At 48.3% G+C, this 281,896-nt stretch overlaps 18 protein-coding genes across 36 annotated transcripts in view; 13 read left to right on the plus strand and 5 right to left on the minus strand.

Moving 5' to 3' along the window:
- lpar4 (lysophosphatidic acid receptor 4) overlaps window positions 1–7,069 on the plus strand; it is a 7,594-nt gene extending 525 nt beyond the window's left edge. Inside the window, exons 2-3 of the mRNA XM_053879149.1 lie at window positions 5,446–6,201; window positions 6,282–7,069. Coding sequence (XP_053735124.1) covers window positions 5,626–6,201; window positions 6,282–6,755 — 1,050 coding nt within the window. The 5' untranslated portion in view covers window positions 5,446–5,625 and the 3' untranslated portion in view covers window positions 6,756–7,069. The remainder of the gene's footprint in view (window positions 1–5,445; window positions 6,202–6,281) is intronic.
- A 2,133-nt stretch (window positions 7,070–9,202) lies between these two features.
- On the plus strand, window positions 9,203–12,564 carry p2ry10 (P2Y receptor family member 10). Its single transcript, XM_053879148.1, has 3 exons — window positions 9,203–9,327; window positions 11,061–11,450; window positions 11,536–12,564. The coding sequence occupies exons 2-3, from the start codon at window positions 11,103–11,105 to the stop codon at window positions 12,301–12,303; spliced, it is 1,116 nt and encodes a 371-aa protein (XP_053735123.1). The 5' UTR covers window positions 9,203–9,327; window positions 11,061–11,102; the 3' UTR covers window positions 12,304–12,564.
- Window positions 12,565–15,096: 2,532 nt separating this feature from the next.
- Window positions 15,097–19,928, plus strand: gpr174 (G protein-coupled receptor 174). 2 transcript variants are annotated; one of them, XM_053879151.1, is made up of 4 exons: window positions 15,097–15,293; window positions 15,777–15,946; window positions 16,880–17,212; window positions 17,799–19,928. In XM_053879151.1, the coding sequence occupies exons 3-4, from the start codon at window positions 17,012–17,014 to the stop codon at window positions 18,591–18,593; spliced, it is 996 nt and encodes a 331-aa protein (XP_053735126.1). In that variant the 5' UTR covers window positions 15,097–15,293; window positions 15,777–15,946; window positions 16,880–17,011; the 3' UTR covers window positions 18,594–19,928. The 2 variants fall into 2 exon arrangements, with proteins under 2 accessions (XP_053735126.1, XP_053735125.1); XM_053879150.1 differs by lacking the exon at window positions 15,777–15,946.
- On the minus strand, window positions 19,397–23,070 carry LOC128767246 (integral membrane protein 2A-like). The gene is made up of 7 exons (XM_053879152.1): window positions 22,778–23,070; window positions 22,579–22,716; window positions 21,592–21,771; window positions 21,414–21,524; window positions 21,194–21,338; window positions 20,442–20,538; window positions 19,397–20,317 (listed from the first exon to the last, which is right to left on the minus strand). Exons 1-6 carry the CDS (start codon window positions 22,865–22,867, stop codon window positions 20,444–20,446), a joined length of 759 nt encoding a protein of 252 aa, XP_053735127.1. The 5' UTR covers window positions 22,868–23,070; the 3' UTR covers window positions 19,397–20,317; window positions 20,442–20,443.
- A 14,995-nt stretch (window positions 23,071–38,065) lies between these two features.
- tbx22 (T-box transcription factor 22) lies at window positions 38,066–43,295 on the plus strand. Of its 2 annotated transcripts, XM_053879595.1 has the most exons (8): window positions 38,066–38,189; window positions 38,265–38,436; window positions 39,185–39,286; window positions 39,827–40,001; window positions 40,624–40,788; window positions 42,194–42,258; window positions 42,459–42,544; window positions 42,611–43,295. In XM_053879595.1, exons 1-8 carry the CDS (start codon window positions 38,081–38,083, stop codon window positions 43,120–43,122), a joined length of 1,386 nt encoding a protein of 461 aa, XP_053735570.1. In that variant the 5' UTR covers window positions 38,066–38,080; the 3' UTR covers window positions 43,123–43,295. The 2 variants fall into 2 exon arrangements, with proteins under 2 accessions (XP_053735570.1, XP_053735569.1); XM_053879594.1 differs by having other exon boundaries at window positions 38,081–38,436.
- A 12,761-nt stretch (window positions 43,296–56,056) lies between these two features.
- LOC128767269 (serine/arginine repetitive matrix protein 1) lies at window positions 56,057–62,070 on the plus strand. The gene is made up of 3 exons (XM_053879199.1): window positions 56,057–56,346; window positions 57,706–58,020; window positions 58,409–62,070. The coding sequence occupies exons 1-3, from the start codon at window positions 56,332–56,334 to the stop codon at window positions 61,187–61,189; spliced, it is 3,111 nt and encodes a 1,036-aa protein (XP_053735174.1). The 5' UTR covers window positions 56,057–56,331; the 3' UTR covers window positions 61,190–62,070.
- Window positions 62,071–69,712: 7,642 nt separating this feature from the next.
- Window positions 69,713–73,151, minus strand: LOC128767316 (non-histone chromosomal protein HMG-14A-like). Its single transcript, XM_053879272.1, has 6 exons — window positions 72,716–73,151; window positions 71,771–71,797; window positions 71,581–71,622; window positions 70,906–70,953; window positions 70,715–70,834; window positions 69,713–70,648 (listed from the first exon to the last, which is right to left on the minus strand). The coding sequence occupies exons 1-6, from the start codon at window positions 72,728–72,730 to the stop codon at window positions 70,601–70,603; spliced, it is 300 nt and encodes a 99-aa protein (XP_053735247.1). The 5' UTR covers window positions 72,731–73,151; the 3' UTR covers window positions 69,713–70,600.
- Window positions 73,152–73,437: 286 nt separating this feature from the next.
- Window positions 73,438–82,479, plus strand: sh3bgrl (SH3 domain binding glutamate-rich protein like). 3 transcript variants are annotated; one of them, XM_053879900.1, is made up of 4 exons: window positions 73,438–73,604; window positions 79,656–79,827; window positions 81,623–81,703; window positions 81,905–82,479. In XM_053879900.1, the coding sequence occupies exons 1-4, from the start codon at window positions 73,602–73,604 to the stop codon at window positions 82,138–82,140; spliced, it is 492 nt and encodes a 163-aa protein (XP_053735875.1). In that variant the 5' UTR covers window positions 73,438–73,601; the 3' UTR covers window positions 82,141–82,479. The 3 variants fall into 3 exon arrangements, with proteins under 3 accessions (XP_053735875.1, XP_053735873.1, XP_053735876.1); XM_053879898.1 differs by having other exon boundaries at window positions 73,441–73,646; XM_053879901.1 differs by having other exon boundaries at window positions 73,459–73,646; window positions 79,656–79,841.
- An 850-nt stretch (window positions 82,480–83,329) lies between these two features.
- si:dkey-237j10.2 (uncharacterized protein LOC568721 homolog) lies at window positions 83,330–84,846 on the plus strand. Its single transcript, XM_053879691.1, has 2 exons — window positions 83,330–83,565; window positions 84,169–84,846. Exons 1-2 carry the CDS (start codon window positions 83,412–83,414, stop codon window positions 84,810–84,812), a joined length of 798 nt encoding a protein of 265 aa, XP_053735666.1. The 5' UTR covers window positions 83,330–83,411; the 3' UTR covers window positions 84,813–84,846.
- Window positions 84,847–86,496: 1,650 nt separating this feature from the next.
- Window positions 86,497–89,026, plus strand: LOC128767594 (transmembrane protein 182-like). The gene is made up of 5 exons (XM_053879726.1): window positions 86,497–86,712; window positions 87,788–87,914; window positions 88,232–88,330; window positions 88,543–88,680; window positions 88,806–89,026. Exons 1-5 carry the CDS (start codon window positions 86,563–86,565, stop codon window positions 89,024–89,026), a joined length of 735 nt encoding a protein of 244 aa, XP_053735701.1. The 5' UTR covers window positions 86,497–86,562.
- Window positions 89,027–124,968: 35,942 nt separating this feature from the next.
- Window positions 124,969–126,896, plus strand: LOC128767397 (POU domain, class 3, transcription factor 4-like). The gene has a single exon (XM_053879429.1). The coding sequence runs from the start codon at window positions 124,989–124,991 to the stop codon at window positions 126,063–126,065; it is 1,077 nt and encodes a 358-aa protein (XP_053735404.1). The 5' UTR covers window positions 124,969–124,988; the 3' UTR covers window positions 126,066–126,896.
- Window positions 126,897–131,105: 4,209 nt separating this feature from the next.
- On the minus strand, window positions 131,106–145,674 carry rps6kal (ribosomal protein S6 kinase a, like). 2 transcript variants are annotated; one of them, XM_053878964.1, is made up of 22 exons: window positions 145,633–145,674; window positions 142,295–142,354; window positions 142,070–142,186; window positions 140,996–141,077; window positions 140,826–140,906; window positions 140,658–140,737; window positions 139,992–140,098; window positions 139,118–139,155; window positions 138,862–139,004; window positions 138,720–138,790; window positions 138,558–138,646; window positions 138,126–138,190; window positions 137,727–137,829; window positions 137,181–137,305; window positions 136,474–136,596; window positions 135,786–135,875; window positions 135,554–135,712; window positions 135,330–135,491; window positions 135,188–135,264; window positions 134,268–134,385; window positions 133,253–133,393; window positions 131,106–132,046 (listed from the first exon to the last, which is right to left on the minus strand). In XM_053878964.1, exons 1-22 carry the CDS (start codon window positions 145,657–145,659, stop codon window positions 131,921–131,923), a joined length of 2,184 nt encoding a protein of 727 aa, XP_053734939.1. In that variant the 5' UTR covers window positions 145,660–145,674; the 3' UTR covers window positions 131,106–131,920. The 2 variants fall into 2 exon arrangements, with proteins under 2 accessions (XP_053734939.1, XP_053734940.1); XM_053878965.1 differs by lacking the exons at window positions 142,070–142,186; window positions 142,295–142,354; window positions 145,633–145,674 and having other exon boundaries at window positions 131,108–132,046; window positions 139,992–140,108; window positions 140,996–141,064.
- A 675-nt stretch (window positions 145,675–146,349) lies between these two features.
- hdx (highly divergent homeobox) lies at window positions 146,350–152,508 on the minus strand. Of its 4 annotated transcripts, none has more exons than XM_053878959.1 (11): window positions 152,379–152,508; window positions 151,016–151,232; window positions 150,704–150,850; window positions 149,480–150,589; window positions 149,349–149,408; window positions 149,139–149,285; window positions 148,157–148,325; window positions 147,999–148,078; window positions 147,820–147,924; window positions 147,627–147,749; window positions 146,350–147,542 (listed from the first exon to the last, which is right to left on the minus strand). In XM_053878959.1, exons 2-11 carry the CDS (start codon window positions 151,079–151,081, stop codon window positions 147,315–147,317), a joined length of 2,235 nt encoding a protein of 744 aa, XP_053734934.1. In that variant the 5' UTR covers window positions 151,082–151,232; window positions 152,379–152,508; the 3' UTR covers window positions 146,350–147,314. The 4 variants fall into 4 exon arrangements, with proteins under 4 accessions (XP_053734934.1, XP_053734937.1, XP_053734938.1 ...); XM_053878962.1 differs by having other exon boundaries at window positions 151,016–151,177; window positions 152,379–152,505; XM_053878963.1 differs by having other exon boundaries at window positions 151,016–151,173; window positions 152,379–152,496.
- Window positions 152,509–154,158: 1,650 nt separating this feature from the next.
- si:ch211-26b3.4 (connector enhancer of kinase suppressor of ras 2) lies at window positions 154,159–214,562 on the plus strand. Of its 4 annotated transcripts, XR_008416151.1 has the most exons (25): window positions 154,159–154,462; window positions 171,936–172,099; window positions 179,392–179,594; window positions 181,308–181,395; window positions 183,112–183,153; window positions 186,751–186,870; window positions 188,027–188,086; window positions 188,150–188,218; window positions 192,386–192,532; window positions 197,919–198,046; window positions 198,122–198,333; window positions 199,273–199,359; window positions 200,068–200,276; window positions 204,786–204,823; window positions 204,896–204,941; window positions 205,628–205,676; window positions 205,817–205,989; window positions 206,367–206,440; window positions 206,564–206,635; window positions 209,470–209,540; window positions 209,612–209,712; window positions 210,504–211,254; window positions 211,848–212,110; window positions 212,174–213,257; window positions 213,399–214,562. XR_008416151.1 is itself a non-coding variant. In XM_053879957.1 (24 exons), the coding sequence occupies exons 1-24, from the start codon at window positions 154,399–154,401 to the stop codon at window positions 212,381–212,383; spliced, it is 3,441 nt and encodes a 1,146-aa protein (XP_053735932.1). In that variant the 5' UTR covers window positions 154,159–154,398; the 3' UTR covers window positions 212,384–214,562. The 4 variants fall into 4 exon arrangements, 3 of the variants coding, with proteins under 3 accessions (XP_053735932.1, XP_053735934.1, XP_053735933.1); XM_053879957.1 differs by having other exon boundaries at window positions 212,174–214,562; XM_053879959.1 differs by having other exon boundaries at window positions 210,660–211,254; window positions 212,174–214,562.
- Window positions 214,563–215,240: 678 nt separating this feature from the next.
- On the plus strand, window positions 215,241–226,164 carry apool (apolipoprotein O-like). Of its 3 annotated transcripts, none has more exons than XM_053879962.1 (11): window positions 215,241–215,420; window positions 216,139–216,237; window positions 216,304–216,429; window positions 216,794–216,848; window positions 216,942–217,040; window positions 218,927–219,018; window positions 219,086–219,226; window positions 220,693–220,921; window positions 221,044–221,211; window positions 222,722–222,844; window positions 224,214–226,164. In XM_053879962.1, the coding sequence occupies exons 1-11, from the start codon at window positions 215,409–215,411 to the stop codon at window positions 224,225–224,227; spliced, it is 1,158 nt and encodes a 385-aa protein (XP_053735937.1). In that variant the 5' UTR covers window positions 215,241–215,408; the 3' UTR covers window positions 224,228–226,164. The 3 variants fall into 3 exon arrangements, with proteins under 3 accessions (XP_053735937.1, XP_053735935.1, XP_053735936.1); XM_053879960.1 differs by lacking the exon at window positions 224,214–226,164 and adding an exon at window positions 223,768–224,112 and having other exon boundaries at window positions 215,250–215,420; XM_053879961.1 differs by lacking the exons at window positions 215,241–215,420; window positions 224,214–226,164 and adding exons at window positions 215,565–215,613; window positions 223,768–224,112.
- Window positions 226,165–226,209: 45 nt separating this feature from the next.
- LOC128767727 (type-2 angiotensin II receptor-like) lies at window positions 226,210–234,913 on the plus strand. Of its 4 annotated transcripts, XM_053879965.1 has the most exons (4): window positions 226,210–226,771; window positions 228,797–228,862; window positions 231,123–232,099; window positions 232,231–234,913. In XM_053879965.1, the coding sequence occupies exon 4, from the start codon at window positions 232,257–232,259 to the stop codon at window positions 233,481–233,483; it is 1,227 nt and encodes a 408-aa protein (XP_053735940.1). In that variant the 5' UTR covers window positions 226,210–226,771; window positions 228,797–228,862; window positions 231,123–232,099; window positions 232,231–232,256; the 3' UTR covers window positions 233,484–234,913. The 4 variants fall into 4 exon arrangements, with proteins under 4 accessions (XP_053735940.1, XP_053735941.1, XP_053735942.1 ...); XM_053879966.1 differs by lacking the exons at window positions 226,210–226,771; window positions 228,797–228,862 and having other exon boundaries at window positions 230,581–231,518; window positions 231,596–232,099; XM_053879967.1 differs by lacking the exons at window positions 226,210–226,771; window positions 228,797–228,862 and having other exon boundaries at window positions 230,581–231,518; window positions 231,857–232,099.
- A 1,748-nt stretch (window positions 234,914–236,661) lies between these two features.
- Window positions 236,662–240,955, plus strand: LOC128767728 (SH2 domain-containing protein 1A-like). The gene is made up of 3 exons (XM_053879968.1): window positions 236,662–236,981; window positions 238,555–238,618; window positions 240,474–240,955. The coding sequence occupies exons 1-3, from the start codon at window positions 236,845–236,847 to the stop codon at window positions 240,696–240,698; spliced, it is 426 nt and encodes a 141-aa protein (XP_053735943.1). The 5' UTR covers window positions 236,662–236,844; the 3' UTR covers window positions 240,699–240,955.
- A 2,917-nt stretch (window positions 240,956–243,872) lies between these two features.
- Window positions 243,873–281,896, minus strand: part of tenm1 (teneurin transmembrane protein 1) — a 229,552-nt gene continuing 191,528 nt past the window's right edge. For 2 of the 3 annotated variants that reach the window (XM_053879955.1, XM_053879954.1), the window contains 16 exons: window positions 269,855–270,009; window positions 267,133–267,216; window positions 266,094–266,288; window positions 263,329–263,416; window positions 260,211–260,407; window positions 259,736–260,049; window positions 258,363–258,535; window positions 255,940–256,184; window positions 255,325–255,618; window positions 253,832–254,076; window positions 253,335–253,477; window positions 250,865–251,076; window positions 250,504–250,805; window positions 249,731–250,437; window positions 247,931–248,073; window positions 243,874–245,984 (listed from right to left, as the gene is read on the minus strand). In XM_053879955.1, the coding sequence (XP_053735930.1) occupies window positions 245,229–245,984; window positions 247,931–248,073; window positions 249,731–250,437; window positions 250,504–250,805; window positions 250,865–251,076; window positions 253,335–253,477; window positions 253,832–254,076; window positions 255,325–255,618; window positions 255,940–256,184; window positions 258,363–258,535; window positions 259,736–260,049; window positions 260,211–260,407; window positions 263,329–263,416; window positions 266,094–266,288; window positions 267,133–267,216; window positions 269,855–270,009 (4,253 nt within the window). In that variant the 3' untranslated portion in view covers window positions 243,874–245,228. Of the gene's footprint in view, window positions 245,985–247,930; window positions 248,074–249,730; window positions 250,438–250,503; window positions 250,806–250,864; window positions 251,077–253,334; window positions 253,478–253,831; window positions 254,077–255,324; window positions 255,619–255,939; window positions 256,185–258,362; window positions 258,536–259,735; window positions 260,050–260,210; window positions 260,408–263,328; window positions 263,417–266,093; window positions 266,289–267,132; window positions 267,217–269,854; window positions 270,010–281,896 lie in introns of all 3 variants that reach the window. The other variant, XM_053879956.1, reaches the window with a different exon arrangement.

Here is a 281,896-nt window from a genome sequence, read left to right on the forward strand (position 1 = left end):
TTCCAAATCACAAATGTATGAATGTACCTCAACCTAATACACACCGTGAGAGCTCCCTCCTGCCTCCCATTTAACCACCTTCTTCACGAGATTCCTAGCTATTTCTCGGCATGTGTTGCACGTTACATACAACAGTGCAGGTTTTCTAATGTGCTGTACTAAATGCAGTCATCCAAGCTTTTGCTTCACTGAACGGCACATCTAAACAGGATGCACTGTCGCTCTGGGGGTGAGTCTTGGAGGCTACATTCAGTGTGATGATCTCTGCCTTGAGTGTCAAAATGAATAAAACAACTGCGACGCTGAACAGTCCGTCCACTCCTTCAACAAGAAAACATGCTTCCTTCACTCCGGCACCGCTCCTCCTGTCTGACTGTTGACAGTTATCATCTCCCCTCGTGTGTCAGTGTGTTGAACTTGTTGCTCACAATGTGACATTTGTCTGTACTTTAAATTGGCATTGATTCAAGTTTAAGCCAGTGAAGTCTCTGACAAGTGGCAGGTTAGGCTGGGCCCCGGAGCCTTGGGTTTGACCCGTGTATTCCACCTGCAGACAGAAGTCAAACTGACACTGTGCTTCCTCAATGTGGGAACAAAGCGGAGGCAAGAAGGAGGCAGTTTTTTCTGGATGTAAATATAGTCTGAAGGGCCCAGATATATATTTCTCTCTTGTGAAAATAAGGCTTTAAAATAATCCCAGAAACACTGTCTCTTAAAGAACCCCAACTGGACCGTCAAGCAGAGCAGAAATGAGATCATTTAGAAAGTGTTCTGTGCTGGACTCTGCACTGTGTTGATTAAATCCAAAGTAATGTGGTCTGGTTCTGTTTCAAATGGAGGCCCCTGTCCAATGGAATTTGGTGTCCAAGTACCAGCTCATCCGAATCTGCGATAAGCTCCAGCAATTCATTTATATTTATTCAAACCTACATTATGCTTTACATGTTTATTCTCTGTCTCTCTGTTGGTCATTTTTTTGCCTGAAGTATATATATATAGATAGATATATTTTGCCTGAAAGGTGACTTATGAAACATAGAGGTAGTAATAAAGCGCGAGAAGGAGGTGCGCTGATTCCTGCGTTTTGAAGGTTGGGCTCGGCATGGTGGTATTTCAGCCGACGTCAAAACACACACTGTAAGTGATCGTCTGTCCTGCAGTGCTGTGTGGGGGCGTCTGGTTGTTCTCCACCTTCATCCTCCCGTCCTCCTCCTCTTCCACTGAGAGAAGGGAACAGCTGGATGTGTTCGCCAGAAGCAGAACTTGATCCGGTCAGATCCCACAGGCCCGTGTCTGTGGCTGACTCCGTGGACGGAGGGGGGATCCCTGTAGCGGTGCAGCTGTCAAGCCTGACCTGAACATAAAAACACACTCACAGAACTTGTCGGGTTCCACAACAAGATTAGCGCTTCCTCTGAAGGTCTTGTTTCCTTTAGGCTCTGAATTTCAAGCAGCCAGTTGCACGTTGTATAGCGGCAGAAACCTGAGCTGAATGAGAAGTCAGCAGTGTCGGGGGTCCTGGGACCGGGCCGTCAGTGTGTGCTGGGAAGGGGCTACAGGAGGTGGGTGTGTTTGGGTACATTGTGGAGGTCGGTAGGAGGCGTGTGAAAACGCAGTAAAGATGTCGCCCTGCCGCTGGCACTGGACGCTGCTGACGGACTGCGCTGCCCTCTGTTTGTGGCTCAAGCAGCAGCTCTGCCCGGTGCCGCCACATGTACCGTCACTGGCGAAGCAGCTGGAGCTGGACACATTAGAAAACCATCAGCTGCCACTGTGCGGGCTGCAAACTGATGCATCAGTGAAAGATAATCCAGCGGGGCCCCTTGATGCTAACATGGATGGCAGAGACACACGCGTATCTGACTCCAGGCGGCTGGAAAAGACTCGGTGACCGCAGGCTCTCGATCACTGAAACCATTTAGCCCCCAAAATATTACTGTCGCAGCCTGTTCTGGCACCCTGTTATTGCACATACACTGCTTTGTGTGTGTTTGTCAAGAGTGAATAGTACTCTTCAGTAATACACAAATACAACCAACATCCGACTCACGACTGGGATCGGTTCCGACCAACCGGCCCTGAGTCAGATTGGACGCAAGTGGAATGCCATTCCAAATGCCTGACGCGAGGGTTACAGGTGCTACTGCATAGGATACACAATGTCAATCTGTTGCATTTTCAAGCAACTTTTTCTATTGAATACTGTTATACGCCAAGCTGTTTACAGCCGTAAATGTCGTGCGCCATGCCGGGCAGCTACGTGCTGCGGCGCCAGACATTGAATGAAGAAAAATAAGCACCTGCTGGACGTGGTCGCAAGGACGGGTGGACCTAAGTCCAGCAGGTCGTAAATCAGACAGTGACGAGCAGTTTTATTATTTTTATTTTTAAATGAATAAATCACAATGGCAATATAAATGAGTAAATATGGACAGTTATGGTATCACATGTGGAAAATATCACATTGGGCCAAATGCAAATGGTCCGAGCCCAACAGTTCACTGCCATCATTCACTACCATAAAATGAGTCACAACATTACACTGCATCAGTGTCTCGAACCCTTCTAGTGAAGGGAGACCTTCTGCTTGTCTTCACTGACAGTGTCCGGTGGAGACGACTGACATGGCACATCCTCACGGGACTAAAACCTTTTTTACCTCACGCCATGTCCACAGGTAGAAAGAGTGGCGCTTCAGACACCGTGACCCAGAAGCATGGGACACAAGTCGTGGCTCTATCGAAATCTCCCTGTACATCCAAAGATGAGTGTCTTGACTGAGGTCAGAAAAAAAAACCGTTGATGACGTCCAGGAAGCAGCACCAGAGGCTGTGCGATGGCACAGTCGCGCTCCGGTTAACCTCGTGGCGTTTCACTCGCCGAGTTCTGCGAGCGACGTGTTACAGAGCAGTTCACATCCTCAGCGCACAGACGGAGTGATATCGAGTGAGGCGTCAGTTAGAGGTGTTGCTGCTGGCGAAAAACCACATCTCAACTGCCTGTTGAACGAAAACTGAAGCGTAAGCGAACTGCTGCTTTTTACACCTGAACAGAGCCAATGTGCTTGACTGACAAGTCTTTGTTCTCCTGCCAGCAAGTTGTATTGACTTGTGCCAGTTTCTGCCTTTCATGCATCATATTTATGCCACATTTTAATTCATTTCGAAATAACGACAGAATCGCTTTCATCGTGAGAAATATTTTCATCATCGTCTGTACACAGAAATGTGACACCCATACGCAACAGTGCTCTGATCCCAAATCCAAGCACACTGGTGGCTTAAGAGCTCCCATTCAATGTAATCTTTGCATGCGTTCAGGGGCCGCCTGCCAGGACGAGTCAGATTTGGCCCCCGGGCCTCGAGTTGGCCACACATATACCGCCGCACCTTTTGGTGTATCATTTTTAGAGCGACTGACACTCATTTGACATCGACTAAAAAACACGCCACAGAAGTATCTTTAATGTCAACTAAATAAGTACTGCAAAACTATATGCATCAAACATTCTGCAATGTAAACTCTGATTTAACTCATTATTGGGCTCCATTTTTCCTTTTTTTGTCAATAGTTCACGACTGGTAGGTTTTCCTTTTGCAACCTGAAGCCTGGATTTGCATGGGTCACATGACTACCTGAACTCGTGTTCGCTGTCAGCGCAAGCTCGTGGGGCAGGGCTTTTCTTGGGAGATGTTTGACACTGTTTTGTTACTGTGTCATGAATATGAACAGTTGATTCAAAAAAGGGTATTCCAATTGTGTTCTCGGCTCGGATCTATCGGCCCGCTGAATTAGAGCGGCTGTCCACCTACTCTTTGTTGTGTCGAACCCGGCCAGTCCTGGCCCTGTTCTCCTCACATAATAGCACGCCTCCACTTGTTCCCCACTTGAGCGAACATTCCAGTAGCTTCTCGTTGAGAACCACGGCTGGTCGTGGTCCTGTAGGCGGCGACATGGCCACCATCACCAACCAACCTTCACGTTCATGTTCAAGGGCTCCACAGCAGAACAAGCCAGGCACTAAACCAGGACTGACTCCCACCTTTATGGAAATGACTGGTAATTATGTAGATGGATTTCAGCTCCAGCTGGAGCTCAGCCTCCACCACCGTCTTTGGACATTTGTGGTGGAAGTGGGGTGGATTCCTGAATGAATGAGCAGTGTTTTGTCGACAGTTGGGCTCCTGACGAAGGCTCCCGACGCTGAGAACTCGCAGGCTCGCGCGCTCCAGACGACGCTTTTATTTGTACTGACAGTCCATTCACACACACCCTCTGGATCCAAAGAGTTCAGGTGTTACATTCTGTTCTGTGACGAGAGCTGGTTTCTCATGGGCTTTTCTTTCGCTTGTGGACGCCATTGTGACAAGAGAAGGACTGTGGAATGTATAAGGAAGTCTGGCGTCGCAAAGGTATGCGAGGACAGCGGAGGAGCGGGAGCTCTTGTCTGCACTGAGCAGGTTTACATGCCGTCAATACTTCTGTGGGGACAGAATGGCTTGACTTTATTCCCGCATACTGTTGTCTTCAACACGACTTTCAGGAAATGTTTGACAATGTACTGGTAGCAGATGATTTGGCTGTGTTCCACATCTGGATCCACGAGCCTTTTGAAGACTTGGCCACTCTCTGTGCAGAGAGGCAGTGTCATGAAGCCCCAGCAGCCCACCACTAGCCGCAGCAGGAGATCCACCAAGGTTCTCCCTTGTTTACTGTGTGTGCTCCGGAACGTTTCAGCCACCATCCTTCCTATCAGCTGGTATGAATGTTGGCTGTAGCTAGCTGTTCGTGTCAGCTGACCGAGGGGGCGCCAGACGTGTTGTGTAACATTTACCTTTTTACTGTGTAGCGCTGAGATGAAATGCATCTAGACCCATAACATTGGGTTTAAAAAATTCAAAGAGCTAGACACAGAAATACTGCTTTACTTACTCGGGTGGGAATCTTTTACTCTCTCACCATTTGATGATCTACTCCCAGCTGCTTTGCGAGCCAGAATGAATTCTGTAAAACCCCAAAACTGGAGCCTTTACCGAAGGACAACGGAGCTGGTCGCCGCTCCTTCTCCGCCATCTTTGTTGAGGTGCGTCCAGAACGGGGCGCGGCCGGCTGATTTTTAGGTATTTTTTTAATCCGCTTGAGAACATTTTAAATTGAATGGTTGGAATTAGAATCTCGATTCTGAAGCAAACGGATTGTTGGCGCCCTCTGCAGCTCATCATGGCTCCTTCCTTTGTTTACCATCTGTGACAGAAGCCTTTGACCAGATCCATGAAGGCTTTTATCTTCTCCCGTATTGTCTCGGCAGTGAAGTTCATTTTCCCTTCGTGTATTCCTACAAACAAAGGCGGTGTTTGACTTCTGTCGGCAGGAATGCTGCCGTTGTCCACGGCGGACTTTAATGTTGAGGAAGTGAACATGGACATTTTCCTTTGGTCTCCACAGGAGGCCGCGCCAGCCCTCCGCTCTGCATCCTGACTGTCTGAGCCTCGGCGTCCAGCATGCTCAGGAGGAGCCAGGACAGGGGGATCCCCTGCTGACACCTGCCATCACCCACCCCACCTCCCCCTCTGACGGAAGGAGCTAGCAGTCAGTGGAGCGTCACCCCGGGGCCGACCGGTCGCCATGGCGAGCTTGGTGCTGAACGAGACGGGGATGGAGGACTGTGGCATTGACGACTCCTTCAAGTACAACCTGTACTCTGTGGTCTACAGCGTGGTCTTTGTGCTGGGCCTGGTCACCAACTGTGCCGCGCTCTTTGTCTTCTGCTTCCGCATGAAGATCCGTAATGAGACCACAATGTTCATGACAAATCTAGCGCTCTCAGATTTGGTGTTTGTTTTCACGCTTCCGTTTAAGGTCTTCTACAATGTAAACCGCAACTGGCCGTTCGGGGACGGACTCTGCAAGGTGTCGGGGACGGCCTTCATCACCAACATCTACGGCAGCATGCTCTTCCTCACGTGCATCAGCGTAGACAGATTCTTGGCGATAGTCTATCCTTTTCGTTCGCGTTCCGTTCGCACCCGGCGGAACGCAGCTCTGGTGTGCGCCGCCGTGTGGCTCACCATCGTGGGAGGAGGCATATCGGTCACCTTCTTCTCCACCATCAACAGCAACAGCAAAGGCAAGGCCTGCTTCGAGGGCTTCTCCAAGAGCACCTGGAAGAACTACTTGTCCAAGATCACCATTTTTATCGAGGTCAGTCTGGGTGGATGTGGGGCTTCGTGGTTTGATGCCGCCAGTGTGAAGGATTGAAAGACCTACCTTTTGTTTTTCAGATCGTGGGCTTTCTCATCCCGCTGCTGGCCAATCTGGTCTGCTCCTCTTTAGTTCTGCGGACGCTGCGGCGCCCGATAACCGTCGGCCACGGCTGCGACAGCAAGAGGCGCGTCCTCCGGATGATCCTGGTCCACCTGGGCATCTTCATCATCTGCTTCGTGCCCTACAATTCCATCCTCTTCCTCTACGCGCTGGTGCGCACCCAGGCGCTGGCCAGCTGTGCGGTGGAGCGCTTCGCCCGGACCCTCTACCCCATCACCCTGTGCCTGGCCTGCCTCAACTGCTGCCTTGACCCCGTGGTCTACTACTTCACCTCGGAGAGCTTTCAGAAGAGCCTCACCATGGGGGCAAAAGGATCGGGGTCCAGACCCGAGAGCATCCCGCGGAGTGACACTGAAGTCCAGGACACTCTTCCAAGAGACACACACGCCAGCAATGGGAAGGAGGCTAAGACGTCTGAGAGTCGGTTCTGACTCGCCGAGCGCCGCGCTGGACTGGACACATCCAACCATCAGCTGTTTGGACATGGAAGCTGCATAACTCAGGCGATTAGTTCAGTGCCGGGGTAAGTCCCGAGGTATGGCCTGGGCTTTAAGTATTACGACAGAGGAATGGATCAAAGTTTGTTTTGGGGGAACACTGCCGTGATTAGTGACCCCACTGTGGGAGTCCAAACCCCTCCAGCCTCACACACACACACTTCAAAAACACCGTTCCACAGAGACGCTGGGCGGAGGACGTGGATCCTTTTCTTAGCCGCACTGTAGTCCTCGAACACAAACGCCTCTGGCCTGCTTCTTTCCTGTCCTGCATGACGTGCTAGATGTCACCACCGTCTGTCGCGTGTGAGCGGGACAGTGACACAGCTGCTTGTTGCGCTGCTATCCGTGGACATTAAATGATGAAGAATTTCCATTGTGTTTCTTTGTTTTGAATCATAGGGGTCTGAACACTGGCCACGTACTTGCTCTCGATTTAAACCTTGACAGAAGTTCAAGAACACTGAGAACTGACCTGAGGTGGATAGTGTTCCAGACAGTATTGGGCTTTGAGAAAACGGAAATGGATGGAAGCAGCGAACGGGTCAGACACGTGGCTCCCTCTAGGGGTAGGGAGTGAGGTGTCCTCCTGATGCTGCCAGGTTAGCGTCAAGCTTCCCCGCAGTCTAGGAACGAGCGACCACAGGGCTAGTGAGGTCCACTTTTAGGACTGCAAATGGCCTGAGTCTGGCCCAGCTAGAGCTTAAGAGAGAGGTCCCGATGACAGTCTCCCTTCACTCCAGACGGTAGACATTCTGAAGCATGCAAAGGAGAACCCAGGAGTCAGCAGATTCAAGAAGGCTCGTGTTCAGGGAGAAGAGTGGAGGACCCGGAGGAGGCCCTAGTGAGGGTTCAGATGCGGCTCACCCAACAGGTGCCTGTTTTTAAGAGGGTGTCAGCCCTGAGCTCGCCGAGCCTCTAGATGTTCTGGGATTATCAGTGTTTAGTTTCACGTGAAGGTGAACAAGTGCAACCTGCAGAGCCCTCACTCCTCCAACAAGCTGCTTTTCTGCTCGTGACAATTGATCAATCAAATGCTTTGCCGCTTGTGCGGGTGCAGCGAAGGGGCTGCGGTCCTCAGGAGGCTTTGTGCCGCGTCTCAGTCCAAATGCTCATTATGGCCGGAGCAATGGTCCATTGTTTGCTCCTGAATGAGCTCTCTCTGTCTTAATCCAGCCTGAGACGGCAGAGCTGCTCAAAGTCTCTTACGACACAGCGCACGCACTCCAGCTCAGCGCTGTCCGAGGAACCAGCGTGCCAAAAACCCTCGCCACCAAAACACATGAGTCAGCACTTTTTCAAGACGATGTTATGAAATGATAAGATGGCGACCGGCGCTGTGTAGACCGGCTTTTTGAGCAGAAACCTCGACCGACGCACAGCAACTAGGACCCTGACAGAAGGCTTGACGTGGATGTCTTCACGTCTATGAACAAAGGTGTTATGATGTTCCTCTGCTGCTGGTGACAGTCTAAGACCAATCCTCACGCTTTGGTCGCACGGTCACGCGACGAGGCTGCTGCAAGCTAAGTTAGAATCCAGACCTGGAGGCGTTTGTTGGTGAATCACTGCCTCGGTGTTTATCCACCCTGAGGCTCTTTGGTGAAACGTGTGACCATGTGCAGCAGCAGCAGCGGGGCAGACGAGGCAACTGTAAACTGACTCATGCCTCTGGGTCAAAGGTCAGAAGGAGGATGATTAAAATGTGCAGTGGATATATGAAGAGCAGGAAATGGGGGGTGGGGTGGGAGTAAGGAGGAGTCCTCTTCTTGACCAGGTCGTGTCAAGAATGTGGGAGAAGAATGGCAGCAGAGAGTGAGTGTCTGTGCTCTGGGCCCCGCAGGATCACTGAGGCCTGTCTCGGCTGGCCTCTAGTGGCTGCAGCGGGGGTCGCCTTCCTGCCCAGGAAGAGAAGGGGCAGGGAGGGTTCATTTTCAAAATCGTATTACAAGATCAGCGGTTGCAAGTGACTAAAACCGAAGGCAAATACAGGAAGTGAGCTGCCCGAGAGGGAAACGGTAGCTGCAACCCCAGCTGGCTGACAAGGTGAGAACATACCGGGGACATGACAGGAAGTTATCATAACTGTACTTCAACAACTATGATCCATTCTTTCTTTCACACACGCTTGGTGTCCCCTGCCTCGCACCCTGAGTAGCTGGGACAGGCCAGGCCTCCTCGCCTTCAAGTCGACCATCAAGCACTGTTGTTTCCATCCCTGGTCTGTTGCCAGGCAGCAGTTTGAAGCAGGTCACCGGTCTCCTCTCACCCACCAGCGTTGCTGCAGCCGCCGCTGCTGCTGCTGCTGCTGCTGCTGGCGAATCAAACCGCAGCACCTGCCACAAACATGCGCAGCAAACTTTGTTTTGCAGCCGCTCTATTAGGCTCACGTGAGAGCGGCGCTTCTGCTTTCCACCACCACTCAGGAAGACTGTTCGCAGTGGAGCGCGAGGCGCTGTACGCGTGTCGGCACTTTGAATTGCAATCGTCGCAGGCAGAGAGGAAGGTAAATATGAAATTCTCACCCACATATTTGTCCCTTAGTCACTTCCTGTTGTTTTCTGTGGCTACACCTCCACGGTCAGTGAAGATTCTTGTTCAGTTGCAACATGCTTTGGGTCGTATTTTAATACAGAAACGACTGAATTAGACAGAGAATAGCCTTGAAAGATCAACTCAAACGTCAGGCTGTTTTTCTGTGGGAGGCCATGGTGCAGTGCGGGGACCATGACGGTGCTCCTCTGAGACTGGCCGAGGAACGAGGGCCTACACACGACAGCCTCGCAGGGGGTCACGTGCACATACCTTGCATTTTCTCTGGGAGTGGAAGCCACTGCTGTGAGTCTCTGCTGCTTTATTATGTGGTGGACGCTCAAGTTAGAAATAGCACTTGGCACATTTTCACTGTGGACTGAAAATACCCAGAAGGTGAGATGTGGTTTTTTTTGCTTCCTGATGTCAGTTTGGATGGGCACCACACTCACAGGAAGTCGATGGCCATTGCTCAACTGTTCTGTTTAAGCCTCTGTGCGTTTAGAGTTACATCCTCCAGGGACTTAACAAACCTTTTCTGCTCCACTTTCAAATATTCAAACGCTGAAAGAAGTGGTTGAACAGAAGTGGACGAGAGGGCTGAGAGATCTACCACTTCCTGTCCTATCAGATGAACAAAATACCTCCAACAGCATGGCAAGAAGATGGCGTACAGGCAGAGCAACTTCTTTCACAAGCTTTAATTCGGTTACACTTCACTTAAAGGTCTCATCTATAATGCAGATTTACTACATTCATATGACATCAAAGTGCATTCATGAGGCTTCAACGAAGATGTTCTACACGTTCATCATCAAGTCAAACAATGTTTGTTACGTATTATAAGATTCAGAATTTGAAAGATGATATTATTTATAATACTACATACTATTATTATTATAGTGGTGGGTATAGTCAGGTGATATAGAAACTTGAATATAGTCACCATGGTGATTTATTGTGCCATTGTCAAACTGATATACAATATTTTGTTGTTTAAATGTGTGTGTGGTTCCATCATTGGATTCAGTCATATACCACATTCGTTCACATTGAAAAACGTGGCTCCTTGTGGCAAATACTCTTTTTTTCCCTCCTTTTTTTTTTTTTTAAACTTAAAAACATATTTTTTGATACAATCATTCAAACATTATATCGTGTTGTTAGGGCAAGGCTCCAGGTTTTGTCACTAGTGTAAGTTAAATCCACAATTGATGGTATTTTATTGACCTTGTCATTGGACATTCATAACATCTTCTATGAAGCCTTATAACTGCACCATGGCCTCCTATGAATGCACTAATAATGCATTGTAGACATCCTCCTGCTGCTTATCCAAGTGGGGGTCATGGGGGCAGCAGGCGCAGCAAAGAGGTCCAGACTTTGCATGGCTCAGAAACCTCCTCCAGATCTTCTGGAGGAATATGGAGGCCGGCCAACTGAGGTGTCTGCCAGGGGGCGTCCTCTCAAGGTGGAGCAGCAGTGACGCTCCTCTGAGTGGCTCCCAGATGAATGAGCTGCTCACAACAGTCGCTTGTGTCCACAGCTGTTGTTGTTTGTCTCAGCCCTCCCTTCATCATGAGACCAGTACGGACCTCAAGTTACTGCACCTCCTCCACCCGTGGCTCTTCAGGCCTCCTGAGGTCCTGTTAGAGGGTCAGACAGCAATGTTGAGGCAAAGTAAACTGTTTCCATGTCCTTCTCAAGGTGACCCTCAAACTCGGGTGCACAGATGTGTTGGGAGCAGACATGAACGCCTCTGGAGCCGAGAGCAGAGCCCACTCAGGATGTAACCACGACATGAGCGAGTGGGAGGAGCACATGGAGAAGATGTACAGCTACTTCTACCTGCTGCTCTTCGTCCCAGGACTCCTGCTCAACACCACCGCTCTGTGGGTGCTGTGGAGACACATCAGCAAGAAGTCCAAGACGGTGATCTTCATGATGAACTTGGCCTTGGCAGACCTGGTGCACACGCTCTCTCTCCCTCTGAGGATTTACTACTATTTCACTCACTCCTGGCCCTTCGGGAGCGGCCTGTGCTTGTTCTGCTTCTACCTGAAGTACCTCAACATGTACGCCGCCATCTCCTTCCTGGTGAGTTGAGCCCACCTTCACCCTCCGCAGACCTCTTGTCTTCTACCTTTGGAGGGAAGTCCACCGCCTGCTCTTCTGCTGGCAGGTGTGCATCAGTGTGCAGAGGTGCTGCTTCCTCCTGGACCCGTTCCTGGCCCGCAGATGGAGGCGGCGCTCTGACCTGGTGATCAGCGCTGTGGTGTGGGCAGTGGTGGGCCTCAGCTGCTCGCCCTTCATCTTGATGCGGAGCGGCGCCTCCAACACCTCTGATGCGCAGCATGTGAGCGAGCTGAGGGACTCCGTGGAGGGAAGCGCTCCACCCCCATTGGCCTCCTCTCCCAAACCCAGCTGCTTTAAAGACCTGCCCATGCGTCGTCCCTCCACCGCGTTGCTGGTCAGCATGGTGGCTCTGGCTGAGGTCTTTGGCTTCCTGCTTCCTCTGCTGTGCATCGTCTACTCCTCCGTCCGCATCAGGCGCTCCCTCGCGGTCCAGCAGAACCACGCAGCTCTCCAGCCCAAGAACCTGAAGCACTCCGACGGCGAGAAGAGCCGTGCGCTGAAGATGGTGCTGAGCTGCTCCCTGGTCTTCCTGCTCTGCTTCGCCCCCTACCACATCAACTTCCTGCTCTACATGATGGTGCAGCAGGGCATCCTGAGCCACTGTCCCACCAGGCTGGCCGTGCTGCAGGTCCACCCGGTGTCTCTGTGCCTGGCCAGCCTCAGCTGCTGCCTCAACCCTCTGCTCTATTACTTCCTGACCGCGGAGTTCCGGCTCCACATCCGGAGTCGCACCTCTTCCTTCTCCAGCTCGCTGATGTCCTCCCCCATGAGCCAGAGGCCGCGGCCGGAGGACAGCAGAGACGCTCCCAGGTGAACCACACACCCACCGCTTGTATCGCCACAGCAGTCCGGCCATGTTTGAAGTTTAGCCACCCAAACGCTGAACTTGGTTTTTGTCAGAGAAGCTAAATACTGACACCTTGAAAGGCATTTTATTGGCTCTGTAGGCGATTATTATTGTTTCTATTTGGCTCCTCTTGTAGCATCATGCCATTGAGCGGATGAGAGCAAAAATAAAAACACAATGTGAGGATGTTTACTTTAAATTAAAAATGGCTGTTTACGACCAATAAAAGAATGCGCTTTTCAATGACGTCACATTGCTTCTTACTAACATTCATATCAATGAGGGGTACACGGGTTCCATAATGTGGACCAGGAATTCATAAAAAGTCAATACACAGAAGTTACAATGTTCCACGTCATGTAATCAAAACATAAAAAGTTTAAGGCTCTCGCTGCGACAGTTCACGAGTCCACCACTAGAGGCCGGTGTAACAGGCACAAAGACCGCCGCACCGTTCCAAAACAAACAAGGCCACGGTCTGCAGACCATCGACCTGACCCCTCTGTGTCTGATGGTGAAGCAGTTTTCCCGCGCGGAGGACACTTTGGAGCATGAGGCGTGTGGAGGCCCGGCTGAGCGCATGGCAGAGGTCATCTGCTGCGGCCTGGCAGTGACCTCAGGCCGGCCACAGATCCTGGTGCATGCCTGTGCTCCAAACAGCAGGCGGCAGGGAGAAGGCCAACAGGTCCTGCAGGCACATGAAGGCCACACACCCCACTGAGCCTCGTTTGGAGCCGTCTTGAGGAATTTCACAGATGTTGGATCGGCCACGAGCTGGTCCGAAACCAGCCCACGCGATCAGATGGTTCCACTTTTCACTGAACTCACGGGCGGTTCTCCACAGGAAAAGGCCGCGTGAGTCACCTCAAGGCGAACTGAGCCGCGGCCTTGTTGCTGTGAGGGTGCAGCGTGATCCACTGGCTCGCATGTCTGACTCACGGCGCTCTGGAAGCCGCCACTGCCAGATCATCGTCCCATCTATGCAAAGAACAAGAAAATACGGTCTGAAAGTAGCACCTGTATCTGCAAACCACACTCTTGCCTACGGGTGGTTCTCTGGAAAGAAAACCCGGGGCTGCAACCTTGTGGTGCACTTCCTCTGCTGTTCACCCAGGCGAGGGACGCCGGCAGCTGCTGCAGATGCTGGTTGAGTCATGAACAGCCAGGAAGGCTCCTCTGCTTCTACTCAGCACCGAGTGAGCTTGATGTGTTCCGTCCCTTGTTTTAGTTGGCACTGGTCTACAGTCGCTGTCGTCTTTCCAAACACCACTCTGGGTCAGTCAGTCGGGTCGGGTTCCAGCCCAGTGAGAAACGGGACGAGGGTCAGCTGCAGGCGCAGCGTTGCTTACTCACCAGGAAATAAGTGGAAGACCCCAGTGGAGCTCGGCTGCCTCCAGCTACGCAGCTCACGCTGCTTCACCGGCTGAAAAACTGAGGCGCTCACTCACACACACAGTTCCAAACAAAGGCCGCCCCACCTTCATCTGTCCATCCAGACAGGCGGCCAACTCTCTTCCTCACCTGACCAGAGGAAGGCTGTCACGCTGCTGAAACAGTGGGTGGCTAAAACCACTCCACCACTTGATGCACCACGCATGGGAGAGCAGAGGAAGTGATATGGGAAAGTGGGTGAAAAGAAACGTTAAACCACACTTACTGCCTCATACAATGTTAGAGGAGAGAAGCCTGGAAACGCTAAAGCAAATACAGAAAAACAACGCGCTGGATGGACTCATATTAATTCTGGAATTATTTTTTCTTTCTTTTGCCTTCATTTTCTTAAATATTCTGGGACTCTAGAGTTTGATCTCAGGAGTGCAAGAATGCAGATAAATATCAGGCAATGGAATAGATGCTAGTAACACACAATTTCAGGAAATGAATGAGGAATTTGGGAAAACAAATAAACAAGGAAATAAGTTAATGTATATGATATATTTCCTTCAAGATATACACATTGATCTACCGACTGATATCTGTGATGCATTTTAGCCCCCTTATATTTCCATATTGACCTCCATAATTAGGATACATGCAGGAATAAATGGGGAGCGAGCTGATGGATGGAAAATGTTGAAAAATGTGTAGTTATCATTAGTTTTGGCTCTAAAATTGGCCTCAATAATTGACAGCAGTGTTAAGAAGAACAAAAGTTTCACTGTCACAATTTTGAGTTAGAGACCAGCACAGTTGTGGTTATGAATGATGGGTGGAGCTTCTCAACAAAATACTGAGGAGCCTGCTGCACACCGACGGACAGTAAGAACTAAAAATGTAAGTGACGGAAGTTACATTCAAATGAAGGGGGGAAGTCATGTCATGACTTTTAGTTTCCCCTTTATATTGTCCAGTGATGGCAAATGTGGACACATAGCCATTTGGACATGAAGCGAGGGAAAACATCATTTCACTCATATTGGCTGAACATTGGACTCTGAAGATGTAGAGATAAATGGAGGGAAATAAACGTGCAGCTGTAATAAATAAATCAAGTAAATAAGTGTATAAATATGAGCAAAACCCCCAGGCCATTTAGTATGTTGACTCTATTCATTTGAAAGACTATTTCTTCAGATGTTTCCACCTTTATGTGTGGATTATGTCGCTTCTTTGAGGGGCTGTTTTATTCTTCCAATATGTAGGTCACAGTGAGTGACATCTTATCAAAGATAGGAGGTGGCCACAGCTCTTTTTGAGAAGCGCACGAGATGCATCACACTTGTTGCAAACCACACCTCCACTGTCACAGGAAACCATGAGAGCAAGCACGAGAGTTTGGCAGGGCCACGCAGAGGCGAAGGCAGGAGGCTGGTGAGAACACAAGCAGCAGAAGACGGCGTGAGGAGCGGCTCGGAACAGAGAGGGCAGTCGGCGGCGGCAGCGGCGCTGAGGCCAGCCGGGATGACCTCTGGACGACCCTCGCGAGCCGCGCCGCCGATGCGACCGTGAGGGAAGAGGTAAGTTTCAACTCAGACAAGTTGCTGGCATGAAGGCTTCGGGGGTGCAGCCATGCCTCATGGGGGACCTTGTATGTGTCTCCAACGTGAGGAATGTCTGTAATGCGGCGCGCGCACCAGTGTGTGAGTGTGCAGGCATGAGGCAGTGCCGTGGGTGGGAGCTGCTGTGAATTCATTTCTGCATGCTGATGCATCGAGCAGTGGAAACCCCCCAACAATGATTCATAGGCCCTAAGACACATTTCCATTGAGAGGAGCCAAAAATACCGCACACCGTTTTTTCTTTACCCGGTGAAGCTGATGGAGGTTGAATGACTCTGGTTCTGGACGCTTCAAATTCCACCCTCGCGAGGGGCTCATCGGCCAGTAGGCTGTGACCTTCAATGTTTTTGACTCCCAAGCTACGTCCCCCGCTGCAGTGCGGGTGACTCCTCATGAATCCACGAACAGCTTGGGCTCACCGCTCGTGTCTTATCACACCAGCTGACCTCAGTGAACATCAGCGCGACCTGTTAAAGATGGAGGAGGAGAATGGCCCCTGAAACTCTGCCCTGACTTGGCTGCCTTTCAAAGTGGACGTGTGAAAAGGGAGGAGGACCAAGACGGGTGAAGTTGGAGGGTCCAGTGAATGATGAATTCCACCCCCACCTCAGGTTAGGAAACATTGATCAAAGGTCATCCTGGACCGCGATGTTACTCTGAGCAAAGATCTGAAGCAGAGACCCCAGTGTCTGTCCAGAGGGTTCCTAGCCTCTTTAAGGGTGTGAGACTTCATCTCAGAGATGAGAGACATCTTTGCTCGATGAAGGGCACAGAACATGTTTGTGCTTCTAGCCTGGTGTTTTGTTTCTTTCATCACCTGGACCGCTTCATATACGACCGAAATATACCTATTTCAAAGTGTAGATATTACTTTCTAAATGTTCCAGAAAACATGACCTGGGTTGTTATTCCAGACCAGAGCGAGGCTAGAGGTTTACACAATGGTTTACAGTTGGGGCGCCTGATGGGGCTCACCATCCAGTGAGATAGTTTCAGACCGGCTGGTCTGTGGCGGCATCACAAGATGATGGCTGAAGATCACCAGTGCCGTACCGCTTGGCGTATGACTTCCAGATAAGACATGCGGAAGCAGGCGGCTCCTCTCGCCAGTTCATATCTGATGACAAGGCACACACATAGACAAGGTGAGGAAATAGATACAGTTCAGGTGCAACTCCTACTCTTAGCAAGCATTCGCCAAGTGTTTTTTAGTCGACTCAGCAGAGGGTGCCAGCTCTGTGAGAGATGCACCAGGAAACCACAGTGACTGAGAGGTCGGCGGTTCAGTCCACGCGCCCAGCGAGTCTTTCAGATGGAAGCCTCTTGCTCTGGCTGCAGTGGGGGGACATGAGTGCACATGGTGCAGCAACAAGAAGCGTACAGTATGATACAAACCACAGTCAACGAGACAAGCGGAAGAAAAGAAGCGCGCCGTCATTTTCGCCCACAATATTTTCCCTCAATTGATTTTGTCAAGAGATGAATGGCCCACTGACCTATTTTCAAAATACATTCTAATAAGTACAACCTCTGACCCATTACAGGCCCCCGTGACGAGGATGGACGTGCAAACTCCCCCGGGCCGAAGACGGTGCTCTTGAGCGCAGCTTCCTGTTGACTCTGGAGGCAGCACGCCGCGACACTTACCAGTGAACCCGACTATCAACTGGCTGAAGATGAACTTGACAAACCCCAACTGCCAAAGCGAGGACCACCGGATGTATCAGCATTACATGTACGGCGTGGTGTACAGCATCATCTTCCTGCCCGGCCTGCTGGGCAACCTGGTGGCGCTGTGGGTCTTCTGGGTCTATATCAAAGAGACGAAGAAGGCGGTGGTGTTCATGATGAATCTGGCCGTGGCTGATCTCCTGCAGGTAAATGCACAGTTCAGTATCCTCAAAATAACAAGAGAGGAAGAAGAAGAACAAAATTAGGCTCTAAAACTTAGAGGTTGGACCACGCACGGTTAGAGACAGAAATAACAACAAAGGATAGACAGATACTTTATTGACCTCCGAAGAGAAATTCCCATTTCCAGCAGCATGACAGGTGGAAACATAAGAGCAAGTAAAAAACAATGCTACAATAAGATAAGAACAGTCCAGCATGTGAATGTGTGTGTGTGTGTGTCGCGAACTAAAGTGCATGTGTGTCTATGGTGTGAGCGTGCGGTGAGTCCAGAGTGTATTTGTCCATTTTATCGTCAAAGAGCCGAATGGCATGAGGGAGGAACGATCTCCTCGGTCTGTCTGTGGAGCAGGACAACGACAGCAGTCTGTCACTGAACCTGCTCCTCGGTCTGGAGATGGTGTTGTGCAGAGGATGACTAGGATTGTCAATGATGGACAGAAGCCTGTTCAATGTCCGTCGCTCTGGACCCTTCATAGTTGCACTCTGACATCATGTGGGCGGCACGGTGGCCCGGCCTGGATATCAAGACCTAAATGCTCCTCCCCTCAGGTTCTCTCCCTGCCCTTGAGGATCTACTACTACTTGAAGAACACCTGGCCTTTTGGACACCAGCTCTGCATGGTGTGCTTCTATCTCAAGTACGTCAACATGTACGCCTCCGTCCTGTTCCTCGTGTGCGTCAGCGTGCGCCGCTGCGAGCTCATCATGCGCCCGCTCAGGCACAACTCCTCCAGAAAACCAGGGGACATCGTGGTTTGCGCCGCCATCTGGCTGCTGGTCTGCCTGGGCTGCCTTCCCTTCCCGCTGCTGAGGAACGTGGAGGCAGCGCCGGACTCGGCGCCTGTGCAGGTGTGTTTCGCAGAGCTGCCCATGCAGGAGCTCAATAAGGCGGCAGCCTGGTCCCTGCTGGTGGTCGCTGAGCTGCTGGGCTTCGTCCTCCCCTTCCTCGTGGTGCTTTGCTGCACCTGCCTGACGGCGGGCAGCCTCCGGAAGAGCGCCTCGGGGGCCGTCCCCGATCAGGGTGAGAAGCAGAAGGCGCTGAGGATGGTGCTGAGCTGCGCGCTGGTCTTCCTGCTGTGCTTCGCTCCCTACCACATCACCATGCCCCTGGACTACCTGGTCAAAGCCAACGCGCTGAGCAGCTGCGGCCTCAGGAACTTCATCTTGCGCTGCCACCCCGTCACCCTCTGCCTGGCCAGCCTCAACTGCAGCCTGGACCCCATCATCTACTACTTCACAACCAACGAGTTCCGGAAGCGACTGAGCAAGACGGAAGTGGCGGAGGGCATGAACAGCTGTCGCCGTCTGTCCTGCATCACGGGGCAGGGAGCCAGTCAAGGATGAAGGCCAGACTGTCGCGGACGGTCCGAGGTGAGGTGCGTTCCTCGCCTGACGGAGGGACATCTCACGCCACTGACAGTTTTCGCTCTCCCTATTTATTGATCAATAAATACTTCTCTGACTTTTCAAAACTCATTTGCCAAAGCTGTGCCGCAGAAGAGGCGGAGTCGTCTCTGTCCCACTTGGGACACCTCGGTGTTGGGATGCTTCTGTGGGAGAACGACTCCCCGCTTGGGAAGTCTCCATCTCAGGGCGCGCACTCAGCCGGACGACCTTCATTCAATGATCCGCTGAAAGAATCCTTGAACACAGTTCCACCTGAACTGTGACGAGGGACGACACGGCCCCAGTCAGAAGGCGAGCTGCCAGAGAAACACGGATAGTTACCGAGCTGATGCCGTTTAACACAGCGCTCTCTTTTACAGACCAAATCTCACTGGCACACTTCTCCCAGTTCGACTCTTCGGGTCTCAGAAAGCGGCACTTGTCGCTGAATGGCTTTTTCACCCGCCATTCTCCCACCGACCGGAAGAGTTGCCACTTGTCTTCTCCCGGTTGATGCTGTCTTCCAGACCAACGTTCTAGAGACCTTCACGCACTCCTTAACAACGCATTTAAAATGATTAAATTAAATGATGATTGAATGATTTAATTGAATGCGCAAAAAAAAGATTGATAAAAAAGCATCAAATGCATATCAAATGCAGTGGGAGGGGCAGTTCAGTTCCACAGTTAAGGATCAGTATTGCAAAATCAAAAGAACAAATGAGGAACATTCACTCAAGTAAGAAGCAGGTCCAGTCCAGTGGGAGAACAAACCAGTTTATTTAACAAGATTCAGGTCAATATACAACACTGAGTTCTCGAGTCTGTCTGATGAAACGGCAACTACGTTGATCATCCAGGGAAGCTGCTTCAACTGTATCTACTTCCTGGTTCTGGGAAATGGAACTGACCTCAGAAGTGAATAGATTTCCCACAAGATTGGATGAACTGCAACAACGTGCAGAAGACTGGAAAGTGGAACATGCTTTCTGTTCTCAGAGTGTCTGGTTTAGATTCTCCTCCAGCGAGTACAAATATTCACAGACCATATTGGAAAACCTGTAAAAATAAATCCATATCCCTCAACTTCAAAATTGAAATACACTTTTGTTAGATAAAAAAAACAACGCGATTGTCTTTCAGTGCATAATATCTGGGAATTATTTTGGATTATCTTAATCCAAGGAGAATCACATTCTGGGGAAAGACACCTTTCTGAACTTGAAATGAAACAGCTTTAAAAATGAGACAAGAAAGTCAGGTCTCGCTCAAGATACTCACAAACAACACAAAGAGGGGTTGGTAACGCTCGGTGAACACTAGGGCTGTCTCGCGCAGCCCAGACATCAGCCCTGCTTCACACACGTCAGGCTTAATTGTGCTATTTCACTATAACATATAGTAGATTTTAATCTGCAGGAGATGATGAGGCGGCGTACAAACACTGTGATCAGTCAGCCGGGAGGAAGCTAGAACCTAAACATGTCACTACCAGGAATGGATACAGGACACTAGTACAAGACTTGTCAAGAACAAAAGGATGTGAAAGTGCAAGAAGTATCACACCATGGTAAGATGAAGTCGAACTAGAGAGAAGTGTGGAGACCGGCGCGTGGCCAACGATCCCTTCTGAGTGATGCCCCGGCTCCAGCTGCATCAATGAGGAGGCTAACAGGCTGCAACTGAAATTCACAAATCACGCAAGGTTCAAGCGGCGGAGACTGACAGACTTTTGTACAACAGCAGCAGCAGCAGCAGCAGCAGCAGCAGCAGCAGCAGCAACCTCTCGGACGTCATCACACGCACCTTCAAGCGTGGCAGATCTTGGTCTCTGTGATGAACTTGTTTTCGAAGTGATGGATGGTGAAGCAATCCTCGGCCGCGCGCTTGTGGATGCCGCCCCCTGGTGGAGTGCAGAGGCGGCGAGTTACAACGTTTGTCCAAGTGAAGTCTTTGCACTGAACGTCACCAACGATTGGACGACAATCAAAAACTAGAGCAGGTTTTCAGGCGGACGTCGGCATTGTTACACTGAGCCGAAGGCCAGCGAGCCAGTCTGGTGGCACGACAGCCATCTGTCCCCAGGACGGAGCCAACACCCGCGAGCACCACCCCAGTCCATTTATCATGAGGTCTGTTCTGCCATCAGCACAGCTCACACAAGCGTGCTGGTGACATGAAGCACTAACCACACGGAAAGAGTAACTGACTTTATTTTCAATCATTATTTGAATTTAAATTGCTGGACTATCGTTCCAGAACCCCGTGCCAGGGGAAAGTCCACGTGTCTGGGATTTTACCTCTTCATATTTTGAGCCTCTTAAAAGCCTGACACGCTCATATGAACCGTTCCCACGCACGGACTTGCTTTCACACGCGGAGGAGTTTCACGGTCGCTGCTCTATAGTTAGCCTGTCAGCTTCACAGAACCTGCCACGGAAACCTCCCCCACAATTCCACACGCCACAGCTCAGCGACGCGGCTTTGCTGAGCCGCGCAGAAAGGCCAGATGATGAGTGAGGCTTGGAGGGAAGCCCAACACGCCGCTCCTCACTGACCTGGCAGGCTGGCACGCCGCTGCATCCGGTAGGTTTTCTTCCCCTCACACAGACGGCGGATGTAGAAGCCCAGCGGCTTGATGTCCTCGATGCGCTCGGTCACCACCAGGTCCTCGTGCACCAGGTAGCTGCGGTAGGAACCAGACTGGAACAGAGACACTCGAGTCACGCCGGAGCGCTCAGCCCTGCCTCGCAGAGCCATCGGAGGATGGGAGCTCACCATCAGCTGGGAGAAGAGGTCGATGAGGTCCTGAGGGGGCAGCACCACGGACGTGTTCAGAGGGATGACGAAGCAGGTGCGCAGAGTCAGGTCCAGGTAAGCCGTCAGCTTCTGCTCGCACAGGGAGACACCTCCAGCACTTGCACTCCACCAGCCCCAGTCACCTGCCTGCACTCACCCTGTTGAAGTCGTGAAGGATGTAGGCGGGGTCTCCCGGTCTGAAGCGGGGAGGAGGGACGCTGATGACCGCCATGCTGTCGGAGATCTCCACCTCCTCCTCCACGCGAGGCAGATAGTAGGGCTGGTTCTCCGCTCCGGCAGACATGTCGCCAAACTGCATGGCCCCGTGATACAGCCTCTGAAAGCAGCGAGTCAGAGGCCTGAGAGCAAGCTGCGCCGCCTCCTCTCAGACGCCAGGTGGCGCCACACAGGCACAGCTCAGCACTGGCCACAGCGCTGTACAAGCCTCTCAGAGTCAGCTCTGTTGCCAAGGTCAGCGAGGATCCCACCGACGAGGAGAGCGCTTTGAACAACGTGCAGTCACGAGGAAAACATCCCACTCATCAGTCAATAAACTAGGGACAACAGAAGTAACTAATGCTCCTGTGGCGGCATGTTCTGCAGGTTTGCAAAATGAACTCATTCTGAGGGGTAAACACTAATAGAACACTAACCCTACATCAACATCAAGTGGAAGGAAGTGGAAAGTTCGCTTCCCTGCAGCTATTGGGTAACTTTGCATCACTTCAAGACTTCCTTCATTTCTACTGCGACATGAAGCCAAGTGTAAACAACTGCCTTCCATGGCGGTTCTTGCAGGGTTGACAGGCTTTTCGCCTGCTAGTTGCACATAACACCACTAGCTCATGCTTGTCTTAAATAAAACCCGCTTCCCCTGAAAAACACCGTTTACTCTTCAGACATTCATTTGGAATATTCTCCACGGACTGCTATGACCTGAATGGAGGAAACCACTGCCCGCAGCCTGACCAGCTGTACGCAGCTACACGGCGGTTGAACAACTTCTGATTCTCTCGAGAGCCCATCCCGGTCGGTCCACTTGAGCTCGTCAGTTCAGCCTGCAGCCGCTTCTCGAGCACACGCTGTTGACGCGCTTCAAGAGCGGCGGCTGAGCAGGGGCGGACTGAGCCCCACGCCACTGTACCTTGGGGGTGAAATAGCGATAGAGACACGCGCCCCCCACGATGAGCCCGCTCAGGATGAAGGCGATGCCCAGCAGGGTGACCAAGCAGCGTCCCGTGGAGCCGTCCGAGCCCGCCGGGTCAGAGGCCAGCTCGGGGTCCTGGACACAACACGGACAGGGGAGTGAGCGCGGAGCGGCCTCTCCTCCTCGCGCGCCTCACCTTCTCCGCCGCCGCGCCGCCGCCGCCGCCGCCGCCCTCTTTGCCCAGCGCCTTCTGCGCCACGGCCGAGTTGAAAGCGATCTTCACCATGATTGGAAGCCGAGGTCCGAGTGGAAGGAGGTCAGCGCCGAACTATCCGAGCTGGACCGCTGCTCCGCGCTGTGACGCACTTTGCAGCTTCAGCTTATCGCGCACTTCCGGTGGCTTCAGAGGACTAAGATGGCCGCCGGAGAAAAACACTGGAGCGTCGGCGTGAATCTCAGCCGTCACCGCAGTGAACACTCGAGCACCTGACGTTTGACTTCGTTAGATGACGATCATTTGTGTGATCTTTCAGCCATCGAAATGATTCCTCAAGTTATTTCTGTTGCCAATGCAACCGTCCCAATTCAACGATGCTTGTGCGCCATCTGCTGGGCAAAACCCCGTCCTGCCTCCTGCTGCCTCGTTCACTTTGGTTTCGTCTCTTTTCTCAGCGAAGGACGGGAAACAAATGTTTTCATTCAGTTTAAATGACTTTTATTTAATATAAAAAACATTTCCCTGCCTCATTCAGCTTCGTTCACTTTTGTCAAGGGAAAACACTGATTTAAATGGCACTTTTTAATTATTTTAGTTACCTGAGTCATTCCATGCTGTAATAACAATAACAACAATAATATTAGATTTATGTAGAATGCAACTATAAAATGAAATCATCATCCAAATAAATAAATAAACTGAAGCACAATACAGAAAATTAAAAAATACATGAAGCCAATAAAAGATCCATTGTGCCACTATTGGAAAATAGATGTATTTGATGCACTTTAAATAATGATCACTGCTCAGTTGTTAATATGTTTTATGCTGCTGCTGCTGCTACTACTACTAATAAGTGTTTGACATCAATTCTAACATGCCATCAACGAAATTATAAATAAATAAGTCAATAAAAACCAGTGGATCATTATTGTCACAAACTTCCTTGTGACTCATGTTTGTGTGTGTAATTCAAGTGAAAATTTGGAATTTATGAAAGAATGGGAGCTAATAAATACATCTTTATTCATTTATTAAAAATAAAAAACAGTGGCATCATTGTCACTGAAATGGAAGACTTATCACCTCAGGGACCTGACTAATCCAGACCCGTCGATTTGGTTTACCAACAAAACACGAGCTGAATAGTGCACAACGCCGGTCCAGCTCTTGACTCTTGGAGGATTTATTGTTTTGAATTCTGGAAACCTACAGTATCTACATCTCCGTCCAGCTTTCAACTCACTTTCCACATCTTGCCGCAAACCGTCGATGATCTCAGACATTCTCTGCTGAACGCTGATCTCTGCACACACATGAATTGCTGTCCGCCGAAAGATGGCGGGACGGCCGGTTTTGGCCCTCAGGTCCGGACGAAATCTTCACCTCTGAACCTGTAAAGAACAGCGTGCGAGCTGTTCCCCACGTCGGTGCCTTGTCGACATGCGTGAGAGCCCAAAGCGACACACACAGTCTGGGCCTTGACTCTGCGGTGCAGAGACGGCGAGCCGTGCCAGGAGGCCACAGTGACACGTCCCCTCGCTGCTCCGGTCTTTGGTGGTCCGCCGCTTCCTCCGCTCTCACTCTCCTGACTGGCTTCTAGTCATACATGCGAGTAAATAAACACTTAGTGCCGCAGCGACGCTCCAATTCCGCACAGCTCAGTGGCATCGCTCCAGCAACTGTAACCATAAGCATCTCGCTGCCTCACAAGCGCTGGGCCCAGCTCGGCGATTTCCTCTGTTCAACCGACAGAGTGGACCGGTAATGGCCTCTGAAAGGTACATAAACAGAGCAGCTGATTTCTCTACCTACGAGTCCCACTCCGAGCGGCCTCCGCCCCACTCTGCACTGAAGCCCTAAGTGATCCTGAAGGCTTGTTTACGGGCTCGTCTTACGCCGTGTTTGATGTGCGAGCCGGCCCACACACGCACGCACCGACACACACGCCCGCTGGGAAAGAGAGGGGGCTGCACCAACAGTAAAAGCCCTGATGGTAAACAATGGAGTTAGATTTAATCCGAAGGGCTTCTCAACATCTCACACAGCTCGTGTGGGGAGACAGGTGGGTGGATGGGGAGGGGGGTGGAGGGGCGGGATGCTTGACTGGGTTTTCCCAGAAGTTGATTAGCATCAGACCCAACTCTTGGTGTACGTCTCGAACTCACAGGTAGGTTGAGGCAAGTGGGTTCGAAGCAAGTAGGCACTCTGGTTTCCTCCCGCTCAGCCTACCCATCCACACTGTTTTGTGTTGAAACGACTGTGAAAAGCATACAAGAGAAAAAAGGGAAATTAAGTTCAAACGAAGAACGAGGCCACAAAAATAAAAGATTGAAGAATACGAAGAAGAAATAATTTACTAGCTAAATAAGACACATTTACAATGAGATCAACTAGGTTTATAAAACTGAACGAGGCTCTAAAGCTCTCTGCGTACGGCATGCCAGGAGTGGAATAACACAGGCGGATAGATACGGAAAGAGAAACGGAAATAAAACTGGATATATTCATTTAAATGTACACACATTTGCATCTATATTTCCACATAATTTACATTTAGTTTTAGACGAATCATTTAGTTGCTATTCTGTGCTAAGATTTCTCATTAAAATGGCTTATCTAAAGCTAAACAAAACTTCAGACCCAGACTTCAGTTACGCTGTTACAGTAAACTGCGGTCTGAACCCTGCGGCTTATGCAACGCCGCAGCTAATGTATGGATGTTTACAGGCTAAAGAGGGTCATGCTGCCAAGATATTGAGCCTGGGGGTCACAGGCGTTTTATTGACCTTACAGCGCTCAAAATGTGCCACAGAGACGAGGAGCAGAGACGAGAAGCAGCAGCTGAGAGCAGCTGTGGTGGCGGAACCTGGGACACATTTGGAGCACTTTAATTCTAGTTCAGAACATTGGCCAGTCTGTTTCATGAGTCAGTCTCCATGCTGGAGCCTGTTTTCCAAACTAGTTTACAAGTGATCCTCATGCATTTTGAAGCCTTTCTACGGCGCAGACCGCACCACTGCACCCGCAGCTTAACAAGATAACAAGAGCTATTTTCCTTTTTAAATGTAGTGGGTGGGGCTAATATTCCTGTGCGCTCGATAGTCTGGAAATTACGGTGAATGTTCTCTTTAAAATGAAGTCTATCTAATAACTAATGCATTGTATAGTGTGTGACCTGCCTGTCCCCGCCTCGTGCCCCAAGTCCCTGGGATGAACTCCTGAATTCCTGCATGAAACGAATAAACGTGTTCAGCTCCTGCAAAATGCTGAGAGGCTCGTGTGGTTAAAAATAACACAATAGAGCGCCGGGCCCCTGAAAACATGTCTCACTCACACTCAAGGACCCTGCGTTCTTATTCTGGAGGGAGCCGATTTCATGTTTCCTGCTGTGTCAGCAATCTGTGACAGAATGCAGAGACACAACTGACCACATGCAGCGTGAGACGCACAGCTCATAAAGTTTACGACGTTGGATTCAGCCCAAGCCACGAGTGACAAATGAGTTTGCTGCACACACACACACACACACACCTACAGTTACACACGGACCCACTCAAGACTGACGTGGCCGCAGCCTCACCCAAAAAAAAGCGTCCGTCTGCCGCATGATGTCACTGACAGGTCGTCATGTGGACTCGCCATAATCGCCCAGCGGAGAGAACGTGAGCGGCGAAGATGCCTCGTTTCTCTCCGCCACCCCCAAAACGCTCTCGCATGATCCCCGCACACTTTTGGCGTTCACATGTGGTTTGAAGACAAGTGTGACAAATGAGTGTTTCCTGCGAGTATCAGCTTCTAAAGATATCTTGGCTCTCTGCTATCACTGCCTGTCACTTCGCCCGCGTCTCTGCTTTGGAGCTCCTGCTGGAGCGGAGCGAGTGAGACTGTGGTGAGCTGTGATGTCAAAGGTGGTGATTAATCCGCAGCAAATGTCCCTCTGAAGCAGAGCTGGGAGCCCAGTCGCGCCCCACACGCCGCCGTTCCTAGGATGCTATTGAATAGCTGGGACACGTGACTGCCTGAAATCAAGTGAAGAGTCAAGTAGGAACAGCAGGAAGTACACAAACAAGCCAGTGTAGGTAACCCCGAGGTCAAAGGTCGTGCCTTTACAGGACCAGATCTTCAACCACCGGGCTACAGGCCAAGAAGAAGAGCTCTGTAATAGTCATCCATTATGGACAGAAAACTTTGTAGGTAGGCAAGAAGTCATTTTGATGGTCGGATTCTGTGAGGAAGTCACAATGAGCTGCTGGTCGCCGTGGATGTAGTGATGAGTATCAGGAGGCATCACGAAACAGTGTCATCATTTTCAGAGGCCACTAGATGGCACTCGTGGTTTCGAAATGATGTGAGGTTTCACCGAATTGAATTTTCAAGTCCAAACATTTTCCAGCAGACAGCGCCATCTGGTGGCCTCCGAAAACCAGGACACTCTTTCCTCAACTCGTATTTGGTTAAATAGAATCAACAAAACTGCATACTAAGTGAGCTGTATTCCATTGTGTTGACACGGTGTGTGTCTAGGCTGCCACCCTCTGGTGACATCATGGAACCTGATGAGATGCAGTTTTGCACAGCAACTTTCGATGTTCATATTATTGACCACGATTCAAATTAGCATTGGAATAGCAGCTGGGGGAAATGTGGTTGATGACATCACACGATGAGTGGTTCATAGTTGTCAGTGTAGTGAGAGCTTTACGGCGACAGTAGAGTCACACTTGAGTGAGGGAACCACAGGGTCCAGGTCTCCCGTCACCATGGAGGAAGAAGAACCACAAAAAGTGAGTTGCAGCACCACTGGGTTCAGTCTAGGAAGTCTGCACTGAAAGGTTTAAAAACTCTCGTAGAACACAATGACCAAAAAGTCTAGAAACTGAATTGAACTTTCTGTTTGTCAAATGTGCAACATCAGTGGAGCGGCCATCTCAACTTATGGATAGATGGATGGATGGATGAGTGAGTGGATGAATGGATGGGAGGATGGGTGGACGGATGACGGATGGGTGGATGGATGGATGGGAGGATGGGTGGATGGATGGATGGATGGATGGGTGGATGGATGGGTGGATGGATGAGTGAGAGTGGATGGATGGAAGCATGGGTGATGGATGGATGATGGATGGATGGATGCAGGATCTACCTGTGAGACGATGATGGTGATAAACTGCACCCAATGGCCAGAGGAATGGGAGCGCAGCACGTGGCGACAGGCTAAAGAGGAGGAGCTGATGGAGAGGGCATGAAGTGAGCGGCAGGAGGCATGAGCAGGCACGAGCCATTTGGGGTGGAGCCCAGTTGACTGGCACGGCCTGAAAGAGAATCCAGACGGATGAAAAGAAAGCAGAGGAGGATGGAAGAAGGACTGAAGGCTTTTATATCCCTGAGGGTTCAACTGTGGGGAATTACCTCATTATCCTGCTCCAGCTTCAGCCATGTTGTCCACACACACACACACACACACACACCAGCGAGCAACATCGCTGCCCGACGCAATCACTTCCAGATCCAGTGACGTCACCTCTGTCAGGTTCACAGGAGGAGCAGAGAATGACGGCGGGAACTTTTCCACAGGGGGCAACGCAACAGCAACCTGTCGTAGTCTCTGCTTGGTTATGACACCCAGGTTGTTCCTGAAGCTCATGCTTTCAACCAGGAGAGAAACTGTCCTCACAGCAGCCAGGACCCGTGGAACCAGTCCTGGGTCTCCCTAATCCAGCCCATGGGACAGCCATGTCTCCATAAAGGACCTGGTGAGAAGCTGGTCTCTGGGGACAAGTGCAGGCAGTCTTTTGGCATTTCCTTTTGGGGGTTGCCAAACTAGTCAGCGTCCCCCATGTCATCATTTCACCCTGTATTCTACTGGTGAATCGCAATATCTGTTTGAAACACTCTTTGTCCTACATCGTCCTTGTCCAAACCCAACACAGTCTCACTCCTGGGGCGTCACATGTTGACTCAGAAGTCAGCCTTTCGCACTGCATTCCATGATGAAAAAAAATAAGGAAGTAGTCATGATGGTAAGCTGGACCCATGGTGTGCACCGCTCCTCAAGCTCATGACCAGGGGGTCCTGTGTCAACCAAGTGACATGAAATTCCCATCAGTAGTGGAACCTTTAGGAGAGCCTGCCATGGAGAACCTTCACTGTAGCCAACTACAGTGTTGTACATGCAACATGCAACGCTGAAGGCTGCCTTCGGCGTCAGTATGGGACGCAAAAGTCCACTTTCCCTGCGTCAATGTTTGACGTCCTGGAGGGAGGACGGGTTGGACTTGTGCGTCACCCTTGGCAGACCACCTGAGTCCAGCCTCCGTATCTGTGTGTTCCAGACACCCAAAGACATTTGTCAGAGGCCACTGTCAACACATGTGAACCCTCTGAGACCCTCCTGATCCTCCACTGTAGCACGACTCTTGGAGGCACCTCATCCTTAACACCCGTCCTGATTCTGAGCCGGTCAGAGGTCGCCATGCAAGAGCAAGGTTAGGGCATACACTGCGCCTGCTGCTGGTGTGTGTCGTCTGGAAGGAGTTTCCCTCGCTGTAGACGTCCAAGCCCTGATCAGGATGTAGCCCACACACACACACACACACACACACACACACACGCTGGCCTTTTATCAGTCATTAATCCATCAGGTGTCATTAACAGGGCAGGATGGGCTGATTGGAACCAGAGGGAGACGGGATGATGTCACACAAACACACTCGGCTGCCAGAGCGCTCATGTGTCTCGCTTTCATCCTCATCGTCACCACACACACACACTGGCTCGCTGGCCTTTGGACGTGATTGACAGCTGGAAAAAAGAGTCTGTCTTCTCAGGAAACACTTATTCATGCTCCTCCCCAACATCTGAGGAATGTTATTTTTACCAACAATGGCCTGTGTGTAAATAAGGGTGGCGATTCTACTGCTCATATTTAGCCCAGTGGGCTGGCGCTCACTGTCTCCCCCTTGTTTACAGGCTGAGAAAAGATCTCTTTATTAACACTGACGGAGGTTTATTTCCTATAAAGACAGGCGGGAGCCACTAATAAATCATTTCTCATGGCCCCGATGGAGCGCTAACCACAAAGCATTAGAGCATCATGGACGGCCACCGCACACTGGCCCGCCAGAGCGCCTGTGTGTTGGTGTTTATGTGTGAGACTAGCACACTTTTGGCCATGACTCGGAGCTCAAACTGGGCTTTTGATTGAAATAGCATGTTGTCTTTTGAGTTCCCATTTTCAGCAGCATCTAAATTACAGTCTGTCCCTGGATCTGAGGACTCTCTCGGGGTGGGAACAAAGTCAGAGCCGCTGTCGCCCTGTTGTCGGAGGATGTGATGAGAGCCACAACCCAGAGTAAATCTTTTAAAGTGCTTCGTCACCCTGCGCTAATGTTGGTGGAGATGCAGGGATGATGGTGGCACCACAGGGTGTCAGTGGAGCAGCGACCGACCGCTGTTGGCAACTTAGCATGCCATCGACCAAATTTCATCCACTGAAGTCTTCTTGTGTCTTGTCACTACCTATCTCAGGTACTTTCCTGGAGAAGGTCAGAAATCATCAGCTGTTCCCAGCTTTTATATGAGGCGCCCAGCAACAATACATGCGTTTGCTCTTCATCCATCCATCCATCCACCCATCCACCCATCCATCCATCCACCCATCCACCCATCCATCCATCCACCCATCCACCCATCCATCCATCCACCCATCCACCCATCCATCCATCCACCCATCCACCCATCCACCCATCCATCCATCCATCCACCCATCCATCCATCCGTCCATCCATCCATCCATCCACCCATCTGTCCATCCGTCCATCCATCCATCTGTCCATCCATCCATCCATCCATCCATCCATCCACCCATCCACCCATCCATCCATCCACCCATCCGTCCATCCATCCATCCATCTGTCCATCCATCCATCCATCCATCCATCCATCCATCCATCCATCCATCCATCCATCCATCCATCCATCTGTGTCTTCACATTAGAGTCTTCCTTTAGTTGCACTCACATCTTTTCATTACATACTGTGATCTTTCAACTCACTTCCACCATTTAAGGTCAAAACAATTGAAAAGATGTGATTTGAGAGTTTTGTGGATTTATTGAGAGTGTGTTTTATTTCTTAGTAACCCACTTATTGATAGAGATTCAACACTACAGACACTTTTAAAGTCAACTGTGGACCAGCATCTTTCGATCCTCATGACGGCGACTGACCTTCTATTTTGACTCGGAGAGCGTTGGCTCAGTAATATGAAATTCCTGCAGGATGAAACCAGACCTCAATAGTCAAACTCTGACAGAGTGACCTTCTCTCAGAGGTCAGTGCGAGCAGCTCCTGAGGACCCAATCACATCCCTGGCCAGCTCTGCTGTGCAGAGGTGCAAGAATGAAAGGTCCGATTAGGGGCCTGCTGGAACTATTCAGCGGACGGCCTCATCTAACCAGCGCCGCTTCCCTCGCGCTGGGGCTCATGACTGACATGTGAATTGCAGTGTGTGGTGATGATAATAAGAGCGCTAACCGGGGCCAGGCCTGCGTCTTCCAGCCTGCGGCCAGCCTTCGCTGGCACGGCCTGAAAGTCGACTGCTGCCACCATCCGAAGAGGCAAATAAAAATGACAAGCGAACGGTGAAAGAAGCGCGGATTTTCACATGGCTCTGCCAGTTTTTTTCCCTCCACCTTTTGTTGACATAACAGGTCTGTCTTCCTAAATCCAAAGCGGCATGTGCGCGACGCACATTATGGCATTAGGAGACGGCGATCGACCGCTGAATGGGTTTGTTTTCCATGCCTTAACATCTTCCTGGGGAGAAGTTTCCACAACTCTGTAAAGCCCAGTAGATCCGAGTGGCCTGTTCAGTTGGAGCTGTGCTGGCCGGACGGCCCGTCTGGACCGTCGATGATGGGAAGGAAGAAGACGCTGGATTGGGATCCCAGCATGCAGAGAGAGTCTGACTCTCATTATCAATTAAGGTTGTTTGTGTTTCGTTCGACCGCAGCCATTGTGCTCACTCGCTGACAGGCCGGGGCAATTTTCATCAAACAAATTAGCGTTCCAAACAACGGGGATGGACGTGCCATGTCGCCGGGTGGACACATGAAGATCTGCAGGCGTTGAATATGAAGGGCGTGCTGTAAACACAGACTGAGGAAGCGACGGCGAGGAGGGAGACGATAATTCACAACACACTTGTGGTGAAAGGAAGAGCTGGGGTTTTGGCTACGTTCCTTGTTTTTCTCCTTGCCCTCATCGCTTGCGATTCACTCGAGGGATGCAGACAGGGCGAGTGAAGCGTGACTGCCGTGGCACATGAGCCATTAAATCTTCCGGCCGTGCGGGTGCGAGGAGGCGGGTGAGGGCACTGCCAGTGTGCGCCCCAGTGCTGCCCATCCAGCGGATGACTGGCACCAGCCATGCAGCCGGCGAGGATCCAGAAAGGGCTGTCCCATTTTACTTGGCGTCAGACAAGCTCTGTATCATCGCTTCATCTGATGACTTTAATACTGATGTGTCCGTTTTGAGAAGTTTAGTACAAATTGTCTTGAGGGAAAAGGGACTATGCTAGTGGAAGTTGCCAAGATCGTGGCTCTAAGTGCTGGGTTCAAAACAATCCATTCCCTAGTGAAAGTGCCCACTGCATGACCTCCATTTTGGAGCGTCATCCAGTGCCTGGAAGGTTACAGCGTGGATCGCTGTTGAGAGTGTGGAGGTCATTTGGAGTCATCCAGGAGAGACTCAGACTCCAGCCTGTGCACTGGCCGAGAGAAAGAAGCTAACTGTGGTGGCATCTAGATCAGGAGCCAGAGAGTTCTGCTTCCGCCTGGGATAAATCAGGTTTCAGGCTTGCTTATCGTCAGCAAATCTCTTCGGCAGCACTCGCAGAACCAGCTGATGAGGAGCTACGTTGGACGCATTTCAGCAGCGATTCAAGAGGAACATCAGACAAATGGGCCCGGGAGCGCGAGCTTATGTGGCGCAGATGTGACACAAACACAGCATGTCGTCGATGACATGTCAGGGTCCGAGGACTTTGTTTCCCTCCACAAGTTTGTGTCTTTCATCCTCCGTCTGAGGAAAAGAATCGGTTACAGACGGCTACCAGAAAATATCCGTCTTTAGGATACAATATTGGAAGCAGCAGCAGTCGGCTCCCTCCAGATGGCCCTTCACTCATTCCCAAACTCACATTCTATTTGCTCGCCGGCGAACTAAGTGTTTACAGCATTCTATAATCAAACACTCGGCATATGTCACGGCAGGCGAGTGGTGGAAGTTTGACGTTTGGCAGCGAGTGGGCATCCGCTCCTGCGGCCCGTGCCCAGAACAAGCCAGGCTCTCCCGCGCCACACAAACCCACTGCTCAGCATCAGGACCCAGCCTAAAACAAACCATCGGGGGGCCCCGTCACCTCCACTCAGCGCCGCGCGGCAGACAGACAGCCGTGTTTACAACATTCCCTAAGCATTTGCACGCGTTATGTACTGCTCCTGATTATTCCTTGGACGCAGGCCGACACACACACGTTGCAAATATCCATCACAGTAGAAACCTCTAAATTTGATTTGCATATTTTCCTGTTCGTACCTAAAATTAAAACTCTATGACCAATTCTTTGGACGTTTTAAGACTAATTTGTATTTGTTCAATCAAAGTCAAGCAAACAATTATCCACTTGAGCTCGAAAGTCAAAACTGGGTGCAAGGAATGATGTCATGCTTGGAGCGCTTTCCCGCTACAGCGCGTCGGAAAGAAAGGCAAAGGCAAGGATGGTCTTCTCCACACGACCAGACGATGTTGCAGTGTTTCCTGCCTGACATGACTGAGACTGCTCGTCGCCGGGTGGCAACATGGCAGCCCCGTCGGCTCTGAAGTCCAAAGTCTCACTGGGAAGCGACAGAGTGGACTTCAGGGAGTGAAGAGCAGTTTGCAGGGAAGACTGTCCGTCACTCTGAATGACATCACCCTCACTGCCGGAACATTATATCGCTGAGGAATTACAGCTTGTAGAGTTTAGCAGAAAAGTCACACTGTGTTTTGTCATGAACGACTTCATTCTTCACAATGCAGAAGCCCAGTCTGGCTTCCAGCTTCCAGTGGAACACTTCAGTTTGAGCTTGGCACACATTCACTCATAAAGTAAAACATGGATTTTTGCTGATTTAAATCACAGCATCAACTGTTTACAAGACAGGTCAGTTAGTTTGGGAGCCCTGGTGTTGGTGGTCAAGCAGTTTCCATCAAGGCACCTGGACTTTAGAAGGGTTTCCCTGAGAGGATATGGCATTGGGAGCAAGGGCTCAATCTTGTTTGTTTGTTGGTTACCACAGCAGCGGCGGACTTTACCATAGTGGTGCCCGACACAGCACGGAAAAACACCAGGCTGTCCTGCCATGACTTCACCAACTGGTCAGCCTCATCTCGGACAGGCCTGGGTCCAGCATTTGTACTAAAGAGGAAGTGATGGGTCAGCCTTCGAGACCAGCTGATGTGGGAACGTGTGTCCCACCGTGGGAAGGTGAACTGATGAGGCCATTCAAGTTCTTCCCCTTACTTATGTATTTATATATACTTAAACTCGCCAGGATTTTGAGAAACCGTTTGCCTTTACATTGTATCGAAAGACTTGTTCTACATGCCCTGCTTTGATCTGCTTTGACATAGCCTGGTTCTGATCTCAGAATGCGGTGAATGACTGCACTACAGGAAATCACGAGTTAGCCTGTGGTCCATTTCTCACGCTAACACCAGCACTTGGTTCCGAGCGCCCTCCTCTATGAAGCGCCCTCCGACGACCAAGTGAAATGACTGACGTCCCTCAGTATTGGGACGACACCTGATGAGGTCACGGGTAAAGACGGCGTGTCATTGGCTGCCGTGCTGTGTTTTGTTTCCAGCATATCCAGTGTTGGGGACAACGTTTTGGAAATCCCACCTCCAGCATTTCTGCAACCTCTTGCATCGGCGCTGATCATCTCACTTGGTTTGGTGAACCAGCGGAGGAGAAATGGGCGGAGCCTATGTTGACAGATGTGTGAGAGGTGTGAGGATGCTAACGTTAGCCTGGATGCTAGCCCACTGTTGTTTGTTCAGGAGAAATCCAAACCTACTGTTGAACATCCATGTTGCATTGTTCATGTTGTGGGACACGGTGGAGCATGTGGCTGGCTGACGTGTGACACCAGAGACACAGGAAAGAGTGGTCCTGGCTAATGACATGTCCCTGTTGTCCTGTCCAACACTGTTGTGAAATCAAGTCCTTTGGTCTCCTGGACATCTCTCCACACTTCATCTTCCCACGTGGTTTCAAGTCAGCTCCGGAGCTCCCTGGGTTTGAAGGGATCATTTCAAGTGGCGAACACGCCACACTGACAGGTGACACGCAGAGCCCAGTGTTAGGGTCAAAAACCAGTGTTCGGGGGAGAAATGGGACACAGCCTTAGACTCCCCAAATGTTGTGTCAAGCTCATGAACAAAAGAGTCACATCGTCACCCTGAATACTCATCCTGACCCTGACCATTCCTCTTGAACATCTGGAAATGCCACGGCAAGGAAACCACCTGAATCTACCAAGAAGACCCATGAGAAGCGGCCACATGTCGTGTCAAGCTTGTGAACGTCAGGAGTGGCCACAGCCGACTGTGTCGGCCCCGCTCCGCCTTCACTCTGTCCAAGCTCACGTGAAGAAGAGCGGCACCTTCAACTGAACCCTGCGTCCAAAGCCGACAGCCAGTCATCAATTGAAGAGCAATTATCGGCACATGATTATCAATTAGACGGACGCAAAGCACGGCTTCATCTTTAAGCCGACAAAATGCCTCTAATTGCCGCTTGTCATCAAACTTCCGCAATTAATGGAAACCTGAGGTTCCTGCTTAATTGGATTGAAGTCCTCCAGTTCCTCCAGACATTGTGTCTAATAAGAGGAACCATGTGTTGCTCACGTCCAGCACAACAACAGCAGACCTCCTGCTGTTGGGACGTGAGGCGTCACCACTGACACCAGTGTTGGAGCCAGCGTGGAAAAGTCTTCTCACTCCCGAGTGCAAGGCGGCAGCGGCGGCGAACCTGCCGCGCGTTCTTCCGGCCACATTTATAAACTCCTTCTGGGAGATGGACAAGTTTGAAGGGAGTGAACACAACCCCAGGAAGAGTGCCACGATGACAGAGAACATGTGATTCCTCTTGGTCATAGTTCTCCATTTCCCGGCCGGACTGGGAGAATTCCATCAGCAACCAAACCAAGCGTGCCGTAAACACAGCGCTCATTTGTTTTCCCCTCACAGCAATTATGTGATGTGATTAAAAAACATTTTAAACGCAGCCCTGGCTGACTTGTATTTGTGTAAAGCGGATCTATTTCATGTCGAGCAGTAATGTAATAATCCTGAGCTGTCGTTACGGCCCAGCCGCTCCGTGAGCCCAGCTCCGTCTGATTTCCGCACTTATGAGAACCAGACCGCTGCGCCACACTTGCCGGCCACCGCAAGAAGAGGAGGAGAAGAATTAGGAGAGGGAGTAAATCCCGCTCGTCCTCCTGTGCAACTGGAGCCCTTTAAGAGATGCCTGCAAATTAATAAAGGAAGCGTGGGTTTGAGCGGAGGGGAGCTGATATTCTACCATCCAGATGGTTTGGATAAACAGACTCAAATATTTGGACCTCAGTCTTCCTCTTGTCTTCTAGAAGGCCCTTTCTTTTTACGCACTCTTTCCATTCTCGGGCCAAAGCAAAGTCTGGCCCCGGGGCCACATGCGGACCACTCCCTGCATTTTTCTGGCCACCGGGATCATTTCAAAAGTCAATATTTGGATATTTATACAGATCTCTGATGTAAACCATTTACAGTTCATCTAGTTTATTAGGATTGTCTGCATCTGTTCGCAAAACAACTGATAAACAAAATCTTCCCATGATCCAAGAAAAATGTCTGTCCTCATGTGGCGGAGGCCTGCGCTCACAGAGTGCTTTTTTAATACAGTTATTTAACTCAATTTAAAATAATATTTCAATTTTTCTTTTCAAACGTATTCATTTCAATGATAGCACTTACAGCACATCTATTTTGAGTCCTCGAAGCAGCTTTTTGCAATTGTATTTAAATGAGTAAAGTAGTGACAATCTTCCAATGAAATGTCAAAAGAAAAATGCTTATCATCAAATAAGAACCAAAGGCTTTTCTTCCTTCACTCTCAGTGTGATAATCCGCTCTCCTCGGTGAATGATCACTCACTTCAGATGAGAAATGTCCACCTCATGAAAACAGAGCCGAAGCCATGTATGAGCTTCACCTGTGTAGATGCTTGATAAGAACACCAAACATGATGATGTGCACAACAACAAGCCAGAGACAGAGAACAGCTGAGGGAATCAACCCTCAGATCAGCCGTCACCAGGAGAGGCGTCTGCCACTCCAGGAGAGGGAAGGGCTTCCATCAGGTCAGCACACACTACCCACATGATGTGGCACTTCAACATCACGGATGATGACTGATACTCTGATGATACACTTGTCACATTACTGATTCCTCACAATCATCACCAGAAATCCTTCAAACGTGCAAATGCATTGAACCACTTTAACACTGGTGCAAATAACAACATCTGATATCAACTGGTTCAAAACATCGCACAATAAAAAGATGATTTAGTACGGATAACATAGGTGTTTGGGGTGAGTGCATAATTTTGCGGTAAGATGTTGCAGATATCAACGGTTTGACTGTGTTGCAACACGTCCATCCATGACCTCCAGACTGTGACGTGACGCTAGAAGGCCAAAGCCGTGGGCCCTGCATGGCTCTAACGGAGCTGCACGCTCACAGGACTCTTGTTGTCTCCTGGTTGAAACGAGTCGGTCTGGCGTCTTTGGGATCACCTCGAATATTTTATTATTCTTATTGAGCCTCGTTTTAAAGATAATTAAAAGCGATTATTTTGACAACAATCTGTGATTGAACGCGTCATAAATACGTTTGAGCTCATTGTCGGAGGAGTTGCGGGGCCGCGTGCGCCCTCCTTCTCTGTGACGCGCGCACCGACAGGATCCGGAGCTCCAGGCTCGTCGTGACTCAGAGGGAAGACTCGGCACTGACGTGGATGAAGGGGCTGAGTGCGAGACCTTGCGGTGCGTGGGAAGAGGCGTGTCACTGATCCAAGTTTTGGATGAAGGCGCGCGTCTTGGAGAGCGCATGGACACGCACTGGCTCGATCACTGCTGAGGGCTGGTGTCCGGGCCGAGTCTGAAGTCGGAACCGCGAGGATCAGCATGCAGGGGCTCAGCTCGCGGGCGCACGCGTTCTCCGTGGAGGCGCTGGTCGGGAAGCCGAGCAAGAGGAGGAAACTGTCGGAGACACTCGAGCTCAGCTCTGACTGCGGTGAGACGCTGCCTTGGATCATTGTGTGCTGTTCTGTTCTGGGTCCCAGTGTGTCTAACGGTCAAGGCCCGTCAGAGTTTCCACTGGATTCGACGGCGGGCCGCACGGATGAGGGGCGCTGTGATGACCCGCCGGGAGAGGACTCCGAGCCGGAGGACCGTGGGGTCCGAGTGGAGCTGCAGGGCTCCGAGCTGTGGAAGAGATTCTTTGAGATCGGAACTGAGATGATCATCACCAAAGCCGGCAGGTAACTGAAGACCTGGTGTTATTACAACTGAGTGAGCGCATGAAAATACAGGGCCAGTGTTCTGTTTAAAATACAACGGACGCCTTTTAACCGACAACTGCATTTCAAAACGAGGCAATCGAGCTGGAATCTGAAAAGAAAGTGGCCGAAATAACGTTTGATGAAATAGAAAATCATCTTCGTCTACGCTTAAATTTTATAGTGTTTACTCGGGAAAATAAAACGACAAGTACATAAATACTAATGTGCGTTTGGTATGATTTTATTTTACATTACTGTGCATCTACATTTGAAATATTTCGTGAGCCCCAACAGTGGAATTTTTATTTCGTCTGTCGCGTTTAATCGGCTACCGAAGGCCGCAGAGCCTCTCAACCGGCAGAAAGTAACAGGCCTGTGAAACAACTTGAGCTGAGCACGAAAACCATTCTTCTGTCTGTCTGCGAAATTCTTATGTGGGTCCATAGAAAGTTATTCGACTGCGACCTTTAACTTGATCACATTATCAACGCTCGTATTGGACATAAAAGCCTTGTGAATTAGATGGAATGAAGAGAGGAATTCCTTTCCATCAGTGCTCGTTTACCACTTCCATTATCTTTTTAATATGTTCATGTATATTGAATTATTCACTGGCGTCACGATGTTCACAGAGCCTTGTCTAAGAACACCCTCAATAAAACAGATACGGAGAGAGAACATGCGCGGTGATCAACTCCTCAATCCGTCTTTGATTCTCACGGCGCAGGAGGATGTTCCCATCCGTGCGGGTCAAAGTGCGCAACCTGGACCCTTGTCAGCAGTATTACATGGCCATGGACGTCATGCCGGTGGACTCCAAGCGCTACAGGTGGGTTCGGTTCTGGGGATTGGACCCTGACAGCGACCCCCCTGTGTGACCCCCAGAAATGAACGTGACTTATTCACGTATGACTACTTTAATTCGGCTGAAATTAAAGAAGCAAGCAGAACCAAAATAACTCTAATAAGGATGTTGCTATGGTAACATCAAAAGCGCTGCTAAATATTTGATTAGAAAAATAATTCATTATATTATTATTATTTTTTGTTTGTTATATTACTTGAAGTCATCGGGGGGAAAGTTATTTTTGTCATTAAAATGAATGCGGAAGTGGACGGAAATAGACTTCCTTTTTGTAGAGACCTTTTTGACATAAGACATTATTTTGGGGAAATTATTATGATCATTTCAATTGGATAAGGGTTTGAGTCAGAAAGAAAATTCTGATACATATATTGTAAATATCTACAGGCTGCATACAGCACATGAGCGGAAATGGATTGCAAAACATACATAGCAAAACATATATACCGGTAGTTAAAAAAACAAACAAACAAACAAACAAACCTGTGGCGTGTGCGCTCGTAGGTACGTGTACCACAGCTCGCAGTGGATGGTGGCGGGAAACACGGACCACTCCTGCATCGCCCCCAGACTCTACGTGCACCCGGACTCTCCGTGCGCCGGGGAGACCTGGATGCGACAAGTCATCAGCTTTGACCGAGTCAAACTGACCAACAACGAAATGGACGATAAGGGGCATGTAGGTAACACAACTGAGCATGCGCGCTGTTTTTCTTTACACGGATGAGTGTAATTTATCATAGTGAAAGTTGTGCAGAAAAATAGCACCGGTGGTTTTTATTTGTGGTTTCTAGCCTCTCCTGTTTCCCGTGTTCTCAGCCGGGTTCCAGGGTGTGGCATGGTGCCCCCTCTTTGAACCCCAAGCCTCCGTCGTGTCACCAGTCTCTTGCTTTGTTGTTCATAAGAATCTGTCTTTCAAACGTGTCATCGTGGAGCAGAAATTCAAAATCCTGCTCCGGAGCTCCCGTGTGAAGTCATTGTGACAGACAGAGATAATAACGCTTCAGGGAAAGGTTTTTTGAGAGGTGCATTTCAGGCACGCGACAAAAATAAGCGTCATCATTTCAAGGGTTTCAAGGAAAGTTTTGTGCCGTTTATTATACGAATCCACACAAAACTATGTTGGGAAATGTACTGCGCAGTTCCCTCAATTCATTTCGACTGAATTATGATTGGATTTGTTTTGAAGAGAGAAGGAAGAAAACCGTGTCCAGTGGCCTGGTCCTATATCTGAGGAGCTTGCAGTAGTTTGAGTCACATGCGTCCATGAGGCCAACATGACACAAGGTTTGTTTCTCCAGATCATTCTGCAGTCGATGCACAAGTACAAGCCGCGTGTGCACGTCATCCAGCACGACCCTCGCATGGACCTGTCTCGGATCCAGTCGCTGCCTGCGGAGGGCGTCCACAGCTTCTCCTTCCCAGAGACGGAATTCACCACCGTCACCGCCTATCAGAACCAACAGGTAGCGCCACATGCCCTCGCATTCTCTGCTGCAGAGCCGCTGGTTTACACGTGGAAAACGACATTTCAGCTCCGGCGTAAAGACCGCATCCCGGTGGCTTAAGACAGGTCTTTTTTCCTGGGTTGGTTTTCATTTTATATATAATGTTTTAAGTTGACTTGGCGACTGTTATATTCCCGACGTGCATGCAAACAATTAGGAACTCAGCCAGTGATACTCTTTTGCATCCGTTTATGTTCCTGAACTACCGGACTACAAACACACACACACGTATTAATGGGCAGGCGAATCACTTATGCATGATTGCTGTATTTCTACATAACAAAAAGTAGTGCTTCTATTTTAAAAAAATAAAATAACATAGTATTTTTGCAAATACATAACAGCGACTCTTAATTGCCCGGACAGGTTGTCTGCTTCTGTCCCCCTGATTAAAAAAAACAAAAAACAAACACGGATTAATTATAGGTTTATCATGAATCGCAATGAATCACATTGTAATCTGTAAAGTAAATAAACAAGTAACGTTTTTAGCGCCCTCTCATTAAGGCTCCTTCATTGGGGACGTACATCAGAAAGTGAGGCGCAGCTGGAACTGGTGACTGAAAAGTGCTCAGTGAATGGAAGCTTTGCATCAGTGAATCGTGTTTGGAATTCATGAATCGAAGTCAATCAGTTCACATCCCAGCCCCAACCTGAACGTTTGTGTCATCGCACCGCTGGTGTTTAAATATCTGACGGTTTAACGCACAATGACAGGATGTAACTTTGAGTTTTACCATCTTTATGTGAGCCATTCATTGGAAGTTGAATGTCTCCCACACGACAGCTGCATTACGCCTCATCTACAAATGATGCGGAATCAGATCTTGCTGTGTTGGGCTTGTGCGCGTCATTTTGGACGAACGCTCGCGAGTGCCAGCGTCACAGACTGTTAGCGTGAAGGTTCTGGTGGTCATCCCACGTGCGTCTATCTTCCTCTGCTCCTTTAAGAAGATGACACGCTCCACAGACTCTTGGATCAGGCTCCATCTTGAATTGCACTGTATCCCGTGTTTCTGGGCTTGTGCTTGCTCCAGGGTGACGGGGGTTGACCCCAATTTTGGCTTCCAGTCCTCCATCAACAGAGCGGCCTGCGTGGAGCGCCAGCTCTTTTCATCAGGGTTCAATTTACGATCAGCAAACGTATTATTACAGAAACTCAGCAGCAAGCTGTGGTGGCGCTGACCGCCGCCGTCCGCAGCCCAATAAAACCAAAATCTATGTTTGAGATGGCTGGCCGCCCCGGGTGCTGCTGGGAAATGTAGTCTCGGAGGGCAGCTGGTGCTAGTCTCCGCGCGGCTGTAAGTCTGAGCTCATGGTTGATTTAATACATGCGCATGTTTGTGTCTTCCATCTGACCCAGATCACCAAGCTGAAGATTGACAGGAACCCCTTCGCCAAAGGCTTCAGAGATCCGGGAAGAAATCGGTACGGACGTTCACGATGCGTTGTTAAAGATGCAGACAGGACTCAATAAAAGAGAGGCTCGAAAGTGAACCACTGAAAGCGGACACCTCCTAAAACTGCAGCACTGTGCTGAGCAGAATTTCACACCTCTCAAAATGAGTCCTGAAAAGGCCCGAGTAGCCCTTCCCCGTGCTCATTTCTCTGTGTGTCTGCTGGCGCAGGGGGGTGCTGGACGGACTTCTGGAGTCCTATCCCTGGAGAGCTCCTCTCACTCTGGACTTCAAGCCGTTCGCCCTGCAGCTCAATGGTATGGTTCACAGCAGCTCTTGTTACTTTTGGGTCGGTCTCAGCAGTGGTGTGTTGGTCTTCACAGGGAGCTCCGGCTCAGCCAGCAGTGCCGGTGCCTCGCTCAAGAGCCTCCTGCCTCTCTCCCCGACCTCACCCCTCCATCCTTTCTCCTGCCAAGATGCCACACTCTCCACCATTGCGGTGCCTCTCTACGGAAAGACGCCCCAGTCCTCCAGAGCCTTCCCCTCCCTGGGAGCTGACCGACTGCGAGGCCTCCCGTCTTTATCCCCCCTCGCCGAGCTGCCGCTCCTCTCTGTGCTGCAGGGGAAGAAGCCGCCCCACTGCAGGGAGCCATGTCTCCCGGGGTCACCCATCAGCACCCCCTGCCTGATACCCATCACCAGCCCGCTCAGCCCGCAGGGACCCGCTTCCTCTCTTCTTCCTCGGCTGCCGGACACCTACTGTCTGTACCGCTACGGCTTCCCGCTGAACCCCGCGCTGACGGCCATCGCTCGCCACGCCAAGCTGGCCGACGCCACCACGGACTGTCTGCTGCGGCAGTCACCGTGGAACCACACCACCAACCACTGCTTGTGACTGCACTTTACGGCCCGGCGAGACAAAGGAGGGCGCTTCTCCTAGACGGACTTTGAGGAGTCGAGAAGCCCGGACACAGCTGTATTTAAAGACTACCGTTTCATTTGGATCCAAGAGTGAGCGGCTTGACCTAGAGTGCGCGCTGTAGTGCAGTAACCAAAGACCGCCAGCCGTCGGACCAGAGGTACGTAGCTTCGCAAGTTGGATACAGCCATGGGAATTGCTTTTTTTCATCTATGTCTTTTGTATCGTTTTAGTCATAGCAGGACGATTCGTATTTTTGCTTCACTGAATGTTGTGTCCAAAGGAACAAATTAAAACTGACGGTTGTTTTCATGAATTGCCCCGTGTTTGTCAGTGTGGTCCAATTATCTTTAACAACAGAGGGGGCAGAGTGAAATATACGGGGTCAGTGTCATAAAAAAGAACAGAATGACAGGGTTTTAGAAATTGACCGCTGGCTCTTGTGACCTTTTATAAGAGCTTCACCTGTTGCTGTGCATTATGGGACCTTTGGTGTGAGTGCTTTGGAACAGGTGCATCGTCTATGGACACACCTTGAGTTTTACTCCTGGCTCTGGTCTGAATCCTTCGATAACCGGCCTGGTTCTGTCCGGATTATGCCTCTTCCTCTCCAAGATCGGCAAATGCACGACTGGCTCATCTCTTTCAACATGAGCCTCAAAGATAATCTTGTGCTCTGGAGTGTGTGAAGAGCGAATTTGCCCCAAAAATCTGCTCTGGAAGCGACTTAAATCTGTTCAATATTTGTAGTCAAAAATCTGGTGGTCGGTGACGTGGAACGGAATCAGGCCAATCGAGGAGCGTCTCGACTGAGAAACAGGGATGTGAAGGCCAAGACTTTTGACTCCTTTTATGACAATAAACACGATTAATCCTCCAGATTAAATCTCACTCCCATCTGCCGCCAACTTCACCTGGTCCATTCCTTCAGGTGTCCAGTCACCTGCGACTCCTCGACTGGTGCTGGGACAGAGGGTGATGCTGGGGCGCACCACAAAGATAAGAATCAACGGCAGATGATTTTAATCCTAATCTGTAGGGTCTGTGGCTGATCAAATGGATGAAGTCCCTTTATTCAGAGGTCAGGTGAAGTCTGGAACCGAAAACCCAGGCGTGGTTCAAAACCCTGCACCCTTTACTGCAGCCACCGCCAGGTTCCTGGGAAAGATCCAGGAAGTGAGCTAGAATTGTGTTTCTCCACCAGATCTGAGCTGCAGCTGGTGGACGTCTAGTGGCGGTGGCATCGGCATAATCTCTTGCAGGCTTCAGGAGGAACAACTGCAGAGGGATTTTTAACACGGAAGCTCGGGGCGCCGTGAGGCCCGACTTCTATTCTCTGCATCGAAAAGTCCGCCCTGAAATTAGGTTGTTGTTTGATCCATGGCCAAGATGATCCAGCGCTTGAGTCCCTATTGTCGGGTCGACTCTCGCTGAGCAAAGCTAGCTTGAAGAGAAACGCCGAACTGAGATGCATTTTGTGGGTCTGAAAATTCCCCAGGCCTTTTTTGCTTTTAAAGCTAGCAAATAAGCCTGGAGCAGCACAGGGTGTCTCTCTTTCTGAACTGCAGTGTCACATGGTCAGGTTCCACATGTCCACCCTCTGAAGCTAAAGCCTCCGATCAAACATCAATCCCTCAGCAATAAATACAAATGAAATGGCATCATCTAGTAAAAGGCAACTTGTCTTGTCACAGCGAGGACTTGAGGGCAGGAGATCAGAACTCTTGCTTTACAGAAGGTTCTCACACTGTGATCACACAGGGAAATATGACGAGGAAGACGTCACAGAAAAGAAAAAGACAAATTCTCGATTGAAGAATTTTTTAAGAAATGAGAGAAAAAGACACTTGAAATGTGTGAAAAAATATACATCAGATTTGCATACTGTTAAAGGAAGCTAAATAAAAGGAAATAGATGCTGAAATAAAACAAGTAAAAATATGCAGACAAAATACATAAAATCGTTTATATTTAAAAAAAACATGATTTTCTTTTGCCCTTTACTTTAATATTATTTTAACATGTATTTTTCTTTTTAAAAAAACATTTAAATTCATGCAATTATAAAGTAAATAAAAAGTGATTTCTTTCAGTGAATCCCTTATAGAAGTCATCGCCGAGGTGGTGTTTAACAAGAGTGCAACCAGGAGCACAACCGTTTCAAGGGTTTTGACCTGTGGCTGCGGGGACCTTTTATAAGAGCAGTGCGTTATGGAACCAGTTTGTTCTCAAGCGTCAACAAATGCGAAGTTGGGGAGGCTGCTGGCGAGCGCTGGGGCCCTGGCGAGGAGGACACGCCCGCGCAGCCGCTGATGTGATAATTCCTGCCTTCAGCTCCAGCGCCAGCCCTCCTCCGCCCTCTCAGCAAAACTAGAAACAGCGGTTTTAGGCAAAGCGGGGGAAATGGCCTGTTTCCCGACAAAGGCCCATAAGCAAACAGCAATTTAGCTGTCAGGGCCCAGCATGACGGCGGGCCCGGCATGACGGCGCGCGATGGACGTGGAAATAGCAGGAAGGAGTAAATTGGGGCGGGAGATGACTCGGGGCCGGGAGCCAGAGGTCAGGTGCGCGGCCATCTCAACAGCGCGGCTTTTGTCCGCAGACGGTGGTAATCTGCTCCGATACCTGATACTGTCTGTCACGTCCATGTTTGGCTTCGCACCACAATCAGGCCCTCTGATCTCTCAATGAGACCAATTGCTTTCATACCAGGCGACGTGAACTCTGCACCTGACACGCACGAGTCCACGCACACGGCAGTGCAGAGCTCAGGGTTTGAACGAGAAACAACCGCAGCAAATATTGGCACAAGCATCATGTTTACAGCCTGAATCGCCAGCGCGGTGAGAGTTTTTTCAAAGGAAGAACCAGCCGCTCTAGACGCTTTGATTTGGAGAAAAGCTCTGTGGGAGGAAATCAGAGTGAAACTCACACTCCACACAGAAGTTGCTTCACGCTGGACGAAAGCAGCCAAACTAATTTTGTTATGTTAATTCAGGAGCTAGTTCGGAGAGTCGTGTCAGTTGGAGTTAAGAAGATTCGCAGTAGGGTTGAGGTTTCGTTGGACACAAGGTTCCCACAGCAGGTGGCGCTGTGGAGGGAGCCCACAAGTCCAGAACATGATGGAAGTCAAGCAGCTTGTTTAGGTGCCGCTCACTGCGCGGTGAGTTCAAGACAAGCTCGGGACTTCCAGCTTCCCCTTGTGAAGTTCGCTGCTGCCCACACAGTCAGGGGAAGTTAGCCCTTAGACAAGGAAAAGAGAAATGAAACTGAACAGGTTTGACATGTGAAGCAGTTGAAAAACTCCCGCCTCCACTGGGCTGACTGTCACCCTCAGGCTGGCTGAAGGCGCTCGATAATGTGTCGACATCACCCCGGAGGAGCGGCGACAACTGAGACCACACGGAAGCGGGTCTGAACCGGCTCAGTAAAAACACCAGGAGGGATGGTTCCGGACGGCTCCGGAGTGACTGACAGCTCGTAAAGAGAGAGAAACCCGACCCCAAAGTCATTCCTTTCCAATCATGTGAAATGGCATCCTGGAACAGGAGAGACGCGCGGCGTGTGTAAATATACTCGGCCCTCATTAGATTAGCAATTACCAGACACACACACACACGTCTCGTCCCTCGCGGCGCTCCGATTTGAGTCTGATGCTATTTTCTCTGCAAACTCAATAAAAGCTGGTTATTTATCAGGTGGGGTTTTGGGACGCGGCGGAGCTCAGCTGTGCAGCTGGAAGTGGAACCAGCTGCAGCCCAAATTCAGTTACGGCGGCTGAGGAATTCCTAACGCTAGTTTACAGTTTCACAGATATTTAAAAATCATCTCCACAAAACATGTCCAGAGATGACTGGGCTGAGCTTGGTCAACGATCACATCACGGTGAAGCCTTTGTCTTTCAGCCAACACTTTTGAGGGACGGGTCCAGCAAATCCATAGTCTCCTGGAAAGATGGTGTGGCCAACCCAGATTTATAGCTCTATCTCTCTATCTATCCATCCATCCGTCAACGCATCTATCTGTCTATAGATCTATCCATCTATCGAGCTCTCTATCATCCGTCCGTCCGTCCGTCCGTCCTTCTGTCTGTCCGTCCATCTATCTATCTACTGCTTCTGTTGTCTGGACCATCTCTTAACTTTGTGTCCAAAGACCTCCCTGTCTTCAACTTTGACTCTTCTTCTAGTCTCTAATAAAACCACCAAATATTACGAATGAATACTGTTTCAGTTTTGAGCTCTCCGGCTGCTGAGCTCCACAAAGATCAGAGTTGAGCACAGTCATCTCTCACTCTCTCACTCTCACTCCGGGTTTGTGCATCCACAGCCTGAGCGGTTTTAGGGGGGTGAGGGGGTGGATCGGCATGCGCTCCCCGACAAGCTCCTGTCTCCCAGGGTCAGAGGTTAAATGAGTGAACGGCAAACAGCTTTACCATGTGGCCTGCCACCTGGTCCGCATGCTGCTGTGTGTACCAGGCTCAGCTCACACAGTGGTCAGAACACAAAACACAACTCACATGGCGTCTGTAGAGATGGGTACATTTTGATAGATGGAGGAGTGAAGGCTACATCTGGGCTGCACACGTCCACCATCCATCTATCAGGGGGACGTGGTAATGACCCCCAAAGCTCCTGCACCTTCCCTCCCACACACACACACACACACACACACCCCGGTTGGTGTGACGGGAGATCGTCCGTACGCACCTTTGGAACCCCCTGTGGTCTGGGGCCAAATAGACACAAATGAAATGGCATCGTCTAATAAAAAGCAACTCGTCCTGTAACAGCGAGGACTTTGCCACTGAAGCTCATGAGATCAGAACTGTTGAGGGTTTAAAGCAGGTCCTCACGCTGTGATCAGAAGGCAGCCACACAGGACGAGGAAGACGTCAAGGAAAAAAACAATACTCCATTAGAGATTTTTTAAGAAATGGGAGAAAAAGAGACTTAAAATGTGTGGAGAAAAAGAAATGTAACATTCATAAATAGGACAAATAGGATATGGAATAAAAGTATTATCTAAAAAAGATTTGCACACTGTTGAAGGAAATAGATGCCGAAATATGAAGAAAATAAAAACATTCAAAAAATGTCCAGGAAAATGTATGATTTTGTCCTTTTCTGTTAATATTTTTTATTATCTTTATGTGTTGATTTTTTAATGCATGTAAAATATAATATAAAATAAATAATATGTTTTTTCTTTTGTAGTCCTCTTTTGTAGTTTTTCATTATTTATTTTATTCATTTATTTTTATTTCATATATTATATTTTAATAAACTATTTTGATCGGGCCATTTCCCATTATGCTTAGCTGCTGTGTTGTGTTCTATATCTAATAGATATTTGATAGATTCCGCTCAAATCGCTGGGTGATGGAGGGTCCCAAAGTCGGGCCCGGTCTAAAACGTTCCTAATGAGGACCTTTGTTTGTGTGCCAGCCGCCTCTCTCCCAGTGCTCACCCTTAATGGGAATAATCTCAGAATTAATAAAGGATGGAAAAGGAAACTGTGCCAACTCTGTCTAACACTGTGCATGCAGCATTTGTTTATTGATCACACTTATCATAACGGTCTTATTTCCATCTGCTTTCGTCCCTGTGCGCAGACCTTGGAGTCATGACAGGCCCAGTAAATCCTGTATTGTTGCTTTATTTGTTACAGTGTAGTATTTCTACATTGAAAAAACGGAGCCCCAGCTTTGTCCGCGAGGATGGCGCCTGATGAACGGTCCAGTCCCACACTGATGACGTCACTGATGTCTTGGTTGAACGCTTGTTTTCTTCGACTGTTCAGAGCCATCATCTCAGACTGGGCTGAGTTGCTCACGCTGGCTGGTGGTGTCCTTCCTGCTGCGCTCACCAGCGGGTCAGAGGGACCGAGGCCGAGTCAGAGCTGGCGAGGCTCTGCTCCTGTCCAGCCAAAACGCCAGGCACTCTGACCTCGGCGGCTCTTGTCCAACCCCGAGCCTTTGGAGCCAGAGCTGCTCCGCCAGAGGGTCCGGAGCCGCTGCTGCTTCCTGTGTGTGGCAGGTGATCACTCCTGGCTCTGACGTGGAGACAGAGCAGAGTGATGCTCTGTGGCTGATGTATCCCATGGCAGAAGAAGGAGGAGGTGATTGAACCTGCCTTTTCATGTGGCGGCGCCCGCTGCCCCAGGTGCTGCTGTCTGTCTGCGCTGCCCTCTGCAGGACGCGTCCCCCTGGCTCGGCTAATTGATTTCAGGGGAGAAGGTCCTGCTTCTCTTGTGTTTCACACAGACGCAGACAGCTCTGGCCCTCACTGCACACACACACACTTACACGCGCGCTGTCAACGCTAATTCAATTTGGGACGCGGGAGTGTGACTAACTGCAGGCCTGCAGAGTGTTTTACCAGATGCACCGCGCACACACACACACACACACACACGCTCGCCGAACTCATCGCTGCTGTGTTCTGTCAACACAAACAAGCCGCTGAGGTGCACACAGAGGTGAAGAAAAGGAGCTCGGTCATCTGCCAGGCATTCAGGGTGGAGCACCAGGAAACACAACACACACACAAACAATGACTCACTACTTTAGAGACCAGCTCAAATCCCCTGCTTATGAATATTCACGAACTTAAATCCAAAATTGCTGGCGCAAACTCATGAATTTATCATCAGAAAAATAGTCGCTTACTACAAGAAATATTACGGCTGAATTTGAAATACAAAAACAATCACTTCACACTCACTATAAGAAACCAGATATATTAAACAAAAATATTTTTTTCTATAAATTAGAACATAGTGCATGAATGCAGACACGAACTCAGTGTCACGTGTGAATTATTGAATCATTCCACTCATGAAACCTTGAACTCAACACTGACCGCAACAAAAGAGAGCTGGTGAAAACGACTCGCCAAGCACAACACTTCAGAAAAAAATAGAAAGGCACCTGATATTATTAATGTACACAACAACATACTTTTTTATGGCATTTGAAATATCCTTGATATGAATAATCCAATTCAAACAAGTTTGGTCGCACAAGCGAGTAGAAAGGGACCGTGAAATTCAAAACAAAAGTCACCAACACAACACACAACACAAGGATCATGTCACGATTAGTGGAAGGATGGACGCAAATGTGCTAGGTACTGGTCGACAGATGACACGTGAGAACGAGATAAAAATGTAACTTGTAATTTAATCGATGGACACAAGTAAATAACTACACAGACAAGTGTCTGCAAACTAAAGGCGCTGGGAACCAAAGTGCGGACCGGGAAGAACACACTTGACCCTCCACTCACTCACTTGTCTCACCACCGCTCGTGACAACACACAACAGGCCGGCGTGTTGGGTGGACTCCATGGCTGCCATGTCCCGGAGCTAAATGACAGAGGAGTCCCACACATCTGCGTCACGTTATCTGAAGTCCATTAGTTAAGTCTGGCCACTTGGCGCTGGTTAGTGTCTTCATTTGTCTGGAGCAGCTCTGGGCGAGGCGCTAACGCGCTCCACATGACACGCTGCTGTCCTCAAGTGCCGACAAGAGGATGGGCAACCTTCCTGGGTGAGATGGCACAGGCCATGTTCGGGACTTCTTCCACTGTAAAGGAGACGCGGAGGGGAAGGGTCACCGGGGGCCAGAGGTCAGGATCAGGTGTGTGGGACGGAGAAGAAGAGTGTGTGTGTGTGTGTGTGTGTGTGAGTGAGTCCATAAAAGTGAGTTAGAGCAGCGTTAACACGTCTGGGAGGAAACTGTGCTGAGGAGGTGAGTGGAAAGTGAGCAGAGACAATTCGACACACTGGGAGGCGGCGGCCAGTGGAAGGAGCCTCCGGGCCGCTGCGATTGGTCACACATGGGCGAGGATACCTGAGTAGAACCAATCAGCTGGACTTCCTGTGTGTGACCTGACCCTTAACACGCCGTAACTGAATATTGGAAATGAGGGGAAGAGAAGAGAGCAGGGGCGTTTGCTGGGCCTTTTCCACTCCAGCAGACAGCGAGCAGACTGTGATGAAACATATCATCAGGTTTGTGGCGGAATATATGTCAGAATGTGATCGAGAGTGGTCGCTTCTTATTTTATTTTATTTGAAAAAATATGTATTTTGAAAGTATCAGCATTTGGTCTGACTAAATATTTAAGTAAATATTTGTTGTCATACTTTGATTTTCCTTATTATTATTCTTATTATGATCTTATTGCTGTTTCCCATCATTCATTTTTGAGGTTTTCGTAATGATTCAATATGTCCTATTTTCTTCTTGCGATTTTATTTCTGTATTTGTTTTTTCCCCTTTTTTGCTATTTTCTATGCACGATTGCAGCACCATATAATCCCTGAATGATTTGAAGTCGTATTTAAATCAAGTGTGTGGAAAACACGATGGGACTGAACCTCCCTCTCTACCTGGTCATTATTTAGCTACAGGTTAAAGTCTTACCTTGCCAGGATCAAGCTGAGGACATGGTGTTTTAGGATCGAATTCAGTTTCAGGCACCTGTGCTCCACACCAACCATCCACCATTTGACACAGGGCTGAGGGAAATTTGCAGCAGGTTCAAATGAGGGTTTTATTGGACCAACGTTTTTCTAAAGTTGAATTACCTTCGCAAAATGACAAGACTAACAGCAGTAAGCAATTCCACCTGCTGATGTTCAGGAGGGTTTGACGTTTTCCTCTTCACATCGTCCTCCACCTGAGTTCAGTTACTGCTGCAAATAGGACCAGGAGGTTTTTGTCATTTGGAAAAAAGGAAAGTGTTCCAGGGGGCGCTCCTCTGACGGCTGGGTGTAAACGCTGCAGTTAGTTCAGGTATTTCAAAATCGCGGCGGAAATGGCTGACATCTGCCGGATCACGTTTTGGGGCGCGCTGAAACTGGACACATCAAATGTCAGCCTGGAGATGCGTGTCACTCCGAGGCGGCTGATGATGATTGTGAGTGTAGTTAATCATTTAAGTGTGTGCTGATGATAATTGGCAGGTGGTCAGAGGTGGCCCCGCGTCACTCCGGAGGGCAGTGACAGGCCAGCGGGCGTCTCTGGCCTGGGCTGAGCTCGCACCTGTAATGGCTGCCAGCTGAGCCCCCCTCGGCCCGCGGCCGGCTGAGTGTAATGAGGCGCTGGCATGCGAGCGGCAGAAGGCCGCTTCCTCTACAGGTGACACCTTTGACCCCTCATCTGTTCCCTGTTGGAGGAGAAAAGAGGGGCCGCGTCGGAAAAAAGGAGCGGCATGTGGAACTGCATTCTTCACGCTAAATACAGCTATAAAATGGCAAGCTGACAGCTCAGGTTAGAAATCCCTGTCTGAACCTCGGGTCCCGAGGAGGTGCGTGTCTGTCTGCACCACTCACTCAGGAACGCTGGAAGAAAAATGTCAACGCTTGAGCTTTATTGAAATTTTAACATGAATATATTTAAACACTGCAAAAAAAAAAAAAAAAGCATCATCACAAAAATAGAACGGATATATAAATCGAACAGCCCCTGTTGTTTGTGGGTTATGGACTTATTAGTTTTATTCTATCATCTTGTTTTTGTTCATGTTTGCACATTAGTCCAAAGCGCTGTCCGAGTGGGTGGGCTCCTCACTGACCATGTATATCACCGTATTACTAACATTATTTCTGCAGTGAACGTGCATTTAAAAAGAATACTTTAGCATAATAACGATAATAATAATAACATGAAGAATGATTTTACATTCATTAAATCATGGGTTGCTTTGTAAATAGTTATGAATAATGAGAAGAAGAATTGATAAATAACTCCATTTGACACAGAATTGCCAAAGAAATATCAACGTCGCTTGCTTCAATGATGCGCTGATCAGGAGACTGGGTTTTTCAGTGCCCCTCCTCCACACAGCCGACTTTTGGACAGGCGTTTACACTCAGTGTGATACACTTTCTGGCCGCTAGATGTCACTTTGGGTTTCTTTTTGTTTACCCACCAGTGTTCTCAAATTCCTTCTGCTGCCCTGAAACGGCATTTTGCGTCAAACTTGAGAATAAATAAATCAATGATTAAAAAACCAAAGGTTTCAGTCACACTGGTGATGACGGAGGCATCTAGCAGGAGCGCTAGATTCGAAACGGTTCGGAACATTAAGCGCGTTCCCACCGGTGTGTTTGGTCAAACGAGAAACTAACAAACCAAAACAATCATCCGCCGGGAGCCACGCGCCAACCTTCGCCATCCCGACATGAGCGCTCTTCCTGCATCATGAGGGCACAGGCTGCACACGCACGTCACACGCTCGTCACACATGATCACCATGGTGTGGTGGAGGGTCGAGGCAGCAGCGGGTTTCAACCTTTCAATGGAGTCAGTCATTCGCCCATGTTACTGATCTAGTCTTCTTTGGTGTTTAACCTTTTAATGTCAAGACCAACACCTTAGTCAGTCTTGACTGTAGTCTTCATTACTATTTTTACATAGCTTTGTTGCCATCAAACTGTACTAGACCATCAAATCCAATATATCCGAAGCTTGTCTGAGGTTGAGTTAAGGGGGCAGCAGCAGCGACGAAGAGATCCAGAGCTTTCCTCTCAACCCACGGAATAACCGCCAGCATTTCCTGAGGAAAACAGACGCAGGTCGGGACGCGATATCTCCAGCTGGTGCTGGGTCTGCCCCGGGTCCCCCACACCTCACAATAGCCGCCCCCGACTGACCTGACCTGAGGAAGGCTGGGTCTATTTCAGGTGTCAAGAGTCCAGCCAAGCTGGAACTTAGGTGTTCCGCTCGTGTCTGATGCCTCTGTTCCTCCGGTGACCACATCATATCATACAGTAAATATAAATATATATGCCGTTATCAGTCTACTTTCGGTCAATGTATTGCTCAAAAGAAAAAAAAAGCCACAGTGGCATTGTCTGAAAGGGTCTAATATTAGGACTTTATTGTGGCTCCTGGGACATTTGGTCAAGTTCCCAGGCTATAAATAAGGATCGGAACAAGAGCGCAAGCGCGCGTTTCTCTCTGTACTTCCTGTATCGACGAAACTCGTCCCGCCTGACCTGTTTACGTTCGCTCGCTTTTAAAAGTGTTGGATTTGAGAGAGTTTACGGTGGCGCATGTGGGAGGACCTCTCAAAGAGGGCAAGTAAACCCAGATGGAGCCGGGCGGTGGCGCTGGTGGAGACCTTGCAGGCGGCGCCATCTTGAGCGCAGGTGCGGCAACTCTCTCACCGCGCTCCTTCATCTTTGGCTGCGTCACGCGCTCACGATTCGACACGGTGTGCGCGCGCCTCCGACGTCACAAGTGTTGAGGAAGTTGACGGGCGCGCGTGTCCAAAGTTCCATCCTGGCTAAAAATAGTGTGTTCTCCGTGTCGGTGGGCCGTGATACGCGTCTGGTGACGTCACATGTTCCTTTTTTCCCCCTGAAAGAGTAAATTGACCTTTTCCACTCGGATACACGTCGTTTCCTCCAATGTTTGTATTCATGAGGTTCTGTTTTTACCCTCTGGACGTGTTGTTCCTGAGAGTCTGTTTGAGGATACAGACACAAGCGGCTCTTAAGATGACGTCTGGAAGCGATTTGACGACGTGTCTTTTTTAGGACTGGCCAGAGGAGACTGGATGAGCATGAGAGGAGACTGGATGAGTGAATGAGAGATGAGCATGAGAGGAGACGGATGAGTGAATGAGAGATGAGCATGAGAGGAGACTGGATGAGTGAATGAGAGATGAGCATGAGAGGAGACTGGATGAGTGAATGAGAGATGAGCATGAGAGGAGACTGGATGAGTGAATGAGAGATGAGCATGAGAGGAGACTGGATGAGTGAATGAGAGATGAGCATGAGAGGAGACTGGATGAGTGAATGAGAGATGAGCATGAGAGGAGACTGGATGAGTGAATGAGAGATGAGCATGAGAGGAGACTGGATGAGTGAATGAGAGATGAGCATGAGAGGAGACTGGATGAGTGAATGAGAGATGAGGATGAGAGGAGACTGGATGAGTGAATGAGAGATGAGCATGAGAGGAGACTGGATGAGTGAATGAGAGATGAGCATGAGAGGAGACTGGATGAGTGAATGAGAGATGAGCATGAGAGGAGACTGGATGAGTGAATGAGAGATGAGCATGAGAGGAGACTGGATGAGTGAATGAGAGATGAGCATGAGAGGAGACGGATGAGTGAATGAGAGATGAGGATGAGAGCAGACGGATGAGTGAATGAGAGATGAGCATGAGAGGAGACTGGATGAGTGAATGAGAGATGAGGATGAGAGGAGACTGGATGAGTGAATGAGAGATGAGCATGAGACGAGACTGGATGAGTGAGTGAGAGATGAGGATGAGAGGAGACGGATGAGTGAATGAGAGATGAGGATGAGAGCAGACGGATGAGTGAATGAGAGATGAGCATGAGAGGAGACTGGATGAGTGAATGAGAGATGAGCATGAGAGGAGACTGGATGAGTGAATGAGAGATGAGGATGAGAGGAGACTGGATGAGTGAATGAGAGATGAGGATGAGAGGAGACGGATGAGTGAATGAGAGATGAGGATGAGAGCAGACGGATGAGTGAATGAGAGATGAGCATGAGAGGAGACTGGATGAGGAAATGGTCCGGTGCAGGGCTGAGGCGCGCTGGGTCAGGAGGAGGGGCCGCTGGATGACTCATAGCGGGAGATGCTGATGGACACCGGTGGGAAGAACGGCGTGCGCGCGCGCAGGCCGGCGTGAGGGGGTGAGAATAGTGTCACCTAAAACACACCTCAACTGAGAGGTTTATAGTCTCGCTGTTGTGGCGTGACGTCACGTTGCTATGCTCCACAACAAAGTCTTTGTTCACGTTATATGTTTCCGATGTCAAACGAGACCGATCCTCACTATTATCCGCCGCGCGCGCGCGCGTGCGCTCGCTCACTCCCAGTCATAAGTGAATGACGGCAGGTCGCTATGGAAACTGCGTTACGCTCCGGGCGGCCGGAGGAGAAAACAAGAGCGGGAGGACTCGTTCCGCTCTTCATTTCAGCACCACGCGCCTCCTGGACAGCGCCCGGATGAGCTGCTCCACATGTTCGAGTGTCTCGCGTGTCACCGCCGCAGCAGCCACCGCGGGTTGGGGTCTCCGCCACACTGAGCAGCCCAGCAGCATCACACCCAGACTCCCCCAGACCTGAGGATCGGTGGAAGCTGCGGCTTTACTCCTGCTTTCCGGAGCCCTCGCTCCCACAGATGCCTCAGCAACAGGTAAGACCCCACACTCTGACTCCTGGCTTCGACGTGTTTGTCAGCACTGTTCACATACACTTCCGCTTCTAATATTCCTGTGCCACGGCTGATATGTTTGATCAATAGCAACACAATCCGCGCAAGTGGCCGACTAGTAATTATTGAAAGCAGTTCACGACTTAAGCTTTGAAGTAGTGGAAAAAGTTTGATGATGCTCTGGAAGCGCCGTCTCGGGCGGCCGGCCGCTGTAAAACAGGCAACTTCCTGCTCAATTCTAACTCCATATGTATTGATTTTCCTGTGTTTTCATTTGGTGCGCGTCATGTGATGAACAACCAGGAGCGGGATTTCACATTCTCGTGCTTCTGTCACAGTCGGTGTTGTTTGAATCACTGTCACGCCGAAGACCTCCCTGGTGCTGTTTATTTTCCACCCGGTCCATTGTGAGCAAGAGGCGCGCATTTATGCGAGAGCTGAGCTGATGTGCCTGGATGAGTCACTCGGGCTGCAAGTTTGAGGAGTGTGTGTGTGTCGGGAGAGGGGGGAGGCAGGGGAGCGCTGGAAAGCAGCCTCCCTGATTTTATTGTACTTAGTCGGAGTGTCAACACCTAGAAGGCACCAGGTTTTCCTCTCTCTCATCACGAGTTTGACTGTAACATTTTCAACCGTCCACCCTGCCTGTCACAGACTGTTGTGGTTTCCCTCTGATGTCTGACAAAGAATTCCATTACTGTTCATTAGCATCCTGATGTTTACCCTGGGAGTATTGACAAATCATAGCCATCAGTGGCGCCTTGAGTGACAGCTATTGATCCATGCGAGCAGTAGATCATAATGGGCCGAGAGGAGCCGCCGTGGTGCGTGCAGCCAGGCGCTGAGAAAGGCTGTCAAGCGCTCGCAAAGTGGCGCACCTAACAACGGCGGGGAAACTTTGCTGTTTTGCAGGGAGACAGGCGGAGCGAGGGGAAGTCAAGCGTGAGCCCCGAAAGTGAAGAAATAGCTCCAAAGCTGTTAGTCATGAAGGTGAAGGCACGTGTGCCGACACAAAAACAGATGTGTGTCTTTAATTAGTGACGTTGGTGTGATTAATGCAGTCGGCTGCTGATGACTCATTCAGCTTAACCCCTGATCCCCCGGCGGAAACAATCGATGAGGGGATGCGTGCTGCTGCTGCTGCTGCTGCTGCTATAGATAGACTGCTCTCATGCTTTGAGGAGCAGTGCAGACGCTCCCCGGTGATGGGCACAAACATCTCCATGCTGGAGCCCCGTGTGTCACTTTGTCAACACGGCGGCTACATTAGCAGCCTGGTGAAGCTGCCAACCAAGCTGTGACTCACAAGCCGGGCTCACGCTCCTCCCCGCCCCTCTCCTGCAGGGCAGCAGCATGACCCAGACCAAGCCCAGTCAACGGTTCCACTGCCTGAAAGCTGAGCAGGTGGAAGTTCTCCATCAGGTCCTGTCCAACGTGGTCCCCATCCACGGGCGCGGGAACTTCCCCACGCTGGAGCTCCGGCCTCGTGACATCATCATCGCCGTGCGGGCCCGGCTGCAGCGGCAGGGCATCACGGTGCGGGACGTTCGGTTGAACGGCTCCACCGCCAGCCACGTCCTGGTGAGGGACAACGGATGCAGCTACAAGGATCTGGACATCATCTTCGGAGTGGAGCTGCCCAGTCAGGAGGAGTTCCAGGTGAGAAAGATGGAGTTTTTACATGGGCCTTCTTCAAACGGTGGAAGAGAGCAAGCTCGTCGTGCTCGCAATAGCCGAAAATCCAGCAATATTTCAGCCAAACAAAAACATGAACGGCTTCTTATGGAGCACAAGGGGGCACTTGTTTCAAGGCCACACAGGAAATGTGGGCAGCTCTGCACTGAATTTTTAATATCACTGAATTGATTCTTCCCCTTTATATTTATCATGTAATCCGAACTTTAATTTAGTTGTCAAAGGTTTTATGAGTCGATCGGCGAGCAAGTATCGATCTGCTGCGTTGAAGCCGATCCAAACGGCGCAGGTTTTAATAATGCAAGCAGCACCGGAGGCGTTAGTCATGGCTGTCGTTTTGTCGCCCTCCCAGGTGATCAAGGAGTCGGTTCTGGGCTGCCTGCTGGACTGTCTCCCGCCGGGAGTCAACAGGGAGCGGATCAGCAGCGCCACCATGAAGGAGGCCTACGTGCAGAAGATGGTCAAGGTCTTCAACGAACACGACCGCTGGAGCCTCATCTCGCTGTCCAACAACAGCGGCAAGAACCTGGAGCTGAAATTCGTCAGCAGCCTGCGTCGGCAGTTTGAGTTCAGCGTGGACTCCTTCCAAATCATCCTGGACCGGCTGCTCGAGTCCTACATGCAGCAGGAGGCGCTACACAGGCAAAAGGCTGTCGACCAGAAGAAAGATACGTCGCAGCAAAAGCCAGACACAGACGGCCGTCCTCCTGACAGAGAAGCTGAGTCAGAGACGTCGGCTAGCAAAGGCCCCGGCGAAGAGAAAGGTAACGGGATCGGCGGAAAAGAGCCGAGCGAGAGGGATCCGGAGAGTGAATCGCAGAAGGACGCGCTGATCCAAACCGATGAAACAAGAATCGATGCTAAAGAAGAGCTGAAAGCCGCGTCTCAGACTGAACTGGAGGAGCCGTTAGATGCGCGTGTAACTTCAGAAACAGACGAGACATCTGTGCAAACAGAGTCCTGTGATGATCACGCTCGCTCAAATCCACCTCCGGCTCAACTTGAAGAAGCTGTCGAGGACTCCAAAGAGTCGGAGTCAGCAAAGCTCTCTCAGGCGTCACCGGAGGACGTGGAGCCTCGGCTGGATCAGCCGTCCTCGCTGGAGACAGAAGCTCCGTCGCCAGACGAAGGGCTGGATGAAAGGAGACAGGAGGCGAGTCGGGCATCTGTCGACTGTTCAGCACCCGCCGCAGCACGCGCAGACGACACACAGGCTATTGATTGTTTGTGCTCTTCATCGCTCACACCTCACAACGCACAGCAAACCGGCGCCGAGGAAAGACACAGCTCGCTAAATACTCAGACGTCCGATAAATCACTGGTTCACCCTCTCGATGCTCAGGACAGTTTAGCTGCACCTTCCGGCCTTGCAACTGACAAAAAGACCTCCTGCTCGGCCACTTCTAAGGCCTCCGAGAGACTCTCTCACATGGTGGTGCTGAAACACTCTTCCCCCAAACCTCCTCGCAGGATGTGCAGGAAGGTTGCTGCCAGTAGCCACACCAGCTCTGAAGTCAGCCCGCCGCGTACGGAGCCCAGCTCGGGGCCCAGACTGGACGAGGAGCCAGGCGTGAGCTCAGCTGAGACCCAGTCCGATCCCGTTTCCTCAAAATTAGACTCAGGTTCCGATCCGTCCCCTGATCCAGCTCCTGCTTTAGAACCCTCACCAGCTGTACCTCGAGACCCTTCTGAGTCATGTGAGACTCTAGGTCCGGAAGAGGCTTCTGATGGGTCAGGCGCCGTCGAAACGGCTTCTCAAGCGCAGATCCCCGATCCTCTGCAGACGCTGGACGCGTTGCTTTTAAGCGAGTCCAGCTCAGACACTCAGGACCACACACTTACCTCCCCCGACCGGCCTGATCCCGAGAGACCGCAGACTGATCCATCGAGCATCAGCGCACGAGAGACCTTAATTGCTTCCCCTCCCTCTTTTGACAGCGTGATCCCCCAAGTGTCCTGCCTTACCCCACCTATCCTCAGTCTGTCACCCCCCTGCCTGAGTCCCTCGCCCCCCAGTCTCAGCCCTCCCCCGTGTCTCACCCCTCCATCTCACTCTTCTCCCATGCTGAGCGCCTTCAGTCCGGCCACTAGCTTCAGCTCTCCACCTTTGAGTTTCAGCCCTACCTCGTCGGGCCTCAGCTCACCCCCCTATCTCACCCCTCCAATGCTGAGTCTCAGTCCCCCTCCCCTTTGTCTGACCCCTCCTTCCCCCTGCCTTAGCCCGCCCCTCCTCTGCCTTACCCCTCCAAAGGAGTCCGAGGACTTTATCCCTCAGGTATGTTCCACCACAGAGCCTTTGATACTGAACCCAGACCACCAGGAGGAGATGCAACTGGCAGACGATCGTGGCGAGCAGGACCAGGTCTCACCTCAGGTGGCCCATGCTGCCTCTTTCCCCGTCACCATCCCTGACTCCAGCGTTCATCCGCCGCCTCCCTCACAACCCGTGGGCCTCGCCGAAGCCGCTCCCGTCTTGCCGGCTGAGGCCCCCAGTGCTGCAGTGATTGAACAGAGTGGCCCCATCGACGCCGTCCCCGCGGTTGAAGTCCTGGCCGAAAGCATGTACGGGGACTTTGACGCCGCCATGGACCACCTGCGCTACCGCTTGATCGCGACCAGAAACCCCGAAGAGATCCGGGGCGGCGGCTTGTTGAAGTACAGCAACCTGCTGGTCAGGGACTATCGCCCGGCCAGCGAGACTCAGATTAAGACGCTGGAGCGCTACATGTGCTCGCGCTTTTTCATCGACTTCCCGGACGTGCAGGAGCAGCAGAGGAAGATCCTGTCCTACTTGAAGAACCACTTCATCGGCGAGGAACGGAGCAAGTACCAGTACCTGATGACGCTGCGCCGCGTGGTGGACAACAGCACGGTGTGTCTGATGGGCCACGAGCGGCGCCAGACTCTCAACATGATCACGGTGCTGGCTCTGAAGGTCCTCGGAGAGCAGAACATTATCCCCAACACGGATCACGTGACGTGCTTCTACCAGCCGGCCCCTTACCTGGCCGAGCACAGCACGCCCTACATGACGGAGCCCAGCTACTGCAGCTACTACATCCCCCCCGGGGGCTCCACTCTCCTCTACCAACCTTACCCATTACACTTGCACACGCAGACGGGACTGGTGTGATGTGTCATGCCTGACAGAGGGATAAATGTGGTCTATAATAGACCTGCGGGGACGGAGGAGGCTTTTTTACAACAAACTCCCGGAGCGCTCTGTTGGGCTCTGGCTCGATTATATGTCATTACCGGGCTCTGTCGCTCATCATAAGAATCACTCTTCCGATATTGTTCAATTCTGGAAAAAAACGTATGCACTGCATGAGTCATCAGCGTCTCCCTGTGCTGTGGCTGTTGACACACCGAGCCGCGCTCGCCAGGTTTCTCCTTCGCTCTTCAGTGTGATTAACGTGTCGTTTTTAATGGGTTCGTCCAGAGTGTGCAACTTGATATTGTGCATGGATTATCTAGGACTGTTCTCTCACTGCCAAATACTGTGTTACTACTGAGCTTCTTGAGTTGTCGTATCGTTTCCTTGACAGAAGGGGTTTGTCCTAAAAGAAAAAAGAAGCCGTGTGCATGAGTTCACACATCACGTTGTACATTGCATGAGTCGTACGGATCCGAATTACCCTCACGTAACAAGAGGAAGGAGTCTATTTTTGCAAGACGTTCCCATGGTGAAGGTGTACAGCGTGTTGACGGCAGTATGTTGTATCTTAGTACACGCCTTGTTTCCAGGTGTGAAGATAGTAGTAGTCGTCGTGCAGTCCTTTCTGTAACAAGTTCTGTGACATCTCGTGTTCTGGATTCTTTGTGAGCCAAGAGGTAGGAGGTGGTCAGGTGAGAACCGTGGCCAAGTCAGCTCTTCACTGGAGGACGACTGGACTACCGTCAGCATCAGGGCCAACACCAAACCAATGTCCATGTCGAGGGATCAATCTGTGCCACAACTATGACCAAAGACGGTTGGAAGTGAAATCAAGTGCCTAACTGGGAGACACGTGACCGGGGGGTGTCCACGGACGGGGGTGGGGGGCTGGTCGGGTGTGTTCAGTCGATGACCCCTGCATTGCTGCCTGTTTTGGATGTCTTCTTTAATGTCGTCCTTTGTTGTAGTACATCCCTGTATATTTTGATAAAATAAACTTCAAAACCTCGACAACAAGGGCCTGGCTTTTGTCCACCTCCTGAATGTGAGCCGGCGCTAACAAATCACCCGCCCCGCCCCCGACGCGCCTGCACCCACTGACGCCCCGCCCGCCTGACGCAGCTGCCACGTGTCACTGCCTGAGACCGCGGCGGACGCTCACCTTGCCCACCTAAGTGGAGAGCAGTGCTGGACAACAAACCGCTATTTCCACTTCACACTGGGGCAGAAGCGGTGGCTGGGCAGATACAGGGACCTGTTGAGGCAGATATGGGCTTCACATCAGCATAGCAAGCCAGCAGCAGCTTGCCTCCCGGGGAAGAAAGATCAGGCCTTCTCAGGGTTCCTGCCAGCCTCTCACACTTGGGGTTTCCATAGAGACACAGAGAGCGCAGGGAAGACCCACACCAGGGGCCGAGGACAGATGAAAATGGAGCAGGAGGGAGGGTGAGTTATAGATCAGTCCGGAGGGGCGGCAGCGGGGGAGAGCGTGGGAGAGACTGTCAGGCCTCCGGTCGGTCACCAGGGAGTCACTGGCAGGTGGCTGCAGTGACGGCAGCAGTGATGTCAGAGGAGGAGCCTGCCAGCGCACGCATGTGTGTGTGTGTGTGTGTGTGTGTGGACCCTCACGCCCGCAACAACACCGTCAGAACCGCAGGGAGAAGGCGCACACGGACGCACATCTGCCGCCACGGGGCTCAGAGCAAACGAAGCGCTGAGATTATCTGTTTAGTCTGGAGCTGAAGCTGTGGGATCCAGCCATAAAATCAAATCCACGCCACCAAAGTAAACAGAGGTGTGATTTATGAAGTCCATTTGACAGTTCAATATAGTGGAGGCGCCCAATATCGCCCCCTTTATCAAGATGTTCTGTGGCTCTATGTGGTTTATGGGCTGTTAATCATCCACCTGCTGATCACTTGACTCACTGTGGGAGTCACAGCTCTCCTGGAGCTGCTGGAGGGTCTGGGCCATGGAAAGGTCCATGTGCTGTACCTGGTTTCATCTGCAGCGTCTCTCACCAGACGGTCACAGAGCTGCCTCCGTCCTGAGCCACACCCTGGAGCGGCTGCTGCTGTCAAATCTATCGCCAGCTCCCTCATCACTGTGTGGCATTCTGCTGCAGCGCGTCCTCTGCTCTCTCCAAACCCACCATCTCCAGCATGACTGCAGCCAACTACCTTAGCTGCTGTGGAACCCACACCCTAAACCCACTGGAAAACACATTCATGGCCAAAACCCAGGCTGACTTTCCTCCTGGCTTGGTGCATACATGATCACAGTGCAGGTGTTTCGGCCCCTGTTTCACGCCTCCTCGACCAAGGATGTTGACATGAGGTCTGTCGAGGTTTGGGACCCAAAACCAGGAGACTGAGCAGGGTCGGAGGTCAACCATGGTTTAATGCAAAACAAAAACTATAAGGAGTGACACTAACGGAGGTGAGGAGGCCATCCACCCATCCATCCATCCATCCACCCATCCATCCATCCATCCATCCATCCATCCACCCATCCATCCACCCATCCATCCATCCATCCATCCATCCATCCATCCATCCATCCATCCATCCATCCATCCATCCATCCATCCATCCATCCATCCATCCATCCACCCACCCATCCATCCATCCATCCATCCATCCATCCATCCATCCACCCATCCATCCATCCATCCATCCATCCATCCATCCATCCATCCATCCATCCATCCACTCACTCACTCACCCATCCATCCATCCATCCATCCATCCATCCATCCTGGGTGAATCCAGAGGTCTCAGTGGGCTGAAGATTTCCGGCGACTAATAAACTGTGGGCTTGTAATTTGGTGACTCATGAGGTTCAGCAGAGGTGAGCGCCGGAGGCCATCCTGGCTGCTGCAAAGGACAGGACTCCCTGGACAACAGACCTGTCAGTCACAGACAGAGACTCACGTCGGCCCATTTAGAGTGGCCCCCTGACCTGAATCACCACGGGGAACCCTGGCCAGACTCCACTGAGAGGAGCCGGCCACAATTTAACACGGTGTCAGTCACTCTGAAGGACTCGGTGGCAGAACTCTGCTAGACTGGGGTCGAGGGACTGCCAACCTCACGTGCTTCTGATACACCCGCTACAGACGTGACCCTCCAAAAAGCTCCTCCCAAATCCATCCAGAAGAGGTTGGTGGATTCTCTCAATCTCAGTGTGACTCTGGTTCATTTGTCACTCCACGGGGTGGTTGATGCTCGACTGCCTGGAGCCTGTGGTGAGCTGGCAGACGTCATGAAGCCCAGCCCCAGGTGTAGCACCGTGCATGACGTCTGAATGAAGAAGGGCCACTCGGAATTGACGTCCCTGACACCGTCATGAAGAACAAACCTGGGACTGTGATGAAAGCTTCAAGTGTTGCAGTGTCCTTCGGGTCTCGTAAAATTATTTGAAATCATATGCAGTCATAAAATGGATTGTTTTGTTCTTTAAATGACAACAAAACCGTTTTGCTTTTCATGTTGTTATGCCATTTTTTGATCATTGAAAAAATAAAAACTAAATATCCATCATCATCTTGCACTTGTCCTGGTTTGTGTGGCGCTTAGTATTTTGCATTTCAGCCTCATGTGAAGCGCAAAAACACTAAAGAGTGAGATGAAAAGTGTTTCACCAGGTGTAACGTCTCCTGACTGCAGCGCTGCGACCGTGACATGGTGCGGGAAGCGTCAACACTGGGGTCAAAGGGTCAACGCTGACGTCACGAGGGGACGGCCTGCGTCACAACAGGAGCAAACAAAGGACAGAAGATGAGGCCATTAGTCCGTCGATACGCTGCCTTTATTGGCTCTTACAGCCGGAGACGAGAGCAAGGTGCATCGGTGTGAAGCCTCGCGGAGGTGACCCTGGTGGAACCCTGACGGAGAAGAAACAGCCCGTGTTCATGAGTGAAGCGACCTCTCCAACAGGGTGTTGGAGGTGTTCTGAGGTGGTCTAAATAGGACTTGGCCGCCCGGAATGTGAGCAACTAACCAAAGTGCTGAAGGGTTCCAGCCGTTTGCTCTTGTTCAGCGCCGTTACAGAGCCTCAACTGAGGTCCCAGATCGTCCCACCCGGCTCCAACTCCAGCGCCTAGTGGGGCCCACATAGGCGCCATCACCAGCAGTCCAGGTGGGGCCCATGTGGGCCCTCACAGCTCTGACTCCAGCCCTAGTGAGGCCCAATGTGGGGCCACATGAGAAGAAGTGCCATCCAGAACATTTCCTTCTGGTGTAACGTCTCAGTTGGTCAGAGATTCTTCAGAAAGACTCCAAACACCGTGTGGCCACAGGTTTCCACCAGTGATGGGCCGATGAGGCTTCATGAAACAGTGTTGCGTTGCCCACTCCATGGCACTGACTGCTCTGACACCTCTGGATGTGAAGAACCACTGAAACGAAACCCCTCATCATCTGTAAAGCAAGAGCGCCAGGAAGGGAGAAGCCTCATCACTCGTTTCCACACTGGAGCCTCTGTGTCAGTGCTAAACGTCACCGCCCTCCAGAAGTGAGCAGTAACAGCGTGTGCTCAGCTCTGCTCGGCATCATCGTAAAAGGAGTTGCTTCTACGCACATGTCCACTCTATCTACCTGGGGACCGGCTCATGTGACATCACCAGCCGGGTCAGAGGTCCGTCCGTGTTTGTTTGTTTGCGCTAATGTTTGGTGTCTGTCGACTGTTTGCACTCGAGCGTGTTGTAGCATGAGGCGGGGGGAGGAGGGGTGTTTCTTGTGTGTGTTGACTGACGACGCCGACTGACGTCACAGACGCCCACTCATTTCCATCTCGTCTGCGAGCGCCTAGTCCCAGCTCATCCTCGCCTCCCCCTCCTCCTCCTCCTCACCCGTCCCTCCCCCACAGAGGCGGCAGACAAACACGGCAGATGAAGACAGCGGTGCCACTCAGCATCTGCTGAGGTCCGGTCTCTGCTAAAACGTCTGTGAGGTGGTTTCCACCGTAGCTGCTCATCCCCGCAGCGGTGTCCCTGGTGACGACAGGACATCATTTCAGTCACTTCCTCCTCAAAGGTCAGCCACATCTTTTACGCAGAGGACCCCCCCTCCCCCCTCCGCATGTGAGGCCTCGGCTGGAAGACGGTGGCCAGTGTCGGTGAATGGAGGCGAGAGGGGAGCAGAAGCAGCTGCAAACGCGTGGGATGGCTGCATCAGATGTTCATGCGTGACTGAAACAGCGGCTATTTCAGTCCATACATCATGACTCCAGACGTTATGCAAGACTGGAGTCAATGGCCCGGTGGACATTAGGTGCCACAGAAGACAGACTTCAGACAGAGCTGGTGCAAAGAGGCGGACGATTTTAAAGATGCCGGACCCATTAGCTCTGTAATGTCTTTAATGAGGGGGGTGTGTGTGCGCGAGTGTTGGACCATCTAATCCATGAACATGTCAGGAGGCTGATCACAGGAGACAGGATGAAGAGAGGGATCGATGTGGAACTCGCGCCTGAGGAGTGTCGCTCTGATCAAAGTGTTTGGCACCGAAGACGGAGCAGAGGCTGCGCCGCAAAACAAACTCTTGCTCCCATCGATCCTGTCTTTTCATTTCCCGCGTCGGAAAAGTAACGTTCCCCGTCACATGGCCGGCGGTGAACTGGTGAAAGGCTTAGAACAGGTCAAAGCCAACACCACTGCTGAGAACCATGGTCTAAGAGCAGCTGCTCAATGCAAGTGTTCGGGTTACACTTGAAGGCTTTGAAAATGGAGCCAAGAATTTTATGCAAAACTAGATGCAAAATGTCTGTCCGCTTTGAGGGACGAATGACTACAAACACACCACCAACTCCAGACCACGGGTCACTCACCCGACCAAACAAATGATGAACTGGCAAAATAGAGGCTAAATACATAAGCTGACACGTGTGAACATGAAGGGACACATTAAGAGGCAAGCAGCCCACGGGCCCTTCGTTTATGTGAACCCAGCTGCAGTGCGCTCGGTCAGACGCGTGAGGCGCTGCGTCAACACACCCCGCCAGCAGCAGCAGTGGCTTCGCTATTCACTCTAGAGCAACGTGGAAGTTGACTTGGTTCCCTGTGTATTTTGTTTGGTGAAGTCGGTATTTCCAGTTTGGAATTGTTTGGCGAAGGTCACGTGACCAGCGATAACTGACTCGAATGGGCAGATCTCTGGAAGCAAAGGGGCGGATCCCCCTCCCTTTTCTGAGTGATGCCGCACACGAACGAGCTGGACCTTCCAAACATCCCACCTGGTGGAGGTAGTGCTATAAAGAACAAACGCACGGTCCTGGAGCTTGGAACTGAGCTGCCACGAAACACAGTTCTGCCTCTTATCATGCTTCCTCCTTGTACAGGCTCATGTCAGAAGGTGGTGTGCTTCACAGCCACATCAAACTTCACCAGGCGGTGAAAAGGCACAGGTCAGTTTGGAGCCCATCACGGTCACACATGGACCGAAAACCATGTCAGGAGCGCGTGACCTCAGTTCAACAAGGAAAGGAGTGAATAACGGTAATAACGGTAAAAAAAATATTGGAACTAAAATAGAAAATATTTCAGCGCATTTCATGATTTATTTGAAGGTACTGAAGACAGTTGGAAGTTGAATTCGACATTCGTGTGGGAACAAATGCGGAACAGCGAGAGTGTTTTCTTCAATGATTTGCTTATTCATTTCTCAATAATGGAACTCCTTTCCATAAATTGGGATCTTCAGTAGTCGGCAGGGTTTAAATGCAGTCTAATGCCTGGAACTGTTTTCCATATCTCCTTCTAAAATGTGTCGAATAGATGAGAACGGCATCAACTGAGTAGCTGATCAACATGTGAGGTGATGTCGCCATCTAGTGGCGGCTCTTTGCAGCGCCGTCCAGGACGGTCCTCAAATCTCGACAAAATGGAGCCCGCTGCTCGGCCATGACAATGCAGGCCGCGATCGCAGCCACCAGAGCAGATGAGGAGTCACCATCATCCACGCGACTGCAGTCATTAATGTCACGCTCGGCGTCAAATCCTCCCACTCCCACAAGTGGTTGAACAGCACGCCGCCGACACATGCGGCCCATGAGCCCAAACAGAAGCCGCCGCCGCCAGCACGGACCTTCAGAGTTCCTCTCCGCTCACGCGTGTTTTCATTTGGCCCCAAACACCGTCGGACTCCAGAGTTTAGTCTGAGGGTGCAAGCAAATGTGGGTCATGGAGTTTACGCCTGACTTCATGCAGGCGAGGGAAGAGAAACGTGGCCTGGAGGAGGAGCCCACGTTGGTCCAGTGATGGAGACAAAGGCGTATAGAAAGAGTCTTTTATGAGGACCAGGACTATCCATCCTCCAGTGACAACCTATCTGCTGGCATGCTGATGTGCACGTTCGCTGGGTGAGGAAACCTTGCTTTTATTTATCATTTCCAGACAAGGCTTGGAGATGTTCCGCTGGACAACTGACCTTCTTGGATCCAGCGCTCAAGGAGAAGGCTCACTCTCTCCCCAGAATACAGTTGCCACTCAGGCGCCCGGACGGTCTCCAGGCTGAAGCGAACAGGAGTCAACTCACAGCCAAGTCCACATCCAACTAGCACTGAAGCTTGGGCTTGGAAGCCATGACCTTCCATTTCATCGTCCTCGGTGCCACACAGAGAGCCTGTGTTTCTTCGGAATCAACTCTGGTCATGGTCTAATCCCTGAGCTATCTGGATGACAGTCACCACTCTCAGGACTCGGGCCTCTGTCCATCCCTTCAGAGGAGATGAAGACTTGAGCTTTTTACATACAACTCGCTGTGTAGCTGCCAACAGGACTGAGTTGTTTTTCTCACTAAAACACTTTTTTTACAGGACAAATCTTCAATTCTGGACTCATTCACACGGTTTCTGAATCAGTGGAGAGACGCCGCTGTTAAAGAGCCTTGATCACGACCAACGCCGGTGCGATTCTGAGGGCAGCTTCTCGCCCAACATCACAAGGCTTTCATGCAGCCCTGAAAACAAGGTCCATTTTCATCCCAGACTCGCATCACAGTTATTCTCAGGTGGAGTTCTCCTCTCACAGAGGGAGGCCTGGGGGTCGCTGGCTAACCCTGTTGATTCATGGGCCGTGAGGCAGCTCTCCTGTTGTCCAGCACATCATCACAAACCGGGAAAGTCGGTTCGACAGCTCGCTCACATAGAGGCAGATCTGTCCACGGACATAGACGACGAGGTTACTGGACGCGATGGAGGAGGCGGACTTTCTGCCCCAAGGAAACTATGCCACATCCTGAAGCAACTCAGAAGCTTCAAGAAGTCTGCTGAACCCTGCTCCAGACTCTGGGCCTCGGGTCTGTGGCTGGTTTTTGGATCCTAAGGTTTTGTGTGTGGGGTTTTTCAGCCATGTCTTCCACAAAAAGCAAACACATCTTCTGTCGTTTCTATTCACTTTACAGCACCATAAACAGGGAGTGTTTTATGGTTTCTCTTTCGCTGGCGTGGACTTTATCCCAACACTTTCATTCTTCAGATCACACACTCATCGGGTCCCGTGACCGCAAGGAAGAAGCCGTGAGGCAGATTCGAGGAAAATTCCCAGGACTTTGTTTTATTACGAGAATTTCAGAACATAAGCGAGGGACCGGACACCTGCGTCGTGAGAAAGTTCCAAATTCACTAGTTCCAAAAAAAAAACTGTTGCGTTCAGAAAAGCTGAGACGACAGCGTGGATGGAGCTGGAGCTGACTTGGTTTTTCTTCCATCTCTCTTTTGAAATCGTCAAAAGCAGGGTCGTCAAGGAGACAGGTCGGAGGCATCACTGTTCCCGGAATGTTTCACATGTTCGTCTTCCTCTTTCTTATGGACAACACGCTTCTTTTTTTTCTTCTTTTTTTCCAAACACTATTTCAATGAGGAAAAAATCAAACACGAGCGTGGGACAGAAGCGAAGGGAACTCACTGCACATTAAAAAGGTCTCAAAGAAATCACCCACATGAACCGTTAATAAAACATGGGAGGGGTGTGGGGGGGCAGTTGGTGGAAGAGGGGAGCTCAGGGCAGCAAAAACACAAGAATACACAACTCACAAGGAAGCCAATCCGACGGGGGACGCACTTTCTACACCAAACAAGCTTTCGACAATCATGAAATGCCATTTAAAAAAGATTTTAGTGTGTTCATCTTGCTTGCAGACACTTGATATGACCACTGCAAATCTGCAAGGCGCTCCATACTCAGCTTAAATTTGTGCTAAAAATCTGTACGGATACTTATAAAATCATCGATAAAAATATTCCTCTGTTAACAATACGCCTTGGAGGGAAACCGTGTGAGACTCGGTGGGGTGGGGTGGGGTGGGGTGGGGTGGGGTGGAGGGGCTGGCTGGCTGACTGGGGCTTTCAGGACGACGGGCTGTGGAGGAGAGCGCTGGGCCAGTGCTGCTACTCTGACTTGGCCTCCTCCTTGGCATCTTCAGGAGCCGCCTCCACCTGCGGGACGGAGCACGTCAGTGGCCGCTCCCCGGCCCTCCCCTCCCTCCTGCCCGTCACACGCACCTGGTTGGTCTTGGCGTCGCCGTTCTCAGAGTGGTTTTCCTCGTTGGCTTCTGCCTCTGCGTTCTCCTTGGCCTTCTTAGTCTTCTTGTCCTCCTTCTTGTCGTTCACGGCCTTTTCTTTCTGCAGGAGCAACGCGGGTGAGTCCCTCGCTGCGCTGTGGTTTTACAGGGACGCGGAGCCCCGTTTCCTACCTTAGCTGCCTTCTTGACCTTTGGCTCTGCCTTGGGTGGGGCTGGTCTCTGTATTGGCGGCGAGGAGAGGAGAATTAGACGCTAAAAACAAACTTTTCCCTGAGAAAGTTCCCGTCAACGCATCTATTAAGTGTAGCGTTCTCCACCGTAGGAGCTTTGACTTCTCTGCTGAGCCAAATAGTTGAGAATTATTTCGAAGATTTTAAGGCCAACAACCACTTCATAAATGGACAGCAGAGCAGAACATTGACATACAATAAACTGCTGCTCCGGTATGAACTTTAAACAATAATATTACAAGAGAACCATTTGACTAAACACCACTGCAGTCTTTCATAGACAAATACACTTCTTTTTAAGCTGATTTATATGAACATTTGTTAGAAACACATGTAATTACAGAAGTTAAAACTGCATTTCATTCGTATTTTAAAAATATTCTTGATTGAAACCATCAGCTTCTGCTTTTAATTACGGTAAAATATTGCTTACTTTTAATTTCACTGTAACAATTGTCTCTTCATATTAGATTTGCGAAGTGTGTCGCGTCTGTAAGCGCACGCTTGTGTCTGTGTTTGCTTTCTGCTCAGAGATGAACGCGCGCTGATGTTCAAGCGTAACAGCGTCAGCATGCTCAGTAAAGAGGGAAAGTTGTGGCCGTGTCTGCAGACTTACCGCCAGCCTGACAGCCAGTAGCCGAGCAGATCTCCTCTGGGGCTGCAACAGAGCACAGAACATTAGCGTCCGGCGGCGGCACCTCTCCCCACTGGTCGTCATGCAACGACCAGCGGAGTCGCGTGCAGAAGTGTTGAAATGCAATGATAGGGACTTGGATGTGGGGCGACGGCGCTCGCCAGACTCTTACCTCCTCCTTCTCCCCGGCTTCTGTTCCCTGTTGACAAGACGGACAGGAGATTGGCGTGAAAGAAATTCAGAAGAGGAGCAACATTGAGGGATGAACGGCCGCGGTTCGGAGCAGGAGACTCTCGTCGGGCTCTTTTTCACTTGAAACACCTCACTGTCATCGCAGTTGAAAAACTTTTTGGACTCGGGCAAAACGGTGCCGTCTGTCCAGCTGCAGGTGGTTTTCTCAGGTGCAGGGGCCTGAGATGCGGGAGGATAGGGGAGCGGCCGGCAGGTGCACCCAGGGCCCGGCCCGGTGGGCCCCAGGAGGCAGGTCTGCAGGGGCCAGGCCCCGTCTGTGGCCCGCACTCCCCCGTCTCCCCCTGTCTCATCCAGGGCCTGCAGCTCAGATTTGAACGCTGGCGCGGGAGAGGGGGAGGGACCTACTGCGGCTCACACGCGCCTCCCCACGGCACAGCTGCGCAACTGCGCCCATTTGGGACGGCGAACAAAGAGAGAAAATAATCAAATGTATGAAAACGTCGCGGCGAGTGTTGGCTTTTGTGGCCGGGATGCAACGCAATGAGCCTGCGCTATTTTCTGGCGGTACTTGAGGTCGGTTTGGTGCGCACACGGCGCCAAGCGAGGCGTCCGTTCTCGGTGGCTCGGCGACGAAGGTGGACAAGAGCTGCAAAGCATGGCTGCTGCTGGCGCTTCCACTGCACGGAGAGCGAGACTTGTGCCTCTCCAGCACCGCGCCGCTGACGCCGCTCGCGTCAGCGCAGGAGAATGTTCGCTTTGCTATAGGAAAAAAATCCACCAGCGATATGGGAGCGGGGCAGAAACTCCCAGCGCTCCGTGTCCTCCGCGCACGGACGGCGCTATAATTGAGTAACGTGCAGGATGGACGTGTCCGCCGGCGCTCGCCACGGCTGCCGCTGACCTCGCTGGCCGGGTGGATACGTACCTTCCTCTTGGGCATGGCGATCTCTCGGAGGCTCTCTGACAGGACAACTACAGAGTGCTATTCTCCCTCAGTGCATGTGAAGACGAGCGTCCCCGTTATGCTCGGCAGTGTAGTAAACACACTGGAACAGCCAGGCGACTGGTTGAATGGGGGGAGGGGTGCGGCCCACCGCCTGACTGACGGCCGCTGCAGCCAATCACAGCGCGCCGCCATGTGCCGCGGAACGCCGTGGAGTTCGGAGCCGGTGATGTTCAGCGGGTCCGCGGCCGGGAGACGGGAGGACACGCGCGAGGAAGGAGGCGCGCGAGCCTTGGTTTTGGACGGTGGAAGCGCGGTGCTCGGGTGGGCGCGCGCCACTCCTCCATCTGGTCTGCCTCCTTCCTTCAGGGGGGATTCGGGACCTGGTGTCCAACATGGCGCCCAGTCCCTTCCTCACCGCTTCTGTGTGGCGGCCCTGCTGACACTCGCCTGAGAGAACAGCAGCGTGCTGCCGCCGCTGCTGTTCTCTCAGGCGCCTGCACGGGGCAACAACGTCCCGCCGAGGAGTGGCGGCGCGCGCTGAAGCAACGGTGCGCTTCCCCGCTCGCTCCTCAGGCGCAGGAGTAATAGCAGTGAAATGAACAATACATGCAAAGCGAGTGGTCATTTGGGGGGAATTTCTGCGAGAGGCGAAAGAGAGAAAGGGGGTGGGAGGGATGGAGGGAGGGAGGGGGCGGGGGAGGAATGCCAGCTCCGTCCAGTCTGGACGAGGAGCGCTTGCGCAGACAGTCTGCGCCGGATCCCTCCGACAGAGAGCTCCTCCGCCCGGGCAGCTCCCCGACGCCGACACCGCCTGCCGCCCGCTCGGAACCGCCGCTCGCCGGAAGCACCGCGCCCGCCGTCGACCATGGTGATCAAAGTCTACATAGCATCGTCCTCCGGCTCCACCTCGGTACGTGCACCGTTGTGTAACGAGAGAAGAGAGCCGCATAGCGTCAACTTTTAGGCAACTGAAGCCCATCAGCGCAACAGGGAAGTGTGTCGCGGATGAGTAGGACGCGAGGCGGGGGGCCGCTCTCGCGCGAGCATCTCTGCCTCCCGTGAGTTGTGCTCCGTACGCTCCAAATACGAGTCTGAGCAGCTCATACGACACGTCTCTGTGTGGTCACATGACGCCAGGGCGGCTCACCGAGGAGTAGACTGATCCGATAGTTGAGCACAAGGAAGTCCGAAGTAGCACAGGAAACTGAGGCAGGTGATGAGTGGGGCCAGGGCCAGGGCCAGGGCCAGGACCAGGACCAGGGCCAGGGCCAGGGCCAGGACCAGGGCCTTGCTGTTTCTGGGTTGCAGAGAGGTGCTCGATGAAAGCGAGACACATGGATCAGGTCATGTTCTGTGGTCAGTGTAATGACAAGTGAGCTGTCGACTGCCATGCGTGTTGACTGGGATCCTGGTTCACGAGTGCAGGCCTTTAGCTCCTGAGGACACCCTAAAATCCCTGTCGCTCGTGCCCGTATAGTGCTGCCTAACTGTAGCGCTGTCACACGGGCTTCCATGAAAAGGGTGCGTCTCCAGGTAATTGCCTTACTTGAGGCTTTGCCATTGTGGGCACCATATTTGTTTTCAAAGGGAATCTCACGAGGACCTCGTCTGATTGGTCGACGCAGCATGGGAGAGCGCTGCTATTGGTGCTGTTAAAACTGTGAAATTAAAACTTGGGATTCGACCCTGAAATAAGCTGCATATCGCAGACAAAACGTTAGCAACCATGTTGCCGTCGCCACCCCTGGTCTGACAGGAAGTCAATGAGCAGGAAGTCCCTTGTGCGGTGGCGCACTGCGTTCACATGCTTGCTGAGCGCATGCCGTCTCCACAGAAAGGACTTTAGAGCCAAATAAATTAGCATCAGGTAGCAGGGCTGCTATCTGTTTCCAAACAGACGCAGGGCGTGTCAGTGGGACGCTGGTGACCCAAATTGCCAGGTCAGCGATTGTGGAAGGTTAATAAGGCGGCAATAAGAACAGTTATCTTGTTATGACACAGTGGAATTCACCAGAATAATATCTCCATATATGTAAAAAGACTCAGGCTGTGGGTGTTATTGGATTCACTGTGATGCGGGGACTGGATTCTATGGACCGGAGTCGTGCTCAGAGGTTCCAGGAATTTCAGGGTGTCTAGCAAAACTACTGGCTGCTAATGGTGCGAGACTGTGGTGCGTTCAAGAGGCCGTCCCGGGGCAGTGATTTTTGCGGAGAAAGGTGGCAGCATTAGTAGCTGGGTGTGAGTCATGGGCTCGTGGATTTGACTGAGCGAGATGCAGAGTCATATGTTGAGAAGCATGTGCACGGACCGTCCAGAGACACCACGAGGAATGACCATGACGTCGTGCCCATGAGGACAGCTGTAGCTTCTCAGTTGGACCACATATATGATGAAGGCATGAGAGAGCCCGTGTGACCTGCAGCCGCACCAAAGTGTCGGAAAGCTCCAGCAAAGAGGAGTGAAAGTCCCCTAAATAAAACAGCGTGACGCGAGCGCCTGAGAGACCACAGTAGCAGTGATGCACTCCCACTCAGTGGCTTGTTAACAGGGCTCTCACACAGGCAGAGTAGAGACGGATGACAAACATGGCTCTTACTGTAAATGACGTCATTAGCATGAGCACACCGTGAGACTGTCCCAGCCTGGAGTCAGTGGTCTTCAGCGTTTTCTCACACAAACCCAGGACTTCTCCACGCTCGCACACGAGCGAGCTTCTGCTGTGGGCGCTTCTCCTTTTCACTTCCTGCTGTTGAAAGGTTGCAGAAGTGAGCTGCTGCCAGGTTCGGTCGTGACGCGGCGTCTGCGCTAGCGTTGTATCCTCGCGAATCCAAACTCACACACAGGACTTAGCAGTGCAAAACCCTCTAAAGGGCTTGATGTTTAGGTTCCCCTCCAGCCCAGTGTGGTTTGTTTCTCAGACGGACTTGTCTTTCAGTTTTGGCTTCTTGTGGGGGAACGACAGTGAGAGCAGTGACTCCTGCAATATAGATGCTGCAGATAAACAACGGCACCTTTTAGCTTTGTCTTGTGCAGGACAGTGGTGGAATTGGTGTTGAAGAGTACCATTAAGGGCTGTGCTGTGTTGGTAAAAGCTGACTGCTACAGTTAGAACCTGGTGAGGGAGCACCAACTCATCCCTGGGTTAGCTAAGCTAAGGTAGCATCCCAGCTTCTTTGGTGGCGACAGACACCAATCCCGGGTAAACTCTGACTCCCTCCCTCAAACTGTTCACCTGCCCTTCAATCTTCCATCAAATTACCGTCCACCTGCATGTGTTTTTCCCCTTTGTGGAAGTTCCCAATGGAAGTTTTGACTTACACACATTTGGCCCCTGTACTACATAACCATGACAGTTACAAGACGTGGCCACTTCTGGGTATCGTGCTGGAGCTCTTCTCCCTTGTTTCACTGAGAAATGGCTGAGTCGCTGTAACTCGTGGTCGGTACAGAGAAATGTGAAGCTACTTTTGGGCCCCTTCAGGACACTTGTGTAGGGCTCCAACTAAGTGAACATGTCGGCAAATGCCACGTACACGTTGACAAAGTTGTGTTATTGAACTTTCGTACACAAGTAACGATTAGAAAACGGAACAAAATTATTATATTGCATCAAATAGTCCACTATCTTTACGACGAGTCGGCAAGTGACGTGCACAGGTTGACAAACAGGTGACTCGTCTGATTGTAGTGTCGTGCATGGTAAACACAAACTGTGGTTGGACTAGTCTGTTGTCCCGAGGCAGCAGTCAGTGAGTAGTCGACTTCAGTCCCGACACTTGTGAAGGTTTAATGTAGCTCAGATGGTGGCGTCCCCTGTGGCTGAGAGGTCGATGGTTCGAGCTCCAGATATGTTTGTTCTGCTGCACTCTTCTGTCACTGACCTCTGATGTGTCGGTCTAGCCAAGACCTCGGCGAGCAACAGTCAACTGCAGGTGTTGGATCTTGAAAACTGTAGTCGAGTATAGCACTGCAAGTGTGTGACAAAGTAATGATGTCAGTCTAGTGTGCGTCATCTGGGGTCAACAAGGAGCCTGATTGGCCAAGGAGCTCGGCTAGTTTCTGTCGGAGGGTGTGAAGCCCAACAAGGTGGCATCAAGTTTCTGTGTTAATAAGAAACAGATTTGGGGAAAAAAGACCTGATGAGAGTAACTGTGGTTCTCAAGACCATATTCGCCGGTTCATCCTTGCACTCTTGGTGATTTCCTGCTGCCACGAATGAAGAGTGTACTACAAAACACTTGGATTTCTGCGTGAGGTACTTTGTGTTGGGCCATTTCCTTGACTTTCGGGCAGCGGTTCGAGGCCAGTTTTAATGTGGACGGCTCAGGATTTGGGTGGAGGCTGGTGTTGTTTCACACAGAGGCCTGTGCTTTCTGCTCGAATGACCCCTGATCTAATCCAGTCACACTCGGTTGTGGCTGCCTTTTTATCGCAGCCGTCGTTGACCCCAAGCATCACTTGACGTCTGAATGATTGTTTTAAAGCCGTTGTCATTGAACCGGCCTCCGGTGTATTGATCCGAGCCTCACTGGCTTGTTGTTCGATCAATGGCCGCCATTGCTGGACTGCGCTCAGGCCCAAGCTTGAACCTTTCTGGACGATTGATCCAGGCTGTCGTTGCCTTCAGAAATCTCCGGATGAACGTGATCAAAGGCTCGACCTCAGTCCTTTAATCATCCGTCGACTATTTACATCTGGCCGACACTTTAGTGAATGATTCTTGCTCGCAACAAAAAAAAATCAGTTGAGGAAATTTCAGGAAAAACGTATTTTGTCTGTTGTGCAGCTCTACACAGAGTCTCGGGCAGACGGCTGGTTTCCCAGTGGCACTCTCACCCATCAGGTGTGTTTAGAAGCAGAACTATATTGGCATTAATCTGCAATACAAAACAGAAAAAAGGCCTGTGAAGAGAGCACAGCACAGTCCACTGCTGTGAGCTCAAACACCTCCTGACTCCCTGGTGAACTCTTTCTCCATCTTTCTTCCTCTGTCCGGCAACAATAAAAAACAGGCTGGTTCACAATAGTCCAGCTGGAAACTGTACCGCTTGAGAAGAAGAGACCAGGTTGTTGTTGTAGGGAGGTAAATCCAACTGCGGGGGAGTCCGATCTTGGACTGATGACGAGACGGTGCACTGGCTTGTTTTTGCCAGGATCTGCGGCCGGTGGTTCTGCTGCTTCGCCCTCCATTACATCATTTGAATGCAGTAATCTAGGAGCGCTTGTTCCCTTATTTTCATAATCCATCTGTTGTGCCGTGGAACTGGGATAAGCTCTCCCACGACTGGACTGGTGGTGTTCTAAAAATCCAGTGCCCTTAATCTCCGATCTGTCGTAGACTACGCCCCGGCAGTTGTCTTCCTCTGAAAGAGCGGAGGTGAATAATCATTCGATGATGTTGCTCATATAGACGACTGTAGCCAGGAGCTTTGAAAACAGCAGCTGGCGATGTGACATTCCAAAAGTGGCATTCAGTTTTTAATACTTCTCAGCACCAGTTCCGAGTCAGATGAAGTGCATCCTGGGGACTTTCTACACAGCAACCTTCTCAACCATCAAGGGACAGTCCTGCCTTTATGGCTCCTTTGATCAACCATTGTTTTTCCAGGTCACTTCCTAAGGTCTTTTGTCTTCTGGCTCAGCTCTTTCTTCCCCACAACAGAGCGTGGTTGCGTCACTGTCCGTCCCTCCCACGTTTCCAAACAAGACCCTGAAAACATGTGCCTCTACCTGGGGCAGCAAGAAGGGTCCAGCTGTGGCCTGGCCGTTTCCGTTCCGACACAAGATTGTCCACTGGGGGGCGCTTAACTGGCCAATCACGAATAATCACTTCCCCTTCTGGTCCCGTATTTACTGGGGAAAAAAGTGGTCTTTAGGTCAGAGATTATGTCAGTAAATAGGCATAATCTATCTAATAATCTAGCATAATCTCTGTTTTTTGCCCTACACCTGGACATAATCTGGATGTGGAAACTGGGACGGGGGTTTGACATTTGTGGTGCTGTGATCCAGCATCATGAGTTGGATGATACTTGTGGGCGCATCCCGCTCCCGAACTTGACTTGAGGTGACCTTACTCCCGGCGCCACGCGCGACCTGTTCTAGTGAGAGTGTGGGGTCTCTTCTCTCGGTGTCTCTTCCGAACTGATTCTTGCTTGACCTCATCTTGTTGTGTTCCAAATACACGCGCATCGTCACCAGCACTCGGTCCCCACTAAAGTCACGCGCCCCTTTCCATGCTGAAATATTGCATACAGACAGAAGAAGCAGTTTTGATGACAGTTTTGAACCAAACTTTATCATTAAATTCCATGGATGAAGACTCGGGACTGAAATCTGTTCCATGAATGAAAGTGTGACCTGCCGCTGTGTTGAACTGCACGAGTGTCCTGAACTGCAGAGTCAGCATACGTCTGCCGAACGCCGGCATGGAAGTGCGTGTCGGTGCACGCAGCTGTGTGTGTGTGTGTGTGTGTGTGTGTGTGTGTGTGTGTCTCCGTGCTGCAGACCGTATTTGGCTCTGGTTTGACCAGTTACCTCCTCTCCAGCTCCACTGGGAGGCTTGTTTCCGTCTGTCCTTGTAGGGGCATCCTCCCCCTGACACACACACACACACACACACACACCCGCATCCCATTGGACCACAACTTCATGTACTTAATCGCTCACTGCAACATCTATGTGGGGAAAAATGCAGGCCATGACAGAGGTTTGAAGTGAGTGAGAAGCTTATGTATATATATCTCTTTCATCCAGCAAGTGTTGAGCGTCGCTTGAGTTCAGCTCTCACGGAAGCTCGCCGCGTCTGTTCTCAGCAAAACGTCTGGACGACCTCAGATTGATTTCAGCTTAACTTCCCATCACGTCTCCATGCTTAGCTGACAACTTCCTCTCTCTCATCTTCCTCAAAACGCAGATTAAGAAGCAGCAGCAGGATGTGATGGGCTTCCTGGCGGCCAATAAGATCGAGTTCGAGGAGTGTGACATCGCAGCCAATGAGGAAAACAGGAAGTGGATGAGAGAGAACGTGCCGGAGGAGTCCAGGCCGGCCACGGGGAACCCTCTGCCGCCGCAGATCTTCAACGAGAGCAAGTATTGTGGGGTGAGGCGAGGCACACGGCAGCACCAGATGTTTGGGATGGTTGAGCTCTGGGTCAGGTTCTGTCACCGAGGCCTCGCTGAGCTCATCGGCTTCACTGCAGTCGGACTTAAAGGAGAGTGCTGTTATTCTTCTTCAGTAATCAAAACTCTAATGAGAGTCAAAATAAAATCGCGAAAGTTATTACTTATCAAGCTATGCTTACAACGGTTAACTTAAGCTACTAGTGAAAATGATAAAATCTGTGTACGAAACGGCTGCAGGAGTGTAGACATGTTTTTTCAGCCCCACCAAACAGCTGTAAACACATAAACAACAAAACATAGGCCACAGTTTCAGCACGGTGTGATGAACTGACCTATGCAACTATTGGACGACTGGCAAGTAAAAATAACTCAACTCTGTTTTTCATTTATTGATAAATGAAATTTTGACGTTTGCATGTAAATCCCAGTTGGACAGCTGCTTTGCCTCATCCGTGACTCCCTTTACGTTTGAGACTGTCTGCGTCCGTTTCAAACAAAGCTGCCCAGAGTCAAAGGTTTATGACTACGACAAACTCCAAGACCAACATAGCGACTGTGGAAGAAATATTGGTCCTGTACCTGTTGTTGTAGGAGGCGCTGGTCGGGGAGGACGTGAAATATATGGCCACTGGAGGACGGAGAGTTTCCACCATTGTTATGTCTTCTTCCTGTCTCACCAGAGCTACATATTGGGGAGGAACAGCAACACTGCCCCCCATGGTTTCAGGTGGTACTGCTCTGTCTGACCTGTATCCGGAAACTTTGGGGAACCATGAAGAAATATGTATGAAATAAACAGCCGGACTTCCTTGGATTCCATGTCTCCCCACAGGAGAACCATGATTCTGGACTCCACGACAGTTGAGTGTGTGTCAGAGGCAGCGGGAGCAGTGTTCCAGCGCCTTGTGTTGTAGCCCAATGGGAGGTCAAATTTGTTTCAGCTGCGATGGATGAAGGGAGGGCGCCACGTATTTGAATGTCAAAGTGCCGGACCACATCCTAGAAAAGCCTGTTTACGTCTGATTTGAATTCTGCTCCTGATAGTGGAACTGAGGACCACACCTGAGTGAAATCCAAACTTCTGTCGTCTGAGTGGAGGTCTGTGACGTGGGCATCACCGAAACTATTTAGCCCCAAAGGTTTACTGACAGAAGGTGTTCTTGCACGTCGACGCCTTTGTTTTTGCCTCTTCAAAAATATTCAGATAGCCCATCGTCACCACTTGACCTCGCCATAATGAGAAAAGAAAGGAACTTCTTTCCGACTGTCCTTTGATCCTTGACTGGGAACTGGTCACTCCTGAGTCACACTTTTCTCTCCATGGCTGTGATGCGCTGCTGCTCCAGCACAGGGGTTTGAACCTTCTCTCAGCTCCAAGTTCCATCCTTACCATCAGCTGCTGATCTCATGAGTGTTGGTCACTAGCTTCAGAAGCAGCGCTCGGTGAATGATTGACAGCTGTGCAGGCGAGCGCCCTCTCTGCCGCTTCCTGTTAGGAGCGTGTTGATTTGGCCCTGACTCATGCGCGAGGTTACATCAGAGCAGCGGTGAAGTGGCCCGGCCCGCGCTCCTGCACATGTGAGGGAGGGGCGAGTGTTTGCTCCTGCTATCTTGCAGCCTTCCAAACAATACAGCTCCTGTCAGATTATCTGGCGAGGCCTCTCCTTGGACCGATAACAAACTGCTGGCATGGCCGCCCTCAGGCTCCGGCTCAAACGCTGGAGGCCGGCTCACCCTCTCTCTGTCTCTCCCCCTCAGAACTACGAGGCCTTCTTCGATGCCAGAGAGGACAACGCTGTGTACGCGTTTTTAGGTCTGACGGCTCCTCCGGGCTCCAAGGTGAGATGGACTCCTCCAGAAACCGCCAGTTCCACACTAAATACTTATGTAACCTGTGTGATGGGACCAGCGGAACCTCCCCTTGTGCCACCTGTCTGCCTTGAAAGGAACTGCAGGATGGTCGCCATAGAAACAAAAGGGGGTTTCCTCACGTTGTTGCTCAAATAAAACCCTACTGACCGCCACTCTTTGTCTCCGCAGGAGGCCGAGGCGCTCGCCAAGAAAGCACAGCAGTAGCTCCCACGCGACCCCTGACCCGACCCCTGACCTGGCTGGACCACGCCCAGCACCAATCACATCCGACTCACTTTATTAACGTGCATTTGTTTTTGTTGGATCCAGATGAATCATCTGCTCAGCTGTGCCTTGTCAGCTGCAGTCCAGGGAGCCGCCTCCCTCTAAACTGGGTCTGCTGTCGCCCGGACACTTCGATGTAGCTGCGACGGAAGTGGTCCACTCGAGCTCATGAACGTCTGCCGCCACCGAAGTCACCCGTCTGTGTGTTCCTGCCAAACCTGTCGCCAAAATCGCTGCACTTTTTTTGTAGTTCAACTGAACAACCCCGTTCTCTGTGTTGTTTCTTTTATATTGTACTGATGCTGTTTTAATAGCAAACCTTTTCTACTATGATGTACAGTATGTTCAAACACTCATACTGTGATTTTTATTTTTTGTTTTTTTTTTTTGCTGTAAGCAATCTGTTTTTGACTTGTTGGTAATCCCAGTCTTAAATCCCCTGAATAATCCCGACAATAAACTCAAGTTCCAACTTTAAAGTCTCGTCGCTTCTTGAAAGTGGAAACCTTTGTTGCTGTGCTGGTTGTGGTGAGCTCTGGGCACTCCGGTTTCCTCCTACAGTCCTAAAACAGGTCTGTGTGACGCGGTCCACAACTGCCCTTTGAAGGAGCGCAGGAGCATCCCTCACCCTAGCTAGCTGGGATCAACTCCAGCCCTCAAAACTTCAACTCAAAGTCGCTTTTTTCTGGTTGAAGCCAGTATCAGTTCCTCTCTGGAATGAACTACATTTCACCATGAGTTATCTTCATCATTCCAGCCTGCATGGCTGAGAAATCTACTTGGACTGTTTTTATTCTGGTCACTAACACATTTGATCACTAGCTCTTTCCTTTAATTTGTTGAATTGTTTTATTTGACTTTACTCCATGGTTTTTCTGCTCATCCTTCCCCCTCTCTTGTATCTCTTTATAAAATATGACTTAATTTTATGGTACATATCTGATGTCCTCACTCCATTTTGTTTATTTTATTTTTTGTGTGAAAAAGTCATTTTTTAATTTTCTCCTATCAGAATTTCAGTCAATGATTTTTTTAAATTTAAATTTTGAATTTGGTTCAGAAGAACCACTTTTCTTTGAGAGGTTATATACAAATGAGTTTCCAACTTTCTTTCCCACGAGCGGCCGAATCATCCATGCAAAACGTGTTATGGCGAGGAATCTGAAGGTGCAATGCGGAAGTCAAATTCTCTATTTACTTCTCGCTTCATAACTTTGGATCATAAACTCTCTTCTGCTCCCTGCGGTGACTCTTCAGCGCTTCTCTTTTTTCATGACGAGTAAAGGAAGTGGCCTCGGAGGGGCGGAGGTGGCTGTTGCAGAAGTGAAATCGGACCTGAGGATCAGACCAGAAGATCTTCGACACTCTCCCCTGTCACATCGAGGGACGGAGATCAAGGTGAGCGGGCGTCATGCTGGCTGAAGGCTTCGTCCAGCTGCTGCAGTACAAGGAGGAGAGGAAGCCGCCTTCCTCCCCTGCGGCGCCGAGGAGACGGACACACGCCACCAGGATCGAGTCACTCAAGTACGAACTCCACAAGTGTCAGGAAGATGAACCAGAATCAGGTAAATGATCCGAACTTCGAGCCGCGCAGGAGCTAAACTGCCTTCTTAAGGTTCCATTTTCAAACCAGTGTTGAGGAAGTTCCTTCTGTTGTCTTGTACTTTCACAGCACGTGATCCTGTCGACGTCACCATTTACTCAAGAAAAAAAAAATACATAAAAATACAAAATACATCCCTCGTGGTCCGTGTCAGGCCTGGAAAACACCTTGTTGGTGACATCACAGTTGAGGTGTGAAATGGTGACGAGAGTCTGAAGAAAGTTGCGTGTCTCCACTATACGTGACAGAGCTTTAAATGCTCATGGGGATGAGAGTTGTTTACACGTTGCTGCGCAAGAGATCAACTACTGAAATAATAGGTCAGAGTTCGCAGTGAAGGCCCGGCTCAGTGGGGCTCCAGTTTCAAGCCTCTCTTGGTGGATGAAATCGCCCGTGCTGCTCCTCTCTGGAAACTGAACGGACAGAAACCAGTGCCCTGAGGTGCTCCAGGGTGACTCTGTTGAGGAGCATCTCTTGGAGAGGGGGGTTGGTGGTCCAGGTTGGGGGTCCGCCCAGCCAGAGAAAGCGTGACACCGAGGTCTGATTCCACTTTCTTCTCGCTCAGGTCCAAAGTCGGAAGTGAGGTCATCCCCCAGCTCACCTCTCCGGGCTCCATCACCAGAGGCGGTGGGCCTCTTGATCCCAGGACATTCAGTGGCCCACACCCTGGAGTCGACCCTGTGCAGCAGCTGCAGCCTCCTGGATCAGTACACGGACCTGCAGGTGGCGGAGTCTGGACTCATGCCCCTCAGCACAGTCAGAGTGGTGGAGGAGAGCGTCTTCTGTGAACCGTCGGACCTGCGGCCCGGGGCGGTGGAGGTCAGTCCAGACCAGGGTTATCTGGTCATGGGGCCCAGCGCCGAGCCCAGCCTGGACCTGCCCAGCTCCTGTCAGTGGCCCATGTCCAACTCGCTGCTCAACGGGCTCCTGGACAAACAGCTGGAGGAGGTCTACCTCCAGCACCTGACGGAGAACTTGGCCCGCTGCAACTCGCACTTGGGCAACAGCCTCCTGCACGGCCTGGTGCCGCCTCCCAAACCCAGCGGCGGGTCGCAGGGGGCCGAGTCCCTGGACGTGTGTCTGAATGAAGGGTCCAGGATGGTGAGCGAGGCCGGCTATCTGTGCACCCAGCCGTCCGTGCCCTGCTCCTCCACCTTCAGCTCGCCCATGCTCCGGATCTCAGAGGCCGAAAACTGCCCCACAAAATAATAAATCGTGTCTGACTGACTATTTCCTCCTGAAAATGCATGTAACCCTCCAAACGGATCCTTTCTCATCAGCGACTTGAATAAAAGTGATTCATGTGTTGATTTAAATCCACATCGGAGCACCTGGTGATTTGGCTCTTCAGGTGTGGAACCCCAGCCGTCACCCGAGAACGAGGCCCTGAGGGGCCCCTGACCACTGCTCTCCAGTCAGTCAGCCCAACAGAAGCACACGGCAGCACCCATGTTTCAGTTCCAGCTCAACACAGTTGTAGGACGTCAAACTGATTTACAACCCATCCACCAAATGTTCTGAACGTCCGAGGGAACACCGTGAGCCCTTTCTTTTCCTCACACGACCCCTTTCATTATTGCCCGAAATCGTTCATATCACCCGCCGTCACGAGGTCACTCCGGGTCAGACTCACCTTCAGGACATCCAGTGGATTCTGACCCAGTTTCAGCTTCACCTGGCACTGGCGAGAGTCCAAACCCTCCCTCTTTGCCTCAGTTCGCTGCAAACACAAGGGATCAAGATCATCACCAGTGGCCCCCGACAGGTGAGCAGCAGGTCAGGTGAGTCGTGATACTGAGGATTGTTCACCTGAGGTCTGGAGGCAGAAGTTTGGAGCTCAGTAGCGCCTCCCAGAGGCAGAAATCGAAACCAGCAACAAGACAGAGAAGTGGCTTCATCTGACGAAATAACTGTTGTCCAATGGGATCTTCGTGTCGGGCCGGGTGGTGCAGGAGCTGCTGGAGGAGGAGGCGCGAGACACATGACTCGTGAGTCACAGCATCACAGCCGAGGAGGCGTCTCTCACCTGCAGAGCCAAGCGCTTACAACTGCACCTGGGTTTTCAATCTGTGGGATTTGAAATGTTCACCATCTCACTGACACACACGCACGCTCTTCTAAAGACTGGCGGTGAGGAGGTGCTCAGCGGAAGAGACTGCAACAGCCAATTGGACCAATAGAGGGCAGTATACACCGAAGACTGGAGTGACGCACTGCTGTTTCAGCGCGACAGCTGGACGAATGTTGAAGTACAGGCAGCTGAATGAGAAAGTGTCACCGACTAAAAACAGCTTAGATGTGGACCGTTTATCAGGAAAAGTAAAGCTTGGGTTGTCAGATGTCATGGAAAGTAAAATGTAAATATTTATGGATATTTTTGCTAGAAAAGAGTCATTCACAATGATTGTTTTCGAGGCCTATACCGACAAAGATGAAGCACAAAGTACGTGATGAAAGGGAAAACAAAGAACATAAGGTGACAAGAGAGTGAAACAATGAAATTCGCGAGGTCACCTTCATCCTTTGACCTCACGAGGGTCACCCTCTTTGGCGCTCAGACTTCTTGGACGACACAGCAGGTTCCGGACAGAGGTCCCAGTTCGGACGGGTGGAGAACCGGACTGAACCCAGAGAACCTCCACCACATTCACAGTGAAGGTTTGCAACCCAGGGTTGAACTTCCACAAGCTGGAGGTCAAAGGTCATTTACAAGCAGACTCTAATACACTGTCGGAGAGTCACACCAGTCTGACACATACCACACACACCAGGAGCAGACGCTGTAACTTGACGAGGACACGCATGCGGCATCCTAAAATAACTCCCCCCACACCCCATGCTTAACCTCCAGAGGGTCCAGGGTGTGGCCTGCAGAACGCCGTACACTTGAGGGTCGGTCAGAAGGCTGTGGAGGGTCAGAGCGTGTCAGTAGTTTGGATACAGCCAGGGACGTCGGACCATGAGGGTGGGAGCTGCTGCCTTGGCCGGGGGGATATTCGGGGTGTTTGGAACGCTGTGCTTCTTCCTGGCCTTCGCTACGGACTACTGGCTGGTGGCCAGCGACGACTGTGGGCCCACGCCAACCACTCCAACTGTCAACGGGACTCTGGTGAGAGAACTTCATTTGTTGTTTATGTGTAGTAACAATATCAGAAACATTCAAAGACATGTAAAACATTAAGATTGTCAAAGGTAATGAACATTTCTTACAAGGGAAATTGAAAAATGACAAATTAAAACCAGGAAAATTCAAATTTCAAGAGAAAAATTTGGGAAACATTTTTGAAATCGCCACACGGAGCTCGGCCTGTAGAGTGTTTTGAGGTGACGGTCCAGCCTTTGCACTTGAATCCCTGTTGACCTCTGACCCTTGTCTGACCTGCTGCTCTCCATATTCTGGATGTTTTTCTTCACTCCACTCTGCTTCATCAAACCAGTCCCACGTCTCCTGAGTCGTGGTCCTGTGCATTGAGTTAGAAACTTGTGAAAGGACATTGAAGTTATTTATATTTTTCAGTCAAACGTCGTCAAGTCTTTTCCCTAAATTTAGCATTAGCATTTAGCATAAACGTAGCCTTCTCCATCGCCCTTCATCCTGGACAAAAACCAAGTCTCTGCTCCAGTCCAAGGAGATCGCTGCTCCTTCGCTGCCTCACCTGACGACCCTCAAATACACGCGAGGACACCTGAGTGACGATGAAGTGGCAGCTCTGCTCTGAATCTCCAGGCCGCTCAACAACAGCTGCTGAGAGGCGACAAGTCATGGACAAAGCTCCTCCACCAGACAGAACCCAAACTGAAATCATGAAAGTGATTCTGTTTCTTCTCGACTTCAGTGTGAAGATCTGCTCCAAGTGTCGATGACGGGTCCTTATTCCCGAACATCACAGCGCTTCTCACCAAAAGAGGAAGATCACAAGTCTTTTGTGCTCCTCGGCCTCATCCATCACGCTCTGACACCTCCGAGAAAAACATGATCCATAAGTTCCCTTGAAAAGCTCTCAGAGCAGCAGGCCATAATCAGAAGCATGCTTGGTTGCCATGGCGCCGGCGAAGCGCAGGACCCCTCGGAGCAGCTGAGTGTTGACATCGCTGACACGCACTTGGGTTCATCCATCTTCAGAACCCAGAGGTTATTTCTTTATTCTCTGACTGAAGCCGGTGGGTGTCTCTTCCCTCCTCAGAACCAGACGGAGGCTGCGGTCACCGCCGCGCCCACGGCGTTCCTCACCCTCCACCATGAGGGCTTCTTCTGGCGCTGCGTGTTTCAGGTGGAGCCCAGTGCTGACGCCGTCCAGGCCACGCTCTTCAGTACGCCACTCTCCGCTTTCAGATCTGCTCATGGTTTGGTGTTTGTTTTTGTCGTAGTTCAGCAGTCGTGCACAGAGAAACAACTGTAAAACACAGGGAAGAGGACATTGTGTTCTCAGCAGTTTAATCTGCTTTTCTTTCTTCTTACTAGCCTCAGGTTAAAGTAACAATACAGTTGTGATAACCTATCTTAAACAACACTAGAGTCATTTCATTTATTGATCTATATGTGAATTTGCTGACTGACCTCCCTCTTACTAATATTTCTTGATGCGTTACGTTACTCCCTCTGCTGGGAACCTGCTGTCGTCCCGCAGCCAACCAGCCGCAGTCCAAGGTGTGTGTCCACGGTTACCTCTTCCCTCTGCCGGTCGCGGTGGGACAGGTGCCTCATCCCATCTATGACGCCACAGCAGGTACGGAGGGGGCGGGGTCTATCCCAGAGGGGCAGGAGCTAGGGTCACACCTAGAGAAACAACCACACACACTCACACCCTCACCTTGGACTGTGGGAGGAACATCGACATCTAAAAACCGACCTCCACGTTCTTGACTTTTGCTCGTCCGTGGGACTCGACTGAAGACTGATGGTGTGTGTGTGTGTGTGTGTGCTGCGCACGTCCCGCAGTGTTCCGAGGGTTCTGGACCCTGCTGATCATTCTGGGTCTGGCCTGCTCGCTGGCCGGAGCCTTCCTCCTGCTCTGTGGAGTCCCATTCTTCAGCCATAAACTGTACCGACTGGGCGGAGCCTTCCTCCTCGCCGCTGGTAAAATATAGAGCGTGTGTTTGTGTGAGATGATATCACAGCCAAGGGTCAGCTGTGCATACCTGTCACATGGATCTGTCGCCATGACGACAGCAGAGGTAAACAGCTGACCTCTCTCCCTGCAGCGGCTCTCTTCCTGCTGGTGCTGCTGCTCTTCGTCCTGTGGATGGAGACGGTGGACGTGAGGAGGTACGTCCTCCAGGAGAGGGGCGAGTCCTGCCCGGAGGCCACGGTGTCGGTGCTGTACGGCCTGTCCTTCATGGTGGCGGCGGCCGGCGTTCCTCTGGAGCTCATCGCCGGGCTGGTCTTCATGCTGGTGGGCCGGGCGCTGCTCGCCAGCAAGTGAGAGACGTCTGTCCGTCACCGCCAAGGTCAAACGTTCATGTACGATCATATGCATTTATATTCTCTGCAGTGGTTCAAAAGTAACTCAGTCACGTTTTGTATTTTTACAGTGAAATAAAGTTGTTTGGAGTTAATAACGCTGACTTTTTGTTGTTCATACATTTATATTGAAGGTTTTTTTGGCGCACGGACATGAAGTGAAGGCGAATTCTGGCTCAGATAAACATCATATAGAACACCACCAACATTTTATTTAGAGTCGACTGCAGTCAGTTAAAGGAAAATAAATGGTAGGAAAACTAGATTGTAGAAGTGATCAAATGAAAAGGTCTATTCCATTAAACGTGTTTGTCACACAAAATGGGTCGTGGTGCGTTCAAGTACCGGGAACAAATGCTTTTAGATTCACAATCAATTCAATGAGAAAAAAAGTTCTGAAAGAAAAGTAAAGGTTTGGAGATAAACTGACCTAAAAAACAAAACGTCACTAAAATGAGCTAACTTATGTCTGGCTTTGAGACTAAAAGTTAGGAGGCAAAAACATGCTTTTTTAAGATTAGAGTTATACGTGCGCATGTTAGAAAGGGAAACATGACTAAATAAACAGGTGAACAATTGAGAGAAGAGACGTGGATGAGAGAAGAGCAAAGAAGAGGAGATGAAGATACTGAGGTCAGAAGCGAGTACATCAGAGGAGGAGTTTGAAGACGAAGAGGCGCAGGAGGCCAGATGGTTTGGACAAGTGGAGAGGAGAGACGGTGTTGGACCAGGAGTGAAGGACGGCTGGTCGAGACAGGCTGATCTTCTCTTCCGCTTCAACACAGAGTACAGAAGGTTTGACGTGTTTCTCTCTCATTTCTGGAAGGATCAAACCCCAGTGATGCGATGCCAGGAGGTTCCACATCAGAGCAAACAAATTGAAAAGTGAAACCGACTTTAATCTGAGCGCCACAAAACACAATCAGCAAACAACCGACAACATATTTTGACAGTGGGAGCCGAGCACGGGCCGACACTCGCCATCAAAACATGTTTTTGAGAGTGTGACATCTGGTCTTGAACTGTGCTTGATCAGCGAGAGATGCTTGATTCGGTCTGTCGTCAGGAAAAAACAAACACCACCGTCAGATCAGTGAAAACTACTGCAACAAACGTATTCTCAAGACTGACCAGAATACATGAGTGGATACAGTGGTAAACAAAAGAAAAGAAACTCAGGTAAAGATGGGAGCGCCTGTTTTCTCCCCAAATCTTCCTGCGAGGTCTTCAGCAGCAGATGGTGTTGTGGAGAGCTGCTCAGTGCTAAAGTGAAAAATGTTGCCTTTTAACTTAGCCTTCAAATGAAGTTCCTGTGAAGAGTAACTGGAGCATATTGGAGCACCCGTCTTCCAGCTTGGAGCATGGTTCGGGGTTGGAGCAAGTTTTACTGGCGTATTTGAGAGCTGTGCTCTCCTCAAACTGAAAGCAGCAGTCACCACTGATCTGAAGGTTGGATATCTCCCTTGATACAGCCAAGAAGGATGTTGGCAACACCCTGGATAAGAAAAATCCTTTTATCTACATGACAACATTCCATCAGATGGGAAGAGTTTTGACCGTAAATATAGAACACATTTACGACTGCTGGTACCAACTGTTTTCAGAGCAGATAATCGAGACCGATTGACTTTCAACAGACATCAGACCGCAGGATTATTTGGCTGGATAGTCTTATAAGAGATGCGACAATCCAGAGTCAGAAACTTCAAACGTTGTCATGGCCACCAGACCCAGGGCTCTCTGACGGAGTCGCCCCGGTGCTGGGGGCGCACCAGCCCAGACAGCAGCAGTCAGACGCTGCAGACCATCATGCCACCTTCTCATCAAGAAGAACACATTTCATCAAAAGCAAAGAGGAGCTGGGAGGCTGGAGAGGCCACTCAAGACCAGCACAGTTCCCTATCACCAGTACGGAAGCTTCAATAAATACTTGGCTTGATCTGGGGACGTGTCATGCACGACAGTCACGACACACCGGGTGCCTCCATCACTCTCTGTGCCCCCTCATCATAAAAAGTCGTAGCATGTTTGACTGGCCTTCAGCCCAAAACCAAAGACCAGGTAATGCAACCCAAACATAACCTGGGACCATTTCCCGGCCTAATCTCAATAGCGGTTGTCCATTTTGCACCCACTGCAATAATTCCATGACTCATCAATTTCAACTCAATATTCCAACCGTACTCAGACAGCAGGGGGGCTACGTTCTGCAGATCCTCTCTTGGCCACCAACACGTCTTCGTGTAGCATCTCAGCTCTCGAATGCGCCACAGTGAGCTCCCTTCAAAGGGCCGTCTCATCCTTAGTACAGTTTGAGTTCAGATTTAAAAAAATAAACATTGGATCTAAATTTTCTAAACCGTCCTTTTTAGAATCAGTTTGGTTGCAAACCTGGACGTCTGAGCTGAAACGGCAGCAGCTCTTCTCCAGTGAATTTCCTGCCAGATTCCTGTGGCCTCTGCATCGAGTAACAAAACCATGTTGGCTCAGACATGAAAGTTTACACCACTCGTTACCCTGCCTTTTTCAGCCGTCTGGTGTTTCACCTCTTGTTCAGTGAAGCAACTTCACTTTTTTTTGGATTGTATTTATTTGTATTTGTTATATTGTAGAGCACAATGTCACCAACAAGATGATCTCTGTGGTGGCTTGATTAAGAGGAGATCAATGACGTTTGACGGACCATGGCCTGCGCTTCACACAAGCCACCGACAGGGGGCTCTCTAGCTCTCCTCCTCAAAGGGAAGTGAACACTGGAGGATGAGAGTGGTCCTCTCAGACGAACTGGACCTGGCAAGTTAGGAGCAGTGGGAGAGGGAGACAGAGTTACAAGAGGGAAATCAAAACTATCCATATCAAAACGATAGGAGAAACTAAAGGGGCTTCGATCAATAAAATGAAAGGGTGGCAGGGAAATGTAGGACGAGAAATATAAAGTAAGGATCAGAAGGACGGTGAAGGAGGGGGACGAAAGGTAGTACAGCGAAAGGATGATCAGGAATGGAGTGAAAGGAACAGGAAGAGCCAAGCAGAGGAAGGGAAAGGATGGATATATGCTGGTGGAAATGGGAAAGGAGGAGGGAAAAAAAGATGAAAGAAAGACAGATGGGAAGGAAAGTGGAGAATAAAGGACAGAAAAACAGGGAGAAAAATGAACACGGAAGGTGGAAAAAACAAAGAGAAGAAATGGAAAAGAGAGGTAAAGTGCAGGAAGAACATGGACAAGGAAGCTAAGGATGAAGAGAGGACAGGCACTGAAAGAAGAAAAGAGGAAGTCTAAAAGAGAGAGATGAGAAGAAGGGGATGGAAAGAAGGTCATCAACAGGGAATATTTATCACCCTCAACTTCATGTCTACATCATGACTCTGTTGAGAGGAAAGGATCGCTGACAAAGAAAGAAATAAAGAAACGAATGAGTGAAATGACGGACACTCACAGCTGTGTGTGTGTGTGTGTGTGAGAGAGACGGTGGTCTGGCGTGCAGCAGTGTTTGTTTAAGGACCACATGTGTGAGGTGCCAGACAGCAGGACGTGCTCACAGACGCGCTCCTGAAAGTGACCCGGGCAGCACCTCCGTCCACCTGGTGAATAGTAGTGTGGGTCTAATCCAGTCCAAGAGGGGATACACTCGCTGAAGGAGCTGCGCTCGCTCACTCTAACCCCCAAAACTCTTCCCGTGAGCCGATTACCTGCTCAGTGTGTGTGAGCCCTCGCCTGCCAGGCCCAGGGCCTGTGTGTGTGTGTGTGTGTGTCGGCCCAGACGGACACACTGGGCTCAGATAAAGGCTTTTCTCCTGTCAAAAATGACTGCCCTGATAAGAGCTGATATGAGAGAAAAGCTCGCCTTATGGCATCACTCTTGCTTTTTTGTTTCCTTTGTACACCCCAAATCCCCGAGAACGGACCCGCCCCTCTCCCCCAACACACACACACACACACACACACAGCTAATCTGTATTGACGTAGTTGAGGTAGAGAGGGAGCAGGTGGAGGCATGAAAAGAAGAGTTGCTGCGCTGCTTCTTTTTCTTGGTATAAATTACTCATGTGGACTTATTAAAGACGACCCCCCCCCCATGCACACAAACACACACACACACACAGACACAAGTGTGCAGTTCATACAGTTGACAAACAAGACTTTAACCTGCCATGAACAGCATCCAACATCATTATCCTTAACCAAGAGCCAGCAGGACGTCCAGACGGATTAATACACAATTAACTTATCGAAAACAAACATGAAATACTGAGACTCAACTGGCATAGTTCAGTGTTCAACCAACATGTTTATTTATATCATTTTGCTACTTAAAATTGTTATTATTATTCTGGACACAAACCGTTTCATTAAACTATAATTATGTTTGGAGAGATTTTGAAATTGTTTTTCTTCATTATTAACACCACTACTATGGAAATATAGTAGTGATCAAATATGTTGCCAATTCACTGTAGCATAGACACACCTCTTCCTCTTTGTTGCTGTTCTGCTCTTAATAATTGACATTAACTGCCTCTCAAGTAGGTTTTGATACGTCAAAGAAAGAAATTCCTGGCGGTATATTTGATGAAGAAACAGCTAAATCAGGCTTTTACTAAGCTTCTAGGTTGGTTTCAGTTCGGTCCGAATATTATTTCGATAAATGCCAGGAAAAGACTGTGAAGGTAAGAGTAAGAGTCACTGTCTCGGCGTGACAGTTGCAGCAGAGCACCAGATGGTGATGGGTGAAAAATCGACTCAACAAAGTCACAATCCTGGTGAGACCAGGAGGTTTTCCTTCACGCTCCACAACAGTCAGAACGTGTGCTTCAAACTTCTCTCAAGGTGCCGGCTGCTTCCTGCCTGGTTGTTCGTTCAACTAGTCCTGGTTGCATCTCCACCACCTCTCCTCACCAGCCAGACAGAGTCCATCACATTACAAGGCTGGGTATGTGGAATTCAATGTGTCCAGTCATTCATGTGCATCACAACTCCACCAATGGGTGGCACACTCAAATAGATACCAATGGAAATGTAATGTGTAAATAAACTCCGGCATTTGATGATTCCAAATCATTCGCACACTCAAATGTGAATTGAAAAAGCCCATTAAAGGGACGAACAATATTTCAATGAAGAGCTAGTCTGCCAGGTTTTGAGTATTAAACGCCACCAAACACTTACATGACAGCAAATTTTGACTCAGCATATCTCAATAAAAGGTTGAGTATCACATTTATCTGGATATGCTTTACCGCTTAAATTCACTTTTCGCCTCTGGCTCGTATGAATTTCCCTTGGGTGCTCCAGTTTCCTCCCACAATGCAAAGACATCCAGGCAGGAGCAACGTTTATCAAGTGCTAAAACACAACAAAGGTATTTATACATTCGATCATTGTCAGAAACATGAATGTACCGTGGAAGCTGCTGATGAGGCCAAGCCAGCGGCACACAACTGAAGTTCTGCTGTCACGGACAAATACCATTTAGAATTTAGTTCCACACATGAATCTCCATTTGGACGGCTTCATTTATTACCGACCCACAAGGATGAACAACGCTTAAGCAGCAGGATCATGAAAGCAAAGTGAAGGGATGACAGATGCAGACTTAATGTCTTCCCGGACGCACACGCTGCCTGCACGTATGTAGCGACGCCAGCCTGCGCTGGTTTCATTTCTGCTGAAGGAGAGTGGGGGAGAGAGAGGGGGAGGGCCCTGCTCATTTCTCAGGGCTGCAGCCCTTTTTGATTGACAGCTGGCAGCATATGGAGCAGTACGGCAGGGTTGCCCACGCTCACTTCTGAGGAAACAAATATTTGCCGGAAGGTGCGAAAGAGTAGGGAAAAATATATATATATCTATCTATTAATTAGTTTAGCAAGGCGGCAGAGATAAAAGTCAGCAAGACGTATCCATCAAGAGGCGACTGCCTCAGCTTCTCAGTGGAAGCTGTGAGCGGCACCGAGGGGGGCTCTGCGCTGTGTGGGGGTGCTGGGAAAGCCAGCGAGGTGCACAGCACAGGAAGCCGACGTGGAGGCTCCATTAACATCTGTGCATACGTTAACATACTCGGAGTGGAATTAACACGGAGGCATGCGTCTTCCACGCTCCAGCAACGCTCCTCCAGCCCCACCAATTATTTCTTAATTACCGGCTACGTGGGGACGGAGCCGCGCTCGGATCAAACCCGCAACACATCGCAGGCACTCGAGGTAAACACGCTGCAGTCGCTTGACAAGTGCCTGCACACAGCAGCTGAATTACAAACCTAGGAAACATGTCAACAGCCATTCACCAGCCAGCTAAATGAACTCATCAATCATCTGCGCCTCATATTTGGGCCCGCCACTGCCTGATGCACTGTGCACTGGCTGGTACTTGCAATATGTGCAGCATATTTTGAAACACATGCTGAAATAAATGTTTTGGAATCGCAGTCGGCCTCCTGCATCTCAACCAGGCAACACGTTTCAGTGTTTACATGAAGAGGACAGACGGTGGCTGGAGCCACATGTCTTGAGAGGGACTGCTGTTGCTGCGTTCCCTTCAGTCAGAAGTCAGAAAACAAGATGGTGTCGTCCGGGAAGGCAGTGCTCGGCCGTGCCTTGTCCAAACATAAGCAACTTCTGGATGAATCTGAGGCGCTTTTGCAGCTCGAAATCTGCCCCATGAAGTAGTGTATGATTCCACTTCCTGTTTACACTCGGGGAAGCCATCTTGCATTGTCAAAGCGGCGGGGGGATAATCCCAGCTGAGGAGGGGATTCCTGTTGAAACTTGGAATTCTCTGTTCCGAGGACAACTGGTACGTGCCGTAACAGATTCTCACGCGGCCACCCTGTATTGTCTTCACTTCCAACACCATCATCTTCTGAGGACGGATTGTTGAAATGTCTCCAGTCACAAGGACTGCCGTGGTGAAGCAAGAGCTGAGCTAAAAGACACTTCTAGATTTACTCCCACACGTCGCCTCCAGCACTTTGCTGACTGTCTCTGACCCGCAGAAAGAGGATGGATGAACAGACAAAAGTGCAACAGTGCCAAATGAGGATGGAGTTTGAGAGGCTTTCAGGACGAGTCAGGAAGTTGCCTGGCCTCATCTATTCAAAGGGGAACGGCTGACCAAAATGTGAAGGAAACAAAAGCCAATGAAGAGTGGATGATATTTACATGTCAATCCCCAGGGAAACAATTAGGAACAGCAGGACGTAAAGAACAACAACTCGTTCTATTTTGACTGAGTAATAACAAACTAAACATGAAGCCCCAAAAGGAAAAAAAAGGAAGAGGCCGCTTTGATTGGCTCAAACACTGACCATGGGATTACGCGGCACTGATAAGGTAATTAACAGACTATGATAGTGTAATTAACAACATCTGAGAAGAAAAGGCCGTTGGAGTGGCATGTTGGTGCGGCGGCTAATCAAAGCCGTGGCACGGTTTTAAAGGCGGACTGGTGGCGAGGAACGCAGAGGAGCGTCTCCAGGAGCCGCGGGTGAATGAGTCGACGAACACCATTGTGATGAAAATAAAATGCCTTATTCGGTGCCATTCACTTTTATGCAATGGACGGAGATGATATCGCGGCGACACGGAGGCTGTAACTGATAGCTCTTTTGTGCGCCAGCTAAATGGTCTTGCTCTCTATCGAGTCCCAGCAGATTCCCTTGAATTCACTTACACATTTACCTGCTTTATTGAGGACGCATCTTTGTGAGGTTGACGTCAGGCCCGGCGCTGCTCTCCCTCCATTTCCTCTCTCCTTCTGTGCGCAGCGGACCAGCACAAATTCACTTTTATTGCATTTATTTGTTTATTTACTCTTATCTGCTTTCCATTTCAGAGGCTTCCCTATCAGAGACCTGCAAACCCCGCAAGCCGAGTGGCAGGGGAGCGGCGGGCCAGCGCTGGTGTGTGCGTGCCAAGGTGCACCAGCGTTTGGATTTGAGGGGATTGGTTGAAAATTAAAATACAAATAGAATGAAAACCTCGGAATCATCACTTTTGTTATCTCCTGCTATACGGTTTACAGCCTCCACAGTGAACACGTTCCTCCAGGGTGATGGAGGAGAAAGCTCAAATGTTCCCTCGCTCGCTCGCTCTCTCTTAAGTAATGTGATAAATGCTTGGCAACCGTTCTTATGCGCTTGACGGGGAACTCATTTAAGACATTAAATAAAGGAAAACAGTGTTACATCCAAAACTAAAGTGCTACTCTGCTGACATTACCGGTTGTTAAACAAGCTCACTTTCAAGCCAAGTTGGAGGAATGTTCCCCGATTTTCATGCTTGTTCACTGGCATTCGCGAGGTCACTTTCTCTTTCACTTTCATGCGCTCCCAAAACCCGGTGTCTGTCTGAAGAGGTGCTCTGTTGTCAAGTAGAGGGGAGGATATAAACCCTGATCCTAAAGGCATTATAAATATTTGCAGTTTGTTTCTTCCGAGTCGCTAGGATGCTGGCGAGAAAGCGCCAGGCCTTGCAGGGGTTCCGCTACGTTTAAACAAGCGTGGCGCATAAATGATCTCTTTTTATAGATGAAATCTCCTGTCATCCTTCACATTAAAAAGAAGTGGACATATTGAAACTCAGGCATCATGGAGGTGGACATGAACATGACGGTTTTTGTCGTCTTATTCATGTAAAAACCCCTGCAAACTGCAGTTTGTTGCTCACGGGAACGCGAGACGCGAATTCCAGCCAGATTTATAAAGAGAGTGTTTTTATTGTCACCAATTCACTAAATCACAAAACTTTAATTGCTTGTGTTTCCGCCAGAGTTGATGGAAATCCCGGCGGGAACCCTGCCGTGCGCTCCATGTTCAGGGGTCTATTCTTATTGTCACCTGACAGGTCAGGTCAGGACCACCAAATACCAGAGCACCAGAGCACCAGAGCGGTGCAGCGTGGATACGCAAAGCTTCTGTTTCGAGCTAGAGCCGGATGTCAAAGGCTTGAATTCAGCTCAGCACAGGCCGAGCTGTTGAGGACGTATCCAGCTAGCACTCAAAATGAAACAGACTCTGATCATGGAGGGAGCATATCTCACTCAAATCCTCAGAAAGAAAACAAATATGAGTGGGTCAACCCTCCAACTATCTCTCTACGAACAGTAGATTTTCAGACACATGACTTCACTATGTGTCCGCTCTGGTGGTGATCTGTGCAGGATGGATCAGTGACGCAACATGAACAACAACATAACAGTACACTGCAGCCTCATGCGACAGAATCTTGGGGAATGACGTGATGACACGTACGGGTGGCTAGATCGATCACAGTGTGGAACTGTGATCACCGTCAGGGATGGAACACATCATCATTACATACGAATATCAGTCATCAATGGTGGGATCCAGCCATGCGTACGATGGGGCCTTAAGCACAAACAGGTCTCTGTTGAGGAAGCAGGCGAAACTGCAGTGCCAAGGGTGCCTCAAGTTTAAAAGCCAATCCAGTAAAAATCCAACTCAAACTTGGACGACTTGTCACGGCAACCCCTGCTGGGAAATGAGAGGAGAAGAAGAGGCAAGAATGGGAAAAGAAGAGCTGAAGAAAGCAGGGTTCAGATCTAGCATGTGACTGCCTCCCTTGGATGGAGGCAGTCCCTGATCAGGGGGCAGTTTCTGTGCTCCCGTTGCTTCTCCTCGGGTGCTCTGCTCACAGTCGAAACATAACGTCTGAGTTTATGTATGTGCATCTCTGTGCTCTTGGATTGGTGACCTCCCGTCTGAGGGGGGGTGTGATGCAGGGGTTGTATTCATCATTATTGGATCAGGGCTCCAGGACGAGACCTGTCAAATATGTTACAATTTCCTTTTTGTGACCCGTCTTGGAAACACAGCAGAGCTCATGTGACTTGTAAAACAAAACAAAAAGGATACCTTTATGTTATGAAAGTGACATTTGGTGTTAACAGATTGTGTTGAGCTTGGCATCTATTCTGTTGGATTAAAACACCCCGGTGAAGGAGCGCAAACGTCCCATCCATCACTGCCTCATTACCAGCAACATCCTCGCCAGGCCCCCCGTCTGAGAGTGTGCGTGTGTGTGTGTGTGTGTCTGGTCCACTCAGGAGGAGAGCGCGAGCGATCTCACCAGGATCTGAACTGCCTCTTTGATCATCTCAAGCCAAACAGAGGGAAAGAGACGCTCGCCCCTCACCGAGAGGATTAAATATCCCTGAGTCGGGACATCACTACTCCCTCTCACCAGCCTCCTCCTCTCCTTCCTCCCCTCCTTCCTCCACTCCCTTCCTCCTCCCGTCTGCCCTGGTTATCACGGAGTCTCCAGGGGCAAACGGAAAGTAAGTCAGCGAGGAAGCAAAAAGTGAAGGAGAGGTTGTGTGGTTTTAGAAGCTGTGAGGACCCCAGGAGGACTTGGGACTAGACTGGAGTCCCTCTATGTTGGTGTGTAATGTGGGTCAGAAGGGGCCGCTCAGGATCTCACATGGTGCAGGATTTGTTTAAGCGTTGGACGGTTGTCACAAGAGAGAGAAAAGTGAAAGGAAGGAGACAGATAGAAGAGTGCAGGAGGTCCGTTCTGTTGTTCTAACCCTGGCACTCTTAGGCCGTGTACACTTCAAAACACCTTTGAAAGCCTCACAGAGCATTTTTCTTCACAGACTAGTGAAAGGAAATGACATGACTAGGTGTGCAGGGCTGGAACGACGTGAGAGGTTTGAGTTCATAGACAGAATGATGAGAAATGGATGCAGGAACTTGAGATGGATTTGTTTTGATCGACGGTCACCACTGAGGCTCGAGGTGACGACAGAACCTCTTGAGCTCCTTCTCTGTCTTTTTGTAGTCATTTACTATGTAGACTCGGGAATGAGTGTCAAAGCAGGAACATTTTTATAGATGTTTAGGGAAGAGTGAAGGTGGACACAGGTGTTGTCTTTGGTTGTGGTGACGCTGTATCCATCTATGGTGATGAAGAAAGCCGGGATTTGGTCAGTCAACCGACTTGTGTTGCTTTTGGCTGCCTGTTTTAAATTGACATTTTAGTTCCTCAGCGTTTTAGTCACATCCACATTCGCTTGTTTCTGTTGACTGAAACTCAGTTTGGGTTATTTTCCTCCTTTTTAGTCAATGGAAAATCAGCACCTACAGACCAGCGTAGACATTCGTGTTAGATGAGTTATTTAGCCTCCTAAAAGATGACATTCAGAGAGTCTGGGATGTCATGAGATGCAATGCACATCAGTGTACACGTCCTGTGTCATTGTTTTAGGATGGACCGTCAACACTTTCTGCTCTTCTGTCGTCGACCAGAGACAGGAGAAAAATGGCATGACATGAGTCACCGCTGGGGCAGGTGAGGGGGGGCAATTTCTTGCACCAGTGCATCATCCCTGGCTGAGGTCCTTTGGTTAGTTGTCGTTTTGTTGACTTTGTTTTCCTTGAGTGAACGTTCAGCCTCTCCAAGACAAACTGACTGTCTTTCTTGGGACAGAATCTTTGACAGAGAGGGCAAATAATAGAGTCCAAGATTAGCCGTTAAGATGTACTGTGTACGTGTCTATTTTCTTTAAATTGTACAACTCTACCTTCATGTGGAAAGTCTCATTTCTCATGCCATGAAGACCTGGGAGCCAAGTCTTCAGCTTTTTGCCAAACTTCCGACATTTCAGATGGATTGCGCGTCGCACTGAAGTGTGTGTGTGCGGGGCCATTACCTCCAGCTGAACAGAAGCGAAGGTCAGCGCTCTCTACTGGGGGTTAACACAGTCACCATTAGTGCTTCCTGCTGCTGTGCCAGGAGGGGGCGCGGGGGGCCAGGGGAGGACGAGAGAGGCAACAAGGGCGGACAGAGAAGGGGGCAACTGAGACATGACAGTGACAAATTGCCTTGTATTTATTCAAATAGTGTCATATGATCCTCTTGCTGTGCTGTAATGTGTGTTTTGGTTGTGTTTGACCCGGCTGATGAGCAAGCGCTAACTGGCTCCTAAAGAGAGGGGCCAAGGTGAGGTGGCCCCCCACATATTCACACACTGAATGCGAGAAATACAAAGCTATTGCACATCACATTGGTCATGACACTGTAATACAGTGTTTATGTCATCACTGTCAGATAGGCATCTGTGTGAGGATTCAAAAATGTATATATATGAATTATATATAAAGTGCTGACATTTAGTGCCTCCTGATGACAAAAATGTATCTGTTACTACATGCTTTTTCTAGTTTCTACCTCATTACAGTATGAAACTCGATAAAGTCTGCATGCTTTTGGACTGAGGGAGGAAATTGGAGCGCTACAAGGATGCCCCTGCACTGGCACTGGGTGAGCGTACGGACTCCACACAGACGGGATCTGAGTCCACGCCAAAGCCAGAGACACTGACGCCTGGATGAAACTGACAACAGTCTCCATTTCAGCTGATTCTGAGTATTCAGTTTTGGACTGTGGTCCACTTCTTGGCCTGTTAGCAAAGCACCTCTGGGAGTCCACGGGACAGATCCCGGAAAACATCAAATCCTACAGCCTTGAAGCGAAAACAACGCGGTCAAGAACAACAAGCTTCAAGAATAACTCTGTATTGACCCGCCTTGACCACGTCCTACTCCTTCATGGATTCATAATCCGAGGCTGTGATGATGTCATCGTCTCCCCTAACTTCCTGCAAAAACATTGGCCCTGCTGCTCCTCCTCACGGCTGTCTTGACTGGCATGGGCGACAGCAGAGATCCAGGAAGTGGACACACTCTGATGAGCGTAGTCAACACAGCCCAGCCCTGACTCAGAGAGGTGAGTCATGGAGCGCTGAGGTCAGCGGACGCTGCACAGAAGAGAAGCACCTGCTCGCGCTCAGGCTGAGGCTTTTAGGAGAGACGTGTCAAGATTTTCTGCTGCACCATCAAGATTCAACTTAACAAGTCAATTTTATCCTCCATGTCAACCCAGAAAGTACATCGCAAAAATGACAACTGATGGCTGAGTTATAGTTCATAAAGATATCTGCCAGTGATACATTTGTGCTTGAATATTCAGGATACTACGACATACTGTACTGACAAAGACAGCATCAACAGAAATCAAAGCGTCATAAAACGATAAGAGAAAACTGAAAATATAGAAGAGAAATATGAAAGAATTATCATGTAAAATTGCAACCAAACACATTTGAACGTCTTCGCCTTAGAAGGCATGTCAAGAAAGGATTTCGGCGACGCCACACTGTTCTCTGATTCACTTCTCTCATGTCACATGACCAGCCCAATTGCTTTTTACTTTGCATCCTCCTGTCGTCCGTTTCATCTTATTCAGGCCACTCAATCTGCAAGCGCACCTGGAACTGGTGGAGTCCAGCGGCAGCCGGTCACAGCCAGGCCACCGACACACACAGCACAGCACAGCACTGCGAGTGTGACGTCTGGCTCCGGCTCCAGCCCCACGTCTTCACCTCTCACTCCCGCTCCGACGCTTCCTCGGCAATTAGACACCAAGAGGAGTCCCAGTTGGCTCGCTCTGGTAATCAAACATCTTTTTCTTGTCCATTTAATGTTGGGATTAATTTCCTACAAGGTTAATTAAAGAGGCCCATCAGACACAAGTGATTATTGCAAAGGTTACTATTTCCATTCCCACGCACACTCCCACAGGCCCACGTGCGCACGCACGCACACACACACGTACGCAGACGGCCTTGTTTAGACCTGACTCCAGAGGAAATGGCATTCGATTGCTGACCACAAAGGAACGTTAAGGTCAGTCATATTATCTTCTAATGTCCAGAATCATGTTCAATGGTGAAAAGCCCATGTAATGCTTGTTGCAGATTTGAATCTGAGCTCAAGTCAGGGGTGTCGTTTGGTGATGCCATCTTTTCCACAGTCTGTAGCAGCTTAAATAGCACGGCGTGACAAGTCCAGTTCCTCTGGGATACAGATCTGAACCCCAATATAAGCAGCTTTGTGTTGCTCTAAACTTAAATCAATCCAATTCCTACCCGTAAGGTTAAGCTGGAGCCTGTCCCAGCTACTTGGGGGGCGAGGCTGGGGACAGCCTGGAGAGGTCGCTGCTCCATTACAGGAAAGATATCGACAAACCACTGACAGTAGAGGATGATTGAGAGCCAGCAATTAACCTCTGTCTGACATGGGAGCAGTAAGCGTCAGTGATGTAGTCAGCGGTCGAGTGACTGGTGACCCTCCTCCTCGTTGGACGGCTTCCGCCAAAATGGAGACCACAGAAAACTGTTCGGAAGGCAAATGGAACGGGCAGCGTCTCATAAGGGCAAATGTATTTTTTGGGGGGGGTCGACTCTTTTGTATTGTTTAGAACATTTGTGTTCAAGTAGAAGTCTTGAATGGAAAGAACTTCACCATGTCGAGGAAAAAGACAAATCAGCTCATTTTTTTTCCATTCAGTTAGTGAGATATGAGAACTTCAACTTTCCGGCAACTATACTGACTGCTAAATCAGTAAGCTGTTATCATTCCAGCAGGTCACAGAGGCAGCAATGTGATCCGCAGCGTGAGATGTTTACAGCCTGACGTGGCGACACCATGACAGCTCCTGACCAACCCAGAAGGTAGCTCTCTGGCCAAGAGAGCGCGCCCAAAAGAGGTGACCCAGGAAGGCTCAAGGTGGCGGGCGATGGGGCTGGAGTCACAGCTTCACTGCATTCCACTGATCAATACGCTTCATTTTTCTTTTGGCATATTTCACTGATTCTAAATTTCTACTGCCGTCTTGGATTGCATGCGTGGAGCGGTGAGGAAAGGTGACGCCACCGTGGAGCGTATTTGAGAATTTCCCTGGATTGAGCACATGCAATACACGCAGTGGTGCAGTCACAGGGCGGTCACTTGAATAGGACGTGTTCTCCTGCTACATCTGAGCATGTCAGTGGCTGTTGAGCCAGCAGAAAGATCAAAGGTCACCCAGGCAGGTCTAACTAGACCTTGGGAACATTCCCATGCCACTGGTTACCATGACAACGGAGAGTAGGTCCCGGGTCACAGTCTGTAACACACACACACCAGCGTTCTCAATTAGCGGAGCATCCATCGAATAGCGTTTCCGCCGCGCAGTTCGAGTCGACCCTCAGGTGATGCTGGCACACACACTTTCATTAGCATGCTAAATGGAGGTGAGGACAGTGTGGTGTGGAGGTGGTACAGAGCAGCCCCAGTATATTAATCACAGACACAGAGAGAGCAGCTGCCCCCCCCGCCCCCACTGGTCACCCGACTGCACCCTCCACCTCCGCCACTGAGCATGGCCTGTACGACTCGGGCCAGCTGGAGGAATGTACAAGCGGATCTGTGTTCACCAACCTTGTGCTCAAACTCACGCCTCAGTAGTGCAGCAACATCCCTCACAGAAGATCGAGCAATGATAGCTTCAATTGGACAGTAAGATTGCTGCCAACTGTATTACAAGTTTCAAAGTCATTGCAAGACTTTGAAACTTGGAGCCATTTTTGGTGACTATTTGCAATTTTTATCCCACATCAGAGAAGAGGTCTCACGTTTAAACCGTCTTGTAAAGACACCGCAGCATTTATGGCCAGTTTGCGAGGGTGACGTGAACAGTGGTTTCTGTGCCACCGACATTGGAAGATGAGAAGCACCTTTGTCACAACTTGGTGTGGGCACTGCTTCATCTGTGGCATCTGTTATCCTGCAACGTTACTCTGTGTCTTGTCAATGGTTGGAAACATCTGCTAACTTAGCTGTCCTAGATCAGATTAAAAGTTCGGGGATATGATCGTCACAGACTCTACTCTGTGAACGTCACGGCCGGGAAGTGAACACAGGCATGTTGGACATGTAGCGGAGGATGAGAGTGAAGCAGAGTGAGAGCCAGCGACGCAGCCAAAAGTAACCTGCTGTTACAGTAACAAGGGACCCCGATAACACAGTAATAACAGGCTAATCGTATTTGGGTTCAGAAAGCACAACATGCTAATTCAATTAGCTTAATAAGCCCCTGTAGATAACAGCGCTGGTTTCAGCTGCCGTGATTGGCTCAAGTTCCCAGGGAGGTGGTCCTCAGGGGGCGCAGCAAACCTCCAGCAGGGGGGGGACTTTCGCCCGCTCGCTGTGTTCTGTCCATGAAATGAACTTTTAGCCGTTCTCTTTCTGTCAACTTTTGGCTTTTCCCTCTCAATTGCTCCCAATTGTGTCTCCTCACACGCACACAATGGCAGAGAAAACCATCTCAAGTCTATTGTCCCTCCGCTGTGTCTCCGTTCAGTCTCAACGCCGCGGTCTTTGTGCGAAGATGCTCCGAAAAGCACAGCGGTATTGTTTCAGCAGCTGAGGAGGAGAATGGAGGAGCTGGAGTGCAGAGAATTGGCAGCTGAGCCCAGCGAGGAGCTTCTCCACGCAGAGCGAGGGATCACCCTGCTCCACCGCCGCGCTCTCACACGCACACCAACCGAGATGCTCCCTCCCTGACTCTGTGAAATCGGCATTCTCTTTTAACCCTTTGTTTCTCGTCAGACCAGCTAATCTGTTTACGGGCGCCTTTGTTTGTGCCACGTACATTTGCGTGCGCACGCATACACGCACTAATCTGCAGGCCAGAAGCCAGCTGACACCAGCAGAATATAATTCCAATCCCCACAGAGACCGCCCTGCCAACGCTCTCGCTCTTTACCGTCCCAGACGTGTATCCGTGCACATGTGCGTGTTCCTGCATCCTACATGAGGAGGGAGGCGGGTGCCTTCTCTACGTGTAGGAGATAAGAGAGATGAGGGTGTTAAATAAGCAGAGGACGGAGCGTAAACAAGGATGGTCCGCTAACAAGCTGCAGGAGATTTAGGCAGAGCGCACACGTACGACTAACCATCTCCGCTCCCAGGAAAACCTGACGTTTTTTTCTCCACAAATCCAACAAGATTTCTCCCTCAGGCTAAAATCAACAGCACACGACACCGTTTGGGGCTTCAAAATACCTAACTATAACTGTCAGTCTATAGTGAAAAACATACTCAAGATTATTAAGATTTTTGATCTTCTGGACAAACAAACAAGCCTTTCAGATGAAGGACGTTCAGCCCATGAGGCGAATTGTTTCTGACAGCGGATGAAGGCTCACAACACAGTTGATCAAGTGTCCGTATGACGGCGTGGTGTCAGATGGTTTGAGGTTAAGCAGGCTAGCGGAGCACCTGGGCGGCTTGGCAGAACCTCCAAAAGATGCTCTATTATTGACCTATTTTTCCCTGGTTACCTCGCTGAATGTGAGCCACCATTTGGCCAACAAGTGGCTTCACTGTTCCGGGCACTCCACCATTCTGTCCCAGACTCCTCCCAACCACAGGTCTGTCAGACCTCGCTTGCATGCTGCAGGGCTGAACCCACTCATTAGCCCCAAAGATCAGCGCGCTCCACCTGACAAGGTTGGCAAATGGACTCCAGTTACACGCTGTGATGCTGTACACCCAGCAATCCATGGAGTTATTAAAGCCCTCAAAAGATTCTTTCACGTATGACCCTCAGAAAAGTCCAAAAAAGTCCATGAACCACAATATGGCGAGGGCGAAGAGTAACATAGGCCGTCTAGAGAAGGTACGCAGTGTAAAATGATCCTAAATATACGACTAATGCAGAAATCACAAAGTGGTGACACAATATTTAAAGTATAGGACAAACAAAAGCTGAAGAATGTTCATGCTCAGACCTTCCTGCAACCAAAACGTCCGGGTCAACTCGACCAGACTGGGAAAACAAACGCATGTTTTCCAGCGATGAAGACACTTGAGCCCTCAGGCACCGTCTCCCGCTGTAAAAGCCTGCACGTCAGAGCTGCTCCTCTCTGGCTCTGCTTCTCTGTTGACACCAGCTCCTTCATCAAACGTCACAGTAATTTAAGAGATTAGACGCCGCGGATTAGACACCGCAACGCCGCCTCTTTCTGAAGCGTCGAAGCCTTTGTGCACCATTCTCTTCACCTCTTTCACTGGCTAAGACGACATAATAGTGAGCGCTGGTAAGACTCCCGCCCGCACAATGGCGGCGTCCCAGCTGATTCACCGGCGACTGGATGAGAGCAAGTGATGACGTAAGAAGTAAACACTTCTTCCACCTTGGATACTTGTTTATTGGTTGGCCTGACTAGTTTTCCTCCTGCTACTTGGAGTGGGATTAATGAGACACGCACGCACGCACGCACACACGGACGGAAGCCACGAGCGCTAAACACCACCCCGTCTCTCACCAACTTAGCGGCACTATTAGTAATGATTGAACCCGATCCAGTGGATGTAATATATTAGCAGGGAGATTATTCTGACGTTAAAACATGTTCCCTCTGCTGACAGCATCATCAATCACCCTCACACTGCCTGTGGAAGACTCGCACTCTGGACATAATTGCTTCAGCATGGGGTTGGAGGAGGGGGGAGGGAGGGAGGGAGTGTGTGTGTGTGTGTGTGTGATTTAGTGGAAGTGTTTGTGTTTTTCTTGTTAGGCAAGTGAAGCACAGAGAATGAAGGATGCGGCTGCGGCGGCGTGCGATGATCAACCGTGGAGTCCGGCGCTTACATTTTGCCCACAATTATTTCCGCCAACTTCACTCAGTCATAATAAATGCTTTCATTTACGCCACCCACCGTGACCCACTCAAACCCGTTGCTTTTATGCAGGAAATCTACCAATGAATACACCATTATTGGACTAACAAACACCCCTGACATTATGACCACTGTTGTACCATGATGCAGGGCCTCAGAAGAAGAGTCAGAGGAGCTTGGCTCAGATACGGCGTGGTCTGACCCTTACATGTCCAGCATCGGTGCTGGACCATGGTTAGCACTGGCACACTGACTCCTCTCCACACACGTAATAATGCCAGCAGGTAGTAACCGATATGTAGCTCTCATGAGACACAGAGAAGACATAACAATGGCAGAAACTCTCCGTCCTCCAGGGACCATATATTTAACCTACCAACCTCCTACAGCACTGCCTCCGTTTCCTCTTTTGTGCCAGAGCTACATGATCAACACTGACTCCACAGTCGCCATGTTGGTTTGGAGTTTGATGTTGTCATACATTTAAGACTCTCGGCTGCTCCCCCTGGTGGATACTAATGTAAAGAACGCATGGAAGCATGTGATCAGAGATGGTAACATCGGGTGAAAAGGACAGGCACATTTTTGTGTGTGAGTCCCGCCCTCTTGATGTCATGTTTGATATCAATTGGATATGAAGGGGGCAGGACTGGGACATTAGATAGGGCCGTGGAATGCAGCCAAATGGAGTTTGAAGACAGGGAATACAGTACGCCTGTGCTCTGTGTTGCTGACCTGACATTCTGTCGAAGAATGGGAGGAACAAACTTGATCTGAACTTGTTGGAGGTTTGACCCACCACAATGACCGTGAATACCTTCCTTCCGCTACATTTTGTGCGGTTTTATTTCACGAGTATGGTGCGTGAAGACTGATCCCGAGCCAATGCTCTGTGACACGTGCGGTCTACTGCTGCAGTTGGAGCCAGGCTCAAATGAAAAGATGCTGAGGTCTCCCAGTGGGCGCTGGCTTAACTAGCTCAAGAGGCTGAAGACTTGAGTGAAGTCAAGAGTCTTTGTCGCCTCATCTCTGTGCTATTAGAGGGTGAAACAATCACTCAGTGATTATCCCAAATAAAGCTCATATTCTTTCAGAGGAGAAACTAAATTGCCAACATGTCGTCATCATCATTCATTCATGGCTCATGCTCTTGGTGATGTCCAACAAAACACAACCCCCCGCCAAGATCACCTTGATCACCTTGTACTGATAACCAGACGTTACCCGCCACATTCCTGGCTGTTTCTTCTCCTTCTACGACTGTGACCATCTCTGCCTCCTTCTAATGTGATACAGTCATTAGTATTCTGTGCAGGCATTAGGATGGAAAGCAGAGTGGCTGCCGAGAGGTGTCCTGAATCACATCACTCATATTCCACTAAGTGTGTGTGTGTGTGTCTGACGGAAGGGAAGAGAAGGAACCACATCCTACATGGCCGTCCAACCTCTCGGTGTTAGGTGGGTGAGCGCCACTGTGCATTGTTTATTTGCCACCTAACTGAGCTGTTGCGCCACCATTTGTCAGTTTCTCATGTCTGCTTGTGTGTGTGTGCGCGTGTGTGTTTCCACATATGCCAAGGTCAACTGCACTTCATCTCTCCTGGCTTGTGAATGCACGCCGCCTCTCTACAGGCTCGAATGCAGCAGCGGTGCCACACGAAAACACTGTCGAATGACAAACACAACATCACACTTTTCCGCCGTCTATACTTTCTACTCGATTATGACATAAAAAGCCTGCTAGGAATATAATTGATTCATTCTTTAAGCGTGCTTTATTAGAGGCACTTATGAAAAGGTGAATGTGTTCATTCATTTTAACTGAGATTAATGGCGCAGGAGGCTAATGAGCCTGTTTACACACCGTCCTTGCTGATGACGGCAACACAGCAACGGTTCATATTTCCTGACTGTTCGGGCACTCGCGTTGTTCCGACCTCAACAAGCTGATGAAATATATTCGAGCCCGGCACACGAGCTGCTAATTCAGCTGCCATATTGTGTGCTTAATAGACGTTTATTAACGGGTTATTGATATAAATTGTGGGCTTGGATGTGAGTTTAATATTTAGAAAATGGCAGTGTAGACACAGTATTTTTTTGTTTTTTTCATCAACAGTGGCTACAGATTGGTCAGAACGGCCATATCTAGCGTATCATCGGTGCTTCAACAGCTGTAACAGGAAAGAAAGTTGCTAGAGTTTATTAGCGTAGCACTGCATGCATCTCAGCCACCACCATGATGGTTTCATACCTGCATGATCCTCCTTCATCTCAGCACGATCCTCCCAGGGTGATGAAAACAGACAGGAGCGCAGTGTTTTGATGTCTGAACTCTTGGTGCTGTTGTCAGGACAACCTCATCTGAGACAGAGTGGAGCCTGAGACCAGGACTTTGAGAGTCCACTCTAAACCAAGGCCAATGAGGCCAAGGCCCAAACCAAACTGACTGAAGAGTTTGTACTATTTTATACTTTGAAAGAAAGAAAGAAATGTGTGTGGCAATATGACTGGACTAGACTCTGCATTCTCGCCCCTCTCATTGGTCTTCTTCTGGACTTGGGCTCATTCACTCAAAGTCTAGGTCTCCGTCTCTGTGAGCTCCGGTCTCGCACCGGATGAGGTGGTCTCAACACAACAAAGTCCATAACCACCAACAGGGGTCTAGAATAGACTCAGGTTTCAGGTCTGGAGAGGCAATGTGTGGTGCAAAAGGTTTTCACCCGGTACTCCCACCTCATCAGGGTGTGAAGACTCAACCCCTCCTCAATCCCATGGCGTGATGTATAGACGTTGGGAAAGCGGTCGATTGTGTCCGACGCTGACACCAAAGTCAACCTTCCACGTTGCGTGTTGACGTGTTGGGCTTTCAGTTGAAGCACATGTTCTGACTTCCAGCGTGTTGCCTTAACAGAGACAGAGGTTGGGTTTAGGTAAGCCATGGGATGGTGCTACCACCTTTGTCAATTGCTATTTATAGCTTCTCAAAGAGCCGAGCGTTTCAGTCACGGTGGCTCTGCTCCTTACTGAGCTCACTTTCCCAAGGTCAGTATATTGCACCATGGGAGTGAGGATGGCTTGGAAGAGTGCAAAGACTGTGCTTCAATAGTCAGTTCTCAGGGGAACTTTTCATAAATGACAAGATCAGAAATGACACCAACCAATCACGGAGTAGAGTGGGCTGGTCACGTGACCAACTCCAGAAAAAAAGGTGCTTCATAAAACACAACTTAAAACACTCTGAGTGAAAGTTTGTTTTCGGTGATAACTTGGATCAGGTCACTGCTCGGCACGTGACTTGATGTTAGCTTGTTTTGACTTCCACATTATTCTGATCAGACACAAGAAACTTCTGTTGTGTATTTTTCATCATGGATCACCATCAACAGAGACGATCACTTGGCAGCACAACATCTTTCTTTCAGGAGACAGAGACAGGAGGATGAAAAGTTCTTTAGTCATGTGTGACCACTTTGTCTTTGTTGTGTACTGCACAAAAATATACCCCACGTTTATGCACTTAATACGTGTCACATGCTCCAATGCCATATCAGCACCTCTGACACTGAACCACCACGACTGATCTTGCTTGGATTCGTCTCCATTTTGTGAGAAGTTGTGTCATTCATCACAAGCCAATCGGACATTCAACTTTCACACTTGAAATAAACGTGATGAATGTGGAGAACGGAGGCGAAGGAATCGGTGGCAGAGTGATATTGGAGCTAATTCTTGCTTGCTGTGAAGATTCATCACCATTTGGATGTCTGAACTCTTCGGCTAAACAGAATGACTGACGTTAAAGTGACGAATGAGAGAGTTCCTCATGCAAAATGACGTCTGCTAGTGACCCTAGCTAGTGGTTCAATTTCCGTTCTTGGACTGAGGTCAGCAGCTACTTTTTTTATCCCCTGAAGAGAGAAGGGCCGAGTCCAACAGCAACAGGGTGGAGGCCGGCGTGTGGGGAAATATGCAGATATAGGTTTGATGAGTCAATGCTGCGAGAGCCGCGGAACACACTGGTGCACACTGACGTGTACAGATGAGAAAACTCTGACATCAGATCAGCAGCCGCTTCTTAGTCTGGGCCGTCACATGGTCCAGGGTAGCAGATGACAGCTCGGTGAAACACAACGAACGAAAGATTTGGAGAACAGCAGCAACTTCTGGGTTGTTTCTGTCAAGCGTTTACACCACCAACAGCTCAATAAGGATCTTTGTAGTCGGAATGCAAACACTTCGGTTACGTCTCACGGCAGTCATCTCTCCTCAGACCAGAGCCACGTAGTGAAACATGCTGTATGGAAGACTGTGGTGTCGCGAAGCCCCACAACAGTCACACGGAGTCTTCAGGATCTTCTGTACGACGTTCGTGGTTATACCACTGTTGGCCCCCACGATGACAAGTCGCCATGTGGAATCGCACGTCATTTACTCATGGAAGAGAATTTCAGCGTGAGGTTTGGCTCGTCAACTACCAGATGCAGTGGAGGAATTCCTCTGTCTGCTTATTGCAGGACTTTGAAATAGGAACTTGAATGGTTGGATGACTTGTAGTTGGTTTTGGTTTATATACATACATGCATATATATAGTTGTATATACATGTACGTATGTATATATATCAGTGCTGTCAGTTGATAAAAAAATGAATCGAATTAATTGCAGGATTTTGTAATTCATTAATAGAATTCATCGCATTTTTATGTCATATCTGCTAAAGGTCTCCTGATGAAGAGTTTGAGTAGTGCATGACTGATCGATTGAATACAGTGAGAAGAGAAGATCTGAAATCCAACGTGTTATTGGTGAACTGTGCTTCACCACTGAACTCCAAAAGTAAAGGTCGAGCACATCCGCAGAGCAGTGAGGCCAGCTGCATGGTTCAAGGATGTCAGACAAATACAGCGCTTCAGTCAAAGAAATACAATTCTGAAACGAAATAAGGCTGTCTCAAATAGACACTTGAGCGCAATATAGCAATTCCAAAATGAGTAACAGAAGTATAACACGCCTCTATGGGTCCTTCAATGGGCCAAAATTCAAATGCGGAAGCATTGGCTGGCCACCGTTGATACTCACAATTAATTGCGTTACATTTTTTTAACGTGGCGTAAATAATTAATCGAATGAATGCGTTAAAATGACAGCGCTAATATTATATATACATACACACACACACACTGATTTATCCTTGTGAAACTGAGTTTGTTTGACCACCATGTCTTCAACTGAAAGGGGAAAAAGTGAAGGTTTGTTGTCTCCAATATCTCCTCTGAAGGTAACCGGATTTTCAATTCAAGCAAAGTAAAAGAAAGAATGCATTTGTCTAATAGCCATGATTGATTCCCCCCCCCCTCTCTCAGATTATTTCCCAGCAGCGAATGGTTTTAAACAATGAAGCAAAGATCTGCGCCGGCCACATGGCTGCCGTCGTAATGATGCCTGTGTGAAACAGTCACTGTTATTGATGCTTTGTTTTGTCACCACAACAATGTCTCCTCCGCCGTGTCTTCAATCCCAAAAACGTGTTGTACTTTCTTTACAGTAAATGGACTGTAACAGACTTCGGTTAACGTTTCCTGACAGCCTGCAGCGTAATGACGCTCCCAAAAGCTCACTCCCTCCACACATAAAAAAAAAAAAAAGAGAACATGAATTTTCTTTGGCAGACTTGCCAGAATATTACCACCACAAATATCACAAAAAAGCAAAGGGATGCTGTGCCCAGGTCGACTGAGGGATGAAAAAGGAAATGTGCGCGACAGGATGAGGGGGGAGTGTGTGTGTGTGTGTGTGTGTGTGTGTGTGCTTGCATTAAAACAGGGGATTTTCTTGTCAGAGTAGCAGGGAAGGGGATTAGTTTAGGATCTGACTGAGACAGAGGAGCGCAGGGCTGATGACTTTAGCCACATAAAGAGATGACTGAGCAAATATGTGCTGCATACATCAATATCAGCAGTCTGCACATTATAGACACGCCCCACCGAGCTAAACACATCCCGTGCACAACCGCCCGCCAGCATTTCTTTGTTTATGCACCAGTGCAGAGGGGGAAATTAATATCAGTGAATTCAATCCGCTCCTATGGAAGACGGTTATGCTTCCCTAAACCTCAGACTTCATGCCAAAACAGATGACACACACACACACACACACACACGCGGCGGTGAAAGACAGCCACTAAAATAACCTCTGTTCCAGCTGGTGGACTGCTGAGGCTCCTGCTGGGCTGTTTTAATGGAGAAAATTAGCCAAGCAGAAAGGTGGATCCTGTTTGTTATGCTTGACTGTCCCTCTTCCACTCACTCGGCCAAGGAAGCATCCTCTGTTGTGCTCTCTCCCTCGCTCGCTCTCTCTCCTCCTCCTCCTCTGCTCTCCTGACACTCGGTATCTGCAGCAGCTGCTGCCGCCTTCACACATCTCGCCTCACCTGCCTCCTCATCCTCCGCCAGATACAGGACGACCCCTATATATCTCACGCGCACACATAGGTGACGGGTTATAGTCCCTCCAGTGGGGGCATGATTTAGCGCCCTCACTGACCTGCTTCCACAGACAGCAAAACTGAAATCCAACGGCGATTCAAGTTCCACTTTTATTTACACACACCTGCGGAAGAGGCTTATTCCTTTTCTGAAAGAGGCTGTCGGCTCGATTCTGACTGTGCGCTTGCATCAGTCTACGGCGTTTTAAGGCTTAGAGCGGCAAAAGTATGTTCAAATGTTGTCACAGCAGCAAATTTGAACGCAGCCGACAGGTGGATACGATATACTGCAGCTATGGGGAGAAACTCACTTTGCAAGACCACTCCCAGAGCAGCATCGATGATTTATTGATCTGTGCTCTGCTTGCCTTTGGAATGATTCCTCGCTTCATCGAAAAGTGGTCTACTGGAAAAGCAACCTAACAAACTGTCCAATAAGAGTGGAACATTCCGTCCCTCTCACGCAGCAGCGTCCTGCTCAGCAGCTCCTGAGAACTGTGAAAACTATCGTCACAGTGTGTGGGACACAGCAGCTCCACCTGCCCATGAGCCACGCCTTCGTGTCTCCTTCCACAAAGAAGACGCTCTCTCTGGAGTCACCGTTGACAAGGGGCGCAGTTGTTTGATGACACCGATTATGGGGAAAACATCTGCATTACAGTGTCTCTTGTTGAGTTTATAACAACGGTGGACCGTTCCTGCAGGCCACGTCAGGGTTTCCGCCAGGATTGTTAAAAACATGTTATCAGTTGTCTGCTTGTTTCGATGTTTCCACGTCATGTTTGATCACATGAGATGTCTTTTATAAAAAGAGATCATTTTTCTGAAGGCATGAGCCGTGGTGCTGCGCCACACACGTTCATATCTAGCTGAAGCTCTGCGCGCCATTTCCTGGTTCTTCAGCAGGTGAGAAATCCACCTGGTTTGTTTGTCTTCACATCTTGTTTTTTTTTTTCCAGTCAACAGAGTTCATAGCATGAAAGAGATCATTATGCAGGTTTTCCAGGTGTCAGAAGTAGGATGGGGTTGCAACATGTAAAGCTGAGCAGCACAGCGCGAAGACGGACAGGTTTCGAGCGAAGGCTTCACAAGAAGGACAACCCAGACGGGTTAAGGAATCTGAGGGAGCCCCGTCGGAATGTCAGGGTCTGTTTGCGGGTTGCTGTCCTCGGGTTGGGACAGACATTCTGCACATCAAGTGGTGTCGAAAGTGGGAGTGTCAAGAGAGGCGGAGCATTGGCACGGGGTGGGTTTCATGATCTAAACACAAGAATGACCCATAATAACACTCCCCAATGAATTTTCCTTTTTTGTTGATCGTGGAGGGATTTAGGATGTTGCATTAACAACAAAGTATTATTGCATAATTCAAACATGGCACTTGACGCAGAGGCCAAGAGCGACCCTCAGATTTTCGGTCATGTGCTTGAGAGATCTACGAATGCAGAAGGCTCAGCGGCAACACAAACAGCCGCCGCAGTGGAGTCACCTCCACTCCGTCGCTCAAGTATTTTTAGCATCACCTCCTTATCTTGTTTACTTCAACCTGCTTCTGCCGCCCCAGCAACGTGCATCCCACCGACAGGAGAGAGTAGCAACCAAAAAACAGGAAACAAACGAGGCGTCGGTGTGAATGGAGAGAAAGTGAGAGGTGAGAGTGTGTTGAGGGATGAGAGAGGATATGCAGAGGAGTGAAAAGCCTCTTTGTTCTGGATACCCTTGAGACAGCTGACATCGCCACAATAAGACCTTCTTTCACTGTGAAAGAGAGGGAGGCTGAGCTGAAGAGAGCTGGAAGAAACCGAGTGGGGTTAGCGATTTTGGGGCGCTGAGATGCCACTGACAGTGGCCATAAATGATTGAGGTGGTTTGCAACATGTGCTCGGAGCCTCTCCGACAACAATCACTGAAACATTTGATGGTTATCAGAGAGAGATGCAAACATGCTGCAACTGCTTCTTCTGGAGTTTTCGAGACTGAAAATATTGTCGTGTCAACACTTGTTTTTCATGGACTCCACCGAGAGCTATTTTGGTTCCTTATGATGTCAGGAACACAAACTGGCCGTCCTGCGCGGGAAACTCAAAAACCAGACGTGTATTGGAACAGACCGACCGGCTTGGATCAGTGAGGCATTTTGAGGCGTGTGCTCTTTGTAGCAATTGGATTTGGTTTGAATTCTAATTTTAATTTGTCTTCTACATGACGGCATAAATACATATAAATATCGATCAATAAAATAAGGCATTCCCAAACATATTTGTGTGATTCTATGGTTGGTTGCTTGGCGTGTTGACACTAAGTCATGATAATTGTGTTGCGGTGTTGATGGCACTGAAGCTGAGCGTGAACTCATGATCAGTGGCAAATGAATCCAACATTGTCTGTCTGTTCTAAATACAACTTAGCAAGGTAGACCTTATCAACATCAGAGGGACCATTCATGTCTGCCATGTGATGTTGCTGAGGAGATTCTGAAGATACTGTTGCTGACGGTATCTTCTCATGTCGGCTTGTGTTTGCGTGAGGGAAGCATTGTTGGCCGCTCCGGTGTTCACACCATCTTCCTCTAGGGTTCATTTAGACCCGATACAACATGAGTGATTCATATTACTCCTCTTTTGTGGGATTAGGTGACATTGAAAATTGTCATCCATTGACAGCCCTTTCATTCAAGCTCCTGAGGTGACTTTTTTATCTCATTCCTGATGAACAAAAAGTAAGTGACTGATAACATTCAATGAACAAAACAATTAGCATTTTGTCATTCATCGCAAAATTCACCAATAATTTTTAAGCCATCAATTTAAAGGCGGTAAAATAATACAGTACTCATACCAATTGACCTAATTTGTAACTTTATTTGCGGTACGACTTTTAAAATACTGGAACGGACTGAAGAGTTTATGAACACGCACCGCCATGTTGGTTGGCTCAAGTGTCATGAAAGCATTTTGCCATAATTTGCGTTGTTCCGGTTCACTTGTGTGTGTCTTTCTTTGTCTTCCACTCTCCCTCACCACGACGGAACGTTCTCCAGCTCACCGCACGGGAGCCACGACTACCTGGGTCGGAGTAGCACCTCACACATGACTGAAACACACACGCTCCAAGTGACCGTCAGGTACTTCAGTGGTGCAGTGGAGCCATCCGTTGGTAGTCCTCCAACGCAGCACACCGATGACCCCACTGCCTGCCCTTGTCACTTCAGATTTCTAAAACTATAAGACATGTAGTCTTCAATAAAACAGGAGGTGATCTGAGTACTGCCTCAGTACTGAACACAAAAGTCCACAAGCTCAAAATGACATTTCCTTTCCAAGGCACACATCACTTGAGACCCACTCTCCTCTTCAGAGTTCCTGCCCACATGGGGCTGAGGGGTCTCTCAGACCATCGCTCAGGTCCAAGCCAAACACACACACACACACACACACACTGGCAGAAGACCGCACCAGGAGGGGTCCATTCCTCTCAGATCGGCGGGTCTCTGGATAAACATATTGTTCTGGATTAAATGTTTCCCATATTTGTTATTCTTCCCTTCGAGACTCCAGGTGGAGTTGGTACCAAACCAAAAATCATATCTGCATTCCTTTGAACCGGCGAGCGGGCCAAGGGAATGTTAGCAAATGGGAATGAGAATTCCCTTTCGAGGGAGAACAGCATGCGTGCGGATTCCTCCCTCGGCCTAGTTTCTAGATGAGCCACAAAGACGGGAAGTGGTTAGCTCTGCATTCGTATTATTGTGCACCACTCTCCACAACAGTGGTGTGTCTGACAAGATGGAAGGTGAAACCTCGACTCCACAGACAACCTGAATCGAAGTGGCTGCATTGGTTCAATGTTGCACCTTTGAGTGCCAAGTCCTGAGCCCCGTTCGTATGCTGGAGCAGGCCAGTGATGATGCCAGTGCAAACTGACCCTGGATCACATTTACAATTTCACCAGTCAAGTATGAACGTTTGTGCCTGGCAATGAAAAAGTCAAATGTCTGGCTCGCGGCCCAATATCTCACCCTGGTCAGGTTCCATGTGCCCTTCAGCGTCTGCCGCACGTGAGGCTCGCCAGGCCTGTCAACTGCTCACTGTCAAACACACAAAGTTCCTACAGCGACTCATGGAAAAACAATGAAATGCCACGTTTGCTCTCCCTGACACAATGCCGTCCATCACAGGACAATCCCACCAAGAGGAGCATCTTAAGGACAATGCTGTGCTAATACAGCGAATACAAGTTTGCCGTGTTTAAGATGGACACACACAATGTTTGGTTTTGCCTAAACATAAGCCAGTCTTAAGAGCAAAACTAAAATATATTTTTTTGTGACACTTGTATCATAGTACCAGGATATATCGTGACACTGCGATACAGAAAATGTCGCGATACTGTATTGATATATTTGCTGGAATGTTGTGATACTTGATTGTTTGATATTGTCCCTACATTTTAAGTCGGCTATATTGATAGTTAATACACAAATACTGAGATATGGTGCTCATCCTGTCTTTAATCCGCATACCATTACACTGGAGTTATTTTGTCGACGAAGGCAGCTGTTCATTCCACTGTTGAACTGTGTCGTGTAACTGAAAGTCGAACCGGACTGAGATTAGAACGATACACCTTCATGTTTCATGTTCACAATATTGTATTGTAGCATTATGATTATTGTTATTTTTCCCCAGAAAATGATGGCTGTAAACAAATATTATATCTCTATTATTGCTGCTATTGAATCGACTCTAAATTCAGCATTTATTCCATGACACATTGTTATACAGTTACTTCTGTGTCATATCATCTAAAATATGTATTTTGTGAGGTCATATCTGCTGGTTTTTATTTGGAATTAATACCACTAAAAAACAGCACAGGAATCATAACACAGGTTGTACGTCTATATCCAGTTGCCAAGCTCTGGGCTGCGGTAAACAAAGGTGAGTACTTGTGGGTATACGTGTGTTCAGAAGTGAAATCTCAGTTTGTACAGGACAGACCGGATTCACTTGTCAGAGAGCAGCAACGAGGGCACAGCCCCAACGATTCCTTCATGAATGGTTCACGTTGAGATGATGAATAGTTGATGACTTGGAGAATCATTTTCTTGACCAGACAGCTTCACTAGTGGAGAACAGAGGTTGGACAGCAGTTGAGAAAAAAGCTAGCATGCGACGCGACGCCTGAATGTTCCTATGTATGACGCTAGACGTGTCAGAGAGGAAGAAAGTGAGGTTGTCATTGGAGAAAGCACAAGAGCAGAAACGTGAAGGAGTTTGGAGGCCAGATGGTTTGGACACGTGGAGAGGAGAGGCAGCGCTGTCCATGTTTGCTCGCCACCGTCACCTGTCACTTGGATGACATGGAAATATATTCAAGAGAGATGAAGCAGATCACACCTGGTCGCCGTTCACCTTTAATCACTAATGTATTAAATCATGTTATGGTGTCCAAAATTAGAAGTCAGCACATGCTGGCGTGACGACTGTGTCAGAAAAGGAAGCTCGATGTGATGCTCAGCAGCGCTCAGACGTCATGCATACTAATGGCAGCTGGAGCCGCGGCGGCGGCGGCGGCGGCGGCGGCGGCACACAATGGGCTGGGATCTGTAGCCCGGCCTTCTTCCTCTGCTGTTTATTTTCCTAAAGTGTGCACCGGCCTAACTTTGAGCAGCGGTGGGACGCGCCTTGTGGACAGAGCGTTCTCGCTGTGTTGCGTTTGATGTCTCCCTCTCTCTCTCTCTCTCTCATTATGGACCCTGGAGACGTTCCTAATGCATACTGGTGGTGCGTGGTTCTGATCTGCCTCTGCTGCTGGAGATTAATAGATGAGGCTGCGAGCACGCACGCACGCACGCACGCACGCACGCACGCACGCACGCACACACACACACAGTTACTGAGCCACAACTAGAGGTGTTTTCTAATCTGTATTAAAGTACAGCAGGAAAAAAAAACACCCTCATCTATCAAACCGCTTGATTGATGGCATTTGGTTGTTTTGAATATTTGATTTTAAACACAGTCACAGCTTAATAAAACATCTACTGGTGCAATTCATCATGGTTTATTGTACATTAACTGTGTGGAAGCTAGGAGAACTGGGTGTGCTTCAGTATTCTGGAGCTGTAGAGTGGAGGGGCAGGGGGGTCAGGAGGTGTGTGCGCGTGCGCGCGCGCGCGCGAAGGCAGCATGGCCAGTCCTCGAGGGCTCAGCAGGCTAATTAATAATGAATCCCAGAGAGTCTGTGTTTGAAATGCAGATGCGCGACTGTCGGCTCCGCCTGCTCCTTCAGATGGACCTGTGTGTGTGTGCGCGTGCGCAGGGGGACACACGTGCGTGTTGAAGGTAGTTTAGGCAGTTTGGGTTTGCCTCAGGGGGAAATCGTTGACGACTAAGAACTGGATGATGTCAAGGTCTTGGCTGCAGCTCCATCTCACCATCTATAGCTCTTCACAAGCTTCAACCATCAGGTCGTCACTGCACTCCACAGACAAGAGGAGTGGCGATGGAAGGAGAGGTGGAGAGCAACTGAAGAGTTTCCTTTGCTTTTGCATTGTTGCGGTGTGTGTGCGCGCGCGCGCGCGCTCAAGAGATGGTAATATATGTAGATTCTTTTAAGCAGCAGTGGCTCCTTCACTGGCACTGACAAAGAGTTCGAGCTGCTCTGCAAACAGCAAAACAACACCTGTGACACACGAGCGCGCGCACACACACGCACGCACGCACGCAAAGACAATAATCTCTCTGACAAACATTTACTCTGCTGAAGGAAAACATTTGGGTCAAAGTGTTTCACTTTCGTCCACCGATCTCATGTCTTTCACATGTGACGAACCTAAATTGATGTCTGTTTCATTCTTCCATGGAAATAATGCGGAGTTTGGCTGAGACACCAGTGTGACGCCATTCAAATGAACGTCAGTAAACTCCATGCAGTGCTTCACAAAATCACATGTTTAAAACGTTTAATCGCACAACAAATGATTTAAACAAACTGTTTTTTAATCCCTGTGTATATCCCTGAATTTTGCCAGCGACGTATACATTCTCATGGATTGTTTTCAAGCTTGTGGAGTTTTGACTTTCATTTTCTTATCGAACTCTGTATCGTTCGAACAGTACCCTGCACTTCAAAAAATGAAATCTATACGTTTGATACGTCTGGCCCTTCATGCTTCAATTGTATTCGTTGTATTATATAGATGAGTCATAGTTCCAAACAAACAGGACTCGGACTGAAGCATGGCCAATTATTCATCGTTATTTAGCTCAGTCCAACGAAAAACACACTCATTTTGATCTCTAAATATTTGTGTTTGAAACAAATATTGGACCCATGAATGGAGGCACCAACTTTAAAACCAATTTTAAATAGCAAGACAAAAACGTTTTTAGGCCACAGATATGGAGTTTGCATATTTCAATGTTTTGACACATAGAAATACTGGTGGATTTTTAAGTTGCTCCACATGAAGAGCGGCCTTTCTAACTTGAGCCTTTACATCACACTCAGTCGTGCACACGCACTCTCCAGACCACAAACAACAAACAGCTCATGAATACACATTTGCACAATTGAGCTGCTATTACTGTTCTGCCCAGTGTTTCCTCACATTCTCTTGTGGACAACCTCCACTCTCCTCCTCCAAGTTTCTGGGTTTTTTTTTAATGGTGAAAACAAAGCGCGCGTCAGTGGAACGATGAGAGACGAGCTGCGTGGGTGTTTTTGAGGCTTTAAACACGGTGTCATTGTCCTTCATCAGCCACGTCACGGGCTGCTGGGAGTATTGATTTGACTGTCCGGGAGAGTGGGAGCAAAGTGTCCGGCCTTCACGTTCACAGCGGGGCGCACTTGCTAACAACTCACCGTCTTATTCTGATCGTTGTTATGAGTTTGCGTATGTTGTTGAATTATCCAATACGCCATGACTGGAGTCGGTCTTAAAAGAGGTTTTTTTTCTCTCTCTCTCGCCAGGAAAGGCAGGAAAAGGGGTCTAGGAGGGAGACTGCAAAGGTCCTGACCCCCGTGACAGGTCCCACGCTGGGGCCCTCCTTGTCTCAATGTCAAGCTGCAGCCTCTTTATATAGGGTAAAAAAAATACAATGGAGCACGACTCCATCAGTTGTGACAAACGTTCGTTTTAAGTTCACAATGATTATAATACTACGATGTCATACGAAGTTAAACCAGGGAAATAGTATTTTATTGTCGTTAAAGCGATTACAAACCGATTTCACTGCAATAGGCGTTTAAAGGGCACTTTTTTTTAGTTACAACAATATATAATGTATGTACACATATACTGCCTTTGTTAATATCATCTGTTTACCATCAAAATCGGAGGAGAAGAACCAGCGTGGCGGCGGAAAGCTTCCCTCAGCTCCCGCCGAACAAACACAAACAAATAAAAGACAATAAAGTATCATTTTGCGGACAAAGAGGGGTAAATTCGGAGTGATTAGTTGCTCTTGTGGAGCAGGAACAGGGAGCTTGGTGTCGGCGCTGGAGCAGGAGGTGCAGCGGGCTCAATGGGCTCTTTATTGGAGCGTGGATTCGCCTTTTATTCACTTCGCTATGGAAACGCGCTCGACGGCGGAAAAATGTTGATGCGAATAAAAGGAATCGGCACAAGGAGAAGCATCTGTTACACTTAGAAACTTAGACTATGGAGGGACACACATCCCCCTCTCCAGCAGCAGAGCAAAAACACAACATTGCTTCCGTTTTTCACCGTTTGCGCGTCACGTTATATTAAAATGTGAATAAATAAATAAACAGTCGTAAGTAAACTAATAAATTAAAGACAAAAAAACACAGGAAGCAGTGAAGTGGACGCTTAGATACATTTAGATTTACTTTACTTTAAAACACAAAGCTGCACTTGGAGCAAACACGCGCACAAGCATGGCATTAAATTGAATCTATATATACGTATTATTCAGATTATTAAAGAAGGGAGCAGCGTGTAAAGCACAGATGGCCGTTTCTGTAACGCGATAGAGGAAAATAAAAAGTAAACGGGATAAGTGAGATTGATGGGGTTTCATCGGATGGTTTTCTCATTCGTGTTGCCTTGACTCGGTAATTATAGATATGAGCGAGTCACAGCAAAGGCATTTCTACAATCACAGTATTTTTTAAACTTATTTTGAGGGAGAAAAATACCTTTGGAAAGCAGTATACAATTTAAAAAAAAAACTGGGAAACAGTGAGCAAAAAAGACAGTTCAGAGTATCAACGAGAAAATATCCTTGGTTGGTCTTTACGAGCAGGTAGTGCAATGGGAAAGGAATAATTTAGTGATTTATTGTTCATTCATTTATTATAAGTTGTCATTCGGTAACATTCAAATTGATTTAAAGGTTTAAATCTTTAAAACAATCAAATCAGACGAGAGCAATATAATAGTCATGGGTTGGTCAAGAATCACCGGGACATATGTCGGATAGGAAACGAATCACCTCACAAACGCGATTGAGATTTTGGAAACCGACAGACACCATTCACGGTCTCGAGTCCCTCTTCAAACTTTGCTGCTCTTCAGTGTTGAATCCAACCAAACCATCCGAACAGACAGATGAGGCGTCGACACCACTGCGCTGACGCACCGACTCACGCCATCCAGAGGAGAGAGGGAGAGAGAGGAAAAAAAAGACGCGCCGCCACTGCAGCTCCACAGGCCGGTGCCGTCCAGCTCACCTCCAGGCCCCGGGCTCCGGCTCACCTGCTCCGGCCTGCCACTGTCCGCCGCCTCCTCCTCCTCGGCTCGATGCTCTTCAATGACTTTCTGCTGGCTGCTGCCTTCTTTTTATTTCTCCTCAATGTATGAAAATGTATGCAAATTTAAATCAAGCTTAACCTGGGAGTTGAGGCGACGCATTTAATGGCATTTCAGAGCCAGCGAGGGAGTAGCAGAGTCTCCTGGTGGCAAATGATCGCTCAGATGTGCAGAGAGGTGTTTGGAACAGAAGCCTGGGCACAAGTTCGCCTGCGTTGACTTGAGAGCAACATGAAAATAGGAAAATAGTCTCAGCGGAAAGTTGGGCAAAAGCAAAAACAACAACAACAACAACAGAGAACTGTGGTGAGGTTGACTCAGGGATCCATTTACAGGCCGATGAATCGTGTCGTTTATAACTACAACTTGGCCTGTCTGTTTGACTTGTTTTTCGTTTGGGAAACAAGGGCTTTTGGAGCTTAATACCACAGCAACAACAACCTTCTCATCAAGCGAGGTTGAATTGCACTAAAAGGTCAACAGTAGTGGTGGTTTACAGTGACGTGCGCGCTGTGACGCCCAGCGTGTGGCGGCATGTGCGAGTCTTGGATGGTGAGAAAAGAAACCCAATCGATTACCGGCTGAGACGCTTTTCTTTAATAGGTTCAACTGTTTTCTGCTAAGGTTTGCTTCTGCGTGGAAGGCCGAAACATACACTTGGGAGCGCGTTCCTCAGCGTGAACCCGCGCGTAACCGCGTGCCTAACGCTCTGTCCACCTGGACCCCAGGTTCGTGCGTGCTCCTCAATGAAGCCGCGGCACGTCTCCCAAATGCCTCCACGCTTTTAATCTCCTCCACGCGCGGTCAGGGGTGTCGGCGGCAGCAGTAAACTCCCGCGTAAATCACTTGGAAACTTTCATTAATAAACAGGAACTGCGCTCCGCGCGCACATTATTCCGCCGCCAGAGCCACTGGAGCAGCTCTGACTTCCGGTCGGATTGCTGGCGAGGCTTTCTTCGTGCCAGAGGCGGTCGATCCGCCGGGTGATTGGCGGAGCGGCGTCGGAGCGGCGCGCGTGATTGGAGCGGGGCGCCGTCATTCATCGACGCGCTGCTGCCGCTGCTGCTGCTGCCGAGACTCCAGAGAGGGAGATGTCAGAGGCTGAGCAGTAGTTCTGGTGGGCTCCAGCAGCCAGCATGGCCACAGCTGCCTCCAGCCCCTACACCCTGCTCAGCTCGAGCCCCATGATTCACCCGGACAGCCAGGCCATGCAGCCGGCGAGCCCCTACAGGGCTCACCAGAAGCTGCTGCAGAGCGACTACCTGCAGAGCAACGGGCACCCGCTCGGGCACCAGTGGGCAGTGAGCAATCTGTCGGAGGGCAGCCCCTGGTCGGCCTCGATGGAGCAGCAGCAGCAGGACATCAAGCCGGGCCGGGAAGACCTCCAGCTCATCCATCACCGCTCCCCGCACGTGGCGCACCATTCCCCGCATCACAACAGCCACCCCGGCGCCTGGGGGACTCAGGTGTCCCACAGCGCGTCCATCAACAGCGGACAGCAGATCAACATTTACTCCCAGACCGGATTCACTGTCAACGGCATGCTGGAGCACGGGGGGCTCACCCCGCCACCCAACCCCGCGGGGCAGAGCATGCACCCGGGCCTCAGGGACACGCTCAGCCCCGAGCACTGCAGCGACCTCGGCGGGCACCACTGCCACGACCACTCCGACGAGGAGACGCCTACCTCGGACGAGCTGGAGCACTTTGCCAAGCAGTTCAAGCAGAGACGGATCAAGCTGGGCTTCACGCAGGCGGACGTGGGCCTGGCTCTGGGAACTTTGTACGGCAACGTCTTCTCCCAGACCACCATCTGCAGGTTCGAGGCGCTGCAGCTGAGCTTTAAGAACATGTGCAAGCTGAAGCCGCTGCTGAACAAGTGGCTGGAGGAGGCGGACTCGAGCACCGGGAGCTCCAGCAGCATCGACAAGATCGCAGCCCAGGGCCGGAAGAGGAAGAAGAGGACCTCCATCGAGGTCAGCGTCAAGGGGGTTCTGGAGACGCACTTCCTCAAGTGTCCCAAACCGTCCGCGCAGGAGATCACCTCCCTGGCCGACTCGCTGCAGCTGGAGAAGGAGGTGGTGCGCGTTTGGTTCTGCAACCGGAGGCAGAAGGAGAAGCGCATGACCCCTCCGGGAGAGCCGGCGCCGCACGAGGGACCCTACTCGCACGGCGGGAGCGCCGGAGACGCGTCCTCGTGCCACGACCTCTGACGGCGCGAGGACACTCGGCTCCCGGACTCCCTCACCGCAGCACCTGCTCAGCCTTCGTCCTTCAGTCGTGGGGGCGTCTATCTCCACCTCACACTCACACTGACCTAGTGTCCCGGACGCCCTTTGAATATCGCCCCATCACGGATACAAGACAACGATGTGCCTAACACCCCGCCACGGCCTTTAGTTTCGGTCTCTCAGCCGCTTTCCGTAGGAATACACTTGTCTTTTTTCTTTTTTCTTTTTTTCCACATTTCTCTGGGGGATTTGCCGAAACTGCTGCGGAGTGAGCAGACAATAAGAGGGGCGCCACGCACCGGACGCCGTTTCCACGCGCCTCTGCCTCTTCACACTCTGCATTTGTAGCGTGGCTGTCGTTATGACCGCCGTTGTTTCGGCCTCTGCAAACACAGGCCCGTGCTCCAGTTGTCGATCACTGGGATGCGGAGAGGCCGCGCACTCGCTGTTCGTTCTTTATCCACGCGTTTATCTTGACCATATCAACTGTGGGGACGCGACACACCTGCCTATAAGTTGACTTCACTTCTGAGAGAAAGTTTTATAATATGACCTGTTCTTGGTTGATTTGCTATTTTTCCAATATTGTACAGTTTTATAAATATATTACCCCTTTTTGGAGTCATTAATTTAAAGAAGCGCTCTTTAGTTAACCATGCACTTGATTAGCATTGTACAAACAAACAAAAATATTTTCAGTGAGATTGAACTGTATCGGCGGTTTGATTCCAAATTTCGACGACAGCTCAAGCAATTATTTATTTTCAGTATAAAAGCTTGTATTATGTTTTGAAATAAACTATGTATGTTGTAATAAACAATTTCTTGATACATCTGCTCATTGTGCAAAAACGTATTATTATTATGATGATAAATGCACGAAAGAAGATAACGTTCAGAAGATGAATTAACCAGTCTGAACGGATTGAAAACAAGAATTTATATGATAATGAAGCTACAAATAACATTTCGCTGAAAAAGCACAGCTTCAGATTTACTAAGATATTGAATGCAAACAGAGCTAATTTTATATTTATCAATTTCGTTATAATATAATAATGGTGAGAGGAATTCGTCTTTGTTATTTTATTTTCTTTTTAACTGAAACAATAAGCATATCATCATTGCAGTTTTTAAAAATATGAAATATTGCACTTCATCCTCGAAGCTATCATGTTTGATTTTCAAAACTGCAATCTTAAGGTTTTAATGCATTATTATGAATATTATCATCCGTACAGAAGGGCCTCCTTGAATCACTGTGGTTCCAGAGTTTTATTTTTACATTTTTTAATGGCCCTGGAGTCCGTCGTGCTTCATGAGCTGCAACCTCGAAGTCATCTGTGTTTTCAGTGTTGTGTCATGAAGGTTGGTTTGGAAAATATGACCTTGAAATGGCACAAGTTTGACGCTGATGTAATTGGGAAACAAAAGAATGGTGTCTACATGGCTCTATAACCTGCTACTGAGGGCGTCAGAGGAGAGGAAGTGTTTTTAATTAAAACAAACAACCCAAAATGGTGGCGTGACCAAATCTGAGGTGATAGTCGTGTGTTTGATTTCAGCCAGCATGAAACGGTAATGCATTATCGCCCCCAAACAAAAGGCCAGCAGGTGAAAAATGCAGCTGGCTTCAGAGGAGCCACCACACCGACAAGCACACCGCCGTCCTCACCTTCAACGTTCAGTTGTCAATAACCATGAGACTCTCAGTTGAGTAAGAAGAAGGGACTTTGGCTTGGAGAAGCTCTTTGCACGCGGTCCCCCTGAACTGTTATTGTCCGGGGCCTCTGCCCTCCTCAATCAGACATGCGTGATTTATCGCCTCCGCCGCCGGGCCTGACAGCCACACACTGACACGCACGCGCGCGCACCCGCACGCACGCACGCACACTCAGAAGCAGATGAATCTCATTTCAAAGACTACAGCTGCGTATAATTGGCCATGCAAGGGCAAAAATACAGCAATATCCCAGCAAAAAGTCACAATACCTCCGAATCATTTAGGGCTGGCTTGAGAATAAGTAGATGCATGGCTGCTGAAATGACTGAGAACTAGAGTGAGAGAGTGGAGGAGAGGGGTGCGAGGCCTTGCCTTGAAAACACAGAGCCTGACTGGAATACTAATGTGTCTGAATTTATGCATCTCCTCAGTCTGCGTCCCTGAGAGGGGGGCGGGGGAGACGGAGCGGCAGAGAGGGCTGGGAGGCTGGAGGTGAAGGGGGCCAACTAACTATATGGAGAAGAGGAGAGGCACAGCGGATGGATTTCATTCATCTGTTTGGGGCTCACAATTACAGCAGCCAAACAAACGCACACGTGGGCTGCAAACCCTGACAGGGATGAGCGACTAATGCGTCCACGCACACTCCGCACGGCCTGTTCTTCTGATCGCAGAGCCACAAACTTGACCCACTTTCTGCTGCTCCTAATGCAAAACATTTACTCAACACTGAGAAGGGTTACGAGCAGAGCTTCCTGATGACATCATCGCCAGTAAACTCGCTCCATGCTTTATAGTTGAACACACACTTTCACACTCGGCTGACAACAAATCTTGTATGTGAGCTTTGAGTTTAACCTCTGGGAAGCTACACGACAACAAAAAAGTCCTCAGGAAGTCAACAGAAAAGGCAGAAAAACCTCATCAGCTGCCGAGGAGACTCACTTGCCCACGGCCACACAATCACACCGCATCACTCACATCACTCGCGTAACATAACACCGAATTCATTGAAACATTTCCTCTAAACACGAGTTGTGTTCAACGTTCGGACAGATTTTTGAACAGAAGTTTGAGGCGGCGTGCGTCACGCACTTATTGACTCACCGTATGTTCACAGTCTCTCTGTTCCTGTAGGTTGGTTCCACCTCCTTATTTTGCCGGTCGGAGAAGATTCTGAAAGAGAAACATGTCAGCAACGAAGGCAGGATTCTTACTAGGAAGATAACAAGGATAACCTCTTGTACAGGCCAATAAATCGACCGGCCCTCATTTTTCACATGTGCACAAGAGTAGAACTAGAGGAGTTGGGTTCTGCTGACACAGGTCCAGTGACAGTACAGGGATTTACAAACTAACCTTCGTGTTTCCATTTTTAATGAACAATACATCATGTGAGACCATCAGAATGGTTTCCTCTGACTGCCATAGAAGTGGCTACGCTAGCACGCCACGTCCCTTAAATATCACCTGTCAATCAGTCAAAAATGGCATCACACGTCCCACACCTGCGCTCGCAGGTGATTTGGTTCGAGTCTCCAAATGACAGCATTAAGGAGAACTCAGGCGGTGCGTTCAGGTGTTCGTAAGATACATTCATGTTTGGAAATGAAAGTAAAAATGCTGAACTATGCTTTCACGGATATGTTATCACGCTGTGTGACGGGAAGTACATGAGAAGCACAAGGCCTGTCCGAGTGACTTGTTTTCCTGCATGAATATTTCTTACTAGATTTGAAGCGGATTCATTTATTACTGAGCAATTCATTCTGCCACACAAGGTTTGAGGGCCTGTGTGGCACATGAACACCCCGTAGCTGGAGCTGGACTGACCTGGACTCCCTCCGCGACAGGTGGAGGCCTTGAACGAGGAGCGGCACCGAAGCGGGTGAAACATGTTCCTACAGTTAGAAATGGCGTTTGAACTACGGGGCTGCGACTGATCATCCAGTCACATTAAAGACGAGTCGACTACGAACACCACGACGTGTCTGCAGCGCAGTGTTGACTTGACTAATGACATATAAATACAGATCAACCAGTTGAACAGTGGATTCTAGTCAGGCGCTCTCCAAGACTTGAACGTGGGACCTGGTCAAGAGGACGAGCAGGAAAGCCCCTGCGGACTCTGGACAGGAAGCTCCATCATGTGGACAGCATGGCGGAGCGGCGGCGTGTCTGCGGGCCTGTTCGGGCCTGGCGGAGAGTGCGTCACTGTGATGTCTTCATTTGAGACAGAGGGCTGATCACTGCTTGTTCCACATGAACTCATTATCACATACGCTCACTCCATTAATTCTCTGGCTTTTATTAGCAGCAAGCGTGCGCACACACGCGCCCAGAGATAGTGGACCGATGACAAGCCGCTACCTCATGTGGCAGCTAATGGCTTCATTAGAAGCAGCCTGTTAATTGGCCGACTTTGGGGAGTCACTGGCTAATGAGGATAAATAGATTCACACCTGAGTGGGGCGCTACCAGCCCTGGCAGCACCGCCGGAGCTCTGCTGACGCTCCACGGCGCTGGGCCGAGCCATGAGCCCAGGGTTTGCTCGGCACCAGGAGGGAAGTCAACATCAACAACAAGTCATCAGCCTTGGTGTCTCCAGCTCAGCCTGTAATGCTCCGCCTCCACCAGCCAGAGGGCGCAAGAGGGCGACTCACAAACAGCTGCTGGAAGGGTGTGTCTTGATCACGGCTCCATCCATCTGCTTTCCTGCTCAGATCTGGTTCTGTGCTGTCTGGACAGGGCAGTTGTGACACGCGCGCCCCGGGGGGTCTGAGGGTTGGTACTCTCCTGGGACTGAGGGGGGTGCAGGGAGCAACTGGGAGCAGGCCAGACTTCTCATTTGCACGAAGGCAGGACCCCGGACCAGGCGAGGACCTGCTGCGGAAGCTTTCTCCAGCTGGACGCTGATGCCACCGAGCGGTGACCACAACGCTCTCCGACCTCCGCTTGAAATAGAAGTGTTTCTGTCCGACCAAATATAGGTGGTTGGTAGGTCGGTGTCTGCATGCAGATGGACGTGACTATTTTGACTATGATCAGTAGCAGTCATAGTAGTAGTGCATTATCGTATTTGTTAATGTGTGTATATATATATATATATATATAACACCTTAATGTGAGATTCACATCTGCTAGTTAGAAAAATAAACATAAATAGGAAAATAAAGTTATAATAGATACCTATTCAGTATATGACTAACAAATATTTTCATGATTTGAAAGACTTAAGGGGACCGTCAAAATATGAAAGTATTAAAAACAAAAGGAGCATCAGAGCCGCAGGCCGATGCAATAATGATCTTTAATGTCCATATATACACAACTTGGAAAAAAAAATAGAATCTTAAAAATCAAATGAAATAAATACAATATCATACAATTTCCACAATGTCTTTTCGTAGTTATCCATGGAAATGTGTTTTTCCTTGTGTTTTTAGTTCAGCATCTCGGGTTGCAGACGAGTCCCAGAGGAATCCCCACAGCTCCCCCACATGCTCTTCATCTCTCATTTGTACTTTTTTTTCTTACAGCGGACAGATACTCTTAATATCCTCTAAGACAAAACACTATCTTTTTTTCATGTTCTGCAGCTCTTTTGACCACGTTGAAGTCGTAACAGGAGGCAGACGTTTGCGGCTTCAGTCCACACATGCATTTATGTCTCCAAAAATGCTGGTAAGTGTCGGCGGGCGGAAGAGGAAAGCAAAAGAGGACTGAGGTGGAGTGGGTGAAGATGAAGAGCAGTGGGGGGGCGGGCACAGTTAACCGAAGCAGCTTTGCATCAGCCAGTCACAGTGAAGGAGAACATCAGCTGGTGCGGTTCTTCTCGTGGAAGAGAGAATGAAAGGCGCGGAGGGCGAGTGCATAAGGAAGCTGTGGAAATAAATACAGGTCCGTCTCCCCGGCGGTTAAAGATATGTGCGTCCCCTCCTCCGCTTGTCCTCACCCAGAAGTCCAGTGTGTTTGTGTGGCTGTCGTGATAACTGCATGTCAAAGAAAAGAGGGAGACAGACGGTGGGTCTGACTGGCCGCTATTTGGATCTGTGCATTTGTCTGGGTTTGCATATGACAGTCCAGCTGAGGTCCCAACCGGAGGCCGAGCAGTCTACATGTCTGTTGAGGTGAGTTTCTTCATGCTGCGCCTCTGGGCTAAACTGGACGCTGCCACGGGCTCCAACACCGGCTGACTGGTCTTCTGGCTCAGAGCTGAGTAGGTTGCTGCCATGGCTCCCTGTAAGACCAGAGACGGTGGAGAAGTTACAGCGACTGCTGGCTCTCCACTCTCCACACAAGAAAGTTCAGGAGCCACGGAAGCAACTGGACTTCAGGGATCTCTGTCAGTGCAGTTCAGTGGAGACGACTTGCTTCAAAGTCCCCAGCAGGCGAGAAACACAGGTTGCTCCCCATACGGCCACGTGTCTATTCTCAACCGAGCAACAATGTCATTAGTTTACTTGGATCAGCAGAGGTTCTCCAAGCCGCCACTCCTTCCCTCCCATATTCACTGAATCATTTGACATCATTAGACACGTAGAGCTCAAACACTGTCACTCTGACCCAAAAAGAATGTAAAGATTGTCTCTAAGGAAATTCCAGTTCAGTTATGGCATATTTCATTTCATGAAATTTTGAGACTTTAAGAAAGAGAAAGGTGTAATAACACCATGGCAGATACTTAAACTGTGATACGATTGTGTATAATTTCATTTTATTTCAAGAGTCACAACATAAATCATAAATAATGGAAGCTATTTCAGAATTTGCCTAAATGTTGGTGACAGAACCTTCTGTAAAACATGTAAATATTATTTAAAAAAACACATTCCAATTTATTCTATATTTACTTTGACAAAATATACTGTTTAAATAATCCAATTCTGACTGAAAAAAGTTTGATTTTTAATTCAAATTGTAGCACCTTTGATCTGAACTCAAGACCACATGACGACGGGACACACACGGCCCACCTCTGGAGGTGGCGTTGCCCACCTCTGGTCTGCGTAGTGAGGCCCATCACATGAGTGACCAGTCAGGGCCGGTAGTTTGGTATGAAATGCAGGGTTCTCTGTTTCTGTTCAAGGTTCTCATAGTGTGACTCATAGAAAAAAGCTCAACCTCCACACCAACATCTCTGCTGCTCTTCTTCTGCCCTGGACCTGTCTAAGCTGAGAAACAAAAACAAAACATCCTGTTTGGAACCCTGACAACATGGCATCGTTTAGGAGAGGAGACAACCTCGGGTCTTCATGTGTTCATGATGACATCATGGAATAGGAGATGCAGAACAACTGCACAGCTTCCGGCTGATTTATATGACATTATCAAGAACTTCATTTAGGTGGCGCTCAGGCGTTTCATCTGGATGCAGGAGGTTTATGATGGAAGCGAGAATCACTTGGACCAGAGGGGGGACTCGTTGGGGGGGCGGTGCGCTCACCTTGACCAGGTGCGGCGCGTCATGGCGTGTGAGCTGGAAGTGTGGCAGCGCGTCTCTGCAGGTGATCCAGGAATGCTTTAGAACCTGCTCCGCTGTGTATCTCTGGTGCGGGTCCACGTGCAGCATGTGAGAGAGCAGTTCCTGGCGCACACAAAGAATCAAGGACAGGAGTGAGACCCTATCTCTCCATCTCTCTTGTGGGAGCATCTGGGAACGCGGGCGTGATCGAGAGTGACATCATCCAACTGGCCAGACTCGACTGTACTTTACTCACCACAGAGTTTTCAGATGGTAAAAATAAAGGAGGAAACTCTCGGTGGTTTCTTTGGACCCGACTTGGTGATGAGACGCCAGTGTGGAAACATTAAAACAGCTGCCAATATGTTTCTGCACTACAGCAAAGTCTGGAACTTGAGTGTGATACTCAACATACTGTTCAAATTTCATTCAAGTGTAAAAGATAATTACACAGACTCACTTTTCCAGACTCAAAATAAATGTATGTCGGAGCTTCAACTTCATCCCAAAAGCCAATTTATCAATAATGTGAGTGAATAAATTTTTTTTAAGAAACTTCTAATCGATACCTGACAACTACAGTTTGTGTTCTCAAATGGCCTAAAACAGAAACGGTAAGAGGAGCTCACCCATTTAAAGTGACATATCAAGTGAGACATTGAAACCATTGTTGATTCTATTTTTGTCCAGGCGAAATATCTTCTGGCAGAAATAAAACGGGATCATTGATTTTTCTTCAAGTCACATTTGTGACACTCCATGTCCCTATATTCTCCTCACAGTTGTACTGTGAGGCTATTTTCACACCATAAGTTAGCGGGATGAAAAGGTCAAACTGGTCATTTCCTGGGGCAAGACGGTATTGTCCTGCCACCTGACAGCATCATGCAGGGGAGAGAGAGAACAGTCTCGGCGGCGGTGACAGGATTTGAAAGCGAGTGTTTAAAAAGAGTGGGTCGACTCCCTGCGTTCAGTTTGAAACAGGTGTGACGTTTACCTTCGAGGTGTCCGACACTGTGTCCCAGTTTCCTCCTGTCAATGAGAACTTCCCGGAGCCTATTCGCAGCAGAATCTCCTCTGGTGTGTCGTTGGGCCCATTTGCGAACGGTGTGTAGCTGGAGACCAAAACAAGAGCGAGGGAAACGTCTCAGTGCGTTCCATTCTTGGGAACTAGGGGAAGCAACGTGTCCCAACAGTGCAGCTGGTCCATCACATACTGTACACACCAGGCTTCTAGCCAATGCTTCATCGGGGAATTTGACCCACTATGCTGGCAAAGTCCTAGCTAGGGGCGGAGCGCTGACATCACAGCTCACAACGTCCCGCACCATCAGTCGAGCAAGACGCCGCCTTTTGAGGCAGCACCTTAAGGAGGACTGTGAAGGATGCACAATCTAGTCTGCATTTATGCTCCCCATCATCAAAAACGGACACATCTCTAACCCCCCACCACCCTGATGCTGGGGGGAAATCCAGGGGAGAGCCCTGAGAATCAAGCTCTTTTGCACTTTACAATATTATTACTTTTTCATTGTATTGTGATTTCCCTTGGGATTAATAAAGTCTTCTGATTCTGAATCACAAACACGCCACACAGAAACTAGGACAGCAAGTCTGCGAAAGAAGCCCCAGCCACAAAAGGGATTCAACACCAGCTCCAAAACACAGTGCGCGACACCCTATGATCTCAACCATTTATTACGCTCCAAAGAATGGATTTTGGTTTATCAGCAACAGTATCACTGATACTCTTCTCATGATCATTTTAATCTGGATCTGAAAATATGTGACGCTGCCTGAACGGAACATGCGCTTCACAGATTTAATGGACTCATTGTTATCTAAAGCTGACAGCTCTTAAGGAAAAGGTTTGCATCCAGTCATCAACAGGACAAGAGAAAAAACAACAGTGCTTACCCTGCCAACATCGTGTACAGTAGAACTCCCAGACTCCATATGTCACAGGCAGCATCATAGCCTTGTCTCATTAGTACCTGCAAATGAACAGACAACGCTAAGCAACAGCCTCTCAATGACGGGTGTCTGTGGTGTTCCGCACCTCGGGTGCCACGAAGTTGGCGGTGTAACAGGGTGTGAGGAGCAGACCGTTGCCCCCTCGAAGCTGCTTCGCGAATCCAAAGTCACAGATCCTGATGGAGTCCGGATTTCCCGAGTCGTCCATGTACAGGATGTTGCTGGGCTTCAGGTCCCTGTGCACGACCTTGGGGAGAGGACACGCCACATCAGAGGGCAGCAGGGACGACACCGGGAATTTCTCCTCACCCCTTGGCAGTGGAGGTAGTCGACAGTCTTGGTGATGGTGTAGAGCACGGCACTGGCCTCTCGCTCGGAGAAAAACTTCTGCCTGAGGATTTTATCCAGCAACTCTCCTCCTTTCATCAGCTCCGTCACCAGGTACACGTACCTGCCCTCGTCATACACCTGACACACACACAGCAGTTACCTACTCGCCCACTCCACCACAATGACACACTCCAACACAAAAAGTACTGACGTCTTTCAGGGTGATGATGTTGGGGTGCTGCCCGTATCGCATCAGGATTTCAATCTCTTCGGAGGGATCTCGCTTACTTTTGTCAATAATCTGAAAGACAACACTTCAATCAGGGTCAGGTTCTTACTGCATAATGACTATTGAATCGGCGTGCGCTCATGGTCACGCCACACAGCTTATTTGTGGAGTGTGCTGCCCCCTGCTGGTACTTGCCGAATCTATCCAAATGCATTTTCGTTTTAACGAGCACATTTTTCATGAACCAAATAAAAGGTATCGACAGAAACTGTCAGTTATCAATTCTGGGATTCAGTCTTGACAAAAGTGTAATGTACAAAGGCTCCATCAAAACATTTCAGGATTAGCAGTATTTACTGGATTAATTTTCTTTGCTGACTTAATACAGCAGCTCCCCATTTTAAATCTTTCTTTGGGAACAAAACATACAGCAAGTTTAGGGACTGAAGGTTGAAACCGGATTCAGCTGTAAATGACTTTCCACTGTCAGGCAGAAAAGCACAGAATTAAAGCTGAAACTAAACTACTAAATGTGAAGGCGAAGGACACCAACAAACTCAGCGAAGGTCGGCAGCTGCCTGCGTTTCCTTCTGCGACCTGTAATCTGATTTGTTCCGTTTCTTGCCAGTACAGGACGATGATGACGAGGCTGCAGTCATTATCTGCTCACCTTAACAGCGTAGTCCATCCCAGAGACTCTGTGTACGCAGCGTTTACAGATAGAATATGAGCCGACGCCAATGTCCTCCTGAAGCTCGTACAAGTCTGAGAACTTGGCAGAACCACCGTGCATCTGTGGAGAAGAGAAGAGTGAAACTTTTCGCAGCTGTGAACACGTCAGTCAGGACCACCTCTAGGTCACCCTGATGAGGTGAGTCAAAATATGAACAGGAATTCTAATCCATTCATTCATCTTTATTTAACATGATTCTATAATGATCAAGCAGATTTTGCTGTATTCCTCCTGGAGTCGGTTGCTTGTCTTTCTCCTACTGACATGGACCTCTTCATGGCTCCTTCCACTCGGGACACAAGTCCATTTCTTTGTCCTCATGGAAACCTTGGTCAGAATGGACTTAATTCAAACGTCCCTCATTTCCTGGAACTATCATTGGATGTGAAGATCTGCCACTTTGGACAGGAGTTAGCACGCAGTCACCGACGGTCAGATAGAAACAGCTCAACAAAAGGTTGATTTAGCTCAAACTCATTTCACCGTCACCTGAACATTCAGTTTGCTGAGCCCGATAAAAGACAGACTCCTTCATCCTCCGACAAGTGATGCGGCATAATAACTCATTTGCGGTTTAATCATGGATCCGAATGATCATCCTCATCGCCCAGCTCAGTTTCACAGTAAAGACGATGATGAATCACCTGAACTATTGGAAGTATACTGAGCAGCGGTGAGCTCTTGTTCTCGTCCATCGGCGTCGGAGCGACAAAGCTGAAGCCTTTAAAAAGTTGGTGGGCGTTGGCGCTCGGCGGGATACCAGGAGAGTCTGGAATAAATGATCACAACTTTGTCTTGAAAATGTGCATGAAGATAATGAACAGTAATTACTAGAGAGGAAAATGAAGAGTAAGACTCACAGGTTTAATAAAGAAGGAGAAATGGCGCTGATCTTCTTGAATATTAAAATCAATAAATACTATCAGAAAGGTTTACTACTAAACAATTATCACAATTAACAGTGAGCTACAATGTGTGACCCGGGTTACACACTATTGCAAAAACAAGCAGTGACGCATGAATACGTTGCAGTATTTGTGAAGCTAAAATACAGAAGCGAGCAAGTTGTGAACTTACAGAATGAAATTATAGATAGAGAGTGGACCACACAGAGGTTAAGGTTTCCTGGTCTGATTCAGGAAGTGGCCTGCTGAATGAGTGAGTGAGTGAGTGAGTGAGTGCCGACTAACCTTTAGGTGTTTTCGCAGTGAACTCTGGGTCGAAGCAGAAAGTGTCATCCGGTTTCCCTGCCGCAGGCTTGAACGGGGGTTGCAGTTCTCTCCTGTAAAGTTTCTGCCATGACAACAGCACACGTTAGCGACAGCAGCTTCCTTAAGGCTGAAGGCCCTTGTCAGACTGACCCCTCCCTCACGGTTCCAGCCAGCCAACTGAGCCCTGCTGGCTCTTAAACGCTCGCATTAACACACGCATGGCGGGACCTGGCCGGACACACGGGCGGCGCGGCCAAAACTGGTGGCCAGTTCTCACCAGCCGTGAGCGAGGTGTGAATCCTCCACCGAAGCTTGGAAGAGCATGCGTGTTTATGTGTGTGTGTGTGTGTGTGTGCGTGCGTGCGTGCGTGTGCTCACATTCCAGTCGATGGTGGAAAAGAAAGCATGGCGTTTGATCTCTTCCACTCCGTCTGGTCCGGCACCTAAAGACAGAGGTCACGCCAGTTCACTTGACATGGAATGTTCTATTTGTATTGCTCTGAAAGGTCCACATTAACGGATCAAGTGCAAGCTTGGATTGTGAAAGTGCCAGGACATCGGCAACATCACAACCTTAGAAAACGGGTAACGCCACCAGTCTAGTTGCTCCGCAGAAACACACACTCAGATCGCCATGACGACCCACATGCTCCATCTATTCCAGGTTGCATCCTCACCTCCTTGCTAGATTTAGAAGGGCAATAGCTGAAGAAAACTGACTGGTAAACTCAACACAGATTCTGATTCCATCACTGTGGTGTGTCACGGGTTTATTAGTGATGATGGCGGGAACAACACAGTTGGCCTCACCTAATCTGTTCGCAGGGTTACGTTTAAAAAGCATTCTCAGCAAACTCTGGGCTTCCAGACTTAAGAACTGTGGCATTCCCAACTTCGCTCTGTGGGCCAGAAGAACACCGTTAATCATTTGAGGTCAAATATGTTGACCACTGTAAGCATGCAAGGTCTCACTTGAGGATCATATTCATGGTTTCGTTGCGGTCCTTCCCCTGGAATGGTAACGTCCCCGTCAGCATTTCAAACTGCAAACCAGAAGGAGTCATTGGTACCACAGTGGTGAAAAGGCGATGACAGGATGTGTGAGTGCGTGTACCATTAGTACTCCTAAAGACCACCAGTCAGCACTCTGCGTGTGTCCTCTCCTGTTGACCACCTCAGGGGCCATATACTCCACCGTACCACAGAAGGAATACGCCTTCTTATCAGCGTCTACCGACTCTTTGCTCAGGCCAAAGTCTGTCAACAGACAGAAGATGCAGTGATGCCAACTAACATGCCACGCCAAATCCAAGTCCAGCAGAGAAACTTGGTGTGTTTAGATCAGGAAAGAGGACTGAGAAACACCTCACCTGTTAATTTTATATGTCCAGCTTCATCAAGTAAGATGCTGCAACACAAAGCATTAGAAGGTGACTTCACCAACCATACCAGTTGTAATGACAGTTAGTAAAAAAAAAAAAAACCCCAAAGAATTGAAGTTTATATTCCATTAAATACTTGATGCATTCTTTATTCACTCTTTATTCTCTGTCGTGTGGGTAAAAGACAGTGGGAACTGCTGCATGATGACAGTACGAAATAGCAAGAGACTGGGCTGAAGACTGATGAGAAGACGCCACCTGGATTCAGTGGGACGGGAGCGTTTATTCCGCCTTTGACGAAGGTTAAACTACGTACTGGACACACTTGTGCGCTTCTCTTTTATTCATTCATAAAAATGTGTTGGGTGGAGGCAGATGAGCAGAGAGTCAGTTCTGAGTTACATTCATTCATCATTCTTTTGGGGATTTAGTTGGACATTTGAAGAGTGAATAAGAACTTGAAAGACAGGATTACGGGATACAATGTAGCCACTTGTTTTCAGTTGAACTGTCAGTTGACAGTTAAAAGCAGCAGAGCGTTTTGTGTTAATTAACTTATGGGACTGTGCTGAGGACAGTCTTCTTCTTTAGCCACATGCAAATCGTTCGGTGACTTTTCGGAGCCTGGATGATTCATTTACCGTTTTCTTTTCGGTCTACATGTCTACAACGGACCTGAAGTATGAAGGCGATTCATTACACACCGAGTTTAAGTGCAATATTGCTGCACACAACACCTGGTACACTCAGTCAGGCTGAGCCCTATTTTTAACAATTTCAAACAGTCGAAGGCACAGCTCTGCAAAGGCAGCCAGAGCATCACGTGAACTTAAGGGTGTGAAGACAGGCATGGGAGTCTTACTTCTCTGGCTTGAGGTCTCTGTAAACTATGCCCAAGTTGTGCAGATGGTCGAGGGCCAGGGCCAGCTCTGCAAGGTAGAATTTCACATCTTCCTCTGTAAACATAACCTGATAAGAACTGGACAGATTTACTCTCTGAACTCAGGGAAGAAGACAAATTCAGCAGCAGAAATAAACATCACAGCGTCAACATTAACCTTCAGTCACCACAGACAACAGGGCATTACTGTCACACAGAGAAACATTTCGCAGAGGAAACATGAGTGAGTGAGCAATTCGACATTGCCAGGGGCGATCGCTCTGCTATAAAAATACACTTTCAAGTCCGTCTAGAGAACAATCCCACTTTGCCGGGGCTTCCCGAAAGCACTCAAAAAGCACTGGAGTGGCCCACTATCCGACAGAAGCTCATGAAGATTCAGAGAAAAGCACCCCCAGGAAGCAACATCTCCCCTCAAAAAAACTACAGAATAGTGAAAATACAAATTACTTTTGCCCCTATAAATAAGAAATGCAGATATTAAACCCCACAAATGTTAGAATTGTAGCTCCAGGGTGACAAATTCTTCAGGGTTTCACACTGAAGTATACAAACAAAGTTATGGGAATGAAATACACTCATATTTCATTTGGAAAACAAGATTAAAGCAACAGAATATAAGCTTACCTCTTTGGATAAGCGTGTGAATACATCCCCTCCCCTGAGAAAATCCAGAATTAAATACAGTTTTCCTTCCGTCTGAAAGGCTGAAAGTCAGAAGAGACTTTATTAAAGAAACAGCCACAAAACCCTGATCACAACACACCAGCCCGGTGACACTCAAAAGCTGCTTACCGTAGTGCAATTTCACTATGAAGGGATGATTGACCTCCACTAAAATGTCTCTCTCCATTTTAGTGCGAACTCTGTCCCTGACTGGAAGGAGAAGGTGGGAGAAATGCAACATGATTTCTGAGTCATTTGGGAGTGTGAGCGTAATTAGATAAAAGGGTGAGCGACGTTACCTTTCAAAGATGCCTTCTTAAGAACTTTCATTGCATATAACTGACCAGCATCTGGACCTAAAATCTTCCTAACAAGAAATACCTGAGGAAAACAACAGTGACCTGGTTATTGTGGTTACTGAACACAGGATACAATCACACTCTCATCAAGGTGTCCAAAAAGTCTCTTATCAGATTACACATTTAGAGCAAGGATCGACTTCACTCATGTTAATGGGTTTGTTGTGATGTCATCACTCGGCCCACAGTAAGCTGAGGCTACACAACCATCACCACCCAAAAGTATGGGACCATTTGACATATCAAAGGACACATGCTGTTCATGACACAGTTTGGGCTAATTAAATTCAAATATTACGTCTGAAAACATCACGTAACACTATACAAATGTTCACAGTTCACAGTCACAACAGTTTACATACATTTCCTTACATTTTAAAATTATTATTTTTTTAAATTATTATTTAGTTGCATTGTCAAAAAGAACAGTTTTATTACATAGTAATTGTCAGTGGAACGTAATAGAAATCTTGGTAACTATAAGTACAATACCACAGACCTCATTAACAGGCAGCCTAATCGAATCTAGACACTTTAAGGATTACATTCAGCGGTTTTCGATGAGGAATATAAGTACAGCTCCTGCATCCTCAACTACTCCCCACCTACTGGTTATGTTTCTTCTCAATGAACCATTCAGTATTTTTGGGCACTTTTCTGCCTCCCTATGTGTTTGCATGCATTCGCACGTGGCTCAGGAGGTGTTTGTGTGTCCCCTGTGGACGTATAAATGTCTCTCCGTGGGAGTGAAATTGTGTCTGTGCAGGTGTATAGGTGTTTTTGCCGGAATAATAAAAGAATCTTCTGCAGGTTTATAGGTGTCTCCTTGCGTGGGTTACGTGTCTCTGCATGTGTGCCTCCACAATGCAGTCCACACGTGTGTGTCCCTCACATTGTGTGTGTGTGTGTGAGAGGGCAAAATATTAAGCATAGTTCTACTATGTTTTCAGCTACACCCTGAATATATGAGCTTGAACTTGGGCAGTACATATAAATAAAACACTGATGCCTTACCTTTCCAAAAGAGCCCTGACCAAGGACTTTCAGCAACTCAAACTGAGACGGATCCGCTTTCTCGCAGCCCTCCTTCACATGGTGAGTGATCGGAATCTCCTTATATGCCCCCTCGTCCTACACACACACACACACGCGCACACACACACACACACACAGCCCAGCGTGGATCAAACAACAACGCTGACAGAGATAATCCGACGCTCATAAACTTGATGTACTTACACAGTGAGTGTAAGACTCTCCTTCCTCCATCGGCTCGTCCATGATCTGATGTCCATTGACCTGAAGCCAGGACAACAAATTGCATCATGAGTGGGCACCAGTAAACGCATGAATAATGCTCTCAGCTCCACACAGGACTGTGAGTGATACACGCCCACATGCATGATGGAAGAATCAACAGATGACATTGGTGAGTCACATGCCATCACTCTCCAAACTTGAAGATCCCATCGTTGTGAGTGTGGAGTCTGCTCTCCCTGCCTGTCGTGATGTCCGGCGCTCATCCTGCCCCTCTGGAGCTTGTCATTATTAGCATTCTAGCTTAATCCCCGGCTGGCGCAAAAACAACACGTCTGACTGGCTCTAGGTCTCGGAGTGTGGTGGTCAGCATTCACCCTCCAGAGGACGCGAGGCCTGTGTTCCTGTGGCTCATGCATTTCCAACACCATCAAATCAAACTTCCCCTTTCATTTTCAAATGCTTCTGCTGACTTGTTAGCATAAACTTTAAACAACGACATGTAAATCAGTTAAGAACTGACCGCTCTTGTGCTATCCAGGCCTGCATACATCCGTTTTCTGGGCTAATGCTCAGTCGGCATGATGTATTCACTCCAGCGTGTTTGTGTGTGTTGAATTCCATCAAGCCTCTGAAGAGAGGGGATGAGTCATAGCTCTATGCAAGCCCACTCAGTGGGTGGAGCTCCCGACATACACTCACGTACATCCGCAGAAGAGAGGCCATCAGGCCAATTTTTGGTGTTTAGCAGCCACATGAGCATAAATGGACAACTCTCTGGATAGAAGAAAAAGCCAGGAGTCCGCTGCAACACAGAACTGTGGTGCATCTGTGCTGGCTGGCCAAAAGCAACGATTGTGTCATCGTTCACACTTCAAATTTCACTCCCACCTTTGCTGTGGCTCATCTTGGAGTACAACCTACACATGCAGAGGATACAAGCCACTTTCATTTGAGCACCTGCTGCATCAATTATCGTCTGACTGACTCACAAGTCCGAAGTAAACAGTGTCTTCAAGCAAAAAAACCCCCTCCAGTTTCAAGAGGCTAATCTTGATGTCGGATGCTTCAAGGAAGGTACAATAAGTATAGGCCTCAGTTACAGGGCACGCGCGTGGTACATAAAGGTTTATGGGAGGGAGACTCAAAGGGATTCACGAGTGCCGCGGCTCTGTCATAACGTGATTTGAAAGAGTCTTCATTTATACATGACTGCAAGAGCAGTGAGGGCGCGGAGACAAATGAAGGTCAGAATGCTGTCTTCAGCAGTACTTTACAGTGCAGACAAGGTTAGGAGAGTCGATGTAAACCGCAAAATATTGCAGAGATGAAGCGGCTTCATATGTCAGGTTGACCTGGCTGCACTTGGGAGCAGCATCTAACCTTTCCACAGTTGTCCCCAAACAACACGCGGGTGGCCTCTAAACAATGTTTTCTCAAGGACCAAGCCGGAGAGGTTGTTCTCCTGAAGAGTTCATGATGTCGTAAACACGTTCATTAAAACAACACATTCGTTCACGTCGTTTTGCACAGAACAGCGCATCAGAGGAAATGTGAAAAGAGTTTCACCCTGATTGCCAGCTTGCAAAGTCTGGTTTTACAGCAAAAAAAAGTTTTTCAATTTCACTTGATTTGGCAAAAGCAGAATGTAGCAAGTTGTTGAAAAGATGATTGAAGTACATAGTTGGGTCACTGTGACACTTTGATAGAGTAAAGAGGAATGACGATATATATATATGAAGAAAAAAGTATATTCAAATACAGTCATTCACAAAATGGTTAAGAAACCACTTGGTAAGCACATATGAGCAGTATTGTAAAGCCAGACCTTGAGCGATTCTCAAGAATTGGAACGATACGAACAGATGCTGAGGACGACTAGTTGACATCGTCGACCATAATAGAGTAATCGAATAATCACCAAGTGCTGAGTCTCCAGGTCCATCGGGAGAACAAACTATTCAAAGCACATTTTGATCAAGTAAAACGTGAAGTATCGAAACAACACTGGCGTCAGAGTAGGCTCAACAAGTCGCCTGTTGTGACGACAGCCGTGACCAGGGCTGTGGATTGGCAGGTGTCCCGCGGTGGGATTCTTATCCCGATACAGGACTGCTGATACGATACATTGCCATTCTGTGTCTAACAAGAACCATCATTTTACGGAGGAAAATCTGATGTGCATGAAAACAAGTTTATTCTGATGACACGCAGAGAAATGAATCGCTCCCTTAATGGACAAAACGGCTCCATAGCACCAAAACAAAATGTTCGTATGAAGCATGTCACAGAAATGCAGCACCATATCCAAGTATCTCTGTAATAGACAGAATACATATCTATGTAATAGTGACCTTGTCCACTTAAAAACCAATATGACAGAATCAAGCATGGCGATAGTTGGGCAAAAACATGGCTACAGCCTCGCAGTCCCATCATGTATGGCCATGTATGAGCGGAGCCTCGACGAGTCGACTGACTGAATATGGCTGTCATTTGAAACATAACTCGTGTCTACGTTGATTTTCTCTTTCACACGAGTCTTCTGCGCGGGACAGTCGTGATTTGCACCGCTGGTTTTACACTCGAAGGTAAGAAGCCAACACCAATGACGGTTTATTTCAATGTACCACAAGTTGAAAACGACAGACACTTCTGACGGTTACTTCTACTAAGTGCGGATGTTAACATTTTTTGGGGTAGGTTCGTAATGACCCAGTATTAGTGAATAAAGAGTACATATTCAGTTATCTGTATCAGCTACTAAAGTGATGTTTGGCCGTTACTTTGATTTAATTCTCACTCAACTTTGCTGTAGCGATTTATTGTTTTTCTTTAACTTGAGCATCATTAAAAATGTATCTGCGAAATAAATCATGAAACGTGTCCCCTAGAAGAACGGTCTTCATGACCAACTTTAACTTAATGGTAAGCCAAATGGGGTGAGTTACAAGTTTGCGGGCAGTAATCTGTCAGTTAGCATGCTAACGCTAGACGCGCTAAGCTAACTGAGAAGAAACTCATCTAACAAGTGCAAATAATGACGAGAGTCACTCGGAGACAATGCGAGTGGTTAGAATCCACTGGCCATTGTCACCCGATAGGGCGGTGTGTCATAAAAACCCGCGGTCAGGCTGTTGTTGAACTATTTTGCTGGACCGGTGCAATAAAAATAAACACCGAACCAGCTGTTAGCATTAGCTAGCGTGTTAGCATGCATCACGGAGCGCTGCAGATCGTGACGCGGATCGAGGCTTCACTCCTGACCGAACAACTTCCAACACACGATCGAATACACGAGCCTTGACTTAGTTCCTCACCTCACTGCTGACGCTGTTTACCTCCATCTTGTGCCCGAAATCCTCTTAAATCTAAGGCATCGTAGTCCACAGAGATCCCCGCTCCACGCTGTGAATCTCCCTGAGTGGAAGTCAGACTCTTCTGCCGCGAGTGTCCGATGGAAGCTGCAAGGTTGCGGGCGTGCGGCGGGATGCGATCGTCGGTAATGCTGATGACTTGAACCATACGCGACAGCACCGCTACCCTGCCATTGATGCGAATATGGCGGCGACTGTGGTACCTGATCGTCAGTGAATGAGTTTATTGACGTATATGTGACGCAACTCGGCGAAGGATTTCCCCGGTCCTCGGAGTGATGCTCAGCGACAAGTATCCAAAGTCGCTTCGGAATGGTGTTCGAGGGCAGAATGCCGCGCTGCTGCTTCGCCGTCCGTCACTGTTGTCCGAGTGGAATTAAGAGGCTTAGCGCTCATCCACGCTTTCCACAGCTGTTCCTCCGCCCACAAGTCCTTGTGTGTGGAGGTAGGAGATCATGCCTCGTTAGTTTCAGACTCTGAAAGCCCACGGTCACGATTTTAACAGGGTAACCGGGAGCTTTGTGGGGGCATCTTCAACAAGTTAGCCCCTTCAGACGGGGCCCATCTGAACCACTGGCACACGCTCAGTGAGTCATCAATGGACCAGATAGCAGAAACACAGGAAGAATGTCAACTCATCCCACCACAGAGAGGTTCGCTCCAGCGGGTGTATAGTCATCCAAAGTCACATTTATTTGTTCTGTCTTTCAATTGCGCCACACAGAACGGTGCGCCCATTTCTCCAACAGAAGCAGGAAGCACCATTTACACATGGATAAGTTTGTCAATGTTCAGGTTTTCATGACCTGTTCATACTATTTGTTTCCTCCTGGGATTGCTTTTCATTATGTCACGTAGACTGTGCTGTGTGTTTTGTTCTAGCATCATGGACACAGCATATACACCTCTGTTAATTCAACTATGTCACCTTGTTGGCCAATTTACACACATTCACATACTGCCATTAAAGGTTGCTGAGGGGACATCATCCTCATTAGCGGTTCAGCACCTCGCGCTTTCATTGTTAAAGATTGATTCAGCTTTGGCTTATAATCAACACCCACTTACTCTGCAGGGTCGCGAACATCCCACACGTTTTGGTTAAGCAGCAATGACTGGGGAAAGGTGAAAGACCGCAAAACCTTTGAGGTTCTTTATTGTGTTCTCTGCACAGAGGCCGGAGAAAGGCGAAGTATGCACAGTAAAAAAAGGCATTTTCAGTCCCACAGTCCTCGTGAAGCGTCTACCCACAGGTGCAGGACGTGAAGCGTGTTTGTCAGTGTTAGTGTGGGTCAATGTAGTCCTGACACTAGAGCAGGTGTGTCAAACTCAATCAAGTAAGGGCCAGACAAAATCAATATTTGCTGACTTTAAGGAAAATGTTGTTTAACCTGAACCCGAAAAGAGTGGTCCGTGGTTAGCATGGAATTGCAAAAAGTGTCCCTCTACCGGAGGCGACACTCTTCATTCGTCTGCTTTCCCAGCTGAAAAACCACCACCTCATTTGTTCCTTATTACTTATAGCTACTCACGGCTGCATAAAACGTCTTGGCCCCTGACTCTAGAGTTTGGCACGTGCTATTCAGTGAGGTGAGGAAACGTTTGTGTGAGTCTGTGAATTAGAGTCAGTGAACTGCTTCCCGCAGTTGCTCCTCTGATGCAGAGGGCTTTGTAGCTTCACTTGTGGAACCATCTTCTTTTCCCGGGAACGGTGGGAGGCGTTTACTGGCAGACATCCTCTCAGAGTCACCGTCATTGTCACCACATGTGTCACTGTGATTGAAAGGCTCCTCTTCTCTCGCCATGGTCATCTCCCAGTTGTCTGACATCTGAGGTAGACTGGCCATGAGTTCCTTTACCCAAAACAACCACACTGGCTTTAGCAAACTAATGACAAAAAAAAAGCACCGAGTCCATTGACAGAACAGTTTACAAACCTGCTGTCTTTCCAGGTCGTTGTTCCTCACAGCACTTAGCAGGCATTTTGTGAAGCTCGCGAGCTCCAGGTATTTTTGTTTTTGGATCTCTAGCTCATGCTCTAAGAACTGGACTTCCTCGTGCTGAATAGTAAACGATAAGTTAGAGAAATCATTTCCAACAACCTCAGAACATTGTGTCTTGGGTAGTCACCTTGAACTCCAGGAGGTTATGCATTTGCTGCAGGCTTGAAGCCATAACTTCACCTTCACCATCTACATCAGCGTAATCGTCTTCCTCATCAAAAACTTCCACCTTCTGTCAGGGTACAAAGTTGAACGACCAATCATCCTCATGTCATGTAAAGAATTACTACTTGCAGAATTACTAACCACATTGTTAGCCATAGGAGCACCGTTGCCTGCTTCTGGTTCATCCTCCTCATCCCTGTGGTGTGAGTCGTTCGTGCCATCTAGGAGAGAACAGTACGTTCACACCAGGGTGTTCTGTGTGTACCTTATCCGTGTGTGACATCTGCAGTCAGTCTCACCTTCAGACAGACAGACAGATCCTTCATCATTGAATTCATCTCGGGGTTCAGGCGTCACTGGTGATTCATTGCGAGGAGATGAGTTTGTGAACACTGCCGGTCCTCCTTGTGGCGGAGGGATTTCAATACCCATCAGGCGATACTTCCGTCTTCTGTTACTGATCCACGTCTTTAAACCCAAAAGTAAAAGGCCAGTGTTAATGACACTGAACCGGTATCCATGCCACCATCACTGACAAATGGGGTGAGCGAGAAGTCTCCTCGGATGATGACGGTATGGTGATTTGTTGTGAGTGTAAGGGGGAGTCTGAGGGGTGGAGGTATCCACGCTGGAGAAGCAGGGAGTTGAGGTCATGAAAAGAGTTCAAGAATTTTGGATTAGTCATAAAGAGTTATAGAGATATAGAGAGATCGAGGGAGATGAAGAACAGAGTGCAGTCAGGGTGCAACAGGTGAGACTTCAGAAACACAGAAGCTTTATAGGACAGTCATGAGAGCTGCCATGATGTGTGGTTTTCAGACAGTAGCTCCGACACAAAGACAGAAAGAAGAGAGTCAGATACTGAGGTTCAGGATTACAGATCAGAGCAACAGCTCCTACGAGGAAGTTGGTGAGGCCTGCTACTCTGAATGCAAAAATGGTGAATACGTTTTAGCCCAGCTGTATTCCTAAAGTTGCCCTTGCTTTCTACAAGCATCAAGTCAGTGAGATTACAGTCGATCCGGTTCCAGTATTTATTTGGTCTTATATTTATCCAGCAACTTCCCACAGATTTATCTAGCCTGAAAGATTTCCAAGACCTGCGTGCAGTTACAAAACTTTCTTGACACAGTTTGGAAAAGTCCTGCTGATCTGGCCAAAACATCCACGAAGCATGACTTGTGGTTTGGCTGGTGTAAACATGTACTGTCCCAAGGGAAGCAAGTTTCTTCATGACATCACTCACACTAAAAAAGGGACAAGCTTTTCAACTATTTTTACCTTGACTATTTCTGTGTCCACATTGAGCTGGTTTGCAGCAGCAGTGATCTTCTCCCGGCAGACTGAGCCCAGACTGGTCATGCCTCTATCCCAGTAGCGCTTCAGTTGGATCAGATCCACGTCACTGAACTGGGTGCGATCTTGAAGCTACAGACAGAATGAAGGCAAGTTTCAGTGGCTGGAAAAACAAATAGATGATTGATAACTCACAGTTCTTTTTCTTGAGTTGATGATAACCCAGGGGGCGGCAGACAAACCGACTGTGGTTGTCTGCAGACATAAACCCAATTAGGATGGAAGTTTTTTGTCATAGGAGGATAAATGGCCGTGTTTTGCCTCACCTGTGAGCTCGATTCCCTTGATAATGAGGTCTGTGTTGTAAGTGAATAGCTGCCCTGTGCGACCTTGCTCACTGAAGGCGTTGGGCTGCCTGAAACTGTGGCAGGATCAGATGATAGAGTCACTTGCTTCTGTTTGTGACTCTGAGCTGCCATGTTTGCTAATTCCTCTTCTCTTTCCCATTCATCCTCATCTGCCGTTTCAATGGCGATGGAAAAATTACTGCATGGGTCAACAGCTTGGACGACAGGCTTTTGATTCTCCTGGCTTTTGTGAGAAGACGAAAGACCTTGTCGCAGTCTGTCGCCATCTTTCGTTTCGGATTTATCAGCTAGCGTGTACACACGCTGGATACAGGGAGTCTTTTCCGGAGCAGTGTTTTGACAAGCCAGGGTGACTGGCGCCTTCTGCGGCACAGGAAGCTGAGGTTGGGTGTTGGCTTGAGGTCTTGTTTGAGGCTGAGTGGAAGAAGACCGGGAGTGTGCTTGGGAATTAGTATGCTGTCTAGTCCAGCTGTGAGGTACTACGCCAGGTGTCCCAATCCCCAACTCCCCCGGGGGGACACTTCCCTTCTTAACTGCAGTGTAGACTAAAGGCCCCGAGGCAGGTGTGAGTGATGGGAGAGTTGGTGCCAGAGACATAAGCTTGGCATGGATGGGGGATGAAGTTGTTCTGTGTCTGCCCTGCAGAGCTTGGTTCATCCCCGAGGAGGTAGGATGTGACGGGGGCTTCTGTTCGGTGAGAGCAGGCGGGGCTGGTGGTTTCGGTTGGGGGCGAGGAACAGAGTTGTGAGAATAGACGCCTGTCAATACAACATCATTACTGTTGTGGTTACTCCCACTGCTGAGGGGAGAGGAAGAGGAAGGCGAGGAAGACGACGAGAACGAGGGAAAAGAGGAGGAGGGAGGGAGTAGATTCACACGGTTCTGGATGCTTCGAACGACTGCCAGTTCAGAGGGAAGCAAGGCCCCAGCTGTGATGTTTGGTAGAGCTCCAGAGGAATGACTGGACAAGAGGCCACCTGGGAGACCATGGCTCGGCAGCTGATAGGTCATTGCTCCATTCTGGTCCACCTTGGATGCAATTTTACGTCTCTTGTTTCCAACCCAGGTCTGAGAAAAGACACAAACTTGTAACAACCACTGCCGCGTGCGATACAAATTCAAATGGCAAATACTGACCACACTTTTTATCTCCCTTCTGGACAACCAATTTAGTTTGCTCACCCGCACAACGCTGAAGTCCAATTTAGCCTCCTGAGCACACTGGAGTATCAGCTGGAAGCAAGCTTTGCTCTGATTTGTCATCCCATTATCGTAGTAACGCTCCAGGATTCTCTGCTGCTCCGCTGTGAATACTGACCGCAGGTTCATCTAGGGGACAGCGGTAAACCTCCATGAACAGAGTTATGGCGAGTAAACCAGATCCAGCATTCCTCAAGAGTACTTTGTTCAATAATAATACGCTAATATACAGAGTGCGACATGTAAGAGGAGCAACAAAATATAGGTCTTAAAGCAGACTGTCACAATACTTACAGTCTGCAGGCCACGCCTCTGTGACCACGCATCCATGCCGCCACTGGAGGAGTACGGGGCTGCCATGACGATCACAGCAACACCGCCATTGTTTTATGTCATCATGAATGTGCTTCTTCCCCTCCTGCGTCAGTGTACAGTGCTGGTTGCTTGAAGGCCTGGCTGACAACAGGTTTAGTCCAGTCCATTAATCTGTGACTGTAGCAACTGCAACTATCTGTAACATCAACAACGAAAAAGCAACTAAACATTCTCAGAGAGACAGATCAGTGAGACCATATATGAAAGCATTGCGAACATTATCATCTGGATTCAGAATGACATGCAAAAGGTGGACAGTGCATGGCAGCAGCGAGGCTAAAGGCTGTAGGTGTATGGGGGCAATGTGACGGTTAGATGAGGACTGGCAGAGGGAGGGGACGGGAGGTCGGACAAATAAGGATGGGAGAGGTTATAGGTTCTGGATTTGATCCGTTGTGCACTAGATGGACCTCGTGGAGCTGGCGCTTGATAATGTAGCAACTTCAGCGACAAAAAACACTCCAGCTCCTTAGGTTTTCCAGCAAGCCAGCCTCCTCCATCTCTGGTCCAGGTTTATTCTCTCACCATAGGAACCTACAGACGGTACTGCACGCTGGCCCCCGAATGTGAAGGCAACATGCACATCACAAATATCAGCAAGTCACTTCTTAATGTGATCAGAAGACCACAACTTACGGGGAGATCATCAACCTTGACGCGAATTGCTTGACAAAATATGCGCTCCAGAACTGGCATCCACATCACGCTGTTATTTAAATGCAGACTACTGGAACATCAAAGCCAAGCGGATACGAGTCCCAATATCGAGCCTCGCGTGTTTTTACAAAGCCGTTTAAACTCCATCAAGTGGACTTTGATAGTGTCGTCGTGAATTCAAATGAACACGGCAACGTTGTGCGACCAATAAGCGTCGAGCTGGTTTATTTTGAAAGGCTGACTGCGCATGGCCGCCCTCCATCTGAAAACACTGCGGAGAGGAGGAACGCTCACTGCCGCTCCAGCGGAACCAGGTGGCGGAATAACAGCCACCGACTGCCGTTGCCTGTAGCTACGCGCACGCAATAGACGCCCGCGGGAATGCTATTCGACCACCTCGTTGGTTCGCGCAGCAGCTGGGCGGCGGGCCTGCGTTAGCTGCGGCTAACTAGCATTAGCTTAGCTTCCCAAGTGCAGCGCCGTGGCTCAACTTTTCCTTCAAATCCCAGTGATTTCCTGACTCCGGGCTCCAGCACCGCCAGAACCGCGCTACCGACGGAGCGCCGGGTCAGAACCCCGGGCCGAGGCATCCCAAGCAGCGGTGAAGTCATCCCCCCCCGCTTACCATGTATGATGACAACAATCAGCCGCTCGAATTCAGAAGATTTCTTCAGCCGTCCTCCAGCCAGACAATGAAATCACACCGTCCGATCATCAATTCTCATCATGATTGTGACGTCACGCAGACAGGAGCCAATGGGAGGCCGTGATCATGGCTGTGACAGCTGGCAACTGGACCCGCCCCCCTCTGACTTTGATGTTTGGGGTGCTGGAGGATGAGGTCACGCTTGAACAACGACACATCAGGGAGCTCCCTGCCAGAGCCCAGATCATTTGTTTGAAGTGAAACACTTCATCCTCTTGACCATCTGAAATGGCTTGAACCGAATCAGCTGATCAAAACAAATGATAGTAGCTAGTTGAAAACACTCATCACATCGATTCTTTTTGACAAGGACCGTGTGTGCGTGTATATATACTGTATGTGTGTATACATATATATATATATGTCATTTGCTTTTCTTGGGTTTACAGTTGCTGGCTCTCCTACGTACCAACAAACAATGCTTGCCCACACTGGGATGCATGTCATGAAGTACACAGACAGGCTTATTCATCTGCTCTCATATGGACGTATGAAACAAACACTGGCCCTCTTTTTGAGAAGCCTGCCAACATGCGACTGCCTTATGTGCGCACTGATCATACTTCTCTGTGAGGCTGCCAAAGCTGTCTGGAGGAGTGGACCAATGCATCCTACCATCTCACTGAAATCACCGTGGTATGCCTTTACACTTCTGGCACACAGAAAAGTGGCTTTCATCATCACTGCGTTTGTCTTGATCTTGAACTGCTTTTAATATGTGACACATTTCCAACAAACACACGACTCCCTATTATATGAAGACAAAACACAAAAGAAAGACAAAAAGTTGAGTTCCATGAAACAAGGTGAAATGAAAGCAAGTCACCAACTTCTCATCAACCGTGTTGAAGATGAGTGAAAAGATGGAGTGACACGTTACAATGAAAAAGAGTCTGCAGGGAATACGTCTGTGTTCATGGGAGGTGTTCAATCATCAGATACAGCATGGAAGGTTCATGTCACGTTTCTACGACACCAGCAGATGGCGCTGTAGTAATCTGAGGAGTTCAGCTTTTGACTGACTGAGTTCAGTAGCAAGCAAAATGTCCAACTTTCCAGTTGATTGTATACATGAATGAAAGTGACCTTACAGAATGTTTGAGTTTCAGAGTGATTGTTCAATTTGGGTGTAGCAACAAATATAATAACTTAGCAATAACAATGCCATCTACTCGATTGTAGACACGTTCTACTGCAGAATCCATCACTAGTTGGATCAATTCATCAATGCACTGAAGCAGAGAACTCGGGACTTGGCGAAGTCAAGTTCCAGGCCATGACGTCACCTCTGTGGTAGTTGCGCAGCAGGGGGCGCTGTTCATTCAGACTGACGGTGACGATCCCGTCCACAGACGGAGAAGTTAAAACACCGAGTTCCCTCAGCGATTTGGCGCAACTTTGCACATTTTTAGTGTTTGGAAACAAACAGGCCGCATTAGCAAATGAGGCAGATTGAGTGCGTTTCTATATCTCGTCCACGCTTCATTGGCGCCTTCTCCAAGCCGTGGAATTAGCAGATGACGTCTGAGCCAGTGCAGGCGCGCGTCGATCCTCCCTGCGCGTGTGTGCGCGCTGCGCCATTCCCAGGGCTGTATCATGAGTGGTGGCCCTTGTGATGCTGCAGCGAGGCGGGGAGAGGGGAGGGGAGGGGTCGTCCACCGAAGCTGCTGGCGGGAATGCACGAGAAAGGAGAGAGAGAGAGGAGAGGAGGAGGAGGAGAGGGAGGAGGGAGTGTGTGTCTGAATGTGTGTGCGTGTGGATTGCACCACCGCATCCCGTTCACCGTTTCTGCAGGCGGCCATGCTCTGATGGGGAGAATTAAACCGCCAACCTTTGCTTCATTCTCACATCTGTCCAGCATCGAGCCATTCCAGATGTGACTCTTGTATGTGGCCCGCATCGAGTCCTGCGCTGTTCACCTCGGAGAGACTGTGACACCATGGCTTTGGTTATGGAACCTATAAGTAAATGGACACCAAAGCAAGTGTTGGACTGGATGAAAGGTGAGTCTGTAGCTGCGATTTGCGACTGATGGTGATGGTGGTGGTGGTGGTGGTGGTGGTGCTGCTGCTGATGATGCAGGGTCTCCTGATGCAAACCTGCAGGCTGACGTGTGCTGGATCCAGTGTAGGTCTGAGATTCTGTCATCTGCTGGTGCTGATGCTGCTGACTCCAGTGGCACCTGCAGCAGCAGCGCTCTCATCAATGAATGTGGAAATCTGTCATCTGCTCTTTGACTCTCTGACACATGGTCACCACAGTGTGTGTGTGTGTGTGTGTGTGTGTGTGTGTGTGTGTGTGTGTGCTGGCGCATCCCGATGTGGTGAATATAGCGAGGTGCGTGCACGCCCCCCCCCCTTGACTAATCATCTTCAGCACCATGGATAGTGCATTGATGGTACATGGTGCTGGCCAGATTTGTGTTGCCTCACGCATCAGATCTATGACAGAGAGAGTAGTGGGCCTGACGACAGTGAAGGCAGGGCGCAGGGCTACCGCAACCCCCTCAGAACCGCTCCTTCTCTGTGTATTCCTGTGTATCAGTGACCTTGTTGATCAATAGCTGTTCTGACCAGCATCTCCAGAGGACGAGCCGGTGCGTGTTTCACGCTCATCTCTGAGATGAAGAGTCCAGGTGGCCGCTGGGCCCTCGGGGGATCCTGCAGGAGACGATCTGGGATGCTTCAGGTGACATCCCGCCTTTTATAATTGCTCCCCCGCCGGCTCTGTTTTACGAGTCGTGAAGTTGCTGCACCCTTCATCAAGAAACCCTGGGTGGAAATCTGATCGCAGGTTTCATTAGGACCAGGGCCCGGCGTAATTAGAGTTTCCCAACGTGCGAGATGCAATTTTGGCTCCGCTGATTCGACGCTGCTGGACGCTCAGCTAGTCGCTGCAATCAGGCATCGGCCTTGCTTAGCATTTCTCCACAGTTTACTCAATAGAAAAGTTTGCCCTTATGTAATCGTTCGCAGACATTTGATCTATTTTAAGCCGTTGCACTGCTCTAGCCAAACACGTCTTTTGCTACCTAATGATGCTATGAGTCAGTACATTTGTGAAATGTGCCAAAATAAAGTCCCGCATGTTGAGATAAAACTACAATTCATCCCATTTTCCAAGATTGCTGAGACCAATGGGGAATCATCATATCATCCATCCTTCTATCTCTTCCTGCCTTCTTCCTTCCTACCTACCTTCCTTCCATCCATCCAACCTTTCTTCCTTCCTTTCTTCCTTCTACCTACCTTCCTTCCTCCCACCCATCCAACCTTTCTTCCTTCCTTTCTTCCTTCTACCTACCTACCTTCCTTCCTTCCATCCATCCAACCTTCCTTCCTTCCTTCCATCCTTCGTTCGTTCTTTCCTTCCTTCCATCCAACCTTCCTTCCATCCATCCAACCTTCCTTCCTTCCACCCATCCTTTGTTCGTTCTTTCCTTCCTTCCATCCATCCAACCTTCCTTCCATCCTTTGTTCGTTCTTTCCTTCCATCCATCCAACCTTCCTTCCTTCCTTCCATCCTTTGTTCGTTCTTTCCTTCCTTCCATCCACTCTGCCATCATTGACTTATTTATTGACTTATTTCAACCTGAATTTAACATATAAGAAGCAAATTTACCTGCCATTTTCAATTATTTTCTGTCACTGCTGAAAGGAAAATCTACGTTTTGACATTAAAGACATTTGTTGGAAGATGAAAATACAGAGACAATTACATTAGATGACATTGGCTTTATTCTTCCCTCAATGAGGAAATTTTGCATGTCCACACCATAGTTGCATCAAAGACATTAATGACATACGCAGAGCAACAACACAATCAACGCTGTAGAACCAGACACCAGAAAAAAAAAAGACGTAAAATAGACTGAAAAATTTAAATAAAAAAAAAAATGTTTACGAACATTTAAAAAACAGCATTCATCCCTGAGAATAGTTTCCAACTCTTGTTCTGAGAGTCTGATGATTGCACTAGAAAAAAGGTTCAAAATGCAGCATTTAATCTCAAAACCATTATAATTCTAGTCCTTTTACCAGTGTACAATAGATGTAGCTGCTATCAGGCCAATGCTCCCTCCATACTTGCTTCACAGTCCTTATTCCTGCCGCCCTCTTGAGGGGTTTTAATCTGTCTCAGTTGTCCTACATTGATGCCATGTTTTCTGGGTGGAGTGGTGGTGTCCTTTTTCAGTGGAATCTTCTTCTTCTCGCGCCGTATTCTGGAGCAAAGTTCAGCGACATTGAGACCTCATTCAGAAGTACTTGTGCTTTTCCCAAGTTTCACTGTGCTCAGATTCAGTGTCATCACAGCAAAGGCTTCTCGCAGTTTAGACAATTGACAGTTGTTCTGATGAGGAGAAGATAGCTGCTCAGAACTCGGACTCTCTGAGCGATAGACAGCTGATCGTTGGCAGGTTTAGTTTACACCTTTCGGACCGACCGGATCAGAACCTGATCCCGTGCTCTAGCGTACCGACCCTTACCATGAGCTATCAAGACTGCGCTCACTCCAAGGTTGCTGGGCGGCAGATTCAGGTCAAAGATGCTTCCATTTTCCCCAACGTCCTTATCTACCACTGCTTTATCGATTGTGGAAGTCTGTCCTCCAGCCTGGCACCGCAGACAACACTGGCCGCTGTAAAACTCTTACAATGCAATACAAGCACCGGACATGAGCAGCGCTAAACACTTGGCGGTTTTCTAATGTTATTGACTTTCAAATGAGAAATGACGTTCATATAGATCACCTTGCGTGCCTCTGCTGTATAACTGTGACTGGTCCTGAGTCGAACGCAGTGTGATGTCATCAGCGACACATCAGCTGTGTTCAAAGTCAATAATTGCAAACAGACTTCAATTAGCGTGCACCTTCTAAATATAGCCCGTGTCATATTAATGGGCTGTTTCTCAACCACCCTCCATTGACGTGAAGAGCTTTTAAATACAGGCTTGTGAGGTCCACTGAGGTCCTGGACAGAAGCAGCAGAATGGGTCGTGTAAATCCAATCCACAAGTTTTAAAGCTTGGAAACACACAAGATCCTTCAAAATACACGACTAACTGTAGTTTTAAAATGCAATAAATGTATCGAATTAAGAGCGTCGGCACTTAATTGTAAATGCTTAATGTTTTGGTGGTCCAATCGCCACAGCGATCAGTAGGCACAATATGTGCATCTGACTAAATGATTTTGTGTTGTGCTATCTTGGACTGTATAAGACCCATTGTTTGCCCTTTGAGACTCTAAAATAAGCCCCTTTGTTCCCCCCAGCTTACGTGTGGGAGTTTGCTCTTGGTTACTACTCATATATGAGAGATACAGTTAGTTAAGCACTGTCACAAAGTTGTATAAAAATGTCCTACACAATGCAATCATTTGCACTATTTTTATGAGCCTTTAAAATACTTGATCACGTGCAACTCTTCCCACGCTCTCCCTTCATGTGATGTGCTGCAAACTTTCCCTGTCTCTTGGATGTTGAACATCTTTCTCCTGCACTCAGGGCTTGAAACCGACACAACACAGTGGAGCAAGGCGGTCACTCACGGTAGACGACTGAACAAAGATGCTACTTCGCCAAGCTAGTCAGCGCCCCTGCACACTGTTGTCAGATGGTTGCGTCATCGACCAATGTCAGAGTGCAGCACGTGAAATCCACAGAATCTCATGATACAGCGGAGAACCTGTGATTTAGCTGTAGCAGTGGCTGCAGACATCTGTGACAATGGCAGCATTTAATTCAATCGATCTACAGTCGCAACAAGCTCAGCAGTTTCTCGGAGTCAGACAGAAGTTTCCTCTTCCTTCCTTGGCCACTTGGGCAGGACGTGTTTCAGGCCACCCCTCTGACACACGCAGATGTCATCCTTCCGTCTGGTGGCCATGACACTTCTCACCACTGCAAGTCCATCCTCTATTGGACGCCAGGCCTGTCATCTTCCTAATCTGACCATCTACATTCATCCCTCCCTGACAGGCAGAAAGCTACTTGTTTGACTGTCATTACCTTTCACTTTTATTAGGAGTGACAGAGCAATCATGTCGAGCCAATGGGGTTAACCTGGGACAAGTTCTTAACCTCAGCCAGATAATAGAATACTGCAGAGGACGACGAGTCTTTATCCGCCAACTGTTGCGTTTTCTAGTTCCATATGCTGCAATGTCTTTCATATCCAATGCAGGCATTTAAGGAAAAATCTGTGTCCGCATGGAGTCGCTGAAAATTAAAGAACAGAGACTAGGACTATTTTAGAGTTTATTTTCCAGAGTTTATTTATCCCAAAAACTCAAGTGGCTGGTGCAGAACAAGTGGTCCGCCATTGTAGTTGTTGAGTGAGGGCGGAGCTATGACGTCATCGTGTTCACACAATTTAGACAAAAATGTGAAATCGCTGTTTTCAATTCTACCCACTTTGATACCCAGTTTTTAAAAAATGAGTGAGTGAAAACGGCCTCTCTGACTCTGGCTTTTGGTCCCAGTCATCGGCCCAACGTGGTGAACAAGTTTCCCCTAAACTGAAGAAAGATTTCTCTTTACCCAAAACATTGTGACTAGAAATTAGCTGTTCATTGAATAAGTAAGCGGCAAATCCTTTCAAGATGTGTGTGAAGCCCACTCAACACTGCTGGGGTCAAAGTCTCAGATGGACCAAAGAGACACAGGGAGGTAAAGCCGAGGCAGTACAATGCCACTCTGGCTGGGCCATGTCTTGGGATTCCAAGTCTGTTAGAAACGAGGATGAAATGTTTTGGATCTTACATGAGATTTTGCCTCCACATCTAGGTTGCTGAATTCCACTCCCCTGACAGGAAGTGAACAGATTAAACCAGTTGCCTCAATACCTTCCCTCGTAATTGCATAGAAACAACACAACTTGAATAAGACCAAAGAAAATCAGGCCAAGTTATGGATTTTAGAAGCTCGACGGGATGTTGAGTTTCCCCACAAACTATCCTGGGAACTGTTTGTACTTGGATGACGACAAGCCCATCAAGGCATGAAGATGAAAATAATAAGCATGTTTACGTCTGGTTTGTGTCAGTCATGAAGTCCACATTGGAAGCCACAAATGTTCTCGGAGCGTTCATCAGATATTAATGACGGAGAAACACAAAGAGGAAAAGGAGGTCAGCTAACATCCTGCTTTGCTAGCCCGTGGCGTCCGGCGTGTAACGACACAAAAATCGGACATGAAGACGGCAGCGCTCTGCGGTATAGTGAGAGAACCTGACACTGTGGCGTCTGTGATGTAGAAGAGTGCTCCAGCCGCAGAACACTAGTGAGACTCACAGAAAGATGACTCATCAGCGCTTGTTTGGATTTGAACACCCACACTGGAGGACTTTCCTCTATGTGTGTTCGCTTAGGTGTGTGCCGTCAAGTATGACGCCGTGCTCGTGTCAGCCAACGGAGAAGGACGGACCTTGAAGGCTTCAGTCGCTTGAAATGAGCGACTGGCTGTGTTGCGGCTGGAGGTTTCTGGTTGTGTCTTCTAAATACAAAGGAGGTACCAGACAGCGCTGGAGGCGGTGAATGGATGAAATCGTGAGGCTGAAAGAGACATGTTAGTTCGAGTTCCCTGCCTAGCATCTGGGGCCACGGACAAATAGAGCTCTCTTCAAATGTCAATCCTGTATTTGCTCTCCCAGCAACACCCAGGATGTTTGTCAAACCGCTCCTCTTCTGGGGACGTCCTGCTTTGTGCAGGTGCAGAGCTGAAGAGCAACATCCCAGACAAGCATGAGGGATGAGGGCTCCAAATTACAGTCCCAATATAGCTGAGGACTCTCAGCTGTCACAGTTGCTGGAGCTGTTCCGCAGTGAACATTTCGTGTGTGGAGCAGACGGGGGACAGTCGTGTCCTCCTCTGAGGGCTGAACTCAGGTCCACTGGGCACAAAACCTGCTCAAGGACAACAACCCCCACGGGTCGGCTTGTTGGCATTTCAGTCCGTGTGCACACACGCGCTCGAAACCTCACACTTATCTCCCCGTTTGGGACACGTGACCTTGCACTTCACAGTTTATGAAGACACTCGGACGACGGCATGCAGCCATTCACACCAGCTTTCCTGGCTAATAAATAGATAAATACAGCTGATTCTGAAATAAAAATAACCTTTTAAAAAACACCCTGCAACCTGTATGAGAAATGTAAGACGCATTGTGTAAAGCTAAAGCTAATCTAAGTGTGAAAAACGTTAGTTACAGATGACGTATTTTCTGTACTGTCAGTGTTGCCATGGAGCCACATGAAAACATTGGATCCATGTTGAGGGCAAGCACTGCTCATCCTCCAACAGCAACGACAACTGTTCAGCACACTACCTGAAAACTAGTTAGTAGATATAGTAAAATTCATAGGGCTTTGAAATTGTAAGTTGCTTTATACGTTCATTCTCATTTCATATTCAAGAAAAAATCTAAGATGCTAAATTAAAATAAAATAATTGATTGGATTTGGAACAGTTTATTGAACATGTAGTGACCATTAATAAATGACTTTTTCATATTTCATACTAAGAATCAGCATTTTAAATGTCATTGCTGACTGTATTCTACTGCAGGAAGGTAGCTAATAGTTCGCTCTGAAGTGTGACGTTTTTACTTTACAGTAAATATGGAGGTTTTATTAATGTGAATGTCTGTTCCCCAATCTAAATGAGTTGAAATGATTCAAATGACCAAGCAGGTCCAAGTGGCTGCATGTGGCCCTCGCCTTGCATGTTGGAACAAAAACATATTGAAAAGATTGAACTGCGTCTCAAGAGAACTCATGTTCTTACCTAACATTGTCTCTTCACTTGAAACCAGACATCAAAATTATGAATTATTTTTGGGGGCGGCGGCTCTGGGGCTCACATCCATTGACGTCTTGGAGTCTTTGACTGATGAGACCATCAGGGAACTGCATGTTAATAATAAATCCTGTCACTAAAAAGCATGAATAACAGCCTTGAATACCCATGGAAGAAACCAATGGAGAGTGTGAGGAAGAGGTGAAGAAGCGGGTGCAGGCAGGATGGAATCATTGGAGAAAAGTGTCAGGTGTAATGTGGGACAAAAGGGTGTTGGTGTTGGCGAGGATGAAAGGGAACGTGTCCAAAAGGGTGGTGAGGCCAGCAACGTTGTATGGTTTGGAAACAGTGGCTCTGAGGAGAAGACAGGAGGCAGGGCTGGAGGGAGCAGAGGTGAAGATGCTGAGCTTCTCTCTGGGATGATGATAGGATCAGAGGGACAGCACATGTGCTCAGGTGTTCAGGAGACCAAGTCAGAGAGGCTGGATGGAGATGGTTCAGAGGAGAGAGAGAGAGAGAGAGAGAGAGAGAGAGCCAGTACATGGGTAGATGAAGATGTTGACAAAGTGGAAACATTGGGGATAGCGCTGTGGAAAACACATCACGCATCATGGAGGTGGACTCGGTTATGGTGGTTGTCAGCGTGTTTTTCATGGAAAAATCCTGGAAGAAACATCAAAATAACTCTTTATTATCTTTATAATAACTCACTCAACTTTGGTTCCTACTTTGCAGGAACAGGTGGGACGTGATGCTAGAAATAACTGGGACTGAAGTCAGAGTACAATATGCATTGCGGAAATTGATTGAATGTTAAAGCCCTCTTTTCCCGTCCGTTTCCATCCCTCTCCACTTGGCTCGGCTCGGCTCGGCTCACTGATGATTTTTGTGATGCATGGATGCCTAGCAGAATTATTGGCTTTCTGTGCCAGAACACAAATGACTTGCTTTTCCTGTCGACCGAATCCCCTCCATGCTGCATGGATCTTTGGGTCTGCAGCGGCGTCAGGGGGCACGTCCGTCTCCTGCCGGCGGGGTTTGAGTCTGTGATGGCAAACACGCTCTCCGACTCCGGGTGAGCGCTCGCTGGAGTTTGAGCTGCATTAAAGATTAAAGCGTGCGCGTCTCATTATACACTCACTGAGGAACATTTCCAGCCTCCTAAACAAAAGAACTCCACGGGTGCGTATGCACATACGTACTGTACATCCATACAGTCCCTGGAACAAGTGATGTCAACATGCGGCACGTAAAAACACCAGAGCAGTTTAAAGTGGGGCACCGGTTGTCATGGAAACCAGAAGTCATTGTGATCAGTTGAGGATGATTTTGTCCCGTCAATCAGCAAGACAGGAATGAGCGCTGCGTTTGGGGCAAAGACACGCAAACACTCCTGTTGATGGCCCCGAGCGCAGGATGAGCGGAGCGAGGGTTTCCAAATGGGCACAGAGCAAGAGGAGAGAGAAGCGAAGGAGCCTAAGATGGGGGAGGGAAGAAGAGGCATGACGGAGAAAGAGGGCAGAGCTCAAAGGCGATGGCAGATTGGAGGACGACGATGCAGCGGGCATCATATCAAAGCACCTGCTCTCTCCGGTCGCACGGACAGAGGAGCTAGTGTGCTTTTGCGTGTGTGTGTGTGTGTTCTTGTTTTACTGGGCCCTTCTTGCACCTGTAGTTTTATTTGCTGCAGTTTCATGCTTTCATCTTGAAACAGTGAGCTGTTTCAGGCCATTATTTCACTGTAGCCAGTCCTGGTAAAACATGGGGGCCACAAACACACACACACACTCACATGTTCAAGGCTACAAGTCAAATGCAGTTATTGACGTATCGCTACAAGACAGACAAGTAAATCTCAGTGAAAGTGAAGGGTAAACATCTTGGCCTCTCGCATTTCAGATTGTGCTGAAGAGTTGTTTGAAATGAAAGTGGGACTCCTGCAGGAGGGAAGCGCTTTGCTGCATATGGATTAGAGACATTGCTTGATGGGTTTGGGTTCAATTCTCCGATAAATTGAATCCTTTCATTTATGATTCCGGTTTGCTGCTTGTACTTGCGATGCAAGGCTCTTTGTCAGCGAGTGTTGTGATCACAAATAATGGTTTCCTCGTCAGACCAAGTGTGAGAAACTATGAAGTGCCCAAAAATACCAGGCCATGATGGGCATTCAAGTCAAGCCAAAAGCAACTCATCTCAGTGGCAGTGCTAAGGCTCGGGGTTAGCAGGCTCCAGCGCTTTAGCAGTGGGTAGTACTTTAGCGCTTTAGTAGTACTCTGCACCGGGAACACGTAGTGAAATACGACTTTTAACGTAGACCTTAAAAGAACCATAATGATGACTGCGAAGATGGAAAATGCACTGTGCAAAAAAAATGGGGGTGTGTATGGGGTGGCACATTGCCATTGGAGACACCCCCACAGACTGGGAAAATTCCTGGGGAGATCCCTGTGGTCCATGACACATGCATGAGGTCTCGTCTCGCCCCATTGTAACTGAGCGCAGGAAACCTTGCAAAGAGGGAACAAATCATGTTCTGCAAAAGGTCAGTCCTGTTCCTCCGTACGGAGAGATTTTGATGACATGTTCAGGAAATGTTAACATTGGAATATGGAACTAGTGACTACATTTTTGTGCTGTTCCCGATTAGCATTCCGATCCTGAAGAGCTTCTTCCAGGCTATTTCCTGAGTTGTGTCTCAAATGCTACTGCCCCCTGCTGTCCCAGTGACCTCATTTCAATGAGACTGTTAATTGATCAAGGTCATTTCTAATAAGGTACACACAATTCCCTCTGTGTATTGAGCTTTGTTTTGCCTGGATCCAGTTCATAGCGGGTTTTTACAGGGCTGCCAACTCTCATGCAAATGAGGCTTGTCACAGGTCTCACACGACACTTGTCATTTCTCATGAGATGTATACACGCTACGATTTGTGCCGCGGTGGCGGACCTCCACTCCACTCCACTTCAAATGGGCGATGATTCTGTTTTTGGCTGAGCTGTGCCACCAAGGATCGTTCAGACAGGAAATCAAGTGATGGGATTCGGGGACTAAAGCACAATGTGTAGACGTTATTCGCATTTTACAGTGAGAGAGCAACGTAAATATTAGGAGTGGTGGTGGTACCACATCGAAATTTGTGCTTCTAACACAAGAAACTCAGCAGTCGAGAGGTGGAGGTCTGCACTCTCTGAGTGCCTTTCTGGTTTCTATCATAACAGCTATGTTGCGGGGTAAAAAAAACTGGGAGTGGAGGGATGAAATGTCTTGAACCAGAGTTGCGTGGAACATTCATTCTTCAGAGACTCAGATAACTGCAGCTTAGACACTATGGTGGGAGAATATTGGTGGCTAGCTCACTGCCGTTAGCTGGCCACTGTGAACACTGCACTTGGATGCGTTCAGTTGATCCAATTTTTGTGAGGAGACGTTTGGTTAAAGTTGCTGATAAGATATATACAGCATGTGAGAATGAATGACACTCGGTCAGTATGTCAGCATGGTAACACATGGTAAGAGAAGTCAACACCCTTGCTATTAACAGGTTATTTAGTCGTAGCACTTTAGCGTGAGGCTGTTTAGAATTCAACTGAAATATGTAAGTTAAAAGAAGAAGGAGCCAGGAGATGAATCGCTGTGGTCCTCAGAATACTCTGCCACGATGTGATGAATATTTAAGCTCAGGAATATTTTTAGTGTTTTCTTCGCCCTCACCCAAGCTTTCTTCTCCAGATGCTCACAGATGGAAGAAAGGTGAGAAGAGAAATCCGCTGTGAGCCGAGGAGGATCCATAAACTTATTTTAGGTCTTCGGTTCTAAGTGGGTCCACAGAAGTGGAGCAGTCTATCAGGGTCTGTGCGTGGAAGTGTGTGCGGTTGTTGGTGAGTGTACCTCTTAGCCCAGCATCAGTGTAGGGTCCTGAGGGGCAGCAACTGCTGATCCCTCACTTCTGCTCAGAGGGTTCTCTTTCGCTGCGGTTGCTAAGTAACCCTGGTGTTTCGGAGAGGGAGGGGCTTTATTTTGCCCAGGCGAGCGAGGAGAGCAGAGGGCGACGCATGAAATGTGGATGAAGCTGTCAAAACGAGATGCTTGCTGGAGATCTTTCACCGGCGCCACCATGAAATCAAGTCACTGCGAATGCATTCATCTCCAAAAGAGAAGTTCTATCGGCAGCTATTTGTGAAATAACTCATCCAGAAAGGATTTGCTGGAAGTGGCACCAAACGTGTGTTGAGTAGCTCCCCGAGTGACTTCTTTATCCGGTTCACATTCAGAATAAAACACAAATGAAGTACAGAGCACTTCATGAAATGATAAACTCCATGTTATTCCAGAATTCACAGATTATTCCTTTTTGTTTTCCTCACAAGATTACAATTAATGTCATTTCCTATCTGTTCTCCTGACCTTTCTGGCCCGACCTCCCACTCAGCCTCCCATTTCCTCTCCTGCTTCGCCTTCCTGCCCGACAGGCAAACAGGAGAGAAAGTGTGCACAATAGCTCTGAATTTCAGATGAATTGTCTGGCTGTTTTGGTGCTGTACCACGGCAGCGTGAGGCTGCAGTCCCTTGGCCCATCACCAGCAACTCATGGGCCTCCTTCCTGACGTCCAACTCGAGTGGCCAGGTGTTCTCCATTTGTAGCCTAATGACAGCTACGAGTCAGTCCCATAGTCTGTTGGCTCAAGCAGTTGCCGATCAAGTTGCTCAAGGGAAGAAGCTGTTCCGCAGCTGCAAACCTCTGTGTTGTTTGCTTCACGCAAGATTTTGTTTTCATCTGTGTTTGCGTGTCTGTGTTCAAATAACTTGAGTAGTTATGGACGGATTTGAATGACATTTTCAGTAAATGCGTGAACAAATGAATACATTTTGGGAGTGATCCGGACTACTGTCTGGATCCATGTTTTTTGAAGCAAGAAGATACCGAGGTTGTCATTGGGAGTGAGTAGTTAGGACACGATCAGAAGAGAGTGAGTTTGTCAGAGGGCCAGTTTGTGTAGAAACGTTTGCAGACTAGGTGAGGGAGGGTGGAGTGGTTTGGACATGCGGAGAGGAGAGACGGTTTTTGACCTCAAATGTTGGAGCTGCCAGAGAAAAGGAGAAGACGAATACAGTCACTTCTTTTAGAATATATGGTGAATGCGGACCTTCCCAGGACGAGCATGACTTGGGAGGACGATTGGGATTGGTCAAAGTGGAAGTCTTGTTCTGGCGCTCCGATGGGAAATGCCCAATCAGATGAAGAAGAATTGATGGGTTTTAACAGCTTCATAACTGTCTGGAAATATATTTCAACTTCAGCGATTAATACTCAGTATAAACATGTTTTGAAAAACAATCTTGAATACATACAAATAATAAACCAAAATGTTGAATCTGTTGAATAAAACACACAGAAAACTGTAGTCAAACAGAAAATACCATTGTGGTCCAGACTCATGTACAAATAAATAGAGAATAAAATGCAAAGCTTGCAGAAAAGGAGTAAAACAGAGATACCCACAGGGAAGTGTACTATACATTTCAAGCAACAGGAAACAACATTCGACAACACAAGGGAACAATGACACTACCAGCGAAGTTGACGTAGCCATGACGGAGGAGTGCGGAGAAACAGAGAGGGGAGGGGCACGGGCACAGACGAGCGACGGATCGTGACATAGAAAATATACCAAAAAATATCAAAGATGATGATTCTGGAGAAAGTCTTGTTTTTTAAAAACTCTTGCAGTTGTTGACAGTAAACAGAGATTTGGAAAGATTTCAAACCAATCCCCAGTGTGCCCCTGTGCCGCCAAAGCATCCAAATAAACGCAGCATCAATTCCGTAATGGATCTCTCTGTATTCCTGGTCCATCACTTCAATTGGATATCTCAACCAAAATGACTTCAGAAGCGCAAATCTGATGTTTGTCCTCCATATCGACGGAATTAAAACAGACGCAGTCTGACTTGAAAAGAAGGGATCAGAAACAATATGGCCGCCGTGTGCCAGACTGTTTTTGTGTTTGCTGGCCTGAAAACTCAATAGTAAACAGAATGTTGAGAGATGAAAAAGTGTTTTCCCTTGGTTGAAGTGGCTCTCAGGGGAAACCGGCTTCAGATGACACAATGAGATAGTTGAGACTCGTGACATGGCTTTGTTCATTTTAGCTGCCACAGACTGGGATTCGACTGGCTGACCTACTTCAGCCACTTCACACGTGCCCGGCTCCTCCAAAGATCAAGATGAATGGGATTGTAATTTGACTTGTCAAACGACATCCTGGACGGTTGACGTTCAGAATCCTTGCTGTCAGAGCGCTGTGTTCACGTCCTATTTTCAGATGGCATTTGAACTCGGCAGATGAACCCGGATCAGCTGTCTTTCCTCATGGGACGTCATTGTGACTCATCTGATTGGCCGGCAGCTGTGTGTCACAATCTGCGTGTGTGTGACTACATGTGTGCAAAAGTGTGTGTGCTCTATTCCCCTAAAAACACTCCCTGTCCTCCTGTGGCCTCATACAAACAGATCCTACTGTAACAGAGCAATTTGAGATCCAATGATTTGATTATGAAGGTAAAGAAACAGTGCATTTCTCCAAGAAGGACAGGTTAAGCCACTTACATATGGCTTTTAATTTTGGAGTGGATTTGATGCGGTCAATTGTGTTTGTGAGATTAGGTTGATGGATGGATGAGGAGATTAGTGGATCATGGGGCTCATATTTTGGCAGTTGGATGGAGGAAAATATGGAGGGGTGACTGAAAGAAAGTGTCACTATTCATCGGTGGAAAAGGTTTCCATTTTCCCCAAGTCTAATTGATAGATGATGAATGAATTCATGGATGAATAATAGGATTAATTGAGGAGGTTTGAATACAAGGAGATGAGACGATGTTGGATTGAGAATGTTGGAGATGGATGAAGCAGAAGCAAAGAGGTTCATGGATGTCAGTGTGACAAGGGTGGCTAAGGTGGGGCAGGCTAACTATTTGTGGCTGTCCGACGTGAACAATGGAAAGAGGAAGATGGTTGTTATTATTAAGCTTGGTGGGATTTTGAATGAATGGTAGACAGAACAATGGATGGAGGGTGAATCAGTGTCGATGAATGGATCAATGTTTGGTTGACTGGACGGGTGAAAGGACGCGGGATGGTTCTGCAGACAATGAGTACTGGGATGGAGGCAATGAAAGGAGGGATCATCAGCGTGTGGAGGGATGGAAAGAAGGGAGAGGGTGAATGAATTCAAGCTAGGAAGAATGATGAACTGAAGTGGTGCCATGATGGATGGGAGCTCACAACAAACATGGATGACAGGATGAAGTGATGGAAGGAAAGGAGGAGGAATGTTTGGAGGATAGACAGATGGAGGAACTGATGGATAGTTGGATCATAAAAAAAGAAATGATGTGCTGCAGAGGTCTTGAATTAGTATTCTTGATTCGCACGGCTTTTGTGAATCATCATTGAGGATAACTAATAATTCATTGACTTATTGAGAGCGGCAGCACGAGACAAGCAAGTTTCGTCTATGGTGAGCCTCGCTTTGATCCCCCTCCTGCCGATATCCAGCGGGACTGGCTCCAGCCCCGACCTGACCTCCGTATGGAATAATTGCCTCTCTGATGAATAAGTGCCACACAGTGCATTTGCATCCTGATGACTGGAGCCATAATGAGCCTCATCTCCCATTAAACTCCTCCTCTGCAGGAGAGACTCGGGTGTAGGCCCAGAGTGTCTCACTCATGAGGAAGGGTCAGAAGTTAGGCATTCACCAATTCCACTTTCAGGCCGCAGGGCTGCTCTGCCTCGATCGTTTCTGCTCCACTGTCTCTCTTCTTATCGCTGCTGGCTACATGAATACATCTCCTGCTCATCCTCTCCACTTGTGCATATCTCTGTCAACAAGGCCCATGATTTATTCCACTGCGCTACTTTAATGTACAAGACCAAATTCCACTTCAGGAAAAGCGACTGGGGTGTTGGCGCTAATACAGTCGTTCCCCAAAGACGCTGCAGCTGTTGAACCAGTCCAAACGCTGCGTCAAGATTAAAATAGAGTGAAAACTGTCAAGACGCTGCAAAGAAGCTTCCAGAAGAAAACAATGGAAGATAACGTCATAACTACGTGCCAAACTTAAGCAGACAAGGGGCTGAATGACCATTCACATTTTCATTCCAAAGGAGTCGCTTACCATAAATACTGTAAATAAAGTCACAACACGTGGTGGCCAACAACACAAATCAAGCAGAGTCTTAGTGACGCAACACCATCATATTCAGATTCGATTAAATGCCCTCTTGAGCTCAATGTTACGTACGGATCCCGATACAGTTGGAGCCTCCTGTCCTGCCTTCATTTCCTCCGCATTTCTGCACATTTCCACAAAGCTTACAGATACAGACCAAACGGAGCAGTGCCACCTGAAACCATGGGAGACAGTGTTGCTGTTACTACGTAGCTTTAATAGGACATTAAGAGGACATACCAGTGGTGGAAACTCTCCTTCCTCCAGTGGCAATGTATTTCACGTCCTCACCGACCAGCGCCTCCTACAGGGCTGCCTCCGTTTCCTCTTTTGTGCCAGAGCTACATGATCAGTACTGACTCCATTGATGAACAGCAACACCAACACAAAGAACTCATGGAAGCATGTGATCAGTGACGGGAACATCGTCTGAAACACTTTTGTACATACATAAAGGGAGCATCAATGGGCCTTAAGAGGCGACACAAGAAAGCGTCTACTCAAACAGACCCTTTATTTAGGAATTTGTGGTTTTAGTCTTAGTGGTTTAGCTTTGTGGCGCTATTTGGCAGACCAGCACTTGATGGGCCACATAAATGACTTGTTGGGCCAGACTTGGTCCCCGGGCCTCGAGTTTGGCACCTGCTACCCCACCCATCAGATGTGTGCTCTCACTCGCTTTAAACACCTCGATGTCATGCTCGCACTATAAAGCATCATTACCTCTTAATTGGCATAATTACACACTTGTGTGAATGTGGACGACACGAGAGGTGTTTTTCCACATCGCCTGTAGCCTGTGAAACCTCCGTCGCAGCTGCTGCTACACTGCAGAGAGCGAAGTGTTAGGTTTAAAATGTGCTGCATGTAACAAGATTATTTGTCCGTGTCTCTCACAGCAACACTCGGCTGATGGTGTGTCTGCTGTGTCCCATGGTGACGGAAATATGCCTCTTGCTCATTCTTTGTTGCAAGTTTGTGCGGCGAGGGTGTTAAGGTGCCACCACACTGTCGGCGCTCTGTCAGCATCGCTCCCCTCGGGCGTCACTGTTTACCTCACAGCTCGACTTGAGCCACAGACGAGGCTTGCTCCTTCTGCACCAGCTGCACCTTCTCTTGTTTCGCCCCTGTGAATGGAGGCGCACCTCTGTTGGGCTTGCGTGTTCCTCCAGCGGTTCATCAGGTCGGTGAAGAGGTGCGCTTCATTTTGCTGACTTTATCGGGTTTCAAGCCAGAGGCCCTTACGGATCAATAGTGTTCCAGAACGTCCAGCCGCAGCTGACTGGCTCTGCCATGGCAGGCGGCCACAGTTAAACAGTGAAAACTCATCCATCGATATGTCGGTCACATTCCTCTGTCTGACGGCTTCAATCGTCCTGAATGGACATGGATGATGTCACTCTACTGTGAGTTCTGCTCGCCAACCAACGGCCAAGCGTCTCTGCGACACGTCAAACCCCGACACACAAAGACCTGCTATAATGGAGCACGTGTTCCCTTTTAATGGATCAATTGTGACTCCAATGTGCAACCCTCCATTCCCAAACTGAGCCTTTATTGAGTGGGTTTCGGCGGCTGCCAGCGCGCCCTGGCGACACGTGTGTTAGCAATGAAAGGTTTACGACGGAGCTTCTGGATGCATTATCGCTCCCATGGTTTGTTAAAACCCAGCTGGTAGATGAACGGTGCCTTTAAAGAGTGGCGTAATGGTGACACTGATTATTGTGAATGTGACTCGCCACTGAGCAGGTTTGAATAACATGGTTTCATCATTTCAACTATAGAGGTCAAGGCCTGTAACACAACAACATGACGTATGGGAGTGTTCGGGAAGTTTCATCTGCATATCAGGATTCCACGATGTTACCAGCCTGCTCACCTCACCACCTCAGTCCTGACCATGGTTTCCTTTCCCATCCAGTTCCAGTACCCCTCACCCCTCGCTTCCTCTCCACAACACCTCGCCAGTTCTCCTTTTTTGTCCTCAATTTATCACGTTTTCATGAATTATTTGCGTTCAGGCGATCATTTTCTCACCAAAGACGTGTAAATAAAAACAAGATATAGTGGAAGGAGGAGCTGGAGCTACTAGGAGATCACTCCAGCACCTCAGCAAAAGCCATTCACCGCGTGATCTGAGTGGCAAGCTTAAACACGATGCTCTCGCAACATTGCTGGCCATGGAGAGCTTGACTGCCGTGAAGAGGAGGGAGTTCAATTCTGGGGGAATAGGGATTTTGACATGAATTATTTGCGCATGGAAAATGCGTCAGGAAAAGACACGCAGCGTTTTCCCGCTTCTGTGACGTAAGCTGTGTTCTCCGTGCAGGTTCTTATCATCCTTCTCAGCGCTTCACTGACCAGCTCTTATAAATGTGTGATGATGGTGACACGCATCCCCACTTGCTCACTTGACCTCTCTCTCCGGACTCTCCGCAGGTCTGGATGACTGTCTCCAGCAGTACGTGAAGAGTTTCGAGCGGGAACAGATGGGAGGCGAGCAGCTGCTGCACATCACCCATCAGGAACTGGAGGAGTTAGGGGTCACCAGAATAGGACATCAGGAGCTCATCCTGGAAGCTGTCGACCTCCTCTGCGCCCTGGTCAGTCCAGTCCTCCACCTCCCATTAGCAAAGTCATTCACTAACAATTTGGATGTCCTGAGGTTGAATCCATCCGCAGAGTGGATTCTTCCGCGCCTGAGGCGATACTTCTGCTTATTTAAATGCGTGTACGATTGTTTCTCTCGTCTGGTGTGTCCAGAGAACCAGGTCTATGTTGTCTGTTAATCTGGCATTATGGACATTTTCAAACTTCTTCCCAGTGCAAGGAGGAAACACACATCACTCTCATTTCCTCTGTTTGTTTTTAGAGCGCACAAGATGTCAGTTGAAATCTAATAATGTGTGGCACAATTATTGAGTGTTCACAGACGGAATGAATGGAACATTCTTCTCATGTATGGTTGAGATTTTTGCACACCAGATCGGCTGGTTGGCTTATTGATCCGGGAGCATTCAGAGACTGCAGAGGGTTGATGGCACAGCTGGGCTTCAGGTTTGAAGAGAGCAAAACGTGTCTCCAAGTGAGAGTGGAGAGAAATATGAAGAGGTTTGACATCGACACTCTGGAACACTGGTGCCGTCAGAAGAGTGGAAGTTTCTCCTCCTGATCCTGGCATGACAAGCCTGGTTATGATGCGTGCACTTCAAATGGTGTCACAACTAGAGTAGTTAATGGCTCCCTTTGGTCGACACAGTGTCAGCGCCACAGGGGGGCGCTGCCCTCGTCTAGAGACATGCCAGCCATGATTTACTAAAGGAAGTTTAGACTTAGTAATATGTTTGTATGTAGATGTAAATTAATGCTTTCATGATTAAATTACATATAATAATAATAATAATAGTCAATGAATAATTATATAAAATACTTTTCAGCCTTTTTGCGAATCATATTGTTGTTTTGGTTGTCAAAATAATCCGGGTTGACCTTATACCCCCCTATGAAACACGTTCTGGAGCAGCTACTGGATCAGAAAATACACGAAAGTCCAATGTACACACTGAGTCATCGATTCATGGCTTCAGCTGCGACAGGCTGACGTAGTCCAAGTTGGGATAGGCTCCACCCACCACCAGGAATCACCGTGAAAATGACTGGCTTGTAAACTTCTTTGAGCGACATACTTGAGCGTGAAAAGACCAGTGTCAGGACGCTGAGCAGCCCTGCCAACGGTTGTGCGTGAGCACACTGTAGCAGCATGCGTGCACCTTGCACGGCCGTCATTGATTTCTGTTTCAGAAATGTCCAAAATAAACTCCTGGCTCACCCGGGTCTTGTTTTGTGTGGCTGTGGTGGCCAGCGCTGCCTGTTTGTGCACAGGCCTGGTTCAGGATTAGGGAATTAGGGGGAATTAGGTGCTACTCTCCTTCCAGAGAGAATGAGCGAGAGAAGGAGGAAGTATGTGGAAGGAATATGAAGGATGCACCTTATCTCTCAGGCACACACGGCTGGATTAGTCATGGCTGTTTGAAAAATGTGTCTGCATGCTTGCCTCTGTGGATCAGCACCTTTTTTTCCCATTCAAATGTTCCAGCATGGGAATGAGTGTCCCAAAGCAGCAGTCACTAAATGACCTGGAACTGGACACACACACACACACACACATTAGGCCATGCCAGTACGTTAAAAAAACAGAACAAAACAATCCCCTATTGTTGAACCAATACAACATATTTTGTGTCTGAGTGAAACGGTGAAGTAGAACAATCTGAATTGAAGGTTCCAAATGACAAAAACAGTTCGCCGAAGTCATTTGCGAATAACCTATTTCCCCCTCCAAACATCGAGCCGAGCGCCCCAAACTATTTCAGAATGTAAATTTCTCCTCCGATTTTTATTCACACAAGCCACTGACAGTTTCCACAACAGCGCTTGCTGGTTTATGACTGAGAGCAGAATAACTCTTGGAAAGTGTTTTCACTTTCAGGGGAAAAAAAGAAACAATATTCATCGAAAGGAAAAATGAATGCTTAATACCGAAGCTAATGAATGAAACAACCAAACAGGAAGAAAATACGAAAACAGCCGTTGATTATTTGTGATGAAAAAAGTGAAGAAATGTGGAACGAGCAATGACCCACAATGGGGACTTTGTTAAACCAGCAATCGCCTCAAAGATCCAAGAGGAGTTTATTTTTACCACATTTTTGTAGCAGAGAGAAGATACTTAATAGACAAAAAAGATAAAGAGAGTTATGATCATGTTTAGCTGCCTTGAATAGGTTCATTGTTTTTTTTACTGCAGCGAAGCCAGCAACAAGCTAAGCTAACTACATCCAATGTTCCCTCTAAGCTGCGCGCACACGCACGTTTGCGCACAGCTGATACGATCTCAGCGCACAAAAATATCTACGCTGCACAACAAAAGAAAATCGCTCAACTTGGTCCAGGTGACCGCTCAAAGAGTTTTTGTATTTGCTGAGACGGCATGAAACATTTGAGAGAACATTGACAACATGTATAAGAACGAGCTGGTACGCTTTATGAACGATTCAATATCCCACTTCAAATCACAACAAATGGCCATGCAGTCCTCTGCCATGCTGGTTATGCTGCAGGAGGCTATATTGAACAGGCTTGGCCGGAGACACCATGCCAACACTGAGCAGAAAACGCCGACCAGGATCGTGTCTCCTTTCTTGGAACTTCAAAATGCCTTTGAGCCCATATAGCTCTGCCAGCGCGCTCCGACTCAACTGAACTCTCACAGTGGAGTTTCAAATCCTTGAAAGCAACTGCGTTCCATTCCTCTGCCTTCTTCTCGCCTCAGACGTCTGCCAATCTTGGCACCCTTCTATTTTCATCGTGACCTCTTCATCTCTACCACCGTGTGTACCCACACGTACCGCTCCAAGATGTTTGGAACTCTGGCAACACACCCGCGATTTGGAGCGCAACTTGTCTCATTCTGCCGTTATAATGTTATAATGTACAGATTTATGACTGGCTTTCTCACTAGACTGTCAATGGTAGTGACGATTCCCTCACCGTTCTTCAGCCTTATGACCCTGCTTGTCTTCCATCAAATGTGGGATAGACTCAGGAATCAGGAGGATGTCTGCCACTCCTGTCAGCTGAATCACCAACATCTCTGTTGAGACTTTTTCAGCCTCAAATAAGTATGGCAATGGACCACAACCGCTCATTTCTACTGTACTCATGCTCACCCTGTTTTCACGGAGGCCAGACTCGGCTGGGATTTTAAGGACCCGGGTGGTTAACTCGTCCAACTCTTCAAGTGTGCACTTGAAAGAAGTGAATTTTAAAAGAGTAGCAGCCAGCAGAGGCAGGGGAGGGACAGGGAAACTGCTTTGTGATATATTCAGCTTTGTGACGCGCTTGTTGACATCAGCGCTTGGCTTTAAATAGTGTTGTGCAAACACGTTTTGATGACTGTCGATAAGCTGGGACCCTTTTTTTCTTTTCAAGTGATTGATTTTTCCATTTGGGTTGCATGACTGCCGTATTTATTTTTCATTCGATTTGCGTACACGTGGTTTTAAACTTTTAGCTGAGCTTCAGCTGCACTGGGAATAAGTGCTCTTACATCAATCCATTTTCATTAGAGGTTTCACACATATTTGTGCCTACCAATGGTGAGCAATAAATCATATTCTGACTATTTTGAGGGCAACAAATATATCCAAAAATCCTGTAAAAACCACGTACAAGCGTGAAAAACCATTTATTATTTACTTAAAAACTGCTTTTAAATGAACTGTATTTGATAGACAAAGTTAAACCACTTGGTTGTGCAAGGAACTGTGCTATGTTTAGGGGCCACAAACCCCAGGAATTTGTCCATTGAACTGAAGAGGCAGTGCAGGGAGTCATGGCTGGTGCTGCAGCCTCACAGTGTGAAGGCTTGAATCCAGCTCGAGGCAACCCTGTGTTGCATTCTGTCTGTTTGGATGCACTGGAGTGGGTTTCCTCCTCTAGTCTTAAACCAGATTGAGAGCAGTTGGTGATTCACATTTGCCTGTAGAGTGCACCAGCGTTTGTGTCAGACGATGCGGCTCAGATAGGCCTCAGAGAGGGGAGTTGCCTTGATGTATCTGTGGTGTGGAATTGTCACTCTTAGATGAAGAGGTGGGCAGCAGTTGGAAGATGTCTGCTTGAAAATGCCAACACTTTCCCTCTTTATTGGCTTCCAGTGTTTCTCATCAGGGGTCAGGGATCAGGCCTCCTCTTCATCCATTGTCTCCCTCTTGTCTCAGCACCTCCATTTCCAACAGTCCTATTCCAAAGTCTTTCCTCTCCTCAGGTCCTAACCATGGATCCTCCCTCATTTTCCCCCAAACCTCTGCAGATCAGCTGTCCCTCTGATGACAATGAAAACCTGAGTATCTTAAACTCAGACCCCTCTAACTCTGCTTCTGGCCGCCTAACTGGTCATCAGGCTGCCAGTTGCACCCTGTCTGCACTCTCCTCTTCACCCCCCGTGTCCTTCCCTCGAGACGATAAAATAAAGAGGAAAGATCAATGTAAAGTGACAAACTTTTTAATGTGTACTTTGGCTGACTACACAAGAGGTGGACATTGTTTGTGTTTGACTCTAAATAGACACTGCTCAAAGGAGAAAACACCAAGTCATCTGATTTTAAATACAGGGCCCAGAAGAGATGAGACGCGCATTTTTCTGATATTTTGTCCATTTTCGGAGCAATATTTGAGTCCGCCTGACATTGAGCTCGTATTGGGACAAATGTCCATGGCTCCACCTGGTGCTCTCGCGATGATTCATGAAGGTCAGAAGCTTTTGAAAGGCTTCCAAGGCATTCATTTTGGAGCGAGTGAATGGAAATTGGAGCAGGAGTGATTCATGTTTACTTTAGTTAGCAGTCAGAGCGAGCGCCCAAGTCCTCTTTTCCTCTAAATGTTTCATAAATGATGAGATTCTGTGGAAGGAAAATCGGCGTGGAGAAGTGGCCACTCCACGCGCGGCTGCCATGGCAACCCCATCGACATGAAGGTGGGGGTGGTGGGGGGGGGCTGCTCTAATAGCATCGCCCTCGTACGGTATTGATTTGACACACACACATGCACACACTGCTCAAATTATTTCTCCCTTTCTGCTCGTCTGTGCGCACTCATTGAGGCAATCGACGGAGGGCATTATTCCCTGGCTTCATCCCCCCCTCCTCCCCCACCTCCATAGAGAGCGGTGAGCAACTTGAGATACAATCAGAGGACAGCCTCATTAAAGCCATGCAAACATGTACACTCAAGTTCACACACGGCAGCGAGCAGAACACAGTGTATGCTTGACCCACTTTCACAGCCACGTATAGCTGCTCCTTCTTCCCGTCTTCAGCGCCTCATTTGTGCCACTCGATCTGCTGCCACTGTAAAACCCGCTCTCTCTGTAGCCACTGTGGGGTCGTGACAGTGTGGAGCCAATCTGGAGGCAATAGATGGGTCTGGGGCGGCCGCCGGACGTACAGATGTGCAAGGCTGCGGAGATCTGAGTGTTTGTGCAGCTCCTCCGTCAGCAGGACTCAAGCTCAGCAGCTGGGAAGAACATTCCCACAGTGTCTTGGGACGCTCATGGGGAAATGTCTCAGGTCTGAGATTCACTGAAGAAGCAGATTTGTAGTTATCAGGAGGGCTGAATGTGGACCACAGGTCATAGCTTCTTCAGCCATTTGCTGATTTCATTTTTAAAAATTATTATTTGTTTACATTTGGGGGGGGGTGTTGAAGGCAAGGGCTAAGTGACACGAATAACAGATTAATTGCAGAAATATATATATTTTTAATTAATTGTTATTATTATTTAAAAGCATAGAAGACTTTCACTGCACAGGTGCACCTCATTTTACAATGTGATGTCATCACCAAAACAACAGGGACTACAGGACAGAAGCTCAACAAAGGTTCTGTACACTTCATGCAGCAAATAGTGTGCTAATCACAATTCTGATTACTTTTAATTATAAAAAATATTGAATATTTCAGTCATTAAAAATATTATTTTTGAATATTAAAACGCGATGAATCATTAATAATAACCCAAATACATTCAATATAGATGTGATCAGACGACATCCAATAAATGACTGAATAGAAATCTTTGTTCCTCCTGAAAAAGTCAAAGTAAAAGCACTTGGTTTTGCAGAGGACTAATCATAGCTTTGTCAGGCTTTTTTGGGCTGCACACCGCAAACGTCTGTCCGTTGAACTCGGAGGATGTTGCGGAAGCTGCGGTTAGTGCTGCAGCCTCACGGCAAGAAGCTTTGAATCCAGCTTGAAGCCACTCTAGGATGAATGATGTTTTTCAGCTTCCAGAAGTGACTTGCTTTCCTCCTGATACCCAAGCAGCCGTGCTGAGCTAGACGCGACACATGAGTGTAGATTTGGGCTCCCACAGATATCGGTCAAGCGACGGGCTGAGGCGAGGGACCGTCCCTTTACTTGTTTTAAAGCTGTACTCATTCGTCTTAGTACTGCTTTTACTTCGTTTATTCAAGCCCAAACTGACAAATAGTTGACTTTTGGTGCTGAAAGCTAAAAGGCATCTTACCAGCTAATGCCAGAATGTTTCTAAACTGCTCCTGAGAGTGAGAGGAGCACGAGTCAGCTCCTTCCAGCAGCCTCATTGGCCGTGTATGAATCTGAACTTCTCTTCTAAAACACCTTTGGTAACGCAGCCACTGAATGCGTTAGTGAGTGCTGCTGTGAAAGTTTGTTTTGAGACTATAAATCTATTCGTGATGGACAGCTGAAGTTTTCAGAGTGCTGTCTTGCTTGTGGGTCATAAATGCAGTGAAGAATTGAAAGCACCGTAGTTAAAGCCGGTGTTGTCTTCGACTGTTTTAGGGCGATGTGAAGTTCGATTACTTCCCACCTGTGTTTGGAAGGAAGACTGCATGGACATGTCCTTCTGATGCAGATGCCATACACGACCTGCTGGAAATCTATTCCGAGGCTTTCCACGTCCTCCACTGCGAAGGCCACTCAGAGTTTCGAGTCTGCTCTCATTACAAGCAGAGCTACGGAATAACTGCTGACAGCAGCAGCTTCGCTTCGCTTCACTAAGTGTGCGTGTATAAATAAAATAAAATGCCAAGCGCCGCGGTGTCGCATAATGAAATCAAACTGAATTTACTTGAATAATCTGTTGATTTTGGGTTTGCTGGAACCGGATTAGAAATGTTGATTCACAGCCCCGGAGGACGGCTGGTCTGAGAGCTCGGTGCTTGACTCATGAATCACTTCTTTAAAGGAGTCCTGACGCTGAAGAGATTATTCCGCTCCTTCAGTGTCACAACAGACTCCTTCGGTGACTCAAAGTTGGCATCTTCATCTCCACTTTCTTTCCTTTTTCCTCCAGAATTACGGGCTGGAAACAGAGAACCTGCGGACTCTGTCACACAAGCTCAACGCCTCAGCGAAGAACCTGCAGAACTTCATCCTGGGCCGACGGAGGGGAGGACACTATGATGGAAGAGCGTCCCGCAGGCTCCCCAATGATTTCCTCACCTCAGTGGTGGATTTGATTGGAGCCGCCAAAAACCTACTAGCCTGGCTGGACAGGTATTGACCGCTCGTGTGTTCATCCATGCAGCAATGAACAAGTTGTGACAAAATATAAACGTGTTGAGCATCAACCGATAAAATAAAGAACAATGCACTTTGCTGTAATTCAACTCTGTTGAGTTATTAGGTCAAAATATTTTGTTTTGTTTTTTATTGATTTTTGTTTTGCTTAAAATGCCAGGAGTGTTTCCTAAATTCTGCTTGGCATTTGAAACATGAATTGACTTGAATTAGAAATGCAATGATCATGGACCGCTTCATGGCAAAATACACAAACAAAAGCAAACACAATCCAGTCCTTCCTTTAAGGCGTGCTTTTTCCAGCTCAAGACGGCATCAGATTCAGCAGTGCTCAGTCTGAGGCACCATCTACAGTGATCATCTTCCAGTGAGAAAATGATCCGTTGGAGACGAGCACCGTGGACAGGAAGATGTTTTTTTTTTTGCGAGTGAGGTCGTGGCCTTTTGCATGTTCAGTTTCATGGTTTACATAGGTCTTGCTTTGAAGTACAAGTACAGTGCAAGTTATTGCCCGCGTGTTTATAGTGCTCAGACGCGAATCCCAGAAATGCATTGACAAACTTTAGAAACAAATTTGCAAAATTCCCAAAACAAATTTACCAACTCAAATTTACAAACTGAACTTTATTCTGACTGCTGCTGTTGAAGTAGCATCTTTTCAATTGATAAATATGAATTTGTTGTTATTGCTATTTATCCTTCATCCACAATCCTATTTACACAGTCATAATTCTGACAAAATGGAGGGTCCAGATTTGTTTGGAATAGTGGATGTTTGATGATTGACAGCTCATAGACAGGATTTGGTATGTTGTCATTTGTTCTGTGGAATTACTTTCAATAGTTTTGCACTTGCCAAGGACCAGTCAGACAAAGGAAGTGTGTGAACAAAAGTTTGTCTGTCTTTATTGTAGACTTCTCAATTTATAAATAAGTAGAAAAAAAAATAGAGTTCAGAGATTTGCTTTGTCGTCACAAGTTTATTTCCACTCATCCATACATGGAACTTGCTCTTCAAGTGTTGACTATTTGTGGAATGGCTGCATGTGTAGGTGGGGAGTCTGGAGTGTTAAAAATAAAAGCATAAATAAGTCATTGTTTTTGTGAGAAGACATGAATAAAACACCAGCATCACACTGGGGCCACAAATGTTGCTGATCTTTGCAGTTCAGGATTAATGTATAAGTGCAAGACGTTCGTACCATGGTACTTAAAAACAGATCAGAGGAAATACCATCCTGCCATTTCATTTTACATCACTAGATCTGCATGGAGCAGAAGCGGCAATAAAACACCATTACCTACCCGGACATGACACTTCCTCTCCCCTGCAGCGACCAGCCAAAACATTACGACCAGGAGTGCACGCGGCTCCCCGCTGCTACCTAGAGGAAGACGATGATACCGTGTTAAAGTTGAGCAAAAGATGACTCTAGAGTAGTTATATGAACTGTGAAAAGACACTACCCAAACACAGCGGTGCGTTTTGTAAGACAGTGGAAGAAATAGGTCAGTTTTCCCTGCACTTTTCTCATCTAATTTTTAACATGAAGGAATCTGCTGGAAAGTAGCACAGGCGATATAAGGGCGCTGGGACGCATAAATAGATGAGTGAAAAAGGCTGTTAATAAGGAGGAGCTGCTTCAGTCCGTGAATGTGATCTGCTCTCTGGCTTCTTCTCTCTTTCAGGTCTCCATTCGCCAGCGTGACAGAATATTCATTACTGAAGAACAACATTGTGCAACTCTGCCTCGAGCTGACAACCATTGTACAACAGGTGCAGCAACACACACGTGATCGCGCGCGCGCACACACAGAAGCGTACACTGATTGTGTAACACAATCCATCATGTAAACAACCGCACCTCAGCTGGCCACGGATCTGAGTGGAGCATGTTGACCTATAGAGTGTGGCTGTGGAACGGCTGTGGGACGATTGGCTTGGTGTCATACCTCGTCGCTCAGCGTCACTTTGACGGTCGTGGTGTAAACGCTGCCTCAGAAAGTGCTCTGGGAGTGGTGCACGAGGCGAAGAAGAGAGTGCATGGTGGATAGCCCAAGCTAGACGCCAAGTTTCCTCAGCCACAGAAGAAGAAAAAGCATCTGAAACTGAACCGAAATGTGGTTGATAAAATATTATAAAACAAGGAGACAAATGGGAAAAAGTGTCATTTCGCCACGAAATGAGATTCTTCAATTATATTATTATTTATGGTTATATTTATCTCTAATATTGAATAATAATAAATGATATTATGTCATGTCATTTTACGCATATTTCATTTATAGTGTCTCTAAAAACATCATACATATTGGAAGATATTTGCTGAATATCTTGTCATAATACTGGGGCCAAAACATTAACATGTGATCTAACAATACTTTTTGTTTATTAGAAAAAATTAAGTAAATGTATTTATTTTTACTCTATTTAACTGGATGTAACTTACAGTAAAGTTTAACTGTCTTTTTGCTGAAGAGCAGTATTGCAAAGCATTCATTTAAAAAATAACCAAACAAACGGCAAAGGACCTTTCTTACACAAACACCATGCTTGTCACCAAAATAACACAATGAGATCAGAGAGAGAGAGAAAAAGGAAATAATAAAAAATAAATGTAGGCTCGAACTCCATCGAACCGTACTGTGCTATCAGCCAGTCATTGTATTGTATTATATTGTTCGGTAGCGATTATTATGATCATCTTACTTCAGTCATTTTGCCATGCCACGTCATGTGTAGCTAGACGTGTAACAAGCTCCAATCAAACCAAACAGAGTTAGTTTTCATTTTGGTGAGGGTCATGCAAAAGTGATGTAAAGGTGGTGTGATGTGTTGCAGTTCAATTCCAGTAATACTCTACTGTCGCTAATAACTCTGAAACAAGAGATGAATCATTTGTTCTGTTCTGGATCGTGTTAGGAGGGAAAACAGCTACTTAAAATGGTGGGAATAAAAGAAAATGAATTCCTAAAAATGACCAATTGTGTGTGTCATCAATGACTTATGCATAGAAACAGTTTGTTGTCCGGTGTGTGAGTCAGAGGCAGCGGTGAGAACGTGAGGCATGGTTTGGACTGAGAGCAGACACAGTGTTGGAGGGAGACCGCTGGAGATGCAGAGGAGGAGCACCACGAGAGCGGAGGACACGGGGAGGCAGAGGGGGCCCAACCCTGGAGCCTTCAGCTTCAGACGGATGAGTGAAGAGCAGAGCTGCAGGACTCACTGGGCCGCCTTCCCAGAACTAGATGGACTATCAGCTATCGTTAAATAACAATCTGCTACGTTCAAATTAGAGTGGATGGCTTTCTAAACCTGAGACGCAGCATTAACTTCAGCGGCCAGGATCAAGGATTCAGAGCATGAATATGGAAATGTGCAGGGCTGAGATGAGGCTGCTGGAGGCCTTCACTGATGCACCATTATGGTTGTTTTTGGATCAGCACAGACGGAACATAACACACCTTTTCACCTTCATCTTTCCTCTTCCAGGACTGCACTGTGTATGAGACCGAAAACAAGATCCTCCATGTGGTGAGTTTCAACCATTAGTCGTGTGTTGGTTATGTCTCACAGCAGTTTCGTCCTTCCATCATGCTGAAGTCTAACTTCAGTGGCTGCTACGGGAGGCGGGATATTTATGGCAAATCCACTGTCACGTTTGTGAATAATAAATAATATATTGGAAGAATAGATTTCCCTGTTGGACCGAGTTATTAGTCCATAAAAACTGTTCACAATGAGACAGTGTGGTCGGCGCTTTTGATTAGAATCCAGTAAGACGGGCCACAGACCGTCTTGAGACTGGGTTGGATGTTCTGCTGCTCCACATTAGCCAATAATTGTTCCTGTTATTCAGTCGACATAATCTCTTTTGCAATTTGAAATATTCGTTGGCTTTGTTTGTTTAAACTATGTTTCTATCTATCTATCTATCTATCTATCTATCTATCTATCTATCTATCTATCTATCTATCTATCCACCAGCCACCCATTCATCCATCCATCCATCCATCCATCCATCCATCCATCCATCCATCCAACCACAGTATCTGTGACGATCACGTGTATTCTTGCATTGTGCTCCGTGGTTCGGTCACAGTCCTCACACTGAGGGCCTCCTGCTGTAACCACGCTGGTATTTGTTGGTTTGTCATCTCCTGCTCAATAATGCAGGGCACATGGCGAACCCGCTCTCCTTTAGACGACGGCCTGCAGCCATCAGATGGACGAGCGCGTGTGTGTGTGTGCGAAAGAGAAAGAAGGGAGATCAGCTATGAACACGTATGAGTCTGTGTGTGTGTGATGGAGCGTGAAGTGTGTATCTGTGTTTACGTGCATGAATGCATGAGGACGAGAATTGCATAACGCTGTCCTAGTTGGGTGTTTTCACTTGTTTCAACCCTTTTTCTTCCTGGACTCTCCTTCATATCCCCAAATCTCTCCGCTCCTCCTGACTCTCTACTTTTCCTTTAAGTTAGTGACCGAGTTTCACCACCCTGTTTCACAAACATATTATAAGCTTCCATGCTGGCAACAAAAAGGCTGTGTCTGTTTGGCACCGATGAAGCTCATGACATGACATTCATGGTGGCTTCAAAATATCAATATTTTATATTTATTTACTCAACATCAATATTTAAAACAAATTTTTCACCGGTATTGTAAAAAAAAAAAAGAAAAAGAAAAAATGTGTGAACATAAAATAGTATATAATTTAGGTGGTTATTATGCTAATTTTAAAAATAAGTTTAAAAATAGGTAAAAATGGTGAAGTACAAAAGTAGAAATGAGCAAAATATACGACAATCTGAATGCATTTTTTGTGTAAAAGAAGGAGAATATATTCAATCAGCGGAACAGGTTGATTTTGAACATCAAAATGCTCAGTAAAAAAACAGAAATATTGCTAATTTTAAGTGAAATTTGATGTCACATTTACTCAAAATAGTTTCACGAATAGCTGTATAGGTGGGGATACTGAGGCTTAACATGTGCGGTACCTAGTGTTAAATACCATGTAATATTTCAAACACTGACTGTCATGTGCGCAACAGTGACTGAAGTGCAGATTCTCACCTTATTTATTCAGACCGTTGTGTTCAGTGGTCTGGCTGTGGTGGTTTGCCAATGGAGAGAGTGTGTGTGTGTGCGTGCGTGCGTGCGTGCGTGTTGCAGGAAGGCCCGGTGCCAGGACCCACAGGGCGCCGCAGCTATGTGCTGGTAGATGAGAGGAAAGGTGTAATGAGGGTGGAAGCAGGGGAGTGAGTGGGCGCGAGGGAGGGTGTGAAGTGTGAAGCTTAATCCATTTGGCAGCCGGCTACGTCTGCCTCTCTGTTTGACTGCTCTTAAATCTCACGCCAGTCAGCCACATGAGCAAAAGTTCCCTATAATCTGCCCGTCACAAGCGGATCGGAAAGGTCACTGGCACTTTTGGGAGCAGCGTGTGGTCTCCTGGTCCCTGTTAATCCCAGGTCAAGACCATTAGTCCAGTGATCAAAGAGGAGAACAAGCAGAGTGGCACCATTGTCGCTTACTGTTTAATCCAGCCAGGGACTATTTATGGCTCTGAAGGCCGGATTAGATGTAATACATCTCTCTTACTTCACTTTCATTCCTTTCTGCTCCTCCATGACGATTGTTTTCGGACCAACACTGATACAGCTCCATCAAGGGAGGGCGCTCACTTTACCCTTCGCTGGGACGCTTTAGCAGGATGTTACGTGGATATATTCAAAGTGGCGGCCGTGACGGTGTGTGTGTGTGTGTGTGTGTGTGCGTGTGTGTTGGAGGTCAAGGGTTCCGATCCCAGCGAGCATGTTTGCAGCGTGGGCACTAAGGCCAAGTCCCAGGTGCCGTGTAATGAGTTCGATTTGGAAATGAGAAGAAAGCAAGTACAGGAATAAAACATGAATCACAAAGTGTCAACGCAACTTAAATGGGAGTATCTCAAATATAACCACCATGCAATATGACACGATGACGACCACTTCCTCTGCTACTTCTACAAGCACTACTTCCACTACTTTGTGTATGATGACTTTCACAGTAGTTCTATTCCTCCTCTTCCTCCTTCTGCGGCAGTACTGCGACGATGACGGCTACTTCTGCTGGCACCGTTCTAATAGTGCACCTGTCAGTTCTGCTAATAACACTGAGAGTGACAATGCCATCAGAAACAACCACTACTACTGCCACTATGACTACTACTATGACAAGTAATTATTTACTTTGTTTACACACTGCAACAATTAAATCAGGAGTGTGTATAATGAGTGCAACAAATGAGTGTCATAAAATTGGATATACAAATGTATTTTCATCAAAGTGTCAAATAAAATGAAGAGATTAAAGTAAAATAATCGTCATTAAATAAAGTAATTTTGTGTGCGTTCAAGCATGTCTGTCCCACATGTCTGTACTGTGAGTTCCAATTTTGGGAAAAACATCCTCTTGTGGGGCCCTTTTGCCGGACCCCACAAGGTTAAGCCCCAGTTTGCGGATGTAAACTTCAGAACGCCTGGGTCATTGTTATTATGTCTCTGCTTGGTTCAGCCTCCTGGTGTTTGGGTGGTTAGGGTTAGGGTGGGAGGCTGGGGAAAGGGTTATGGCAATGAGAGGTCCCCACAAAGATGGCGTGTGTGAGTGTGTGTGTGTGTGTGACTCGCAGTGATGCGATGCGGCAGGATAAGCAGGCGCCTCTGAGCCCACAGCAGCCAGTCAGCTGGGATTAGAGGAGATGCTGCTGATGATAAATTAACACACGTGCATGACAAAGAAGACTGAAAAACACTCAAGGTGATGAAACTAAAGTCAAGGTGAAGCTCTTACATTTTTGGCCCGCTCGTGCTGATGCGATCAGAAGCGGAGCCGATAAACGCTGCGGATGATGCGAGGGCAAAACTAACATGATGATAAACTCTGCTGTGTTTGGGAGAGATGGCTGCTCAGGGCTGGCAGTCATCGACGCGAGCGTGTGTGTGCGTGCGTCGCCTCTGGACTCTCGCTGACAGGAAGCAGTTTGGGAGCTCCGCTGATGAAAGTGGCGATATGCAACAATCTGATGAAATGATTTTTGGTTTCACCTCCTCCAGCGAGGTCACAGCTAAAAGAAGGTTCTTTCTGCTGCAGTGCAAGACCCTCGCAGGGATTTGTGACCACATCATCTCTCTGTCGTCCGACTCGTTGGTCTCACAGTCGGCTCATCTGGAAGTGGTCCACCTCACCAGCATCATGCCCAGCGAAGGACTGGTAAACATCAGCAGCCGAATCCTGTCTCCCTTCGGAGTTTCAAATCTCAGTCTGACTTGACTAGAACTGTCCTGCTCTAATGTGGATCTTTTTTGTTGCTATTTGAGTTTGACATGGTTTTGAACAGGTGAATGGCAGCTTTTTATGTTTAGCTTTGTTGCCTCCTCAGCCGTGACATGAAACAGATGGAAGTCCATCTTACTTTGCTGTCAATCCAGATGAGAAAGGAACATTTGGTGGCATTTCTGTGGAGTAAAGACAACACAGATGCTGACAGTCTAATTGCACTGTAGTTTTTAGTCCTTGTTGTCACCAAGCTTTTAGTCACGGCGCACCGGTCTATGCTTGACCATTTGAACGTGGCCCGGGGGTATGAAGTTGCCACTTTGAAGCGCCACATAAGGCCTCTGCATGATTGTGTGCTTGGCCCGTGGGACTCACCCACATGGATACATCCACATTTAGTAGGACTCCTGCTATTGTCTGTTAGCAGGACAGAAGACTGTCTTCTTCTTCAAAGTCACTGGCTGAGGCTTCACCAAAAGAATCTGGACATTTTCAAAATAAGAGGATTTTCAAAACTCATTCAAACTCAGACACAACAATTAGTTAATTCTTGTGCGGCCCGGTACCAATTGATCCTCGGTCCGGTACCGGTCCCTGGCCCGGGGGTTGGGGACCACTGGTTTACAGTCCTCCATAATTCATAATCTCGATGAATCGCATTTCAATTTTTGACATTAGTTTGACCAAATTTCAGTGTATCTGCGCACATGAGACGAAACGTCCGGGAACAAGGCTCCAGTGGCGCATGCACAATTCCCTCCATCAACAAAAATCTCCTTCATTGCGACTCTTTTGGTGATGACACGTTCTACCACTGCACTTTGAATTGAAGCTCAGAAAACTTGAAACTTTGTCTGAAATTTTTTTCTCTGATTAGTTGAAATGAATCTCAAGTTCCAGGCCTAAATTTTAGTGTTTAAAAATGCACAAGAAATATTGTTTCTGCAACACTTTGTGTTAGCCATGTTGCTAGGCCAAACAAAGACTTCAGGTCTGTTGCTGCATGAGGTCAAATTCACATATAGATGAGTGCATCTGGGCTGAGTTGACATCCTGAATACGTGCGTGCGTGTGTGTGTGTGTGTTTCAGGGGATGTACATCAAGTCAACATACGATGGTCTCCACGTCATCACTGGAACCACAGAGAACGTTAGTATGATCAAACATCGCTAGTTGTTGTTCCAAGTGGTAACAGTGCCATCCTGCCTGCAGTCCCCAGCAGACCAGTGCAAAAAGATCCACGCGGGTGATGAGGTGATCCAAGTCAATCACCAGACGGTGGTAAGTGCACTCTTGTCTAACCCCATCGCTGAGTCTCTTGGGGTTGAACCACCACAAGCCCATGTTGCTGTGTCGACCATGAGCTCCCAGATCTCCGACTGCCTGCCGAGTCTGTCTGGAATTTGCTCTCGTTGTCAGAGGGAAATCCTCAGAAAGGTGGCGACTCATTTGGGATGTGAACTCGTGCTCCACTTCCAGAGCAAATCCTGGCTTGGACTCATCACACCGGAGGGGGCTGCAAACATGAGCAGCCATTTTGATTTGGGTGATTCAACACCATGGTGATTGTTTGGCATAAATGCAAAGTGGACAATTCGATGCATGGACCATGCCTTGGTCCTCCATGGGACCAACAAGTCAGAGAGGCCGGAAACAAGTCTGGAGGAAACAGAGGCAGCGTTGTAGGAGACGGTGGTCGGTTAAATGCCACTGGAGGACGCAGACTTTCCACCATTGTTGTGTCTTCTTCCTGTCTCACTAGAGCTATGTTTCGGGTAGTAACAGCAACACTGCCCCCCATGGTTTCAGGTGGTACTTGTTAGGTAACGTTGAGCATCAATGGGCCTTTAAGCGCTGAAAACGTGTTTTTACAACACATATTCATGGCACAGTTATTTCTGTTGCTAAAATGTGCACTCAGTTTGTATTTATCTATATATTTGCTTTTTGGAATGTCGGATTAGGGGCACACCTCTGACAGTCAATGACAGACAGCTTGCTTTTTTTTCCCCAAAAAACCCACATTGTTTTCAAACATTTGGTGTGTTATTTGCAGGGTCATTTGGTCCCACCACACAAGTGGTTAATTTCAGTAGTATAGAAACTTCCAGCACAAGAAATGAGGGAAAGCAGCAAAAGTGCAACAGAGACAGACTCGTATCAGCTCAAGCAGGTAGCGCAAGTAGCTTGATCTACGGTGGCCTGAAGTGGACCAAAAGTCAGTCTCACTAAAGAGGGATTCATGAGGAAGGATGAATATCTACAGAAGTAGTACAAAAAACAGTTAGAAATGCTGGCCGAAAAGTTTGCCATGGTCCAGCCAGGAAAAGTACTGGGAGAGAACTAACAAAATAAAGCAACAACAGGACACAGTCATGAGGTTATTAAAAATGAACGTCAAGTTACAGAAGCGAAGCATTTGGCACGAGTGTAGAGAATAACAGGAAGTGCACCACAGCGATCCTGCACATACATGTGCTGGGGAGTTGCTGATTGACACATGAGGGTGCCGTGTGTTATCCCCCTCCCTCCCCCCTCAGTTGTGAGAGTGCACCGAGATCTCAGCAGCAACCTGTCATTACCCCCTCAGCGAGACCCTCACCACTGTGATCCCTCACCCTGGGGGAGCCGATAAGCACTGGGAGATAAAGGTTCGGGGGAAACAATCGGAGAGGGGGGAGTCTGCGCTGAAACCTGCGAGAGGAATGGATGAAGTTAAGTGGGACGAGGAGAGAGGGAAAATAAATAGCGCAGGGATGTGTGGAGAACAGAGGAAGGAGGTCTTCTGTCAATTTCAATCCGAAATTGAACTGCCGGCGATGAAACATTAATAGACTCCTGCAGCAAACTCTGTCGACATCACATCAGATAAGTTGATCTGCAGAGGCTGTGGTGTATTGAGAATTAAATCAGCGCCAATATAAAATCAAATCCTATTACGCCATGTGGGACGGAGCCGTGTTGCTAACAGGCCCATTCATGTCTATGCATGAGAGTTGTTTTTAGCTGCGCCACTCTTTTGAGGTAAAATGTAGAATTTACTCCAATAACAAAGTGATTGTTTGAAGAAGCAACATAATTATGTGGAGGTAATAGCATCTGGGAAAATAATGAAGCCCCTCGGGGGCGGAAAATCTCTCCAGCAGCAGTTTACGCTCTGTTGTTATTTTTGGGTCAGCCTCTCTCTGTTTGCTTCGGTGTATTAGCATAAGAGATCGGTTAGCAACCCGCCCCGGTCCGGGCTGTGTGCTTCCTGTTACACATCGCCACATGTGGTCCACTTGGGTCCGGATTCATCAGTCTGAGGGTCGTGAATATTTATGAAGACGGTTGCTAAGCTAAGCTAAAGATTGCACGCTTCACCCGAGATTGAACTTGTGTGTAATGGAAGCCATATTTGGAAGTGGTCTTTCATTTTGGTAGCAAACAAACCAGTAGGTCTTAAGGCCCATTTATGTTCCCTTCACGTACGAAATTGTACCTGTCCGTTTCAAATATTAATGTGACCGTTGGTACTGCTGGTCACCAATAGATCCACCAACAAACTCCAAACCAACATGGCGGCTGTGGAGTCAGTGTTGATCATGTAGCTCTGGCACAAAAGAGGAAAGGTAGGTTAAATATATGGCCACTGGAGGACAGAGAGTTTCCACCATTGTTATGTCTTCTTCCTGTCTCATTAGAGCTACGTATCGGGTAGTAACAGCAGCACTGCCCCCCATGGTTTCAGGTGGTACTGCACCGGTTGGTCTGTATCTGTAAGCTTTGTGGAAATGTGCAGAAATAGGGAGGAAATGAAGGCAGAGCACAGACAGATCTCCGCATACGGAAGACCTGTGGAAGACCGAACATGAATAGGCCTTTTGCGGGGTGCTGAAGTCAATTCCTGGTTCAATGGGTTGAGTTGAAGAGGTGAGTGCAGGCAGGGTGGAACAAGTCAGAAGTCAGACATGAAGAGTGAAGAAGGGTCAGATCGTTTGAACTGGTGGAGAGTGGAGACAAAGGATGCTGGAGCTACCAGGATGAAGGGGAAGAGGAGGAAGAGGAACAACCAATGGGCTTCAAGCATGTGGTGAAGGAGGACACGATGAGGACAGGTCTGACGAGAAAGGATGCGCGGGACTGGAGGACTTGTTTGTAAGACTGATGGGAAAAAAGAAGACTGCGACCAAGGCAAGTTATTGTGTCGCACCTTTGATGCTACTCTCTTTGTGTTGTCTTCTTGACTTATTATTGGCTTAGTAAGTCAGTAAAGTAAGTCAAGCCTTCCTGCGACACATATTTAGATCCAAGCTTCTTAATCTCCGTCAGTGTTTTCCCTGTTTTATCTACAGTTATATACTGACAGTCACGATAAGTACATTTTGAATTACAATCTTAGACCTAGCAGTCGTTTAAGAGTCGTCACATGTGGATCTATGTGCCAGTAGCAGGGACGGCAGCTTATGTGTGTGCTGTTGGCCCAGAAGAGAGTGGGCCACAAATGTCATGAATTCTGTTGCTGCGTGACCAGGGAAGATGCTGAAGGCTGACACACGCTGGTCATCGTGTCACAGCAAGGTCACAGCGCTGTGTCTGTCTGTGTGTGTGTGTGCTTACACTGTAGTGCCTGCCTCTGCGGACACTCGCCTCTCTGAGGCCAGTGTATCCAATCGATTGTCCTGACGACTGTCGTGTTTCGCTCCGGAGCCAAACTGGACAGGAGCGTGAGGAAACTCTTGCCACTCAGCACTGGGTTCACTTTCTGCTTCAAATACAAAACTGTTTCCTACTCGGGTCTGGAATTTACACCTGAACAGTGGTGACTGGCAAATTTCTTGTGGGAAAAATTGGGACAATGATAGAAAAAAATGATCATCATTATCGTAATTATTAAGAAGTTATCATTATTATTTTAATGTAAAAAAATAACAGCATGTTGAGGAAAATGTCCAAGCTGAAAATGTCCATCTGAAAAAAATGAATGATATGATTTATGAATTATAATGATGAAAATTTCATTAGCCTAACCCTAACCCAATCTAATTAAAGTTCAATTAAAAGTATATTAAAAGTGTCTTTGAAGAAAATCTATATGTACTCACAAATAACACTAGCAAAAATATTAATAACAGTAAAACCGTAATTTCAGAAAATACACATTTGTTTATTATTGAAAATGTTTTTTTATATAAGTCAATAAATACTAAAATCTATATTTGAAAATAAAAAGACCGTTGGTTCAGGTTGGTGCTGGTCCAATGTATATTTATCCACAAATAATACGAGGTGGACAACAAAGGCACACAGAAGGATGACAGCATAAAGTCTTGTTGTCCAACTCAAAGACAAAGTCCATTTGAGTCAGATGGTTTGGGACGGGGTGTGACTGAAACACCTATTCAGATCCCCTTGAGGACGTGCTGTAGCTGCTGCGGATGATTCTCCAGCTGTGCGTGTGCTGTGTAGGTGGGCTGGCAGCTGAAGAACCTGGTCAACGCTCTGCGAGAGGATCCCTGCGGCGTCATCCTCACCTTAAAGAAGAGACCCCAGAACACTTTGAGCTCCACTCCGGCTCTGCTCAGGAACGTCCGCTGGAAACCTCTGGGCCTGCAGGTAAACACCGGCCTCAGCGCCAGTTTGTCCTCGGCTCGACCCGCAAAAGCGCCTCACGCTGATCCCGGCTCAAGGATCAGTGTAACCGAGCCGCCGTGCTTAAGAAGTGAAATTTAATCTGGAGAAGTCTGCGGCGACTTCCTGCTGTGCTAGTTAGAACCTGGCAGCCTGACGTGGCACCTTGTGCTGAGAACGTGTCTCTTTAGCTGCAGCTAGCGTTTGGCTGTCGTTACACACCTGCATAGACCTACACTGCATAGAGTCAAGAGAAAACCTACAGTTGTTCTGATGGTTTCATGGATGACCTGTTGAGATGAGAGGTGTCTACATGTCCAAGTCAAAAACAAGGATAATAGATATGAATCTGGACACATTTTGACCCAAACAAGCTCAAAAGTGGTGATTTTTAATGGATAAACTGAAACGTTCTGACCTTCAATCCTCTCCGCGTTCTTCCTGCCGTAAACAGCAAATATGAGGCCCAGCAGGCCGTGCAGGGGAGGTTCTAGCAGGACCGTCTCTCACACCTCGGAGGAGAGGCGACCGTCTTGTCAGCCCCTTGATTTTCACAGCAGCTATTTTTGACCGAAAACCAGCAGCTCATTCATTTACATGCTTCATGGGTATTTCGCTGCGGCCTTGACTCGTCGCTCTGGCTTTACCTCCTGTTGTGTTTTTACCCCGTCTGTCCTACTTCTGTTTCTGAGGTCCGAGAATATTCCTGAAAACATCTCTGCATAAATATATGAATGCATTAACCCCCTTTCGTTTCTCCCTTTGAATAGTCTATTGAAATCCCTATATTTTCTCAGGCTGGAACTGTTACTGTGTTGCACGGATCTGGTACATGAATAAGAAATAAAAATGAGAAATTCCTTGGTCCAGACGGTGATCAGAATGGCCCCCTAGTTAGTGTGTTCCATTTCATTTTCCTGAAAATCAGTTCATAAGTTTTCATGTTGTAAAACCCTCCTTAACAGAGGCAACTGTTGTGGTCAGCTCAGATTCCTCTAAGATCCAGTCCAAGCACAGGTTATTTCCTGTTTGGGCTTTAAGATGACAAAAAATTCTTTCTTTTTATTTCAGACTTACATATATATTTATCATTATTACCCACTCATTTCCCATTTTTATGATTGTCTTCTTTGATACATAGTTTCGTGTTGCGAGAAATGTAACTTTTTCTTGTTGGTCTATGGCATTTCAAAGAGATTTATTTCCTATTACCTTTCATTTCAAGACATATTTTTTAGGTTTCAGCTGGTGTATATACTCATGTATTGTTTTATATATAGTAAGAATGAGGAGGGCGAGACCAGAGGAAACATATGTACCTGCACAAGTCCAGTGCAGACTCTCACGTTTATTTCTTACTGCAAAAGAAACGGTTGTCATGTTTCCGAAAAAAGATCAAGAGTGCAGTTTCAGAATTTCCCTTTTTCATAGCCATGAGCAGTATTCATTTTCATTCCATCCATTATTATCAAGTCAAATCTGACGTCAATATCATGTCTTCCTGTGGCGTGTTGTGTTTCCTTGAATCTAAAGTAACGCTTGGTTCTGAAAGTGTTCCGACGGAGAGATGGACTTCTGAATTCTGAACATGTCTTCACGGTACTTCCACCGTCCGTCGTGCCTCCCTCAGCCGCGCCCTTTCATTTGCTGTGTGGCTGAGCGGGTCCGGTCCTGCCAGCCCCCCGGCGTGATGGGCCGCTGAGACACAGAATAACTTTGGCAGAAGAGAAGAAAGAAGACGTTTAGATTTGTTCTCTCCGAGTGAGACTGGATCTCTTAATTATTCATCAGCAGCTACCGGCAGCTTCACTGGCTCCCGAACCAGAGCCGCTTCACACAAAATGCAGGAGATAATTCGCTGAATCCAAAATATCCTGCTGCTGCTGAACGGCCGGCGTGTGTGTGTGTGTGTGTGCGGCTCAAAGCGCTTGCTCCGTCCATCTGTACGTGTCAGAGAAGTGTGTTGCTGGCGCTGGCACACGTGCCCTGTGTTAGCAGCGCCGCCGCTCCTCTGGGAAGCCAAGGAAGTGGGTCAGTGCACTCCGGGAGCAAGGCCTTGGACACACACTGGACTCACACGCCCCCACACACCGAGCGCACGGCTGTGAAGTTTCAGCAGTCTGGCAAATAATCAGCGGGATTAGAATGAGATCTGCGATGGAAACAATTTATCTCCGCCTCAAATCCTCCCTGGCAGTTTTGCTGATTCTGCTGAGTGATGGCCGATCTGTTGTGGACTTTATCTGCTACTTGCATGTATGTGATCCGGAGTGGGATATATATATATGTGTGTGTGTGTGTGTGTGTGTGTGTGTGTGTGTGTGTGTGTGTGTGTGTGTGTGTGTGTGTGTGTGTGTGTGTGTGTGTGTGTGTGTGTATAGGGACGTGGTTGGTGCCTGAGTGGAGGCCATGTCTGGGTCCACTTCACTGGTCACGTCCCCGGTAACATGCGGCGCCTATATTACCTGACTTCTTCCATCACCAGGGATATTACCTTGAGTAACGCTTCACACCCATAACGTACCGCAACAGTTGACGCTGTTTGAGAGTGTGTGCCACACCACTGACCTTAACTGTGTGTTGGGTGTCAGATGTTGTCTCTGAAACTTGGAAACTGATGTGCTGCTTTAAGTTCAAGTCCACTTCTGACAAATCCTGAAACTTAAATATTTACCAAATACTTACTCTTATTTTAGTGCTTTATTTTAGTGATTGACCTGGAGCCGACTCGCACTGAAAAGTGGAGGATGTGTGGGCCTCTTTGCACTTGCTGCTGCCCCCGTGACCCAAGACCCGAGAAGTCAGTATACTGACTTGTGCTTCATGGTAATGAACCAAAGCTTTACGTATGAAGCCCATTTAGCAGCTGTGGCAATGATGCGTGAATGAGCAACACATCCCTCCAGTTTTCAACGCTCCTCACCTCTTAAACCAAGTAGTGGGCTGCTGGATGAGGTTGTTGACGCCGCAGCTGCGCCAAGCCTCTCACTCCACAATGTAAAAGTCGTGTTTTCGTCACTAGCTTTCGGTTTTCGTTAAATATTTCATTCTACTCTGATTTTTAAACTTGGCTGGGGAGTTATCATCCGAAAGCGCTGCTCATCCTGACGTCATGTATAATTGAAAACCAAAGCTTTTTTAGAAGCCGCTCAGGTTGGACTGTACAGACTGAACTACACAGCTACTTTTCACGATTTAAGGTGGAGCTCATTCGATCGCCCATAACACCCATAAGGTACCGCAACAGTTGAAGAGAGTGCCACACCACTGACCTTAACTGTACTTTGGGTGTCAGATGTTGTCTCTGAAACTATGGGTATGGTTCAGGTTTTTAGTCGCACAAAAAAAGACAAAGTCTGGCTGGCATGCCAGACGTTTGTCAGCTGCCAGACGTGACTGGACACTGCAGCCCAGATATTGATGTGATATCTTCTAAAGCTCTATTCTGAGTTGGGCCCAGTCAAGCGTGTCGCCGTGCCGTGGCGCTCCATCCGTGGGTGTTGAAAGTTAAAATGGTTGAAGTGCTGTTTTAACAGACTGGAATTTGTCCCATCTCCCTCCACTCACACCCACTCTCTCCCGCTGGGCTGTAATCACTAGGAGACTATTTACAGTCGGCACCGGTGCTGCCCCCAGTCTGGCTTTCCCACCGTCACCCCGTCTCTCGCCATCCCTCACTTATAATTCCCAAGTTGGAAATAAGAAGTGAACTCAGCTCGGCGGATGGCGCGATGTCAGGAGGACGTTATCGTCACGAGAGGACATCCTCTGGTTGGGTTCTCTATCCACCTCTCCATCAGAACTCAAGAATCTGCAAAGCTCCCTGGCACCGGCTTCGCCTTTGTCACCCTGAATGTTCCAGCAGAGAACGAATGTGACGCATTTAAAATGCGGACCACGTTGTGGTGACATCATAAGCGAGGCATCCTGCCATCACGGTAGACTGGATGACAAATGAACACGGGTGTCCTTGAGTCATGCTCGCGGAGAAGACCACACTGGCTTCCCCCTGGAAGAGAGTACGGCTGGAAGAATGGAGCAGCGAAGTGGAGATGAGAGAACGGTTGTCATGGGAACAGACATGCAGAACCTGGGTGTGTGCGTGAGCGTGAAGCCGCTTGAAACAAAATGACAGTATAAAGAAACTAGTCGATTTGACAGGAGACGCAACATTAAATGACTAGTAAGAGCACGAGAAGCAAATCCGAGGCAGAAGATGCTTCGATGCCGTTCAAGCTGTGGGAACACGCCATTGTTCCCCATGAGAATCAGGAAGCAGCACTCAACCATGGTGAGGACAGCGACGTGGCACTGGTGACACCAGCGCCGGCGCTGCTGCTGCTGCCTCCTGGATCACGTGACCGCTGACGTACTCCGATGGCCACTCAGTGTTTCATTCAAGGAATGGGTTTAGATACAAAAACTGTCATATCACAAGAGTTTTCTGTCGTTCAGAATGGTCTTAGAATGGCAATAGCACCATGTTCTTTCACACAAAAGCACAAATGGTACTTTTAAATTCCAAATCAGGAGAATAAGAAATTTGTGAATAAACATCATATGTGGTCTCCTACTACAAACTACATTTACTGCAGCAAACACGACAGCACTACTACTCCACGGCTACTACTGCTAATACTCCCTGAGATGCTCCTCCTTGTACTGTGAATAAAACTAAAGCAGCTACTGATATTACTGCTACGACTAATGCTGCGACTACTCTACACACTTCCCTCCTCAACCTGTAACTGTGCAGCCACTGTCTGGCTGTGTCAGTGCGATGTACTGAGGGCAGCGCTTCAGCAGAGACCGCAGGTCAAATACAACTCTCTGTCTTCAGTACTGCGAGGTACTGCACCGCCAACCCCAGTTTACGTAGCGGCTGACTAGGGCTTGCTGCGTTGGTGTAGCGCGTGCCTACTAAAGATGAAACAGCATTGTTGTCTCTTGTAATGCAACCGAAAGTCTTGGTATTAAATAGAAATCTATTTTTGCCAAACCTTGGATGAATGAGAAAGAGCCCTTTCTAGCAGAGATGGCGTATCAACACTACTCTGTTACTGTTTTGTCGCGTGTATCTTGAGCATGAGGGTGAGAGCTGCGCAGCCACAGGAGCATCAGTGCCTCATTGACATTGCAAACTGCTTTTCAATGGAGCGTTTAGATGGTGAACTCGCCCAAAGTTCCCACTTCAGGTGATGGATTCAGGTGGAAATGGCACCGTTGCAGAGTAAAGGAATCCTACAGTGGCCGATTCACTCCTTTCTGACTCGTGTAAATCCCGATTCCCTTTTATTGCCTCAGAATATGGAAAGACAAGAGAAACAAATCTACAATTCTGAGCTATTTGTTTTTTTGTTTTTTTACTCAGCCGGTCCCCACAAGCCCGACCAGCACCTCCCCGACCCCCGGCGGGACCTTAGGAATGTCCAAAATGGATGCTCAAAGCATGCAGGACGTGTACATCCTGTCCCCAGTCTCTGGCCTCTACAGCACCAGGTCAGACATGCAACTGAGCGCATCACGTATTCATGCTCCGACCCAGCTGCTGACGCCCTACTGTCGACCCTCCAGGGAGGAAATGGGTTTGATGTCATGTGATGACATCAGCCGCTACAGTGTCAGCTCTCAGTCTGGCTCCAAAGGGTCAGAGGCAGTCAGCTACTACCTGGACCAGGACAGCGGCCAGTTCTTCTCTCTGTTGGAAGGGGACGGACCACCGGGGCCAGACTACGACAGGGGTCGGAACACAGGCGTGCGGCGACGGGATAAGACGCCCACCCACGGTAAGAGCTGGCTGTGATGCTGCTGCGAGAAGAGCAGGCGGCATGTTCCGTTGAGTGTGGTCCTCACCATCAGCTTGTTGTTCTGTGTGCACGCCACGGCTCTGCCTGTGTTCGCCGGCGACACCAAATTACATTCAGTGGGTTCGGTCCAGACACACTGTCCTCACCCCCACCGTGTCAGAAGGGGTGCAAGACACTCCTCAACCATGGCATGAAGACCACAGCCACACAACACACAGAAGCCTTGCTCAGGGATGTATTCTGGGGCCTAAGGCAAACACGGTCATGCGGCCCTTGGGTTGCCATCGTTCAAGGGACCCCACCCTCCGAGCTGGCCGTCCATCTGCTTAGGGTGACCCAAGCTTCCCCCAGTCTTCAGAACAACCATAATTCATGTCATACTTCAAGTCAACATTCATCTTCATGTTTAACAGTTTTGGTGAAAAAAATCTAATGCACGTACAGTCCTCAAATAATTGCATTTTGGGGGTCCTGGAATTTTTGAGGCAGATTCAAACAATTTGGTGGTTCATAACACAGTTTTCATTTTCAATAATGTAGCAAGGCTGCACAGTGGCATGGTGGTTTGTGCTGCAGCCTCACAGCAAGAAGGTTGTTGGGTAATTCCCTTTGAGCCTCGCGGTGAGCTGGGGACCCCCCCTCATTGTGCACCCTGCCTCTTGCCCTTAGTAGCCTGGATGGGCTGCTGCCCCCCGTGACCTCGATAGGTGGAGGGAAATGGATGGATGCTGTTGATTTGGTTGAAATCCTGTCCGTCACTGTCCTTTTTTCAAATCGTCCCAGGCGTCTGTCCCCCTCACCAGCGGACACACACACACACACACACACACACACCTTGTCTCCCTCTCACCTGTCCACCTCACCAGCTGTCTCACCTGTCCTCCCGACTCTCTGATTGCACAAAATTGGTCGTTCCAGGTGACCACAGACCCGTTTCCATGCCACCCGAATATAACTGGATGGCCGAGGCCAAGGAACCCAGCATGGGCAAGAGAGGGAGCCGAGGTACACACACTCAAGCACGACAGGGGTGCGCACACTGCCAAACACTCGCTTCGCTTCATACGCATTTCAGCTCATCGCCTGGTCTGACGTGGTGCTTTGCTTGTGTGGGGATACATATCTGCCAGGTATGTATCTGGATCTGTGACAAACAAACATAAATGCCAGGAAATTGCATTTATACAAGCTCTGGGGAAATGAGGCTGCCTCTCTTTGACCTGCTCAACCGTTTTGCAGCTGGACTTCATCTGTATTCCACGGCGCATCTTGGAGTCTGCCATCTGAAACTCTATGAATAACATTAAAGCACTATATGGGCTCTGACTCCTCTCCCTGCCTCTCCAGGGCCGGCCGTCAGTCCGTCCGTCCGTCCGTCCCAAGCCCTGCTTTTTCACCAATATGTATGTGGCTAATAAGCAAATGAGGCTTCTCTGTCCACAGGGAGCAGAAGAAGGCGCTGCCACTGGCAGCCCTTCTCTACGAATCAGCGTAATCATTGCCAGCAGATTAGCAGTCAGGCCCCTGCAGCCGGATCCATATCAGTTAATACAGCTTCCAGACACTTTTTTTATCTGGAATGGTGTATTCATCTATTTTGGCTGTGGATTTCTCCACAATGATATGGCTCTCCTGCTCTCTGTGGGCTTCCTCGCTGTCCTCCATCCTCGCTGTCCTCTAACCGCCGCCGTCTCCCACTTGTCGCCGCGACAGACTCCGACAACTCCCTGCTGCGTTACCTCAGCGACGATAAGATCCTTGTGATCGAGGAGGAACCTGAAGGTCTGGGGAGAGAGAGCCGGCGGGACTCCACCAGACGCTCTCGCCGCAAGAGCCGCAATCCCAGCAGCCCCAGCTTCCCCATCAGTCCGTCCATGCTGTCCTCCACCCTCCGTCTAGACCAGCCTCCGGAGCCCTTACCTGTGAGTACACACTCTCCATCTCGAGCCCTGCTGTCTACGTGAAACTCTTCAACAAGTTCCCCAGCTACTGTTCGCCTTCAGACCCCCTGTGTCACCACCCAAATCTGCTGAGCCGACCTGAGCTCATGTGGCGCAATATTCTCCCAGACATAAACTCATGGTTCACACCGCATGTTTATCACAGATGACCAGTTCGGGTGTCGTGAACAAAATATGATGGATACATTACATTTCAAGTTCCCAAGTGATTGGTTTTGTCACGTGACTGATCTCAATTGGACCTGGGTAGTGATTCAGATTTCCCCACGCAGTAAGATACAGTATATTTCAGACTATTTATACCAAATTATACCAAAACATTGAGAACCAACACTGTACATCAGAGGCGGGCAATTATATATTACAAAATCCATTTTTGGAAAAAAAAAAAAATTGATTATAAATCACAAAAAACTTTGGACCAAACACCTATGAAAGATTAAAAGGCAATTATTTCAAAGTATATTTTCAATTTTCTTTGAATGTATTTTGAGGAGCAAGAGATACTCACATTTGACAAATGATTAGAAGAAAACTACATTTTTAGTCTTAACATGCGATATATTTTCTGGTGAAAAAGTAGATCTTATATAAGAAAAAGGACAGAAAATAGTCAAAGAAGTACATCAAAGACGTACTGTTGCATAGTGAGTCTGACCTCATCATCGCCATGAAAATACAGACCAAGGCATTTGCTGTCAAGAGTCGTAGCAGTAGTATCTAACGTGCTGCATTTTTGAAAACATCTGGTTCAGACTACATGTTCCACCACACATGGAGAGGGAATAATGGACTTCTAGTTGATTTCAGAAATCGATATTGCAGGAAAATACTGTAGTTTCAGATCAGTTTTCGACTGACACTAGAAAGACTAGAACATGTTGACAATGCAGGACACAGCGATGATATCCAGAAAGTAAGTGAAGGAATTTGACCTTTTTAGCTTAAGAAAGGTCCTAAAATATGATGAGACGTCTCCATAACTGAATCCACTTATGATTAAAAACATGGGTGACATCATCTACAAAGCCTTATGAATTGACTAATAATGCATCATAGATGAGCCCTTTGTATGAAATGTAGCCAAAGGCTTTGTCTCAGTTTCATGTACTATGAAGTGGACCTTTTGTAAAGATCCTCAGGGCAACTGGACGATAGAATTAAAAGCTTTTAATAAATAATGTCTGAGAAAACAAAGAAAAAAATCATTGGCTTTCTAGAACTCCAGTGTTAATTTAATCAATATTGGATGTAAATAGAGTAACTTGTGATGAGTGAGCGACTAAATACTGGATAAATACTTGTTATTGAATCTCACATGTTGACTTTCATAGCATTGAAGCAACGAGAATGTCTGGATTTATCAACAGGACAACCATGAATACCTGTGAACAAACCTGGCAAGCCGTCCTCCCTCCCACGGCGTCATACATTGACCTTGGGAAAATGGACTTTTGCGTCCTAAACTGACGCTGAAGGCAGCCTTCAGCGCTGCATGTCGACGCGTCAGGTTTCCAATTGAAGCAGATGTTGCTTATTCTGACGTGGGTAGCGGCGCTAAGGTTAGCCATGGGATGTGTTCATTTTGTTCCATACATAGTAACATTTCAGTTGCACCCAACCCTGCTCAAGGCGTCAGCTTGCAAGGCGAAGCCTGACTTTGATGTCAACATGGGACATAGCCCACTTTGTATTACAGCGTGGGTTGAATCGGAATGGTTTAAATAACTATATACCCAGTAGTGTTGCTCCCTATTTGTTTCATGGATACATTTCCATTCCTTTTTTCGGTGTATGAAATAGCGTTGATAATGTGCGCTGGATAGGACAGCAGGTGGCAGCCACTTACGGCCCACACTCTGAAGGACGAAGAAGACTACGCATGAATAGATAATCCTGCTGCGTGTACAGAGTGCAAGAGCAAACTGTAGGATTCATATTCATGACAGTAAATGTCAGGCTGGAAACCTGCCCTCAACTGTGATCATGACCCTGAGGAAGGAACAGCTTGTGTCTTGGGTCACGGTGTGTTGCCGTGTTACAGGTCACGTCTGTGTTTGGGGACGTCAGGTACAGAGGAGACCAAGGAGAATGGGGTTGATGGCTGTTGTTACATAGCTGCCGGTTGGGCGGATTATGAGCGCGGCGGCGACTGTCACGCTCGTCGGCCAATGTTCTGCTGCTGTTTGATCACGCACACAAACAGGACTGCATCTGTATGCAAGGTAGATGTGTCTCACCACTACTCAGCCTAATGTGCTGGTCTCTACAGAGGCGCCAGCTTCTAAAGAGGAGCTACTTGGTGATGTACACACACACACACACACACACACACTGAGGTAGGTGGATGACTCAGCATCAGCCAGGACAATTACAAGTGAGGCCGACGGCGGTTAAAACACAGCGCACGTAAACACACACAGACGCCCGGCAGGCTTACAGGTTAGCCCCCCCCCCATCTTCCCTCGCTGTGGTGACTCATGCTGTGTCCTTTTCCTTTTCTGTCCACCATCAGCTCATGATTGCTTCTTCAATTAACCTTCAGGAATATGCTTTCGTTTACTTGCAAATGACGGATGAAGGCTGAGGGCTATTTCTGAACGTACATAGTTCCCAGCCAAAATTACAATCTAATCTCTCCACCTGCTCTCGGATCTGCCACCAGTTTTCTCTCCAACTGCCTGGAAACTTTGAAAAATGAAGGCGAACAGGTCAGGTTTTGCTTGTTTTGTGGTGACTCCAAAGCCTCCTCAGATGGCTTCAAAGTCCTCCTGCAGGTGAGGAGCCGGAGATCTGGCCAAGCTCACCGAGGAGCTCACTTTCAGTTCAGGCCCTTTTGTTCCCAGTTAGGTGTTTTGCCCATTAGCTCACGATGCTGCTCTGGTTCTGTTAACAGTGGCGAAACTTTCATGGTGTAATGGGCATCGTGTTGGCTGGCCTAGGAACACAGTGCCTCAAATTGAAGATTAAGAGGGAGTGAGGTTGCTGTGCTTCAAACGCCCCTGATTCTAGTTGCTGCACCATGGAGTGGACTACACTTGTTAAAAAGCAGATGGCCGAACGTTTCAAGTCTGTAGATGCCAAAAGCAGGAATCTGAAAAAGCACTTTTGGGCTGACATTATTGTCATATGTTTAAAGTTTATTCTAGTTTGACTTGCAACCCTGAAATGCCGCTGCATTAAAGTGGTGGCAAGCCTCCGTCACTGTGATGGCACCACAACCTCACCTAAGCTAGTTTGTTGTCTATAATGATCTGTAAACAGCGAATAAGACACAGCAACCGGATCTGGTGCCAGTGTGAAGTCTATTTCTCAGAAATCCATTCAGTTTCATTGCTAATGGAAATAAAGCCAGTGGCTTTGTGCCGGTGTTGAATAGCAACATGTGAAAGGGGATCTTAACCTTTTTGATCTTGTGGCCCGAACAAATGGGCCCGGGGCCCATTCAAGTCATAGAACTGATTCATAACTCTTGATTTCATTTGTGATCAATAACCATTGTTAATCTACTCACACGTAAACAAACCAAAGCCTTGTGAAATGACATGAAACCATGGGATCGTTGCAAAGATATTTATTTGTCATGGAAAAGTCCAACCAGCAGGAGAAGCAGGTGCAAGTCATGTTCATCACATTTGCTGAAGAAAAAAATACCCTTGATGCAAACTGTTGAGAAACTGAATACAATTCTGAACAAAATAAATATCATAAAACCATGTATGAATAAAAATAATACATTTTTCTCCAAAGAAGATCTAAGTGAAGTGTAGTCGTATATAGTATATATAAGAGTTGCCATTTCAAAACAGGTGCATTCATGTGGAGATTTTACTGTTGGGGGCGACATGACTTTGATTATCATTTTTCTCTTTCCAAGAACTTCTCCATAGTTGTCAACTATCACAGCTTTGCAGCTGTCAAGTCACTTCAGTGACACAGTACTGCCACCATATGTGGCTCATGGATTACAACTGAGCGTCTTGCAGCCCTCGCGGCCCAGAGGTGCAGCAGCAACAATAACATAAAAAACTTTAGTGGCCCTCAAGGAGGCGCTCGCGGCCCAACCAAGGGCCCCGGCCCTATGGTGAAGAATCACTGATCTAGTGGATGTTTGTCACCAGGGTGAATTGTAACTTCTTGTGATGGGTCTCCGACTTAATTAAAGAGTATAAACCCAATCATCCTGTTGCAGTGGACATGGTGCAGTACAAAATCCAGTTTGTTATTATTCTGTGTATTCAGAATGAGAGTAATACATTTGTCAATATCTTTTTTGGTTTGAGAGGTCTGATTCTTTTCCATTTTTCTGCTCCTGTGACCTTCTTTGGATTGACGCGGGCGTCTTAAATGACAGCTCTTTCCATCAAGTCCATCTGAAAGTGTGTGTAGTGGCAGGTGTTACAAAGAGAATTTAGGTTTTAAGGGGGGATGGTGTGGCAATAATAACCTCGATTTTCTCCTCTATTCCAGCGAGGAGCCGACACGCTGCGCGCAGACACAACAGACAGGTAGGTTTGTGAATGCGCTTCCATATGAGGAGAAGAAAAGGTCAGATGTGACGACATGCTCTGCTTCTGCAGCAGGTACTCGGGTTCAGGGAGCTCAGGCGCTGCCTCCATGAGGAAGGTGAGCGCATCCCGGCCGCCGGTTCTTTGCCCATCGTCTCGTACACACTCGGGGAAAACAAAACAGCCACTGAGCTGAACAATGAGACGAGATTCTCTTCTAACAGAACGTTTCATATTTAGGTCAGTGTGATACAGGAAGCTCATTAGCTGCGCGAGATGTAGCAAACAATGACTCAGCTCACTAGTCTGCAAACACACTTTACTCATCAGTATAATCTGCGTTAATAGCTGGGAGGCAAGTTTGGCATTGTCTCTGCTAATGTTATCACCAGCAGACACACAGACCTGCTTAGAGCCGCGGGACGATAATATGGATCGCGCGTTATTGTTTACACTAGCGCCAGGGATTCAATCTTATCTATTTATTTTTGGTCTGTTGGCTCACACCAGCCGACGTTCAGCAGCTAGATTTGGCTCATGTGGCTGAGGTCTAAGGGTGATTTTAAAACGTTGTTAGCTTAGCCTTCTGCGATAGCATAGCTTATACAGTCGCCACACCAGATATGGGAAATATCATTTGATGCTGACGTAGGTCCACTCTGGTTTTATATTCCAGCTCATTTAAGTTTGATATTTTTTAATTATTGGCGGTGTTTAACACACAAGCCTCCTTTTTCAGACTAAAACAACTTGCAGCAATTGAAATCTGTTTTCAACGTGTTCACCTCTCACTTTCTTTTGCAGTCTTTTCACTATACCTCTCTAAGAACGAAAACCAAAAAGCGGAGTAAAGGTAGGCTCAAGTCTGGCGCTGAGATTTTGCATGTCGAGGAACACAGACTTGGAATGAAGCCTGTGCAACATTCAGGCAGAGGGACACACGTTCAGACTTAATTCATAGTTAACCAAGGGAAACTCTTCAATGTCGCCCAGGATCCCTAACCAGTGCCAGTCGGAGGAGAATCTCCTGTAAGGACCTGGGGCACGGCGACTGTGAAGGCTGGCTTTGGAAGAAAAAGGACGCCAAAGGCTACTTCACTCAGAAATGGCGGAAGTACTGGTTCATCCTGAAGGAGTCGTGTCTCTATTGGTACACCAATCAGAATGTAAGTGCTCTGAGACGCACCAGTGTGTCGTCCGCTGGCCCCACGCCTTTATCAATGCATGTACCGGTACAGACTGGTAGTTTTAGTTCATTCATCAGGAGCAAAAAGAACAAATCAATCACTATAAAGGTGAATAATTAACACAAATGATAAGATTGTTGCTCCCAATTTTGGCCATTTCGTCTTCTTCTTCTTTTTCTTCTTCTTCTTCTTATGCTTATCATCATCATCATTGTTATTATTATTTACTCGTTGGGCAGAATAACTGTCCATATATTATTTTATCATCATTTTTTTTATCAGTGTGCATGTGACTCCTCTGTCTCTCTGGTGTCGATGATGACGTAGCACTTCGCTCCATCTGTCTCTGCCTGCAGGATGAGAAAGCTGAGGGCTTCATCAGCCTGCCCGAGTTCAGAATAGACCGAGCCATCGAGTGCAGGCGGAAATTGTGAGTGCCGCTCACATGTTTCCCCAATTATTCACACACACACACATCACACACCAATCAGCAGCGTATTCAGCCCAAAACACAATGACCTGCTTCTCCCACTTGTGTCTGACTGATTTGCAGCGCCTTCAAAGCCTGCCATCCCAAGATCAAGAGCTTCTTCTTCGCCACCGACTGTCTGGAGGAAATGAATAGGTGAGGGCGTCTATACGTGTGTGTGTCTGTGTGTGTGTGGTCGAGACGTTGGTCGTGACACGGACCACAGTCACAGGCCGTCACACGTCTGGTCATGAATATTTGAACTGAGTAAACCAAGTTTACCAGCAACACAACACGGAGCATGAATAAGGCATGACCTTGCCCTTCTTCAAATCTAGGGCGCTGTGTGCATGTGGGGTGGTGGGGCGGGGGGCAGAGCTGTTTGATGAGCTGTAATTATCCACACCTCTCATCAATGGCACGGGGAGATAATGAGCCCAGAGTAATTCAGCAGCCACATTTGACAAGTTGGTGTGAACAGCTCATTGTGTGTGTGTGGAAAACAAAGCCAATAAATGGGGTCAGGCGCTACGTTGAACTGCACGCTTCTAACAGTCACTGAAACCCGACTGAATCTGTGGAGTGATGTCATCAACAAGCACACGTTTCCTGCGCTCACGGGATTCGTCGTTTTGTTGGCGAGTGAAAAGTACTTTTTAAAGAACTTCCACGACGGAAAGAACTTTGTGATGGATTTGAACTCGCACATTTCTCAACAACAACATTAAATACTCAGGAGACTGTTGTCTTTGCCTTGCAAGAATGATACAGCGGATGTTGAGTTTCAAATAAGAGTGGCGCTACATCATTGACGTGAGCTAGCTTAGCAACTATGCTAATGGTTAACGTCTCCGTACACCAGTAGATAACAACTTCTAAATCTTCTTGGGTGAACTAACAATCAATCTGACCTCAGAGAACAAAATATATAACGTTATTATGCCGCATTCCATTTAGTAAGTCGGAGCTCGGAATGTCACAGCCGAGTTAAGACAGTGTCATAGGCATTGACCAGGCTAGCAATAGCCACTGTTAGCACTGCTCACATTGTAATTTGCCTATAGAACATGTTAAATTGTACTACTGAAGCATATATATATATATATATATATATATATATATATATATACGCCATAATATCATGTATTGAACAAATTGAAAGACAATAGCTACGACTCAAATCCATGCGATACGATGGGAAGTCTCCGCACTGTTGTCCGAGCAGCCATTTTGGATTGTGACCACACACTTTCCTACCAGGAATTCTGGCGTCAGCAGGAGGCAGCATGTCCCTCTTCTGAGGACAACTGTATTGCAGCAGCAGGCCGTCTCAGGAGCAGTTTTGTTGACTTCCATTATGAAGCTCCAGCAGCCGCTCCTCACCCAGTCCCATCATAGCTGCGCTAAACGGCTACGTGCTACAGTAGTTGTGCTGTTTACCACATTATCTCAGTTGTGTAGTCTGACTGAGGAAAATAGAATTTCTCTCCCAAAGCCGAACTAAGCTGTTGACATGCGTCTTCCATGCAATGGTTGGGTTTTCTGCGCCCTCTTGTAACCATGCTTGGTGACATCATCAGAAGGCGACAGCCTGGTCTAGCCGTCCTCACACTTGCGTCGTTTACATCCCAGTACACACATACACCAAATGAAAACAGCCAGCAAGACAGTTCAGACGAACCTGGCTCGCAAAGTTCAAAGGTCAACTCGACTTTGACTTACTCACTGGACTACTAAACAACATGGCGTGTTCAATCCTGAACCATTTGAATGACGTCATGTTTTAATCTTGAAAATGACTGTGAAACACTTTCGACCATCATGACGTGAGGCCGGCAGGTTTGCGCACGCGTTCCGGCACGGTGGAGTCGATGCCTTTGAGATGTCCCCCCCGCAGCATTGGCGCTCATTAAAGAGCCAGCCACGTTCAAAGACGGAACTCTCTCATTTGAATCGGTGATGGACTGGAGAGAGACTCTCCTCACTTCAGTCTTCTTCTTCCTTAAAAGTGTCTTGAAAGAATTCAGCTTGGCTCCCATTCCAACCTGCAGATAGCTCGCGCGGAAGTGGCTGCAAATGAGCTGCAGTTTATCATGAAACAGCAGAAATGTGCGGCTTATTAATGGAGAGTCTTTGACAGACAGAAGACTGGAGGTCTGAGTCACGCCGGGCTCTTCTGCTTTAAATAGACATTGTTTCAAGTTTCATCCAGGGATTGGATGGGAAGCAGAACATTCTATGATGTGAATTTCACACGTTTCCAAAACAGATTGTGCTGCTTTTATAAGTCGCCAGTGCGCCGTGGGGATGTGGATGGATCTGGTTGGGCTTTGGAGCTGGACAGACAGACAGACAGACAGACGGACTGATGGGAAGCGGAAGTGACCGTCATCTGGGACTGTTCAAAGTGTCTGGGACTGAATAGGATCGTCCATCTATGTCATTATCGCGGCGCTTTTGTCTGCTCATCAGAGACGGAGTGAGTCAGACGCTGTCAGGAGATGCTGACTTCATTATTCAGCCAGTGTTTTTTTTTCATGCATCACCTGCTTTAACCAGAGGCCCAGATTTATACTTGAGCCAGGTGGTGTTGAATATTTGCCCCTCAGTGAATTACCAGCAACATTTAAACAACAGTCACACGCGACGGGAAGTTACACAGCCAGAGGCCACAGTCCAAAGGTTATTTGCTGCAGAAAGGAGGGAGCAATATTTTTCCCGTTTCAAATCCTTTTTTGTCAGGTAAAGACGACTGGCAGAAAATATCCTCAACTCGTTGCCTGGAGAGACATCATGGCACCATCATCATGTGTGACCAAACCCACCCTCAAGAGTCACCTTCGCACCCTTCATTTGAGAGCAAAACTCAACCTTGTCTTTGGACTTTTAAACGGCTCATTTCTCACTTCTTGGCTGAGTGTTTCTGGAGCATCCCCCACACCTGTTGTGATGTGCTGAACAGCATTTCCTCTGCTGTCACTCCACTCCAGGTGGATGAACCGACTGGGCTTAGCTGCCATTGGCTACACCCCTGACGACAAGGTGCCGCGCCCTGACGAAGGTGAGTGGCGCCGATCTTCCTCACATCGTGCTCCCAAACGTCGACCTGACTTGCGCGCCGCCCCTCACCAGACTACTGGAGCGAGAGCGACCAGGACGAGGTGGACGGCTCCATGACGCTCAAGCAGGAGGCGCCGGCCTCTCTGTGCGACACCTACCACCGCACGCCATCGGTGAGTCAACACTCGCACGACCGCCCGCTCATGCTCAGCCTCTAGTCTTAAAGGCGCTCTCACGAGGAATAAAACACCAAGCGCACTCGGACCGGACTCCGTGCGCGGCCAACACCGTCACTCCTGCCAGCACGTGTTCATTATCCGACCACTGGATGGCGACAAACGCTAACCGATATTTCACAGGGACTGACACCAGGCGGACGAAATAGAGCAAACCTTCCCCCGGTTTGAACCCTGAGGAAGACGCGTGCGTTGAATTATTATTAGTGTAAAGAAAAAACGCTGTAAAAAATGTATACAAATATGAATTACTATGATTGGTGGTTATTTTGAAATATATTTGTTACTGTTAAAGTGGTCAATATTTCCTCAAAGACAATTTCACTATTTTGATTGGGGAATATTAAATTAATAAATTAAAATATATTGAAAATGTTCAAAGAAAACGTTTGCAGCAGAAAAAAAGCTTCAACCTTGTTTAAAAAATAAAAGCACACACAGTTGAACAGTTGAAATCCAGATTCAAACCCATGAAGACTTTGAGGTACAGAGCCTCAGGATGTACCTCCGAGAGCCAGGAGTGGTTCCGGGAGATTTCTCTGCTCATCCTCCATCTCATTGCTTCTCGGCTCTCATGCTTTGCTGTTTTGTACTCTTTCCTGTCCCTCTGTCCTCTCTCTCACTCTGCCTGTCCTCCTCTTTTTCTTGTTTTGCGCCGCACATCCTCCGTGTTTGTGTTCCCGCCCTGCTCTCTGCGTACTAATCGCCCCCCTCACCCACCGCATCAGACTAACTTCCTGCACAGTTACGACCAGCTTCCCCGCTCCGTCAGCTCCATGAGCCTCATGCGCTCCACTCCATCCCCACGTCCTTTATCAATGAGTGCCTCCACCTCCCCCATCCCACCACAGATGCTCTCTTCCACGTCCCCTCTCCCTCTCCAGGTCAATTCCTCTAGCCCCTTCCCAGAGCCCAAGCATGGTCGCCACTTCTCCAGCGAGTCCACGCACTCCCATTCCTCGGCAGAAGATCAGCGGGGCGAAGGCATGGGCATGGGCACGGGCACCGGCAGCACCAGCACCCACTCCTCCGGATGCCGCTCGTCCCATCGTGAACGCCGTTCCTGGCAGGACCTCATTGAAACGCCTCTGACCAGCGCTGGGCTGCACTTCCTTCAGACGGCGCCCGGGGACAGCGATTATGGGGGTGTGATGGGGGGCATGTCCGGGGAGATGGGCCTGTACGGCCTGGGCAGACAGGGCATGTCGCCAGAGAGACGCAGACAGGCCACGCTGCCCGTGAGGAGACACCACGCTGCTGAGCGGGACAGGGAGCGGGACGGGCCCTTCCCTCTGGAGCGAGGCCCGTACACTCACAGCCACACGCACAGACGCTCACACAAGCAGCGCAGCCAGAGTCTGCCCAGGAACAGAGACCCCATGCCAGGAAAGCTGCTCCACACCGCAGCTCATATGGAGGAGAGGAGTGAGGATGAGGAGGCGGAGGGCCAGGCGGCGGACCTGCTGGAGGGGGAGGAGGGTAAGGCCACTCTTTGATACGGCTCCATGTGCTTGGGCTGGCCTGCGTCCGTGTTCCAGTCAGGTGATGGCGCGCGCCCGATCTCAGTGCTTCTTGGTGCCGTCACTGAGATGTTTGGGGACAATTCAAGCACGCTGACGATTCCTTCTTTCAGTTGAAGGCGCGGTGTGGAAAAACGACTCCCAGCGGTTCTCCTCCGAACTGTGGCAGTAACCTCCCAGTTCCGAGGGCTTTGCATCTACCATTTACCTTCACTGTATTTGGCTGATCCAGTGACACCAGTGCTGCGCTTGAGAAACTCTAAACCTTGAACTTAACCAGACTAGGGGAGAGTTTCACAGCTGTAAAACGCAGCCCAGGACACAGGCACCGGTGTATTTTTTCAAGTATGACATCATTCAAGATCGTAATAGAAATATTCATCCTCGATACCAGTATGTTTCCACCTCCCGCAGTTATACGGTGTATTTATTGATGTCACTTTTAGTTCGGCATCTGGGGAATATTTTAAGTGAAGCCTGTTCTTTCGCTGGTGAAAACACGCGTTTTGCTGATTCTCTTCCCGCGCCAGTCATAAAGTGTTTCAATCTCAGACCTGCGGGAGTTGAGAGTGGAGAGCAGAGAGAGAAGAGTGTCGGAGGGCCGGGAGCGACGGGTGTCGGAGGGCCGGGAGCCGGAGACTTTAGACGGACTGGAGCAGCTGTACAGGACCCTGGAGCAGGCCAACGTCACCGCCCTGGGAGACCCGCGGCCCTGTGGCAGGCAGGAGCTCCGGCGATGTTTCACTCAGAGAGCCCGGGACCCCCTGCTCAACGACAGGCTGCACCGGGTCCGAGCGCTGCGCAGCACCTTGAAGGTAGCGTGGAGATCCGCCGGCGAGTTGCGATCCCATCTGACGACTGGTGTTTGTGTGCTCCAGGCCAAAGAGTCGGAGCTGGCGGTGATCTGTGCCCTGCTGGAGGACCCGGCTCTGTGCTCCCAGACCTTCAGAGAGTGGAAGCAGTGGCACAGCGAGCTCTACTCAGACATCTGCCAGCTCAGCCCCGGCACCAACGGCCAGGACGATCTCTCCCCTTTGGCCGCTCCACTCATGACCCACACACACTCTTTCATCGAGACGCACGTGTGACATCCACCCGCAGAGCTTTACATCCTGATCACGCTCATGTTGTAACAAGTGTAAATATCATAGAGGGAAGAGTCTGCGTGTATGAACTTTTGATAATCCTGAGGACCCCACCGGGTGCCTACTGCATGCCTGAACAAAAAGCATTATTCTTCCTTTGTCTATGGAACTCAGCAGTAATGCCACATGCTTGTCCAAACACGGAGACTTTTTAACACGTCCTTTGTATGTTTTGCTATATTTTCTGGTTGTTTTGGGGTTTAGGGGGAGCTATGTAGCAGCAATACGGAGGAGAATCCTTTTCACCACAGCACTGTACTTTTGTACCGACGAACTTTGCACCCAGAGCCACCAGTCCTCCCCCTTTCTCCCTCTGTCGCTTTGATTTAGTCGTCCATTCACATTGATTTCCAGTGACTTCACCGTTATCCCAAACCCACGGGGCAGCGGAGCCGCCAGCCAGCCAGCCAAAAGTGTCGCCACGCCCGACTGAAGTTGCACGTGATTCCAAACTGTGAAGCGTTTCATACCCGGCGAAGGATGGATTCCACTGTTGACTTTCTCCACTTATGAGTTCCCTCCTCTCTTTCTAGTCATCAAAGACTTGTGTATATGTGTATACTGCGGTGTACACTAATGTAAATGTCTGCGTTCCACTACCACTGTGATATGCTTGGAGAGGTAGCGGAGGGAAGGCGGAGAGTGTGGAGATCTGCGTGGGTGTTTTTTTTTTTTTTTTTGTTTTTACCTGAACGCTAGAGCTTGAGTTTGTTTTTCAAATGGGTCACAACAAAGAATGCACTTTCTCTATCTCTATCAGTCATTGGCTACATCACAGGGTCTGTCTCATCAGCCTCATCGCTGTTCAGAATATCAGGTAAAAGCATTTGCCGTCTCATTTTCTAAAGATTTGTGTACAGTCGACAAATATATTTCAACATAGAAGAAGAATATATAAAAATCTATTTACGTTTTGTGTTATAGATATAATGTAAAGTATACTGTATTCTATGCCAAGGTTTTGCAGTGTCGCCCTCTTCACCTTGTTGATGCTGGGTGCTGATCAGACGCAGGAGAAGAAACAACAACCGACCTTTCACCCCAGCGACAGTGTCGGTTGGACCGCAGATGATCTCCTGGTGGTGCATGAGTTAAGGCCTGGGACTGAGCGGACAGGGATCATTTGTGTTCGACTTTTATTTGATCTTCCTCTCACGATTGCAAGATTAGACTTGTAGCGCATGAAACATGCAACCGCACTGTTGAATACTTCTTTATTTTCACGATCAAATGCTCAAAGACACACACACTGTACGGCCAGCTGAGGAGATGAGCTGCTGCTCGGCATGTTCTAATGCAGAGCCTCCTTCAGCAGCAGGAGGTTACAACTCAACGCTTCCACGGGGGCGTGGCTTAATTGCCAGGAACGCGTGAGAAGCTATTTGACCTTTCCGGTGGACGGTCTGTTCTGTCTGTCAAACATCAGGCCAAGGACTCACTAAGACTCAGAGACACACGTAGCAGCTGCTGCATCCAGCACTAACTGTAATTATTCTCCATATTTTTCCGAGTGCAGATTCAGGTTTTATTCATCACATGACACTGTCGTGAAATAGCTCAACACACCCCAGAGATAACTAGTTTTCAGAAGGTTCATTTGAGAGCGCCACAAAAACGATGCAAGCACTTTCCCTGTGCCTCCCAACCCTCACTTTGGCAAGGCTGGACTGAGACTGAGAGCGAGCTTACACACACTCAGCCACAGTTTTGGATGGCTTGACTGAGACAAAAGAGGTGGAAGGCTCTGACTGTGTTATCCCCTCTGGAGCTGTGTGTGTGTGGAGACCTGCAGAAACAGGACGACATAGGGAGATTCCACTGTGTGTTCTTTCAGGGGTGTACACCTCCTGGTACATTGCACAGGTGTGTAAGATGTAAGTTGCACTGCGACATTAAAAAAGGAACATATTGCTCTTTTTCAAGGATAATATTAGCTTACTGTTAATCTGTACATTCAACTGACTGAAGATGATATTGAAAAAAGAAGAAATGATGTTTATTCTTCCTAAAGTAGCCTTTTTTTGGTTTCATATATATGAATATAAATATATATATATATTACAGAAAAGATACAGATTGTAAACTTAAGTTGTTAATCTTTGACTTCAATAAACTGAATCCTCTGCACTACGAGCAATGCTTGGTGTATTTGTTCTTAAAAATATGAAGCCTGGCAACTGCAACACCTTTTCATTTGAACGTTGCCTTTTCATCTCGCTCAGAACTGATTAGGATTTGTCCAAACGCAGCACCGCTGAATGACCTTTTCATAGTGTTCATTACCAGCTTCTGACGACGGGCAATGATGTAGGAAAACGCTCGACCGATATAAACCCTGCTTCAAAACGCAATTATAAGCATTAGAATAATAATGCACTTCATGTGCCACATAACACACCGAGCCTCTTGGATTTGCATGTGTAATGCCACAAGGCTGGGATGGATTTGATTTGCACTAAATTGAGGTCGCAGGCCACTTTACAGTGAGCCGACGCCAGATATTGTGTTCATGCCAGGGTCGTTATTATGGATGTCTTTGAGCCACCGTCTGTCCACGTTATGACCAGCAGGCTCGCATGCCGGATCATTTGTCGAAGTGAGTAAGAAGACGATCATCCAAAGTGAAAGTGTGCCGCACAAATCCCTGGCGCCACCACGGGCACTATCTGTTGAGTGGCTGATGTAAGAAACAGAGGCGTCTTGTCCTCAAATTCTTCAGCTTTGAATCCAATCTAAAAGTGGGCAAAAAGTACGGTCGATGCGAAGGAGAAACACTACTCCACCAATCGATGCCTCTTCAGTCCACGTGGCAGAGTCGGACTCTTTCAAGAGCCCCTTTTGAAACGCACCTCGTGTTGTTGCAATACCAACAGCGGCCATTGGGTGGCAGTATGGGACCGCGACGGGTCGCCACAGGTCGAGGAGGAGGAGAAGAAGAAGAAGGAGGCGGAGGCGGTGGAGCGCTGTCATGGCGGCCAAGGTGATTTCAAACGTAGCATTCTTGCAAAAGTTTATCTGAATGAGGCCGCTGTTGGTAATAAAATTATACACGCGCATTATCACGAACAACGGTTGTGAGTCCGTGACCTTTGTCTGGTATTTCCCCCAGCTGTCTCCCAGCTGACTGAGGCGATGCTAGTGCTGCCTAACGTTGTTTGAGCTCGCACTCTCTCGTGAGTCCACACGTCTGTGACATCGGCTGGCTTGCTCTTGTTGTACGTTGATATTAAACGTCTGTCACTTGGGCGTGTAACGCTGAAGCGACACTGCACCCATCTCAAAGGTTTACCTCTTTTCAATGCGCACGGTGGCATCATGGCAAACGTGGCGTCACCGGCTAAAAGGAGTCAGTCCTACTGTTTGACTCAACTCCCGAGATAATAGCTTCCTAAAACGTTTGGTTCACTCCACTCTGAAACGGCCCTGACGGCGGCTCACTGCGTTAAAAGATCTCTTTTGGAGTAACAGCTGTCCAGAGGAGCTCAGTAAATCGTGGTGTTCCTAATCACTTTTTTACTCTCTTCAATCTTAGTCAGTGATAAAAAGACGCAATGCAACATTCTCCTGTCAATAAAAACACATTGCCTTCACAAGACAAGGAGATGTCAGTTGAAATGGGCTTTGACAGATGTGATGGCCTCCAAATCAAGTGAAGATAGTTATAGTTGTTGGTGTTCATGTCTCTGCTTCTCTGGCAGGTGGCGATGGTGGCTGTCCCAACAGTGCTGGGTTTCGCCTCCATCAGAGTTTATACTGTCAGTCAGACACCCACCAACTTCCAGTCAACGCGAGAGCAGGTGAGAACCTCTGAAGTGCTACCTATAGGAAGGGAAGTGTCACATTTCTCTCTCCTATGTCCACAGCTGAACGTCTACACACCCCTGCCGTGGTCCACTCAGTCTCATGGAGTGTCGCAGCAGCCCGGCATCATTGAGAGCAGTGTCACCTCTGCGAGACATGGAGTCTTGCCTTTCGTTCACGCAGTGAAGGTGCTCGATGCTGTTGTTATTTTTCGAGGATATAAACCATCACTTTTGGCTGGGAGAGAAACCGATTTGTTAACATCATGTCTTCAAACAAAAAAAATACAATTGGAGCAACAGTTTGAGTTCATGTGCTGCTGCTGAAATGCATTTCTTTCCTATCCTCTTTTGTGGTTACCAAATCTTTCATTAACTCAGCGAATAGTTTTTGAGGTGTGGGCTTGCAACGCATACAGAAGTCAGACAGGAAGTCAGCATGGGGCACTAAACTGCTACTGTGGAAACAGGAGGTGTGAAAAAACAGCAGAAAGCTTATTCTTGATTTATGTACAAAATAACGTCCCGGTGACTCCTTGTGTTTTACACACAGGGGGCTTGTGTCTCTGTGAAGAAGGGGGGTATAAATCTATACCATGCCGGACAGGGTGAGTCTCCTGAAAGTGCCACAACTTCTCTAGTGTCCAAGTTCAGTAGGAAATAAATAAATGAATTAATAACTTGTGTTTTCTGTCTAGCAGATGTGTACTATTACTTGAAAGACCCGCCTCCGGGTTTCCTTCCCAGATCTGGTACCATCGCCATGGCTGGCCTTCTTGGCATGTTCTTGGCACGGAAAGGTAACTCCAGTCACAGTGTCAAGCCCCGAGCTGATTTGTTTGTTTGTTTGTGCCCTAAAACTTCTTGGAATATTTGTAAGCAGGAGTAGCTGCCTCCGCCAAGGAGGTTATGCTGTCCCTGGAAATTTCCATCCATAACTTTTCAAGTTATTCTGAACACAGACAGATGACAATGGTGTTATGTGGAAGAAGGAATAAGTGCTTCTTCAACTTTGGGATTGATCTCGATGGCGTTCACTCCACAATGTATGCACACTTTCAGGGTCTCCTTACCCCCTGTTGTCTACGCTCTAAGATTCAACGCTCTTGCCACCGTGGCCTTGGTTTGATTCCTGGCCGGGGAATCCATATTTTGGTTTATTATATTGAGGTTTGCACTCACTGACTGCTTTTCTAGCTTTATTCCTTCATCATCACCTCTGGAACTTTGACTTCAGTTCACAAAAAAACCCTGCCATTCACTGACTGCAGTGTTAGTTACAATATTGGAATTAAGCTGGTTCGTATTTCACAACATTTTTTCATTACTCCGTTAGTTTTTTAAATGTCGTCCTTAAAAGTAGTGTTTACTTCAGGATATACTTTTTTTCCCCACGTTTAGTATTGAGTTAAGTTAAAGACAAGTGTGATTGTATTATATAATAGTGAGTTTTTTCATAATCACAGGACATAATTGAGCTGTTGCAGTTTTCTCCTGTAAATTGTTGCAATTTATTTAATTTATCTAATATTTTATGAACCTCCTCAAAACGTCCTTTATCAGTAATTACAGGTATTGGTTTACAGTGAACCAGGATTCAACAGTGATTGGTGGTGTGTGCTGTCAGTTGCATATGAAAAACCTTGTTTGCTCTTCAGGCTTTTCTGCGATCATCCGTGCACCACTCGTTCTGTGATGGCTTTTTAAATGTAATTTGACAACCCCTGTTTTTATTGTTGCCTTGTTATAACCTTTGCTTGGGGACGAACCCCAATCGCTCCATTTACATACACGTCACTCGTGGGGAAACACCCACATCGCCGTGATCAACAGCTCAAATGGAAGACGAGACAGTTGCCAACTATGAACTTCTGTCAAGCTGCGTTTGACTTTTAAGGTTTTTCTAAGTCAAGTATCATGCGGTTGTACTCCTTATTATTCAGAATTCTACTAAGACATGTATGTAATGTCCTTGTGTGATGCAAGAGCGTCTCACTTTTACTTAAATTAAGATGTGATTTGTGGAATGAAAGGAGACTGAACTCATGACCTCTGTAGATGAGAGTTATGTGTTCAGATTCCTTCTGCATGAGGTCAAGTGCAGCTTGTTTTTGGTGAAGGAGGAATTTGATTCTGTGTGCGTCACAGTCGACATCCTGACTGGCATGCAGCAATAGGTCATGGACAAATGCTTTCACAAGGGCCGGATGAGCTTTCTTGTCCAGTCAAATGTTGCTCTGATGAGGACAAAGTAGCCTGACTGCACCACCAAACTCACCAGAATATGGCAGACGCATACCAATCTAGCTGCGACAGAGAAAAACACTTGATGACTCGCTTATCTACCATTATTTTCTGCTATGTAATGATTTTGGTTCCAAGTGTTGTACACGACTATGTTTTTGTGTTCATAAAATGTTGTCACCTCTCGGCCGCAAGATTGTTTTCAACACGGTTCAGTTTTCACAGCCAGGATTCGCTCATCTTTTTGTCACGTCTGAACTCTGTGGCTTTTTTATCCTGTCGTCAACTTGTGGCCTCAAAAACAGCGATATTGCACTGAGCACCATGAGAGACCGAAGTGTGAAAGTGATGTGACTGTGTTCCTGGTCTTGTGAGGCCCGCTTTAATGTCAGGGTGTGTTGCTTGGGTGTGTTGTGTAGTTGAATAAAACGTTTTCTTTCAGGTTCTCGCTTGAAGAGGTTGGCGCTTCCTTTGGGCCTGATGACGGCGGGAGCCACTCTGTGCTACCCGGCTCAAGCAGTGGCTGTGTTTAAGGTACCTTTAGTCGGCTTCTGCAACCAAGCCAATCACAACTCTTCTCATTTCCTGCTTTGTCTCCAAGGTAACAGGCAAGACGGCGTACGCTGCTGGTCGATGGAGCAGCTCGACGGTGTCTTCGCTGTTCAGCTCCAAGGCCCCTGGAGCTCCAGACGCCGCCGCTGCTGCACTAGTCCCAGTGAACGGCAGTCTTCGACATTCTGAGGTGCCTTTGTTAAAACACTGTTTACATGTGATGTACACACCTGTGGAGGAGTTAGAATGAATGTGCAACTCCAGAATGGTTTGTCAATATGATCTCTTTGGTTTTGCCAACAATTTTTGCAGTCCTAATTAATTGGCCTCTTTCAGCTGTACGACATGTCCATCCTTGTCTTTTCTCCTCAACCCGTCATTGGCCTTCACTCCCGCCTCTCTTCTTCACTTGCTGGATGCTGTGATCTTAAAAAAAAGGAGCCCTCGCAGCTGCCAAGCTCAGTCAAAGTCACATTGTGATGTTGGCCTCTTGGCGTGCGTGCAAGTCCCTCATAAATTGGCGCGTCATCAGTTCCACTGGGGACTCTAGCAGCAGATGATGAAACCATCTGGAGAGCAGAAAACAATATCACTGAATTCACTGTTTAATTCCAAATGCATATTCATCACTCCTCAATGATTGGATGAAGGCACCAAATTGGCACTGTGGGCGAGGATCCAGTGTTTTCCCTCGACAGGCTCCTCGTGACCCAAGACCCTCTCTTTGAGATGCTGTGTTTGCCTGGGTTATCTAGAAGGGTGTGTTCGTGTGTTATGGCATATTTCCACTCACATCTTTTGTTTCATACAGAGGATGATGCGTTGAGTTTTTGCCCCAGCCGTTAAACAGTCCCTCCGGGATTTTGCTGACTATTTTACTGATTGTTGTGACCAAAAATGCCTGATTTTGGTGGCATATTTTGAAAAAATTGAGGTGAATCATTTATGGGTGTGGAACAACATGACTCCTGATCTTTAGTATCTTAGCTTGTAAAAGAAATCCTGTGTTAATTTTTAGCCTCAAAAAAGTTTAAAGAGTAACAAATTTAAAGAGTTTTACCAAATATGCTTTATATGCAGTTTTACAAGTGCAAAGAATACACAAAATAAATGAATAACAGAAGATGAGATATTTTTTATTATGATGTTCCACAAGGGCGGAGACTGACAGACACAAGTGTAATGCCCAGGTACTTTAACACTGAGCCGCACCAAGGTTCTGAGTGAGACGCGTGTGGGAAATGTGAAACAACATGCCCAAACTCTCTTCTTTTTACTGCCGATATGCATGTATGTTTTTGACGTCTGGAACTGTTTGTCTAGCTTTAACCACACTTAAGTGTTAGCAGTGAGATAGGCCTGCATAAGTCGGCTACATCAGTGAATCTGCGCGGTTTGGAAGGTCTAGTGCAGAGATGCTTGCTCACAAGACGACTGAGTCTGTCAGACACTTGTTTTGAGGTCAGATTAATGGTGCTCGACAAACCGTGTCGCTGGCAATACGCAGTTGATCATCTCTAACTTTGCCTTCGGACTCTCTATTCTATCAGTCTTCATCCTGTTCTGCTTTCACTCAAACTGGAGATAAAACATGTTTTTGAAATGACTGATCGATGAATGGGTACATCTGTCTTGCCTTGTTTTCCTTTCCCTCAGCGTCAGGCATCAGAAGTGCCGGACACCGCCGCGGCTGAGGAGGCTCAGCCCGCTGCTTGTCACGCCTCAGAGCCCAGCGCCGCCTCAGAAGAGTCCACTCAGAGTGCTGAAGTCTCCAAGACTGAAGCAGCCGAGTCTCTCCCAGTCTCCCCAGAGCTCATCATCGCGGCCGCTGAGGAGACTTCAGCGCAGGAGTCGCCTGACCACACCCTTACTGAGGCACTGTCAGGTATCAAAGAGTCCGTCTCCTCGCTGCTGGCTCCTCGGTGTAACACGTCAATCACACTCACAGTATATTCACGCTTACCCTCCTGTCATCTCTTTGGTCTCCTGCGGTGCATCCGGCTACAGCTGAGACAAGTTCTCCCGGTGAGGATGTCAGGCTTGAAAGTCGCTCATTATCAGAGCACGTCTCTGCTGCTGTCAGTCCGGATGAACCCACGTTACACTTGGATCCGGAGACAGGAGAGGTGGCCCTGGCTGAGGAAGCCCCCCCCCCGACCCCCATGCAGCTGGAAGGTTTGTTGCTGTTTCCATGATGTTTACGAATGTAAACTCAAGGTCCTTCATTTTGTGGGAAATTTCTCGTCCACGATGAGACATGATGAAGTACGTGGAGTTGAATAACCTACTTTCTTGAAAACATGCCTTGGTTTGTTAATGAGAGATGAATATAAAAGGGAGTTTCACTTACTGAAGAGAAGAGCTTTGAGAAGCATTTAGATTTTCTTTCATGTTGCTCAGGTCAGACACACATACCTCGTCTGTCTACATAACGTTTGATGCAGGATCTGCGTACAAAGTGTGTAGTCGCTCTCAGCCCGATCCCCGGAACGCAAATGTCATGTCTAATGACAGAGAGCCACTGCGAGCGTGTTTGATCTCCAGTTACCAGGCTATTGTTCCACCTTCCACCTTCAGATCTAGTTAGGAGGCGCGAAGGGAGGAAGCTTACCTCATGCTTCCTGCAGCACTGTTCGTTTGTGATTTTGGCCGCCTGCTTGTGATGTCTCAGGTGCTTCTCCCACTTGCATCAGCGCGTAGGTGTTGGTAACCTCTAGCTTTGTCTTTGTACACCATCTGCACACCGAGCAGTCGTTTACCATGGAAGCAGCACAGTTATCACTCGCCTGTGTTTTTTAACTCCAAAAATATCCGCTTTAAACTGAAATGGGTGAGTGATGGTTGGCACCAGTGGGGCGACAGTGTTCTCTGTGGCCACTCCTGTTTCCTCCCACAGTCCAAAAACACATAGATTATAGGTTCAAAAGTGACTTCATTGTTGCTGGTGAGCGTGTTTTTCTGTCCATAATGTTTCTTGCCTCAAGTTAGAAATTAGCAAAGTAGAAATTAGAGAGTGTGTCTCCACTAAATCACTGTTTTTTTTACTCAATATTACTGCTCAAAATGTATTTTATCTATGTATGCAATGCGCTCACCCGGACAGCAGGTGGCAGTGGCGCAGCAGAGCTCCTACAGCACACACACAGCAGGCAGAGGACGCTGGTGGTCTCAATGGCAGCTGAACGTTTGCTGTGACGCAGAACCCTGTATTTGCTGAGTTTTAACCGAGGCTGGTCACATGACCTACTGTGCAACAGTTTATTAGAACTCCATCTTTTGGATGTTGGTGAACAAACGACAAGCACCTCAGTCAATTTTCTATATCCTTCATTGGTCCCACATCACTGAAAGGTTTCTTGAAGTCTCTCGGCCAATTTTGTAGTCCTCCTGTGGGCTTTGGTGAAGTAAGGCACGGTCTGATATGATTTTCCATGTCGTTTCCTCTCCTGCTGCCCATCTCAGTGCTGCTTCAAGCCTCAAATATGGCCTGTGTGAGCCCTAAAAAGACCACAGTGACTGTCTATTCTGCCACTTGTGGTTCAGTCTGGGGCGTTTCCATGATATAGCTGTGTGTCAGGTCAGAGTTGTGTTTGCTTGAAGGTTGAGTCGATCTTGGATTCCTGCATCAGGAGCAGACACGTCGCCTTCACAGCTCACTTCATGTTGTGTATCGCTTCTTTCCCAGCTCCGGCTATTCAACCAGAACCGGAGTCGTCGGACAATTCAGCTGCCGCAGCAGAGGTGGAGACCACGACACCGTCACACTCGTCACCTCCTGTTGAGCAGCCAGGGGCCGATAACAGCAAAGGTAGAGTGGACTCTCAGCGTGCTGAGCTAGTGTGGGATTGGAGGATGACGAGTGGCCCTGCCGCGCGACTCATCCACACGAGGTGCTCCTGTGAGCTCGCACCGTCACAGCTTTCACACCTACTCTATATGCCGTTTGTGGCTTTTCGCCTTCCTCGTAGCGCAGTGTCGCAAAAGTAGGTGTCGACGTCCTCGAGATGGTTTACTCATGTCTATTTATCAAGCTCCACAACACAGTGCCGACCAAAGTGTTTTACAGTGACACTAGGAACAACAATCAGAGTTTAAGATCACTAATACTACGATAAAAACCTGACATAAGAAAAGCTAATATTAATAATAAATATATGTAAATACATTCAAATAGAGAAGGTGCCCAGGTTGTATGAAATGCCAGTGTGAAAAGCTGCATCTTCAACTCGGATTTAAAGAGCTCAAGTATCTGAGCTGCTGTGTCTGGAGGGAAGCTGTTCCAGAGCCATGGTCCAGCCACAGATAGGGTCGGTCCCACAGGGTCCTGGTTCTGCATCTCAGATGAGGACCATTCCTCGAAGGCACTGACAAACAAACATTAGAATCTTGGAGCAGGATCCTGAAGCCAACGGGAAGCAGCACAGGGGTAGTGTGGCGGAGCAGCTGCTTCTGGCTCCACCTGGAGACGAGCAAGTGAAGCCTAATGAACAGATGAATGACTCGTCCAAAGACAATGAAAGAGTTAGTTGTCCTGCAGCCACATGAGGGCAGTGAAGAAGTGACCAGTGTTCTGTGTCCTCAAGTGTTTTGTTTTTTTTCACTCACCAAATCACATAATGCAGCGAGGCTGCATGGCTACGTCAGACGCAGCCCAGAACGCGATTTAGTTCACCATCTATTCAAGCAGAACTGCGTCTTCATCTTCATCTCCCTCCCCTTGCTGCCCTGCAGATGGCACTGCTTTCAAACCAGACCCCGCTCTCATGGATTTTGGCCAGTCCAACCCTGACGACGAGGACCTGTACAGCACCCGCAGCTGAGCGACCGGAGCCCCCGCTCCACTGCACCCGCCTCCAAATCCAAGCTGAGAAGCCCAAGTCACGTTTGTGATGAAAAACACAGTTTCTGTCGCCGTGCCGCAGCTGATCCTCACAGCTTTAATTTATTCTGATCAGTCCCCCGCCTGGTCCAGGCGAGGATCCTCTATTACTTCCTGTCATGGTGCAGATAAACGTGCACTTGTTTTTCTTCATGTGCAAATCCTGGCTTCAAAATAAATGTCTATTTTTTTGGGAATTGAAGTGGATGAGTCTGGAATCTAAAGCCAGTAGCCTGGTGTTCTTCTGACGCTGGATGAAGCTTCGCCGAGTACATGAGCATTTCTTCTCTGATTCTAGCTCGACTGGTCTAAGGATGGAAGGTGGTGTCATGACCCCCCGCTCCTCTGCTGCACCTGTAAGTGAAACATCGGCTTCCCGGTGAGCCGCCACAGCTTTTCAACAGCTGTCCGCAGGATGACGAGAGCTCCTCCGGGGGGCGCTATTCTCCTGTGCCTGGTCAGGTTGCTGCTGTCCTCCTGACCTGTCGAACATGTACAGTGCTTTGGTTTGTCTGAGCAACACAGCACCAACATGGGATCGTGTTCACATTGTCTCATCGCACACCTCTGCCTCTCCTTTCTCCCCGCCTCTGCTATTCCCAGAAACTGGCTGACTCAGCAGATGAAGGGGACACAATCTTGCCAGAAAGCCTGTCAGCTAAGAGCTTCACTTATGTTTTCACTGCGCACCCTTCTTCCTCCCGCGTTATTAATGGCCACAGTTTCGCCTGGAAACAGCTCAACAGGCGACTTTGGGCGTCCTAATGGGTTTTTGCACAGAGAGGAAGCCAACAGTGGAGTGAACAATGTGTCGAGAAAGTTGCCAAGACTTCACAATCATGTATGACGAGGCTCTGAGAAGTGGTCTATCCGTGGTTTCATTATTGTAGTTGCTTTCACTGTGATGCCGTTCCTCGTGAAAGAATCTGCTGTCAATGTGGGCCGGCACTGCTTCAGTCTTGGTTTTGATCAGGCAGCCGTGTCAGGAAGAAGCCCTACATGAAGTGCAATAGCCAAGTCAATAGATTATATTAAAGTCATGGATTATTTAAAAGGCTGAAAAAAATATATGATGACATGTCATATCCATGTATAAATTAGGTTTTTTTTCTTTAATGCATAGATTTACAATACATAGATAAAACAAATGTGTAAAGTAATAATTTATTATAAATATAATTATATATAAATATGAACACATTATATTTATAGCTGTAAGATCAAATAAATGGGTGCATGTAGATAAAACAACTGGTAATTAGAATTAAAATAAAAATGAGCTCATGAATATCCAGTAAACCAATTAAATTAATTACAAACGTATGAATCTTAAAAATAAAACAATATATAATTTACATCGTTGAATATAAAAATCTTCTGAAATATGAATCATTGAAGACAAATGCAATATTAAATAAATGAATCAATGATTGGGATGAAAATAAATGAATGCATCATTTCATGCCTTAACACATTTTTATTGTCCAATATGCATTTTTTTTTTCCATTTAAACCTATCCACATACTACATCTGTCATTCACTGTGTCTAAAGTGAAAGCAAATGCAGCAAACCTAAGTTCACTGCTACTGTCCTGTTTCAGTTTCACATCTCAGCTTCATGAGGTTCTGCTGGTTGCATGAGCTGAAAAAAAAAAAAAAGCGGAATAATGAATCTATCACTATCGCTCTGTGTGCAAGAAGAAAGCGAGACCATTCTGCCTCACAGGAAACACTCGACATGAAAATCACGTCCTGCTCCGCGCGGCCTGAGAACGCGCCCTCTGCCACAGCATGTTTTTGCTTATTTTCGCCAGCTTGCCGAGCAGGACGCGGGTATCTTCAAACATCTTTGTGGTATTTTTACTGCTCCTCCGAGGGACCGGACCTCATAAACTCTGCATGAGGTCGGACCAAGTCATGGCCCCCGGGACCCGCTGTGTGTGTTTGCTCACACAAGTCTCATGGAGGAAGTGGACAGTGTCAGATCGATTGCAGGTTAACGCTGAGGTCTGGAACAGACCAGAACTGGGATCATCTCTTTTATTTTTGCGCTTATTTAAGAGACATTTCAAACAGTATGATGTCTTTTAAATTCAAATGATTTTGTTCGAATAAAGATGGGTGTCTCCAAAAGAAAGAAGAACTTGTTAGAAGTTTACAGAGCGAGAACAGTGCCCTGAGGTGTCCCTGTCGTGGTGGCGTCCGAAACACATGCGAGCTCAAGTGTGCTTTTTATTCAGAACCGTGGAAGCACAGAGTTGGGTTGAGACACGTGCGTGTTCTGTTGAGCAGCCAGCCTCAGCTTGAGAGAAACAACATGTGGTGAAGGAATTGATTAGAAGGTCTTTGAGTCCAAACTGCTGCGAGAGTTTAATAAACATGAGAGCGGAGAGGAACGTGGTGCTCCTCTCCTCACTGTGCGTGGAAAACACCAGCGTCCCGCTGCGTTACCCAGGAGGACCAAACCACCGGCCCCTCAGCTCGCATGAATTCAAGGACATCTTGTTCAGCTCAGCGTGTCTCAGGGTTCCTGGGGCCCCTCTCCGCAAGGGCTCTAAGTTTAGCCGCTGCTCACCTCTCTCAAGGGTCCCGCACACAAGCGGGGCCCCTCGTCTCCCACACATGCGCCTGCTCCGATGACGATCTGAGAAACTCTCACTCACTCTCTGACCAGCACAGAGGAAGCTCCCGGTTCGCGACCTCTCGCCCTTCAACCCTGCAGATTTTCCAGGAGAGGACTGTGTGCGGGTTATAGTTCACTGTGATTATCTTCCCAGGGTCCATCCAGCCAGAAGGACCCTGACCGGCTGTAAACACATGACACATGGACCGGCCCAACGCGTAAACAGCATTATGTAAGCGCTTGCAAGTCCTCTATGAGACTGTTGATGTTTATTCTCAGCCTGTCACGCCGGTTTGCTTTGGCCGTCTGCTGGAACCAGTAGCACAGCGCAGCCATTACAGGCAGGACGCCACTGTTTAGCAGAGCTATGTTATAAGTGTCACATCTCAAACTTTCACCCAAGTGTTCAGCTAAGTTATGTCTTCATCAAAATGGTTACTGTTGATTTTAATCTAGAAATCTATAAAATCTGAATATGAATCATTTATATACTAATGATTAAAATCTAAATGTCAATTTTAAGTCTCAATTTAAAATCTTCTCTGAATATACGATCTGAATATGATCAAAATCTCATAAATCTAAATCATAATCTATGTGAAAGTCATGTATAAACCACATATGAGAAATCTTCAGTTCTTATTTTGGCTCCAAATATTCAATCTTGGATATAAATACTGACATCTATATTATAGATATACATCTTGAATCTAAATCTGAAGTTTAGTTCTTCATTCTGAATCTAAATATTCAATCTAAAACCTAAATCTAAGTCTTAACCTGAAGTCCACGACATGTTCCGGCTTGAATATAAATGTCATATTTAAATCTAAATCTATATCTGCTGACTAAATATTCAAACCAAGTTTTCACTGTACAAACGAGTCAATTTCAATTCAGATTGACATTCAGGGTTTGTTTGGCATATTTCTGCATTTTAAATCAGCAGGGAGAGGAGCGTCCGCGCCTTGGTGTGTGCAGCCGCGGGGCCCGAAGCAGGGCCCCCGCCAGGCGCCGGGCGGCCAGCCGCAGCAAGAGAGCAGCGTATGTTGGCGATTGGTGGCTGGCTCTGGCACCTGGCTCTTCCTCTGTCTGGGACCCGGTTCAGCGCTGGCCAGCCGCCTTGCTCATGACACAACACGACTTGCAGGGCTCCAGTTGGAGCAGCAGAGCTGGTTCACCCACTTCAGTACTGAGCAGGGGAACCTGAAGTTGGCCTCTGTCTCTCGTGTCTCTGTTGAACCGAACAGCGAGGTCTGGCGTTGCTCATTAGCGTCATCCCCTTCGCGTGCCTTCCATGTAGGGAAGGAAAAAACAGACAAATTACAGGCGCCAATGTGCAAATATGATTATGGAAGGGGCAGATAATTGGCTGGAAGATGAACCTGCGGTGTTTTGAGTCAGGGTTGAACGTCCTCTGCTCCGGTGCCCTGCTCTTTATCGCATTACTCGTCGCTCAGCAGTGAAAGTATCAGCCTTCCCAACGATTTCCTGTTGGAATGACGGTCTGCAGTGGAGATGAGGCGTGGGCCTGTTTGTTCACAGCAGAGATCAGCAGACACAAATCACTTGTCTGAAGTTGAAAGTGAAGATATTGAGGGGAGAAAGTCCATGTTGCCTAAAAGTGTTTATCCTGCCTCGTGGGGACCAATTCCTGACGACACACTGTCCTCGTGGGGACCCCTCGTGGGTCCAAACCTCAGTTTGAGGATGAAGACCTCAAAATACGTGGCTCATAACAGTTGGGTGTCAGTTTGGATCAGGGTCATGGTTCAGGTGAGCCCTGTGCTTTGGATTGTTAGAGGGTTACGGCAATGAGAGGTCCTCACAAGAATTGCGAAACAAAGGTGTGGGACCTTTTGCCGGACCCCACAAGGTGAAGCCTCAATTTGAGGGTGAAGACTTCAAAAGTAAGTGGGTCATGGGTTTGAGTCCTGCTTCAGCTCAGCCGTGTGTTTCGGAGGGTGGGGTTTAGGGGGAGAGGCCGGGGACGGGGCTATGGCGACCTCACAATGTCCCCACAAGGTGAGAAATCAGTTTTATCTTGTTCGCCATCAATCCGAGCTGCTGCCGACACCATTGGCTTTCCTGTTCAAAACAAGAGCCTCATGTTAACTCATCGACATTACAGCGTTTTCTTTCATCATTCAACTTTAAATGAACTTTTTTTTTTTTAATCCAATTTTGCTGAACTTAGTTTTCAGTGATGGCAGCCATCATGAGCATCTCCTTGTGTCTGGACTTGTCACTTTTGCAGCCCAGGGGCTTCAGGGAAGCTGTGGTTGGTGGGACGCCGCGTCGCAGCGCAGATCAGTCATCAGAGGTAACAACTGCACTGCTTCCTCTCTTCCTCCTCTGAGTCATGTTACACCTAAATGGATCCACATTCACTGACACAGCTGAACACACTGCTGCTCTTCTGCATCGAAGAAGAAAAACAACCCCTAAAGTAGACAGTGAAAACCAGTCCACCCATACGAGTAACTCCAGCCACATTGCTCCATCATTCCTTTTCATTTGGTGTTGTTTCCTGCGTCGGACAGAAACCTACCTGCCCTCACCATCCCAGCGCGCACAGGACCCGCAGCAGCATGAGGAACAGATCCTGTTTTCCCACCCCAAGTCTCATGAGCCACATTCCAGATGGCTTCACTGGAAAGTGCCCGGCCAATTCCTGCACGTCAGGAAAGTCAGTGAGTCCCAGAGCACGACCCCAGTTCAGACCACTTTGGTTTGAGGGTGTGAAGTCACTTTACAAGAACTTCGTCGTTGGAGGGGCGTTGGAGCGGTGGCAAGGTAAAGAGGCCCAGAGACGTCCTCCACCTCTGCTTCAGAGTGAGGAAGAAGATGCCCACCCACGACAACAGTGGAGGAGCAGAGCTTTGTCTTCTGGCTCAGCTCTTCCTCTGCTCCAGACTGTGACTCGGAGGAACTGGTCTCCATCCAGGCAGTTACACAAGAAGCACAGAAGGTCTCCAGCTGGCGACGCCATCGCCACCACGTCGTTCGGCAACACGTCAGAGCTCTGCAGCAAAACGTTCAGGAAACTCAGGGACAGACTTCTCGATTCCAGTTCCTTCCCTCTGCCCATTTTTCATCTCAGTCACCACTTGATTCATGCACTTCAGTGGCTCTTCATGTTTATGTATATGAAGCCAGAATTAGGAGGCAGTCGTCAAGTTTGACAACCATCCAGTGGCTTGCAGACATGTTTGTCAGCGGCGAAACAGAAGCCTCAGCATCAGTTGGGTGGGACTGTGTGTTCCAGGTCACTTTAACCACTGTTTGCTTTCACTCTCTCTGCTGTTGTTTTTGTTTCCACGCTGGCGATGATCGGTTTATAGCCTCCGTGAGCAGCAGAGGAATGTGGGGAAAGTTTTAGCCAGCGGTTCCAGCTCCACTCATCCACTCCTCTGATCGTAAGAGCCGGATTGTTCTTCCCAACTTTGAGGGGATATTAATCCAGCCTGACGTCAGGCTGAGTGTTTCAAAAGCACATGCTGAAGAAAGCCAGTGAGTCATGTTTTTCAGTCAAATCCACCAATTTGAGAGGTCAGGTCGCAGGGGCAGCAGCCAAAGAAAAGACGGCCCAGGCCGGGGCTTTTCCCTGGACAACTGTGAGATGGTTTCTCTCTGGCGTTTCTCGCTAGAAACACTGACTAGTGAAGCCTCCTCGTAGCGTCTCTCAAGGGGAGTGGTTCTACTTTGAGTCTCTCCCAGTTCGCCTCCTGAGCTTGTTCCTTTCAGTCGCACAGTCGAGCCTTTTGGCTCAGCTCTTCCTTCATGGCGACAAAACAGTCCAGTCGGCGGTGTAGAGCTCACGCCCTGTTCCTCCCTCAGCACAGAACAAGAACCTAAGAAACTCAAAAGGATCTCATCCTGGAACCGTGGTCCTCCTTGGGCTTAGCTCTCTCTTCTTTATCCAGAATTCCCCATCATGGGTTGCTGCAGAAAGTCCTCCACCTGAACATGTCTTGATCATCCTCCCTGGTCACACCCAGCCTCACCACACCCATGAACCTGTCGAACCGCTGTCGACATCTCCAACACTCTTGGATCAAAACTCTCTCTCCTCGACACATCTGTCACATCTGATGTCTCCAAACGTGAGCTGTGTCTCTGATATTCTCTTCGGCGCTCACACTTCTCACGCTTGTCTTTGTGTCTGGGCTACTGTCTCTGACCACGCATCAGGACCCCTACAGGACCTCTCTCTCACCTGATGCCACACACCACTCCTGAGCGTGGCCCGTGCCACCATGCCTGCACTCGTCTCTTCACCCCCCTGTGGCCATTACTCTGGATCTGTGTTTGAGGCGTCCTCACAGGGATCAAGCACACACGGTTCAGCCAATCAGGTGTCAGCTGAAACAAGCGTCACCAGACTGGCACCTGCTTGGTGAAACAGTGTCCTCTTGATCAGTTGGAACAAAAGCCTGCACCACCCCGGCCCTTCCTGGAGCAGTTTGACGAATCCTGGTGTCAGGGATGTGGACATGTGCACTGTGCTGAGCGCTTGTTACATGTAATAACACTAGAATTTGCCATTTTCCCTCACATTAAAAGTTTTGTTTTTTCGCCAGTGTTTGTTGGAGATGGCCTCTGCGAGTGTGACTCCTGGGGAGTGGTTTTAGTGCTGGGATGAACTGGCTGAGACGGAGACGTCGGAGCGCTTCACAAAAAGGCGGTGTTCAGCCCTGAGGGATGCGCAGCCGGACACACGCCAACAGAGACGGATGAAGTCAACCTGCCTGACTTATCGCCCCCACTGTTGAGAGTTTGCGTGTGTTGCTCGTCCACTTCCAGCCGAAGCTTTCATGAAAAAGCCCACTGGAGGGAATCTCCGCTCCTCCATTTCTTCTCCTTCCCGCCGCATCCTCCTGGTTCCTCCCTGCAATATCCCATGGTCCTCCTCCTCCTCCCCCTCATCCATCTTGCAGCGGGGAGCCTCCTCCGGCTGCCACTTCCGCAGGGACTGGGTAAATATTTCCCATGGCTTATCTGACTGCTGGCAGAGCCGTCGTGACTCAAAGTGTGAGGCTTCCCTAATGAACAGGCAGCCTCCCAGCCACCAGAGGCCCCCGGCGGGGACCCTTTAGACTTCAAGTTCGACGCCTCAAACTCGAGCTATTCATTACGCTTAGGCAAGTCGCTGGGAGATGAAGCCATGACTCACATCTTGACTTGATTTTTTGATTTTTTTTTACAGCAAGGAATGAAAACAGCCCACCGTCTCCCACACACCCACCGCTGCCCTCTCTCTCTCTCTCTCTCTCCCTCCCTCCCTCCGTCCCTCCCTCCCTTGGCCATTGTCCAGGTACAGTCCAGCCTCTTTGGTCATGCTGAAGGTGTGACGTGTCTTCAAGTTCCCGCTTGTGCAATCGTCTGGAGACTCTAGGGGGCTATAAGACCCTCAGCCCCGTCTGGCTTCTCAGAGGCTGCTCTCTCCCAGCACACACACACAGAGGCATGACTCGGTCTGGATTCTCTGCTGCTCTCTGGACGGTCGACGGAACATCTGTCCGGACATGAAGTGAAGGAGCGAGCGCCTCCCCAGCAGGTACAGCCTTCTCTGGCCGTAGATGTTTCCTGGACTGGCGTTTGAAGCCAGAAATCCAACCGTTCCATCGCTACGTTTTTGAGCCATATTTGGTCACCGAATGCTCATGTTCGTGTTGCCTGTGCTTTCAGCCGACCTTGGATAAGCCTGCGCTACCATGGCGTCCCTGAACGACTCGTCTCTTTTCAACGCCACGGAGATGCTCTCCAACGATTCTCTGGACCTGTGCTCCACCTGGACTTCTGTCCCAGTCACCACTGTGATTCCCCCTATCTACAGCCTCATCTGTGTGTTTGGCATCGTGGGAAACGCACTGGCGGTGTGCGTGCTGGCTCACGGCAGCGCCTCCAGGATGACGGTGGCCAACACCTTCATGCTGAACCTCTGCGTGTCCGACCTGCTGTTCCTGCTCACCCTCCCGCTGTGGGCCGTCTACTACTCCCAGGGCTACAGCTGGACGTTCGGCCAAGTGGCCTGCAAGCTCAGCGGAGCTCTTCTCCACCTCAACTTGTACGCCTCCATCTTCTTCATCTCCTGCATGAGCATGGACCGCTACCTGGCTATCGTGTACCCGCTGCGCTCCCAGAGCGCCCGAGACCCCAAACGTGCCCGGCTGACCTGCGTCCTGGTGTGGGTTCTGGCCTGCGCCTGTGCAGCGCCCCCTCTGGTTCTGAGGGACACCCACTACTTGGAGCACCTTGGGATGGAAGCCTGTGTGATCATATACCCGGACCGGACCTGGTTCTTGACTCTGGCTTTGATGAAGGTTCTTGTTGCCTTCTTGCTGCCCTTGTTGGTCATCAGCTGCTGCTACTGTGCGATTGGACGCCATCTGCTGGCGGATACAGGCCTGGTGAGGCTGAAGAGTCAGTCCCGTGCGACCATGGCCAGGTCCCCGGAGTCGCCCGAGACCTCAGGTAAGCCGGAGAGACCACCAACCCCATGTGTGAACCCTAGAACCTCGGGACTGAAACCACAGAAAAGCCAGGGGCTGGAGAGGGTGCTGTGGACGGTGGTGGCAGTGGTGCTGGCCTTCTTCCTTTGCTGGTTCCCCTTCCACTGCGTGACCTTTCTGGACATCCTAGTGGCTGAGGGCCTGTTGGAGGGCTGCTGGGTGACCTGGACCATCCGAAACTTGACGCCAGTCACCCTCTGCTTAGGCTTCTCCAACTCTGCCATTAACCCCGTGCTGTACTGCTTCATGGGCCACCATTTCCGCGGGCGTCTGGGGGCGCTCAGCAAAGGTCTGTGTGCCTGCCTGAGGGCCCAGGGCCAAGAGCACGGCCAGAAGAGGGGCTCCTTCAGCACCAGGCTGAGCTCCTTCTCCAGGAAACTCAGCGATTTGAAAGACCTGGCCATTGTTGAGGCATCTGCTTCAGCTTAGAGGGGCCTCAGCGTCCGCCTCAGAATCACACCACAGCTGAGCGAGGGAAACGCCTCGGTAAAACGAGACGACTAGACAACACCGGCGCGCAGGAGTCTGACCCAGGCCTCTTCGTCTAGATCTGCATCTGCCGCGTCTTTCACTCGACGGGTCCCCGTTCACTCCTGGCCGTTCTAAACCTCGCTAGTCTGCGGACTCACCCAGTTCCCTCTGTGGAAAAAAAAACCTTCTCCTTCTAACGGCAGTTTCAAAACGTGCACCTTCGCAAAAATACCTTTAAAAGTGTTTAAAAAGTGACGCAATCTGAAGTAAATGCCTCGTCAAAAAAAGGCTGAAATTGAAGTGACCAAAAAAATATGTCAGTGATCCATTTTTCTGAAAATATTTGGAAACCTTTCGTCCAACTCCACTGGTCACCAGCTTGTTGACTCGAAGGTCACTCCACTGTCGTCTTTGGCTGTCTCTTCTGCTTTGCTAGCACTGATGCTAGGCTAATGTCGAACGCTACACACGGCTGGTCATAGTCGCCGTTGCTTTGTTGGGATTGCACAGTACATGTTTTGATCTGGAATGCACTTCAATCTCGTATTTTTAATGGGAATAAGACACAATTATTGCTGTTGTGTTGTTGTAACCCTTGCACATCTGATGACTCAGCTCTTTTTAATCGCAAATGCGTCTGTAAAGAGAAATCACCATCATCTCAGCAGCGTGCTGTCGGCGACTCATTTTTAAAATGTTTTAAAATGCTCTGTTTCATACCGTGAGAAATGAAGATATTTTTATACCATTGACCTGCTTGTCATTTGGGCATCAGGCTGCGCATGAAAGCGCTGAGTCATCCTTGTCCGAACGCGCCGACGTGACATAAACATCCTGTCAATAAAGAGTCCCTGAAGTGATGTGTTTCCTTCAGCAGCGTCAGCGTTGCACGTTGTGGTCTTTCATTTCAGCTCTCACCTACATGATCTGCATGAACTTTGCATCGTGGAAGTGTCACAGGATTTTATGGTTTCATCTACCAATTATTAAACATACACATTCTATTCAATTCTTCCGTTTTTGCTCTCATTATTAGTGTTTTCTCCCCGAAAACAACGTTAATGAACATATAAATAAAAGCAGTGTGTCACATATATGAAACAAATTTCAGGTCTTTTTTTGAACAGATGCAGTTTTCAGAGAGTGAAAGACGTCGTCGTAGATCACCGACATACATTTTCCTCAGGTGATCTGGAATGTTATATTTTCTCTTTGTTTTTGCCTACATTTTTCTTTTTTTTAAATTTCCTCACAGAAATATGAAAAAGTGTAAATATGTATTTTTCTGGCCACTTATTCCATATGTATTTATGTATTTACTCTGGGCGCGGCCCTGTTTGGATCCTCCAGTTCATCAAAATTCCAGAGAAAGTTTGGCATGGATTCCCTCCATATCAAGGCCCAGATATCATAATCTCATCATCATGAATTCCAGTGCAGCGAGAGTGAGTCGATGGTCCGTGTCCAGTATGGATCTGGATTGACTCTCTGGACTGACCTGGCGCGCGGTCCGCGTGTGTGAGCTGGGAGCCAACCAGGCGAGTCCGGCGGCTCCCTCCTCCTCCTCCTCCTCCTCCCCCTCCGGCCGCTGGGTGGCGCTGTAGCGCCGCCAGTGCCTGAGCAGCGCTCATGATCTTGCTGACACAGACCGAGGACTCATGTCAAGGTGTGTGAGCGCCAGGCGTCAGACATCCAGTTCCACCGCAACTATGGAACCTCCACGTGACGGGTGGGAATCACGCCATATGCTGCTCCACTTGTCAGACAGAAAGAAAGAGGCAGCACTAAACGTGGAGGACTTTTAATCAGCACAGCCTTCATCTGACAGGACAGAACTCCGGCGGCTTTATGAGCTGATAACTCAGGGCCAGCTGTGGGCCACTCGCACAACTGTTCCCCACCACAATCCTGTGGCAGTCTGACAGGCATGATCAGTAGTTGAACCCGGATCGTGACCCGCTGATGACCTCACAAAGCGACTCTTCGCTCAACGTTTGTTCTTCAATCAAAGGACGTCATCGCACTATTATTGTTATTTTTGCACTAGAAGCATCTCCATAGAGAACGTGAAGTGGCGTCATGCATGGACGGACGTAAACAAGAAGCAAACACGAAGGCAAGGATGAGGCTCCAGGAGAAACGATTGGTGTTGACTTCTACAAGTGCTTTCATGAACCACACAAGACCTTTTTTTTTTTGATGTAGAAAACAAGACATCAGCGATTGTGACGTTCTCTGCTCGCCAGATCAGCCGGGAACACTGCACCTCCGGTTCGGACGAAACTCCTCCTGCAGATGAAATAAATCAATATATAAATAAACCTACAGCTGCTTTCCTTTTTTGTTTCACTTAGTTCTTAAATTTGTTCAATTTTTCAGTTGACTAACGTACATTTTTACAGAATATTCCAGTGGAGTTAGTGTACAAGTCACGCGAGTCAAAACATGCATCACGAAGGCGAAGAAAAGAAACCGTGACGTGGCACAGAACGTCGCAGAAACAAAGAAGCAAAGGGGGGAACTTTGCCGTTCACCTTTCGATGGTGAGAGGTGAATAAATATCTGCAGCCACTCTGACCGTCGGCGGCACGCGCTAGCTTCAGTGGTCCTTCACCTTCTGACCGTGAGCAGTGTTTCCTTGTTATGCTATCATTAAAACTGGCTTCACTGTAGCTGGCATCGTGTGGTGTGCTTCAGCTAGTTCTCCTTTGTTTTCCCTGGTGGTGGACAGAACCTTTTGGTGACAATCGACGCCACGCTTTCATCTGTGAGCAGGCCAGCGATATCAAAACGGCTCCTGGATCCTGCCATCTGACACCGTATTGGCGTAAGCCACTCACCATCAGCACCACTGTTCCACAGCCAGTGGAGCGGCTGTGGCTCGGCAGTTGGCTGCACCTTGCCTCAGTGTTTGTGCACACTGGAAGTGCACAATTGATCCTCTTCATTCTCCTGAAATGCATCGACAAGTTTCATATTCCGTGTCGAGCCAGCCGTCTGTTTTCTTTCCACCTCGAGCGTTTCATCCCCCACAAAAGTGCCACAAGACCGTTTGCTGCTTCCTGTCGAATAATACAATCATTTCCTGCGATATCCACTCCGTCACGGTGTCTGTGTGTGTGTGTGTTCAAACGTGTGACTGCGTGCTCTCGAGAAATAGGAAGCCATCAAGCTCAGTGGTCGGACGCAGCTGCCGCCCAGTGAAAGAGGAAGCAGAGAGCCCGAGGCCCAACTCCCCCAGAGACGCTTGGCAACAGCACGGAGCGGGAACCTCCAGAGACAGAGACCAGAAGAACAGAGGTGCAGTGAGGGGCTGAGAATGGAAGCGCTGCCTGTCTACCACGGACCCATCGGCAAGGAGGAGGGCGAGCGTCGGCTGGGCCAGGACGGCAGGGACGGCTGCTACCTGGTGCGCAACAGCGACTCGCTCCCTGGCGTCTACTGCCTGTGTGTGCTGTGAGTGGCATTTCGACTTTTACTGATCCCATCGTCTCAGAGGTCGCTCGGCACCCTGAAATCTCTGCATGTCACTGACATTCTCCATTCTCTTGAATATCTTCTTGTTTCTTCTGTGTGAGTTTGATATTTGAGAGCCTCAAGATGCCGGGAGCCTGGATGATGAGGGTCATGCTCAACTGGCTCAGAATGAAACACAGTGCGATGATTCACTGGGGTGAGCCGTGACACTGCAACCCTCTCAGGGGTTCATGTGTGTCTCGGTCCTTCGCTTGGGTCGAATTGATTCAGCGCCAATATTGTTGCCGCGATAACAAAGACCAGTGTTTTCGTCGGGCCGAGGCCAAGCGCCTGAGTCGGCCGGACACAGACGTCGTCCTCGTGGCATGGTTGAAACACCCGCAGCATCAGGTGGAGGCGCTTCTTCACATGTGCTCGGACGCATCTGTCAGCACAGACGGGGCGAGCGCCGCTGCGTATGCAGAGGTGGACGACGTGTTGGGGCCAGACCACTGTGGCTGGTGGCTGCAGCCCAGTGCTGAGAGTCTCCTCACACCAGTGCGTGGCTCCTCGTCCACCTGGTGCACTAAGGTTGTCGTTTGAGCTCAAGTGGTTTGCTGGAGAAAAAAACGAAACAATCAATGAAAATAAATGATAGTCTGAATTTTTTTTTGACAATACCTACTTATCCAATGTTTGGGCATAGTTGTAAAATACGGAAATAATAATAATTTACTCAGCGTATGAGCATTTGTTCCATTTTCTTTCTTTGTTCATTCCTTTATGTTATTATTTTACTCTTTCAATATATATGTGATATTGCTTCCAGTATTTTCTGTGTACATGCTCTTTTTTAATTTCCAATTTTGAATTCATTATACTATAAATACTATTTATTTACATGAGTGACCTTTTTAATTTTATCTTCATTTAATGATTTACTAAAAATCAAATAGTACAGAAACTACAAGTGCAATATTTGTTCATAAGTATTTCATTATATTTGAAATATTTGATTTTTCTAATTTAGATTTCATTACAGAATTTGTTCAATGTTTGTAGATTATTTACATTTTTTGACAAGTAATAATTATTTTATTTTATTCAATATTATATTTATTATTTATTAATCTGCTTTTATTCTTTTGGAGAATATTTTAAAAATCATCTTACAATATGTACTTTTCAATACATTTAAAACGATAAAGATTGTCATCGCATTAAATCGTTCTAATTTAAGTTAGTTTAATTTAATTGAACAGTTTGCTGTCCAGACAACAGTGAACCTTTGTCAGTGCTTCAACAATTTGAGTGAGCCTAGACTTTCTTTATATTGAAGAAAGTAAAAATGGCCACAGGCAGGTTGAAAAAGGTGAGAAATGTGTCAGCGCCATCTGGTGGCCACTGAGCATCAGGCCACGGCTTCATGAAACCTCATCCGCCCATCACAACATCTCAGCTTGGAGAGGCCGAGACAGCGAGTGCAAACGCTCGCGGTGTGGCGATGGCTGCGAGCGACGGCGAGCTGCCAGTCGACGGTGAACTCAGGCTGACTCTCCCTCTCTGTGTGCAGGTGCAGCGGATACGTCTACACCTACAGACTTCACAAAAACACAGACGGCTCCTGGGCTGCCGAAGTACTTTTCATGTCTTTGTCAAATTCCGCTTCTATTCACGCCAGCAGCTGCACAGCCTCCTTCTCTGGCACTGATGTGGCGTCTACCTGGAATCAGAAACAAACATCCTTTTGGGTTTGTTTGAACCAGCTTCCTCCCTCAAACGCAAGGCGAGACGAGAGCGGCAGAGCGACGGTTGACAGCCTCTCTGATGGCGCCTGTAATTGAGCCGTGACGCTGGGCAGACGCCCAGAGATGCCGATGTATGGAGACGACAACTGAGCTGTCGTAACTACATTTGGCCCCGCGTCATCTCAACTGACAGCATCAAACAAAGTGACAGCAGCAGCAGCAGCTCAATAACAGCTTCCATTATTCATCACTCTAATGAAATATTGGGGGAACAGAGCGCACGTTTGCTTCACAAGGCGCTCTGGCTTTGATCGAATGAGCCCTAAAACGCATTACACCGGTGGGACTTGACAACTCCTCTGGCCGACGGATTGACGGACGGCGTGAAATAAAAAACAAATATGGCGACGGCATCTCCATAATGGGAAAATGCTAATGCGGCGAGCGGCGGCTTCCTGACAACCCACCTCCCAAGTCACATTTGGTTTTCCACTGAAGCCACCTTGCTTTGTGTTATTTCCGTTTGACTCAAGGAGGGATGCGGAGAAAATGGAACACAGCCCTGCAGATGTCAAGAATGAATCCCAAAATAAATGCTTTTGTTGACTAACAAAATAAAAGCCCAGGGGATGAATCATCTCAACTGCAACCTGCGTTTTCCTAATTTAGCTTCTTAAAGTCGCTGAATATTTCAAATCTGCTTATCATATATTTACTGATGAGGGACTGAATGTGTTTTGCATAATAATGTCTCAGACAAAATGGACTACACATCCGCACCGACTTTCTTCGGAGGCAGAGCACATTTCTGCTGCATATTCCAGACGGGCTTCCATGACATGTTTGGGTTCTCGCCTTCCAACGCCAGGATGACGTCACCTCAGTGCCTCAGAGATTCAGACACATGCTTTCACGCTGTAGTTTCTCTTTTCTAAGACTCAAAGGCATCGAGACTTCTTCAGAAACCGACTATCTTCTGTCCCAAGGTCCACCATGAGTTGCTGCTCATAACTTGGCTGATGAAGCTTCATGAAGCTTCTGAAAAGGAGGCTTCATGAAGCTTCAGCACCTGATCCAGAACGTCTCCAGGAGACCTGTGACGGAGCTGCTTGTGTCAAAGTCCACTGCGCTGCCAGCTCAACTGCATCTTTCATAATGAAGCTTCATGAAGCTGTGAACTCATTTTCGGAGCCCACTTGGTGGCCCTCCCTCTCCACGGCTTTGAACAACCATATTCATAAAACTTCCATCATTTTTAGACCAAGAGCGCCACCTACGGGGCTCTGAAAATGAGGCTTCATGAAGCTCCATCAGCCCATCTTTGCAGTGAAGGAGAAGCTAGCCATGTGATACGAGAGATACGCCAGTGCTTTTCAGCCATGACAGATCAAAGGAACGTTCTAATAAATGAAGCTGTCTTTTCGAACAGAGAGCGCCACCTACTGCGCTCTGACACCTCCTGGGACTTGACTGGCCTAGCAGGGAAAGGAGTCCGTGCTAAGTAGCAACAGCGGGATATTGCACATGATTCGAACAGTTTTTTATTTTTGGTGAAATGTGCGGACTCATCCTGCCTGGAGTCCTTTTTGCATGTTCCTCTCTGCTCGCACTTGTCTCTGCTGGTCACAAACTTGTGATAAACAGGCTGAAGCATCTGTCTCCTGCTGCAAACTGCAGCTTGTGCCTTCGCAGCGGACGTTCAGTTCTGGTCGCCGCTCACGCCGGCTCTCTCTCTGTGTTCCAGACCGCGCCTGGTGTGGAGAAACGATATTTCCGTCAAATCAAGAACCTGATCAAAGCCTACCAGCAGCCTGGAAATGGGATCAAGATCCCGCTGCTGCACCCCGTCACGGCTCAGGCGGCCGCGTCGCAGACTCATGCTACAGGTCTCTCCACCATGTACGGTGACGTAAACCCCCCAACGTCCCCGTACCGCAAGAAGAAGAAAGCCAGACAAGCCTCGTCATGAGGAGAAGAGAAACCTTTGAAATACTTCCCTGCACCCACCAGTGAATGAGAAACTGTTGCGTTCCGCCATGCGTGGCCACAAATGTCAGCTGCTGCGCTCATTAACCATTTCCTGGAAACCGTCCTTTCATCTAGTGTAGGCGCGGCGTCTGATGGAAGTGGTGCGAAATACTCCACAGCACAGACATTAATATGCATTTTGTATGATGATAAGAATGTGCTCCTTTGACATGATGGAATTATGCGACTGGAAAATTAAATAAAATGGCTTTGGCTCAAATGACTCTGTGGAAAGGTCAGACTCACGAGACATGCCGCCGACACCCGCTGCACACAGACTCGGCAGGTAAGGTGGACGGAGCCAAGTCACATTTCTAGCTCAGACTTTACGTATTGTGCTGCCTTTTTCTCCTCTGTTATTCTGCAGTACAGCGACCTGAAAACTATCATATTCTTTTATGACTATAGAAAGACAGTACAAGTGTCGAGGTGAAGAGGTTTAGACATATAGACTCTCTTGGTGCAGCAGTAGTGATGAGCAGATGAAGGTTCATGGCACAGTATGAAAGGGTTGATGAGGATTCATGACACAGTATTGAAGGGTTGGTGAGGATTCATGACACAGTATTGAAGGGTTGGTGAGGATTCATGACACAGTATTGAAGGGTTGGTGAGGTTTCATGACACAGTATTGAAGGGTTGGTGAGGTTTCATGACACAGTATTGAAGGGTTGGTGAGGTTTCATGACACAGTATTGAAGGGTTGGTGAGGATTCATGACACAGTATTGAAGGGTTGGTGAGGTTTCATGACACAGTATTGAAGGGTTGGTGAGGTTTCATGACACAGTATTGAAGGGTTGGTGAGGATTCACGACACAGTATTGAAGGGTTGGTGAGGATTCACGACACAGCATTGAAGGGTTGGTGAGGATTCATGACACAGCATTGAAGGGTTGGTGAGGATTCATGACACAGTATTGAAGGGTTGGTGAGGATTCATGACACAGTATTGAAGGGTTGGTGAGGATTCATGACACAGTATTGAAGGGTTGGTGAGGATTCATGACACAGCATTGAAGGGTTGGTGAGGATTCATGACACAGTATTGAAGGGTTGGTGAGGTTTCATGACACAGTATTGAAGGGTTGGTGAGGATTCATGACACAGTATTGAAGGGTTGGTGAGGATTCATGACACAGTATTGAAGGGTTGGTGAGGCTTCATGACACAGTATTGAAGGGTTGGTGAGGATTCATGACACAGTATTGAAGGGTTGGTGAGGTTTCATGACACAGTATTGAAGGGTTGGTGAGGTTTCATGACACAGTATTGAAGGGTTGGTGAGGATTCACGACACAGTATTGAAGGGTTGGTGAGGATTCACGACACAGCATTGAAGGGTTGGTGAGGATTCATGACACAGCATTGAAGGGTTGGTGAGGATTCATGACACAGTATTGAAGGGTTGGTGAGGTTTCATGACACAGTATTGAAGGGTTGGTGAGGTTTCATGACACAGTATTGAAGGGTTGGTGAGGATTCACGACACAGTATTGAAGGGTTGGTGAGGATTCACGACACAGCATTGAAGGGTTGGTGAGGATTCATGACACAGCATTGAAGGGTTGGTGAGGATTCATGACACAGTATTGAAGGGTTGGTGAGGATTCATGACACAGTATTGAAGGGTTGGTGAGGATTCATGACACAGTATTGAAGGGTTGGTGAGGATTCATGACACAGCATTGAAGGGTTGGTGAGGATTCATGACACAGTATTGAAGGGTTGGTGAGGTTTCATGACACAGTATTGAAGGGTTGGTGAGGATTCATGACACAGTATTGAAGGGTTGGTGAGGATTCATGACACAGTATTGAAGGGTTGGTGAGGTTTCATGACACAGTATTGAAGGGTTGGTGAGGTTTCATGACACAGTATTGAAGGGTTGGTGAGGATTCATGACACAGTATTGAAGGGTTGGTGAGGCTTCATGACACAGTATTGAAGGGTTGGTGAGGATTCATGATACAGGCTGTTGATTTTCAGCTGTAAAATGTGAACAACTCGTTCAATCAAACCTCACATCAATTCTAAACCAAGAGCGCCATCTAGTGGCCTCTGAAAATTAGGATCTACCCTGCAGTACTGTTTCATGAAGCCTCATCTCCCCAACAGTAACAGACAGACACCCCACACACAGCCTCCAAAATTCACAGTGGCGGGAGAAAGTTTTCAGATGCCCTTTGAATTTGACACCACTTCAAATATTGTCATGAAAGAGTTTTTTTGTGTGTTTCAAACGGCGTGGCTGCATTACACCGACTCAAAAACAAATGGATTATTTAGAGGAAAAACGAAATTCTTGACAGTTTCAACGTCAGTTCTTGCCATTGAGGCCAACAAACTACAGAATGTGTTTAAAAGTGAACAGAGAAATGGACCATAAATCATTATATTGAACAGGGTTTGCGCTACATATGCAGGAGTGTGGTCACTGCCACGCTATAATGAGAGCTGCCAGAAAAATGACCTTTTCAACGACGACATCTCACCTCATCCTACGGATTAAAAAGAAGTGGCAACATGGAAACAAAGGCATCGTGGAGGTGGACATGTGTAGTCGGTGGAACAATCTCTACAGACACATCAGAACGAGTGACGTCTGTTGGTGGCGGAGCTAAAGTCGCGCAGCCCAGCCCATGACACACGAAGAGACGGACCACGTGGCGAGGGCTTGGATTGGAGGCGGATTTGCGTCTCATGATTAAAAACTGCTGTTTTTCCTGTCACAGAGTCGGTGAATGACTAAAGGTCCCCCACTGTTTTTCCATCAGAGCGTTGGCCAGAGTGGCAAACAACCCTGGTGGAGTCTGAGTCCGAGTGGCCCGGAGTGGCCACAGGCTGATGCTGAGGTCTTCCTCTGGACCAGGCCGCACCTCTGTCTGGTCCAGGTGGGCCACTCAGGGTCTCCCACTGAGATGGCGCTTGGCGGACAGAAACCACACACTCTTGGCCAGAAAGCAGCCTGGAGAGATATACGTGAAACGCACGGGCTGATTGACACAAAGATGGGGATGGAATAAGAGATGTGAATACGAATAAGTGGGCTGAGTGCAGAGGTCTCCTAGCAACCAGACCCTCCGTCCGCGGCTGGGCAGGTTCTCGCGGAGCATATGGTCCAGAAAGTGACGGCACATCGCAGCCGATCGGCCTGTCAGGGACGTATATCACCTGTTCGCCGTGGGAACATATGCGCCACGCGTCTCCGCCGTCCGCAGCCCCGGAAAGAAACACAAACAATTAATGGCGGGCAGATGGCGACGCGGCAGAGTGGGTGAGAGGCAGACGGACGGGGAGGTGGATTACTGATAGATGAAAAACACAAACAAAAGCAACTTTCTTTTTTGACTTTTTCAGAATGGGCGGCGCGGCTTGGACTCGGTTCACATGAAGCCTGACTGGCACTTCCTAATGAGTCCAGACTAGCCGGATAAGAGAGCGCCGCCAACTCCAGGTCCCGCCCCCTCTGCACCGCCAGCCTCAGCTGTCACGCGTCTCTTCCTCATCTCCCCAGCTTTTTTTTCTTCCCGGACTCCGCCCTCTGCTTCTTCTTCCCTGAGCACGAGCCGTAATGACGGCCGATAATGACGGCACCGATATGAAAGCACAGACTCTCGCAGACAAGAAGAAAGAGCGCCGAGAAGAAATGCGCGGCGCCGGAGCGGCTGGCCGTCTAACTAATAAGCGGCGGTGCAAATGAAGTCCCACGGAGCGATCCGGTAATTCACACATAGTAACTTTAATCAGCATTGTAACCCAATAAAGTCAGATTTCTCTGAGAGAATATTTACTATAGCCATGTATAATTCTTTGCAAAAATGTAACTGTTCTTCTATTGATTAACAATACTGACACTTACTCATGAACAACAGAATTTCCAGTTGAGCACTTCTTTTTTTTCTTGGTGTGTGAAAGCACTGGCTATGTACATTCTGGAGACACACTCGTACACACTACAGTTGGAGCACACCCGAGGCGGGAGCCTTCCCGCTCTCAACGGGAGCGTCAGAGTCGACAAGGCCTCTCTTCCACAACATGTAAACGATAGTATATCCGAGGTAACTCAAATGGCGACCGGAGAGTTCTGGATTTGAGTCATGGAGAGGATCATTCGCTGGCAATCCATAAAGCCTTCACCTCTTCAGTGGCAAACAGTGTTGAGACAGCAAGAGAGAATCGGTCCGTCGGTAAGATCCAGGCTAGCAGGGATACAAAAAGCAAAGCCACAGCCAAACCACACAGCTTGTGCCACTGTTAGAAATCGGAGAAACTGGACGATATAATAATAAAATACCATCATTTTGTCAACATTAAAGGCATTTGGAAATATTTTTTCCTCCAATCTCTCTTCGTGTTCTTCTTTGTTGTCGTCTTCTTTTTTCCATACCGTGTAGAAAGAGTAGAACAAATCAGACGAGAGTAGAAACAGGCAGTCTTTGGTGGGGCGGGGGGCCGTGGGCGTGTCTCTGTTACCTGCCCCCCACCTCGCTTAGTGTCATAAAGTGGATGTTGGAGGGGCAGTCGGACAGCTCCGGCTGCTGCTCGACAGGAAGCGAGTAGTAGCCGTCGTAGCCCTGGACGCGTCCGCCGGACAGCAGCTGCTGCTTCTCCGCTTCGCTCCACACGCGGCTGCCGACGTCTCCCGACTCCATCCTCTTCTTCTCCCTCTCCCACGCTCCTTCCACAGCCCTCTTCCTGGCCTCCTCCCTCACCCTCGCCCTCTCCTCCTCTTCGTTGCCGCCGTAGCGAACGCACAAGCACAGCGCCCCCTGCTGAAGAGTGATGTCAGCGAACCGCCGAGTCCTGCCGTTGACGGTGGCGCTCATCTGCGAAACGCTGACGTTAACCCCGCTCTCCAGGACCCGGCCTCCGACCCCCAAACCCAGCGCCAGGTCGTCCTCGATCGGCCGTGACTGCAGGAAGTGGTGGGTGTCGCAGCCGTGCACGGTGAAGCTCAGCCCGCTCAGGTGGGCGGCGCCGTTGAGGATGGCAGCCACGCGCCGGCTATCTTCGCTGGCCACGCCGATGACCTCTGCGCTGACGCGGCCGTGGGAGACGGCGAAGCGGATGCTGGGACCGAGGAGAGACGGCCGCGAGCCGAAGGGAGGGGGGCGGGTCGGCCGGTGGCAGGCCGAGCCCACGGGTTCAGACACCAGAGGGAGCCGCTGCAGCGAGATGAAGCTCCTCAGCTGTCGCCGCAGCTCACACTGGATGCCCAAGACCACCTGCAGGGACACACCGACATCGCTTCAGCAACTGAGCGCTTCAAAAGTTTCATCCATTTTTAGATAAATCCAGCAAAACAGAAGCAGCTGGCTCCCGTTCCCCCGCGGCCTCACCTCTAAAGACTCACATAGTTTTGATAATGTCATGAAGCACGGCGAGGGAGCGCTGCATGTCGAGCTTTGGCGCAGAGCTCTTAGCATGTCTCTGCTCACCAGACTGAGCAAACCCAGCCCAAGCTCACAATTTCAGATGATTCAAACGTCCATAAAAGCTCCGATTCAAAACCGACAGACAGAAGCTGGAAGACATTTGTATGAGATCACTGTTGTCACTTCTGGATGGAGTCGGCCTCGACTGAGTGAGACAAACGCTCCCTGATGAATCCTACAACACTGAGGTCTGATTTTTTTCTGGGCGTGAAGGACACCGCATCAGCCTGCCGTCGCCTCTCAGGAGGCCTGAAACAAAGGCGCTGTGACGCGGCCGCCACACGTCTCAGGGCGGCACGTCTCGCCACTTTGTCTCCTTGTCACACCGTGAGCCATAAAAAGGAAAAATAACTACGGCTGTAATGGAGGTGGAGCCGTCGTCTGACAAATAAACCTCAAGGTTGACAGAGGAGGAACATGAGTGTGAGACTGACCCAAACAGCATCAGAAATGGTGTTTTTTTGGCTTGAATTTTCTAAACACCAAGGATTTTTTAACCTCTTTAAAATGTAAATTGCATAAGTCGACGTGAAATGAATCATTTGGAAGTCAAAGAGTTGTGGCCCTGCCGTGATTTGGTTTTGCTTCATGGATTCTCGCATTCACAATCAGCCAGTGTTTGATGTATTTCGGCTAATATCGTGAAAATGCTGTTGTGGTGACGGCTTCACGTCCAGTGACAGCCTGAGGACAAGAGCTGAGAACCCCCCCCAAATATGACAAAGTCAGCCTCCACCACTTAAACCGAACGGTCCTCCTGAGCCACACCTGTCCTCCTCCGTGGACCACGGCGCTTGTGCTCCTCTTCTTCACCTCCAACATTCTTACACCACAGCTCTCCTCTCCATGTGTCCAAACCAAACAGTCCTTCTGATCGTCACTCCAATGACAGCCTGAGCATCTTCAACCTTCACCCCGCCACCTGTCGCACCACCTGACCAACACGCTGTTGACAAGTCTCACTACACACCTGTGAAGCCGCCCCTCCTCTGTCACAGGTCACTCCTGCCAGTCGTTTCCTCCAGTTCCACCCTGTCTGCACTCGCTTCTTCACCCTTAATCTCTGTGATTATTCTGCATGATGATTCTCCTCCTTAACTCTTGCTTCCATGAGGTTCTTTCCCACCTGTTTGCTATGGCCCTAGTTTTTCAGGGCACGCCGGAGTGGCATGTCACACGACATGACCACAACAGATCAGCAAGTAGAACAGGGAATAAAGACGAGCTTCATTGTGTTTTGTAGGTCAAAAAAACGCTGACTGAGGAGTTTTGTTTTCGTGATTTTCACCATTGGAATACAACATTCATCACCAGCTCCTACTTTGATATCAGACTTGTTCTCCTGTAAAACCAACCATGGTGGGGCCAGGTTTGGTTGAACGGTGTAGAGTGGAACTAGAACCCGCCCTTTTCATTCGTGCTACAAATCACGACATCATCATCAAACATCACGGTCCCTGGAGACTCCTTCCTAATCCCACCTGTCTATCAGATTAGAAAAGCTTTACACCATCGCAGATGTCGTCTGAGCAGCCATGTACGATGTAAAGTGTGTCCAACTATTACAACAAAATACAGTGTGTATATGGCGGCGGAAAAAAATACTGAGTTGACAATGCATGTATTTTGCTTGCTATTCATCTGGCATGACATGGAGACCCGGACTGAAGTGACAAGGCAGGTTCCAGCGGAAGATGAGCAACTCGGTGTGGTACTGCGCCGCTGCGGATGCTCACCTTGCTGGAATCCCAGTCCTGAGCCTTTGTTTGCGTCTTCATCAGTTCGTATGTTTGCTCCATCCGTGCGACCTCGGGCTTGGGAAATCCAGGGACGACATTATGAAGCTGGAAGCCAAACAACTGCAGCCAGCTACCGATGTCTGGACAGAGAACAAACACGCACGGTGAGAAAACGGCTTGATGGAAAAAGTTTACACATTATTGTGAACACTGTCTGTCGAGCAAACAAAAAGTCATAAGGCCAAGCAAACAAGGTCTACAGGAAATCACACAATATCTGAGCGTAATATGCAGCTGACACGGCCCAGGCCATGTTTTGCTTGACAAACAGATTCCTCTTCTCTTCCCTGGTATAAACAATGCTGCTGCTGGAAACATGACAGGCTGCATGAATGTTCCATTAAGCAGAGGGACAAAGCCGCCCCTCACCCCCACCCCCCAACATCTCGTATTCGTCCTCTCCGATTCCTGCCTTATTTGAGGTTGTATTTCTCTGGGGAAATGGTATGTTCTTGACAGACAGAGGGAGCGGAATCTGTGTGTGATAAACAAGACGACAAGAGGAACGGCTGTCCTTCTTCTTGCTCCGTCACATTTCGGCGTCTGTCTCACCTGTGGTGTTGGTCTGCGCCGCTCACTCTTTCTTAATGGCAGATCTTCCTACGTGGGCGTGTGAGGGAGACCAAGACGCCGGTCTTTTACAGTAGATATCTGCCCAGATATTTCAGTGTACGTGGATGTGGTATCAGAAGAATCACGATATATGACTCCGATTTCAACGTCACTTTGGGATATAACTAATTTTACAGATTTAGTGGGCATCAAAGGCAAATGAGGGTCAATGAGCCAGCTCACTAAAGTAAGGACCTTCTCAATCTTAAGGGAGTTTTTTTGTCCGTCAGAGACCCCACACATGAAGATGACAAAAGCAAGATTCTGTCCCACCGGTCCAGAAATCCCGTGAGATAAAATGATGGCTTGCAACAACCCGTGAAACCCAACATGCAAGGAGGACGGGTCTGGGCAACTGCTGCTCGCGGATGGGAGGTTACAGTCTTGTATGCTGGCTGCTGTCCGGACAGTTGATGGAACTGGCTTAGGAAGGATGCAACAGATGGGAGTGAGGTTTGCTCCTCGGGATTAAAAGCTGCCGTTTTAATCATCTTCAAATTCATAAACATCAAAACTTCCCCTTGGCTTACTGGCTTCTCAGCCAGGTTAGCTACATTTTGTTCTACGTCACGGCTCAAGTTGGGAGCGGTTGTCTCTGCCCACAAAACACAAAGACTTTTCATCGTCAACGTCTAACAGGAACAATTGCTGTTGTCTGCTGGTGCTGACTACTGGGACAAATTCACTTTTAACACTCCTCAGACCACAGGACCGTCTCATAGGATGATCTTATGAGAGTCAATACAATCAGGAGTTTGCCATCCTTGAGGCAAAGTTAGGAGAAAGACTGTTGGACGACACAATAACCTGAAACATTCATAACGGGACAGTCGGACACATTTTGCCAGTGATTCGGATGACCACCTGAACTTCACATGAGTGGCCTCTATAGCAGGAGCTCAGGTGCGATGCCATGTTAAGGACTCTCGAAAAACACGGCAATCTTTGATGCCCAACAATGACTCGAATTGTAGAGACAACTTGGTGAAAGTGATAAAGCTGACATTCCCTGTGGTCTCGTGGTTATGTTCTGGCAAATTCAGCACTGTGTTCTGGGTTCAAGTTCCAGTCAGGAGTCTTCATTTTTGCCGACTAAAACGTTGTTATATTGGACACATAGCTCACCTGTTGTGAACTCTGTCACCTCCTCCACTTTTCCAACAGGGCAGTTGTTTTTGAACGCGTACACGTTGAAGGGCTTCGGCTCTTTGCTCAACTCCATCCAGAGATCATGATTCGGGGAGGTCCATCGGCCAGCAAGCGTGTCATAATCGCGTCGACCCAGGTGCACCAGCCGGGTGAAAGGGTCATAAAGACCGCCGTGGAAACCGACGACCAGCTGGAAATCGGGGTTGGTGTCTTGGTAGACTTCCCCGTAAGGAGTGTAGAGGATCTCCTTGACCAGCCTGCCTTTGCTGGAGAAAACCGCCCTGGGAGTGGCCACGCTGTCACAAGCCACGTAGTACTCTTCCCCGCTGCTCAGCTCCATGGCGATGAGGTGACCCTGCAGGTCGTAGTAGAGCGACGTGATGAGGCTGCTGCTGTGGTTGTACATGTGGCTGACCCTGGTGGGGTGCGACAGGTCGGCGTAGAAGAACTGCAGCTGCTCGCCCTGGCTGGTCTTGGTGGCCACACGTCGGCCTAGTCCGTCATACCGGTACCACACGGTGCGCTCGGTCACTCGGTTGTAGACTCTGGTCAACAGGCCGTTGGAGTTGTAGTCGAAGAGGTCGTTGGCTCGCTGGCGCAGGAAGCCGTCGTCGTCGACGCTGTACTGAAGCTCGCCGAGGTGGGTGATGCGGTCCCTCTGGTCGTAACGCAGTGGAGTTAGCCTGAAGGCAAAGGGCAAGAGGTTAGCATCGAGGCTGCGCTTGGACAGCGCGGGTCGCCGCTCTTACCGAGCACTGGTCCCGTGGCTCAGCAGGTTTATGTTCCCGTTCAGGTCGTAGCTGTAGCGCCACTGAGGCCGCTCGTTGACCGAGGCACTTTGCAACTGGCTGTCGGCGTCATACTCATACGTGTAGTGAGTCACGTTGCTGTCCACGCCCACCCGGATGTCACAGGTGGTCATGCGCCCTGCCGCGTCGTACTGGATGGTCATCCAGTAGGCGATGGATTTTAGGATCTCATACTGGACCTCAACCACTTGGCCGTAGGAGTTAAAGACTTTGGTGTGCTTCATCAGATGAGTGGTGATCACCTGGGTGATGAAAGGTCAGAAATCGCCCGCTGGCAGAGTTTCACTGAGAGTCCACCAACCTGATTGAGGTCGTAGAAGATCACGCTGAACTTTCCAAACTGCTCCACGCGGCCGGAGACGTCCACGTAGCGGTACAGGTCGATGGGGAGCGGGGTCTCGTTGATGACCGCCTGCATGCTGGTCACTCGGAAGTTATTGTAGCTGTAGTCGAACCTGGCGTTGACCAAACCCTCTTCGCTGAAGCGGAAAATCTGCCGACTGGTCAGGGGTCCTGAGGAGCACAGGCTTTTTAATCCGGCAGTTGGACCAGCGACCCTCGCGGCGGGGCGCCACATGAAGGCCAGTGGTTCATTCAAAACCAACCATCGGCGCACCTCTGCGGCGCCAGCGCTCCTGACCTTTCGGACGGAGAGATAATGGAATCTAAGGAGGTGACGGGCCACTGTGCTGCTTAATGTCAGAGAATCAACTTGAACAACAGCATTCATCGCCGCCACCACCATTAATGAAAGAGCATGACGCTGGAGTTTGAGGCCGCTCGATGGCACTTAAAAATGTCTGGCTTAGCATAGACCGCCGCGTCGGATCAGCGCTGCCATTGCTATTTTTATTTTCCCCGGAATGTTGATCCCGCACCTGCACTAATGGGAAAACGGCACAGTCACTGAGAACGAGGCGCAGCTTTGCTCCACCCCCGGGAACGGGCCGTCTGTTCATCGAGCTTCTCTGGCTGTCACTTTCCCAGGCAGGCGTCTTTTCCCCCTCACTTTTCCACATCCTGTTTTTCCCCTCTTTTTCTTTTTTTCCCACCCTCTCCCCAGTCCCAGCTTATGGGGACAATTATCACTATCTCCCTGCTCTGGGAGGCTCCGTTTGTTCTGCTGAAATGAGATCAGTTAAAGGAAGGTGAGAGTCCATTCACGGTGAGGGCAGCGCGATAAACACACGCACACTTTGGCTGATGACAATGGGCCACTAACAAAGCTGCGTGAATTGAAGCGGAGAGAAAATTCAGTGAAACGGCAGTGAAAAGACTTGGGGAATTGGTGAGCTGGATTCATAAATAATAGCCGATTCATCTGCCGTGCAGCTTAAATAAGATTATTGACCCTTAACGTCGATAAAGTAATGTCTTCATTGTTATGCAAAACAATGTTTTAGTTAATAGAATTTGAAGGCGGGGAGGAACACAAAGGACGCACAACAAAACTAATCTTCAAATTCAACTTAAATTGCTTGTGTCTGTCCCGATCAAAGATGATTCGTAGGATGGAATTCCCAATTGTTTGAGTCTCACGTTTATGAACCTCCTTTTGTACCTCATTTTAGAAAATGTAAGGCTCAACAAAACCCACATAATTTGACCAAGTGGATCCCTTTCTCTTTGAAAAGAAAACAAATGATGAAAAGGTACAGCTGAGCACTCTGAAGAGGAGCAAGTTCTCATATCACTGACAAAGATTTGAGCCATGACTCAATAGCTTTTGAGGAGCAAGAGGAAGGAGTGGATTCAAACCAGGGGCTTATTTGAACCACATCGTTCAGGAATGGTCAATGACTTGCTCTTAAAGCTAAACAGCGTGTTTACAGGCACAGGATTTATTTACCTTTGAAATGCAACTGAACTAGCTTTGCAAAGATCAGTTCACACTGCATGCCTAGCCTTAGCATTAGCATGTCATGGAAGGCCACAGATTAAACCCAACACAATCATGGCTAGCTAGGAACTGAACAAGGCGGGATGCTACATGCTAACGCAGGTGGCTAACGGATGCAACCAAGTGAAACACGCTGACCAGGAGAACAGCACAGGTTCAACAAGTGTCCTCGGCTTTCGGCGGGAACATCTTACTACGGTGTCATTTCCAGTCCATGAGGTCAATTCCAGGCAGAAGTCCCATCGTGCACTGCAACAACCGAAGAATGAATTCCGTGGTAAAAGATGTTTCCAGGAAACCTGTAAAACTGTATTTTTCCAATCGCTGCCACCTGGAATTGCCCTGGAAACAGCAGAGCTTGGCTTCCCAGTTACACTTTGTGATGTTTTCAGAAGTGTCCAGTAAATAACTGTCTTCAGCGCTCGTACCATGACATCAGTCTCACTTTCCAGTTTCACTCTAACTTGGACATCTGTTCCTCTCACAGCATGAGGTGCCCCATCTTGACTGGTCTGAGATCACGTCTGCTGTTTGTGGCGTGAGGATACATTTGAGCAAACAACTACCGCGTGGAAACAGCTTCCATATTTACTTTAAACAGGCCATGACATACTCTTTTCAGATTCTTTATCTCCCCAATCGATCCCCGTTGAGTCCCAACGGTGCTTTGATTTTATTTTGATTTGCCACGAAGCTAATAATCTGGTTTTCAGATCCTTTTTTTAACCAAACTGACTCATCCTCACAGATGGTTGCAGTCATCCGGCCACACTCGAGCGGAGCTTCTTAAGCGACACATTTCAAGCTGTCTCGCTGCAGACTGTAAATGTTTCACACGTGTGTGTGTGTGTGTGTGTGTGCGCACATGTACCTGTCTGCCTGTACCGTATGGAGCTTATGAAGCCGTTATGGGTGAGATGAATGGTCTTGACGGTGCCTGAGGCCTCGTCGTAAGTAAGGGTCACCAGGGTGGAGTCGTAAATCACTTCGGAGAGCCGCGCTGCCGCCGTGTACCTGGGAGAAGAACGAGGCAATATTCAGACCTAGTTATTAAATCTGCCTCACAACAACACGTCGCAGTGTGGACTAGTTGTGAGTCCAGGCAAGTCAAAACGAAGCGCCCCTAAAGTCCTGTTGGGTCTGTTTAGACACATTTATTCTGAAAACATTTCGTCAAAGTCACTTGGGCAACGCCTTTAAATGATTGCCTGTTCAGATCAGGAAATGGAGCCGTTTATTAAAGTGTCCCCTTCTGAGTCAGAGACTATTAAAATGACTGAGCCGAACACTCCTGCCGGCCTACCGAGTCGGAGCTAATCTACAATCAGACCGCGACCAACTCGTGAGTGTGCAGCTGCCGCTGGTGACCTGTAGATGACGCTGCGCCCCGTTCCCAGATACTGTGTCCGCAGCAGGCGCCCGTCCAGGGTGTAGTCCTGCAGGAAGGAGGCCTGGCTGTCCGGAGGCGTGTAAATGTTCCGGTAGTAACCCACGGACAGCAGCGACTGCAGGGAGTGTTTCACCATGCTGGGCATCGTCACGGCAACCAGACGGTCTGTCTGCTCGTACTCGAAGACGTAACGCCGCTGGCTGTGCAGCAGCAGCATAATGGACTGTGGAAACACAACAGTTAAGGTAAGAAAAACATGTATCTGCTTTATGGAAATACTGCGATGGAAGAGGGCGTCACGCCACGACAGCTGACAAGGGCCACTGAATGCACCACAACACAGATGGATGGATGTTAACAGATGATTATTAGAATGCACAAATACTAGCTTTATAGATTTAAAGTTAAAACATAAAGTCAATATGGAAGCAATACATACTTCAGTCACTCCGCAACTCACTTATTAAAAATAAAAACGCCATCTTTAACTGGACAAACGGTAAATCAAAACTGCTTGAATGTAAATCTATATATCAATGAAGATATTCGTGGCTCAACATCAACTACTAACAACGTTATGTGGGGTTGTTCATTTCATGACTGAGTTTCACAGCTTTCACACAAGAAAACGTTTTGAAAACAACAATACTCTGTACAAGTGTATAACTTGTGAATCAGTCTTCAATATGTGAATAACTAGAGTTCATCAGAGACGCATTTATATCATATTATTGCCCTACACAAACTTTTCCCACATCGTTTACGTTCGTATCAGCAAGAGTGCAATGAGCTCCACCGGGCAGAAGGTGGCAGTAGCGTCACAGAGCAGCTCCAATGCAGCGACGTGGCAGAAACGAATGAGACCTCCACCAAAGCGCCTCAATAATATCATGAATGTTGATTTACTCCAGTGATTCCATTCTATATTGTGTCATATCAGGTCAAAACGTCCGGTTTCTGCTGAAATATCTCTGGTTCCAGAGCAACCATGCCAGTGGTTTTGGCCGCGTCACTGGTAGCTCAGCCTGGATTTGCAGCTGGCAGCGGCCCTTGACAGCCTGCACAGCGCGTGAGCTGAGCTGAGCGTTTCCCCTCCCAGTCTGGAGAGGTGAAACTACAACCTTGAAACTGAAAGTCTGCATCGCAACACGTATGAGAAAAGAGCCTTTTCTTTCACGCCTCCATTATTCTGTGGTCTGAAACTGCAGGTCGATTCGCGAGAGAAAAAAGTGATCACAATGCATGAACTTTGAAAGAAGAAAAAAAAAAAACAGAGGAGCGAGTCTTCATCTGCAAATTGATTTCATGAGCGGCTGCACTACGGGAAGAAAGTTGCATTAAAGAAGGTGTCGGCTTTGTACTGCGGTAAATGATTTTAATCTTACAACCTTTAATAGAGTGACGGCAATTTTTCACACGCTTAGTTCAGACAATGTGCTCCGTCTCGGCAGCCGCACGCTCGGGGTCTTACTCTGTCTGCGTATGTATAGCTCCAGATCTTGCCGTTGACCCAGGACCGGGACACCACCCTGTCGTTCTCGTAGTCCAGCCGTTCGGACCAGTCGCCGCGATGGATGGCGGACAGCAGACCCGAGCTGGAGTAGCTGATGTTGACCTCTGTGTACTTGCTGCTGGGTGACCAGACCACAGGCCGACCCAGCGGGTCATACAGGATGTGGAGAGTGAACTTCCTGTGGTCGTCGTAGATCTTCCCCACTCTGGTGTTTTGGTCAAAGTCTACAGACAGCAGGTTCCTGTTGTGAGCCTGAAAGATGCAAACCACTCTTCAGAATAAAACGTGAGGTTGGTTAAGTAAAAACAAACAAAAACAACAAAAAAAAAAACGAAATTTTTTCAACATGTTACAACAGATATTTTCCTCCACTGATCTGAGGTTGGGTCATGGGGGCAGCGGGCCAAGTGAAGAGGCCCAGTCTTGCCCCTCTACTGAAACCTCGCACAGCTCCTCTGGGGACAGATGTGACAGGCGTCCGCCCACTGAACCGCCAGGAGCGAACCGAGGCCAGGATGGAACCGGCAACCTCTCAGCCACAGGCCGAGCGTCTGAGCTGTGTTGCTGACCCACCCGCAGCCGGCGCTCGTACGTGCTGTAGTTGCTCTTGCTCTGCTCCTTCCTCTGCCTCCACTCGACCAGGCTGGGCGCGTGATCGCCGGGGAGGCTGATGTTGCAGCGGCTGGCCGTGGGACTGACCCCTCCGCCTGCTCCCCCGGGAAGGAGGGGCTCGGTGCTGAGTGACAGCTCCATCCCGCTCGCCAGAGACACCAGGAAGGAACCATCGGCGCTGACCCGGTATGAGCTCTGAGCGTGGTCTTCGCGGTCACAAAGCAGAAGGGGAAAAAAAAAGTTCAGTGTCAAACAAGAATCTCAATGAGAATGAAATACCAGTGAGATGAGCCTGCTGACCTCTCATGTCGGTGTGTTCCGAACCACCAAATCATCAGCAACTTCTGCACAGTGTTTTCAATAATAACAGCTAACTTTTGCCTGGAAGATGTTCTACGGCGCTTCAATATTGATGATAGTTTCATTTGATTTATTGAGTGCCAATGCAGCAGCCATTATTCCTTGGCTTCCAGATGATTCTGAAGATTACATATGCATTTTTCATATCATTTGCTTCCTCTTTCTCTATTCTACCTTTAACAGGAAATGTAACGCTGTCAGCTACAGTGAAAAATCATTTTGATGCACTGGCTATCCACTTGAAGAAAGTTGTATTCAGGCAGTGATAAATAAAATAGTTTGTTTTTTTAAATTTGGCTCAAACCTAACTTACCTCACTATACATTATTTATCCATGTTTCACAAAGTTTTCTTTCTTTACGTTCACTTTTGTTGCCGTATTATTGTGTTATTAACTCGGAAACCACCTGGAGAGTGCAGACCTCTGCCGAGCAGCTCATTTACATCCAATGATTTTTAAAATCTGTATTAGAAAAGTTTGAAGTTTGAAGACTGTAAGCAGCGACTATTTTTACAGTGGACCAGTCTATTCAAATGATTAGCTGACATGTAAATTGTAGTTTAAAACAAAAAAAAGTGTAATGCATGTTGTAAGTGTTTAATATAGAATTTTAATTGCCAAAAATATGGTTAAAAACCTCTGGTTGGTCTGACTCTTCATATGTCTGGCAGGATTTGAGTTCTGCGATCAACAGACTTCAGTCATTACAAGGTTTCTTACAGGATTTTTTTCCCAAAAAGCATGCTGAAAACCGGCAGGTTCATGTCCACCTCCATGATGTGTTACATGTTGTTTTGATGTCTGCACTTTGCTTGTTTGATCACAAAGATCTCATCCTTCATTCTCCTGACATGGTGCCACAATTGTTTACACGTTTCCCATATTTCCCAGACTGTTGAAATTTTGGGTCGCGACGGTAGAACCCAAGTCATTTCTCTTCCTGCTGTGGAAAGCTGTGACTTCACGACATAAAGCTGTCGGCCACTCATTCAACAGTGGACACTTTAAAAAAAAATAAACATGACATATTGTCACATTCAAAGCGGCCCAAGGGGACAGCAGGTGGCAGTGGAGTTGACCACACAACCCTGCAGAAAGTAAACAAGAAAGCCAAGATTCATCCTAATCCTTCAGTTATTTTGCTCACCACTGAGTCTTCAACCAAGTTTTCCAAGTCTGAGTTGCAAAGTGCTCTTCAAGAAAGGCCAGTGAAAGAGAGTGAAGGTGAAGAGCTTCAGCGACATCAGAGGTGACTACTCGAACCTCTGTTCTTCGGCTCGGCAGATAAAAGCCTGTCGGGAGACGATAAACTTGCGTCCGTGTCGCTCGTGCTCCACTCTCCCTTTAATGACTGTCGCAGCACACGTTTATCGTCACGTTCCTCTCACGGCGGCTCACGTTGTCTGTGCCTGAGGTGACCAGGGGGTCAGCTCTTGTCACGCCTCCATGTTCCTGTGTACATGTGTAAAGCCTGTCTTACTCTCCCTGCAGTGCTGTCATGTGACAGGAGCTGGAAAGCAATTAAAGGAGGGACATGAAAAGAAAGTGCTCCCACGAGCAGCTCCTCCGCTTCACTCTCATTTCCACCTGCGCTGTGTTTCAGGGCGTCAGACAAACACTTCTGGAACATCGGTGGACGCGATGAGGTGGCATCAGATCTAAGTGTGGATTCTTTAGTTGGGCGAGGGACCCGCCGGACGACTGGCCCGTGGAAAGACAGGTCAGGTCCTCTAACCTGACCGGCATAAAAGCCACGTTATTGCAGTTTGCCAGTCATGAATGTTTAAACATCTCCATAACCTCACAGTCTCTGCTTCTCATACGGCTGCCCCCCTCCCCCCATGAGTCACAAACGGCCTCGCGGCATGTTTGGATGCATGAGGGCGAAACTATAATCTGTCCTTCCAGTAAATAAATCGCTGCATTTCAGCCATGACCTCATATATATATATACACTTCCCAGCGCCGCTTGTTTCCAGACACAAGGCTACAGCCCGCAGCCATGTGCTCGTGCGGCAGGTACCTTGTCGGAATGTGTAGATGGTGTCGCTGGCAGACAGGTTTGTGCTGGTGACAAAGTTCTCACGGTTGGATGCTTCCACCTCGACCCGAGACCAGCGCTCCAGGTTGCCGTGGAAACCGCTCACATCGCCCGTGGGGAGGGTGATGTTGGTCACGCGGCCCTCGCTGTTGTACCTTGAGAAATAAACACAGAGACAATGATGTACAAGCGCGCAGATTACTGCCCCTTTTCGGGAGCACAAATATGCATCCAGACACTGTCACTCAGTGTTCCACTCCCGTACACACACAAACAGCGGCGCCGAGTAGGTGTCAGCTATGATTTATAAGTGCAATTACCCAGCTGCGGAATTTGAGACAGAGATGAGGTCGGCAGCGGTGAATAATTCAGACAGGTGGGGTTTGAGGCGCGTGCGTGCGTGTAATCCTAAGTGTTCGTGTGATCAAAGTTCGGCAGGAACGTCCTTCAGCTGGCAGTTTTTCTCCACACGTCAGACGCTGTTGCTGAACGGCCATCGCCGTCTGGTTCTCTGCTGCAGATGCGCATGCTGACGTCACTCTCGACTGGAGTGATTGAAAAGTGCTGAAGAAACCTTTCACGCATCCAAGTAGAATTGAGGCATCCTCATCACTCGTGTCGTCAAATTTGCTGTCGGATTCTGAGTCATATTGAAACTGCATGTGTGTGACTCATCTAGTTCAGGAATGTCTGGCCCAAAAGGTAAACACAGGACAAGTCAGAAGTTCTCAGGAGTTTTCTGGTCGACATTATTAACCACCAACAACTACAAAAACATCACAACCTCATGCGCTACATCTGACTATCCATCTACTTATATTCAGAAATCGATCGTGAGCAAACTGCTCCTTTCGCACTTATGGGCCACAGAAAATGCCTCGGCTGGCCGGTTCTGGCCCGCAGGCCTGGAGTTTGACATCTGCAGTTGAATAATACCGTTTGACTACCTTTAGCAGACTTTAGTTTTAAAAACCCATTTCTCCTCTTCTCTAACTTTTTATTGAGGCTTTCTGTTTTGCCGTCTCATTGTTTAAGAAGAGCTCCTGGGCTCAGTTTTACCAGAATAATTGGCACATAAAATCGACACAAAAAGGTGTTTCTGGAAATCGAAAACCTCCAAGACATGCGTGGGATCAACCAGAAAAGCTGAATGAAAGTAAGCGCCTTCCCTCTCCTGCTGAGAGCGGGACAGACCTTTGGCCACCAGATGGCACTCACATCTCATCTCGCCGACAGACTGGCTCACAGAGTCCACAGCATTAATGAAGGACCATGTGAAAAAGAGAGGCCAGCAGCAGACTGGGCAGAGAAAAAGCGAGGAAACAATGCGGACGGATAGGAAAGTGTGAACCTACTCGTAAACAGTGGTCCAGCTGTTCTCATCGCTCTTGGTTGCTAGGAGACCCGTGTTGCCGTGGTAAGTGATGTGGGCGATGTCGTGGCCCTGGGCCGACACCTTTCGCAGAGTTCCACTGTTGCTGAGGGACAGCCAGTACACCTGCCCGCCAGGTAAGGCCAACCACAGCGGCACGCCGTGGGCGTCCCTGCGCACCTGCAGGCCGCGGCCGTCCCGGGAGCTGACCCCCGACAGCTGACCGTCGGAGCCGTATGTGAAGTTGTACAGGAGGTGTCCGGTGATCAGGTGCTTGGTGGACAGGTGAGAACCGTTCTGTGGAGAGGACGGCACAGAGTCGTGAAACCAGCGAGTGCATCAGTGGCATAGGACGTAAAGGAGGTGGAAAATGTCTGGATTCTGATGACCCATGTTCTTGGAGGACGAAGCTACAAACTACGCTGCCTGCCGCAGCAGGTGGAGAGTGAAGCGTGTACCTGGCTGAAGAGATAAAGCTCCTGGTCCAGTGGGGAGCTGATCTCCATCAGTCCGGCCGCACTCAGCTGAGGCTGGTTGGGACTGACCGCTCGGATCCTGATGTTGCCTAAATCTGCGATGTACAGGGTGCCGTTGGGTCCGACAGCCAGGGAGGAGGGGGCTTTGAGCCGAGCGTCACGGGCGTATCCTCCATCGCCTGAAGAGACAGTCCATGAGTGCTGGTAGAACGTGGCCACAACGACCGATCCACCCGCTGCAGTTTGGACGTTCAAATATCAGCATTGTTATACGACACTTTTCCACGCTCATGACTTTGTTTCATATTTCGATTGAAATGGTCTAAGGTTTACGACCAGTAGTGGGAGATCCTATTCACAATGTCATGTCAGTTATCAAAGATCTTTGAGCTCTGAACTCTTGACGGCCAAATCATTTGGTTTTTTACACTTTTAAGATGCATATTTCTAAAGTTTTTCTTCTGCCACTCAAAACCTGGGCTTCAAAACCATCAAGCAGATGGCAGAGGGAGAGACGTCAGGAGGCAGAACCATCTCATTTCCACTCGTTGGTACTTCACGTACTGAACGTATCTCCATGTCTATAGTCTCGATCTCTGATGTCTAATGTCAGAGCGGAGGGCCATTTGTGGCCCCTTATTCAATTTTGTGTGGCCCACAGAGCTGCCATCAAGCAATACACACTTTTGTTGAAGAGTGACTAGGAAAGGAAATGTCTCCACCCCCGGCCTTGTTGGCGGTTTGCTAACGTAACCCTATGAGATTAGACGTTCTCAGTCAAATACTTGGATCAGATGACTGTCGAAATTTATGTAGCTTTGATTTGATGCAAAGAGCACTGAATTATAATCCAGACATGCACCAAAACGACTCTCGATGCCGAAAGGTCACATTTTAGTTTTGATCTTTAACGTCTCCTCCAAAATCCACCCCGAACTCGTGTCGAATAAACACAGCTCCCTGACATAAGCAAGCGCTGCCCAGTGTAACGTTGAAGCTCTTATCAATTGTGGTCAGGACTCAGAGCCCACTGACTCCTCGGAGTAGTGGATCTGGCCACCTTGATAGTGACCTCCGCCTTATCAGACAGTGGTAGTGGGGGAGTGAATCATTCAGATGTTTTCTGGGTCGCACAGTGGGATAACAGCCGAGTGAAAGCCTTTAGATGCTGTCAGCAGTTGGCCCCGGGCCCCTGATGGAGCCGCGCTGACTGCAGGGTGGCAGCTTATCTTTGGACATTAGGTTTTTGTGTATTCATGGGTGGGTGTCGGAGGAAGCGCGTGCCAGAGCCTCCGTTTTCTTTGTGCGCATGTTCAAAGACACCGTGGGAGTGTTTACGGTGACGGGATGGAAACGGAAAAGCCTCTGAAGAGAGTAATCATCTGTTAACAGCAAGACATGATTGAAAATATGCAAAATACACGCCAAGGAACGAGGATGGTTACAGCCCATTGGCTTGTGGCTGGGGAGAGACACTTCCCTCCATTTTGAATAGAAAGAGGGAGATTTTTATGAGCAGGATTAAATGATAAAATCACATCCTCTGACATTTACAATGAAAGCAAACATCTGCACACTTGTTTGGCCCTTCCCATTCTCCGCTGTAATAGATTTCAGGTGCCCTCCCATGATCCAGCATCTGCCCCAAAAAGCTGAGAAACAACCCCTTTCTTTTGACAGCTGTTCCACCAATGCATTGAAAGTTTCCTTCTGGAGCTGTGATTCATCAGTAAAAACGGATGACGCCTTTTTTCTTGTGAATACAAATGACTGAAGATGCTCTGTATCACCAACACCTCCAGTACTGTATTGAACACCTCACTCTGTTTGATGGTCACTGGAGGGACGGAACAGACATTTTAAACTCAACGCTTCAACGAGATATGAGGGTAAGGTTCACAAGGAAAAGAGCCATTAATACACAAGATATGATGATGGGTCACATTTAACTTCTAACTTTAACTACGAGGCACAGAAGGTGCTCACAAATCTGTAACACATTCTCACTCTTAAGCTGTCGACACCTGTCGAGTCGACCTCTCAGTCGGCCAAAAGTTGAAATTTTGTTCGATCAAGAGGGGTGTTTTATGCCGATTGTGCACCCCTGATCCGATCGTCTCGACTGAACGAACATGAGGCCTCTGGCACCGTCTAGCAGTAGTAGCCGCAGAGCTACCAGTCTCAACAGCGAATGCTCCATTCATGAAATCGCTCAACAGCACCCTGAGAAAGTGGCAACCAATGACCCTCAGCTGGTCTGTCTTTTGGCCAAGGCCCCAGTGGATGGAGTTTGAGGGCCCTGCTCTACAGGGAGGAGGCAGTGTGTCTCGTCCTCTACACTCAGCTTGCTACGCTCGGCAGAGTAGTTCAGTTCACATTCAACATTGAGCACCTCTGAATCAGATCATAGCTCTTTGCGTCATGTAAAGAGGGCCGATTCTGATCAAAAAACATTCATTCAGAGTGAGGAAAAAACGCCCATGTAGCTCGTGAGGCCTCACAATCATCACCCCATCCGTTCTGTTTGACCGTCAGGAAATGGCCGGGAGGGAAGCATCTGAGTCGACGAAAGCCAAACATGCAAAGTGGAAGCCAGACTTCAGCGCTAACATTAGATGCTAAAGTCCGCTTGAAGAAGGTCAATACGTGACGCCCTGGGAGTCATGAATCATGAGGCATCAGTTATACTGTCATTGTGCTTCCACACCACTTATTTCTTTGTTGGCACGCAGCAAACCCAAGAATCAAACCTGAGACGCAGCAATGCAAGCGCGAGCCAGCTAGAACAGCGCAGCAGACAAACAATTGTGCTACCAGGAAATTTGCCTCGAGATGCATTACAATGATCAGCAGCAATGGAACAACTGGACGCTGACCTCATTCGGGCCAGGTGAATGCAAACATTCGGCCGCTGAGACACTCTTGTCAGACGAAATAATCCTTGTTTTTATTTCCCGGCACTTGTCCCAGCGAAGATCATCGGAATTTACAGAGCAGCAACATGTTTTGTTTAATCCTGTTACACACAATCTCATACTCTGGGTTGACTTAATCCCATATTGACTCAAGAATGGTGTGTGCGTGTCGCCTGATGACCCACCAGAGAAGCAGTCGCAGTTGGGGTCTATCTTACAGTCGCAGTCTGTCGGCGCTCCAGAGATAACCGATATCTCCCCATTGGTCGACACCTGAGACACATTGAAAGGGAGACATGTCACACATGACAGCTAGACAGTGGCGATCAATTCCAGAGAGCAGATGATGTCCAAAGCGATATTGTCCGTGTGGAAGGAGATTCCAAAGAAGAAGAAAAAAGGCCCACACCGTATCTTCATTATTGACTTGACTGATGCGTCAGAATGTGACACACTTGACGATGATTTGAGGAGATCAGCAAGTCTCTAAACAAACGGAGCCGGCTGCTGGGGTGCATCAAATCAAGCTGCACACTGCAACACTCACACTTTAAATTTGATGAAGTGCCCAGAGGGGGAGCAGACTTGGCTGGGAGATGATTGGGGAAGATGCTGTTTTGATGACCTGCGCTTGTAATTTATCGAGTTCAGCCAAGTGCAACGTGGTGTGGAAGTTCTGCTGCTTTCAGAGTTGGACTCAAAAGTGACCCAAGGTTATTCAGATGGTGCCATACTTTCTGATGTTAAGATGCACAACATCTATTCTCCATTTACACAAATATAAATCCATGGACTCAGAATTCATTCACCTCCTCCTTCAACGATGTGGTAAGTGAGGAAACTCACATTCATCCATTCATCGTTTTCCACTTCTGGGTCACGGGGCCGTCCTCTCAGCAAAGAGGCCGACACTCGTCCCTGCCTATAAACCTTGATCCCCAGGGCCTCCTCTTCATAGGAACACCTCACTCCACCACATCCGGATGAGATGCCCAAAAGCAGCAGTCCAGTCCGGGTTCCTACCCAAAATGAACTATTATACACGACCTGGTGTTTGTGATGGAAGATTAGCGTCACCACGACAGAAGGGCTTGCTACATCCTTTCCACGATTGTGAACAAACTCGGGTAGACCTGAAAGCTGATGCTGATATCCGGTGGCTTTGGAAAGCCGATATTAGGCCGCTATTCTGGGACGGTATTTGTCTATTACATGGGGCTTTGGCACGAAGAAAATTAGATTGTGGGGATAACAATTACGAACAACCCTTACGAACAACATGTAATGCAGTCAGTGGAGAAAGAAACAGATTAACAGAGAACAGTAGCAATGAATCATGAATCATCTGATGAAAACACAAATGAACAAAAACGAGCCAGAGGTTTCACTTGCACTTTGGCAAAGACTCCAATGAACAGCAGCTATATTCTTAACACAAGCGGGCACAATTGGACCAATATCGGCAGGGACCGATAAGATGGAGGTCGATAGCGATGTATACCAAAAACTGCTTTATTTACAGAGGAGTTGAAAAATGTCTTGTTTCACATGGTTTTGACTCAATCACACACATGCACACACATAAGTTGTGGGGTGAAAGAAAAGTGTTAACAGTCCATAACTTGAGCTAGACAACAGACTGTCCTTGAAGCACAATCAAAGATATGTTTTTCCATCCTTCATAGCTTGAACACTGGGCTGTCAGTGGGTATTTTTTGGTTGCACTTGAAGCTCCGAGGCCTTGAGTCTGACACCAATGGCTGAGGCATCGCGCACCACCCCAAATGTGCTGCGCTAGAGGGTACCACAAAGATGTTGGAACAGCAGCATTGCATCTGCACAAATATTCAGCCAGACTCAGACAAACCCTGTGTCGGATTCATCTTGAGCAGTGGATCATTATGATCATGATTTCTATCCTGCATGAGTCCACAAATGCTATCACGTCTCAGTGTCTTGTAAAAAAGTTCTGGTGATAGCCACGGTCTACAGTTTATGCTGTCACCGGACTGAGAATCTCGGCGCTCGCTGGATGAGAATTGGCACCTCAAAGTGTAATATACGGCCCGTGACTCCAATCCGATGGACGGATCCATTCAAGTGAAGACGTTTTGGTGTCTGGGGACCATCTTTTGTAGCGGGGACTCAATAGGACGTGAGCTTGTTCAGAGAACTGGAGCTCTGGCAGCAGGTGGGGCCATCTCTTTAAAGCAGCATGAAAGGACATGTCGCTTTACTTTAGATAAAGTTTCACATCTTTACTGAAAGCTTTTGAGACGAGGGACCATATGGAAGACTGGGGACCAGATTTTGACATCGTGGGACTATTTGAGGACGATGGAAAATCCACCCCTTGTTCTCTGTGTGGCTTCCATCCAGCTACTAAAACATACAGAGTTGAAACACAGATTTAAGTCGCAAGTAGCTGTGACAGTGTGAGTGGTCTGCATGTTCAGCAGACCTATTCAGGGAGTCCCTGGCCACTTGCTCCGAGTCCCAGCCGTTACAGTTCGCCTTCAACACTGAGCCCTAGCACTCAGGTTTGGTCTCTTTTCAGCACCAGATACAGAGGCTGAGCTGAAAACAAGGGCCGGAAGGTAAGTGACCTGCTCTGTACACTTTTGAATCATCCTCATCTCATTCACAACCAATAAGTCAATTGCACTCTTCAAATTCTCATTTTCACATTGTCATAATGTAAACCGAGTTTATTTTGGGCAAAACTTCATCTGAAATCTCACCTTTTAAACACACGAATGGACTTCAAAAATACCTTAGGACTTGCATTTCAATGAATGAATGCTAAAAAATACTAAAATACATTATTAAAAATACATAAAATATGATCAGACTCTCATTGTAGTTTTGGTCATCTTTAAAGTGTTTTTTCGTGGCTGAATAAAGGCTCCGTGTGTAAAATACAGAGGCTAATCCAGAATGAAAAAGTCACCTGCTGAATGCGGTTGATGCGTCTCTCGTCTGTTTCGGCGATGAACAGGGTGCCCAGGTGGGAGAGTGCGATGGCCTTGGCCGCTTCCAAGGTGGCACGAACTGCTGCCCGGCTGACCAGGTGGTGATCGATCCCTGGCACCTGGCAGTGGATCGGACGCCCGGCTACGATCCGGACCTGAAGGCTTTCGGATACCTACAACACAAAATAGTCAAAGTCCATACGATGTTTGAATTTCAAGTGTTGAGGCCACCGAATCAGAGGTTGAGTCAAGACCAAGACTTTGAGGCAGTGAGACCGCGTCAAGACCCAGACGAAGGGTAGGGGAGACCTAGTCCCTCACAGAGACCAAACTGAAGACAGGACACATTAGTTTGGTCTGCTTCGGAGACGTTTTGTTTCCACTTCAGGAATGGACACACGCAATACATAAGGTTAGTTACTGACACTTGGATGTTACATTTAGCGCTAGCTTCACTCTCACCGTCCGAACTTTCTCTTTCCCCTCGTCTTTCACGTAAATAAGGTGCACAAACAGAGCATTCATGCAGAGCGTTTTCAAAAACAGAGGAAGTTAACGCAGCACATTACGGATCCTTGACGAAACATCCTCGGGTCCAGCAGCACGGCCCCAGACCGAGTGTAAAGTCCATTCCAGGTGTAGCCTTGGAATGAAGTACTGTCAATGCATAGCACTATGTCACTATGAATTTGAAAAACAGACTTTAATCTGGAAAGGTGAGCGTCGCCTTCTTTCATCCTCGCTCAGGCGTCTCTGGCGCATATGTAAATTTCACCCACCTCTTCTGCTTTTCATTCGGTTTGCTTGTTATTACTGGCTGTTCCACAAGATGGAAACTTAAAATGGAGCCTGTTAATGTCTTTCCTTGTGTAAGAGGCTTCTTTCTTTCCTTCCTTTCATGAGCTGATTAGCTCCAGATACACGCGAACTGCCCGGCTGACAGTTCGCGTGGAATACTGTATGAGCGTTTGTCTTCAGAAGTAAAGAGTGGAGGAGGTTCCAAACAGAGAAGTGTACCTGCAGCACGATGTTGTTGTCCAGGATGTACAGAGAGTTGTCCAGAGGGTTGATAGCCAAATCCGTGGGCCACTCCAGACGCACCTGTGGCAGACATGAAAGGAAAGCCTGGCTCAAGAAGCTCCAGCAGTGCAACAGAAACCTCTTTTTAATAATATAGCATTAGGCCTTCTGACCCTCCCTGCTCACGCAAAGGTCAGCCGCGGGCAGGGAGCCGTCCCAGGGTTCATTCATGAGTCGGAGGCTCTCGCCTCAGCACTGATCCAAATGTCAGCCAATAACAATGATTGTTGCCAGCTCAAACAGCACGGCCTGCCCGCGAACACCAGGGGGGTCAGCCTCACAGCCCTCGCCGCCGCCCGTGCGCCGCGAGGCGGGGACGCGCCGGTGATTGATGACCGCGAGGATAGACTGGCAAATAAATGGATCATGCTAAACTGGCACCGACATGTCCAATTACAGACTCTGTCAAATGAGAGAGACAAGACTCGGGTTAGAAATCCCGTCTTACGAGGTGGAGGGAGGCGAGTCAGAGCCGCCGAACTCTGGACGCTTCTGTTAGTCCTGCAGAGATGAGTGGGATGAATTACCAGAGATTGGCGTCTGGTACGTTTCCACTCAACCAGAACCTTCATAATTCATAGTTCATTGAACAGCCATAGTGTTTAGTTCGGAGTCGTTTTCATGAAAAGATCAGACGATAAGGACGAGGCACTCAATGAAGAAATGACAGGAACGGAGGTGGGTGTTCTCGGGACTCCGTCCCCGCAGGTTCATTGGACGTCCTAGAGGATGACACGGGGTTATGGCTCCGTCCCTGGCCGGGACTGGAGCGCGGAGCTCTTCGTTAACGAATGGACAGGTCTTGAGTTATGGTCACTTCTCACCACAAAGTAACACAGTGTCAAAACTTTGCCTCCGCCTTCAAGGACGTCTTGTATCGACAGTTGCTGCGTTCCAGATTAGAGTCGACGGCCGGACGTCGATATCTCTCCCCGCAGTCAAACGCACCACAATCCAACTGTAAATACCTTCATTCTAATTAGCTGTACGTTTCCCACAAAGGAAAGAAAAAAGGAAGCAGAATTCAAATGTCATTTCGATTAAAAGTGACACCGCTGTTTATCCTGCATAAATTAGGACGTTGGTCTCGTCATAGCGACACAGATTTAGATCAATACTGCAGAGGCTTTGAGGTCAGAGCTGTTTGCTGGGAACAAACACAGATGGAGGATGAGAACGACTGTTTGCTGCACAGGATGACGGCTCACGCCGAGGCCTCTTTTAAGGACCTGTAAAAGCACCTCCGGGATTTGACCTGGTCCTGCACACACACATGCAGATTCCCTTCCATCTGGGCGCGTGAAGGGCTGGCTTTATGGAGCCGGCGCTTCATCTATAATTCATCCTGCGCTCTAATAGGCCAGATATGAGTCAGCGGCGTGATCTAAAGGCTGGCTGATCAAATGTGTGTCTTCGGTCTGCACCAGACACCTACAGTATGTCAAGATCAGGCTGCAGAAGCTGCTTTCAGCCGAGACAATATCAGGGATGTCATGGGTGAACCACTCAAGACTGGATATTGGAGAGGAAATCTGTGTGGTGAGGAAGTGTTTTTACTTCATTGGACACCAAGAACTAGTTCCTCCGTGACTCATGAGTCGTAGTAAAACTACGTTTTTCACAGGAAGTTTTGTTTCTGAAACCCACAAGAGTGGCTGCAGACATATTTGACTTAAACCAGATTCATGGGGTTCAAGATCCGTCAAGAACAAACCTGGAATTTAGCTGATCATACCGATTCGTACTTTGGAGTTCCGCTTTTCAGAGAACACACTGTGTTTGTAAGTGGAAAGCCCAATGTTTTGACAATCATAAGACTGCTGTACGACTAACTGAATGACGTAGGCTGATCTAGATGAAGAGTGGATCTATTTTGTCACCGGAAAGTTATTTTTTATTGAAACATTTGCCTTCAGTCAATATTCTGGAAGACTAAACAACGGTGACAGACATGCTGTAAAGAGATGGCTATATTTAGAGTCAAACCCAGGAGAGTTGGCAAAAGCTTCCAATTCCAAGAGAACACAAAACTGGCTCGATTTCCAGTCAGTGAAATCTCATTTCTAAAATTGTGAGTGTTAATAATTCCCTCAAACCTTCTTTCCGAGCCTAAAATATTAATCTTTCAGCTTTCACTTTCTCTTTTTTTATGTGGTTTCAGGTGGTAATGATGGACTTGGTCCGTATCTGTAAGCTTTATGGAAACATGCCGAACATGGACCACGGCCAGAAGGATCTGTCCGTACCATACCCAGATCTGCCGTACCCTTGAGCATCAATGGGACTTAACGGCGGTTTGGCCACACTTGTATCTGAACGGTCATTGGTTTCTGGAAATACAAAAACGACTCCCCCGTCCCTCTAGTCATGTTAAAGAAGTAGGTCAGGTAGGCACCGGTTTACGGGTCGTGGAAAGTCAAAATGGCGGATCTGAGAGGCGGCATTGTTGCCCTTCACCTACTGTGGAAGTATATTGAAAGAAATAAAAAATGGACGCCATACTGGCTCCCATACTGTGGCGCAACAGTCGCACCACATACCCCCTCTACACTGACTTCACAAGTAGACCAGTGGCCTTCAACACACACATCATGCTGCGTGTGAACACCCAGAGTTAGCATCACAGACGGAGCCAGCATGAAGAAGATAAGTCGCTCACCTGGCTGATGTCCATGCGCGCATCGCAGCTGAGCGGCTGCGTTGACATGAGTCCATTGGAACCAATCACGGTGGAAAGCAGACCCCGCTCATTAATCTTCTGAATTGTGGTGCCATCCACAAAGTAGACGACTCCTCTTTTATCCACTGCGATACCTGGTGGGTGAGAGGGAGAAAGAAGGAGGCCAAATGAGCTTCGGGGATGACGGATCGAGGCGGCCGAGGTGCGAGAAGAAAAAGAAAACATGAGTCTAAGGGAGAGAAGATGGAGCGTCGGGAGAGAGGAGTGAAGTGAAGGGCTTCGCAGAGGCATCCAATTCAGTTACACATTCAGCTGGGCGAGCGCCTGTCTTATCCCAGGCACTGCAGCACAGAAATGTAATTATATTTCCATTCCACAGCCCACTAAAGGGATTAGAACAATGCAACTGCAGGAAGAAGTTATTTGTCACATTAGACGTGAGCAGGGCGCCGCAGTGAACTTTTGACATTTGACGGCTGCCACTGTGCGCCCAGGATTCCGCCCGCGCGTGCGCGCGTCTGGCCTGGGATGGAAGCATCATGTGCGAACATGGCTGGTGAGCGAGTGCTGAGATGAGCAGAATCCTCTTGAACTCTCCTGCAGTGAGCCCAGAGTGGCGGGCCCCTGGGTCTTAAAGGTCAGGGCAGACGACGAATCATCTGTTATGGATCAGAGGCGACCTTCACCGCCAGCTCATCTCCATACAGAGAATAGGCTTTTGACTCCGCCGCGCCGCCATATTCCACCACTCAGCCCTCACCTCTCGTTCCGCCACGATTGCTTTCACTTACCGCCGGTGACAATCAGCCATATTTCAGTTCTCCTCCGAGCCGCACGTGACTCGCTGTTGCTCCATTTAAAAACACATTTGCTTTATTGCTTATTATTAAGTCGCGTCAAGTTTCTGCCCGGACGTCTTTATCTCCAGCGAGACCGAGGCGGTGAGAGCAGACTGAACCACAATCAATCTTGGATGAAAGGGTACAGCGTGCAACTGAAGATGCTATAAACCAGGGCAGAGTCTTTAGCTCACACAGGCCGGAGCTTGGGCTGTCAGGGCAAACCATATTGCAGGGTCGTTGGAGGATTTGTTTATAAAGACATATTGAGAAACGGCAGTATAAAGATGCAGTAAATATCATTACGAGTGTGATTTGGAAAATACGTGGTATCACTTTTTGACTTCAGAAATGTGGCGGCAGGATGAGAGTAGAACTGCTCACAGTTACGGTAGAGAAATAACCCAGTGTCTAAAATAATCTGTTGGAGAGTCTGATCAAATAGGACCTCCAATAATTCAGCCAGAATAAAAGCAGTCCAAGAAAATGTGAATTTACACAGGCTTGAAGTGGTATACTGAATTGTCTGCAATCAGTTGATCACCTTCAAAATCGTTTTCCTTCATTTCATAGTTGTTCTTTTAATATCTTTTAAGCAAGATGAATTCACTGCATTGAATCATTACCATCAATTCCAGACTATACAGTGCACTGGAATATTGGCCACACCCACTGAATTTCAGAAGGAAAATAGCTCTTTATAGCTCTATAAGCCGCGGGTGCAGTGGTGCTGTCTGCGCCGTAGAAAGGCTTCGAAATGCATGAGGATCACCTGTAAACTAGTTTGGGAAACAGGCTCCAGCGTGGAAACTGACTCATGAAACAAACTGAACCATGTTCTGAACTTCAATCATGAACTGCTCACATCTTGTACTGACATTGAAGAGAGATTCTGGCAGACTGGTGCCGCTTGGCTCAGATGACGCCCAGTTAGTGTCTGTTTCAGGGGCTCAAAGGCCGGCGCCCACTGTTGCTCACTTCCACTCATCAGTTGGAGACTCCTCATATATAGGCTTGGCCTTGGCCTCGATACTCGGGATCATTTCCTGAGCAGTTCTTCCTACATCAACATCATGTTGCTTCGTGCCGCTTCCTCTTGGCATTCCCACAGAGTGAAGTGTTATTTCTGTGCTAAATCGGGAAGTGCACCGCACTGCTGCATCTGACATGTCGAATTATTAGTTCCAGGTTGAAGGCGAAACCAAAGCCACAAGTTTGTTTGCGTTTTCAACAGAGGAAGACAAAACTTTGCGGTGCTTCTTGAATAAAACAGTTGTCGCTGGGTTGTCGGTGTCTCGGCTTTAAATTTTAAAACGCGTTGAGAGCGGCATCCCACACGATCCCTGATCAAGGGATGACACCCGGTGAATTAAAGACATTACGCTGATATGAAAGTGAATTTTTCAGGACAGAAGTCGCAGGCGAGCGGAAAACCTCTCACAGGATCTAATAAGAGTCGGCACATCGTGATAAAGCGGACAATGAAGCGACATCATCAGTATGCGGCGAGGAGCCAACTTCTCCGCCTTCATTCACTCATCTTGTCCTATTTTCTCCTTTTTTCTCTTTCTGTCACTTCCTCTCCTTTCAAGCTCTGTCATCATGGATTATTCTGGGATGTGCCCCTGCTTCCCTCCCAGGCCCTGAAATCACTGGTGCCCTTTTCCCCCGGCACAAGTGAGTCCCCATCCTGGGTGAGATACGACACCGTCGCCAGACAACGTCCTTAAACCTGGCGACCAAGGTGCCACCCTGTGAGTCATCAATCGTGCAGGGTGGAAGGGGAGGGCCAGGGTGGCGCTGTTTCCTCCAGAGGGCAGAAGGTGAACCACGGCGCTCTCCCTCCTGGCCTCTTCATCTTCCCACTGACGCAGACAGATTGCACAGCCAGCGCGACCCCCATCCCTCCCCCCTCCTCTTCCTTCTCCCTTTGTTTTTCATATTTGTTTCCACACGATCTTGTGTTAATCAAATCAGCAGCCTTTGCTCCTTCGATGTGAATGTCGGTGCTCTGCTGTTTTCTATTTTTTGACTCCTGCCATTTCTCCTTCTGTCACCTGGCATCATGCAGGAGGGACACCTCAAGCGTGGCGCCGAACATTCGCCACACTCTGCTCGCTGTAATGCCATCTTTGGACTTTTTCTTTCACTTTGCCATCCGTTCCCTCCGCTAGCACTTTCCCCCTAAACCTGTCCCCGATCTTCAGGCTCATAAATCCTGCACAAGGACGTGATGATGCAGCCAGGACTATCTCTCAATACTGCCTTCTCCTCTCCCCTCTTGTCTCTGCATATTAGTCTTCTCCTCGGCAGCTTTGGATTCCACTGACTTTTAATTCGCTTCATTCTTTCTCGTCACTGTGCATTCTTCTGACACCGAGCTTGTTCATGCCTGGGGTTTTACACAAGCAGCGTCTAAATCGAGCCCAATATATCTTGAACAATAAACACAGGATCAGGGCTATTCAGCCTCCAACGAACAAGGCGGCGAGCAACAATCGCTATTATTGGTTGTCAGTTTCCTAAAGATTTAAGGCACTTTAGGTTTGTAATCTGTCATGTTCATTGTAAAAAAATACGGCAGATTAGTCGACAGTGTCTTTGTCAGGAAGTGGATTGTTCTCTGTGCTCGTAAATCTGTGGTGAGACGGATTCCGCAGGTCGAGAATGAGCAGCTTTGTACTTCACTGTACAGAGATAAAGGCCGCGTCGCGATTGCCCTCACCTGGAGCTCGGGGACTGGAAGTACAGAAACAGCTTTTCATGACGCCATCGTGAAGCAGCACCTTTTCCATTGGAGGTCATTCCGTTTAATTCTGTACCTCACACATGCAAGCAGGATGGTGAGTTCAACGTGAGCAGGAGGGTTCCAGGAACTCATCTCTGTGTCCTTGTTATTCATGTTCAATATTCTTTATGACAAGCTTCAAGTGCAGAAAAGGCTCTGTTAACTTTAATTGACTTCACTAAACACCAGCAGATTAGAGAAACACTGCACACTGTCAAGTGGACTTTTGCTTCCAGGACGTTGGTTACCCACGAAGCATGTTGACGCAACTCAACTCAGTCACACGTTTCCCCTCCTGCATCATTTCCTGAAGATTCAAAAGCATGCTGGTGCAAGGACCAGGATGTGACGTCACTGTAGTCATATGTAGTACCCTGTGTGGTCATGAGCTTGACTCCCAGCGCTGAAAAGTTGGCACCAGGAGTCAAGACCACGTGAGGTACTACACATAGGGTCCAACGTCATGTCAAACTCTGGTCTGAATAGACGGATGATCCCATCCTAACCACTAACCAATGGTGTAAAATGCAACACCAAGGCTAAACTTCAGCATCATCCTGGAGCGCAAAAGTCCACTGGACAACCCTTTACTTGACGACCATGTGACGCCGTAGGAGTGAGGACATGGCTCCAGGCATATTCATGCAACAATCCTGGACCGGTCCGGACGTCATGACCCACCAACCTGGCACCACCACCTTCACGCACAGATTTTGTCAAACGCTTCCAAGTCAAGGTGTTTGTCACGCTTCAGGAAAATCCACTTATAAATGAGGAGGATCGTGGAGGCAGCTGTGCCAATCTCAGCATCATCAAGTCACCAGTTGACTTGACAGACAAGTCATCGATTCATCACTGCGCAACACATATATAGACAAACAACCATTTGGCTCTGGGAGGGAACCGGAGAACCCGAAGGAAACCCACGCACAGGCTGGGTGAACATGCAAATTCCATGCAGAAAGTCGAACCCGCCACCGAACCAGCTAGCCACTGGGCCGCCGTGTGGCACTGCTAACATAGTAATAATAACAATAACATCAACACGGATAAAGCTTTCTTCATGAGCATTGATGTCGAAAGCGCTGTCTCGCACAGACTCAAGTCTTCGTGACAACTGCAGGGACCCACTGTAGGATCTGTTCGGAACATTTCTGACGATAGCCAAATGAAAGACTCTTTCAATGAGCCCAACAATAACGCAGGCACTTCAACAGACCAAGGCTGAACCGTTCCTGTCTCGAATCGTGGCCAACTGCCCGGGGACACACTTCTGCGCTTCTGAAAAGGTACATTTGAAAGGTGCTTTGCCAGCTGTCGCTCTTCAAAACCTCTCATTCAATGCCAGACCGAATCCATAGGTTGGAATGAAACCTTTTCCTTGAGCTGTGAGTTCCTGCTGACCATGTAGACGTCCGCAGACAAAACAGGCCACACACAACAACCATGCGCGGCTCCTTCCTTAAATATGACCTTGTATTTTCTCTTACCAGGAGAAAGGAGAGCAGGAAAGCAACCAATGAGATGAATGGAGACAGTCGAGTCGTGACAAAGAAGGACAGGCTAAGGTGGAGGGCTTGCTGTGGCAACCCCTGATGGGAAAGACAGAGATGGGGATCATCTCCATCATGGGATTGTCTGCACTCGTACTTAAAAACACGCCAGGATTACCTCTGAACCAGATTGCAGTGGTTGCAATACATCATGGAACCAGGAGAATGAGAGCAGGGGAGGCTGTTACCACTCTCCCACTAAAGTCAAGCCACTTATAGTGGCATCTCCAGGCATTGAGTTTGACTGCAAGCCTTGCATGGTTCCCTGAAGGGTGCTGGATGAACACACTCGCATTACAAAGGCAGGTGTTGGAATGTGATCGATGTGGTAACGGAGGCCATGCTACTGAAATGCTTAGCAGATTAGCTCGAAGCATTCACAAGTGCCAGGTGAAGTCACAGGGATATCCTAAAATACGATCACATGGAGGTCTGTGTGAGGAACCTCAGGGTATTAGGAGGGTGACATGGGTTGCTGTTCCACAGTCAGTTCAAGGCAATAAAACGTTGATGGGGAGGAGAATGAAAGCCAGCGCAGGAAGAGAAACCCAGGCTCCCGTCTCAGCTCAGGAGTCGTCGCTTGAAAACCACACCCAGGAGCTCATCCACCACGCGTGACGCAGAAAGCATGCCAGCAGCAAAACGGCCTCGCTTGCATCGTTAGTAAAATTTACAGTCACTTTCTGTAAACAATCGATACACAAAAGATTTACAGTTTCTCCTGAGTGGACCTGGCACCGGCGCTGATGTTTAGTAGCTGGCGTGGAGCCGGCGAAGCACATAATTGAGATAAATCTCAGCGCGTCGGAAGACTTGGCTAAAGTTGGGGTGGGATTTTATCATCCAAAATAAAGTGAATGACTCTGAGTTCAGATGACCTTGGCTGAGCAGGAAGGGAGGAGAGAAGAGCGCGACACAAGAGGACGACAACTGTGCCATTCACATTCAGATCACATTTTCAGCAGTAAATGCAGCACTTAATACAGACAGTGGCTCGGCTCGGCGAGCGAGGAGACAAAGGGACATGATGAGGGATAACTCTGGTTAGGCATTTATCACTCCCAGTCCAGGATTTGCTCTTTGACAAGAAACATCTTGAAGAGAATTCAATGAAATCCACCTCAAGTGGGACCCACACTGTTGATTACAGATATTTAAGTGGGAGAATATAGGAGAAATAAGGAGCTATATTTTGCTGTCTTCTGCCATAAAAGGCAAGGCGCCATGGAAACTTTTCTTCCATTTGACTAAAGTGACCTCTTTATTGTGTGCAAGGGATGAGGCGCCCTGATGAATGATCCCTCTCTTTAAGCTTCGATGATGTGTTGCAGCAAGGCAATATGTCTGACACCACGGCGACTGCAGGAGCTACTTGGAGGTCAAGGTTCACCTCCCACCGCCTGCCAGTCCGCTCTTTGAGTTTCACATCCAGTTGTCATCGCTTGGCCTGAAGCAATCGATGGAGGCCAGTTGGTTGAGGACAAAATGGCCACAACAAACAGAACCCGCTTCCTCCACCGTCACCAAAAGTCATGACTCAATCAGGCAAGTGAGGGCACAGATTGAAAGCGCTGCTATTCACTCATATAACTTCAGTCCCTTGCCGCACGGAGGCCTCATATAAGCAATATTCTGGTGGACAGCAGGTGAAATTGGAAGATCTCAGGAACCCAAATGGCCTGTCCGATCGAGTAAATCGACCACCGCATATCCGTCTGCAATGGTCGCAACCGTCCAGGCAAACTGCAAACACTTCTGTTTCTGAATTCATGTCGGGAGGCTTGATCCATTTCAACAATTGCACTGCTGAAAGCAGAGGAGCAAAGCAGCTTGAGCACTTAAAGACCCCCTGGATCTCTGCTCCGCAATCTGCTGACCAAACTGAACCCCAAAACAAATCATCCTCCAGCTGCACCGCGGCGCATCCATGGAAGCAACTTCCAGATTGCAGCCGAAACACTCCATAGACGGAAACAGTGTGAGTTGTTTTACCGAGCAACATGGGGTGTTGTTAAGGGCTGAGTGGCACAGGATAACAGTTGTGTGTGTTGGAGGCTGAGACACCTGAGTGTTGTGCCAGAAAAAAAAAAAGCCATAAAACAGGTAAGAGAACCACGGCAAATTGGACCAGGGAGGAAACCTAATGCCCAGTGTTGGTTTGGGGGGGAGAACAATACTGTTCACTGCAGTGTTTTAGAACCACGAGGCTAATGGCTAATGATACTCCAAATCTTCTCATGGTTACCGCTGGCCTATTCCACACATGCTATCCTCTGTCCTGTTTGCCAACGTCAATATATGACGCCATGGGATCTTGATACGTGAAGCTTTCAATTTTCTTTATCTGACGGCAGGTGGGGAGTCACGTGAAAAAAGACAGAGGTTAAGGTAAAGGCTCCTTTTCTTCAGAAAAATCAATTGTGTCACTTGGTATTTGTGGCACCTCTTATGACCATGCTTTACTTTTGCGGTACCAACTTGGAGGCAGTGTGATTAAAACTGTGTCCCCGCAGATCAAAAACAGCGCCACTTTCGTGAGGTATAAGTTCTCGATGTCCAACCTGAAAGTAGGAATATTTCATCTGCAGTGAATCCTAGCATTTCACTTCTCCAGATGAATAATCACTTCAGTCCATTATCGTCCCACCAAGATACAATCTTAATCTTTTCTTCTTGTCTTGTATCTTGGTTCAAATATGTCCCTTCCCATGCCAAAATACTATGAGCGTGGCTTCATCGCCGCCCTCATATTTTTAACATTATCGGTTATGAGTATAAACCTCTACGGCACCAAGCCATTTCTGCACACTTGTGTAGCAACAACGCAGCAACCAAGGGCACAGGAAAGTCAAGCTCCTGGTATCTTCGCATTTCTCTTTTCACTTTCATCCTTCAAACACTGATAGTGAAGCTGCCAAAATCTGCCTTCATGGATGAAAGCCAGAGCCAGTGTAGAACGTGTAAGAGAGCAAACACATCACTGGCCTGTCGCTTTAAACTGAAACAAACACTGAAGTCAGTCGGATGTTTGTGGTGGTGTGTATTTGCGTGTGTATGTTTAAAGGGCTGTGTTAATGGTGGAGAATGTGGAGAGAAAGATCCATTTATAACTGGAAACCTTCATCCACCCACACATCACACTCACAGGGTGATATGGGCGCGCACACACACACACACACAAGTCGCCTGAGGAGCAAGTCATTCTCCCGGCCCTCGCATGTCTCCAGGCTCAGTGGGTGTTAATGATAAGAAATGACACATTATAATGGCATCTAAATGATGCTAGAGGTTGTTGATGATGGCCAGCGGCGCCTTCTGGCAAAGAAACTGTGTCCGAGACTGACTAGTGACGGGAGGCGGATCACTGGTTTCACCTGGCCGCGACAGATTTCACCATAAGTAAAGGCAAGCATCAGCGAGGGACGACTTGTGGCTTCACTGCGTGCGACTGTTTGTTGGAGGGCGGCTGCCCGCGAGACCGAGCTGCCTGCTCTCATCATCGCGCTGCTAGCAAAACTGTTGCATGGGGTGTTGCAATTTCATGCATGTGTGAGGTGAGAAGAGCACAAACAGTTTGCGAGTCAGACTGGGAATGGAACATGAACAAGCATGTTGTTTGCATTACGCTGTATCATACGCTGGATCAGCATCTTGTGTGGATTTGAAGCCATGAAGTGGATGCAACACCATGGGAATTGTCATACACTTGATCCTAGAATGGGGTCAGTAGGGGCAACACCAGCTACACAGGGAAAAAGGCACATGACAAAGACTCTCAATTGACAGCCGTTATACTGCAAATGTTTCTGGAAGGCAACTGCAGTATCCAGGGCAAACAAACCCCCAGGTTGCCTCAAACTGGATTTAAACCTGTGAGCAACCTGAACCCCAAAACAATTCTGTCTTTCACGACAAACGACTGGAGATAATCCCAGCTACCAGGGGCAAGAGGTCCTGAACATGTGGACAGAAAACCCAGTGAGGCTTCATGAAACAGTGCCCTTATTTTAAGACCTCAGTGGGTGGTGCTCTTGGTTTAAAAAATGATGTGAGGTCTCACAGAAATCTCAAGATTTTAAAGAAGAGAGTGCCATCTAGTGGACAGTAAATTGAATACACCGTTTCATGAAGCCCCTTAAGCCACACATGTAGCATAAGAAGGAATATTAGAGTTCTTGCGAAAGACTTTTTTGAGACCGTGGGAGGAAAACAAAGTGCCTAGAGCAAACCCATGCAAGCTCAGGAGACCATAGAGAGCCCACATGGAAAGATTTCAGACTTCCAACCCTCTTCCTGCCACGCCGCAAAAAGCAATTCTGACTTTTCACCGCTAAATATGAGCAACCCAAGTTCTTTTGTATGCAATGAAGAGTTCTGAGCAACACAGAAAGGGCTTTCATTTTTGGAAAAGACAACAACAAGTCTATGTATAATCCAACCCGAGTTCATAAACATCTCAAAACGAATGAGTCGCTTTTGTGTCTTGTGTAAATTGAAACTGTGTTTTGGAGAAATTGCACAGTGGCTGTTGTTCTGTTTTGTTTCGCTGCTTCCATTGGTCTGGCCCTCTCTGCTTCACAGCGCCAGTCCGCCGCCCGGATGGGAGCTTATGTATTTATAATTCTCAGCCTGCGGAGCTGTTTTAATTGTGGCACGACTTCATGCAGCAGCCACTTCTGCTGTCGCTCGCTGTATTGACTGTTGCTAACAGCAGCTAATTTCCCCATCAAACATTCATTATCGATCAATACATCCAAATAAAATCATAAAAATGTGTGTGTCTGCTGTGTGATCAGAAATAATTCATGCCACTGGCGATTCATTATTCATCAGGTCCCCCAGAACAGACAGTGGCTGGCTCATTCAGTCTGAATCAGACACTGGAGCTGGTCTCATGATCCACCACATAAGTTTGTTCACACACCAACCCACGCTGGTTTCTTACTGAAGGTTCAGGCCGGTCTGGAGACACATGTGTGGTGAGGAGGGTTTCGCTATCGTGGCATGCCAATCTTGGTGTGTGATTTTCTGGTGTGACTTGGCAGTGATCGGCTTGTTTGATAGCAAAAGAGGGAGCAGGCAAAGAGGCGGCAGACAAACTCAATGATAAGAGCCACAGAAACGCTGTGCAGTAGAGAGAGCCGTGAAAGGCTGTGGGCTTTAGATCAGTGCCGGGGCTTCTACAGATTATGTCAGACTCTTTAGAACATCAAACAAACACAAGGAGGTCTATCAATGCCGTCTTTTTTTTTTTTTTTTTTTTTACCAATCGCACCATCTCTGCAACAAGACAATGATACGCTCGGCAAATCGGTAAAGTCAGGAGACGACTGATGTTAACAATCTGGCCGAGCTGAAAGAGCGGCGTGAGCGCGGACATCTGGCCACTGGGCACCAAAGGAGCTGCGGGTCGTAATGAAGCACAGCTGCATTTACTTTATCTCTATAATTCGGTACATTTTTCAAGCTGTCCAGAGGCATAATGTGGACAGCAGGTGGCAGTAAAGGTTTGAGTGCACTTGCACAACACAACTGTAAACAAAGAAGATGGTTGGTGTCAGAGTCCAAAGTTTATTACAACAACAAACTCCAAACCAACATGGCGACTGGAAGAAGCATTGATCATGTAGCTCTGGCACAAAAGAGGAAACGGAGGCAGCCCTGTAGGAGGCGCTGGTCGGTGAGGATGTGAAATATATGGCCACTGGAGGACGGAGACTTTCCACCATTGTTATGTCTTCTTCCTGTCTCATTAGAGCTATGTATCAGGTAGTAACAGCAACACTGCCGCCCATGGTTTCTGGTGGTACTTGGTCTGTATCTGTAAGGTTTGTGGAAAGGTGCAGAAATAGGGAGGAAATGAAGGCAGAGCACGGACAGAAGGCTCCGCCCATGTCCAGATCCGGGCATCATGTTGAGCATTAATGGGCCTAAACGCTGCCGCTCTCTTCCGTCAAACAATCGTTGAATCCAGATAATGATTCCAAACTCCGCCAAAATGAATATGTCTGTTCCAGAAAATTCTCATTTCCAGAAGATTGAAAGATGAATGCAGGCGATCAAATATGGCGGAGGCAACTCAACTTGACTCGAAAAGACGAGAGTTGGACAAGAGCAGACTTGACTTCACTCATTGCTTCTTTATCTAATTTGGCTGCTCGGGGGAGCCAGAGACTTCTATAGCCACTTCACTTCGTCCAGCATTATCAGAGGGATTCTAACACACACAAGTATCTACTGAAACATCCGGAGGTTTCTGGCCACATCACATCCTGATTGGCATCAAATCTCTGAAGAATGCCATACAAATGCAGAGGAAATACAATTATTTGTAAATGTATTAGTACAAAAATAGAGAAATATTTTGGGAAATAAATGTGGTAATCGGAGAATGTCGATTTTTATGCACTGAACAAATACAGTTCCTCATTAATCCCATAATATATATTCCCTTATATACCTATATTAATATATGTATTATTGAGGAGCTCCAGCAATTCTATCAATTTTGGACGAGCTTCGCTCAAGCTAAGCTCCGGGCTGTTCAGTAACTTCAGGCGAGTGAAGGACATCTACATCGCCTTCCAGGTGTCTCTCTCTCGCACACGTCAAGTGAGACTTACTTCTGAGCACACGTGCACTTGGTGTTAATGAAGTCCTTTTCCCTTCCAGCCCTTTAAAAGGCGCCGCCTTGGGAACCTCACGATTTCCCGGGAAGCACCTATCGAACAGCAGCTTTCCTCATTTCCAATCTGAAGTTGGACAGTCGGATAATTTGTCGGACATCTGTTACCAAACTTTGCTTGAGAGAGACATGATGCCTGAGTAATTGGGCCACGGT

This window comes from Synchiropus splendidus, chromosome 11 (genome assembly GCF_027744825.2).
Source record: "Synchiropus splendidus isolate RoL2022-P1 chromosome 11, RoL_Sspl_1.0, whole genome shotgun sequence".
Lineage (NCBI taxonomy): Eukaryota > Metazoa > Chordata > Actinopteri > Syngnathiformes > Callionymidae > Synchiropus > Synchiropus splendidus.

Bases quoted from the DNA above. Each gene is read 5' to 3' on its own strand.
- p2ry10 (XM_053879148.1), top strand. From the start codon at position 11,103: ATGAACGCCTCTGGAGCCGAGAGCAGAGCCCACTCAGGATGTAACCAC. The intron at 11,451-11,535 runs GTGAGTTGAGCC...TTCTGCTGGCAG, and splicing joins ACGCCGCCATCTCCTTCCTG to GTGTGCATCAGTGTGCAGAG.
- gpr174 (XM_053879151.1), top strand. From the start codon at position 17,012: ATGAACTTGACAAACCCCAACTGCCAAAGCGAGGACCACCGGATGTAT. The intron at 17,213-17,798 runs GTAAATGCACAG...TCCTCCCCTCAG, and splicing joins CCGTGGCTGATCTCCTGCAG to GTTCTCTCCCTGCCCTTGAG.
- LOC128767246 (XM_053879152.1), bottom strand. From the start codon at position 22,867: ATGGTGAAGATCGCTTTCAACTCGGCCGTGGCGCAGAAGGCGCTGGGC. The intron at 22,717-22,777 runs GTGAGGCGCGCG...TGTTGTGTCCAG, and splicing joins GCGGCGCGGCGGCGGAGAAG to GACCCCGAGCTGGCCTCTGA. The intron at 20,539-21,193 runs GTCAGTGAGGAG...GCACTCCACCAG, and splicing joins GCGGCGTGCCAGCCTGCCAG to GGGGCGGCATCCACAAGCGC.
- tbx22 (XM_053879594.1), top strand. From the start codon at position 38,081: ATGCAGGGGCTCAGCTCGCGGGCGCACGCGTTCTCCGTGGAGGCGCTG. The intron at 38,437-39,184 runs GTAACTGAAGAC...CTCACGGCGCAG, and splicing joins ATCATCACCAAAGCCGGCAG to GAGGATGTTCCCATCCGTGC. The intron at 40,002-40,623 runs GTAGGTAACACA...TTGTTTCTCCAG, and splicing joins AAATGGACGATAAGGGGCAT to ATCATTCTGCAGTCGATGCA.
- LOC128767269 (XM_053879199.1), top strand. The intron at 58,021-58,408 runs GTGAGAAAGATG...TCGCCCTCCCAG, and splicing joins CCAGTCAGGAGGAGTTCCAG to GTGATCAAGGAGTCGGTTCT.
- LOC128767316 (XM_053879272.1), bottom strand. The intron at 70,954-71,580 runs GTAAGTCTGCAG...CCGCCAATACAG, and splicing joins TACTGGCTGTCAGGCTGGCG to AGACCAGCCCCACCCAAGGC. The intron at 70,649-70,714 runs GTGCGTGTGACG...TCCGTCCCGCAG, and splicing joins GCGACGCCAAGACCAACCAG to GTGGAGGCGGCTCCTGAAGA.
- sh3bgrl (XM_053879898.1), top strand. From the start codon at position 73,602: ATGGTGATCAAAGTCTACATAGCATCGTCCTCCGGCTCCACCTCG. The intron at 73,647-79,655 runs GTACGTGCACCG...CTCAAAACGCAG, and splicing joins CGTCCTCCGGCTCCACCTCG to ATTAAGAAGCAGCAGCAGGA. The intron at 81,704-81,904 runs GTGAGATGGACT...TTGTCTCCGCAG, and splicing joins CGGCTCCTCCGGGCTCCAAG to GAGGCCGAGGCGCTCGCCAA.
- si:dkey-237j10.2 (XM_053879691.1), top strand. From the start codon at position 83,412: ATGCTGGCTGAAGGCTTCGTCCAGCTGCTGCAGTACAAGGAGGAGAGG. The intron at 83,566-84,168 runs GTAAATGATCCG...CTTCTCGCTCAG, and splicing joins GGAAGATGAACCAGAATCAG to GTCCAAAGTCGGAAGTGAGG.
- LOC128767594 (XM_053879726.1), top strand. From the start codon at position 86,563: ATGAGGGTGGGAGCTGCTGCCTTGGCCGGGGGGATATTCGGGGTGTTT. The intron at 87,915-88,231 runs GTACGCCACTCT...GTCGTCCCGCAG, and splicing joins CGTCCAGGCCACGCTCTTCA to CCAACCAGCCGCAGTCCAAG. The intron at 88,331-88,542 runs GTACGGAGGGGG...CACGTCCCGCAG, and splicing joins CATCTATGACGCCACAGCAG to TGTTCCGAGGGTTCTGGACC.
- LOC128767397 (XM_053879429.1), top strand. From the start codon at position 124,989: ATGGCCACAGCTGCCTCCAGCCCCTACACCCTGCTCAGCTCGAGCCCC.
- rps6kal (XM_053878964.1), bottom strand. From the start codon at position 145,659: ATGGAGGTAAACAGCGTCAGCAGTGAG. The intron at 140,907-140,995 runs GTAACGTCGCTC...TTCTCCTTCCAG, and splicing joins TAAGAAGGCATCTTTGAAAG to TCAGGGACAGAGTTCGCACT. The intron at 138,647-138,719 runs GTGAGACCTTGC...TCTGGCCCACAG, and splicing joins ACCATGAATATGATCCTCAA to AGCGAAGTTGGGAATGCCAC.
- hdx (XM_053878959.1), bottom strand. From the start codon at position 151,081: ATGGCAGCCCCGTACTCCTCCAGTGGCGGCATGGATGCGTGGTCACAG. The intron at 148,326-149,138 runs GTAAAAATAGTT...TTGGGTTTAAAG, and splicing joins TGGACACAGAAATAGTCAAG to ACGTGGATCAGTAACAGAAG. The intron at 147,750-147,819 runs GTGACTACCCAA...TTTACTATTCAG, and splicing joins ATAACCTCCTGGAGTTCAAG to CACGAGGAAGTCCAGTTCTT.
- si:ch211-26b3.4 (XM_053879957.1), top strand. From the start codon at position 154,399: ATGGCTTTGGTTATGGAACCTATAAGTAAATGGACACCAAAGCAAGTG. The intron at 200,277-204,785 runs GTGAGTACACAC...CCTCTATTCCAG, and splicing joins AGCCTCCGGAGCCCTTACCT to CGAGGAGCCGACACGCTGCG. The intron at 205,990-206,366 runs GTAAGTGCTCTG...CTCTGCCTGCAG, and splicing joins ATTGGTACACCAATCAGAAT to GATGAGAAAGCTGAGGGCTT.
- apool (XM_053879960.1), top strand. The intron at 216,430-216,793 runs GTGCTCGATGCT...TTTTACACACAG, and splicing joins CTTTCGTTCACGCAGTGAAG to GGGGCTTGTGTCTCTGTGAA. The intron at 220,922-221,043 runs GTATCAAAGAGT...ATCCGGCTACAG, and splicing joins CCTTACTGAGGCACTGTCAG to CTGAGACAAGTTCTCCCGGT.
- LOC128767727 (XM_053879965.1), top strand. From the start codon at position 232,257: ATGGCGTCCCTGAACGACTCGTCTCTTTTCAACGCCACGGAGATGCTC.
- LOC128767728 (XM_053879968.1), top strand. From the start codon at position 236,845: ATGGAAGCGCTGCCTGTCTACCACGGACCCATCGGCAAGGAGGAGGGC. The intron at 236,982-238,554 runs GTGAGTGGCATT...CTCTGTGTGCAG, and splicing joins GTCTACTGCCTGTGTGTGCT to GTGCAGCGGATACGTCTACA. The intron at 238,619-240,473 runs GTACTTTTCATG...TCTGTGTTCCAG, and splicing joins ACGGCTCCTGGGCTGCCGAA to ACCGCGCCTGGTGTGGAGAA.